This window comes from Plectropomus leopardus, chromosome 15, assembly GCF_026936395.1.
Source record: "Plectropomus leopardus strain MGB_pleo_1.0 chromosome 15, ASM2693639v1, whole genome shotgun sequence".
Classification (NCBI taxonomy): domain Eukaryota; kingdom Metazoa; phylum Chordata; class Actinopteri; order Perciformes; family Serranidae; genus Plectropomus; species Plectropomus leopardus.
The window spans coordinates 34,173,716-34,462,073 of record NC_142190.1 but is presented as its reverse complement, the minus strand read 5'-3'; the positions used below and the strand labels follow the sequence as shown (position 1 = coordinate 34,462,073).

Sequence of the window (288,358 nt, the reverse complement as noted above, 5' to 3'; positions counted from 1 at the left end):
GCCAGGGTTGCAGCCAGGATCCGAGAAAGCTAGGAAACAAGGGAGCAGAAATGCTCTGGTACATGCCTTTTTTATTCCTCCATCATTACAATTATACATTACTATGTTTTGGTGTCATTTTACATATAAGAGAGTAACCTTTACAGAATATCATGAAGTTATTTATCATCAAAAAGCTTAGACTATAATCTGACTACCAGTCTCATTTTCATGACACTGGGACAACAGCATTTGACCTTTGACATTAAATGCCTCAGTAAACACCCTTATAACTAACTCCATATTGATCTGCGTTGTCTATGGATAGTTTCATCATAAAGAGCACAAAAAGAGCTTTAAAATATTATGTTGCATGAATAACAACAAATACTGCATTTCTTATCAGAATAAACTTAACTTTGTGCAGCTTATTTCTGATAGAATGTCCTTTTTTGTTGGATTCTGTTACTGAGGGCAGTAGTAAATAGATTTCTAAGCAGCAGAAACACAAAATAATACAAACAACTCCTAACCTAAGAAATTCATAATAAAAAGAGCAAGAAAGACAAAAAAAAATTGAATCTGTGACTTTTTTGTTTTTATATATTATATTTAAATTTCATTACTTCTTTTACTCTGGTAAAATATTAGTTCATGTCTGTTAGCAGTAGTTTTATCATCATCATCATTGTTATTGTTGTCAAGTTTGACATTCTGCACTATTTTCTCATTCTCTTGAGGCTAGTCTTCACAGTCCTTAAGTCCTCACGTATCAGTTCGGCTAAGGTCATTTGTCAAGCACATGCTTCACATTTCATACTGCATGCACATACAGGCAAATCCAAAACCGCATCCAGTCCATACTTGTCCAACACGGTTGGGTATATCGAGATCTGCTTTTGCGTCTCCATCTTATAACTAAACCATACGGCATTCAGAATTTGCTGTGTTGCAGCATTAGAGGTCAAAGGTCAAATTCTGTTGTCCCTAGTGCCATGAAAATTGGCAGTGCCATGAAAAATGTGACTGATTGAGATTATAGTCTAAACTGTACAATGATATATAACTTCATTATATTCTGTGAGGGTAACCCTCTTTTCTGCTGGTTCTAGGTAGAAAATGGTGAAAACACATGAAAAATTGTATTGATGGAGGGATAAAGAAATGAATGAAAGTACATGGAAAGCTGCCATTGCTGCAATGCTATCATGCATTTTCCAACACTAGGGCTATAGACATTTAAACAACATCACTATGAGAAATGGTCCTTTCAAAGTGGCATATCAAACTCCCTGATTGATGGACCAAGTACCAAGTGCTGTCATTTGCTCAAGCAATATAACAAAGCAAAATAATCTCAGCACAACAATCTGACATTTACTCGCACTAAGAGAGTAAATGGAAAGCGATCAGTGAGTTGGCTGGTCTTTAGTGGTGTTACTGGTATTAGGTGCTAACTGCCAAAAGAATAATGCAGTGCATGCACACAGCTTATATACCCACGGGTGATCTCCTGCCTTTAATACCTCAAACCGAAATGCTTGAAACTGAATGGGGATGTAAACATGTAAAACAATGTGCAAACGTAATAACACATAAGTAACTGAGCAATAACATATATAATCCTCTGTGTCACATTTGCTCAGCATCAACCTTCTGGCAAAATAATAGCACACTGATTTATGGCACAATATTGTATAATTATGATATAGTTATATGACCAATTACTCTGTAAAAGTCCACAGAATTGTGAGGCAGTATTTCATTTAGTTCTGAGTTACTAGAATTTAGGTTATGTCCATCATTGCATGTGGGTCCACTGGGATAGGAAAGTTTAACCAACTGGTGGCAGCCATTTTGAGAAATTTTGTGATGGCCAAATATCTAATTTTGCTCCCAAAATATCTATCAACACATCTGCCAAATTTGGTGCTTTCATCACAAAATGAACTATTATTATGATACACTGATATCTGCCCCACTATTTTACACTTAGCCTTGAGAAAAGAGGAAATGTACTGTATTTGTAAATGGAGCATCATGAAAGAGCTTCATGTGTCATAGTGTGACCTAACTTCACACTGTTGACATTCGACATTACCACACAAACCACTCTACAGAAGTTGAGGAACTATCTGTGCCTTCAGGAAGTATTTTTTGCATCACTGTGAACCAAAGACACCACAGTATGCAGAAAGCTTGTTGCCGTTTAAACTACAAGTTTGTGTTGGACAGAGCTCAAAATGTGTGTCATTCAAGGAGTCACTTACTGTTTGGTTCTGATTTGATTTAGTCACTTAGTCTTCGTTAGTCACATGGGTTTGTCACAAGGATCGGCCTACAGGTTCCACAGGTTATCAAAGTGTATAAATGCCATTTGTGATGCTGTACATGCATTTCCACACGTAGGTACACAGACAGCTCACCATGTTACAAGGACTGAGCATAATGAGAGGACTATAACCCTGAAGGTGGAGAGAAGTTGTCTGAAGTTTCTCAATCCCAAATTGTGGTTTACTTTTTGAAATATCTAGTGATGATATTTGCTGATCAGATATTGATTTGATATTCTTCTCTTTGTTTCCAGCATATTTTATTTGTAAGTAAGGGCCTCAGTGCGGCCTCAGTGTGGTGTGGTTTTAATTTTTAGATTTAGTGCCATATACCTATTTCAGATGATGTTACAATAAAAGAGTCAATTTAAGTTTAGCACATTCTGATTCAGGTATACATGCTTTGACAGCCAGGCACCAGACTGTTTACAGATGTTTGAGCCAACGACAGACCAGCATAAATCAATCTCTGTTTCTTCGCTGTTTCTAAATCTTCCTGACAGGCTCTGACTTATATGACAAAGAAAGCTTTGGACCAGTGAAATTTGTTGTCAATATTTTTTATTTTATCTTACACTACTATTGGCTCTTAAAATGCATCATATCATGATTTTTTTCACCATCACTTTAAAAAACAGAAACTGTTTTGATTAAAAGGCACATAAAGATATTGCAACTTGCAGCCCAATTTGAAAAAATAGAAATAAGAAAAAGGTGTGCCAGCAACAATCACAAAAACAGCCTGTGAAATCCTTGAGGGACATATAAGTCTGATACCATAGTCAGGCAAAGTCAAAATTCAGTCAAAATGAAGAGACGTAACTCCTTTGGATCAAAATCCTTTCAGTATTTTGGGCTAAATCTGCAAAAGTTTACCACATGACATGAGGTACTTGAAAACTGTTTGTTTCAATAAGGTATAAAAAAAACCTTTTAATTAATGATATCACAAGATAGATGAAAATACTTAGTACAAAATAATATTAGTGCTTCTCTACCTACTAAGATTAAATCTGTATTTCATAACTTTCCCCAAAGTTTGTAGCATATGAGGGAAACAGCAGTATGTTGTCATGATATGGGGTGGCCTTTACCATTATTATGTTTACCATTACTGTGTTTTTATCGTGTGTGCACCATAATTCAGTATTTTATTTTGTGTGTTATTTGATATCCTCTGTCCATGTTTGATAGCTGAATGAATCTGTCTTATTATGGGAAATACTTGTATCTGGACAAATGTGTGATGTGTGGGTTGTTTTAGAATACAATGTAATGTGGCGCTCTGATCATTGATATTGATTTGTCAACTGGGGATTGGCAAACTCACTACAAAAAGAACATGTAGAAGAGTCTTAGACACATCCTAATCTGGCTGTTAAAACACTAAAGAATCTCCTAAACAACCTTTTCTTGCACGTGACAGTCTTCATCAAGATTTACACTGTACATGAGTCAGTTAAGTAGTGTATGGACATACAGTATGCACTTAATATTATTTCAAGGGTTTCTTGACATTTTTCAGTGTACTGTGAAAACTTTAGAGAAAGAATAAGTACAACATCCATCTGCTACACCACATTCCACTCTGCATATCATATGTTACCATAGTTATGTAAAGGCAGTCAGTGCTGAATGTTACATAAGTCTGGTTATGTTCTTGCAAGTTCCTGTACGAAAACACATTTGTAATGCTACAGAAAAATAACTGTCATTTATTGATCCAGATAATGACATTTTGCTGTACACACATCAATCAGGCTTTGTATGAAACAGTAGAACACACACACACACACACACACACACACACACACACACACACACACACACACACACACACACTGGGGAACAGAGAAGCAGAGGGAGGTATGTATAACATAACAGAGATCATAAACTGGAATTACTCAAAACACAGATCTCTCTCTTTGTCTTTGTATTTTTGAGAAAAGGAGGAAAACACCTCTTCAATATGGTGACCAGTCTGTGAAAATCCCCTTCCTCCTACAGTTGCCTGGCATTTAAACCACTCTTAAGTTTTTTCAGATTTTAAACCATCAATGTGATGTAAAAATTTGATGCTGTAAACCTTTTAAAATGTTTCATAGTTAGTTTAAAATAATTTGGCATTTCTTATATTACCAAAATGAGGGTTTGACAAATTTTACATCTTTTCATAAGGATTTTTTACTTGACGATCAGTAAGAGCAAAATGCAAGGTAATTTGCACCGTGTGCATGCTGAGAAGACTTTTGGGATAAGATAGGCATGTCCAAAGTCCAGCCTATGGACCAATCATGGCCTGCAGAACAATTTAAATTGTCCCTAGTTTGTCTTTCAAAATATACCTTATGTGGCCCATCACATTTGGTTATTCAAGCAAATTTACTTTGCATATTTCTCTGTTTACCTCACATTAGGAAGATTTTATATAGTTTCTTGACATTTAGCAAAAAGGAGCTATGCAGGTGGAACTAATGTGTTTTCATAAACAGATGATAAATAGGCAACCTGTTAATAAACTAACAACAAATATTTCCTGCAAGGCAGCAAACATGGCCACAACAAAGAAGCATGAAGTCAACAGCAAGGGCCGCAGCTTTCAGGAGCGTTGAAAATCGACTATGTTTTCACTGAAAGATGAAACAGTTGTCTCATTTCTATGGGATTTAAAGAAAAAATATATATAATGTAAAAAGCAGCTGGCAGGTATTTTCACAGTCTAATCTGGCCCCCATTGACAAATATTTTGACATTTAAATCATCCGCCAGGTATTGTGCAACAACAGGGTTTCATGTCAGGTTCAGGCGTAATCAAATCCAGTCTTTGCCTGAAGGGACAGCTGGGAGATTGTATGAGTCAGTGTCAAGCTGCGTGTAATAGAGCCCTAAAGAGTGTCATTAGCAGGGTTTTCCCAGTGTGCCCACTTCCTTTGACTCAGAGTTACTGAAACCTGTGATTAGAATGTGTTCAGGCAGAGGGGTTTGGTCCTGGTTCAGTTGTGGGCCCAAGCTGTCAAACAGATTTAATGTGGGTGGTACCTTGTTAATACTGAGCTGATTCATGTTGAGAATGCCAAAGTTACCAAAGAGGCTGATCAGCTGAATGATAACCTACAGAAGGTATTATAGTTTTTCAGTTGTGTATTTAGCCTCAGTGTCTCCTCTTTGGTTTCTTCTTTCTAACTTTAGGTTCCAGGACACTTTTTACAAAAATCATGGATATGAAGTCAAAGAAGATATGACATTATCTTGTTGAACTTTTTTTATTTATTAATGTTAATTTAGTCCACTCCCTGCCTAAGATTCAAGTTCAATAATTTAAAATTGTTTTTCTGAATACAAGATTTAAGCTGGAGACATTCTAGAAAGTGATTCTCCTCAGTGCCACCATTGCTGTTGCGCTGACCATCACCGTTACCGCTGCTCTGACTACCGCTGCTGCAACCACCACGCTGCTGCTGCTGCTGCAACAACCACCCCCGCTGCTGCTGCAACGACTGCCACCGCTGCTTATGCTGCAACAACTACCCCTGCTGTTACTATGATGACCACCACTGCTGCTGCTGTGGCGGTGGTAGCTGCTGCTGTGGCGGTGGTAACTGCTGCGATGACCACCACCACTTATGCTGCAACAACAGCCCCCGCTGTTGCTGCAATGACCACCACTTCTACCGCTGCTGCTACAATTACCACTACCAGGATGACCACCACTGCTGTTGCCACTGCGACGCTCACTACCACTGCTGCTGCCACTGTAACTGCTGCATCTGTGACAACAACCGGCATTGGAGTACACCATCACCCACTTAGTCTGTCAAAGCCGCTTCTTCAGGGCTCCTCTGACCTGGCTGATGCAGCTGCGACCACCACCAGTGTAGAAGCCTCCTATCAACCCCCTCCCTACATCACTGCTGATCAGGTCAGGAGAGAGCTGAAGAGACAGAAGCCCAGGAAGGCAGCTGGCCCAGACAGAGTGTGTCCAAGGCTGCTGAATGTCTGTGCAGCAGCTGAGCTTGGGGAGCCCCTGCAGCACATCTTCATCCTTAGCTTGAGACATTGGAAGGTACCAACACTACGGAAAACATCCCACCTCATTCCGGTAGCAAAGATCAAGAATGGGAACCCAAGTGGGCTCAGAGACTTAAGGTCAGTCGCTCTGACATCAGATGTGATGAAGACCTTTGTGCGGCTGATCCTCCACATACTCAGATCCCAGGTACAGCATGCACAGGACCCGCTGTAGTTTGCCTACCGGGAGAAGGTGGGCATTGAGGATGCCGTCATTTGCCTACTGCACTGGGCCTACTCCATCTTGACACAGGGGGCTGCACAGTGAGAATCACTTTTTTTATTTCTCCAGTGCATTTAATACCATCAGGCCCTCCATGCTGTGTGAGAAGCTGGACAGGTGTCCTGGACCAAAGACTATCTCACTGACAGACCACAGCACATCAGGTTAGAGAACTGTTTACCTGAGACTGTGGTTAGTAACACAGGTACTCCACAGGGGACGGTGCTCTCTCCTGTGCACATTATACTCTACACCTCTGACTTTCAGTAATACAGCAACATGTGCCATTTACAGAAGTTCTCTGATAACACGGTTTAAGGAACCTCCTTGGTCAGGTGATCGACTTTCGTCAGTCTGCCCCACAGTCCCAACCGATCTCCACTGAAGGGAACAATGTAGAGATAGTTAATTCATACAAATACCTTGGCCTGCAGCTTAACAACAAGCTGGACTGGTCAGAAACTCCTGCAGCTATTTTATCTGTCAGCGGTTGCCAGTGTGCTGTTCTACACTGTTGCATGCTGGATCCCAAGTCTCTTATTTTTAATTTCCTTGCTCCTCGATCCTCGCTTGGACTGGAAGTCGGTGTTGATGTGCCATCTTGAAGGACGTACCAAAGCGCTTATTTGTGCCAAGGATTGAGAATTGGGGAGGGACCTCTGAGGAGTGATGAGAGTAGCGACTCCAAGGCAGTCCTCGTGGAAGTCTTTTATCGGCCGACACGCCCCCATCAGTTATTGATTGACAGTTTCACACCGGAGTGAAGACAGATCAAAGATTACACTCAAATTTATCACTCTGGAGTTTGATATTTCATTTATCTCCTGATTCACTATCCAATAAACAGAACAACAAAAGAGCCAAAAACAGTTGTCAACTGTCTTATTTTTTCATGATCGATTTGCTCCATCTATTTTTATGATGGAGACAGTTAAAGTCCGAGAGAGTCAGTCTGTCAGCATAAAGCACTTTTTATTCTCATTTATATTCAGTCACATGGGAGGCTGACCTGATCATCGGGGTTTAGCCCTATAAATAATTTGCAGTGTTCAAAAGACACCATGACCACATTCTGGGTTATTAAATAAAGAATTTACGATCAGAAAATAAATAAAAAGCCTGCAGATGCAAATAATGAACAGCATTCTGCGACTCTAAGCAGTACACAGTACAGTATGAATACAGAGTGCAGATTATGTGCGGGTGTAGATGTGACATCAACTATATCAAAAGTCTCCGCTACTGGGGCACGCAATTACGCACGCACCATAACGCTCTGTGCATATAGCACCAGTACTGGAGGGCGCACCAAAACAGCTCAATATCATCATCAGTCGTGAACAGTGAACACAGCAGCTGCAGGGCCCGCTCCATTTTTGGTTAATAGTATTATAATTATTTGGGCCTATACAGTCTGTTGCTTCTGCAGAGCATGTTTTTGTTTTTGTTTTTTTAATGACTTCAGGTCATTAAAACATACCTACGTTTATCAATGAGACATAGAAATCAGTGGTCTTGCTGTCATCAGTGCAGAACTCTTTCAGAAGCTGTCATATAATCACATGATGACGTCATTAATGACCTGGCAGCAGTTAATGCAGACATGTGTTTCTCTACAGCCTTTGGTTGTGCTTGTGCTGTGGCTGTACTGATACTGTACCCCCCGCTTGCCCTGATCGTGGTCTGGTCCTGGTTGCGCCGATGCTGTGATCTTGCCTTTGGACACCTCCCTATCAATATACGCATGAGACTCTTATCATCACCCTCACCGTCATCATAGAGTGCAATTAAGAATTTCACACCTATTGGTATTGTCATATGACATGCATCTGTTTCCATTATTGCTGTGCCTCTCTCCTCCCCTCTCTCTTTCTCTTTCCTTTTTGCCATCATTGTATTTCATTTGTAATTTACGACATATTACGACATGTACGACAAAAAATTGGCTGCAAGGGACAATTAAGGGCCCCCTCCACCTCAGGGGCCAAACTGGATTTTCTCAGGCATTTTTCACTTTATCTACACACAATCTCGGAGTCTCTAGCTGAAAGTATGCGGAAGCAGTAGACTTTGAAAGTGGAGTGGGTTAAAGAGAATTTGAAAAAATTCCCCATTCCCCATGGCTACTGAAGCATCCACACTCATAAAAACAATAAAAATAAGTATGACGAATAACAGATAGCAACGGCTGATTACTGCAGCACAAGTGGCCCCTGCGGGGGGGTTCCTTGAACTGCTACACAGTGCAGGCACCCTAACTAGAAAATGCATTTCCTGCGGAACATGCGTGTGGATGCTAATAGCTGCTTCGCAGTCTAGGCACTTCGGGGTATGTGTTGCGACAAATAGTACTAGGTTCCTTTAGTCCTTTATTAGTGTGGATGCATAAGCATCCACACTAATAAAGATTTGAAGAACAATCGTGTGGCTGCTGAAGCATCCACACTAATAAACATTTGGATAACAATAGTGTGGAGGCACAAGCATCCACACTGAAAAAGAAAAGAAGAACAATAGTGTGGATGCTTATACATCCACACTAATAAAGATTTGAAGAACAATCATGTGGCTGCTGAAGCATCCACACTAATAAAGATTTGGATAACAATAGTGTGGAGGCACAAGCATCCACACTTATAAAGATTTGGATAACAATAGTGTGGAGGCACAAGCATTCACACTGAAAAAGAAAAGAGGAACAATAGAGTGGCTGCTGAAGCATCCACACTTATAAAGATTTGGATAACAATAGTGTGGAGGCACAAGCATCCACACTGAAAAAGAAAAGAAGAACAATAGTGTGGCTGCTGAAGCATCCACACTTATAAAGATTTGGATAACAATAGTGTGGATGCATAAGCACTGATAAAAAGAAGTATGATGAATAACATATAGCGGCAGCTGCAGTGGGACAGTCTGGGAGTACTAGTATACGCATTTAGTGTGTAGTAGTACATACTTCGGGGTATGTGATGCAGAATAGTATGCAGTGCAGGCACCCTAATAAAGAAAAGAGGAACAATAGTGTGGCTGCTAAAGCATCCACATTAATAAAGAAGACCAATAGTTTGGCTGCTGAAGCATCCACACTAATAAGTATGACAAATAACAGATAGCGACGGCTGGGGCTACGTAACGCATTCAGTGTGTACTTGTGCATGTATGCACTTCGGGGTATGTGTTGCGCAGAATAGTAATAGGTTCATTGCACCCTAATAAAAAAATAGAAAATTTCAGCAGAAATTTCGAAGGGTGCCTGCCGCTGAGGGGTCACTAATGTATGTGAGGAGGAGGGGGTGGCCACACTTGCACACAAGGTCACAAGGGCCAATTAATGACAATAAATTACTTACTGGCATTTTTAAGTGGCCACAAGGGCCAGTTAAGGACCCTCTCCACCTGAGGGGCCACAAGGGCCAATGATGATAATATAAAGGGTCAGTTAACCATTAATTATTGGTGGACAAGTGGACCAGGCAGGGGAGGCAGGGGACATTAAGTCCGAGTGGGCCATGTTTTGTGCCTCCTGGCCTCTTGGCCTATGGGACTCCCGAGGCAGCAGACAGGTAGCAGCAGGCCGAGCACAGCTACGGCGGTCACTGAAGCGAAATCCCGGGCGTGGGAGGAGTTTGGTGAGGCCATGGAGAACGACTTCCGGATGGCTTTAAAGAGGTTCTGGACCACCATCCAGCATCTCAGGAGGGGAAAGCGGTACTCAGTCAACACTGTGTATGGTGGGGACGGTACACTGCTGACCTCGACTCGGGACGTTGTGGACCGGTGGAAGGAATACCTCGAAGACCTCCTCAATCCACTGACACGCCTTCCCATGAGGAAGCAGGGCCTGGGGACTCGGGGGTGGGCTCTTCTGGCTCTCGGGCTGAGGTTGCCGAGGTGGTCAAAAAGCTCCTCGTTGGCAGGGCCCCGAGGATGGATGAGATCCACCCAGAGGTGGATGTTGTGGGGCTGTCATGGTTGACACAACTCTGCAACATTGTGTGGGCATCGGGGGAGTGCCTCTGGACTGGCAGATCGGGGATGGTGGTCTCTCTTTTTAAGAAGGGGGACCGGAGGGTTTGCTCCAACTACTGGGGGATCACACTCTTCAGTCTCCCTAGTATGGTCTATTCAGATGTACTGGAGAGGAGGGTCCATTGGACAGTAGAACCTCAGATTCAGGAGGAGCAATGCATTTTTCGTCCTGGTCGTGGAACTGTGGACCAGCTCTGGACCCTTGGCAGGATCCTTGAGGGTGCAAGGAGGTTTGCCGCATGTGCTTGGTGGACTTGGAGAAGGAATTTGACCATGTCCCTCGTGGAGTCCTGTGGGGGGTACTCCGGGAATATGGGGTATCAGACCCCCTGATACTGTACGACCAGTGCAGGAGGTTGGTCCGCATTGCCAGCAGTAAGCCAGACTCGTTTCTGGTGAGGGTTGGATTCCACCAGGGCTGCCCTTTGTCACCGATTCTGTTCTGTTCGGTGACAAACACAAAGAAGATGAAGATCAGATGAACTGCTCAGCCATTATGATCCAACACATCCTATCAGACTGGGCTGTGATGCTAGTCCTTCGGGAATTAGCTGTGTCTTGTCTCAAATAATGAAAGATGAATCTGAACGTTCCATTGCATTCGCTTCAAGATCACTGACAAGCGCAGAACGTGATTACGTGCAGATCGACAGAAAGGCCCTCGGTCTGGTTTGGGGTATTCAAAAGTTTCACCATGACTTTTATGGACAAAGGTTCTCTCTCGTGACAGCTCATCAGCCCCTCTTGTTAATTTTTAACCCCCAGAGGGGAATCCCAGTGATGACAGTGATCCGCTTACAATGTTGGGGACTTTTCTTGGGACTCCACACATATTGAATTTAAAGCGACCAAACAACACAGCAACACAGACGGTTTGTCACGTCTGCCTCTGTCAACAACAGTAGGAGAAAAGTCATCCTCTCAAACCCGGCAGAGGCTTTTCATACAGCAGTGGTGGATCAGCTACCTGTGACAAATGCTGAAATACAGAGACAGACTAGAAATGACTCTACATTGTCAAACGTGTATGAAATCACAACACAAGGATGGCCAGCTCACAGTGACCCCAAGTTCCCAGAGTTTTCAGCTAGACGACACCAGCTCTCTGTGTGTCAGGGGACTCTGCTGTGTGGCTCACGTGTTGTGATTCCATCCAAACTCCGAGCCAGGGTGTTAGTAACTCTCCATGAAGGACACCTTGGCACAGTAAAGATGAAAAGTCTAGTTTGGAGCTATGTTTGGTGGCCGGGTATAGACAAGCAAATCGAGGATCTCACCAAAGGCTGCTCAGGATGCCATAAAGTTCAAAATGCACCACTTCAGGCTCCCCTTCACCCTTGGCCTCACCACCATGGCAAAGGGTGCACATTGATTTTGCTGGGCCATTAATGAACTCCATATTCCTGATCTCTGTTGAAACTCATTCCAAGTGGCCAGAAGTGATATGAATGAAGTCAGCCACATCAGAAAAGACTGTAAGTGCTCTTAGGATCATTTTTGCTAGAAATGGCCTGCCTGAACAAATTGTGAGTGACAATGGGCCACAGTTTACATCAGAGGAGTTCAATCAATTCATGAAGAATAATGATATCAAGCATTTAAAGTCAGCGCCTCACCATCAGCAACAAATGGGCTAGCTGAACGGTTTGTCCAAACCTTCAAGAAATCCATTAAAGCTATGGAAAAAGAGGACATTTCTAGTGTAGTATATGTACTTACCCTCTCTGCGGAGTGATATAGTATTTCCCCTCATGCTCTACACCGCATCTGATAGGTGTTTATGTTCGTGCAGTGATACATGTGTGTTCTCTCTGTAATCAGCCATCCTGCAGTAAACAGGCATGTGAACTGAAGCTCTGTGACTGTCTCTAACTTTATGTAGTTACAAACACAACAGAAATAAGCAAATGCCTGCTAAGGTTTGACAGTGCAGCTACAGTTGGCACGCTGTGCACTAAACTGTGCAGCCTTGCATCCCAGTGGGACAGACTAAAGAAGTCCCCTCTTGAGGGTTACACTGTCAGGACAGCCAGCGAGATCCCACAAGGAAGGGAGGAGGAGCCTTCCATGGAACAGCAGGATGTGGAGCTAGAGAGCAAAACTTGTTCCTTCTGTAAAAACTGTGTCATTTGTGTTCATCTCATCCTCTCCCAGTACAGTCTCCGAACTGATGCATACCATGTGATTGGACTTGCCTAAAAGTTACTGTTACTGCTGTACACTACTGCTGAATGAATGAGGCCCCGCCCCCACGGCTGTATCCAGACTTCCTTATAATACATCCATGGATCCACTTGTCCACTAGTAATTAATGGTTAACTGACCCTTTATATTGCCATCATTGGCCCTTGTGGCCAATTGAAGATGCCGGTTGGTAATGAAAAGGTCCACTTTAAATGTAAGTACTGGGTTTTTACTCATTTGAAAATTAAACACCAGATATGTTAAACTTAGAGGGACCTTAAAACCTCATAATTTCTGTTATACTTTGCGACATTAGTAATGCTAACATGTGGCCACCTAGTATACTAGTTATTTAGAGCCAGCTCAGTGCTGTAGCCCCGCTGTGCTGCCAGTAGCAGAGGAGAGCTCAGCCCGCTGAGCGATGCTCTGCTGCCCGTTTCAAATGTCAGATGTCCAGAGGTTGACTTATATGTTCTTGTGACTGTGGAGATGTTATTTATGCTTCATAACACGAGGTATATAAATAGACCAAGATTAAAGTTTTGAGTCCTGCTGTATTTAAACTGTGCAACTGTAGAGTCTAGATAACTGTTTGGATTGAATATTAGATTAATACAATATAATTAAAATTATATTAATAATAATAAGAAAAATAATATTATTTTTGCGACATAAGAACATTTATGTTTGTCATGCTTTACATTTCATCTTGCTTTAGGGAGCAAGAAGCAAACTGAAACTTTTATAAAGCTGCGTAGCGAGAATGGCCATCTGTTCATCAGGGCCAAAAACACCGCCACTGTTGGCTGGAGGTAAGGCAATAATAAATAGCCCTTTTGTATTATATAAATATTGAATGTTAAAGTTACTTAAATTAACCCAAATCCTGTACAAAGCCCAAAGTAAAATGATAATCTAAAGAACAAATGGCATTATGTAAATGTTTAATTGAGAGATTTTGTACCTGTCCTGATGTCCTGTCCTGATGTGATCACGTGTTTGCTTTTTCTCTTTCTTCTCTCTGTGTTTAGAACAATCCTGGAAAAAATGGGCCTGGGGGGAAGGTCGAGCCCCAACAGGCAAAAAAAATGGGACAATCTGAAAAAAAAATGCTAAGTATGTACAGGTTTGGATGATGATTTCAAAACTAAATTATTTGTTTTACACATTCAATTTAATAAATACTCTGTTATGCTGTAAAGCCCTCCGAGGCAAACTGTGGTTTGTGATAATGGCCTTTTTAAATAAAAATGACCTTCTAAAAATGCTGCTGACATGATTGATTTCCTTTGCCATAGGATTGCAAAGATCCAGGGACAGGTGAGGGGGTCAGCTGGAAGCCCACTGCTGCAACTTGGCCCTAGTTTGTGCCCTAGTTTGTGCCTAGTTTGTGCCTTCTGTGTCCCCCCCCCTCTGTCATGAGGACACTGGGGACACACAAGGGGACACACCAGGGCCAAGTGCCGTGGGGACACACCAGGGGACACACTGGGGACACACCAGGGGACACACCAGGGCCAAGTGCCGTGGGGCTGATCAGGAGGATGAGGACGATGAGGAGGAGGAGGAGAGCCAGCCACGGCCATCAAGAAAGAGAAAGAGGGAGAGAGGACAAGCTCCTTAATTTGATTGAGGAGGATATGAGGCTGCAGAGGGAGGCAGAGGAGAGCACAGGAGAGCACAGGAGAGCAGACAGAGAATGGATAGGCTCTTCTCTCTGCTCGAGAGAATGGTGGACAGGCGGTGATTTTTTCTTTTTTTTCTTTTTACTGTTTTTTGTTAATATTATTCGAGTTCTATTTTATATTGTTTATATTTTTGATTGAAATTATTTTGTACAGTTCAGTGTCACATTTAAAATTTTATGTTGTATTTGTTAAAATATTGTTACTTTGTAACACGTTGTCTATTCCATTTAGTATTTACAACTTAACCATTTATGGTTTGCAAATGGCATCAAGTGTGACTTTTCAGGGTAACAAGGGATTGAATTTTTTCTTTTATTTACAAAAATCGAAACATTTGTAACTATTTACAAGGGAGCAGTCTTAAAATTTACAACTACAAAAGTACAACAGAAATTACTATTTACAGATTAAGTCATCAAATTATGTACAATTTTCTGCTTAACAAAAAAAATTATCAAACACTTATCAAAATATAAAACTATTTACAGTTATAGGCTGAGCAGGAGTCCTTGGCAGTGCTGCTGGACTGGATGGGATGCCACAATGAAGACCCTGGTGTCTTCTGTCTGTCCTTGGGACATCATCTGGGGTGGTCTCCAGAGTGTGTTTGGGGATGCTTTTCTCCACTGTCCACCACATCGTCCATCAACTGGATTTGCAGGGCTGACTCAATCGACGGCTGCCATTTCACTAATAATTTTTTAAGATAGAGGTGAGAATTAAACAAAGTGCAAACAAAGTACTACTCCACTCCCTTATTAAGACAAAAGACATCCCACCACAAATTATTTCAACAAACAAAATACTCTACAAAACACTTTAAATGGGAATAACAGCTTTCAAATTATTTTACTTGCCGACTAAAGATAGTCGTGGTCAGGGTGAGCCTCCTCTAGGGCAGACATCTCTGCAGACAGCTGGTCCCGCCACGGAGCACCACTGATGGCCTCCAACCCGTTCTCCCCCTCATCCTCATCCTGCATGTCGTCCTGCAGCTCATCCTGTGGGGCCATGATGTCTCCTGCCCCCAGGAAGATGTTGTGCAGGACGGCACATGCTGTTATGACCTGAAATGGAAAAAAAAAAATCATAAATTTTGATTTACTCTGCTTCACTATTAAAATGAAATCCTGTTGAGTGATGACATACCTGAGGCACAAAGGTGTGGTGCACCTCCAGCGCCAGCAAGAAGATGGAGCGAAACCTGGTCTTCAATGCGCTCAATGATAGCGCGTGCCCTGGAATGATGGCAGTTGGCGCACTGGGCTCCCTCACCTTGTACCGGCCACTTTTAGGGAGTGATGAGGGGAAGTGGGTGTTGGAGGCACGGTTACCCGCCGTCTGCGAGGATGAACTGCCCTGGAGGAGGGTAGATGGCCCGCCTGTATAGTGGGCTGTGCCGGAGTACTCTGGAACCATACACCGACCCCGGCCAGCCCACGTACGTGTCAATGAAGTGGCCCTGATAGTCACAAACTGCCTGCAGGATAATAACAGCTTCCTGTTCTTGTAACAGTGACCATCAGGGCCGCTTGGTGGCTTGATCCTGACATTGCAGCTGTCGACTGCTCCAGCAGCTTTTACAAAAGCTCTGTGTCTTGCCAGCCCTGCAAATCCATGAGTTACTGTCGCCAGGTCTTCTGCAGTCCTCAGGAGGCAGATGACTTTGTGGCGAACTGCCACCACCTCCTCATTAACTCGATGGACGATGCGGTGGACAGTGGAGCGAGGCATCCCAAACACCCTGGAGACCACCCTGTATGACGCCCCACTTGCCAGCCACAAGAGGAACACCAAGGTGTCTATTGTGGCACCCCATCCATGTCTCCGCTCCTGGTGGAGAAGGTCCAGCAGGACTGCCAGAGACTCTCTGCTCAGCCTGAAGTCCTGCCTGCTGTCACCCTGCCCAAAAAACCTGTCCAACACAGGAACGGCCAAGTTGATCCTGCAGTACAGGGGTCTGGTCTGGATTGGGAAAGGAGGAGAACAGGGGATAAAAAAAGTTATTTAAACAAAAGCTATTTAATTTGAGTTAATAAGACCTTTTAGTTAATTTTATAGCTAAGCTAGATCATGCTTATTCTGTCTATCCACTCATCAGTCTATTAAATGAATAACTATATAAATACAGAGAAAGAGAGTTAGTTGATCACTTGATCAAAGTAACCGGTTTTCTTATGATCAGTATCAGGTTATCAGTCACTTTATTAATTTGGAATATATTAATAGAAATAAAGTGAAACAAAAATGCAGCAAAATACATTGTAGAAATTAATGTACTGCACATTAACTAAACAATATTGGACATCAATGTACATTTGAATATTATAGCCTGACATCTCACCACTTTATTTAATAAATAAACATAAAAACCCTAATACGGCATCACAATAGTTTATAAGATTAGCGTTAAAACATAGATTAAAAAAATAAAACGATGAGTTCCCGCTCCATCATTTCTTTCTTTCCTTTGTTTGACAACGTCTTTTGCCTGTTCTCTTCTCTCTCTCTCCTGCGCACGCGAGCCTTGACAGCAGAACTTCTTTGTGACGTAGGGGTAAAGGCGGGAACATCTAGTGACCCAATCAGCAAATCCTCCAAAGAAGTCGCCTCCGTAGACCGTGTAGGCTGTGTCCTCCGAAGGATGCAGACCCTGAATTTGGACACAACTTGTCAAAGATCAAAGCCACTCTGTCGGTAGAGTGTGGAAGAGCTGAAAAATAACCTAAAAATTTTCTGAACAAACTGCCACAGCTAGCAATGTACACAATTTGTTCACACAACGTAGGAAAACTTGTGGTGGTTGGACTGAATTGGGTTTGAAAGCTGACAACACAACACAGCTGGCTCATGGGACCTCAAAAGGAAGGGAGAGCCCAAAAATTCCCCAGTTACTTCAATACAAATTGAGATGAGAAATTTCTGGAAATTGGCTGCCTTTTTTCTTTTGTAATTTTTCTTTACACAGTGATTTGGGATATGTAGCAGATATTTTTCCAGACAAAAATGATATGGCTGCGTTCGTTACGACCTCCTCTCTCCCCGATGTCATATTTTGACTATTTGGTGAAAGGTATGGCTGTAAAATGGACCAGTTTGACAGGGACATTTACATTGAATTCAACTGCCTCCGTGGAGCTGAACTAAGAGGAGAGGGGAGAGGAGGGGTGCCGTTGGGCCATTAATTACCATGGCAACGAACACTTATACACACACACACACACACAGAGCCATCCTGGTGTGTGCGTAACTTTTCCAGTGTAAAGTGATGCCTGGTCCACTTGTCCACTAGTAATTAATGGTTAACTGACCCTTTATATTGCCATCATTGGCCCTTGTGGCCCCTCAGGTGGATAGGGCCCTTTATTGGCCCTTGTGTCCAATTGAAGATGCCGGTTGGTAATGAAAGGGACCACTTGTGGGCTATCCGAAGGGGGGGCCACAAGTGGGCCATTAATTGGCCCCTGTGGCCCGTCAGGTGGAGGGAGCCCTTATTTGGCCCTTGTGGCGACTTAGAGATGCCAATAAGTATTAACTGGCATTAACTGGCCCTTGTGGCCCTGTGTGCAAGTATGGCCACGCCCCTCCACCTACTGACATACACCTCAGCGGCAGGCACCTTCCAAAATTTCTGCAGAAATTTTCTAGTTCATTAATGTATTTATTTATTTATCTAAAAGGGATACGGCATATTAATGAACATCAGTATAAAATACAAATGTAAATATGCTAGAGTTAGCACGACTGCTAATATATTCGCAGTCCCTTTGCAGGTAACAAATAAAAGAAATAGGGAGGGAAAAAAACAAATAGAAGGCAGAAAAAACAACATAATTTAACATAATACAGAGGGCAATTTGCATTAAAAGTGGCAATGTAAACTGTACTGGATAAATTGCATTGTATGACGTGTATGGTGCAAAGTGCTTTATCTATGGGAGGGAACCTACAACAGAGCCCTGAGCTACTCCTCTGTCTATTTGAGAGGTAGGAGGGAGGCTTTTAAGTAGTTTGATTTAGATAGTTTATGATATTTAAAAATGAAATGTCTGTGTCAGTTACAATTTTATAGGATCATTGCTGAAATAGTATTTAATGTGGGTTGTTCTGTCTGGCTGGTACTTCATCTATTTAAAAAGGTCTGTATATCGGCACTGGTATTCTCAGATTAACAGACAACTATTAGCCATGTATTTTGAGTACTGTGCTCAAAATGCACGTTTTATGTGTCACAATAATGAATCTTCAATCCTAATAGGACTTGTGCACTTCTTTGAGGGAAACATCGACTACAAATCTAACTCCAACTCCAAATATGTAGTGTCTACCAGCCCAGTTAATGAGCTGCTGGAATGTGAGGAGGATGACAATGAAATAGTGACAGACAGAAGATCACATAAGGACAGCACTCAGTGTAGGCTGTTGATGATTGTGCTGTTTCAGCTGTGTGTGTATACACTAAGTATTACAAAACTCTTATTTTTAGCAATAACCACAATGTACCTAATAGCAAATGCGGGAAGTGAAGAATAATCCAAGGAAGTGGTTAGAAATGTTACCTCAGTGCGTCTGTAATGTTGTAATAATGGCATACGGTACAGTTTTTTGTGTTGTGTTTGATTTTAAAATTTATGTTTTGTTTTTTGAATGTATGTGTTCTACTCAAATATTATTGCTAGATGTGTTTGTTTTAAAAATGTTCATGAATAATGCATGGCCCTAACATTTCCTGAAAGAAAACTCAAATGTGAATGTGTGTATGTGTATGTGTATGTGTATGTAGTTGTTTGGTTCTATCTCCACATCACTGTGTCACTATTCTATTACATATCTATTTTTTAAAGAAAATGTTGCTTTTTTTTAATTACAACATAGTCATTCTCTGCGAGTGCATCTACTGGTGTAGATCAACTTTATGAAACAATACATTGCAAGACACATTACTGCTTCTGCGAGTCCACAATGATGAAACAGTGACCAAATGTAGCTTTCTACTAACACTAATATACAATGCGGTTGTAGATTATTACAGACACATCTGGTGGAAAATAACCACCATTAGATGACTCACACAGTTCATTTATCAGGCAAAAAAAACTTTAAGTGTTCTATGCAGTACAACACCCGTTAATATGCTATAAAAATAATGTGACTTTAATTAACTTAAACTCACATGAAAGCTTCAGTAGAAAAGATGATTAAACCAAAATGAAACAATGTTTGAATTTTTGATCTGATATCTGAATAAAGATGCAATACATAATAAACAACTCAAGGCATCTTAAAGTATTGCTGTCAGAACTTTAAATTTTATCTGTAAAGTAACTGGACTTTTGTTCATAATGACATGACACAACATGTCTGTGTTTGCACCAGAAGTAACAAGAGCATGAGGGAGGAGAAGAGGGTTTGTGAGTTCAAAGTCAGACAATTGAAGACAGACAGGTTTGGAAAAATCTTAGGATCATCACTCACAAAACCACCCCTCCAAAAATTACTAATCCAGAGGCTCAGAGTGTCTGCATGTCTTTGAGAATGAAATAAAGCACAAATAAAGAAAAAGTTGTTGGCACCCTAAATATCAGTGATTTTACATTGTATCCCTTATCAATATCAATAAAATGTTGTTAATTACATGTTTATTTAAGGTTATATTGCATATAATATTGTTCCTGACATTGTATTTATCCATTTCTTCTATCTCATTTAAAAACTACCTTGCGTGGAAAATTAGGAGATGAAACAAGGAGCGTTTTTTTGTTTGTTTGTTTCTTGCATCTTGATCAATGTGCAGATTCAGACATTTCTTTCAAGGCTGGCAAAACAATGTTATCATCAGATCCAGTTAGCTGCTGTTCTTGAGCTTCAGTCCTCAGCAGATAGAATATGGGCATTTTGAATGGATTGCTTAGCATTGCAATATAAGGCATTTTTCTGACCAAATGTAACATGATCTACTGCAGTTGAGACAGTTGTGGATCCAGATACAAATTTAAAATGTTTATATCTTTTTCTAACTCATTCTTCATCTTCATTCTCATCTGAGACTGATTTTTTTAGATAACTCAACAGTAACAACCACCTCAGGAATTTTTAGCAATTAGCAATACAACTGTTGAAAATTAGAGATAAATGTTGCAAAATAAAACATACTGTATACTAGTAATACTTTCTATGGTACATTTAAAATGTTGTTATGATTCAGGAAAATTTTCCCAAGCATAATCCGTTATGACAAATGTGTCATGTCATCATAATGACAGTGTCTTGTTTTGGGAAACTTTTTTGTTGGCTGAGTAATCAAAGCACAACTTCCTCTCATATCCTTAAAAGGATTATTTAGTCACTGACTCAAGGGCATAGTTGCTCAACATGCCATGTCCTCAGCCTATATAACAGCTGCCTGCAGCACAGAAACACAAGTTGAATTTAACCAAACATGAAGACTTTAAAACTGTTCATTCTACTAAGCCTGGGACTGTCAGCTTACTGTGTGCCAGTACAACAGGTTACTGTGCAAGATGAGGACTTTGCAAAGGTATGTATTCTTCCTTTGTCTTTACTGCATACATTTTCACTATTTTGCATTAAAGTGCATGTGGAAACACTGTTTAAGAAATTCTGGATGTCAGAGAATCAAACTCCTCTTCTCTCTTGCAGAACTACTTGAAGAAATTCTTTAACCTAACAGAGGAGAGAGGTCCAACTATAAGACGAGGGATCAGCCCAGTGAGCAGGAAGCTGAGTGAGATGCAGAAGTTCTTTGGTCTCCAGATCACTGGGATGCTGGATGCTGACACCATGGAGATTATGAAGAAGCCCCGCTGTGGGGTTCCAGATGGCAACATTGCTCACTTCTCCACTTTTGGAAACAATCTGAAGTGGGAGAAAAACAGCCTCACCTACAGGTGAATGATCTAAAGAGCGAGAGTATGTGAAAGAATAACTGTAGAACGTCTATCTAATAATATTCTTAACTATTTTCTGTCCTACAGGATTGAGAACTACACACCTGATATGTCTGTGTCAGAGGTCGATGACTCAATAGAGAAAGCACTGCAGGTTTGGGCCAAAGTCACTCCTCTGAGATTTACAAGAATCTACAGCGGCACTGCTGACATCATGATCTCCTTTGGCCGTCAATGTGAGTACAGAATAGCTTTTCCAGTTATCTACTATCTGTACTTAGTTTATTTGTTTTGATGTCCCATAAAGCATTTTTAACTACATGTGTTTTCCGTGTCTTGAATCACATTGGACAGCTGATCGTAACACTAAGATGCTTTTTGAAAACCAAGTTGGGATTTGCTGTTTTTAAAACTAATTCAGTTAATGGCTTGTTGTTGTATTTGCTGTGCTGGACTTGACATGAGTATGTTCTTGTTAACAGCACATGGTGATTATTACCCCTTTGATGGCCCAGATGGCACTCTTGCCCATGCCTTCGCACCTGCCCCTGGTATTGGAGGAGATGCTCATTTTGATGATGATGAGACCTTCACTTTCCGCTCAAACACAGGTCAGTTTGTTATTCCTCACTGTCTACTGTCAGTGACATGCTCTGATCATGGAGAGGAGCTCTAATGTACCTTTAATTCTATGTTTTCTGCTGTAGGCTACGTCCTCTTCATGGTAGCTGCCCACGAGTTTGGCCACTCCCTGGGCTTGTCTCACTCTGATGATCCTGGTGCTCTCATGTACCCTATTTACACATACAGCAACCCAGACACCTTCGTTCTGCCCCGGGATGATGTCAACGGCATCCAGTCTCTCTATGGTTAGTACTGACTGCCTACAACAATAATGCCTAGTTGCACAAACAGCACTTGACCAAAATCTCTGACAACCAATGGCACAGTTTCTGATAATGGCATAGCTGTAATGACATGACATCTCGGTTTCATTTAACCTCCAGGTCCAAACCCTGACAAGGACCCCTCTATAGAAGATCCTCAGCCTCCTACTACCCCTGATGCCTGTGATTTAACCATGACCTTGGATGCTGTGGCCACGCTGAGAGGAGAGATGCTCTTCTTTAAAGACAGGTAACAAATAGATGAATGCTGATGTGCATTAAAAAACGTTCTATCTTCACACACATGCTTATTTATGGACTAACTTATGATGTGTTTTCAGCTTCTTCTGGCGGAGCTACCCTCAAAGCAGTACACCTCAGCAAAGTCTCATCAAAAACTTCTGGCCAAATGCTCCCACCAACATCAATGCTGCTTATGAAAACCCACATTCAGACAAACTCTTTATCTTTCAAGGTATGCAATCTCTTTATCTACCGGAAGATCAGACACCGTTTTCAAGAATACATTATTTACTTGTACATGTTGTTGTTAATCTAAATTCAGATCGGAAGGTGTGGGCTTTCAGTGGCTATGATCTTGTACGTGGCTATCCTAAACCACTCTCCAGTTTTGGTCTGCCCAAAAAAGTAAAGAAAATTGATGCAGCACTTCATGACATGGAATCTGGCAAGACTCTGTTCTTTGTAGGCAGCAATTACTACAGGTGAGTTCAGAGGACATAATGTGACATTAATCAGGTGAGTGATTTAGGTATAATGATGGGTTACAAGGAGGTGAATCAGTCTAATTACTGTCTGTATTTCCTAAGCTATGATGAGGCCAGAAAGACTATGGACCAGGGATTCCCCAAGCGAGTGGATCAGACCTTCTCCGGCCTGACCGGCAGTGTGACTGCAGCTTTCCAGTACAGAGGTGAGTAGCATTCAAAGTAGCAAAACTAGCAAAACTGAAATGAAAAAACTAACATGAAATCTCTGTTGTACAGGTTTCGCTTACATCTACAGCGGATCCTACATGTTTGAGTACAGCCTGAGGAGCGGCAGGTTGTACCGGATGCTGAGGAACAACTACTTCCTGCGCTGCACTAATTTCTAGAGCAGTTTTTACTAGCCAATCTGTTTATGTAACCAGTCTCAATGGTAATGAAGGCAAAAAGTTCAAATGTCCATGATAATATATCTTAGTCATAATATTGTGTTATTTTTTAGTTAATTTAACTCTGCATGATCTTAGTTTATTTATGTCATATTCCTAATTTTATTATTGCTGTTATATTTCGGGGTAAATGTAATTACCTATGGAGCTTTGGAGCTAATACATAAATTAATTTTAAAAAGTACTGAGATAAAATTCATGAATGTATTAATGAAAATATTTTAAAAAACAAATGTGACAAAGTGAGAAGAAATTAATACTGTGAATTAGCAAATAAACATTTTAAATTTTAAATTAATGTGTACAGTTGTGCAGAATAATTTTTCATCATTATAAATCTCCATAACCACACAAATGTCTCAGCAAAATTTCATGGCAATCCATCTAACAGTTGTTGAGATATTAAACTAAATAGGCGAATATTTGACCTGCTGTGGGCCTCAGTGGATTGTGGATATCTGTCCAAAATTTCATGGCAATCCATCGAGTAATTATAGGTATTTCAGTTTAGAAAGAATCAGCACAAGGCAGCACATGTTGTCCCATTATTGAAGGGTGGAGATTCATCTTATCCTGACTATTATAGGCCCATATCTAAACTCTCAGTTTTAGCTAAGGTCTTGGAATGGCTTATGTAATGTAATCAATTAGAGGATTTTTTAGCCAGCCATGGCGTCTGGTTTAAAAAAATCAGCACAGTCACTGCAACAATGAAGGTTTTAAATGACATCACAAATGCGATAGGCTCAAAAGAATACTGTGCTGCCCCATTTTTAGACCTTACAAAGGCCTTTGACACAGTTGACCATTATGTTTTGTTGCAGAGGTTGATTAACATTGGGGTGTCATCCCAAACGGTTCAGTGGTTTGAAGACTACTTGAGTGGTAGAATGCAAAGTGTCCAAGCTGATTGTGTGTCTCCTAGTTTTCTTAATTTACAAAATGGTATCCCACAATAGTCCATTTTGCGTCCAATTTTATTTATGATCTATATAAATAATTTATGCTGCAATGTTTGAAATGTAAACTTTAATATGTATGTGGATGACACTATTTTGTATAGTTCTGCTTCATCTTTAGCGAGTGCAGTTAAGGAGCTGCAATTTGCTTTTTAAAGTGGTTCAGAGGAATCTTTGTGAATTAGGACTTCTACTAAACCCTGAAAAAACTAAAATTATGTGCTTTTCAAGGTCCAAGCAGACAGCTGACAATGTAAATCAGATTGTTACTTCAAGTAATAAGGTTATTAAACAAGTTTTATAAACACCTCAGTTTTTTTTTAGAAGACAATCTGTCTTTTAAACATCATATTGAGTTTCTTGCAAAAAAGCTCAGGGTAAAATTAGGTTTGTATTACAGAAACAAACCCTTTTTCTCTTTTAGTGCAACAGGTTTCTGTAAACACCACTGCAATTTGTTTGAGAAAGTTTGTTTGTCTTCTCTGTCCAACTGAAGACTGGAACACTGGTATGTTTTCCTTTATAAGGCCATTTTACAGGAACTGCCCTCTTATTCATGCTCTCTACTGACTCCTAAGGCTGTCAGTTGTAGCAGCCTTCAGTCACATGGACAACTTTTGTACATCATTCCTCAAGCCCACACTCTCTTTGGTGAAAGTGCTTTTAGTGTTTTTGCTCCGTCATCTTGGTGTCAGCTACAGAGTAACCTTAACTTGAACTCTTTTATCAATGTGGAAGATTTTAAAAACAGGATCAAGGACCTTTTGAACACTGAATGCTCATGTTTGGTTTCAGAGCTAATTGGCTGTTTGCTTTGAGTTTGTTGACTGCTCCTTGTAATTGAATTTTTATGTTGTTTGTTTGAAATTTTGCTGTTGTGTTTTCACTCTACTTGATCTTTTATGTGAAATTCTGTGTGCTGCTGTCTTGGCCAGGACTCCCTTGGAAAAGAGATTCTGAATTTTAATGAGACTATTCCTGGTTAAATGAAGGTTAAATAAAATAAAATCATGATGATGCATCCTGATGAGACCATGTTGGGGAGAGAGAGTTCATGTTGTTTCATGTTGTTTGAGCCCTCAAGTGAAGGCAATTTTCTGTCAATACGTGATAGACAAAATAGATAAAGTTCTTTGAATCTTGAATCTTTCCCTTTTTTACTGAGAGACTGTTATACCAACATATGTAATATTTTCAGGCAAGTGACTTGTGTCCACTGCCAGCAACAACTTTAATTTTTTGGGATAGAGACAACTGAGGGAAACTAAACCTAAAGTGGACGCTGCCTGATGTCACAAATGAAGCACACGTGGGCCTTAATTGTAACAGCGTGGGCTACAGTTGTAACACCGCTAAAAAGCAGCACTAAATATAATGTTTCCATGAGTAATTAACAATATTTGGAGGTTCAAAGAAACAACGGCCTTATCACTGAGCTCAGTCTGTGCTACTGGCACAGTAAATCTATATCTGCAAGTTTTACCATCAATTAACAAACATACAAGTTCTACATATAAGCTGTATTATAAATAAGTTAAGTTATAAAGCTGTTCTTGCAAATCTAGGCAATTACAAATGCCATACGTGTTCCAAAAGATTTTTTAGTTAGGACTAAAGCAGTGGACCCACCAGCTTACTGACAGAGACACAGCCATGCATAAAGTCATGCTGCTGTGGCTAATAATTTTATCATGGAGGAACTAATATTTTATCAAGAAGAGTCTCCTTTGAAGTGTTCCAACAATTAAGCAATATCACATGAGTGGGAGTGATTGTGTGCTCGTTTATCATCACGGCTGTGATTCCGTCATAGGCACAAGGCCACAGGCTGAGTGTCAAAGATTATCACAGCCGTGATGATATAAAGCACAGTACACGACCTCGAGTGTGATATTACTTTTATACAACACTTCTACAAGCGTCTTTCATTTAATAGTAACAAGTGACAACAGATTATGATTTGTTTGTTCATATTATGATTTTTCTAGGTTCCGCTGACACAAATAGTTCCACAATGTGACAACTGTTGCCTAGCAACACATAAACATTTTCCTAAATGTCATTTGCTAATTTGTGTTAGTTCAGTCTTTCATGTGTCTAGGAATAGCTGATAACAAGCTTGGTGAAAGGAGGTTTATTTTTCAAGTAAACACCGTACATTTTTGTAGGAAAATCAGTTTACTGTTTGTGAAAAGTATGAGTGATAAATGAGACCGGCCTTCAAGGCATAAGGACAAGAAAGAAGTCCAAAATAGCAATATGAACATTATATTGGCTGAGCTCAGACTGCACCGGGAGGAGTTTAAGACACTCAAGTCTCAGAGCACCTCACTCAAATTGATTGATGAGTTGCACGCCTTTTTCCAAAAGTTTTGGATTCCAAAGTGGAACCTCTTGAGTGAGTCATTGCAAAGAACTGAGAAAAGCTGAAAGCCAAGATCGACATTAAAGTAAGGCAAATCCAAGATAACCTTTATTTGGATGTTGGACAGCTTTCTGCAAGAATGGATAGGATGGAGGCGAAACTAGAGGAAATTAAGTGCCCGTTCCCTAAATTTCAGGATGTGTCCATTGTTATTGTGGGGCTTCCCTTTGCTGAAGGAGAAATCCCCTCGGATGGAGGGAAATCTTTGCTGTCAGGTGGATTACAGTGTGATCCCATACCGGAGATTGTAAATGCGGAATAAATGAAGCCAACAGGAGGAGGGCCTGGTGTAATCAAGGTGGACCTCCAGACTCAGCAGGATAAAGTGGCTGTGTTGCGTTTGTAAACAGTCTGAGGAACAATGAAAACTATGGTCGTGTTTTCATCCATTCTGCGAAGTCACACTTAGTGAGACTAATCAACATAAACTTCAAAACTTTAAGTGAGCTGCTGATGTGGAGGAGTATTTCCTGACTGGCAGTGGGAGACTGATGAGGTGCAATCAGCTGAACCCAGGGAACAATGCCAGCTGTGGGTCGAGGGGAGCAAGCATGCACAACTGAATGGTAGCTGCCCACTCTATCGCTGACAATCTTACTGTGCCAAATAATGACAATGTCACAATAGTGACTGGAACATAAATGGCTGGACAGCTTGGAACTGTGAACTTGGGAAAAAGATACTACTCGATCACAATTCCGACGTCATCTCACTAAATGAAACTCACTTAAAGGGCTATGACGTCATTCATCTGCAGGCTTACACCTGGTTAGGTCAAAACCGATCGATGCACATTTAAGCAGTGAAAGGATCTGGGGGAGTCAGTTTCCTTGTGAAGAACAAACTGTTCTTCACAAGGAAAGGATGATTCTGTAGAAGGGATATTAGCACTTCAGTTTAAAAATGGTCCTCAGGGTATTATTTTGTTATTTTTACCTGCTATTCACCTCCAGAAGGATCCATGAGATCTAATAGCTCCAACTTCTTTTCAGAATCACGTTTATTGGCCAAGTTCAACAAATGAGGAACAAGGAATTTTTTCCGGGTTGGCAATGCTCACAGTACAGGGGAGGGAAATAAGTTAGGGATAAGAAAAATAGAAAAAAAGACAGACATAGACATGTAATTGTATTCACAAAAGGAAGAGATAGAGAATATATACAAAATGTACAGTATGTAATTCAAAAATATACAGTTAGTGCAAAAACCACTGTGCATGAGGTAGTATAAATATATATATATATTTGTTGTTTGTTGTTTTTTTTGTTGTTTTTTTTTGTTTGTTTGTTTGCTTGTTTTTGTTTTGTTTTGTTTTGTTTGTTTTTCTCTCCTGACACTCTGACTATTTACAGTTCATCAGAGACAGCCTGGGGGTAGAAACTGTCTTTGTGTCTGGTGGTCTTGGCATACAGTGCTCTGTAACGCCTTCCAGAGAGGAGGAGTTCGAACAGTTTGTGACCGGGGTGTGATGGGTCTGCAGAGATGGTGCCTGCCCGTTTCCTGATCCTGGACCGGTAAAGGTCCTGGATGGAGGACAGGTCGGCCCCAATGATTCTCTCTGCAGTTCTGATTGTTCGTTGCAGTCTAATCCTGTCCTGTCTGGTGGCAGATCCAAACCAGACAGTGATGGCTGTGCACAGGACAGACTGAATGATGGCAGTGTAAAAGATGATCAGCAGTTCCTGTGGCAGGTTAAACTTCCTGAGCTGTCGCAGGAAGTATAACCTTTGCTGGGCCTTTTTCCGGACTGTGTCAATGTGGGAGGACCACTTCAGGTTCCGGGAGATTGTGGTTCCCAGAAACTTAAAAGTGTCCACAGTAGACACTGTGTTATTGAGGATGGTGAGGGGGGAGAATGTGGGTGGGTTTCTCCTGAAGTCCACTGTCATCTCCACAGTCTTGAGCGGGTTCAGCTCCAGGTGGTTCAGACTGCACCAGTGGACCAGCTGCTCCACCTCCTGTCTGTAAGCAGACTCATCACCATCCCGGATTAGACCGATGACGGTGGTATCGTCCGCGAACTTCAGGAGTTTCACAGACGGGTCCCCTGAGGTGCAGTCGTTAGTGTAGAGGGAGAAGAGCAGCGGAGACAGGACACACCCTTGGGGGGCACCGGTGCTGATGGACCGGGTGCTCGATGTGATGCTGCCCAGCCTCACCTGCTGCCACCTGTCAGTCAGGAAGCTGATGATCCACTGGCAGGTGGAGGCAGGCACTGTGAGCTGGGAGAGCTTGTGGTGGAGGATTTCGGGGATGATGGTGTTAAAGGCTGAGCTGAAGTCCACAAACAGGATCCTTGCATACGACCCAGGGGTGTCGAGGTGTTGCAGGATGTAGTGAAGTCCCATGTTGACTGCATCATCCGCCGACCTGTTTGCCCGATAGGCAAACTGCAGGGGATCCAGCAAGGGGCCTGTAATGTCCTTCAGGTGGCTCAACACCAGTCTCTCAAAGGATTTCATGACTACGGATGTCAAAGCGACGGGCCTGAAGTCATTAAATCCTGTGATGGAGGGCTTTTTGGGGACTGGGATGATGATGGAGCGTTTGAAGCAGGAGGGCACTTCACACAGCTCCAGGGATCGGTTAAAGATCCGGGTGAAGATGGGCGCCAGCTGGTCAGCACAGACTCTCAGGCAGGAGGGAGACACAGAGTCAGGTCCTGGAGCCTTCCTGATCTTCTGTTTGTGGAACAGGCGACGCACATCCCTCTCCCAGATTGTTAGTGCAGGCAGGATGTTCGAGGTAGGGGGGATGGGGGGTGCAGGTAGTCCTTTTGTGGCGGTGAGAGGTGTGAAAGGTTGCTGTTCAAACCTGCAGTAGAAGTTGTTGAGGTCGTTGGCCAGTCTGGGGGTTTCTACAGGGTGGGGGGATGGGCTCCTGTAGTTTGTTAGGTGCCGCAAGCTTTTCCACGCTGACGCAGAGTCGCTGGCTGAGAGGCAATTTTTCAGCCTCTCACTGTAGCTCCTCTTAGCTACTTTGATCTCCTTGGTCAGCTGATTCCTGGCTTGCCTGTACAGGGCCCGGTCCCCACTTCTGTAGGCCTCCTCTTTGATCTGACGCAGCTTCCTGAGGTTGGCAGTGAACCATGGTTTATTGTTACTGTATGTGCAGAAGGACTTGGTCTGCACACACATGTCCTCACAAAAACTGATGTATGATGTCACAGTGTCAGTCAGTTCGTTCAGGTCAGTGGTTGCAGCTTCAAACACCCCCCAATCAGTGCAGTCAAAGCAGGCCTGTAACTCCAGCTTTGACTCTGTTGTCCATTTCTTCACTGTCCTCACCACAGGTTTGGAAGTTTTTAATTTCTGCCTGTATGTGGGGATGAGATGAAGCAGACAGTGATCAGAGAGACCTAAAGCTGCACAGGGGACAGCGCGATAAGCGTCCTTTATAACTGTGTAACAGTGGTCCAGAATGTTTGTGTCCCTGGTGGGACACTTGATGTGCTGTCTGTATTCTTTGGACATTTAACAGCTCAGATGTTTAGCCTGTCTGATGCTATCTGTGTGTGCGGGGATATACAGTCCCCACAGTCGGATCGGTAATCTAGAATAGAGATTGTATAGGTGATGTGGATAATATTCGTGATAGAATAAATTTAGATTGCATTATCAACACTTACGGGGAAATGTTAATTGGGTTTTTAAAAAATGTAAAATGTTGTGTTATTAATGGTAGAATACCTTTGGGCAAAGATAACTTTACCTCAGTGTCAGTAAAAGGAAAATCTGTAGTAGATTACATCATTGTCCCTAATGAGGGTTTGAATAATTGTGTCAGGTTCTGTGTTTTTACTCTAAATTAAAAGTTAATTGATTGATTAGGTGAAGAAGGTTTCCTATTATTAGGAAGCAGGTGTAAATTACCTGATTATTCTTTACTTCTGCTAAAGGTTCAAATAAGACCCTCTTTTGCTAAAGAGCATTTACAGCTACCATGCATTAAAAAATCTGTGGTGCCCAGGCAACTCCATGATTCATTTATGTCCTCTAGTCAATGTAATGTCATGTTGTCCAACTTTATTGTTAAACTAGGGCATATAAAAAATAGCCAAAAGGAGTTGGACACATGGTATGATAATTTGTGCAAATGTATATACTCAGCATTGAACATGCATGTTAATTTGGAATTGAAATGTCATAAAGCTGTAAGAAAATCATATAAACCATATTGGAATCAAGATCTGCAGAGCTTATGGGATAGTTTAAGATCAGCAGAAAAACAATTTACGTTCTGTTACGTAAGTTACGTACTGTGAAACACAACTTTAATAGAGGTCTTTCACTACATATTGATTACTTACAAACTCACAGTCCTCAGCAGTTCTGGAATGAAATCAACAGGTTGGGCCCCAGAAGGTCTAAAGATATTCCAATGGCGGTAGAGCCAGAAAATGATGACTTTTCTCTCTGATTTGGGGGTTGTACTGCAAAAATGGGGTGACGACTTTGCAGATTTATTTTCTGGCTGTAGGAGTTCATTTGATGAGGTCTTTCAAAAGGAAACTATTCATTTTAAAAAAAAAAGTACTGGAATCTGAAATGAAAACTGAGGTCAGTAGTGGGAATTTGTTTTTGAATGCAAACTTTACTATAGAAGAGGTTAAAAATGTAATAGAAAAATGTAAAGTCTCCAACTTTGTTTTCCATTTATGTTAATGATTTAGCTCTTCAGGTTAAAGCCTCTTCCATTGGAATTAAAACTGATGATCAAATTGTAAAAATTTTATTGTATGCTGACGATGTGGTTTTACTTGCTGATTGCAAAAAAGATTTTTTATGTTGGACATTGTTACAGATTGGTGCTTGAAATGGAGACTAGTGGTAAATCAAGAGAAAACACAAATTGCTCATTTTAGACAAAAATTCCAGGAGAGAAGCTCTGTTGGTCTCAATTTGGGCTCAACTGTGTTGTCTTATACTGATCAGAACAAATATCTTGGCTTAACATTGGATGAGCACATGACATTTAAAGATGGTGTTAATTTTCTTGCTCAGTCTGCGGGTAGAGCACTGGGATCTGTACTTAACAAGGTTAAGAGTTGTGACAGTTTAGGTTACCATACTTATTCACAACCCTACAACTCGTGTGTGTCCAGTGTATGACTGCATCTGGTGTTTGGGGTTTCCGTGAATATACAAGTTCAAACATTGTGCATTATAGAGCAATCCGTGTCTTTTTGGGAGTTCATAAATTCACTTCAGTTTTAGCCATTAATGGGGATATGGGATGAGAACCTCAAAACATCAGACATCAGTGTCAATTATTTCAGCTTTGGTACAGACTTGTGAAGATGTCTGATCAAAGGTATTCATTTGGGACATTTCACATTGTCACCCCTGGGCAAAAGAGTTGAAATCTTGATTTTTTTTTGAATGATTTGTCTTAGATTTTTTAGAACAGTTTACTCTGTGATATTCAGGAGGTAAGGAACAAGATGTTTTGTATGTACATAGAAAAATGGTCCGTTGATATATGGTATAAGCCAAAATTAAGAAGTTATTGTCTTTTAAAAAATGGTTATAGTATGTGAAGTACTCTATATGTAAAGTAAAATTTAAGTAAAAGACAAAGACCTTAGCTCTGAAGACCGGCAGATTGAATGCCACTCTGAGGAGAACAGACTGTTTGTTGAGCGATGTGGGCTATATTGAGAATGAGGGTCACTCTTTGTTTTGTTGCCCCGTGTCTGATGACTTAAGAAATATACTTTTCACTAAAATGTCGTCATTTTATGCTGACTTCATTTGGTTGGATGATTATGAAAAACTTGAGCTATGCTTCAAGAAAGGAACCTTTTGTTGCAAATTTTCTTTTCAAGCTTGGGAAAGAAGGCAGAATATTTTGTTTAAGACTGAGCTGTGAGACAAAAGGTCTTAAATCCCTGTGATGATGAAATGAAATGTAATGAATTGAAATGTGATAAATTGTTGGGGACTGCTGCAATGGAGTTTTTCTTTTGGTGTCTTACAAACCCATGAGGGTTGGCCACATTGTGTGCATGACACATAAATAAAGAATCAATCATCGTCAATCCTACATGTCATTCACAGACCAGCTGCTTTGTATCATGAACATTTATTTGTGTTTTCAGTGAAATAAGAGTCTTTTAACAGACACTTTGGCGGCCTGAGTGATTCAGATAAGTCTGATCGGACAGTTTGTTGCTCCATGCCGTGATCTCCGTCACCTCAAGTCCCCTATCAGACAGCACATGCGTGTATGTCAGTGTCTCTCAGGCTGTGGTTAGCGTAAGGCGAATGTGTCCCTGTCTCACTGCACATCCTTGTAACATCTGTAACAGCTGGTTTACCCCCAGTGAACGGCAGTTTACCGAAACTCCTCTGTCACAGCTGCCTGCTGCCTGCCAGCTTCCTCATCACTTTTAGTAACTCCAATGCATGTCAAGTCAGCTCAAGACACACTTCAAAATTCCCGTGATTTCTCGCCTCCCACTCCACTCTCTCTCCTCTCTTCTTCTCTCCTCCCTCAACCTGAGCAAGTGACAGCTAAGTGAACAGCGCTGACTAGCTGTTTGAACCTGTGTCTACACCATACTATAAAGATGTCTAACTTTCAAAACATATCCCTCTTTCACTCTTACACTAATTAACAGATTTGTAACAACTGTGAAGCGGAGTGATACATGCAGAGTTAAAAGTTAACAGTCCCAGTGATGTTGTACTCCTGTATCAGCGCTAATGGGATGCTTGTCGACCAATCCAATTGCTTGGTTGGAACTAACTGTTGTATAATAGAGAATAATAAGAGAGAATATATAAAGAGATAATTTTATAAAACATGATCCTGTACAGTCAAATACATTTTTTATTTGGAACAGAATATATATACATATATATATATATATATATATATATGTATATATATGTGTGTGTGTGTGTGTGTGTGTGTGTGTGTGGGTATCGCGTGAAAACACGCTGCTTCACTTCGCTCTGCTGTGCACTCTGTGCTGAGAGTAGTTCAACAATGGAGTAAGTAAATGACAGTATATTTCCCCCATGTCCTCTGATGATCTAGATAAGTCTTATAAACAAAATAAATAAGTCGTGATGCTTTTTAAATACAACGCAGATAAAGGGTCCCAAAAATCGCTAAATAGGCATAATGTCGGCACGTTAATAGTGCACCACCTTCCACTGTTCTGCAACTCTCTCTGTCACAAGGTGCTTGAGTGCTGAGAGTAGTTTAAAAATGGAGTAAGAGCGAACTCTGCTGGACAAACTGTAGACACAATTTCTAAACCACCAGCCATCATTTTCTGCATTATTTGGTTGCTGATGACAAAATCCTCCATTATGTCTGTAAAAGGCTCGTATCGGCTGATAATATCAGCGAATTAAAAAATTAGTCGGGCTCTACTAGAAATGGCAAAAATTTGTTGGGTTTAGGGCATGGCTCCAAGAGATTTTTTTATAGGTCTTTGTAGGTATGTTACACATGTCACCCAAGTTTCGTAGCTCTAGGTTAAACGTTCCGCGGGGGCTGCTTCGTTGAAAAGGTAGACCGCAGAGCGGCCCCTGTTCTGTTACTACGCTTTAATTGTTGTTGATTTTGTTGTTTGTTGCTGTAGATGTAGTGCCTGTTGCGGACAGATTAGGCATTAATAACTTTGGGCAACTAAGCTTACGTCCTGATCAGACTGCGTTGATAGATAGTAAACCATAGTAAATTCAGTCCATTATTAAATTAGTTAACAATTTAAGAAATAAACAAATAAATAAACAATTAAAAAGAGACACCCCATTGAGCTTCTCTCGGGACTCGTAAGTATATGTTTATTTGCAATGTTTTGTAATCTTGTTTATGCATGACAACATTTTAAACTAAATATATTGTGTTAAACCATGGGGTCACAACCCAGTAAGATGTTGCAAGGCTAATTACTATTAAAAATAAATCAGAACATGATTTACCTAGAAAAGAACGTAAAGCTATGAAAAAAATGCTCAAAACGAACCCTCGTGTGAAAAATACCACTGTTAAATCAGTGAGTCAAATGACACCTAGAGAATGGATTCAAAGTAAACTAGGTTTTTATGACGTTGAACCTTTTTTAACAGACATTTCTGAATGGACTGATCAACGATTCCCTAGGGATGGCAGTTCTGATAAATCTAAACTGGATTTTATTCGCGGATATATAATCGATAATACTGCAGTCCCTAACCCAAATTGGGATAAAGATTACATGACTGATGTATTTAAAACCTGGTAATTAATGAGCAAACAGTGGCCTGGAAATATTTTTTAAAAAATGTCAGAAAAAGTACAAAGCGTAACCGCAGTGAAGTTAGTTTTAAGTTGGATATTCGACAGACATTCGCCGCTCCAACACTTCAAGTGCACCCGTATTGCATGCTTGACAGTAAACACACGGAGCAGAGCAGACGGCTGCGGGTGTAGGCTATCTCATGCAACCTAGGTAATACTGATTTTGAGTCCATTGGTCACATGACAGGAGCTATTGAGCTAAAATGCTAATATTTACATATAAAAAAGTAATAAAAATTACAAAAGGTGTAAAATGTAAAAACAAGAGGTGTATCTCATGCAGCCAGTGGAGTACTATCATCCCACACTGATTTTGAGTCCATTGGTCACATGACCTGGGAGCTATTGAGCTAAAATGCTAATATTTACATATAAAAAATTAATAAAAATTATAAAAGGTGTAAAATGTTAAAACAAGAGGTGTATCTCATGAAGACAGTTGAATAACATGATGCAACACTAGTAGGGCTACAATTATTTTATTGTATCATATGCCCCTTGTTTTTATTGGCATAAGGGACATTTCCAAGTTTTGTCCTTGGCATCCTCTATGTCCATGGAGAGACATGAGCCATGGAACCACCGGTCGCAGTTATCACATTGGATCTGTTTAGGTAAAAATAAAATATATATTTTATTAATTTTAATTTTCTATTTACTATTATTTGAAACTTAAACATTATTATGGGTTTTTATGGCTATATAACAATTCAGTGTGTCTAACTGTTTTCAATCACTCACCCACTGTACAATGGCAGTTCCCTGTCCTGGTGGCTTGAAGGTGTCACACATAGCACAGCAATCCTGATCATCAAAGACTAAAAACAAAACAAAACAAAAACATTTATTTAACCATATCCCTATCTATCTCATTTTTGATTATGCTTAATTTGCCTTTACCAGAGGCCTCCAGGATGTCGAGCACCAGATCTCTCCTCTCCTTCGCCATTTCCTTCTTAGATGTGCTGAAGTTCATGTCAGGGATGGCTGGGAAAGCCTTTATGGGGGCTTTTGCCATCTAAACAACATATATTGCAGGTACTTACAACAATAATGGGGGGCATATAATAAATTACATACACTCATGAGCGCTATTGTCGCTAAAATGTTATCTACTCTATTCATGCTTCATTTGCTGATATTGGTTCAAATCAATTCATCTCTCACAAGAAAAATTCCTACCAATGTTTTTGGCTTACCTTTGCAACAATGACACCACAGCTGCATGATGATTTATATAAACACTGGATAATGCCCCCCCACCCCCCAAATACATTAGAAGTTCAGCTCAATAGCTCCCAGGTCATGTGACCAATGGACTCAAAATCAGTGTGGGATGATAGTACTCCACTGGCTGCATGAGATACACCTCTTGTTTTTACATTTTACACCTTTTGTAATTTTTATTACTTTTTTATATGTAAATATTAGCATTTTAGCTCAATAGCTCCCAGGTCATGTGACCAATGGACTCAAAATCAGTATTACCCAGGCTGCATGAGATAGCCTACACCCGCAGCCGTCTGCTCTGCTCCGTGTGTTTACTGTCAAGCATGCAATACGGGTGCACTTGAAGTGTTGGAGCGGCGAATGTCTGTCGAATATCCAACTTAAAACTAACTTCACTGTGGTCAAAGACCGAAAGAGTAAAAGAAAAACCAGCACAATCTATCCATCCATCCATCCATTTTCTTCCGCTTCTTTCGCGGGGGGCAGCAGCCTAAGCAGGAAAGCCCAGACTTCCCTCTCCCCGGCCATTTCGTCCAGCTCTTCCCGGAGGATCCCGAGGCGTTCCCAGGCCAGCTGTGAGACGTAGTCTCTCCAGCGTGTCCTGGGTCTTCCCCGGGGCCTCCTACCCGTGGGACGTGCCCTGAACACCTCACCAGGGAGGCGTCCTGGAGGCATCCTAATCAGATGCCCAAGCCACCTCATCTGGCTCTTCTCAACGCGGAGGAGCAGCAGCTCTACTCCGAGCCCCTCCCGGATCTCACGATAATAACAGATAGATAATAATAGATCTTTATACCCACGGTTTAATACACTTATTGCTCCACCGGCATATGACTCCGATGATGAATTACTATTTGTTTCCGCAAATACAACATCTAAATCAACTACAGACAACTTGAAGGTAACTCCTAACATTATATTTCCAGCTGAAGCTGTATCCTCAAAAGTTAAGACTTGGCGTGAACATTGTATTTTTGCATGGATGAACAGATGCATGAAAGCTTTTGACTTTACCGGTCAAAAATATGGAAATAATAACGATTGTGTTTTTGCGGAACAAATAAGGTATACTATAGAATGAATTAAATAATAAATTCAATAATATATAATGAATTAAATAATAATGAATTAAATAATAAATTCAAGAAAATACTCCGTGTAGTACAACAAGGACAAGATGTTGATAAAAACATAATATCTGATACTGTGATTAAAACTTTTAAAAGAGTGAGTAAACATTATGAGCAGCAAAAAAATGTAACCTTAAATTTTAACAAACATTACGATACAACTCACCAGATCTTATATCTAGTATTTCTGATGCCGATGCACAGGAATTATATGATATGATTCAAAACTTAAGGCGTGATTTTAAGAGGAAGAACGAGTTCCCTGTGACAGAAGAAGACAGTGCTAAACTTGTGACACCATTCATGATATTTGATGATAAAGTCCTTGAAAAATCTTTAACACTTGTAGAGATTTCACGAATAACACAAGACGCTCCCCAGCCACTGATTAATTCGACGGGATTTATTAATTGGTGGACAACAGCTTTAATGCATAGTTCGATGTCTGGTAAGGATGTGCGATATATTTTGGCAACACTTATGCCTAATATAAAACTTGAAACCATGATTGAAGAATGTGATACACTACACTATGATAATGATGGTCCTGTAGATGGGGAAACATATTTAGATGGTAAATTCCCATGGCTATATAGGAAACACAAGGAATCACACACTGAACAGCTTACTGAGTTTTTAAAGAAAAATGCAGCACAAGAGAGAGATGTGACTCAGATCTTGAACTGTAAACGTAAACCAGGAGAACAAATTTCTGAGTATGCTGCTAGATTTCAGAAATGTTGGAAGGGATAAGCTAAATTTCAAACACAGGCAAATGATCAAAAAGTAAATCTATGGCAAACAAAGGGTTGTTATAAGGATGTTGATGATTTATGGAAGTCAACAGATAATCAGGTGGTTTTGCCAAAATTAGCTTTTAATCCTATAATATCGTATGTTCACGGGATGAGTCACGCAAATTATAAAGCAGTAACAAATTATGTTTTTAAGATCTTCTTTACTATAGGTTTGGAAAAAGTTGCTAAAGAATTTATCCAGTGATGGCTAGTTTGTGCTAGATGTAATCCATGTTTAAATCCACCAAAACATGACCGTTTACCAAAACCCACAGGCCCTTTTCAATCGTTACAGATTGACTTTACACATATGCCAAAATGTAAAGGTTTTTCTTGTCTTTTGGTTATTGTTGATAGGTTTTCAAAATGCCCTGAAGCCTTTCCTACCAGAAAAGAAAATGCACAAAATGTAGTTAAATGTTTAATGGAACATTTGATTCCCAGATCTGGTATTCCTATTAGTATTGACTGATAATGGAAATGGAAATGTGAGAGTAAATTATCAATCTACAGAAGATGAAATTTTAACAACTCAAATTATAGTACTAAGCACTGTATCTGAAAGACCGTCTGTCGATTTTTGTAATTCCATGTAGAGGAACCTGACCCCTAAATTTTTTGTTAGGATTTTTTGTTTTTTAGATTCAGATGATTATAAAGATTTTTAGCCAGTTATACTTAAAGCTGCCCAACAGAAGCAACCTGTAGTATGTGTGCATGCTACAGGTTGAAAACAGGAGTTATACAGCATAACGGGTTATACTTGTGGTTGCTCGTATGATTTGTATATACTTTCTAACTGTTACGGGTCCCAAATTGGTACCACAGCACCAAAATACAGATCTGGAAAATACAGATAAATTTCAGCAGCAATGAGGACACGGAGCACTCAGTTCTTCATCCAGATTGCGTCTCTATTCAAAACCACAATAACACATACAAGCATGTCTTCAATGTCAGTCTCTGTTTCAATCCTTATCAACTGTAACAAGCGCAATAAATGTCCTTGAATCCTACAAGTCCATTTCATCTCACAGAATGCACTCTTTAAAGCAACCTTGTAGTGCATGTTATCACCTTTATGTAAGTGAATCAGGGCTACTATGATAACATGCAAATTACAACAGTTCACAACTGTATTAAGAGCAGCAACATCTTGTCTGCGACGACTCTGGACAAATGCACTTAAAACAAAAACCTTCACTGACAGAGAAATACAAAACCCTTTAAAGGTGAAAACATTCAGTTGTATATGAATTTCAACGAAAAACCATTTCATCATTTAACTTACTTCATATTTCACCTTAACATCTCTTAGCAATTAGTTTAACTCCTTAACATTTTATATATATAATACACTCAACCAATTACTTGTTTGCTGTAAGGTATTACATGTGTGATAGCCCAAGTAATAATCTGTGTAAAGTACATAAACATTAGCGACCTGCCTGCGAGACCTGACGGAGGGAAAAATAACCCACACACCCGCGATGCTGCATGTGTTCCTGCCGCCTTAAAAAGTAGCGGTACTTACAAGTTTTTAAAGTTCACACGAATACTTAAATCGACATAAAAACACCTTCATAACATTTGTCCACATGCAGTAAGGCTTTGAGAGGTCACGACTGGTTATTTTTGCCGTCTACTGACCTGGAAAATACAGATAAATTTCAGCAGCAATGAGAACACGGAGCACTCAGTTCTTCATCCAGATTGCGTCTGAGGTGTGGGCGGAAGCTTCCACCTGAAACAACCCGGGGTGCCACTGCTCCCGTGACAAAGGTTCCACCTGGATGCTGCTTACATTTATTGCGTTATAAAATAACAATCAATATAAAATGATATAGCTATCATTAAGCTTTTCAAGGGCAATATTAATCCCTGCATAACAAAGGAAATTATTTACCAGCTGCCTAAATTAAATAAACACAAAAATGGCCGTGCTATTTTTGGGCATATCACATAACTACCCTTTCCCTGCCTTAGAGCATGTTATTTGGCTTTGTGGCAACAAAGTATACACCTTTATCCCACCAAATTGGCAAGGGGTTTGGTCCCCATACTGGATCCCGACGACTGTTGAGTTTAATCCTAAAACTGAAACTGTGGGGAACCAAACAGAACGGGAAGAGCCTCCCCAGACAATCAAATGGCCTTCTCAATTACCAGATGGATATGATCCAAAATTGACAATAAAAGAAAATGATGATGACTTGGTTTACAAAGAATTTGATTTATCTTTAGACGCTAATCATTCTTTTATTTCTAATTTATGGTATAATTCACTTATGACAAAGGTACGAAGACTGACCAAAAAAATCTTGTTATGCCTGCTCATTACTCCCACAATCAACTCAGGAATTATTTCCAAAGGTAGCTATACCTCTTGAAGGTCCAAAAGGATTACTTTCATTCTGTGTAATGGCCTATCACTATGTGATTCAAACTCATCCTGATTCAATAGCACCTGATGAGTATACATCCTTCATTAGACCTGTAATTTGGTCTAACAATATTCATATTGGGAAAACTAAGGCCATGGTATCTAAAATAGGGGGTGTTTTGCATAAAATGATTCAATATGTAATTTATTCTAATATTACTATTAGCAAGGAAAATGGTCATGAAACCCATAGAATTTTTGCTACTCAAGGTTCCAGAACACTACTCATTTTTAATGGATTGCCTAAGTTTTTATAAGAAACATATTTTTCAAGTACCAGCCGATCTAGCTACTGATAATATTTTGTCTTCAGCTACACTTCAGTCCTCAGCTGTTTTTGATGTTTGTTTAAATGGTTTGCCATTAGAGGCAAAAAAGGTCAAAATTTAGGATTCCTGGAGCCAACTCAATGCCGTCACACTGTTGATTCTTTAGAAGACTACGCCCAATTAGAAAAATTAGGTACTGCTATAATACCAGGTTTTTATTGGTGAGAGTTTTTATTGGTGTTGTGGAATGAATGTCTGGAATTACTTACCTCCGCTATTTAAGGGACGATGTGGGTTATGTTTTCTAAATGACATTACCTACATAGTTGAACCTGTTGAATTTTTGCCCAGTCATGAAAACGCATCACGATAAAAGAGAGAGCTGTCTGAAGTCATGGGATACATACATCTTAAAAATACTGACCCAGTGGAGTTGGCAACTCATTATTACGCACTGACAAATTATTATCAGCTTTACACCCATTCTCAATTAGTTTTCAAAACTATATTTTGGAACACAGAATTACAGTATGCTAATCATTATTTTATAGTGTTGACAACAAACGATGTAGCTTTAGTCACTAATGCTACTCTTATGGGTTTCCATGCTGTTGGTAGTGAATTATCTTTACTTTGGAGATATGCTATTGACAACAGGATTGCTTTAGATGCTGTGACTGCCTCTTAAGGTGGAGTTTGTGCAATTGTAGGTGAAGGATGTTGTACGTATATTCCCTCAGAGTCAGAAGGTCTAGGTAATCTGACTGTTGCAATTAGAAATTTACAGGAGATACAGGAAGGAATTATTAGGAGTAATAATGACACACGAGCTACAGCAGGTCATAGCAATTCACAGATATGGGATGCAGTTACTAAATTCTTTAGTGGAAACCCAACAGTCGCATGGCTTTTGAGTATTATGGCTCCCATATTAAGTATTGTTCTAATAGTTGCCGTAGTAGTATGTTGCTGTTTTCCTGTTCTCCATGCACTAATTTTGAAATCTGTTTCTTCTCTCACATACATGACCATAATTCAAAATCCGGTTAGAAACATCAACATATACCCCCACCTGAGCCGGATTGTTCACATCCCTGTCTTCTGACGATTCTGACAATTTTGTTGATGATGTGGACTAAGCAACATTCATCAGTTACATACATATAGTACATGATGATGTCTGATTATCGCTAATCTTATGTTTTGACTATCTTAGGAGGTTGCTGCTCCATATATGAAGAATCTGAAGGAACAATTCCCATTCCCTCATCTTTAGTTTGAGGAAGGTATAGGTGAAAGAGGGAGGTCTGGGTTTTTTAAAATTAAACTGGGTCTCTGTTCCTCAGAACTTAGCAGAGGAAAAGAAATCCAACTGCGCCTTAAGAGAGGATGGGACAAACCTGATGATATTTACCTATTTGGAGTGTTATTATGCATGATGTTTTAATTTGCTAGTTATTATAGTGTGTTTGTGTGAAGTGTTATAAAAGCATAGAGTATCATGATAGGGAAAAAAGATAAAAAGAAAAAGGGGGAACTGTTAGTATGTATTTTAGGATTATGCATCCTCCACAGTTAGTTTAAGACTCAATGTCTACCTTAAGTAAAGAGCTACCCATATATAATGAAGCCTTAGTGCCTGTAAATTGACCATAGATACTTGAGTTGGACCAGTGCCAGCAGATTTATTAACACAAACACATTCCTCACTTCTCAGAAGAACCTTAATTCCTGACATGTTAGAATTTGATCCCAACCATCTACATCATGACAACTGCATAAATACCACTATCACTTTTCTCTGTTCATTGTCGAACGGCCACTTGCATGTTTCCTTCATTCCTGTGTCTACCCGAGTGCTCGTAATAAACGTTTCCTGATTGAAGCTTCAACTGCTGTCTCTGCTCCTCAATTCTACCACAGAATATCATCCTATCACATGTCGAAACATCGAAATTGTCCACCCCACTGCGGGAACGCCTTTCAACGAAAACTCACAATATTCATTTTCAAGCATCATCAACGTCTTAAAGATTTTTTGAGACCATTTTGAGATCAGCTGAGTCAACCTGCTAGGAGCTGGACATCCTACTGTAAAACTTTGCCTTTCTTGTGCCAATAGGTGGCGCTCTCATTATCGCTTAAAGTTGTCATATAGATGTGTTCAGGGTGGGACTCCTATCAAACATGTGAAGTTTGGGTCATATTGGACCATTAACAGCAGAGTTACATACCACTCCTGTAAAGTTCCTGGTTCATGGCAGAACATGCAAATTAGATGCCTCATACAGATCACACGGTGTGATGAAAACAACATTTGAACAACTTTTGCTGGTCTTATGGAAGGTAGCCATAACATTTAAAGTTAATCTGGTAAATTCTCAAGATTACGACCCCTGAAAATGGCCAAAAATACACCAAAATTACAACTTCAATCAAAATGGCTGACTTCCTGTTGGTTTTACGGTATGGCCCATGGAGACTTTTTTATAGGTACTGGAGTGTTGCACAGGCCTCCAAAGTTTCAAAGCTCTAGGTAAAACATGCTGCGGGGGCTGCTTTGTTGAAAATCAGTAGGGGGCGCAACTGATACATTTCCTCCCACCCACGCACAAGACCATTAAAATATAAAATTTTTCACCAGACCTGATAAGTCTGCAAAGTTTCATGACTTCTTGAATATGTTAAAGCCCTCAAAAAGGCAATTCATTTGAGAGAAAATAATAATAATAAGAAGAATTCCTTCAGTTTCAAGAGGGTCCTCGCGCCATTTGGTGCTCGGGCCCTAATAATAATAATAATAATTAAAGCTGCAAGCAGCGATAAACGGGCCCTCGCACCTCCGTGCACGTCGGGGCTACTCGCTGGATGTCGACTGACACAACCACGTCTCTCTGATAAAGGGCAACACTGCAGGCAGCAGTGAATTAGTGTTTTATCACTGTAGAGCCAAGGCTGGAGATGCCTTTTTCCTGTTGTATGTAGGTGGAGCTATAACAAAGTATTGACTTGTAGATGTCTTCAGGCCATGACACTTATGCAGCATGTGAACTTTGAGACGGACTGGACCATGCAAAGAGTCAAATGACAGCAGCTTCCTGTGTTATTTTGACTATTAAAAAATTACTGCCTGCTACAGCTGACTCTCTGATTAACCATCCAATCTGGCTGGTCGAAAAAAAATCTACCAGCCATCCATATAATAATAAATAGCTTTTTTCCCCTCACGAACACATTTATTTCAATAAATGTAATTAAGATAATATGCAAACTTAAAGAGGAGGTCAGAGAAAAATGTGAAGTCAAAGATATCATAAACATTTCATCACCACATGCTTTGCATTCACACCCAATAATAATAATAATAATAATAATAATAAAGATGTAGAAGAACATAGGCTGTGAACGTTTCGCATTCACACCCAATAATAAAGATATAGAAGAACATAGGCTGTCACACTCAATTAAGATTCAGATAACAATAGTGTGGATGCATAAGCATCCACACTAACTAGAAAATGCATTTCCTTCAGAACATGCATGCGGATGCTAATAGCTGAAATCAGTTTGAGAGCATGTTTGAAAATTCAGAAATGTATTGCTGAAAATGCATAAATTTATTGCTGAAAATGCAGAGATGTATTACAAATTGACGTAAATATCTGAAAAACTGGCAGAAATGAAAGGTGAACTGCTTTAAAGTGAAGAAGCTACAAGTTGAACTGCAAGAGTGTCATAGGAAGAAGTTGATGTCAGCTGAAAAGTTATATAATCAGTGTTTAATATTTTAGGAATAAAATGTAGAAAATAAAATGAGAGGCATAAATGTCCTTGAAGAGCATAATAGTTTGACATTAAAATGGTTTCTGTAGCTTAAAGCAGGCAGAGGTAGTAGTTGACCAGAAAGTACAGGAGAACTAATACTAGTAGTATTAGTAGCATGGGTGTTAGCCGTAGAAATAGTAGTTGTAGTTCTGGAAGTAGAGAAGGTAGCAGTACTTGTATCACAACAAGGAGCAGTACTTGAGGCAGACAGAGAAACAAAGACACTTAGGAGGCCAGGTGCACCCCTACTCTCCCCCCTCTCCTCTCAAGTCAGCTCAAAGGAGGCAGTTGAATTTCATGGAAATGTCCCTGTCAAACTCCTCGTTTTAACAGCCATACCTTTTACCAAATAGTCAAAATATTACAACGGAAGGCAAAAGGAGGTCGTAACGAAGACAGAAATACCAAATTTGCCTGAAAAAATATCTGCTACATATCCTAAATCCTTGTTTAAGAAAAAGCTTGCAGCAGAATTTCCAGAAATGTCTCATCTCAGTTTGTATTTGAGCAAATGGGGAATTTTTTTGGGTCTCTCTTCCTTTGGAGATGCACTGAGCCAGCTGTGTTGAGTTGTCAGCTTTCAAACCTACTTTTCTCTGACCACCACAAGTTGGGATATACATATTGTGTATGAAGACCTTAAACTGTGGGCAGCAGACTTTGTTTGAGAAATTTTTGTGAAAGAGCAGAGACAGAGATATCCAGAGTGCGGGAGCTCATTAGTGATGTCACGTGCTGTGACCTCCAACATTTCATCCCCATTTGACTCCGTTATAAACGCAGAAATCGTCTGAAAAGAGCATAAAACTTAAATCTCCAAAACTCAAAAACTGTAAAAGATACAAAAGAGCTGAATCATACAAGAAGAACTGAAGGCCTTGTGGCCAGTTAATAGGTTAAATGGAGTCTCTAGCTGAAAGTACGCGGAAGCAGTAGACTTTGAAAGTGGACTGGGTTAAAGAGAATTTGAAAAAAATCCCCATTAATTTAAATGGGGAAAAAAGTTTAAAAAAGCTCAATATTTTAAAAAGTATAAAGAGTAGAAATGAGAAAAGTCATAGCAATCATGCCCCAAATGAGCTGAATGTTCTGATGGTTGAATGGGTTAGATAGCACAAAGTATGCAGAACTAGTTACCGGATAAAAAAAAACGTACGGAAGGTGAAATAAGAGCTAGAAAATGCATTTCCTGCAGAACATGCCTGTGGATGCTAATAGCTAAACCTCATCAGTTTGAGAGCATGTTTGAAAATGCAGAAATTCATAGCTAAATATGCAGAGATGTATTACAAATTGAGGGAAATATCTGAAAAACTGGCAGAAATGAAAGCTGAACTGCTTTAAAGTGAAGAAGCTACAAGTTGAACTGCAAAAGTATGTCATAGGAAGAAGCTGATGTCAACTGTAAAGTTTAAAATAATCAATGTTTAATATTTTAGACATAAAATGTATGCATGGACTATTACAACAACTTCAGCGCACGAGTCTCTTCAGGCCTAGTAACATCTGCCTTGCATCGCCTTGAGAAGGGAATAACTACCGGCTGCACCATCTCCGTAACCCTCTTCTCATTGGCCATGAACTGGATTGTCAAGTCGGCTGAAGTGGAATTCAGAGGGCCCAAGTCATGATCTGGGTCTCAGCAGCCCCCCATAAGAGCCTTTATGGACGATTTAACAATGACAACAACGTCTGTTCCAGGATGCAGGTGACTCCTTCAGGGGCTTGAATGGCTCATCTCCAGGGCAAGGATGAGCTTCTAGCCTGCTAAGTCCAGGTCTCTGGTCCTGGAAAAGGGTGAAGTGTCCGATCGGTTCCGCTTTGCCCTAGGAGAGACCAAGATTCCATCAGCGACCGAGAAACCGGTCAAGAGCCTGGGCAAGATCTTTGACAGCTCCCTGAAGGACTCAGATGCCATACAGCAAACCAAGAGCGAACTGTCCACCTGGCTCATAGCGATTGACAAATCTGGCCTCCCTGGAAAATTCAAAGCCTGGATCTACCAGCATGGAGTCCTAACAAGAATACTCTGGCCCCTGTTAGTCTACGAAGTACCAATAACAATGGTAGAGGCTCTTGAGAAGTCCATCAGCCAGTTTTTCAGGAGATGGCTGGGGCTCCCCCGGTCCTTGAGCAGCGTTGCCCTATATGGCCATTCCAACAAGCTGCACCTTCCTTTCAGTGGGCTAACAGAGGAGTTTAAAGTCACCCGTTCCAGAGAAGTGACGATGTACTAATGAATGAATTCCAATTGCTCACTTGTGAGACATTAAACAAGGTAGGCCACCTGTCCTTGATGTCACTGATGCTCATCTGTAGGTTGACAACATCATGTCTCCTGTGTGCAAAAGTTCTGCACATCAAGTCCTTGATGACTGTACTGTCTCTCTTCTTTGATTCGGCGATTAGTTGGTTTCGGTTCAGCTCTTGTTGTTCCTTACTGTCACCTGCAGGATAGTGTGGAAGAAATATCACTTCTCCTTTCCGTGCTTTCTTTATGTTCTTTGCAGCAGACCTGTCATTCGGGCGCTTGTTCTTGAGGGAGTTGCAGGTAACCTCAGGAAATCCAAGGTTCCGGAGCTTCGACCTATAATTTCCCATCTTGTACTTAAGAGTATACATCCACCCAAGCCAGCCGTTACGGCTGCCTAGCTCTGTCAGGCATGGATGCTTTCTGACTAAAGCCTCTGCCACCTCACCAATCTGAAGGCCTGTGGGGTAGGGTGTGTAGCTGTACATGTAGTCAGCTAATTTTTCCCTGATTTCACATCTGATCGGAATACTGTTCAGCACAGTACCATCTTTGAGAAAGTCTTCATTGGCATTCCTCAGTATTGCCTCTGTGGCCACAGAGAAAAGTGGAATGCTGATTTGCTTTGGCCATGATGTCGTATGAGAGCTTGCACGGGAGGATAGGATGATAGTGTCTTGTGAAGACACTGATGTGTCATCTGTCTGGTAATCTGCTGTTAGGTCAGTACTAGCAGAAGTTGAACTATCATTCATTACATCTGTCTCGTTTTCAGTCACAGTAGTCAATGTAAGAACTACTGATGGAATGATCACAACTTTGAGTGTTCCCTTGTGCTTAACCTGGTTGGTAGTATGGAGAGTGAAAAAATCACCAAAGTCCTCATCCAGGTAATGCAGGGCAAAATCATCAGTGAGTTCAAATGTCTCTTTTACAATTTCATGTAATTGTTCTACAGTGCTAGGCATTCCTGAGGGCAGTGTAAGCTTTTCACTCCGGTGCTCTGTAATAACGTTCAAGGCAACCAAATCCATCTGGACAAAAACAGGAAAAAAAACCCCATCAAATCAGTCTGAAGGAAGGAAGGTGTTAGACATTTAAGAGTCAGACTTATCACCTAACAGTGGTAAATAATGTGACGTTTCAATGTCACCATGTGTTTTCCTCCCACAAAATACGCTGTCAAGGGACATGTTTCTCCAAGTTCACTATGCTGTACCAGGGTCATTTTCCCAGAGTGGTCCAACATAAATGCCCTAAAATGTTCATCATACCAGCTGTTAAGCATTTTTACAATGAAACTGACACTGTCATCTACAACAACAATCTGTGAAATCATAACAAAATCAGTTAAACCACCGGTTGACCCATGAGGCAAAACCATCCCAGCAGCATATTTAGTTCCATGGAGTATGGCCACATTGGTCAGATTCACAGAGGTGTGTGTTGGATAAACTGCCTTAAAAGACTGCTATATTTCCATATCAAGTATTTCTAATGGAAGAGAGGATGTTTTTGTGACACATACCGCAGGTTTCAAAGCATTTTCTTGTGAACTGTAAGCCATCCTCATTTGGTGCTTTGAAGCAAGTGACATCAATACATTTCTAAAGTTGTTTGTGTGTCTAACAGCTTGCTTAAAGAAAGAATGCTTTGCTTCGAAACGCATAGTCCAGAGGCTAACCAAAGGACCAAACCCTCTTATCAAATCAGGGTAATGCTCCAAAAAGTGGTGCTTTGGAATCAATTTTTGATCTGGGAAAACTTCCAACAGCCTGTGACGATGTTCTGATATCAGTGTGTCCAAGTAGCAAATACTTTCCTCCGTATGAATGGGGGCTACTACAAGCTCAGTTATATCTTTTAAAATCATGAGAATGTGCCATGCAGGATCATTCTGGGGTATAGTTGCACCAATAATGAATGACAATATAACAATGTCCAGTTTTCACTGGGGTTCCCACCAATACTTTTACGAGAAGCAAAATTTGCTGGGATAGGTTGGGGGCAATCCGTTTTATCTGTAAATTTGTATGGAAATTGAGTGATGGACTTGTTAAGTTCTGTCAAGGTGAAATACTTCTTGTGGATGAACACGTTAAGACACAGTGCTAGTTCCAAAGGAATTATGCCTTCAAAAAGGTCATGTAGAAGGTCTGGTGGGTACCCAGTTACAAAATGGAAATAACTTAATTTCTCAGTTATGGGACAACCTTTCTTCACACCACAACAGTGTACCAGAGCAGGATTTCTCTTTACAGACTGAACATGTAACTCATAGTTCTCTTTTGTTCTTGGTGGAAAAGCTCCTGAATGCACTTCCTTTTGCTGATAGTCAGAACGGTCCCAAATACAAAACAAGTCCACTTAAAGAATGCGCTCCAAGGTTGTCTGCTGAAACGCAAAAAACAGTACCTCTGATATTCTTGCCAACCTGAGGCAAAAAAACTCCTTCCCTCTCCAATGTAGTGAGATCCTTCAAAAGCGAACAAAAGAACAGTTTCATAGCCAAATTTTTTTATATCATTTGCTTTACAAAGTAGAGCTAAATAAATTGATGTTAACTGTGATCTCAGTTCAGGTAGTGCATCGGCTAGTACCCAGTACACTGCTGTTACTTTATGTTTTTTGCGCGAAGTTCCGAGAGGATTACAGATTTCAAAATCATCTACATATAGTATAAGTGAAATACTGAACTCCTCATTAGCATGAAATTCATTTTGCTTGAAATACTTACCATCACGGAAGGATGCCAACTGTGAGTAGTCTGTTTAGTCAATAACCTTTTCACAATGTCTTAATTTTTCAACAGTTGCTGTAAGGATAGAAGAACAGGCACATATTGAAAGCTACTTTTCTCCTCTGGATCCAAAATGTACTCTACTGGCTCAATTACACTGAAGTTTTCCTTATAATACTTTACCCTCTTAAATGTAGAAGAAAAGGGGCCGTCAGGGCCCAAGGCTGCAGAAAACGGATTAGAGAGATTGTCTACCAGTTCATTAACAATAGCTTCATCAACAGCACAGTTATTTTTTGCAAAAATATCACTCACTAACTTTGGAAAATGCTGAGTGGATGCCGTGCAGATAAATTGAAGCTGTTACACCAAGTCATCAACACACTTGCCAGAGACATTATAGATGCTTTCCAATTTTAACAAGAGAGAACCAATATTTTTCTCTATTTCACCTGAAGTATCCCTTCCACAATCCAACTCTAAGGTGGTATCAACATGACCATCAGATTCCAACACAAGAAAGTCAATTTCATTCTCAGTAGCAACGGGATGCTTTGCGATCACATCAATCTTTAAGTCTTTCCATGAATGGGACTTGTGTTTTCTACTTTTGTGCGTTGCATAAGTTCCACATATGTTAGTCTTGAAATCACATCCACTATAAGCACATTCTATGGTTTCATGTCTTTTCAAATGGGAATTAATATGGTGAAAATAGTCTTTTGTACAAGGATAAAACGAGTCAAAATTTTACATCTGAAAGATTGCACACCTTCACACTCTTCAGTTTCCTGTGAATTGTGGGATCTAGACAAGTGTGTACGAAGGCTACCCCATGTTTTAAAGGAGCAAGGACAGCTTAAATGAAGACAGGGTACTGAATAGCCACGACCATAGGTACCGTGCTTGACTCGATAATGCTTGAGAAGCTCCCCTTTTGAAGAATCCTCAAATGTGCAGAGCTTACATTGCCAGCCCATGGGCCGCCACCTTAAAAAGGAGGATAAACAGTGTTACAATGTTTAAAAAAAAAAAAAAGACTGATTAAATGCTGTTTCATTTCATGTACATAGTTTTTGGATTAAAATATTTTTATCACACAGTTCTAATAAATGAATTAAAATGCACATTGATGTAAATTATATCTACAACTATAATTAATGGAAAACATGAAATAATTAATAATTTGAATGAATATTTTTATATGAAAACATGAATTAATGATTTTAATGAATAATTTTATATTTGTAATTTAGTTCAGATTTCAAAAATATGGGGAAAAAGATAGGTCTTTTGCATATGAAAAACATAAAATTCTTCTGTACATTATTAATAGATGCCATTTACCTCCTCTGTTATGTCTTTGTTCACCCTCTTTCCTTTAGCAGTTTTGGTGCTGCAGCAGTGTTGGTGCTGTAAAGGAGACATTAACATTTTTAACATGCTTGACAATGCTTGACATGCTTGGCTGCAGTCACACATCAAAGGGAGTACAGTCACGGTGTGGCCACTCTGCTGCTGCTCATCCTCCCACACTGACTGTTGTGTTCACATCAACACAAACAAACTTTTAATTCAAACTAATGCGGCGGCCACAGTTGTTAGATTACATCAATGAGACTAACGTTTATCTCCTAAAAAGAATAATCAGACGGCGGTAAACACTAAAAAAAAACCTGCGTGCGTGTGTTTATTAGCTCTGCCGGCGGCTGCAGCCTCTGTGAGGAACGCCTGTTGCTCCGGAGCTCCGGCAGTACGTGGCTGTTCCCACAAGAGCTTCCCATCGGAGCGCATCGACGTCAACGCGACCTCATGTTAGAAAAACACTAAGTAAAACCGAGTAAAACACGGCGTCCAAAAACACAGAGAGAGAGATAGAGTGCGCAGTGAAACCTTAACTTATACGGTCCGATGGTCCGTTACCTGTGAAACTGTGTGTTAACCGAATGAACCATGTGTTAACTTAACTTAGCTTAGCTTAGCAATTTGGTGGCTAGAAAACTGTCAACAAAGTTAGCTTATGCACAACAGTATGGTGGCGACAGTATTTAAAAGAAAAAAACAACACCCAGCGTTATACGAGGGAAGGCAGGGTCGCTATTGATTTAAAAATTGCAAGTGCTCTACTTACCGACGTATAGTCCTCCATATAAATTCACCGTGGTCGTCTGTGAGACCGTTGCTTGCCTCGTGTTGCTGCAAAATGCAGGATAGATTTCCCATGAATCCACCCTTTGCCCGCGAATGGGGCACGTCATGAAAACTTAAATCTTAAATTGTTGTTAGATATGAAGACTATTGAGTTAGAATGAGCAATAATTAAAGTTCTTGAAACTGATCAGTATAATTACTCCATACTCAAATATTTTCACTCGTATTTACAGAAAATATTATGTATATGTGAGAAATATAATTAGTTACTGAAACACTCATTTCTTTTTGTGAAATCAACTTAAATAACACATGTAAATTTAAGTGAAAACTAGCTGTTGGATTTTTAAGCATTTATTTTTGTATGTTCAACTCAAATAAGCACTTAAGTGATTTTCAGAGATTTTATTAAGGTAGTATACCTTTTTATTATTGTGATATTTACTAAGGCCCTGGATCATTTTTCTGAATGGGGGCTCCTCTCCACAACTCGTGACTGGCAGCTTCAAGTCGACCTCGGAAGACAGCTCAAGTTCCCAGCCAACATCACAACCACTTCTCTCCCCCCAGACGTGGTACAAACATCGGAGTCCACTGAACAAGTGGTTATCCTGGAACTGACAAGTGCCGGAACAACGGCTGGAAAGCCCGCTGTGAGCCAGTCGAGGTCAGGTGGCGAGGCTTTGCTGGCCATTCACTTCTGCGAACCCTCAAACTCCTTGGAGTGAAAAGACTGCATTTGAAGAGAGCCATCAGAAACATCCTAGAGGCTGCACAGAGGGCCTTGCGGTGGCTTTGGATCCGAAGATTAAAGACCCGAAACACCCTATGACCCCGGGTACTTCACTGATGACGTGTCCAAGTAGCACCAGTAGGTGTATTCAAACTACACTTCAATGTTTAATATTTTAGGCATAAAATGTAGAAAATAGAATGAGAGGCATAAATGTCCTTGAAGAGCATAATATTTTGACATTAAAATGGTTTCTGTAGCTGAAAGTACGCAGAGGTAGCAGTTGACCAGAATGAATGATTAATATTTTAGGCATAAAATGTAGAAAATAATATGAAAGGCATAAATGTCATTGAAGAGCATTACATTTTGACATTAAAATTGTTTCTGTTGCTTAAAGCAGTTTCTGTAGATGTGCTGCAGCTGACACACAGCTCAGATGTGCCTGACAAGCGCTGCTCAGGTGAGCAGTGTGCACACTCTAACTTGTTACAGGAGCGCCGAAAAGAAACCCAATATGCTCGGTGCTGCTCACACTCTTATGAGGCGCGCTGTGTGAAACGGTACGACGCGTCGACGCACGTTATGTGAATCGACGTATTCACATAATCGATTACGTCGACGCGTTGCCCCAGCCCTACTGACTAATTAACCAAAATAATCAAATCAATAATCATTTAAGCAAAATCATTTACACAAATAATTGCATGATTGGCTCCTACATGTATATCAAAGTTTTATTCAAATTCATTCACAATAAAGATATTTTCCATTCGAGAGAGAGTATGTGTGAATGTAACCGCTGGTTTATAGACACATGTGTGGCAGGATAGCGCTGCGCTCCCTGCCGTGAGGGGCAGTGTGGCAGACAATTGCGCATCGCCTATAAATGGACCAGGTCGGACCCGTCTCGTTCTTTCCGCTTCCTCTTCCTCCTTCACGGAGCCGACAGCGTGTGTGGTGGCGTCTCGCTGGTTTGCAGGTTAAATCTCCAAACAAAGGTATGCCTGCTCTGTGTCTCCTCGATCTGCTCAAGTTATTCTGTGTTGTGGGCCTGGCGCTTACCTCAGTTTCGCTCCGTCCGGCAGCGCGGTGTTACCTGGAGCCGAGCTGTCTCCCTCGGGGCAGTGTGTGTGTGGTGCACTCTCTGCGGGTAAGATGCTCAGTTCTCTGTTTTTTTATATATTATGCTGTCGATGGTCGGGTGAGGTGTACTGATTTGTTTTCTCCCGGCTGTCGCTGCTAGAGTCTGGGGTGTGCACTTCCTCCTCCTGCCTCGGTGACATCTCTGATCCTGCTCTCCGTACGCGGCCGTCACGCGCCGCTGTGAGCCTTGCTGCTGTCCTGGCTCTTTATGTGTCCTGGCTCTTTCTGTGTCCGGGCTATTTCTGTGTCCGGGCTCTTCCTTTTGGCCTGGGTTTTTTTCTTTTTTTAGTTTCATCTTGGCTTCGGCGTCGTTTTGGCTCATGGCTGACCCCCTCTCGTCCATTCTGCGGGGGTAACTGTCCTCCGTGTGGCTCTTCGTGGGACTCCAGCCGCTTTGACGGCCTGCATTTGACTCTCCGATCCGGCCCTGTTGACTGCAGTCAAAGGCTGTGGCAACACAGCCTAGCCAAAGTTGCCGGCGTGCGCCCAGAGAGGCGTCCTAACTTTTATTGCCACAGAGCCACACCCGCCAAGACTGTTTTAAATTAGAGTGGCAGACATTTATTGATTATTATTGGATTATTATTGCGTCTTAGTGTTATATTGGATTTATTGTTTGAATTTATTTGTTATTTCTTTTCATTGAATTATTATTGCTTGAGTTTCTGTTATATCGGATTAATTGTTTAGAAATATTTCTTTTCTTGATTTTGATAATTTGCGATTTAGTATAGTTTCTTTTGGCTTTGGGGTGTTATTTTTGATTATGTTGTGTGTGAGGACTGCCTTGATTTTATGGTTTTAATATTGTTTTCTTCCTGTTGACAGGTGCTGAGGCCCAGAGCGGCAGCGGTTCCCCTGGTGGTGGTTCCTTTTTCACGTTTTGGTTTGCAGTGTCACGGGTGAAGTGTAGTTTTGGATCCCTCCTTTTTTTGTTACCGCTGTCGTGGTAAGCCCCAGCCCTGTCCCTTATTTCCTTTAAGTGGCTCCTCACATCATTTCTCACCATTATTACCATCTTTTATGTTGATTTATTTAGTCTGTTACTCGGTTAAAAATAATTGTTTAATAAAATATATTTTTATAATTGGAAATCACGCTCTCGTCCTGTGGAGTTATTTTGACCTGCGTGCCTTGTTGCAAATCGAAAACTGGTAACTTATGAAGTCCTGTTATATCCTGGGGTGAAAGCCCCCAGGTGGCGTTGTCAGCAACCTTTTGATTCCGCTCGCCTTGCCACAATCTGGCGTTGTCGGCAGGGTCCACAGTTTTAAAGGACAGAGACGTGATTTCCATTTTTAAAAAAATTTTGTAGTGTTTGTGTGTAAGCTTTCTAGCTAGGGTTTGTTATAGAGCCAAGACAGCAGTAACGCAACAGTCGTTGTTTTAAAATCATCCCCTCTTTCCTATCAGAGGGGTAGGTGGGGTAGATTTTTGTTGCCGGTATGGAGGAGGAAGTGCAGCAGCTCAAAGAGCTTGTGTTGCAGCTAAGGGCAGACAACGAGCGACTCCGTCAGGAGCATGCTGCGCCTCATTTGGCCCCTGATGGGGCAGCGTCGGTGTCCTCGGAGACAACTAGTGGTGCTAGTGCTAGTGAGGCTCCTCCTCCTGTTGTGACGGAGCGGCTGGTGGTGATTCCCAGGGACCGTAGATGTCCTGTGTTTAATGGTAGGTCAGGTATCGGTGTAGCTGAGTGGGTTGAGGAGATACAGACATGCATGCGAGCCCGCCACCTCTCTGCTGCTGATCAGGCCCTCTTCATCCTTGACCATTTGGAGGGAGAGGCGCGTGAGGAGATTAGGTTTCGACCGGGTGTAGAGCGCGAGGATCCAGCTCGCATTTTTTCCATCTTGCGAGAGCTGTATGGCCATTCGCTGTCTTATGTCACCCTGCAGCAGGCTTTCTTTGCGAGGCAGCAACAGGAAGGTGAGACACTGCAGGAGTTCTCACTGGCTTTGTTAGCTCTAATGGAGAGTATCAAGCAGTGCGCCCCTGATAAGATGCCGAACTCTGAGGTTCTGCTGCGCGATCAGTTCGTAGAGAATGTCCTTGACGGCTCTCTACGCCGTGAATTAAAACAAATGGTCCGGCGCGAGCCCACAGCTTCATTGTTAAAGGTGCGCTGGGAGGCCATTAGATGGGAGAGGGAGGGTTTTCCTGGAGGTGCTCGTGGGCGCAGCTGCTCTCTTCCATCTGCTCATGGTTTGCAGTTTAGTGTCCAGAGTCGCTCCACCCCGGCCCCGGTGGTTGTCCCACAGGGGCCCGGTTTAACTGAACTGATGGACCTCTTAAAGCGCCAACAAGAACAGCTTAACCATCTAACCCGCACCGTGGCTGCCTTACAGGCCCCCCAATCTCAAGGTCGGACAGCACGCAACCCAGTTATATGTCGCAGGTGTCAGCAGCCCGGGCACTTTGCCCGTGAGTGTGATGGTGAGCGTGTTCCATCACGTGTTCAAGGCTCACTCTGCTACGGGGCCAAATTCCCACCCCTCTAGGCCTGCTTTGTCCACTCAGCAGCCGTCGGAAAACTGAAGCCCGCTGAGCTTCTGAGCCACAGCTCAGTGGGGGCACCTCCAGGCTCTGAAGGAAGTAAACTGTCTGGTTTAATGTCCTCTTGTCCCACTACAAATGTTTTGATGGGCGATGTCTCTGTGCCATGCTTGGTGGACACTGGGTCCATGGTTTCCACCATCACAGAAAGTTTCTTTCAGGAGCACTTTGCATCCTGGGAACATGATCGCCTGCAGTCCTGTAATTGGTTGCGGCTCCGGGCAGCTAATGGCCTACCTATTCCGTATGTTGGCTATTTAGAGCTTGATGTGACCCTTTGTGCCAAGGTGATGTCCTGCTAGGGATCCTGGTTGTTAAAGACCCCCCTGAAGCTGTGACCTCAGTCCCTGGAGTTTTGGGGATGAACGTGATCAGACGTTGTTATCAAGATCTTTTTGGGGCCTATGGTCGGTCTCTGTTCGATGCACCCCCTGTGTTACAGGCCCCTGGCCCAGTCATTGAGGCCCTTCAGAAATGTCACCAGGTTGCAGCCCAGGGTCTTAAACACCCTACTGGTTCAGTCAGGGTGCAAGGTAAACGGGCCCTTCGCATCCCTGGTGGGGTAATGAAGCTTGTTGCCAGCACTTGCTCCTCGCAGTTTTCAGAGCAGGCTGTGCTGTTTGAGCCCCCTGAGTCTGGTCTGCCAGATGGGTTGCTGGCATCCCCCTGTTTGGTTCGTGTTGTCCGGGGTACGGCTTACATCCCAGTGGTCAATGTGGGGACAACTGACATTCTCTTGTACCCACGGACCTGTCTGGGTGCTCTCAGCAGCGCCCAAGTTGTGAGTTTACCCACAGGGGTAACAGAGGTGCGGCAGGCTACAGCTACCGTCTCTTCCCACGTAGCTTCTAGCTCAATTTCCGGGGTTGCTCCACAGGTAGATCTGTCAATGTTGACAGAGGAAGAGCAGGGGGAGGTGAGGTCCTTGTTGCAGGAGTACAGTTCAGTTTTTGCAACCCATGATGGTGACTTGGGCTGTACCAACCTCATCTCCCATGACATTCCGCTCCTGGATGATGTCCCGGTGAGGCAGAGGTACCGTCGCATCCCCCCCTCTGAGTACGAAGCGGTAAAAGCTCACATCAACCAGCTCCTCGAAGCGCAGGTCATTAAGGAGAGCAGTAGCCCTTATGCCTCGCCCATTGTTTTGGTCCGTAAGAAGGACGGCAGTTTGCGCCAGCGTAGACTACCGTCTTCTGAATAGTAAGACCCGTAAGGATGCTTTCCCTTTGCCTCGCATTGAGGAAAGCCTTGATGCACTTGGTGGTGCCCGCTGGTTCTCAACCATTGATCTTGCCAGTGGGTACAACCAAGTGCCAGTTTCGGAGCCCGATCGGCCCAAGACTGCCTTTTGCACTCCATTTGGGCTGTTTGAGTTCAATAGGATGCCTTTTGGACTGTGTAACGCCCCGAGTACGTTCCAGCGGCTGATGCAGAGGATGTTTGGGGATCAGCAAGGTCAGTCTCTTCTTCTGTACCTTGATGACATTGTCATCTTCTCCTCCTCTGTGTCTCAACATCTGCAGCGGCTGAAGGTTGTGCTCGGTCGCCTTCAGAAGGAAGGCTTGAAGGCCAAACTGGAGAAGTGCACCTTCTTCCAGAAGGAAGTTAAGTACTTGGGCCATGTGATCTCCAGTGAGGGTGTCTCCACAGACCCCGAAAAGATTGAGGCTGTGTCCAAGTGGGAGCGGCCTCGTCATGTCTCTGAGTTGCGTTCCTTTTTGGGTTTTGCTAGCTACTACCGGCGTTTTGTTGAGGGCTTTGCGCAACTCGCTAGTCCTCTGCATAAGTTAGTGGCTGAGCTTACCAACAAGAAGTCCAGAAAAGGTTCTGAGCAGGCTCTTAGTGCTGCTTGGACGACCCAGTGTGAGACCAGTTTTGAGGCCTTGAAGTCGAGGTTAGTGTCAGCACCTGTTCTAACTTATGCCGACTTTTCTCGTCCTTTCATTTTGGAGGTCGACGCTAGTCACAGTGGCCTTGGGGCAGTGCTCTCCCAAGAGACCGACAGAGGTGTGCAGCCTGTGGCTTATGCCAGCCGAGGTCTCAGGCCCACTGAGCGCAACATGGATAACTACAGCTCCATGAAGTTAGAATTCTTGGCATTGAAGTGGGCCATGACCGAAAAGTTCCGTGAGTATTTGTTGGGCCATAAGTGTCTGGTTTTTACTGATAACAATCCGTTGAGTTACCTGCAGTCCGCCAAGCTTGGAGCCACTGAGCATCGTTGGGCTGCTCAGTTGGCTGCATTTGATTTTGACATCAAGTATCGTTCAGGTCGCAGTAATCGCAACGCTGACGCACTTTCTCGGCAGTATATGTCTGGTTCTGGCTTGGCTGAGGGTGTTGTGCCAGGCACTTCAATCCCCAATGCCCTCCAGCTTACAGCGCGTCCAGACCCGGTAGTTGCGGCAACCCAGAGTGTGGTATCGGTTTTTCCATCTCATTCTCCTGCTGATATTTGTGCCTTGCAGGAGGCAGATCCCCTTGTAGGGGAAGTCCTGGTGTTCTGGCGGAGACGGGCTAAGCCAACTCCCGCTGAGAGGCTGCAGGTTTCTAAACCGGCAATGGCTTTGTTGCGTCAGTGGGACCGCTTGGTCGAAAGAGAGGGTGTGCTCCACCGACGGGTCTATCAGCCTGATGGCGGGAGTGAATTTTTCCAGTTGATTTTGCCCGCTGCTCTGCAGCACGAGACCTTAAATCGGTTACACCAGGAGCATGGCCACCAGGGCATTGATCGGACCACCGACCTGGTGAGGCAGCGATGCTATTGGCCGGGGATGTCCGCGGACATTAAACAGTGGGTCCAAGAGTGCGAGCGTTGCCAGGTTGCCAAGGACTCCGGCCCAGTTCCACATAGTTACATGGGTCACTTGCTTGCCTCCGAGCCCAATGAAATTGTGGCTGTTGACTTTACCCTGCTTGAGCCGTCCCCAAGAATGGTGTTGAAAATGTCCTGATCATGACAGATGTTTTTAGCAAGTTCACCGTTGCTGTCCCCACACGAGACCAACGGGCCTCCACTGTGGCTCAGGTCCTCCTTACTGAGTGGTTCTACAAATTTGGTGTTCCAAGCCGCCTGCACTCAGACCAGGGTAGGAGTTTTGAGAGCGCCTTGATTCACCAGCTCTGTGGTTTGTATGAGGTCGCTAAATCTCGCACTACGCCGTACCATCCGGCGGGCAACGGGCAGTGTGAGCGGTTTAATCGAACCCTTCATAACCTGTTGCGCACTCTTCCAGCTTCCAGGAAGCGGGACTGGGTCCCCTGTTTGCCTCAAGTGTTGTTTTCATACAATACCACACCTCATCAGGGTACAGGAGAGTCACCTTTCTACCTGATGTTTGGTAGAGAACCTCGTCTTCCCATTGACTTCCTGTTAGGGCGAGTTCAGGATCCTGTACGTGGGGAAGTACAGGACTGGGTTGTGGAGCATCGAGCCAGGCTTAATGTGGCTTTTGAGGGTGCTCGGGAGCGATTGTTGGCTGCTGCTGGTCGCCGGAAGGAGCGCCATGATCAGTGTGTTCGTGAGGCGCCTCTACCAGTGGGCCAGTTGGTGTATGTAAAAGATCATAGTGCCAGGGGTCGGCATAAAATCCAGGATATCTGGAGTTCTGTTGTTCACCAGGTGTTAAAAGCCCCAGTAGATCAAGGAGCGGTCTACACTGTTGCTCCCGTACGTAATCTGCACCAGGTACGAACGGTCCATCGAGATATGTTGAAGGCTGTTCGTGGCCATGTGAATCTAGTAGCCCCTCCTAGGGCCCAACCGCCTTGTAGATCAGAACAGGTGGAGGCTGACTCCCTTAGTGATGGTGACTTGTGGCTCTTGGTACCTGAAACACCTTTGCCTTCTGGGTGGTCCGAGTCGGCCCTCTGCCAAAACCCGTTCAGAGGTTCAGGCTAGTTCAAGTGCAGTTCCTACATCGAGGGGCACTGTGCCATCCGTTCATTCGTTGTCCCCCTCAGAGCAACCCAGCACCAGTCAGCAGGTTCTGCGTCGGACTGCTCGCGCTACAGCCGGCCAGCATTCCAACCCCCACCATCTTCCCTTGCCTGCAGGCCCGCATGGTAGCCCCCCACAGCCTGTGTCTAATGCCCAAATGGCCATTTTTAGACCTTGGTGTTAGCTTCCGTAATTTTCTGCTTATCGTCGGGCCGACGACGCAAAATCTGGGGGTAGATGTGGCAGGATAGCGCTGCGCTCCCTGCCGTGAGGGGCAGTGTGGCAGACAATTGCGCATCGCCTATAAATGGACCAGGTCGGACCCGTCTCGTTCTTTCCGCTTCCTCTTCCTCCTTCACGGAGCCGACAGCGTGTGTGGTGGCGTCTCGCTGGTTTGCAGGTTAAATCTCCAAACAAAGGTATGCCTGCTCTGTGTCTCCTCGATCTGCTCAAGTTATTCTGTGTTGTGGGCCTGGCGCTTACCTCAGTTTCGCTCCGTCCGGCAGCGCGGTGTTACCTGGAGCCGAGCTGTCTCCCTCGGGGCAGTGTGTGTGTGGTGCACTCTCTGCGGGTAAGATGCTCAGTTCTCTGTTTTTTTATATATTATGCTGTCGATGGTCGGGTGAGGTGTACTGATTTGTTTTCTCCCGGCTGTCGCTGCTAGAGTCTGGGGTGTGCGCTTCCTCCTCCTGCCTCGGTGACATCTCTGATCCTGCTCTCTCAGACGCGGCCGTCACGCGCCGCTGTGAGCCTTGCTGCTGTCCTGGCTCTTTATGTGTCCTGGCTCTTTCTGTGTCCGGGCTATTTCTGTGTCCGGGCTCTTCCTTTTGGCCTGGGTTTTTTTCTTTTTTTAGTTTCATCTTGGCTTCGGCGTCGTTTTGGCTCATGGCTGACCCCCTCTCGTCCATTCTGCGGGGGTAACTGTCCTCCGTGTGGCTCTTCGTGGGACTCCAGCCGCTTTGACGGCCTGCATTTGACTCTCCGATCCGGCCCTGTTGACTGCAGTCAAAGGCTGTGGCAACACAGCCTAGCCAAAAGTTGCCGGGCGTGCCCAGAGAGGCGTCCTAACTTTTATTGCCACAGAGCCACACCCGCCAAGACTGTTTTAAATTAGAGTGGCAGACATTTATTGATTATTATTGGATTATTATTGCGTCTTAGTGTTATATTGGATTTATTGTTTGAATTTATTTGTTATTTCTTTTCATTGAATTATTATTGCTTGAGTTTCTGTTATATCGGATTAATTGTTTAGAAATATTTCTTTTCTTGATTTTGATAATTTGCGATTTAGTATAGTTTCTTTTGGCTTTGGGGTGTTATTTTTGATTATGTTGTGTGTGAGGACTGCCTTGATTTTATGGTTTTAATATTGTTTTCTTCCTGTTGACAGGTGCTGAGGCCCAGAGCGGCAGCGGTTCCCCTGGTGGTGGTTCCTTTTTCACGTTTTGGTTTGCAGTGTCACGGGTGAAGTGTAGTTTTGGATCCCTCCTTTTTTTGTTACCGCTGTCGTGGTAAGCCCCAGCCCTGTCCCTTATTTCCTTTAAGTGGCTCCTCACATCATTTCTCACCATTATTACCATCTTTTATGTTGATTTATTTAGTCTGTTACTCGGTTAAAAATAATTGTTTAATAAAATATATTTTTATAATTGGAAATCACGCTCTCGTCCTGTGGAGTTATTTTGACCTGCGTGCCTTGTTGCAAATCGAAAACTGGTAACTTATGAAGTCCTGTTATATCCTGGGGTGAAAGCCCCCAGGTGGCGTTGTCAGCAACCTTTTGATTCCGCTCGCCTTGCCACACATGCATCATCCAACAAACTAGCCAGAATGTCAGTTATAACCCATACATCATAATATTTAGCTAGCCAATGACTTTCATGAGAGGACTCAAGTCAGGTCAAGTCAATTTTATTTGTAGAGCCCATTATCACAAAACATTGTTTACCTCAGAGTGTACGACATCCCTCTGCCCTTAGACCCTCACATCACCCAAGGAAAAACTCCTGAAAAAGAACCCCTGTAATGGGGAAAAAAAAAGGAAGAAACCTCAGGAAGAGCGGCAGAGGATGATGAGGGATCCCTCTTCCAGGACGGACAGACGTGCAATAAATGTCATAAATAACAAATGAAATACAATTGTGGCAAAAAGGAAAGAGAGAGAGAGGGATGAGGGGGAGAGAGGCACAGCAATAATTTAAACAGATGCATGTCATAATACAATAACAACAGGTGAGAAATTATCAAATCTCATACATACACTGATACTGAGGTGTCCAAAGGACTTAAACACACCCCCGCCGGATCGGGCCTAAAGCTCAGCCACCTCTCCCTCCTCCCCGTCACATGGACAGGGATTTCAACTGAACACAAGAAACTTGTGCTCCAGGAATATGCACAGTAACGAAATTAGGGTCACTAAACTGCTATTATGGCTTAAATATAAAGGTCAGAGAGCAGTGTTAAACCTATGCAAGCCTAACTATAGGCAGGTCCGCGCAACCTTAGCCAGCCCTAATTATTAACTTTATCAAAGAGGAAGGTCTTAAGTCTCCCCTTAAAAGTGGAAACGGTGTCTGCCTCCCTGACCGAAACAGGAAGATGGTTCCATAAGAGAGGAGCATGGTAGCTGAAGGCTCTGGTTCCTATCCTACATTTGGAAACTTTGGGAACCACAAGTAACCCTGCATTTTCAGAGCACAGTGATCTTGAGGGTTGGTAAGGAACTATGAGCTGTGACAGATAGGATGGAGCCTGACCATTTAGAGCTTTGTAAGTAAGGAAGAGATTTTAAATTCAATCCTGGATTTTACAGGGAGCCAGTGCAAAGAAGCTAAAACAGGAGAAATATGATCCCTTTTCTTGGTTCCTGTTAGAACACGTGCAGCAGCGTTCTGCACCAGTTGGAGCAACCTAAGTGATTTGTTGGGGCAACCAAATAATAGGGAATTACAGTAATCCAGCCTAGAGGTGACAAATGCATGTACTAATTTTTCAGCATCTGTCTGGGATAGGATATGTCTAATTTTTGCGATGTTGCACAAGTGAAAGAAAGCAGTCCTTGAAGTTTGTTTTATATGGGAGGCAAAAGATAAATCTTGATCAAATAAAACTCTGAGGTTCCTTACTTATGTGCTAGAGGGCAAGGTAATGCCATCTAGAGAAATTACATCATTAGAAAAGGAGCTTCTGAGGTGTTTGGGGCCAAGAATAACTTCAGTTTTGTCTGAATTCAACATCAAGAAATTACGGCTCATCCAGGCTTTTACGTACTTAAGACATGTTTGAAGTCTAGATAGCTGATCAGTTTCATCTGATGTCATACACAGATACATTTGTGTATCATCAGCATAACAATGAAAATTTACAGAGTGTTTTCTAATAATGTTGCCTAGAGGAAGCACATATAAAGTAAAAAGGATTGGTCCAAACACAGAACCCTGTGGCACTCAGAAGCAGACCTTAGTATGTGCGGAGGATTGATCATTGATGTGAACAAATTGGGAAGGATCTGATAAGTATGATTTAAACCAGGTTAGTGCTGTTCCTTTAAGGCCAATTAAGTGTTCCATTCTGTGCAGCAAGATTTGATTGTCAATAGTGTCAAAAGCGGCACTGAGCTCTAAAAGGATTAAAACAGAGACCAGACCTGAATCAGAAGCAATCAATAAGTCGTTATTAATTTTTACTAGTGCCATCTCTGTACTATGATGAAGTCTAAAGCCTGACTGAAAGTCCTCGAATAAACTATTATCTTGGAGAAAGTCACAGAGATGATGAGCAACCACTTCCTCAAGGATTTTAGAAATAAAGGGTAAATTAGATATTGGTCTATAGTTAGCTAAAATCTCAGGATTGAGAGTGGGCTTCTTTAGAAGAGGTTTAATGACAGCTACTTTAACGGACTGTGGTAGATAGCCCGTTAATAAAGACGCATTGATTATATCTAAAAAAGAATTGTCTAATAAGGATAAAGTGAAACGGGTGTGTATTGGAACCAAATGCAGTACTCTGATGCCCAGGGACGGTTGGTAACAAACTTTATTTAAACCAACACAATAAAAGACAAGTCTGCTCAAAGTCAGTGGTGCGGAAAGTTCGTTCTTCAGGCTGAGAGCCCAAACAAAGTCTCTGGGAATCCCACAAGGAGAAGACACGAACCTTGTAGCGGCTGCAGCTGGTGAGCAGGAAGCCTCGTAGCCCGTCAAGCCAACAACACGTGGAGAGGGAATGTCGTCGGGTGAGCACAGGGATAGTCGAGGGCAGGCAGGAGTTCCATAACCAGGAAAGCAGTCCGCGGTGGCAGCAGTACCGATCAGGAGAGAGCAGAAGGGTTGACGAAGCCAGGCAGAGGAGACGTTACCAGTGGAGCAGTCAGGATTCCGAAACGCCGAAACAGAGCACGTGGTCAGGGACAGAAGGCAGATAGGTACACGAGGAGTCAGGCGAGGAGAGTTGGTCGGGGACAGGCAGAGTCGGCGTCGGAAGGTCTGGCAGAATAATGCTGGAAAGTCTCGCATAGTGCAGTAGAACAATCTGGCAGAGAGTGAGTGTGCTGGAGTGGCTTATATGCAGGGTTGATTGGTGATCAGTTGCAGCTGTGAGGTGAGCAGGCTGTGTAGGTGGGCGTGGTTTGCAGGTGGAGCGAGCAGAGGGAGGGTGAGTGGAAAAGTACTGGCAGCAGGGGAGGAGGAGGAGGCAGGCAGGCAGGTATACACCATGACATAAAGCTTCCTTAAGTAGCCTAGTTGGGATGGGGTCTAGCAGGCATGTTTTTTTTTTCCCAAATGTATTTATTGTTTTCCACATATATAAGATACAGACACCCACTTGCATCAACTTAAATTATGATATAAATTAACGAAATACAGAACAAAACACATATACACATAACAAAAACAAAAACAAAAAACAAAAAAAAAATAAAAATTCCCCTCTACAGTTTACAAGTGTTCTCAAGTGAATCTTAAGTGAATCGTAAGTTCCCCTCTGTCATGGCAGTCGTGTAAGGTTCCCAAAGCTTATTTAAGTCTTTTTGTTTGCCCTTTGCAATGTATGTTAGTCTTTCTAATCCTATACAGCTAAAGAGTTCCTTTATCCATATTCCTAATGAAGGAGCATGCATACTCTTCCAACAGAGTGCAATAGCCCTCCTGGCTTGTAATAGTCCAAAATCCAGTGGTATGGTCTGCTTCGATGTTTGAGGAAAGTTCTTTGGATATATTCCAAGCAAACACAGTTTGGCATTTAAAGGCACATTGGTATTAAACATTTCTGATAAACATTTTATAACATCCCTCCAAAAGTTTTGTATCTTTGAACACTCCCATAAACAATGGAATAGAGTACCTCTCTCATCCAAACATTTAGAACAAATATCCGGAATATTGGCTGACATATGATGAAGTGTGACAGGAGTTATGTACATTCTCATCAACCACTTACATTGAAGTGGTTGGAACCTTGTATTTATTGTTTGTTTTTGCGCCTTTAAGCAAGCATCCTACCAGTCTGTCTCATCAATGTCTTCTTGTATGTCAATTTTCCACGCCTTTAGTTTATCTAGTGTTGATTCATTACTATGTGCAGCTAATATGCTGTAATATTTAGATACACAACCTTTTGTTCCTATGCCGGCTATTGTTATTTCCTCCAGTTGTGATAAAGGTGGTGGATACATTATCCGTTTATTTTTTGATGACATATAACTTTTTAGCTGTAGATACTTGAAAAAGTGCTTTTTAGGAATTTGATATCTTTGACACAATTGACTAAAAGAAAGTAAAACTCTATCTTCATAAAGATCCATTATTTTCTGTACACCTTTTGTGTGCCACACAAGAGGGAGATAATATAGGCATGTCACCTATATGTGACATGCCTATATTATCATCTTAGTCTGGCATGCAGCACGCATGCCAGACTAAGATGGTATTTTTAAGGAAAGGGTTTCTTGTACATCTTTTTAATGTTTTAAGGTCTGAAGCGTACATATATGAACTTAATGGTAGTGGAATGGATTCACGTTCAATGTACACCCAGGCAGGAGGCGCTGTAGTACAGAAATAGTAGGATGCTGAGGTTAGTTGGGCAGCCATATAACACCATCTAAGGTTGGGAAGTTGAAGCCCTCCCCTCTCATAAGGCAAATACAGTAGTTTAAGACGAAGTCTCGCTCTCCTATCATTCCAAATGAACTGGCCAAATAATTTGTTAAGTTTATCGTAAAACATCTTTGGTAATGGCAGTGGGAGTGCTTGAAAATAGTATAAAAATTGTGGTAAGACAGTCATTTTAATTAGATTTATTCGCCCAATCATAGATATTGGCAAAGTGGACCAGCAATGCTTCAGTTATTTTTTCTAACAGGGGATTGTAGTTTACCATGGTTATTTCGTTTAATTCCGGAGTTATTTTAACACCTAGATATCTAAATCCTTCAGTTGTCGTCATAAATGGAGTATTTATTAAGGGATTATGTCGTTCTTCCTTATTAAGGAACATTAGTATAGATTTTGAATTATTAATTTTATAACCAGAAAAACCTCCAAAATATTCGATTAATCCTATCAAATTAGGAATACTATTTCTTAAGTTTGTCAAGAAAAATATTCTATCATCAGCAAACAGTGAAATACGATGTTCCATCTCCCCAACTCTAATACCTGATATTCCCACGTGTTCCCTTACAGCCATAGCTAGAGGCTCTATTGCTAATGTAAATAGTAGTGGTGATAGAGGACAACCCTGTCGGGTAGATCTTTGTAAACTAAAGGGTTTTGATGTTGTATTGTTGGTAAGAATCTCAACAATTGGGTTTGTATACAACAACTGAATCCATTTAAGAAAAACTTCACCTAGTCCATATCTCGGGAGGACGTCAAAAAGATAACCCCATTCTATTCTATCAAATGCTTGGGAAGCATCTATTGAAAGCATTGCAGTGTCCGTTGCATCATGTTTCTCATGAAGTATGTTCAAAACTCTTCTAATATTATGGTAACCTTGCCTTATTTGTACAAAACCTTGTTGGTCATCATTAATCAGCTGGGGAAGATATTTATCTAACCTTTTTGAAAGCGCTTTACAGAGTATTTTTGTGTAACATCCGATTAAACTAATTGGTCTGTAAGATGAGCATTCAGTTGGGGGCTTATTTGGTTTTAATATAAGGGTGTAACGGGTTTGTTGAGGACCCAGATGCAGTACAGCACAACGCTCTGGCAGTTGGTAATAACTTTTATTAAAACCAACACAAATAATGTTCAGATTACAAACTGAGAGTTCGTTCTTCGGGCTGTGAGCCCAAGCAATGTCTCTGGGAGTCACACGAAGCGAAGACACGAAGCTTGTACCCACTGTGGCTGGTGACGAGGAAACCCCGTAGCTCCGCGAGCCGACAACACGTGTGAGAGCGTTGTCGGGGGTCGAGCGGAAGAGTGGTCGAGGGCAGGCAGGGGTTCAGTTACCGGGAAGTCCGTCCGCGGGAACAACAGCACCAACTGGGAACAGGCAGGAGAATCGTCGAAGCCAAGCAGAAAGGTCTTTACCAGTGAATCCGTCAGGTTTCCGGAATGAATTCTTCGGAACCCTCCGAACCAATGTCGTCGTCGTCATCAGAAGACGGGTCAACTCCCATCGGCAAGGCGGGACCCCCCGTGCAGGACCCCAAACCAGACGGCCCAGGAACCGGAGAGGAAGGGGGAGCGGAGGCAGAAGACCCCCCATCAGGAGCGGCGCGGGAGGGCTGATCAGGATGGAGATGGTGGAAGTCCTTAATCAGCTGGTCGTCCAGGATCTGCCGAGCCGGGACCCAGGACCGCTCCTCCGGGCCGTAACCCTCCCAGTCCACCAGGTATTGTAGTCCCCTTCCCCGGCGACGAGAGCGAAGAAGGCGCCGAACGGTGTACGCTGGAGCGCCATCGATGAGGCGAGGAGGAGGAGGAGGCCGGGAGGCGGGCTGCAGAGGGCTCTCCTTGACAGGCTTGAGCTTGGAGATGTGGAAGGTCGGGTGAATGCGCATGGAGCGGGGCAGCTTGAGACGGACCGCGACCTCGTTGACCACCTTGACCGGGAAGGGACCAACAAACTTGGGAGCCAGCTTCCGGGACTCCACCCTTAGGGGAAGATCTTTGGTGGAGAGCCAAACTTTCTGTCCCATCTGGTATGGAGGAGCCTGGGAGCGGCGGCGGTTGGCTGCGGAGGTGTAACGAGCAGCGGTTCGCAGGAGTGCAGACCGGGCTCGAGACCAGGTTCTTCGGCAGCGGCGGATGAAGTTCTCCACTGACGGGTAAGCAGTCTCTATCTCTTGGGCCGGGAACAGGGGAGGCTGGAAGCCGTACGCACACTGGAAAGGTGTGAGTCTGGTGGCAGAACTGACCAAGGAGTTGTGGGCGTATTCCACCCAAAGGAGCTGGGAGGACCAGGAGGCGGGTTGGCTGGATGCCATGCAGCGAAGAGTGGTCTCCATCTGCTGATTCATCTGCTCCATCTGGCCGTTGGACTGGGGATGGTATGCCGAGGACAGGCTGGTGGATGCTCCCAGTAGGCGGCAGAACTCCTTCCAGAATGCAGACGTAAACTGGGACCCTCGATCCGATACCACGTCAGTGGGAAGGCCGTGCAGACGGAAGACGTGGAGCAGCATCAGTTCTGCGGAGGGGAGCTTGGGCAGAGCAATGAAGTGGGCCATCTTGCTGAACCGGTCCACCACTGTCAGGATGGCTGTATTACCGTCTGACAGTGGCAGACCGGTGACAAAGTCCAGGGAGACGTGGGACCAGGGGCGATGAGGGATCGGGAAGGGTTTCAGGAGTCCGGCAGGAGCTTGGCGGGACGTCTTGCTCTGGTTGCAGACCGGGCAGGCATTTACAAAGTCTTTAGTATCTTGGTCCAGAGTTGCCCACCAAAAACGTCGCTGCAGGACCTCCCTTGTACGAGCGACCCCTGGGTGACAGGTCAGCCGGGATGCGTGCGCCCACTGTAGGACCTCAGACCTGAATTCTTGTGGCACGAACAAACGGTCCAGTGGGCAGGAGCTGGGACCCGGCTGTTCCTCCAGCGCTGTCTTAATCCGCTCCTCCAACTCCCAGGTGAGAGCGGCCAGGAGACGGGAAGCAGGGAGAATGCTGTCGGAACGGGAAACCTCCTCATCCTCCTCCACCAAGAACTGCCGGGACAGCGCATCCGGTTTGGTGTTTCGGGAACCAGGTCTGTAAGAGAGCGTGAAGAGGAATCTGGCAAAGAACAGGGCCCACCGGGCCTGGCGGGAATTGAGTCTCTTGGCCGACTTGATGTATTCGAGGTTCTTATGGTCAGTCCAAACCAAGAACGGGACCTGGGTACCCTCCAACCAGTGGCGCCACTCCTCCAACGCCAGCTTCACCGCCAGCAGTTCCCGATTCCCGATGTCATAATTCCTCTCGGCTGGGGATAGTCGCCTTGAAAAGAAGGCACAGGGATGCAACTTCCCATCCTCGGCCGAGCGTTGTGAAAGGACGGCCCCTACACCTACGTCAGAGGCGTTGACTTCCACCACAAACTGTTTATCGGGGTCAGGGATGAGGAGGATGGGTGCCGAGCTGAAGCGTCTTTTTAAATGCTGGAAGGCTTCATCTGCGGCCGGGGACCAGCGAAATGGAACCTTGGATGAGGTGAGAGCAGAGAGAGGAGCTGCCACCGTGCTGTAGCCCCGGATGAATCTTCGATAAAAGTTGGCGAAGCCCAGGAAACGCTGGAGTTGTTTACGTGAGTCGGGTACGGGCCAGGAGGAAACGGCAGAGACCTTGGCGGGGTCCATCTCCATCCGGTTGCGCCCAATGATGTAGCAAAATGGCCGGCTTGACCACAGTACAGACACAGATTGCCCCGATGTCGTCTCTCCCGCTCCTCAGCTGACAGCCGGGTGCGCCCCACCTGCATGGGTTCTGTCCCCCCCTGTACGGGGTTCGAAAGAAGACCGGAGGAAGGTCCAGGCTGAGTGGAGAGAGTCCGACGAGTCTCCCCCTCCCGGAGCCGCTCCTTTCTCCTCGCCTGGATGCGCCTGTCCAATCGAGTAGTGAGTTCGATCAAACCATCCAAAGAATGAGGGAGATCAAACGAAACCAGTTCATCTTTTATGTACGGGGCGAGGCCATTCAGAAAAGCGTCACACTGGGCAGCCGGGTTCCAGTCACTTTGTCGAGCCGTCGTTCTGAACTCGATGGCGAAGTCAGCGACGGATCGATTGCCCTGACGTTGATTCAGGAGCCCCCCGGTGGCGTCGGGACCCACAGGAACCGGCCCAAACACCTTGCGGAGCTCCTCAGCGAAGGCATGAAACGACAAGCAAGCCGGCGTGCCCCTCTCCCATTCTGCCGTTCCCCATAGGCAAGCTCGACCCGTGAGGTGATTTATGGCGAAGGCAACTCTGGCTGCTTCTGAGGCGAAGGTGTGTGGTTGCAATGCAAACAGGATTGAACAGTTTGTCAGGAACGGATTGCAACCCTCAGGATCTCCAGCATAACGTTCAGGAGCCCCTACCCGGGGTTCGGGAGTGGCGACGGATGATGACGTAGGAGCGTGAGCGGGCTGGGCAGGACCTGGAGCTGGAGCGGCGTGTTGAGTCAGTGTGGTCGCCATCTGTTGCACTTGTGTGGCTAACTGTGTTAGCGCCCGTTCCAACGCTGAAGCAGACTGGCAAGCCTCCGCCGCGTTCGAGGTGAGTTGAGCTTCGTGCTGTTGAAGCATCCCCTCAACCCGGGCTAGGCGAGACTGAAGAGCGCCGGAGTCTGCTGGGTCCATTTCTGGCCAGATCGTACTGTAACAGGTTTGTTGAGGACCCAGATGCAGTACAGCACAACGCTCTGGCAGTTGGTAATAACTTTTATTAAAACCAACACAAATAATGTTCAGATTACAAACTGAGAGTTCGTTCTTCGGGCTGTGAGCCCAAGCAATGTCTCTGGGAGTCACACGAAGTGAAGACACGAAGCTTGTACCCACTGTGGCTGGTGACGAGGAAACCCCGTAGCTCCGCGAGCCGACAACACGTGTGAGAGCGTTGTCGGGGGTCGAGCGGAAGAGTGGTCGAGGGCAGGCAGGGGTTCGGTTACCGGGAAGTCCGTCCGCGGGAACAACAGCACCAACTGGGAACAGGCAGGAGAATCGTCGAAGCCGAGCAGAAAGGTCTTTACCAGTGAATCCGTCAGGTTTCCGGAATGCTGAATCAGAGCACGTGGTCGGGAACAGAAGGCAGGTAGGTTCACGGGGAATCAGGTGAGGAGAGCAGGTCGGGAACAGGCAGAGTCGGCAACGGAGGATCTGGTAGGAAAGCGCTGGAAAGACATTCATACTGCAGAGGATGATCTGGCAATGAGTGTGTGAACAGGAGTGTCTTAAATGCCGGGTTGATTGGTGATGAGCTGCAGCTGTGGGGAGAGCAGGCTGCAGCAGTGGGCGTGGCTTGAAGGTAGAGCAGGTCAGAGGAAGGTGAGTGGAAAGTTACTGGCAGAGAGGGAGAGGAGGAGAATGCAGGAACCATGACAAAGGGTTATTAAAGCTAGTTTAATGTGCCTGGGAGAGTTCCTTTGATAAAAGATTCTTTAAACATGTCAATAAGTGGATTAACAAGTTGCTTTTGAAATGATTTATAAAATTCAATCGGTAATCCATCTGGACCTGGTGCTTTTCCACCATTAATGTCCCCTATAGCTTCAAGAAGCTCCCCTGCTGTTAATGGGCTATCCAATCTTTTTTTTTCATCATCCGTTATTGTCTGAAATTTCAATTGGTTGAGGAACGTATTCTGTCCTTTTCCCATTTCTGTACATTCTGATTTGTATAGCATTTCATAAAAGTCTCGGAAATTGTTGTTTATCTCTAATGGATCTGTAATTAGATTGCCAGTTTTAGATTTTATATTACTTATTGTCCTTTCTGCCTGCATTTTTTTAGTTATCCAAGCTAGTAATTTGCCTGCTTTTTCCCTTTGATCATAATATGTTTGTTTAGTCCACATTAGGCTCCTAGCTACTTTATCAGATGATAATTTATCATATTTCGCTCTCAAAACTGTGAGGTTATTTAATTTTACAGGATCATTATCTTTATAATGTTCAGTCTCAACTTTTTTAATTTGATTTTCTAAAGTTCTCAGTTCTTGGTTGCGCTGTTTAGCTTTAGAGCTTGTGTAACTAATGATTTCTCCTCTTATGTAAGCTTTAAATGCCTCCCACCGAATGCTCACTGTGGTTTCATCTGTGTTTAGTTTAAAATATTTGTCAATGCAGCCTTCCACAAATTTAACAAAATTGGGATCTTGTAATAAATATACCTGCAACCTCCATCTTGAGCTACAGCTGATTTTTCCTATGTGGATTTCCATAGATATTGTTGCATGGTCACTAATTACGATGCTGTTGTACCAGCATTTTTTGACATTGGTTAATAGTTACATAGAAACTAAAAAATAATCAATGCGTGAATGGGTTTTATATGAACTTGAATAACAAGAGTATTCTCTTTTATTGGGGTTCTGTGTTCTCCAATTTTCAATTAATCTTAAATCTTGCATATAACTAGTCAGTGTTTTCCTAGTTTGTACATGAGTTGCATCAGTTTGGGTGGATCTGTCCATTGATGGATCAAGGGCACAGTTAAAATCTCCTCGAATAATACTGAGTCCATCTAAAGCAGATATGGTGAGAAATAATCTTTCAAAAAAAGATGGGTTGTCCTCATTAGGGCCATAAACATTTATAAGATTATACTTTTGCGATAAAACATTACCTGAAACAACAATATACCTTCCAGATGGATCTTTAACAATGTTTGTGACTTGAAACGGTTTTGATCTATGTATCAGAATTATCACACCCCTTGCATGGGTATTAAAGGAAGCATGAAACACTTGACCTGGCCATCTTTTGGTCAAATAGTGTATGTCTGAGTCAATTAAATGTGATTCTTGTAAAAAGACTATTTGAGATTTAAGATTTTTTATCCTGTTCATTACCTTTTTAAGTTTAGCCAGTTGTCTTACTCCCCTGACATTCCAACTTGTTACTTTAATATCCGAACCACTATCTTTTTCTTTATCCATAAATTATTATCCCAGCATTGTGAAATGCCAAACAAACAGAGAGGAAGAAAGAAATACGTGAAAAGACGATAACGAGGGGGAGAAAAGAAAAAAAAAAAAAGGAGCATGCAAGTGTACACATAGACCCACATATTAAACAAAACCCACCCCCCCCCCATCCCCAAATAACACACAACACTCAGCCCTAGCATTTCCAACTGGAATGGATTCCCTTCCCCTTTGTTGAAATTAAGGGAACGTTGATCCACGTTTGAGGAGCAACTAGTTAACATAACCTAACCTGAACCCTCAACAGAACAATCTGTGCTCCTCCACTGTGCACTTGAGATTTTTAAGTAATTTTCTTACAGGACATAATATTGTATTGTCTAACGTAATATATATTGATATTCACCTACGCTTGTTTTGTAAACATCGGCTGTTCATACGCAAACCATGGCAGCCTGGTTATATAACACGCGCACACATATAGACCCAAATAAACTGTGACTGTCCCTACTCAAATAAGAATATTGATATACATATGCACATTTGCACATAAACATAAACATAAGTCCAGACACACCTATGAGCCTTATATGTCTTTGTGACTCAGGTGACTTCAGTAAAGGCTTACTTCAAAAATTCTTTGAACTCTTTTATTTTGAACTTTCCAATTATCAGCTGGCGCCCGCAGCATATCAGCTGTTTTTCCTCTCAGTCTACAGTCCGTGGCTGTGTCGGCAATGACTCTCAGTGGCGCTTTATCTGAATCGCTGGTTCACGCATACCTGTAGTGATTACTCCGGTTGCTGGATGCTTTTGTAGAACTTTTCAGCCTCCTGAGGTGTCGAAAAGAGATGGATCTTGCCGTTATGCAGCACTCTGAGCTTGCAGGGATTGTGCTGGAATCCACGGAAGGCATTTATGTCAAGAAACAACTTCGTGACGGAGTTAAATCCCAGACGGATCCGAACAGTCTCTGCGGAGAGATCTTGCACAAATGTTATCTTGGCCCCATCATGTGTGATCTCCGGTAAACGAGCTCCTTCTCCTGAAACTTGAGGAAGCGGATGAGGATCGCTCTGCTTCGGTTGGGATTTCCAGTTGCTAGTGTACGATGCACCCGCTCCAAAGTGAATGATGTGTCGGGAGCAAGCCCCAGCCATCTTGGTAGTCTGTCATTGATGAAATCGATGAGTGACTGTTGTCCCTCTGCTCCCTCCCGTATACCAAGCAGCCGGAGGTTCTTCCTTCTCCCTCGGTTCTCCAAATCATCAGTTTTGGATTCAAGGTAAGCGATTCGCTTGGTGGCCGAGTTAAGTGCGGTTTGTACTTTTTCGAATGATCCCTCAGTCTCCTGTATGCGGCGTTCAGCTTCATCGATCCGTACTTCATTAGAGGAAACATCTCGTTGTATTTCTGTTACTTTGCATTCCAGTGCAGCCATGGAGTTCGCCATACCGGTCAGACAAGTGTCTATGTTGTCCAGCTTTGTTCCAAAGTCTGCCCGGAGTGATTTAAGTTCACCCAAAACTTCGGCTAAATTAGCCATGTGGTTAGCTTCCTTGTCGCTTGCTGGGCTTGAAGAAGTTGCTTTTGTAACTGTCTTGCACGTACGGGTAAAAATAGCACACTGCTTGGTTGGCTGAGGATTAGACATGTCACAGCCGAAGTTGTACTCTAAACGTTAGCTTTAAATATTTGGTTTTTGAATTAAATCCTGCACAGGTGGCAAGAGCTCTCTCGCTAAGCTGCCATCTTGGTCATGGTCACGTCACTTCCCCGTCTAGCAGGCATGTTGATGCAGAAATCAAAGTAGAGAGTCGGCGAAGGACAATGGGGGAAAAATGGTCCAAATAAATTCCAGGCCTTGCCGCCATATCCAAGCTACCTGAGTCCGGGGTCAGGTCAGTTAAGGGCAAGAGGTGATGGATTTTTATCTCTAATAGTTATAATTTTATCATTAAAGAAAGTCATAAAGTCATCACTGTTTAGGGCTGAAGGAATACAAGGCTCTATGGAGCTGTGACTCTGAGTCAGCCTGGCTACAGTGCTGAAAAGAAACCCGGGATTGTTTTTATTTTCCTCAATTAATGATGAGTAATAGTTTGCTCTGGCATGGTGGAGGGCCTTCTTATACATTTTAAGACTATCCAGCCAGACTAAATGGGAATTTTTGAGGTTGGTTGAATGCCAATTTCTGCTTGTTTCAGTTTGCGGATCTGGGGGTTAAACCCCATCCATCCATCCATCCATTTTCTTCCGCTTATCCGGGGTCGGGTCGCGGGGGCAGCAGCCTAAGCAGGGAAACCCAGACTTCCCTCTCGGCCACTTCATCCAGCTTTCCTGGGGGACCCGAGGCGTTCCCAGGCCAGCTGTGAGACGTAGTCTCTCAGCGTGTCCTGGGTCTTCCCAGGGCCTCCTACCGTGGGGACGTGCCCTGAACACCTCACCAGGAGGCATCCTGGGCATCCTAATTAGATGCCCAAGCCACCTCATCTGGTTTCTTCTCAATGCGGAGGAGCAGCGGCTCTACTCCGAGCTCCTCCCGGATGACGAGCTTCTCACCCCTATCTCTAAGGGAGAGCCCAGCCACCCCTCGGGAGGAAACTCATTTCGGCCGCTTGTACCCTTGATCTTGTTCTTTGGGTCACTACCCAAAGCTCATGACCATAGGTGAGGGTAGGAGCGAAGATCGACAGTAAATCGAGAGCTTTGCCTTTCGGCTCAGCTCCCTCTTCACCAAGACAGACCGGTGCAGAGTCCGCATTACTGCAGACGCTGCACCGATCCGCCTGTTGATCTCCCATTCCATCCTTCCCTCACTTGTGAACAAGACCCCGAGGTACTTAAACTCCTCCACTTGGGGCAGGACTTCATCCCCGATCCGGAGGGGGCACGCCACCCTTTTCCGGCCGAGAACCATGGTCTCGGATTTGGAGGTGCTGATTCTCATTCCAGCCGCTTCACACTCGGCTGCGAACCGATCCAGTGAGAGCTGAAGGTCGCGGCCAACAGGACCACATCGTCTGCAAAGAGCAGAGACCTAATCCTGAGGTCACCAAACCGGACCCCCTCAACACCCTGGCTGCGCCTAGAAATTCTGTCCATAAAAGTTATGAACAGAATCGGCGACAAAGGGCAGCCCTGGCGGAGTCCAACGGACCAAGCTCCAGCACCGGTCATACAGGGAACGGACAGCCCGTATCAGGGAGTCCGAAACCCCATATTCCCGGAGAACCCCCCACAGGACAGGGTCGAATGCCTTCTCCAAGTCCACAAAGCACATGTGGACTGGTTGGGCAAACTCCCAAGCACCCTCAAGGATCCTGCCAAGGGTCCAGAGCTGGTCCACAGTTCCACGACCGGGGCGAGAACCGCATTGCTCCTCCTGAATCCGGTGTTCGACTATCCGGCGGACCCTCCTCTCTAGTACCCCCGAATAGACCTTACCAGGGAGGCTGAGGAGTGTGATCCCCCTGTAGTTGGAACACACCCTCCGGTCCCCCTTCTTGAAAAGAGGGACCACCACCCCAGTCTGCCAGTCCAAGGGCACTGCCCCCGATGTCCACGCAATGTTGCAGAGTCGTGTCAGCCACGACAGCTCCACAACATCCAGGGCCTTGAGGAACTCCGGGCGGACCTCGTCCACCCCCGGGGCCCTGCCACCGAGGAGCTTTTTGACCACCTCGGTAACCTCAGCCCCAGAGATAGAGGAGCCCACCCCCGGGTCCCCAGGCCCTGCTTCCCCAACAGAAGGCGTGTCGGTGGGATTGAGGAGGTCTTCGAAGTATTCCTTCCACCGATCCACAACGTCCCGAGTCGAGGTCAGCAGCGCCCCGTCGCCACCATACACAGTGTTGATGGAGTACTGTTTCCCCCTCCTGAGACGCCGGATGGTGGTCCAGAACCTCTTCGAAGCCGTCCGGAAGTCGTTTTCCATGGCCTCGCCAAACTCCTCCCATGCCCGGGTTTTCGCCTCGGCGACCGCCGCCGCCACACTCCGCTTGGCCTGTCGATACCTGTCTGCTGCCTCCGGAGTCCCACAGGCCAAGAAGGCCCGATAGGACTCCTTCTTCAGCTTGACGGCACCCCTTACCGCCGGTGTCCACCAGCGGGTTCGGGTGTTGCCGCCCCGACAGGCACCAACCACCTTATGGCCACAGCACCGGTCGGCCGCCTCAGCAATGGAGGCACGGAACACGGCCCACTCGGACTCAATGTCCCCAGCCTCCCCCGGGACATGGTCGAAGCTCTTCCGGAGGTGGGAGTTGAAGCTCCTTCTGACGGGAGACTCTGCCAGACGTTCCCAGCAGACCCTCACAATGCGTTTGGGGTTGAGGGTTAAACCATGGGGCTAATTTTCTTTGTTTCATTAATTTCTTCTTGAAAGGTGCAACAGTGTCGAGAGCTGATCGCAATGAGCCAGTTGCACTATCAATGAGACAATCAATTTGAGAATGACTAAAGTTAGTAAGAGTATTCTCAGTCGCTGTAAGACATGGTAATGATGTCAATGCAGAAGGAATCAATTTCTTAAACTTAGCCACTGCTGAATCAGATAGACATTTGGAATAGTAACTCTTGCTCAGAGGCTTGTAGTCGAGTAGTAAAAAATTAAAAGTTATTAAATAATGATCAGACAGAGCAGGATTCTCGGGGAAGACCAATAAATCTTCAATATCGATGGCGTGTGCTAGGACAAGATCTAGGGTGTGATTGTGGCGATGAGTGGGTTTATGTACACACTGACTGAAGCCAACTGAATCCAAAAGCATGGCGAAAGCAGAACTAAGGCCATCACTATTAATATCCATGTGAATGTTAAAATCCCCTACGATATTACTTTGTCTGATTTAAGCACTAAACTTGATAAAAGCTCAGAGAATTCAGATAGAAATTCAGAGTATGGGCCGGGGGCGCGGTATACCATAACAAATAGAATTGGCTGTAGAGTTTTCCAGGATGGGTGAGAAAGACTAAGGAAAAGGCTTTAATATGAACTATAGTTTAGCTTAGCTTTAGGGTGAATTGCTAAGCTTGAATCAAAAATAGCAGCGACTCCCCCTCCTCGGCCAGAGTCCCGCGCAATGTGACTATTTATATGACCAGGAGGAGTGGATTCATTCAGGCTAACATACTCATCAGGACAAAGCCAGGTCTCAGTGAGGCAGAATAAATCAATATGATGATCCAATATTTAATCAGTGACTAAAAGAGCTTTGGTTGATAGGGATCTAATGTTTAAGAGTCCACATTAAATTCTCCTGTTATGATGCTGTTTGACAGGAGATGTATTAATTTTTATGACATTTTTTTGTACAACTCCCCTTTTATTTATTTTAGATTTAAATAGATGAAGTGGTCGGGGGACAGACACCGTTTTTATACTGTAACATTTACATTATGGGTGTGTGACTGTGCTAAAGGAAGCTCAGAGAAGCACCCTGGTCCCAACTCTGGGATGTCATGGCTTTGGGCTTCTAATAAACTCGGTCAGAGTCAGCTCCATCCAAAGTGGGATGGATGCCGTGGGATCTTATGCCCCCTCCGGCATAAGACCAGGTTTCCCCCAAAAAGAGTGCCAATTATTAACATAGCCCACATCATTTGCTGGACACCACCTCGACAACCAGTGGTTGAGTGATGACATGCGGCTAAACATGTCATCACTGGTCACATTGGGGAGGGGTCCAGAGAAAATTACGGTGTCCGACATCATCTTTGCGTACTCACACACCGACTCTATGTTCATTTTAGTGACCTCCGACTGGTGTAACTGGGTGTCATTGCTGAATAACAATCTTACTGTATTTACGTTTAGTCTTTGCCAGCAGCTTTAAATTTGACTCAACATCGCCCGCTCTGGCCCCAGGGATACATTTGACTATGGCCGCTGGTGTCACTAACTTCACGTTTCACAAAATAGAGTTACCAATGACCAGGATTGTGTCCTCAGACGGTGTGTCGCTGAGCGGGGAGTACTTATTTGAAACGTGAAGGGGGGGTGGGAGGTGTACCGTGGGCTTCGGCTTACTATGCTTTGCTCGGACAGGCACCCAGCCTCCCGGCTGCACGGGGGTTGCCGGGGAATGGCTAGCAGAGGCTATGCTATGTCCGTCTGCACCGGCTACAGGGGGCTTGCTAACTATCGCAGCTAAGGAGGGATTTTCCATGGTGCAGAGCCGCGCTTCAAGCGCAGCAAATGAACTACACTTGTTACAAGTACCGCTGTCGCTAAAGGAGACAGAGGAGTAACTAAACATCTGACACACTGAGCAGGAGACATGGTCATATCACAAAACATGGTTTGCCTGAGAGGGCTTTACAGCGTACGACATCCCTCTGCCCTTAGACCCTCACATCACCCATGTAAAAAACTTCCAAAAAAGAACTCCTGTAATGGGGAAAAAAAAAGGAAGAAACCTCAGGAAGAGTGGCAGAGGATGATGAGGCATCCCTCTTCCGGGACGGACAGACGTGCAATAGATGTCGTAAATAACAAATGAAATACAATTGTGGCAAAAAGGAAAGAGAAAGAGAGAGGGGAGGAGAGGGGGAGAGAAGTGCGCCTCAGGTTCCCCCAGGAGGAGCTGGTAGATGTTGCTGGGGAGAGGCACATCAATGTATCAGTGTCATGTAATACATGGTCATGTATTGATCTAGTTTTTTAATATCCTTCAAACATTTTAGAACATTTTCAAAACCTTTTTACAGTTCAATTGACTAAAATTTGATTTTTTATTTATCTGAGATGTAGGCAAGGCTACAATGTGGATTGTATTTCTCTCTTTCTTTTAGATTAATAGTACTTAATAGTAGGCTTATTGCATAATTTGTGGCTATGGCCTCTGAACACAAACCTCAAAGAATAAGATAATGTCAGATGATAAAATAAAAAGCTACACAGCTACTAAATAGGAAAAACTTTACAAGTATAATTGCTTTTGTATTATTCTCATTCAAGGAGCTCAGTTTACTCTACATGTAGCATTTTGCTGAGATAATTCTCAGGTTTATATTTGTTTTTATTTGTGGTGTCAATGGTGACACTTGCCATAGACGATATAGGCGGCCATCTAGGGAGGCATCCCGATGGGAGATGCCAAAATTGTGCCCAGAAAAAATGTTGTCATCAGTTTGAACACTCTGCAATGCACGATTCAAGTGGACATGAGAGGATCTTTTTCTGTCTGCTTACAGTACATTGCATTGAGTTTGACTGATTTACATAATGATCCGTTCAAGTAAAATGGTTATAATGTAAAATATATAGTAAAAAGGCATTATGCTTATTATTTATTTATTATTTTTTACAAAAAATATGTTTTTTTCTGTAAAAAATGATTATTTCAAGGGTTGTTTCATGAATGTGTATCACTGAATTTGTGCTTGTTCATTGGTACTGCATTGCAGGGCTTAATGACTTAAACATAGTTTTGTTTTTTTGTAGTGTAGATATCTGTGTTTCCTTGGCACAAAAGAAGAGTTAAAAAAAAACTAACAAAAAAAACCAAAAAAACAACACAAACAACAATATCATAACATCCGTATCAGCTATCACCTAAAATATTATATAAATCCTTGGTATCAGTATTGGCCCAGAATTTCAAAATTGCAAAATTGCATATCCAGTTTAATTAGAAAGTGAATTTGTACTTCGTTTTGTTATGTTTCATATGCACAAATTGTTTTATTGTTAATTCTTCTGATTCAGTTAGTTTGGAATATATTTGCAGTTTTTATTTGGATCATTTAGTGGTTATTTATTGATTTATCTAATCATTGTAACACATGTACAACATGTTACTAGTGCAGACTTCTACTACTAGGCCTCCTACTGCTATGTTGTTATGTTTGCATTTTTTTTCACACTGTGCGGTGTGGTCATAAAGATCAAACAATACCTGTTCACAACACAGCGCAAACCCAGGTAGGATGTGGTAAATAATAAAACAACAAATACCAGGCCAAGGCCAACATTTATTTGTTTATTTCTTATTTATAAAACAATCTGACTATGACGTAAGTGCATTTCAGACAGACGTGAGTAATCAATCCCAGAACTCAGGCAAGGCAGAGCAATGTTTTCATGCCTGCGTTCGTAACTCTGTCATGGCGCCCGGAATGTTGCTCACTAAGGAGGGGACTTCGTACCATCGTGTTTGAATTCGCTTTAATGAGAAGTGTCCTGTGCGTTTTCATACTCCCGGTTTGAACTGAGTCAAATTAATCTGTGAACCCGCCATGACCGTGGAGCAGAATGTCCTCCAGCAGCATTCTCAGAAGGTAACGTAAAGCTTAGAAAAGCTAACTTGGTGGCTAGCTAACTTTAGCCTAACTGTGTAGCTATTAGGTTTTAGGCTTCAAAGTATCCACAGAGTCGGTTAGCCACCCTCCTGCTTTGTTAGGTTAACGTTGTGCTGTTCTTTTATTTGGGGAACGTTCTGATTCTACCGAACACTTTGAAAATTTGAAGTACATTTCATTCAAGCCAAGTTAGGCCTGACGCTATTTAGCGTTATCCAATATTTTGCTGCTAGCGAACGTTAGTTACCGGTACAATAGCTGTCGATAAAGTGAAGTCAAACCATAGCGTTTTGTCTCAGTTGTCAGCTGTGTTTGCAATTTCGTGTAGATAATGTGTATTCATATAACTTCTATGCTATAACGTCTATTGTAACATTAGCGTCCCGGGCTAACTGTGTAGTCAACTGAAATAAACAGGGCCAGGTGACAAAGATCTAATGCTATGTTGCTGGTGTTAAGTTGGTACTATTCAACGGTAGGGAGTAAATCTTTATTTTTCGTGAGGCACTAAGTTGAAAAGATTTCAACCAGTGATGTGTAGTTTGGGGAAGTGTATCCTTCGTGTTTCTGTGTGCAAATACTTCCTAGGTTACTCATCCCATATCTGATAGCTTTGTTTACAACGCGGCGGAGGGAGAAAAACAGCCGCGATCCTGGCGGGGATTGAGTACCCAGATACCAAGCCAAGTGTGTGATAGATCATAACTGAGTAGGCAGATTATTATATTTTCTCGTGCTCTCAGTTTACCAGAATGCATTCACAGGCGATTCGTCGCTCAGGCTTCTAGTTCTGGGATTTACTCTATGACTAGCATTGGTGCACAGTTCTGCATAGTTATGCAACCTCTTGGCTAATGCTGCTGAAACCTAAGTTTGGTTATACGTTTACTGTGCTAGCCCAAACACTAAGAAAAAAAATGTTTGCATGAGTCACTGTAATATTTTTTTTTGTATTACACTGCATTAAATTCAGACCCCTTGTTATGTTGCAGAGATTCACTGTCATTTGTTTACATGATGTTAGAGATGCGCAAGACTTTGCCTGGAAGTCAAACAGCATAAATTCATAAAAGAAAGTCAGGAAAAGCAAAAGAAGAATAATAAGGGAAGGAAAAAAAAACAAGACAAAGGTTAAAAGTAAACTGTAGAGAATTTAGGAAATGTACAGCACCAGAAAAGTATCTATGCTTTCACTATTTGGCATTCAAGTCCTTTAGTGCTTGGTAACTTGTTTCTTATGTGAAGTAATAGGTAAACCAGAAAAAGGTCCAATAGTCACTAGCTGAAAGGGGGCATATCGCCACCTACCGTGGTGGAGTCAGACATACGACCATCAATACATGGATTCTCCCCCAGTGCTTGTATACTGGGACAAAGGCCATAACCATAGCTCCACTTAACTGTGCGTGTAAACATACTAAGTGTTAAAACAAGGCTAACATAAGTCACTTACCTAAAAAACATAAGCTAGTAGTGTGTATTGAATATCTGATGACTTACTGACAGTCAGAAGTTTTAGCATAGGTTAAAATAAATTCTTAACCTTAGGGCTGGGCGATAAAACGATAATGATATCCATCATGAAATAACTTTTCCTCGATTGAAATATGAGACCTAGTCGATAGAACACATTCCAGCCATATTTTGACAGACAACACGATTAGCCAATGATATTAAGAAATGCGTGGCAGCAAACCAAATTCAGTGAACGACTTTGACTTTAGAGTACAGCTGAGTGTTTGACAACTGAGTCATATGTGCTTCCACAGCTTTTCATTATCGCGAATCAAACAGCTGATGTACTGAGAGCAGCATAGTGAGACAGTAGAAAAGGGCGGAGCTTCTTCTCACAGTACCAAAGTGTCTGAAACAGTCAAATTTGCAGAGGTGGAAAGTGCCTTCTTTAGACTTCTACAGATTACTTTGTGTTAGTTTCAGGTTCAATCAGACTTTGGATGAATTATTTATTAACACCAGGACGCATCGCTCCGTGTCTCATCTAGCCACTCATACTGAGCTTTCATTATTATTACCAGGGACAGATGTAATGTTTTGGGGGCCTGGGGCCACACCTTCAACCTTTCTCTAACTGGGAATGTTGGCAAGCCTTTGGCAGCTATAGGAGAAGTAGGCCCACTCTTCTCGAGTAAAATGATTAATAGCACAGACGTTTCACAGAAGTTCAAGTCCTGCAGTCAGGAGAGGTTGGCCTATTATCAGCACAGTGTGCTTAAATTTATCTGAAGTTTGTTTAAGATGGAGCTTTTCATTTTTATATAATGCTGGAAAGTTTAATAAATAATAATAAATCATATGTTTATTACACTCCAACACACTATGGTCAAATGGAACTGTGTCAGTGAACTACGAGGGCAAAAAAACCCCCACAAAAAAAGCAAAAAGCAAAAATAATCGTTCATTAATCGCAATCAAAGTTAATTGATTGACAATTAATTGTGATATTGATTTTAGGTATGAGGTTCAAACCCTGACAGAAAATAAATATTTAAACCAAAATTAACCTTATGATATCGTCATATATCATAGGACTAAAAGGGAACTTTTAAGCTTGACAGAAATAGTGATTTGATGTATATTGTGACATATATTGACATCCACTGATATGAAAAAAAAATTGTGTTAAGACTTTTTTCCACATCGCCCAGCCCTACTTAACTTTATGTTGATCAATAGTCAATCTTAAAAATAGCAGTGTCACAGGAGGCCTATTACAGAGTGTGACCTTTTTTAGTGACCCACCATCAACAATAACGGCAGTAAATAAAATAGTCTTAATACATTTCGAGGAATTTATTTAGTATTATTAGTTTTTATACTGTTATAATAGTTTTTAGTAGTCCACATACAAAGCTGTTCAGGTCTGATGTGTTTAGACAGTGCAAAAGTTTGTGGTGGAATTGAGTTATAGTCATTACAGTTGGGCCCCATCATTAAGAGTGCTTCATGAGGGCAGGGTGTGGTGCAGGTTGTCATGTAGTGCCCTGTAGAGAGGGAGATGAGGTCACACTGAAGGACCTCTAATCCTCTCTGTGCAATATGTTTTTGTTTTCAACTCCTTCACATGCTCACACAAAGCAGCTGTTAGAACCTGATAGTAGATTCAATGGGAATATCCCTGCCTGTAACCTGCTGTAAAGCCCCAACGTTTCTTCCTGTGCCAACCCAGAATTGTGTCTTATTCACAAGCTGCCTCTCAATGGCTGATGGCCAGTGTGACAAACATGCAGACATGTCACATGGGAATGAGAAGTGTGTGTTTGTGTGTGTGTGTGTGCATGTGCTTTATGTGTGTGAGAGATAGAGAGCGAGAGAGAGAGAGAGAGAGAGAGTCACTGTTCTTGTGGTTGACCTGACCCAGATCTGTCACCGGTTTAAGTGCCCTGGTCAGTGGCTCTGCCCTCTTCCACGTACACAAATTGGCATCTATCAATCTGTCACCCTGTTTAGACTTGGCATCAACATGCGTCTCTGGTTTTCTGATCACAACTGAACAGTGCTAAATACAGGTCTAAACGCCACCAAGATGTATTTCTGATCAGATCGCTCAAACCACTTGCCGAGGTGGTCTGGGATGCATTTGCCACATATGTTTTGTAGTATGAATGCAAATGCCATCCTGATGCACCTCTGATATGGACAAAGTCATCGGTGCAGGGCATGGTCGTTGTTTTGTTTACAGTATGATAATGCTATTTAACTTTCACATTGTGTGTTGAGTTAGAAGGTAGAAGGTTGATTTATTAATCAATAATTTAATGAAATAAAAATTTGTCCTTGATCCTGCTATATCTTTGGAGTTGAAGGATGAGTTGATTAAAATCACCAGCTACTATGAAAAATTCCAACCGGTTGCTTTGGCATGTTGCTGCTGCATTTGATAATTTCACACCTATCGTTATTGTAATATGACATGTGTCTGTTTGCATTATTGCTGTGCGTCTCTCCCCCTCTCTCACCCTTTCCTCCCCTCTCTCTTTCTCTTTCCTTTTTGCCATGATTGAGTTTTTTCTTGGGTGATGTGAGGGTCTGAGGGCAGAGGGATGTCATACACTGTAAAGCCCTCTGAGGCAAACCATGTTTTGTGATGATGGGCTCTATAAATAAAATTGACTTGACTTGACTTGACTTAGGCCAGATGAGATATTTAATCTCTCTAGTGTGTTCTGGGTCTATCCCTATCCCTTCAGGAAGCACCCAGGAGGCACACTAATGAGATGCCTAAACCACCCCATCTTTGTTGTCAGGAAGCAGCGGCTCTACTCTACTCTGGATGTCTGAGCTTCTCACCCACTTGATGAGCATCTCATCCACTTAACTCCCCTGCGACGGACATTAGCCAGCAGAAGTTTTGGTAGAGGAACTGCTCTCAGCCTAAGTTGGGTCAGTCTCGCCCTGTTGCAGATTATCCTCCCTCTCTTTGTCCGGTGCTTTCGGTTTCATTTCTACTCTCTGGTCTGACTTGCCGGGATATTACATTGGTGGGGAACTTCTCAAGGTCTGCTGCATTCAGTCCAAACTCTACACAATTTTTCCTGATGTTGATAAGCACTTCTCTATTGTAGAAAAATTGTGCTTCAGCAGAAGGGGCCATGAAGTCAAAAAAATAGAAAAATTGTTGGACAAAGTTGGACAAAGTGTTGCGTGACTGTCCCTGCGTGTTTTGGTCTATGGGAGGAGACTAGAGCCCGACCGATATGGGATTTTTGAGACCGATACCAATACCGATTTTATAGTAGAAAAATTCACAGATTACTGATATGGCGACCGATAAAGTGAATTGTCGTGCTGGAATGAAAATGGATCATTTCTATGTGGATTGTGCACTGATTTTGCACCGATTACTGTGCAAAAGTTTTCAGAAGGCTGCTTTCTTAAACAAACAACTTTTATTCAACAATTGTACTTGTGTAATACATGTGTAATACTTATTGAACATTACATAAAAAAAGAACAAATAAAAAATAAATGTAAACATCTGTACTGTTCAGCGTCAGTCTTCGCTTACCATTCAAATAAAGAATATAAATTAAAAAAATACATCTCAGTACTATATGTTCTTTGCTGACCATTTAAATAAAGAATAAATACAATAAAATAAATAGCTAAATAAACACCAGTACTTTTCAGTATCAGTCAGTTGCTGACTATTTTAATACAGTCAGTCAAGTAGGGCCAGGTTGTAAAACAAGAAGCATATCTTCATAGCCTTTACACCTGCCAGGGAACCCCTCTTGTCCTCATAAATGCTCCCTATTGTGCTAAAAAGCCTCTCACTGGCCACAGAGAAGGGTGGAGGAGCATTCTGTTTGAGTTATAGTGGAACCATAGAGTGGAACATTACCCCAAATGTCAGGAAGCGCCACAGCTACAGAACAGTCCCTAACGGCTTTGTTGTGATCTCTGCATATTTACATATTGTTCTGCATTTTTGGAGCTGGAAGGAATCAAACATCAGATATTGGTTTATTCTTTCAACATAACTGAGCCGGAAACTCACTACACCTCAACTCAAACCACGAGCAGTGTCTCCTCTCGTCCTGTCACTCTGTCACACACACACCTGGCGCAAAGAGAGGGGAGACACTGGGCTGATGCCAGCTTACAGCAGTGTTCCGCGGTTACTGAGAGCAGCAAGCATGGGAATAAATGACAATATATTTCCTCATTGTTCCCTGATGATCTAAATAAGTCGCTAAATATGTCTCGTTGCTTTTTAAATATAATGTCGCCAAGAGGGTCTGAAAAGCCGCTAAATATCAATAAAGTCGGCACATTAGTAGTCCTCTCCTCCTGTCACCCTGGGACCTTGGATCATCAATTTGTTTGCAGAATGAATGGGCTCATATTTAACAGTATGTTTTTCAACGTGGCTTACCGTGAAAACATCCTGTGACATCATCTGCTTTGCTGTGACGCTAGCTCAGCTACATGTGGTTCAGAGTGCTAAGAGTTGTGTAAACAATGGAGTCGGAGCGCACTCTGCTGGACAGACTATATAAATGAAACCTTTTCTAGACAACCCAAGCATCGTTACCTGCATTATTTGGTCTTTAAAAAAAAAGATTTCTCATCCACATATATCGGAAAAAATATACGCCGATGTCGAAATGCTCCGATATGTCCGAGAAAGGCTAATATTGGCAAACTGAGAAATCAGTCGGGAGACATGTTGCTCCTGCTGACAGCGGCATCGTCAGCCATACTGACCCAACTGATAACGTGAGTAGCAAGCAGCTACAGAGCAGCTAGCAAAGGTGTTAATGTAATAACAGTTTGTGGGGGAGTAATGAAATCTGAACACAAGTAGTCCGCTGGAGAGGCATGAAAGGGACATGTATGAACAGTGATTTATCTTGGTTGTCCACTTGTTTTTGGATCACCGAAATGCATGCTATTACCAGGTCTAAACAGGGTCCCAGACAGTGACCAATACACACTATCTTCATGTTTATTTGTCTCAAGTGGTTGAAATATGGTGAAATGCAAAGCCTTTATAAGTGCATGAGTAACAATTTTCTGAATGCCGAGGCCTAAGTAATAAAGCTCTTTAGGATCTCCACACTGCAAACACAGGCAGACATAGTATTAAGTATTCTGACAGATATTGATCAAAAGTGTTTGTTGACCTCGAAGAAACCTGAATGTGAGGCGTTGTGATAGTTTTTTTCATCATTTTATTTAGAATAGGTATTTCTTGTAAATAAGCACTGATTGTAAAGCTTCCATAGTAATATTTGTCCTTGTACATTATGACATATCAAAGAAGTCTGAGTATGAAGTTGATAGAAAATAGTGTCATATTGCAGTTTACTAGTCTAGTACTGTGACCTTACATGCCACAGAAGTATTAAGCTCACTGCTGTGCTGAGTTGGGTGCCCTTGTCTTGTCATTAGCATGGACAGAGAAACTGGGTTTTTGTGCGTTATGCCTTTGCCGGCAGCGTGTGATACCCATGCACATCATAAAATCCCAATATTACTTTATGTTTTCAAAATAACTTAATATTTTCCCCCCAAAATAAGTGTTTCTTTCAACTGGCTAAAGTTTTCTTCTTGGCTTTTGGCTGCAGGTGAACTTTCCACATCCAGGCGATCCTCCTCCATGGTGCGCTGTGCTTCAGGCTGCTGCTTCTGGTGAATTTCGATCAGCTATAATAATAATGATAACAATAATAATGATAAAAAAATAATAAGAAGAACTTTTATACTACAATGTATGTAGCACACTTTTAAATACATCAAAATCAAAATCAAAAGCAAACATAACAGAGAGACAATTACTAGTAACCAAAGAGCTGTTTGGAACTATGTAGGGCTGATAATGCAGTTTCACTTATTCAGAATGGTGGCATTATACTAATTATAAAGAAATACTGATTAAAAAAAGAAATGGTACACATGGCAGATAGGCAAAGTAGTGTAGAAAGAATTAACTTATCTTTGGCAAGATGAAGTCTATGGCCAAAACAGTGGAATCTTTGGCAGTTATAAAGCTGCTCCGCCTTGATGATGTTACTGGCGTTGTAGGGCTGGGGCAATGCGTCAACGTAATCAACGTAATCGATTGTGTGAATACGTCGATTCATGTAACGTGTGTCGAGGCGTTGCACCATTTCAAGCAGTGTGCATAATGAGAGCGTGAGCAGCGCCGGGCGTGTTGTGTGTTGTTTCGGCGCTCGTGTATCAAGTTAGAGCGTGCACACTGTTTGCCCAAGCAGCACTTGTCAGGCGCATCTCAGCTGCATGTCAGCTGCAGCACATCTAGAGAAACAGTGGCTCGCCATTTTTTTTACGTGTGATTCTCGCGTTCGTTTACTCTATACCACTTTACACCATAGTTTGTCTCTCTCTCTCACATGAGGAAATACAGAAATACAAAAATGTTTGTTTTACCTTAACTTCCTTGCTTCCCTTTTAAAACAAAAGCTATCTGACTGTGTCTCTGTGGACAGAATATCATCAGTTGCTGATACAATGCATTATATTGCATTTTCAAACATTTACAAGATGGGGTTGTCAGCTGTGCAGGAGCTTGCACAGCTTCATAAATCAGTGGACGTTGGTTGAGTACACATCGGCAGGTCCGCTGATACTTCTTCTTACAAAATGTTTTGTCCCTGCACTGCATTTTTATTACGACTCCAATTCCAAAAAAGTTAGGTGCTGTGTAAAACATAAATAGAAATAGAATTAAATTATTTGCAAATCTTTTTTTAAAATCAAATCCAGCACAACGACAAGATATTTAACGTTCAACCTTTATTTATTTATTTATTTTAGTGTAAATATACACTCATTCTGAATTTGATGTCTGCAACATGCTGCCAAAAGTTTGGGAAAGGGGCAACTCAAGGCTGGCAAAGTTTATGGAACAATCAAAAAACACCTGTTTGGAACACTCCACAGGTACACAGGTTGGCCTTGGTAAAGCAGCAGGCCTTCTTTTTTCCTTCTCAGCTTTGATCTTTAGGTGGATGCTGTTGAGCCAGATGCAGTCAAATTAGGGCTGGGCGATATGGCCAAAAGTAAAATCTTTTTTTTTTTTTTTTTGACATCAGACCCGATTTACAAACAAAAACAAGTTTTGCTTTTGATTTTAGCAATAAAAATTAAAGGCAAACTGAATTTCCCTTCTGTTAACCCTCTGAGACTGGCGTAGTCGCCAGCGATTAAAATTTGTTCCACTTATGTAAGTTGTCATAATTCTGAGACTGTTTGTAGGATCGCCTTACTGTTTTTGCCAGTGAAAGCTGCCCTCTGTGCCGTGCAGATGGATGACTCTGATGCATTGTAGCTCTTTTAGAAGCCTCTCTATCAAGTCCTGGAATTCGGGTGTTGTTACGGGACCTTGTTCAATAAATCCATAATGATGGATCCGATATTGGGTGCTTCCGTCCATATTTTCATATTTCGATGATAAAAGTACATTAGCATCGATGCTAAACGCCATATTGGTTTCCCATACTTCCTTTGGAGAGGTCAAAGGTTTGTTTTGGTGTTATCCACCAATCGGAGGACGATCCAACGCTCTGTATCTGCTCACGTTGCCACACGTCATCTGAAGCAAACTGCACTGTGACTGGTCTAATCCTACTGTGTCTATTGCTCTGTGTTATTGGTAGCATCTCATGCATTAGGATAAACTCTGGTCACTGCACATCACACATCACTGCAGCCTAAATATTCTTATAGCCCAGGTTGTCCTGAGCTATCAGAAAAAAGATGTAATAGATTGATGTATATAGATTGATTGTGCATTGAGGGACTGAGGTTTTAATTGCATTTTTACACAAAAAGTCCAGGTGAACCAAAAGTAGGTAAAAACAGCCTAGGACTCAGGGGTTTAATATAGCAAACTGAATTTCCCTTTTGGGGTTAAAGTGCAAGCTGCAAACTCGTTTTTAACACTGAAGGCTGCAGTAATTTAACAAAACATATTTACACAAATTCATTTGTATCCTATGTTTGCCTATATGCAGTGCAACTGTAACAGCCTTCAGTGTTTCTACATCACCTGCACTCATCTATATTAGGTACACTGAGGGTTTAGAGAACAGCATAACTTCTTCTACAGCTGCCAACAGTCCACCATCACTCCAAGTTAGAGAATTGGTGAAATGAAAGCAAGGCAGTTGGGTTGGGACATCAGGCCCCCAAATCATTAAATTCCGCCCCTGATAACAAAGAGAGCAGCTGGATGAGAGGTCTGCCACGGCACTGCTTTCAGTCTGCTCTGATGGATCAATCAACTGTGTGATCAGCCAGGTACGATGTTTATTTTTGTTATGCCCACTTTTTGTCAGTCTTTGAAAATAGTAAAATTTATCTCTTGGGCTCAGTTATTTTGGTTTTTTTGGTTCAGACAGGAATGTGTGGCACAAGCTGTGCTCTAGTATCCAAATGACACAGCAACTCATTAAACCCACTTGTTCGCCTTTACAGCTTTACAGTCGCACTAGAACATGTAGATTTCTCTGTTTAGAATATTTTTAGATCGCGTTTTAACATGTTTTTACAGTGTTTGTAGTTGTGATGTTTAAATTGTGCGACCGTTATGTAGTTCGTGTATAGCCTAAGAATAGCTTTTTGCTTCTGGCGATTTCATTTCTGCTTCAAAACACACAAAAGTGGTGTTCATATGTGAAGATTAGAATGCTGAACAAAACATCTAAGTCGCATAAACTTTGTTTTTCAAAAAGTTTATTTTTTGCGATAATGCAAATCCCATTCAAAAATCCCATAAGGTTTTTCATGAGGGAACCATGGGGAGGGAACCAGTGCGATGCCAACTTCCTGGTTGGCCTACAAAAATACGTCATCTGTTCACCACTCTATTCAGGCACGTTTCATAAAAACAAAACAATAACTATTTTTGACATGAAAAGAAATAGAATACATAGAGACATTAGAAAACCAACATGTAAAAATAAGATAAAATCACAGTAGAATACATAGAATACATTTTCACATTTATAAAAACCATTTGATAATACTCGTAAAAGTAAGATAAAAACAAGGATAAAAATAGAATAAACAGAATGTATAACATGAACTGGAAAAGAAAACCCATTGAGATAATGCTGACATAAAGCTACAAATAGTGTAGAAAATGCATAGAATTAAGGAAAATATGTTTTAAAGAGGAGCTGCATTGCACATGTGCAAAGCAAAATGCAAAACATTTAAGTCAGAGCTATTTAAAGGCTAAAGTTAAGAATTACGTTTTTAGTTTTCTTTTAAAAATATTCAGTGAGGTGGCTTCTCTGATATCTAAAGGCAGTGTGTTCCAGAGCTTTGGGGCATAACTGACAAATGCTTCATCCCCAATTTTCTTTTGGGCGTTTTTGGGAACCTTCAATAAACCAGCTGCAGATGATTACAGTGTTGGTGAAGGCAAGTAAGGAGTAAGCAATGTAATTTAGTCCTAGCCCCTTAAGGGCTTTGTATGTAAGGAGAGGGACCTTGAAAAAGAATTAGACTATAGGACACTGCCATGTATCATGTATTTAAGTGTTAAATCAATGTTCAGTTTAAGACTATTAAATTCAAATCAAGCAAGAATGTATCAGCCGACAATGTTGGGGCAATATAATACCTGTGCAGCACAAAAAGCTTCTCCAATGGAGACCGGGAGGTGGTTGCTGAACAAACAAACAAAGAACAGGCTTATTTTCATCACTAAAAAAACAAAATAGTAGCATATTAACAGAGGCAGAGATTTAGATCAGCTAATTTCAGCTATTTTGTGCTTAGATTCTCCTCCTCCTGCACACTCTCCACTCCATCATTCTCATGCCTTTACTCTGACCGCATTGCGACACCACCATCCTTTCCATGATCGTCCACTGTCGACTGCAGAGACAGTATATATTTGTGCATGATTGACATGATATCACTTACTCAGAATCTATCAGCTGTCTTGGTCTGGTCCCAGACACTTGCACTGTCATCCATCTTTAAAGCGTACTTTTTTCACTTCAAGAAAGTTGATGTTCTCGCTCTGTAAAACAAAAATATTCTTTACATATACAGTTCAGTCAGAGAAATAGAATGACTTCATGTACTGTCCATTAATTTCTTCATAGCCAAGTTCAACTCAGTTATTTACCTGGTACCACTTGGATAGGTTTGCCTAAACTTGCTTTTTGAGGTTGGATACAGTACTGTGTCTCCCTCAACAACAGGAAAATACTTCTTAAGCTTTTTGAGAATTGGCAGGATCTGACCACATGTGGGGTTCTTCTCAATAGAAACGTAAAGTGTGGAAGTGTAAAGAACTCTCATCAGGTTGATGAGGTCCTCTGGCTTCCTGAAATCTTCATCAGTCAGCCGGGCAAGTCTATGTTAGAATAAATCAAATTCCACATAAGTCCACATATTGTATTTTCTTCTCCGAAAAACAAAACAAAAAAAAAACAGTGCAAGGAAGGAAGTTAAGCTGTTCAATACAGCAAACCAATGTGTAAACTTTTTTTTTACTGTGCACAGTCGACATTTGTATTTGTTCACATACAGCACTTATCTTCAATTTGCATTTTATATGATACATATTAATCATTATTATTTTTGCTTGCACTGTTTTTACTTTTTATCATCTACAATTAGATTAGAATTAGACCCTTACAAGTTTATCTCCACTGCTGTTGTGTGTTTTATTCTAGTGTATATTATACGTAAGTTGTTTGAGCTGCATACCTAGATTTTCCTCAGGATAAAAAAAAAAAAAAGTCTCTACCTGTCCCTCGCCATATTCTTTCTCAGCTGTTGGTCCAAGCTGGCTACTTGAATTGCAGGGCACTGTAACTCTGGGAATCTCTAGAGCATCATTAAGTAGCGAGAATTCCAGCAAGTTCTCACACCAAGAGTGAGTGAGTGTTGAGGCAGCTCTGACACAAACAGGGAAATCACATATACATAGTGAAATGTATAATAAAAATATATGACATACAGCTTTTATATAATTTAGTTACATTAAGACATCCGATTTATGTAATGTTGCACTATTTTACAAAATTATCAGCAGAACGTACTTTACCAAAAAAGCTCAGCTTACCTAAATGTTGGTGCTTCTTCATTGGAGAAGGGATGCAGCCTCTTCATGACATGTGCAGTAACTTTTTTTTGTGGCAGTCCACTTTCTCTGCTAGCATTTTGCCCTGGTTTGCTACTAAGGTGAATGTAGTGTCACGTAGAGTCACCGGCTTAGCATTAGAAGCGGTAGGCCTGCTATTAGTGTTTGCAATTTACGGACATTCATCTATGAGAAGAAACAAGCAGACATTACAGTAATGTTGTTGCGTTTACCACAATTTTAGCAATGAGGAGAATAATTAGATTTCACTTACCTGATTTTGATGAGGCATTGTTAGCTCAAGGTTGACTGAAAAGGACGAGGCAGGAGAGGGAGACCAGCGTAGCACCATGAACATGGTACACTCTTAATTTGTAGTCCATACAGGCGTAGGTGTTTTCTCATATTTGTAGTGCAACACTACAAATAGTAGTGTTACTACTATTTGTAGTGTCTTTTTCCATGTTAAAGTAACGCCACACTTTTGAGCGCTTCCTACTGTGCTGTGTAGTTGTGAAGTATCCTTTAAAATCAATGTCTCAAAAATATAGAAGGAGGGTAGCCTTTACAGTCAAATCAATTTATGTCTATAATATTTGTTAAAGTATTAGTTATTTAACTATTTCTCATCAGCTGAGAAATTGGGATTTTTAAATTGTTTTTAAGAGCGTTTTTCTGGGGCTTTTATTGCCTTTAATGGACAAGACAGTTTAAGTGTGAAAGGAGGAGAGAAATAGGGGTCGACATGCAGCAAAGGGTCGAGGCTAGAAACGAAACTTCTGTGGTGAGGATGCAACCTCTGTATATGAGGTGCCGCTCTATCCACGGAGCCACCAGGCACCCAGAATCCAATTTTTTAAATGATTTCTTGGGAATCCTTTGTAATTTTTGAAATAGTTCCAAGTTGCAACCAGCTCTCGATGCCCAACCCTAATAATGAGGACACTTAAATTTAACAGACTGTTTTTGAACACTGGACACAGGTTATTGTACTGAGTAATTGTTCTAGTTTTTTAACTTTACAAACTATTAAGTGTCGCAACCACTGTCAAGCTGTTGGAGGCACAATGGGCACTTGCACGGTGTCTCCCTATCACTCAGCTGATGATAAACTGTTGGGGGTTGGGTTTCTGGGCTCTCCTTCACCTGGGGGTGAAGCCATGTTGCTCCCCAACCTGACTCTTTGGGGCGCACCGGTGTCTCTCACTGTCCCCCCGACCCCTGCCCTCGCCAGCTGAAGCTCTGATTATTTGTTGTTAATCAATGCTGAAGTCCCCACTATGAACTTTGATACTTTTATGTGTCTTAAAAATGTTAATTGCTAATAAATTTTGGGACAATCCCAAAATATGTGGAAATGGTTTGCTTCCACTGAACCGCATGGCTAAATGAGACTATAGAGCATCATCACATTGAGCCGCACAGCACACAGCTGTACAGCCTTGCAGCAGTGGTGAAATGACCATAGTATAGTTTGTTTACAGCCTAACAATAGCATTTTACTTTTTGTCAGCCACAAAGAAACTTCATCCCTGGGACACTCTATATCTAGGGAGTGAGTCCTCTTTTTGCGGAAACTGCCATGTTGAACCATCATGTTACTACAGTAGCCCATAGAGAAATAGAGAAAACGAAACACTAGCTCTAGATGGGGCCATTTGCGTTTTTGCATCGGCCATTATAGTAAGCAGCCCATCTACTTTGAGCAGCTTCAGTGTTACACTGATATGTAAGGTGAAACACTTTTATTAAGTGGTTTCTGGTGGTTTAAACCACCGTGTCAATTTGGTTTGGCGAGACCTCTGCGGATGATTTGTCATACAGTAAAAATCCTCCTGAACATCTGGATCTTAAGATAAAAAAACTTTGACCACACATTAGCACGTTTATGATGAGCTGCCTGCAGCAACATGCCAGACAGTGTCAGAAATACATATTTAACGTGAAACTGCTTCATTCTGTGTTTTTACCAGTTTAAATCACTGGGGTCAGTTTGTTTTGGAAAGGAGACCTCTGCAGATAACTCGGCTCACGGTAAAATCTTCCTGAGCATTTGGATCAGAAGAAGGTGAGCACACATCAACTCATCAGAGAAAAAGGAGTTTATTAAGTCAGTTTTATTTATAAAGTCCATCATCACAAATCACAGTTTTCCTCAGAGGGCTTGACAGCATATGACATCCCTCTGTCCTTAGAAGAAACTACCCCCCCAAAATACCCTTTAATGGGGAAAAAAACTGTAGACTTCAAGAAGAGCAACTGAGGAGGGATCCCTCTTCCTTGAGAGACAGTTGTAGCACACAATAGCATTTAGAGTCCCCTGACTGAGATGCTGTGACAGTGACAGAGAAACACTGTATTGTAATGTGAAACCACTTCATTCAGTGTATTTGTTTTTTATCACCTGTACTGGAGGAAGAGACCTCTGTGGATAATTCAGTTCTTGATTAAAAAAAAAAAACCTTGTGAATAGTGAACCTTGAAGGAATTCTGCAGGGGAGGTTTTTTTAGCTGTTTGGTAAGGGCAGTTAACTGCTAGACACCACCAATCCCCCACACACTTCCCCTTTAAGTAGGAATCAGTGATGTTGCTTGGTTAAAATCTGAAAAAACACAGTAAACTCACTATCAGTGTGTCCAACACACTGTTATTTTCCCTGATAATGCTACGTTGTGAACACCAAATTCATGTTAAAATCAAACAGTGTCATCTTGTGACTTTTTGTGAAATGATTTCTCATGTCACAGAAAGAGAGTGGAATTTGTAGTTTTTTAGTTATTTTATTCCCTTGATAATACTACAATGTGGTGATGTGGTTGTGCCACAAATTGATACTATACTGACTACTTTTCACTGGCAGCTGCCTTTTCCTACCGTCTGTGATCGGGATGCAGGATATGAATTTTTCAACTGATACTGATAAGCGATAATTATCTGCCTCCTATGGCCGATAACCAATACGATAATGGATAAATACTTATTTTTGTATTTTAAAAAGTGTACAGCCTGTTGTTAATGGACACTTGAGGGTAAGAAAGGCTAAGATGCAGTGAAAAAATATTTGTAAGCTAATATTCCATAGCCCTGACCTAACCAAGTCTAACTGACACTATTATTGTTAAAACGACAAAAAGATAGAATGGCTTTGACTCTTCCAGACCTGCAAAAATCAGGCTGTGAAAAAGAGGGACATTTTGGGGGGAATTGACAAATGGCCTACCCTTAATGGCCCTGCTACCATATAAGCCTACATTACAGATAAATAGGGCTGGGGCGACGCATTGAAATACGTTCATTCACATAACGTATGTCGACGCGCTGCACCCTTTCACACAGTGGCCTTCATGAGAGTGTGAGCAGCGCCAAGCGTGTTGTTTTTGTTTCAGTGCCCATGTTATCAAGTTAAAGCGTGCACACTGCCCGCCCGAGCAGCACTTGTTAGACGCATCTCAGCTGCGTGTCAGCTGCAACACATCTAGAGAAACGGTGGCTCGCTGTTTTTTTTAACTCGTGACATGTTTGTCAACGGAAAAAGACTGAATATGGTGTTTTGATGATTATATTAACTCCATACCACTTAATACTGCAGTTTAAAAGTCTCTCTCTGTCACAGAGATGAGGAAATACAAAGATGTCTGTTTTACCTCAACTTCCTTGCTTCCCTTTCAAAACAAAAGCTCTGTCACTGTGTCTCTGTGGACAGAATGCCATCAGTTTATTTCGCTGTTGGATTGCTAAATGTAGATGGCACTACTTCCTTTAAGTTTCAGTTTGGTGAGATTTTACTGAGAAAAACAAACAGCTGCATAAATGATTTAAACGATGACGTCAATTTAATAGATCTGACAGTTTCCTGGAACATCTATCTTGGGATAACTCACCTACCGCGATGTTAAACTGTAGATGTGTGCAACATAAGGAGAAATACGTTATACAGCAATCAAAAATGTGCACCGAACAAAAGACAAGATGCTAATTTCAGACAGACAATGAACTCAAACTTACTTAAATTTCACAGCTGAATTGTCCGTTTCAAAAAACGTTTATAAAATGTTAAACAGGAAAAATGTTTTTCATTCCTTTTACTTGAATGGAACAAGCTCTTGCATTAATTTTATTTTTGGAGAAATTTTATATCAGACTGTAAAACACAGATTACCAGTTAAGACTGGGCTATTTTTGTTGGGGAATAAGTTTATACTATACTATCATGATTGAAGAGAATTGAATAAAATATTGAAATATAAATGACAAGTTTTAAAATGTTATTTTCAGTAAATTTGTGAAAAAAAGATAGATTAAGTGATTCATTGAAAAAAATAATCAATAGATTAATTGATATAAAAGTAATCATTAGGCGCAGCCCTATTCAGATATGCTCAGACTGCAGTCCCATGGCTTTGGTATGCTGGCCACTTCTGACTTGGTCATCAAGATAGGTTTCTAAACTTCTTTGACCACTTGACAAGGGATGGTCAATAAAACAATAACAATAATTATCTCAAACTAATTTTCCTCAGTTGTGATATAATTAGTGTTTGAAATGTGCTCTATATGATTAAACCACCCATATAACATTACAGGGGCAGTAATGTAAAATAGTAATTTTTTTAGACATAGTTTAAGAAAAAATGAAATTAAATTTGAGCCCTTTTTGGTGTCAAAGGAGGTTTTTTTCCGTCATTAAACATACATCAACATATTAAGGGGCAAATTAGACAGAGTTACATTACAAGTAAAAAACAGCTAAACAAACAAACAGACAAACAAAAAAGAAGTAAGAGAAAAATCAAAACACACACACACAAAAGGGGGGGTGGGGGGTTGTCAATTTGGGAAATGTTGAGCAAGTATATTTTATTTTGGGTAGGAGAATTAAAATAAAAAATAAATGAAAATTTAAAAAAGGAAAGAAAAACTGTGTTGGGTAGAGCAGAGCGGAATCGGCTCTGAAAGAATCGCAGAAAAGGTGACTAGGTTTTATGGAAAGGGGCAATATTGTCTTTGCTGAGGTTGAGGATTTTAGACAGTTCTCCCATGACCTCCATGTGCTCTGTGTAGTACTTTATATTGAATTAGCTGGATTTTTTAGTTAGATGACATGGTGAAAGTGTTATTTAGGGCTGGGGCGACACATGGACAAATTCGATGTAAACGATTCGTATGCATTGTATTTTGAAACATTTACAGGATGGGGTTGTCAGCTGTGCAGGAACTTGCACAACTTCATAAATGAGAGGAATATGTGCTTATAAATATGACAATACAGCACTCATTTCAGCAGGCAGTGATATGCCTTAAGGCCCAGTTAAGGCTGGACTATTCTGATGCAGAAAGAAGGTACTAGTTATAATTATTTCTGTTAGAGAAAACCTTTAGTATTGTTCAAATTGCACTAATTTTAGTGTACGATGTTTTGTTGGACTGCTAGATTTGAGGTTTGTTACTGTAACAAAAAATAACTGTTTTGTTAAGTGACTTAAATTTTACATTGTTTTATTTATTTTGTTGTTGGATTGCTAAATGTAGATTGCACTCCATTCCTTTTGTAATTATATTTTGGAGAGACTTTATATCAGACTGTAAAACACAGATTACCGGTTAAGACTGGGCTATTTTTTGTTGGGGAATAATGCCCTACAGTGTATGACAAGTTTTAAAATGTTATTTTTGGTAAATTTGTTGTTATAATCAAGTAATTAAAAAAAAAGTTAGATCAATAACAAAAATAATTGATAGATTATTCGAAAAAATAATCAATAGATTAATCGATAAAAAATAATCGTTAGGTACAGCCCTAGTGTTATTGCATATGGTTTGCCAATTGATGTCTGACTGATGCATGTTCAAGTCTGATGTCCATTTTTGTATTGGTATTATTAATTGTGCTAAAAAAAAGGAGTTTGCAATTTTTTTTAGGTTGGAGTGAGTTTAATTTTAATAGTAAGGGAGGTGTGAAGTTGTGGAAGTTAAGGATATCAATTATGGCCTCTTTCAACTGTAGGTACTGGAATTGACAATTGAGTGGTAGTTTGTATATTTGTTTAAGAAGGTCGAAGGTCATGAGAGAGCCCCCACGAAAGAGGTGCCTCAGGCTGGTTACTCCCCTCTTGTTTCCCAGCAGGGAAGTTAGTGGTTTCCTTATTGATTTTAAATATGGGATTATGCCAGAGTGGTTTAAGGTTGGAAGGAGATAGTTTGAGGTTGAGTATATCATTTGCTTTCCCCCATGCAGTGAGGGTAGTGTTTATAGTACTAAATTTGAAGCAGTTGTGGGCGCGAATTGATTTATCGTCATTTGTGATATGTCAAATAGGGAGATCTTTACAAATGGTCTGCTCAATGTCTAGCCAGGCACGACGAGTTGTTTGTCCATTGACGGATACTTTGAAGCTGGTGAGAGAGAAAGTGATGATAAAAGTGTGGTGTGTCAAGTCCGCCTTATTGGCTTTTTTTTAAAAATGTGTTTACTCTGTTTGTGTTGTGGAGCCCAGGCAGGGCCCAAGGGCCACCAACCCCCAGAGCACCCCCACACCGAGGAGGCAGAGCCCCCCCACCCGACACCGGGGTAGTTTAGTAGTTCAACTGCACTTAAAAGAGTGCTAGAGTTTGATGGATTCATTTGTGATGAATACAAGTTTTTGTAAAAATCCCTAAATGTCTTATTTATTTCTTCTGGGACACGGGTTGTTTTCCCAGCAGAGTTCTTTATTGAGGAAATTGTTACGTTTTCTTTATTCTGTTTTAGTTGGTTTGCTAAGAGTCTACTGGATTTGTTGCTGTGTTCAAAGTTCTCCAAGCGTAATGTCTGTAGCTGAAATTGTGTTTTTCTGTCAAGTAATTCATTTAGTTTCAGTTTTAATTTTCTCAATTTACTTAACAAATGTTTATCTTGGGAAGCGGCATGAGCTGTCTCCAAAGCTTTAATTTGCTGTTCTAATTCTATTTCAAGAGCTTTCTCCTTTTTTTTCTTGTATGCGGAATAAGAAATTATTTTACCTCGCATGACTGCTTTTGTCGCCTCCCAGAGAACATAGGAGGAGATGTCAGGCAGGTCATTTGTTTCAGAGAATATTGTCCACTCTTTTTTAAATAATTTAATAAAGTCTGGGTCCTTAAGCAATGATGTATTAAATATCCAATGTCTAGATGGTGGTGTGACTGTTTTCTTAGTGATTGTCAGAGTGACTGGTGCGTGGTCGCTGATGGTGATAGGGTGAATCTGTGTGTCAGAGATGTCCATCATAATTGAGTGACTTGTTAAAAAGTAGTCTAAACGGGAATAAGAGTGGTGGACTGGTGAGAAGAAGGTGTATTCTTTGAGTGTGGGGTGACAACAGCGCCAAGCATCGCAGAGACCACAATCACTCATGTATTGTTTTATTATATCACTTGATTGCCAGTGGCGATAATTACCTGCTCTGCTAAGTCTGTCAAATTCTGGATTGAGTACCAAGTTGAAGTCCCCTCCCACTATAAGTGTTGTGTCTGAGTGTGCCGAAAGTGCAGTGAAAAAGCTGTGAAAGAAGGAGGGGTCATCAACATTTGGACCATATATATTGGCAATGCATAACTCTGTATTATGTGTCGATATATTGATTATTATAAATCTTCCTTCTGGGTCTGTGATAGTGTTATTGCAAGTGAAATTTATTTTTTTACTAATTAAAATAGCTACGCCTCTTTGTTTGGTCTTATAGCTAGCTAAGTATGTGTGAGGAAACTGTGATGAACTAAGTTTATGATGTCCTACTTTGGATGTGTGAGTCTCCTGCAATAGAACAATGTCTGCCTGAAGGTTATTAAGGTGTATTTTGAGTCTTTTTTCATGTGATCCAATTCCACCCACATTCCAAGTGACAAACCGTAACATGTTCATGTCTAAACTAACTTATTGAGTGTAAATTGTAATTTAAATAAGTGGAGGTGTGCGTGTGTATGTGTGTGTGTGTGTGTGTGTGTGTGTGTGTGTGTGTGTGTGCGCGTGTGTGTCTGTGTGTGTGCGTGTGTGCGTGTGTGTGTGTGTGTGTTAGATGTGTGCAGCTGCCTTTCTGAGGAACCTGCATAAACAAGTTGTTGTATATTTGTTTTCTTGTATGTGTGCGTGTGTATGTATGGAAGGAAAACAGTACATTATGAGACGTGCACTGTGATTTTAGTTAATAAAGGCCCAAAAGGAAGTTAGTGGAGGAATTGTTCTGTAACAGTGTTCTGTATTACCTTACTCGGAGACTACCTTTAAGTGCGGGTGAGGACGTGCATTCAGTAGAGCCAAGGAGTGACTTCTGGATCACGGAACAGCTGTCCATTAACGTAGAGTTTGTCCACAGTGATGATAGCCCGGGATCCTCTGTCGATAAATTTCTTTCTGATTGGGAACAGGCATCTGCGGCGCTCCAGGATTTCCTTGGGGAATTGATCGTTCACGCTGAAGTCCGTTCCTCTTAGCTCCCTGCCTCGGCTCTTTACCAGCTCCTTTTGCTTGAAGTGTTCAAACTTTGCAACAATGGGTCTCGGGCGCCGGCCGTCTGGTCTCTCCCCTCCAAGGCGGTGGATCCGATGGAAGGTGATGTTCTTCACAGTGTCCGTTGGGAGTTTCAGTTGTTTCTGGAGAAACTCCTTGATGGACGCTTCGGGATCTTCCTCTGCCCGCTCTGGGATCCCGGAGAAAACCAGGTTTTCTCGCATGCTGCGCACTTGAATGTCGAGGATGGACTCTTTCATCCGTTTGTTATCCTTGGAGAGCTTCGTCATACACTCGGTGAGCGATTTGACTGAGCTCCTCAGGGTCTCGTTTTGAGCCGCTAGCGAGGCCACGTGTTGCTGGCTAAATTCCAGAGACTCACGTAGCGCCTGAAACTCTCTGTGGAGGACTTCCACCAGAGCCAGGCGGGCGTCAAAGCTGCTTAGCTTTCTATCTATCGAGTCTAGGATGTCTCCGTAGTCTCTTTCGGGTGACGAGGTGGCACTTGGAGACTTCTCCGAGTGGCTTCTCTTTGAGGAGGAAGTTGGCGTGACGGTTGCCTTCCTCATGACGAGTCTGTAATAGCACTTGTCGACGTAATCCTGCAGGCTTTCCACGGTCTCTTTGTCCAGGATTTATCAGACAGATTTATTGCAGAACGGGGAGAACGTGTAACAGTAAGTTTAACTGAATTATTGGGCTTGTATAAGCTGGCGTTTGGGGTTGAGCTGAGCTGTTTACATTCAGAAGGGCGCCGCCATGTTGAATCACGCACAAATCTCGCGACGTCTCACGCTAGCATCCCGTTCTCAATAGGGTTGAGGTCAGGGGATGATGGTAGCCACACCACCATTTGCCACACCACCTATTTCTTGCAGCATTGGATGGTGCATTGTCTTGAAATGATTTTACTCCAGAAGGCATGGTTCCTCTTTTCATACCATGGCAGGAAATGGGCAGCTAGGAACCCCACATATTTTGCTGAGGTAATTTTGAAACCTTCCGGCACCTTAAAGGGTTCTGCCAACTCACATCCTATGATTCCAGGCCAAAACATCACTCCATCACCTCCTTGCTGACGGTGCAGCCTTGTTTGGACATGGTGGCCATCCATCCGGACCATCCAGTGTAGCATGGCATTCGTCAGTGAATACAGCTGTTTGAAAATAAGTCTTCATATATTTCTGAGCCCACTTCAATCATTTCTCATTGTGAGCATTGGTTAAGGGAGGCCTAAATACAGCCTTACGCACATCAGCAAGCCTCTGGAGGATCCTGTATTGAGAGGTTCTTTGGACTCCAGAGGCACCAGCAGCTTCAAATACCTGTTTGCTACTCATCAGTGGATTTTTTAAGCTGCTCTCTTAATACAATGCATTTGCCTTACAGATACTTTTCTTACTATGCCTTTATCTGAGCAAACCCAGTGCGATGATCGTGCCTAATTTTACGTGAAATATCCAGTGTTTGTATACCTTTACGCTTTTCATCTGCACAGGTTTCACACAGGTTTCATGCAGTATGGGGAAAAAGAAAGATCTTTCTTTTTCCCCATACTGCATGAAACCTGTGTCTTGCTTAATAATGTGGAACAACCTCCTAGTTTCCCTTTAATTAGGCACACCTGGCAAGCTAATCACCAGATTGATGTCTGTGATGTTAACTGACAAGAGAAGCAGCACAATTGAAACCTGTAATTGAATAACAAAAATCAAATGTTTGTTTAATTGAAATCGTATTTGAATAATTTGGAACACAGTGTAGTTGTGTTATGAGAATATGGTGTGTTTTTGCTAAAGAGAATGGAATGCCGTGTTTTTTGGAGTTATAGGTTGAGTGATAGGTCTGGCCAATCCATCTAGCCTTGAGTTTCCGAGGTTCTGCCTCTGTAAAATGAGTTTCTTGTGTTAGACAGATATCTGATTTTAGCTTGTGTAGATGGTTTAATACTTTGGTCCGTTTTGCAGGTGAGCTGATTCCTCGTATGTTCCAAGAAGTTATGTTCAGTGCCAAAGTAATGATGCTATTGGTGTTGGTAATGAAAAAATCCATCGTATGCATTCTGATATTGTTGCTCTATATAATCTTCAGAGGTTGTAAAAATATGACAACACGGAGGGGGAAGGGGGGCAAACAAGCAAAATAGAAACAAGAGAGAGCAGTGAGAAAACATAAGGGGAGACTAACTCAAACACATAAGGGCATTATGCACAGAAATTAATAACCTGGTGGAGCATCAATCAGAGACAAATGGGAATGAAGGGGAATTCTTTGAGATTTGCGGTATTTGAAAAGACAAGAAAAAAACGAAAAAGTGATCTCTCTCTCAGTTTATCCATATATAGGGCGTATACAAGCATACCTACAAAAAAGAGAAGAAAAAGACAAGAAGAGAGACAGAAAACAAGGGCGATAGTGGAGTAGAGATGTGAAAGCCAAGGTAGGAGGGATTACTAATAATAATGTAAATGATGATGAGAGTGGTGGCTGTGGATGAAAAGGTGAGAAAGCAAAGCCCCTGGTCAGCATGCTTGCAGGCGTCAGGGCCACCAGAGGGCCAGGCCAATACATGGGGAACATAGTACGGGAACACTGTTGCAAAGCCAAGAAGGAGGAGTTGAGGAGTCTCACAGGCTGGGTAAAGAAGCTGCTCCGTAGTCTGGTGGTTCTGCAGCGGATACTTCTGTATCTTTTTCCAGATGGCAGCAGGGTGAAGGGTGTGGCTTTGATGGCTGCTTTTTCAGTATCCTTTGGGCTCTGTGCAGACACCTCACTACATCGAGGTCACTGATGCTCTGTAGATGGGAACCAGTGATGTTCTGGGCAGTTTTAATCACCCGCTGTAGTCTTCCGGTCCTGGGCTGTGCATGAACCATGCCAGTTTGTGATGTTTCCAGTCAGTATGCTTTCAATTGCTCCTCTGTAGAAGTTAACCAGGATCTTGCTGTGGAATATAGCCTTCCTACTTTTCCATAGAAAGAAGAGCCAATTCTGGGCTTTTTTAATCTGGGTGGTGATGTGTGATGACCAAGATAGGTTCTCAGTGATAGTAATTTCAAGGAACCTATAGCTGTTCAGCTGCTCCACCCCAGCTCCACTGATGTAGACAGGGGTGTGTGTCTTTGCCTCCTTCTTTCTAAAAATTAACAATTCAACTCTTTGGTTTTACTGATGTTCAGCAGTAAGTTGTTCCCTGTACACCACTCTGCAAGATTGTTTGATTTCCTCCCGGTATGAACTCTCATCATTGTTTGTAATGTGGCCGATGATGGTGATGTAGAGTTCTTCTGATGTCTGGGAGTGCAGTCATGGGTGTACAGTGTGAACAGGAGGGGGCTGAGCACACAGTCCTGGGGGTCCCCGTTGTTGAGCACTAATGTAGAGGAGGTTTGACTGCCAATCCGAATTCTCTGGGGTTTGCATGTGAGGAAGTCCAGTATCCATTTGCAGAGTGTTGTATTAAAGCCCAGAGTGTTACGTTTTCCAATCAGCTTCATGGGAGAGATTGTGTTGAATGCTGAGCTGAAGTCAACAAACAGCATCCTGATGTAGCTGTTCTTATTCTCCAAGTGAGTGAAGACTGAGTGAAGGACAGTTGATATGGCCTCTGTGGATCTGTTGGTTCTGAAAGCATACTGGTGAGAGTCCAGGCTGGCAGGGAGGTTGTCTTTGATGTGCTGGAGAACCAGTTTCTCAAAGCACTTCATCAGGATGGGGGTAAGAGCCACAGGGCGGTAGTCATTAAGACTAGACACAGCAGACTTTTTAGGTACAGGAATGATGATTGTTGTCTTGAGGCAGGAGGGAACAGTCTCTTGTGAGAGTGAGATGTTTAAAATGTCAGTTATAACATCAACTAGCTGATCAACACAAGTTTTAAGTACATGTCTGTACACTTGTTTATATTAACTCTCGGCAGGAGTTTGCTCACATCTGCTGTGGTCACTGAGAGTGGCTGGTGCTCTGGAGGTGGAGTAGACTTCACAGCTGAGTCCTTATTGATGAGGTCAAAGCGAGCGTAAAATGTGTTCAGCTCGTCGGCAGCCTGGCCTCACATATGATGGGGGCGCTCTTTTGTAGCCTGTGACATTTTGAATTGCCTGCCACATATCTTTAGTGCTGTTGCTGTTGAGGTCTCGCTGAAGTCGTTGTTGGTATCTCCTCTTTGTCTCCTTGACGTCAGCTCTCAGTCGTGCTCTGGCGATGATGTATGCCTCCTTGTCCCCTGACTGAAAGCGCAGACTCTCCTGTTGTGAAAAGCTGCGCATTCTTTTTGCAGACTTTACAGGTGGCTCCTCGTGGATTTGGTCCTTGTGATGACAGGATGGCAAAGGTATACCATGTCCCCACTAAAATTAGCATGGGTTTTTTTAAACATGTATGAACCCACTAAATATAAGTGATTGGCTGTATTATTCACTGCCACTGAACTCATGCTGGAGAGCGAGTCAGCCTATCTCAGCTGACGTGTTGGTGTGTGTGTGTTGTCTTGTTGGTGTGTCTGTGCGATGTCACAGACAGACATGAGAACAGGTAAACAGTAGACAGCAGTATTTATTTATCTCTTTATTTATCTCTTACTCATTAAGTCCCCTTTTCAAACTCTGTGCAGATGGATTTGGATCTGTGTTTAAGCGCTGCTTAGGAGGAGGAAGACGGTAATTAGTGAAGGCGCATCATTGCATCTCACCGGTTAAGGAGCTGAAATTACCTCATTCACGCGGATGTTGTGTTCCCATCAATGCCGATCGCAGCCAGAGGGTTAAAACCCATGTCTACTGCAGAGTCATTTGACTGGCAGTAGTAGGAGGTAGTAGTAGCCTCTGCTGTCGCTGTATTTCTTACACAGTAAACAAAGAATTAACTGAGATCGTAATTTCTACACTGTACCCATTGACTCAATGCTCTGGTTGGCTCAACTTCTTCATCCTCTCATGCGGAAAATTAGAGGCTAAAGTGACTCACTGTTGCCTCTCAGGCCAGGATGTAGAACAGAACGTCCCTGGCTGTTTAGCAGTGGATATCTCTGCAGTACAATACATAGGCATCGTGGACATATTGTCAAAGGTGTCACTGCTTGTGTTATAAACTGAAATTATGTCAAGATCTTACAAAATGCACCTTTAACCCCAACACAGTCTCACAACCCTCCACATTCATAACCACAATTTCTTCATGTAATATTCACATCAATTTGCACATATTTGCTTCTGAGCCAATACAGTTTAAATACTGCACAGCTCGCTTGTTCGCTTCATTTTCAAAACCTAGACACTCTTGATTGTTGGGTTACATGACGCATTGATGGACTCTCCTCGCACATCAGCTAATGTTAAAAACACCTAATTATTAGGGGTGTGATGGTTCTGAAGGCCAGAGCAAAACCTTGACACAAACATCTAGTCTCATGCACCATTCTGTCTTTTGTGTCACAGTCTCCTTGTGTACCGTTACACACCCACTAATTATGCTAATGTAGAAAGGTAGCATGATTTAGTTATAGCTGAGATCCATGACAGTTTTTTCCAGTGTCCGCTGGCGAAACTGGCCACTTGACCCTCTCTGTTTTTTGGGGGGCATTTTATGCCTACATTGAATTAATGTAGCTTTGTTGCTGTAGTTTCGAATCACCTCCGTACAGATCACTCTGCTCTCTGATCCTGGTTACTCCACTTCATGCTTTGATCTACCATCTTTTGTACTACAACTACGAATCCCAGCAGCCCCAAAATTACACACAGGGAGCGTGAGAGCGCCCCCTTGTGCCAGCTGCCGAAAACACACTATGATATATATATATACGTCCATGGCACTCAAGCGTTGGCTTTTGAATGACGTATATATACGTCAATGGCACTCAATGAGTTAATGCAATGTGAGTGAGCAAGTCAATGAGCTTGTCACAGAGGTCGTGAACATGGCTCAGGTGGAGCTCCCCATGACTTCTTTTACTCCTTTTCAGCAATTTGCCACTTGCGAGGTGGATAACTGATCTGTCAATCTGTTCACCGCTGATCCGATAACATGGATGGATGAGAGGAGCAGCTGTTGAGTGAGGGAAAGCAAAGTTTTAGACCCAGCATTATGAACAGTTATGTTTCACTTGCAATGGGACTGACATTCTGCTGCACCCTCTCTGCCCCAAGTGTGCTAAAAATAACCCAACGATGTATATATTCCAATAGCACTCCTAATAAACAGTCCAGCTCCATGTTTTCACATACAGGGGTGTAAGCTGTAAGTGAAACTTGACTGGTGTGCAGAGGAATACAACTGCATGGCATTAATCTTGTTGGTCGTAAAAACATTTATTTGGAAATAGAAGGCTAAAAGACAGGGCCATACACTCCTTTTGAAATCCTTTTACCACTCTTTGTCTGTGTCTTTCGAAATTCATTCACACAGTGATAACGTTGCTAACTCTTAGTAAATCTTAGATACAGGGTGTGAAAAGCACCCACGGACTAGCTAACACTACATACAAGTTAGCACACCACTTAGCGTACATCACACTGCCTGTTAACTTTAACTAAGATGAAGTGACACTTACCTTCCATTGCCGACAATGCAAAGCTGAATCTTCATCATGAATCCAGATTTTGTCCATTTGTACCCTTCCAGGCTAGTGTAGGCTTTCAGAGACTCTCCACAGTTGGATGAAGGGAAATGGATCAGGAAATTGTAGATGTCTGGATACAGCAGGTGTTGAATAGTCTTTTCCAGCTGTTTCAGTGATCGTGAAATACAACCCAGGGACATTATAAGGGTCAATAATGTTTAATCTATCAAGTTTTGCAATATAGTGTTCAATGTCATTGGAATTAAAGAGTGTGAACTCTGAAGGCTTAAAACTGACACTGGCACCAATTATTTTTGTTCACATTTTTCCTGCCAACATACAAAACAAGTCAAGTGACACCCAATGACTTGCACCTTTTCTCCATCGAACTTTGCTCTGAACTGCCTTGTATCCTCTCTTTTTTTGCCTTCAATAGCACCAGCAGACGCTACTAAACCAGCTGAGGGAGGTCACAGGCACCACAGATGTTCAGCTGCTTCAGCAGGCCCTGCAGGTACGTCATCAAACACATGCATTATACCCCTTTCCCACCAAAATTAGCACTTACATGCAGTTTCTTTTAAACTCAAGAAAACACGCTAGATATGTGATGAGCTCCTTTACCATTTAAGAACACTAGAGCTGTGTATGTCTCTGCAGTAGACGAGTTTGCCTTACCGTTGTTCTTTTTTTAATTTTATTTTATTATTATTATTTATTATTAATATTATCATTTATTATTATTATTTATTATTTTATTATTTTATTATTTTATTTCATTTTATATTTTTTTACTGTTGTGTTAAGTTCAGTGTCACAAACACCTGGGGAACCAGGGTTAGTAAAAGGTTAAAAGCAGCTTGCAGGCTACTGAAAATGTTATTGTAGTTGATTTTGATTTGTAGTTGATATGTGTGCAATGCGCCACAAAAGGAGCAAAAATATGTGTCCACCCAGGTGTCACGTTTCTAATAGTGCCCGACTGATATTTGATTTTTGAGACCACTACCATTTTGCAGGGCGAAAATTCACTGGTGACCAGTGTTGTGGCAGATTTACTGAATTTATTAGTTTAAAATAGACTTTCTCCATGAGCACTGATGTGTCCATGCAAAGGTACTCAGGAGGCTGCTCTCTTAATAAAATGACTTCATTGAAGAATATTAATTATATATATATTATTATATAATTATATTATATACTGTCAACCACTTCTTGAAATGAACTAGATCCATGGCTTATCTTTGCTTTGCAACTATTTGCAGACAACTACATCACTATCTTTAAAGAAGTAGTCCCACACCTTACTGCCTGTTCACTGTAGCTTTTCAGTAAACTGAAGGTGGTAGAGGAGAGAACATTTCATTTAAACTATGCATTTTTAAGATGGGCATTTTAAAATGTAGAAATAGCATTTCATTTTAACTGCATATAAAAAAAAGTGATTTGTAACTGTAGCTGTGAAAATGCATGTTGTGGAATAAAAAGTAGTATGATATTTCCCTTTAAGTAAAGTAAAGTAAAGTAGTAGCAGTAGTAATAGTAAAGTATTTGTACAAAAGGACAGCACTTTAGTAAATACACTTAGTTACCTTCAACCACGTTTCTCTACTTAACCATTATGACATTGATGCTACAGCTTTGTTCCTCTGCTGAAACATTATTTTAATGGATTGAACTCAATCAGAAACATGAATGGTCTGAAAACAGGAAGTTGTGGTTTGATGCTGCTGAGTCAAGAGAAGAACAGCTGCAACAGCACTTAAACATGGTTTAGAGTACAGTGACCATGTTCTGCTTTACATGTCAAGGAGGAATTTTCAATGAAAAATAGACTTTAACTTTTTACTCTTGTAAATTCAAAGTCTGAAGTTGTTCAGTTGGACAAATTGGGCAAATCAAACTGCAAGTCCTGAACAAAAGAGTGCAGCGTGAATACATGCTCACACTTTGGCTTTAACTCAGTTAAACGGTAGGTAGAACGTGACTACGTGGCTAGCAAGTTAGCTAATGTAGCAAATCTGTGCTTAAACCATGCGTTAAACGTTTTAATAGAAATACTTGATTCCTCAGTATTTTACCTTAATTTTTTCGCACTCAAATTTAGAACTGCCTCAGACCATGCCTAAGCACAGATTTGAAGGACTGTCTGTTTTAGAAAATGTAAATACATCCTAAACTAAACCAAATGCAGAGCATTTTAAAAACACATCCATTAGAAAAGGCTTTCAAGATGTAAACACAGGTGGTTCCACCTGCTGGGCATTACTGGCTGGCGCACATTAGATGGAGCAATAGTACTGGCTGCAGTGTTATCAGCCAGGAGCCATCCCATATGGGTGTTTTGCTCCTTTAATCCTGTAATATCTTAAGGTGGTGGAGCAGCAGTAGGGTTGTCTCCCTACTGCCCCTTGCAGCCAGCCCTAGGATCCTTGCTTTCCCCACACCTTGTCCTTCCTTACATACATTTTAGCACACAACAGTCAAGAAAGACAAAGAATGGGAAAAAAAGTAATAAAACACAACAAACAGCACAATAAACAAACAGCATGTGACCTGTGGTGTTCATGGCATGTTGTCACCCTTCTGTGGCTCCTTTTAGTAATGAAGCACACATAGACTTAAAGCCTTTAATGGCCTCAGTAAACAGTTGAGATAAATAAACACTTCAAGAGCACTGATAAATTCAAATGAACAGGCCACCAGTATAAGAAATTCAAGAAAAACCAGTATGTGGTTAAGTACAAGAACAGGAACATGATGAATATAACACATTAAGGTTCAAAAGCCTGATGGCAGAAGGAATGAAAGATCTAGAAAAGCAATTTGTTTTCCTGACAGGGGCTTTAAAGCAGTGGCCTGAGGGCATTAACATAAAATCAGACAACAGGATGTGGTCATGCTGAGAAATGATTCATCTGACTTTTTGGACCACCTTTTTTTTGCCATAGAGAACACAAGTCTCTTTGCTGGACTCCGATTATTTTGGAGCAAACCTTAACAATAATTCAAATGCTATTCTTGTCTTTTACAGAAAGACCATCAAACCAGCAAATAAAAGAAAATGATATGATGCTTTCAATCAAGGACAAAATACATAACATTGAGTTACAGAGCTTGAAGGATTTTAATTTCCTCAGTAAATGAATGCTCTGTTGACTGCATTTCACAATACAGTCAGTGTTCACATCAAAATTTAACTGAGAATCAAACACAGTTACCAGATACTTGTATGTGTCGACAATTTCAACATTCTCACCATGAATGAAGCTAGCTTTTTCTTTCGCTAGATTTCCTAAAATCAATGATGAGCACTTTTGTTTTAGACACATTAAGGTCAAGGAATTTTTATCACACCAATTAATAAAACCAGGTAGGGCACTACCATGGTCTGCGTCTGACCCTGGAAGAAGTGACAAAAGTGCTGTGTCTTCAGAGAATTTTACCAGGCAACTACCCTCTGTATGAGACCTGCAGCTGTCTGTGTACAGGATAAAAAGAAGGTGTGAAAGAACACAACCCTGAGGAGAGCCATCACACATAAAACCATTAACTAAACCTGCTGCTTCCTGTCAGTTAAAAAGTTTGAAAGCAACAATAAAAGCTGATCAGGTAAATTAAATAATTAGAAAGCTGGCCAATTAAAATGTGTAGTTGCATCTTATTCAAAGCAGAATAAAAATCAGCAAATAAAAGTCTAATACGTGATTTTGGTTTCTCCAAGTGCTTGTATGCAGTGTTGTGGATGAACAATTTAGCATCCTCTATTCCTTTGCCAGCTTGATAAGCAAACTGTAAAGGGTCCAGTTTATCACACACAAGGGAGACAACCTCGTCTTTTAACATGCGCTCAAAAATTTTCATCACAAGTGAGGTAAGAGCAATAGGTCTGAACTTGTTTAATTCCTTAGGATTCTTTGATTTAGGAAAGGGAATAATTGTTGAGGTCTTCCAAATGGAGGGGAGCTGGCAAAGATCAGCACACATTTGAAACAGTTTGGAGAAAACTCCACTGAGCTGGTCAGCACAGTATTTCAGAGCGCTCACAGACAGCATCAGGGCCGGCCGCCTTCCTCACATTTGTTTTCTCTGGTAAGGCTCTAACCTGTTCCTGAGGAACAACAAGCTCCTCTTTGGGTACAAGAGAATCCCTCAATGTAGTAACATTATTTATAGAATCAGACCTTTCAAAGCGAGAGAAAAAACAGTTAAGTGTGTTTGCCAAGTCAGTATCAACCATGCCATTAATGCTTATGTGCCGCTAAGCCTCACCTGAACACTGGTCAATGCAGGCCATTGATTTTATGCCCTGCCAGGCTGCCCTAATGTTCCTACCAGTGAATTGATTTGCTATTTTATTCTTATATTTAATTTTTTCTTTGGCAATTTAAATCCACACTTCCCTGGAGACAGTCTTTTTCTCGTGGGGATCACTGCTGTAAAAAGTCCTTTTCTTTTTGTTAATAACTGATTTGAGTTCTTTTGTTACCCAGGGTTTATTATTTGGAAAAATAACCACTTTTTTTGTTGGGATAACAGAATTAACACAAATAGAAATATGAGAGGGGACAGGGTCACAAAGTTCATCAATGCCAGCACACACATTATAAAAACAGTCTCAGTTAGTGCACCCAAAGCATGCCTGAAGAGATGATATACTGTCCTCTGACCAGGTTTTAACCTCCTTCTTTACACAGCCAAGAAGTCTGAAGGAGGATTTATACACAGGCATTAAATACACACTGTTTTGGTAGGAGGCACCAAGGGAAGACATGGGCATGGATTTATAAGCACCGCTCACAGACCCATAACACAAATCAAGCGCGGAATTCCTCAGAGTTGTGGCGCAAGTCACATTTTGTTCATAAGCTCCGAGAGTCTTTTTAAAGTGCAGTGGTTAAAATCGCCAAGAATGCACTTGGGAGCATCCGGGCAAATTGAATCAAGTCTGTGTGTGACATTAGCGAATAGCAGCCTGTGCAGCCGTGGATGCGTTAGCTCTTGGGTGAATGTAAACAAGCGTGAAGAAGTTGTTGATACTCACGAGGCAAGTAGAAAGGAGGTGGAGTGACAGGCAACAGTTCAACATCAGGTGTACATGCTTTTTCATGGACAACAACAGTGTTACAGTACCTCTGATTGATGTAAAAACACACTCCTCCTCCCCTGCTCTTTTCTGTGATCTCCGGTGACTGGTCCAGTCGAAATGGGCTACCAAACCCACTTATTTCAAGGTTCCTTGTCCACGTTTCAGTAAACGCAAGCAAACACATTTCCCTCACCTCCTGCTTATATTTGGCCCACACCTCCAGCTTGTCCACCTTGTTCCGTTTGGATTGAACGTTGGATAACAGGACATTGTGCAGAGGGGGAAGCTGCCAGAGGTTGTCCAAGCTGAGGTGCTTCAGTCTCCTCCACACTTCTGCCCTCATGCCTCTTCCCTGGCAGGGAACCCGGGAAGAAGAAGGAGTTTTTTCCGGGCTGTACGACGAGAACAGCTCAGCCGGTATTCCTCATCTCCTTTAGTGGTGAAACGCAGAGAAAGAAGGAGCTTGCGGCTCAGAGTGACATTACTCCTGGTGCCGTCACAATGTCCAGTCACCTCGTGGCACACCACAGCACGTGGAACGCCAGCAGTTGCGTTGCCACGCAAAAACGTGCATAGAAGTGTTCAAATGAGCCCAAAGTCCACATACTGCGTGAATAAAAGTAATATTTAAAAGCAACCTTAAACGCACAACGTTAAAAGCTAATAAAAGAAGTAAAAAAACAGATTAAAAGAAGAGGTTTAGGTAAACTGCTTCGAGTCACACACTGTGAAGCACCCCGGAGTAGGTTGTGGTGATCTCTGGTGGAAATCTCAACTGGTGGTCAAGATCAACTCTCATGTTCTACTCACCTCTGGTTGCCAGAGGACACCATGCTCTTGTGCTGCTAGTCTTACTCATACCCTTGCCTAACAAATTGAATCAGCTGCTGTGCTGTTGCTGGGCTGGCCCTGTTTGCTTCGAGCCTGCGTGCCTCAGGGATCTTGGTGAGCTTGCGTAAGACCCTGTTGGGGTGCCATTTGTACAGGTCCTGTGTCAGGGCTGCCTTGCAGCCAGAAAGTATGTGCTGCAAGCTCAGGTTCTTGGAGTCGCAGAGTTGGCAGGCCTCCTCTGAGCTGTATCGGAGCTGCAGGGAAGGATATTTTGCGTGGCACTGATGAGAAGGCTCAGCCTTGCCTTGGGCATTCTCCACCTGTCTGTCCACTTAACAGCCCTCAATCAATCCCTCAGTCAATCACAGCATGCCTGGTTGTCCATCTCCCTTGCTGCTGTTGGCTTATTGCCTTGATTTTGCAGCTCTCCTTTTCCATCTTCACAACTTTGGAGATCACAAGGTCTTTCCTTTCTTTCTTTGTGGCTCTGGACCACATCTTGGGTGCTCTTCCTCATCCAAGACCAGCCTTGCCTGCCTGCAGCAGTCCAGTGATTCTGTGTTGCTTTGGTCGATTGATGACCTTGTCTACTGTCTGCATTGCATTCCACCTCTGTCCTGTGGAAACTCAGCTCGTACACAAGCTTCACCCTCGCTTGCTCAAAGCTCAAAGTAATGGACTACAGTGGAAGCTTCAGGGTGTTTCAAACAGTGCTGTGTTGGAGAGCCATTGAGGAAGGCTCAGTTATAAATGGATGTAGTTATTAGCTTTTGAATCCATCCTCAGAGCTGTTGTTGAAGTGATGTCACACAACTTTAGTGGCCACATCAGAAGCTTTGGTCAATTTTGCTCAGACCATCTGAGAGCTGGGATGTGACAGAGGCAGCCATGTGCTCGTTGGACAGGTGGGCAGTGTAAAGTTCCAAAGCTTTGCACAGGGTGGTGCACCAAGAGTGGGATTTTCTCACCATCAATTGTAAAGGAATCAGTTATTGTTGTAATTAAAATTTTCCAGTTTTAAAAGCCCACTGGAGTGTCCCAATCCTGGCTCACATTGAAGGATATGAGAATTTCTGTAATGAAATATAACTGTTGCCGTTTCCATTGTTTTTATTTAATCTGCCTGACTGCCTGTCAGTTTAGAATAATTCTGATTCACCAACATACGCATGAAGATTATCATATTTTTTTCAGCTAGCAGTTCTCTTGCTCTCTCCTGTGACGCTCTCCCTCTCTCTCTCTCTCTCTCTCTCTCTCTCTCTCTCTCTCTCTCTCACTCACTCTTTCACTCTCACGCTCACTCAAAAAGATATGTAACACACACATGCCAAACCTATACAGGCCAAATAGTGTTTGAGCAGGCGAAGCATGTTTTATTTGCATCTGCAGGGTTTCAGACTGCCATTTAGTTAAATTTTGCACCACTGTGACTAAGCACCACTGCGACTTGCAGATACTCTTAATATATGAATTGAGGAGCTGTTAGTTGTTTCCAGCAGTGAATAAACATCACACTTTTAATGGTGCCGCAGTAACAGTTCAGTTTAGCTTGTGTTACAAGCTTTTGAGTTTAATGAGTGTGAGCAGGCGAGGCTGTGTATTTTTGTATCTGCGGGGTTTGGGTTAAGGCTAGGGGGTTAGGGGGATTACAAACATTTGTTTTATATCAACTGGAGAGCTGTTAATTCTTTTACAGCTCATAGTGAATAAAACTTGATGCTTGAATTTCAAGTCCACAGCAAAAACATAAACACTTCTGGCCTGAGACAAGCTTGGTGCTTCAAGGTAAAAGCACCAGTGACCTCTTGGATTTGGATTTTGTAATAACAAGACTTAATTTAACTTAATTTTGACAGTACTATGATAAAACAGTTTTTTACTTTATTGTATTGTAAATATTTCAAAATATTGAGATATGTCTTGTGTATCGCGATACAGCCTAAAAATATTTTGAAGCCATATTGCCCAGCCCTATTTTCCAGTATTTATTTAACAAAGTAGAGAGCAACTTAGGCCACAGCACGCCAAGTCCATGTTTTTTGTTGAAATTGACCAACGTCTTAAAATAAATATAACCTCACATTTAGCCTATCACATTTGCACACTGATTTCAAAAAACTTTTACATTCATTCCAAACTTTTTTTTTTCTATCTGTGAAAACAAAAACATCGGTTGTTTGACCCGTTGGCAGTTAAGAAAATGTGGTGTAAACACATTTCATAACTCAGATGGCATCTCTCAGCAGGTCAGCTAGTGATATTCAGGTAGATGATAATGAGGTAGAGGAGGATGTGGGCAGCACACAAAGAGAGAGAGACTCGCTGTGTTCTTTCAACATGCCCTTCTTCACTTCCCCTCAGCACTTGCCCTCAGGGGAATCCCCTTCGCCATCTGATGGGCCGTTCCAATAGTCTGAAAAACTGAAGTGAACCTGGTGAGATTGACCGTCAGAGGGCTGAGGGAGCGAGTGAACATCGATGGTCACTTCAGAAGTCTATATCACCCACAATGCATTACAGCTATGCACGTGATGCAAAAAATACATCCATGATTAGGGGGCATTAATAGGTAAACATCTGACTGCACCACAGAGGAAGGAGAGGATAAATAAACCGGAAAATAAACACAAACCTAAATACCTAAATACATTCACCATCTGATACTTTTCATTTGCACTTCTAATACATCTCATAGGTCTGTGTAGGTCTTCTAATATATCATAAGTCTGTGTAGGTCAACTTACACATATAAAAATCCACTCATCTATTAGCAGATAGTTGCGTATTGAAAGCTGTCATATAATCAGTTGCAGTTAGGCTAATATTTATGTATATTTGTTCTGTTTAGCTTGTTTGATTTCTGTATTCACAATATTATCTGTAAATGCATGGGAAAATGCTGTATCGCAAGATATATAAAATATATAAATATATATAAAAATATATAATATGTATAAATATAAAAATAATTATCATAACCATAATATAGATCACACTCAAAAATTATATAATCAGAAACTGATGCAGCTGATTACCGATTGACTATCTGTGTATTGCAAAAAGTCTGCAGATATTGATATTGCATATATATATATATATATGTATATATGATGACGATTAAGAAAAAAAGCAGTATAGTGCTAATCCTGCAACTGGTGGTCAATCCATGATAGTCACGCTGAGAGTGAACGTGGGCAGGTGTGTTTCATTTCAGTCCCCTGCCAGCTTTCCCTCGGCTTTAAGAGTGGCCTCCGTGTGACGTCAGCTGTTACGTAATACCAAGGGCTAAGGGCAAGTGAGGGAAGTGGAAAAACTTTTGGAACGCAGCCACAGTGTGGAGACAGAGAGGGAGGACAGCTCAGCTCCTTCTTTGTGAAATGCAGACAGGGAGAGAGTGGAGAGTGCAGAGAAGTAAGGGAGCAAAAGCGTCTCTCCATTTTGTCTCATATATCACTTTTGCAATGAATATAACAATAAAATGCATCAGGCTCAGTATGCAAGGTTTCTGTGCGTAATGTTTTTTTTGTTTTTTCTTCAGATGGATTTAAATAAGTGCATACAGAAAAACAGAATTAGTGTGCAAAGGTCTCTTTTGTAAAGAAATGGCTTGACTCTGCAGCACCATCTGCTCAGTCTGCTACTTAGAGCTCTGATTCTCTGCCTGAACCCCATTGGGCTGACCCGATCGCCTGGATTCAGGCTGGTCCAGGTTGTGAAGGGCTGCAGTTTCTCACTATTCGTCAGGCTTGAATGGTGTACGGTTCTCGCTGATTTAACATTTTTTAAATTATTTTTAAATGAAACTGTCGTGAACTGTCTGGTGCTTAAATGGCACTCTGGCAGGAGTTTTAATAGACTAAATCAGGAGGGGAAGACAGAGACAGAGAGAAAGAGAGGGAAAGTGACCAAACAGCAGAGTATGTGGAGAACTGGGGGAGAGACAGAGTGTGCAGTAGGAGAGATGTATTGAGAGGGGTAATCATCATTTGTGCACTGTATTGCCATGAATCGCTGTGCTTACTAGACACACAGGGGACGCAGCCTGCTTTGCTGAACCTGTCATGCATGAGGTGACTAACAGAAGAAGTGTTGGGAGGAAACATGCCAATCCTTAGCTTGTACTACAAATTTTAATATTTAAAAAATATTTGTTTTATAATATATGTATAATATATGTATAATGTAATATAATATGGGCCTATGTTTACAGCACTTAAACATAGGGCTTGGACAGAAACTGTTGGGGGTCATAGCGTCGGGCAAGGTTTTTTGGGCCTGATCAGAGCTCTACTTCTACTTGCTGCTGAGTGTGTTGAGAGCATTGTAAGCAATAGAGTTAGAGCTTGCTCTGCTGGTCAGTTTATGTAACAACACCATTTGTACATCACACCATTTGTACATCACCCTAAGTTGTTTTCTGCATTAGTTGTTTTGTACAAGAAGTTTTCATATCCGGTCATATCAAAACAAGACTAGGTTAAAACGTAGTATTTGGCTGGACCGTGTTCCAAAATTTTTTCCTTTCAAGGTACAAGGTAGATTTGTCATTTCTTCTTAAACGTGGTTTAAAAAGAAATAAAATTGAAGTTGACCCGAAATCCTATTTCATTTTTGTGGCGTCAGAGGAGGAGTTGAGGAGTCTCATAGCCTGGGGAAAGAAGCTGCTCTGTGGTCTGGTGGTTCTGCAGTGGATACTTCTGTATCTTTTTCCAGATGTCAGCAGGGTAAACAGACTGTGGCTGGGGTGGCTGCTGTCTTTCAGTATTGCTCCACTTCTGTCCTGTAGAAGTTAACCAGGGTCTTGCTCTCGAATTTAGCCTTCCTAATTTCCCGTTGGAAGTAGAGCCTTTCCTGTGCTTTTTTAACCTGGGTGGTGATGTTTAATGACCAGGATAGGTCCTCAGTGATGGCAGTTCTAAGGAACCTATAGCTGTTCACCTGCTCCACCTCAGCTTAACAAATGTAGACAGGGGTGTGTTTCTTTGCCTCCTTCTTTATAAAATCCTTTCAGGAAATCCTTTACTATCAGTGCGTAAACTAATGACCACTGACTAAATAACATATTTTAGGGATATTTTATATTAAAATTCATAACAGTAATGGTAAAGATAACTGATAAACCCAAATGCCTAACTTGATAAATGAGCAATTGTGATACAATTTGAGCAGATTATTTCATGTGAATATTTCATCAGGGATGAGTTTCCCTGATATTAGTTGAGACTTTGGATAGAATTCTCTGTATTATATACTTCTGATTAAAGAATTCTTCTTCTTTTCTTAAAATTCATTTTGCTTGGCCATCTCTTCTAATGCAGGATGAGGCTGTTTAGCAGAGGATGGATCAGTTCAAGTCAGTTTTATTTATAAAGCCCATTATCACAAAACACGGTTTGCCTCAGAGGGCTTTACAGCATCCCTCTGCCCATAGACCCTTACATCGCCTAAGGAGAAACTCCTGAAAAAACAAAACAACTTGAAACTAAAACAGGAGAAATATGATCCCTTTTCTTGGTTCCCGTTAGAACATGTGTAGCAGCGTTCTGCACCAGTTGGAGAGATCTAAGAGATTTGTTTGGGCAACCGAATAATAGGGAGTTACAGTAATCTAGCGTAGAAGTAAAATATGCGTGTACTATTTTTTTGGCGTCTGTTTGGGGCAGGATATATGTCTAATTTTTGCAATGTTACATAAGTGAAAGAAAGCAGTCCTAGAAGTTTGTTTAAATGGAAGATAGATCTTGATTGAATAAAACTCAGAGGTTCCTTACAGTTGTGTTAGAGGCCAAGGTAATGCCATCTAGAGAAATTATATCCTTAGAAAAAGAGTTTCTGAGGCCAAGAACAATAACTTCAGTTTTGTCTGAATTTAACATCAAGAAATTACAGCTCATCCAGGCTTTTATGCCCCTAAGACATGTTTGAAGTCTAGGTAACTGATCGGTTTCATCTGGTTTTATTGACGGATACAGTTGCGTATCACCAGCACAGCAATGGAAATTTACAGAGTGATTTCTAATTATGTTGCTTAGGGGAAGCATATATAAAGTAAAAAAGACTGGTCCAAGCACAGAACCTTGTGGCACTCCGAAGTTCTGTGGTCCTGCCAAAAACATGCACAGATATCTATATATTTGCATTGGCCTACTGATAAAGTAGTTGGGCTTTAGTTTCTGTCATCAGTGATTGGAGTTGATGTGAGCTAGAGCAGATAAATACCCGTGACTACTGCAGAGTCATTTTTCCTGGGAATTAATGCCTATCGTAACCTTTTTTATTGGGTACAAAATCCAGATGTACGTGGCCGTCAGTAGGTTTTTTGTCCAGTGGGAAAGAGGCTTTCCAAATATAAAACAAGGAGGGCATTTGGAGAACACATGCAGGTTCTTCTGTTGCCAGTGGTACACTCTTCCACTAAGTTTCATAAAAATTGGGCCGGTAGTTTCTTCACAGTCCCGCAGACAAACAAACAGACAAAAGCACAAATGAAGACAATAATATGACCTCCCAGGTGGAGGGTCCAAGCAGATTTTTTTCAGGCTTTAGGTGCTTGTTTGTTATTTAATCGACAAGAAGTGAATTCCATTAGTTACTCATCTTGTTCATCTCTATGTGTTAATTCTCTGTTGATGTATATAAATCTACTTTTGAAAACATTTGATGCAGCATATGACCCAGCGTGAGAACGTATTCTACATAAATACATTGGTATTGAATAAAAATTCAATTTTTGCATCTGGAATGCATCTTGTGTATATTAATTTATACACAAATAGTGCTACTATGTGAGAGGTTTCGTAACTTATCCTGGAAAATTCAAAGATTCGGACAATGTGCATGATGGCAGAAGCGGATTTGGTCTCATAACCTTTGCATTAAAGACAGCTAGTTTACCATTCAACTACTGAACAAATTGGCAGATCATTGTGTATCTACAAGCATCAAAAGTACCCAAATTTGATCTTATAGTTTCTATTTTATTTTTATTAATTACGATTGTTATTGTTAAGATCATTTATTAGACGACAACTGAAAATAACAAATAGTTTGCTTTATCTCAGTGAGGTTACACGTCATGCAGTGCACCAGGTGTTGGAAATAATCTAACATATTATAAAGGCACTTTTGGCTCAAAAACATGACATTTGTATTATTTCACTGTTTGATAAACTGTTTAAGAAGACAAACTTAATTTAGCATCACTGATAGCACAGGTCAACTTGGATTTATTATACATTAGTGAAGGGTTTAAAAGTGTGGCTGTTCATGTTTTAGTGTTAGTAATTTTATGTAAGGTACCTCAAAATATTTCTCAGTGGAGGGAAAACAAATCCTACATTTTACAGTACTAGGGTCATAAATGACTGCAACAACTGACAGCTGCAGCAGGAAGAGATGGTAGACAACATAGACATTTTTTGGCCATAACTCAAGAGTTCTTATGCTAATTTACCCTTCACTAAGCCCCACCCCTTTGTGATGGTCCATCAAGCTGTGGGTGCTAGCATGAAGCTCACACTGTAGCTAACTGCACTCCCTGAAAATATATATAGTGTCACACTTTTTGGAAAACTGTAAAGCTATTTTGGAGAGCAGCAGACAAAAAGGTCTACAATTTGTGTTTGAAGAATATATCCAGGATGTCAAACTGGCAGCAAAAACAGATTAAAAAGATTAAGATAGTTAGAAGTAGAACTGGGCGATATGACCTCAAATCAATATCACAATTAATTTAACATTTTACCTAGATTACAATCAATGAACAGTTTTTTTTGTTTGTGTTTGTTTTTTTGCCCTGATGGCTCATTGACACAGTTTCATTTAACCATAGTATGCTGTACTGTAATAAACACATGATGTATAATGTATAAAACTATCCAGAATAGTATAAGAATTAAAAGCTCCATCTTCTACAACCCTAACTTCAGGTCAATTTAAGCACATTGTGCTGATAATAGGTAAACCTCTCCTGACTGCAGAACTGACTTGAACATCTGCTGTGTGCTATTAATTGTTTTACTTGGGGAGAAAAAAATTTATTAGCCTACTTTTTCTATAGCTGCCAACATTCCCAATTAAAGACAAGTTGAAAATAAGGCTTGTGCTTGTGGCCCCATGCCCCCAAATCACTACATCTGCCCCTGGTAATAATAATGAGAGCTCAGCTCATGTGGCTAGATGAGACACAGAGCAATGTGTCCTGGGATTTCTAAATAATTCCATCCAAAGTCTGACTGAACCTGAAACTAAAACAAAATCATCTGTAATAATGTAAAGAAGTCACTTTCTGCTGCTGAATATTTGGTTTGTTTATTCAGAGACTTTGGTGCTGGTAGGAGAGTCTCCTCTGCTTGTTTGTCTCTCTCACTAAGCTGCGCTGTTGGACCATCAGCTGTTTAATCCGCAATAATGAAACGCCTTGGAAGCACATATATGAGCTGTTGCAGTGTTTTGCTGTGATATTTTTAGTGTGAGACACATGCCGAATGCGCAACAGTTCGCAATTCCGGTAGAGAATGGATCAAAAGCCTTTTTTTTTTTTTTTTTTTGAAAGTAACCAACATAAAAGGCATGGGCAAGATTACCTTGTTTAGAGGTGCTAAATGTCAGTTTTGAATATTTTCGATTAATTGTCCAGGCTAAAGTTAAAAGCACAGATCACAATGGAAAAGTGAACCACCACATCAGATATTTATATATTTTCCAAAAAAGCCTTTTTTTTTGTTCATAATGGATTTTTGGCTTATGGCTTGTAAAAAATATAGAACAGATTGGAAATATTGCTGCTAAGTGTGAGCTGGCCGCAGAGCTCTTGGCCAGGGCGTCTCCAGTGTGAACACTGGTGCTGTGGAGAAGCGGGCAAAGCTCCACGTAAAATCAGCATGCTTCCGCATCCACTGTGAACCTAGCAAAATTCAGGAACAGAAGGGGAGACATTTGGTAAGATACTCACATTTTTGGTGCCCTCTTATGGCAGAATATACCAAGTGCACCAACTTGGCTTGCAATTGCTTAAGCCAATTTTAATTTTTGAGCATTAATGTCAGATTAAATTATAAGACACAGATTTAAAAATGTATATTTTAAAATGGATTGATGTTTCCAAATTGCCTTCACAGTACTATATCAGAGATATCTGTAGTAGATGCTGCGAAAGTTTTGGGATGAGTGATGTAATATACTGAAGAAATAATGCTTTGTTTCAGTACTTAAGTACGGAAGCCCTAAGCGGACGTGTTTTTTTTTTTTTTTTACAAGCCATTTTCTTGATATAACGAGATATTATCTCGTTATAACAAGATATTATCTCGTTATCTCGAGAAAACAGAGTTTGTTTTCCTGAGATATTATCTCGTTATCTCGAGAAAATGAACTTTATAGAGTTTTTATATTTCTGTCAATTTAGTTAGTTTAGTTAGTTAGTTTAATTACTCCACAACATTTCTTAAAATAAATGCATGCTTTAACTTCTCTACATTTCCAACATAGGGAATTGAGGAAAGAGGGAGGAGGGGATGGACAAATGGATGAAGCAATGGGAGAGAAGAAAAAAAAGGGTTTTGTTCTTCATATCCTTTAAGTAAGAAAAAAAAAAGTTTTTCTTCTAGTTTAATGTAATCTCTATTTTAAAGTGGGGTACACATTACTAAGAAATAAAATTCAAATTTCTAACTGCTTTTTTATATCAGATACTTGAAGACCCTTACTCAAAAGTAATATTCTAATAGGAGACTTTAACTTTTATTAAAGTCCTTTTCTGTTAAGATAACTGTATTTTCACTAAATTATGGCTTTCAGGTACTGAAACATTGCACTTCACAGAAACTTAAATCATCCCACTGTTTGGGATGATTGGACCAGCGGTTTTGGACGAGTTCTTGGTTGTTGTAAAAGTTGGCATTTTTAGAGCAGCAGACCATTAGATGAAATGATGCAGATGAACCTGGACCTAGAAATTACAAAAAACAGTGTGACTTAAAGGCAAGCAGGCCTGAGTAGTGGGTGGAAGTTGCAACTCACCTGCTTTTTTGTTGAATTTTGGTCTTAAAGTATTTGCTGTGCTAACACTTTTAGCAGAGGAAAGCAGAGTAACGTCATGTGCACACTGTATGAAAAAGTGCCCCGATATGTCAGTTGTCACGTGAGCAGTTGCTGTACCAGTCACACACATAAGCACATAACTCTGCACTAGTCAATAAGTGGTTGGCCAGATTTGCTTGCAGCTCACAAAGTAACAGACTAGATGCTGAAACTGCTGCTGCAGATTGTGGGCCAGCTGTGAGCTCACCATCATGGCCTCTCTAATATGATTAACCCAATTGGTTATCATGTGGCGAAAGGAAGCAGGTGCTCCAAGGAAAATCACTGCACTTGTAGTTTTGTATGAAGTAAATTCTGAGTTACTAACATTAAAATGGTACTGTTGTGTTCATAGATTCCGAGGCCCTCTTGGTCTCTCGGACTCTTTCACTCCCTTTTAAGCCAGAATTCACTGACCATCAAAACACAGAATTTCATCACTGATGTGAGACATAGAATCCTATAGTACTGTGCCTTGGCTTTTGACAACATGATATATTTACCCTGTTTGCACCTTAACTGGCCTAACTGGTGATTCTATATATTCGGTTTTAATGTCACAATGACCATTGGAAGTGAAGTTCTGGCTCTCTTCCCACTAATTTAGATGGAGGTCTTAGGGGTCACAACTTAAGTTTTAATGAATCCCAAGTAAATGAAATTATATAAGTTGCATAAATTAAAATTCTGCAATAAATTAAACAGCAATGCAAAATGTTAAAGTTGTTTTGAAAAGCAAAAATAAATAAATAAAAAATAAAACTTAAAAAACATTTGAAAAAAGTGCATTTGTGAAATATATATATATATATATATATATATATATATATATACATATATACACTCAAATAGGTAACTTCACCTACAACCTTTCAACTAAAATCACTGTGAGTTTGACAGCTAAAGAAATTACAGTTAACTAACTGTAAACATTGTCGTAATGCATACAAAAATATGATAGAATATTAGGGCCATGTTAAGGAAACATTTTTTGTTTGATTTCAAGAATAAAGTCATCTTTGTATGAAAATAAAGTCAGAATTTTAGGAATAAACTTAAAAAAAACTCTCAATTTTAATAGAATAAACTTATATTATTACCTGAATAAAGTTCTAATTTTACAAGAAAAAATGTCATAATTTTAGGAGAAAGGGCATATTATATTACAGAAATAAAAATACTGACAGAAAACTCTAAAACATGCGAGAGCACAGGCAGCCTCCTTGAGGCAACCTCCCCAGTGTCTCCGTGCTCCCTCTGCCCCATTGTGAGTCTCCTCAGCAGGATGGAGAGCAGACTGCTGCCAGGGAGATGCTGGTTAGTTAGTGGCAGCAGCAGCTTGTTTACAGCCAGTGCAGACCTTGGCTCCCCAGGTAAGACCCAGCGTTGCCGCTGGCCACCAACAAGCTGTGACAGCTCTTGCTGGGTTAGCAGGTTATAGCTCTGGCTGAATTCACCTGCTACAGCGAGTCCGTCTCCTCTCCAGAGGTGTGACCACTCTCCTCATGGCAAAAGTTTTCTCATAAGCCGGGAGTGAGGCAGAGAGGAACCTCGGGGTGGAAGCCGGCTCGTTATGAGCAACTACGGGTCACGTCAAATCATACAGATTAAACATAAAAATCAAGTTTTCCATGCCCATGTGTAGCACAGAAAATCACGTGGGACTTTGGTTGCTTAGAATGCTGCTTATGCTCCACTTGTTTTTACAGTTTCAATTTTAAAGTTTAGATATTTCATAGTTAATGTTTATTTCTGTAATATAATATCCCGTTTCTCATAAAACTACTAAAACTCTATACTCGTAAAATTCAGACTTTTTTCTTGTAATAGTATGACTTTTTTCCTGTAAAACTACGAGTTTATTCTCGTAATATGACTTTTTTTCTCATAATATTACAACTTTATTCTCAAAGTATCAAAAACATTTTCCTTTGCTTAGAATGGCCCTAAAACGCCATTGTATAAACATAAAATCAACTTGAACAGTAATATTTTTATCAGGTATGATACAAAACCCCTCTTGTAACAGAAACAGGATACAAACGGTAAATCAGCATATCTGCAACAAAGCTGAGACAGCTTTCAAGTAATATAACTTTGTAATGGACTTTATACTTTAAATGATTAGTTGAACTTGCAACGCCACAATGCCAGACACTCTTTTGTCCATTTTGAAGGATAGAATGAACAGGCTGTTGGCTAGAAAAGACAGATCCCGTGCTGCTGACCATTTCCCCAAAAACAGCCATTTCAATACATAAAGAAAATCATCCTACAGACCTGAATCTTGCTTGACACAAGTAATCCATCTTAGTGAATAATTAGTTAAGTTTTGGTAATAGAGCTGAGACCATGGATTGTTTTGAAAACCTGATGCTGAACACTCTAGCAAAAAATGTGTACATCAGCTAGTCAGAACTGCATCCAAACATTTAGTCTAGAAAACAAACATGCATGTTGCTAAAAGGACAGGGTTACTTTTAGTTTCAGATGTTAATGCATGCTTGAACACGCGGAGTTCTCTTGCTTGCAAATATTATAACCACAAATTAATAATTTAGACATAATCAAATACAATGTTCACCGTGATGGAATACATATCAAGTATTCAAATAAGCTGATTTTCTTTCAATTCTATTTTAAATGTAGGAAATGAATTTAACATTCAGCAACTTCAGGAATTGGGTATTGTTTTGCTGAGAGATCAGACTTTAGGAAAAAACAAATCTTCAGCATCAGCATTGTCATTCTCCATACGATTTCTGCTGCATTTTCCTTTTGAAGGCTGTAATGCGGTTATGAACAAAAAATTTCAAGTTCTGCCAGTTTCTGTTCTTGAGAGCTTCTGGTTCAGCTCTTAAACATTTTTCACATTCTCTCTTTGATGGTACAGTACAAGATCAGATAAACTGATTCATTTGCCTCTCTACTGCCTTCACCTCTGCTGGCTGCAAGGGTGTTCTTTTCTGTGGAGCTTTACCTGTAAGTGAGGAGAAAAACAAATGTATAGAACTTAACCGTAACAACAGTATAAGGAAAGAGCTTAAGTTCCTTTAAGTTCTAAGTCCTGTGTCCATACATGTATACTTACATATATAGTGCAGGGGAAATTATGAGGGTGATCTTTTTAATTATTGATTGATTTTATGACAAAGAGAGTGATGCACAGTACTTCCAGTTCTTTGATCATCACATGGACTACTATTTATCAATCTCATATGTTCAATATGTTACTTGAGAAGTGTAAAATTGTCACCTTTGGAGGAATGCACTGACTCCAGAAGATACCCCATCCTCTTCTGATGGCTGTTTGCATTTTTTGTGCGTTGGTAGAGTTTCATCCCCCACAGTAGCTGCAAGAGTTTCCTCTGCTGATGGGTCTGTTAAATACATATCTTTGAGAAGACATCTACTTCAAATGTGCTATAAAAATTCTGTCCATAAAAAAAAGTTTCATTTGATGTTGCAGGAATGATTTAAATTACAGAGAAAAAAATAATTTCTCTTGTATTTGTTTTCTTTATTTGCAATTACATCTGAACATTATAAATCTAATCTAAATCTAATCTAAATGATCAATGTTTGTGGCTCTTTCAACTTCACTGTCACAGAATTGCATCTAACATTACCTGACAGAAGTTTCTGTTTCATCTCTCTGTCTATCCAAACCTCCAGTCTATTGATAGTCAGAGCCAGAGCAATCCTTCTCTCTTTCGCCCTCCCAGAAATTAGCTGCTGCTTGAGTATTATTTTATGACTGAGAGTGTTAAACAGTACTTCCAGTTCTTTGATTATCATATGGACTACTATTCATCAATCTCATATGCAGCACGCAATTTTTTATTTCCACCCTAGATGCTACTCTTCTTTTAATAAATGTAATTTTCAGTGTTGTGAATCCACCGACTTCACATTACTACAGAGTTCATCAGTCCGTTTTTCAATTTATATAAATTTTTACTACTCCATTTTTATCATTTGGTTTTTGTTACTAGCTCCTTATGGTTACAGTGATGTTAATCAAAACTGCAAAGCTAGTAACGCAAAGTACAAGCAAAGAAATTTCTTAAATTCATAATGTTTTGCATTTTCTGTTGAATTTACAAGATGGTGCATCAAGGATTTAGAGTTTGTTGTAGCCTTTTCACAAAGATTGATTGTTAATCCTCACTCAACAGCTCCAAAAACTAGACAATTTGTTAAGGAAGTCTGGTGATAATGTTGTTACTAGTTTAATGGTTGGATCAATTAAAAATAATGTGTACACAGACATCTGCTACTATTATTAGAGGCAGATGACATTGAAACATGTCGCTAGAAAGGCAAAAATATTAGTTTTCAAATTAAGTAGTAGCTACAACAGATAAATGCAGTGGAGTGAAAATTGCAATAATTGTTTCTGAGATGGAGTAGAGTGGAACTGGAAAACTAACATGAAAATAAAAGTACCTCAGATTTCTTCTTAAAAGCAATATTAGGTAAATTTACTCAGGTGCAGTCTACCACTTCTTGGGGGCCACCAGACTAAATGGTGGAAAGATGGTAGGAATCTTTTTCTAAATATTTCCTGTGCCTAAATCTGCCAATGTTACTCATAAAAATTAAAAAAAAAAAGACGTAAAAATGTCATGTTTGGAGGAATGTCTCACAGCACTGATGTCAGAAGATACCCCATCCTCCTCTGATGGCTGTTTGCGTGTTGTTGCATGTTGGTAGAGTTTCATCCCCCACAGTAGCTCCAACAGTTTCCTCTGATGAGGGGTCTATTAAATACATAAATACATAATATCTTTGAGAAGACATCAACTTCAAATGTGCTATGAAAATCCTGGCCATAAAAAAGACAAAACATAAACGTTTCATTTGTTGTTGCAGGAATGCCTTAAATTACAAAGAAAAAAAAATCAGTGCATTAAACAATTAGAAGTTTCAAAATTCTGTATTCTCACATTACCTGACAGAAGTTTCTGGTTCACCTCTCTGTCTATCCAAACCTTCAGTCTATTGATGGTCAGAGCCTGAGCAATCCTTCTCTCTTTTGCTCTCCCAGAAATTAGCTGCTGCTTGAATATTACACTAGTATGAAACTACAGTATCTATGTAGGATTTGTACCTTAAATACTGCTTTTGACATTTAATTACTGAAACATACCATCAACAGGAGATGCACGATTTCCATCCTCTCCGCACCCATCTTCCTCATCACTACCCATTACGTTTTCTGTAGACGACAAACCATATCTCAAAAATCTCTAAAAAATAAAAGAGAAATAAATGAAATAAAGACAATAGACAAAGTAAAATGAAAATGCAAACATACCATTTGGATCTATTGTGATTTCATCCAAGTTCTTGCCATGGAACTCTGACAATCTTCCTTGCTCAAGTGCCATTAGAACTTTACTGATCTTGGCGAGTTGCAGGGTCTTCTCAGGGAGTCGATAGAACTCACGATGGATTCTAATGTCATGACCAAGAAAGTTGGCCAGTTGGTCCATTTCTGTGTCTGTCGTGTTCAGTACTGTTGAAAGGGTCGCAGCATGCTTTCGCAGTTTGGTTGATGTTAACACCTTGGGACACTTTACCCCACATGCCTTTGCAAATCCACGGATGCAGTCTGAACCACGGAGATGTGACATGGCTGCAGGTCTTGCAAACATATAAACATTGTCTTTAAGAACCCCACAAGTCTCTCTCTGCTGAACAAGGAGTTCCAAGCAAGAGAGCATTTTTGGAGTCAGAAGAATTGGAACTGGTCTGCCTCGCTTTCCTCTGGTGACAATCCTTAAGAAATGTCTGCAGAGCTTTTTTTCCACTTCAGACAGTGCCCAGTCTAAATCGTCATGGGGCTCAGATGTGTCTCTTGACAAAAATGCAGACAGAGGCATGCTTGCCACTTCTCCTTCCCTGCGTTGGTTAAATAGAATGGTCTGTGTTAGACACACCTTTGCCAGATCTGTCCAGGCCTTTGTAGAAGGGCTTTCAGATATCGCACTGCTGCAGTCATCTTGCATTTGACTTAGATACTGGTGCATTTTTTGCACGTCCTCGGTAAATGGCATTAGAGTGGGTGCATTCCACTTTGACTCTACGATGTTCCTTAGTGCTGTTGCAGAAACCATTGCATTCCACTTCTTAGTGTGCACTTCTTGGAATTCAGAGGCATGCTTTACAAGCTCTTGGTTGTTGAAAATTAGCCCCTGAGCTTTTAAGAGCTTGCTGACATTTACCAAAGCATTCCCAAGTTTAGTTGCCAGTGATGGGATGGCATATGTGTTGGTGCTGGTCTCATAGCCACATGTAATTTTGACAGCTTTGACAATCTCCAGATAATTCTCAGGATTAATGAAATCCTCCATCTTTTTTAACTTGGTATGTTTCCTGGCATTTTCTCGGGTGTGCTGTTGACTTTTTGCTGTCATACCACCTTTATTTAGCAAGTGCTGCCCAAAATCAATAATGACCTGGTCATTCTTTATTATTTCTGTGACAGGATCGGGATTCATAGCACTTACAACTTCCCATAACTGCTTGCTCATATGAGAAGGCACACGCCCAGTGTATGTACACAGAGCCTGAACACGGTTCTTTCCAGGCTTTGGGTTGACTGATCCAGGCTTAAGTTTACAAATTCGCACATGTCGCTACAGAACCTTTCTTGTAAAAAGTCCTTGGCAGTATGCACAGTGCATGAAATCCCTTCCCTGTGCTTCTTTTGGTGGCCGTTTCAATGGCACGAGTTGCCCCTTCCCTGACTCCATTACAGTGGCATTACAAATGTAGTCGAGCTGTTTTTTTCTTTCTTTTGAACCTTTTGGAAAGCTCAAGGCTCTTGCAGCATCGACCATTATCCATGTGTGCACTTTCAAGATGTCTAGCCATTTTAGCATATGGCTTACTGCAGTACACACAATAGTGTCTCTTATTGTAAACTCTATTGCCATTTTTATTTTGGCAAGCACCAACTATGACACTAACTGGTGTCCTGACTTGGGCAGGGTTCTTCTTCTACAGTGGTGTCAGACGCAATGCAGTTTATGTCTAATTCAGGTGTTGTAGTGTCACATATAGTGGGACTCTTTGAGCCACGGTGATTTAAGATATTATCAAGAAATCTGCGTTTTGTTTGTTTGAGGTCAATACTAGCATCACTGTCCTCGGTGTCTGAGGTGGTATCTGGAATACTGTATACTCATCTTCATTTCCACTGACTGATGTTGTATCATATAGTTCCAAGTCATCCAGAGATGTGTCTTTAATCTGAAAATAAATAACTGATGTCACATATGCAATTTAAATTAAACACATCACAGTAAATAATTTACTGTATGAAAGATCATCCAGCTACTTAACTGAGAACTTACTATGACGCTTTTTGTCCGAGTCGTGCTAAAGTGCTTCCATGTTCATTTTGAAAACCCTTCAGAGTCTGTAAAGAGAAGCAACATATTTAGTCATGTACTGTAAGCAACAAGATAAATTTAAGTACAAAAAAAGTTGCTGAATTTGACCTAAACATTCTATTAGCCAAAGGATAATAATTTTGTTTACAAAGTATAATGTATTACATTATTTTTCTCTGAGACTGTGATATAAAATATGTTTGGAAGTGATATTAACAATTGTTTAAGAAAAAAATCTAAACAAACAACAGAACAATACTGAATTTTGGAAAGACTAGGTATAGGTCTTGTAAACACCTGACATGAAAACATGTTAAGCAAATAAAAGCATCAATAAGCATCAGTTCTCATTGTCTACTCAAAGTTTGAGAGGACTTGACAAAAACACCTTTAAATATTGAAAATGTGATGTAAACGCTGAATAATATTCAAGTAGGCTAATGCAGGATCTTAAGGATGCATCTCTAAACTTAAACACATGCTAACAAACCCGACTTCAAAGGAAAAGAAACACAAAAAATTCTGTTGTGATATTTTCTATTAATATGTCAATCTGTTTCTACAAATCTTGAACAGAAGAGGCTTAGTGGGGACATTTCACACACCATGTTATCATCCTTTACAGGGACAAAGTGTCTCCAACTTATCAGATACTTAACACAAAGTTTCAGTCAAACAGTTAGGCTAACGTGCACTGTGGGGACGTCGTGGACATCCCAGATGACAGCCATGAATTTGCTAAAAATAAATGCCTGTGCAGGTTAGGATCTGTCCAACATGTTCCCTAATCTGTTGCCTCCTAGACGCATTAGATTTTACTGTTTGGTAGACCTGATTCACATTAGATTAACCATTAATCACCATGTTTGTTTTATGTAGCTGCTTAAACACATGAGAATCATCACTAGAAGAGTCTAGTATATATCAAGTGATGAAGGTTTATGTACCTGTTCATTAGTGTCCTGTGGACAGGTAGCTTCATCCATCAGAGTCTTGGACATGCCAGCACACTGGTAGCTTTTTTCAGGACAAACATCCATGGCGCATGTTGTCACCTGCATAGATTTGACAGGATAAACAATGAAAAGTATGAGAAGGATTTGGTCACTTTGATGTAAACACTGCAATATATTCAAGTAGACTAATACATGATCATGGGGACACAGCTCTAAACTTAATTACATACCAACACACCTGACTTCAGAGAAAAAGAAAACATCGTTCAAGATGTGCAGTCGCACGTCTTGAACAGAAGAGGCTTAGTGGGGACATTTCACACACAATGTTATCATCCTATATGGGGACCAAGTGTCTCCAACTTATCAGATACTTAACACAAAGTTTCGGACGTCCTAGATGACAGCCATGAATTTGCAAAAAATAAATGCCTGTGCTGGTTGGGATCTGTCCTAAATGTCTCCTAATCTGTTGCCTCCTAGATGCATTAGATTTTACTGTTTGGTAGACCTGATTCACAATAGATTAACCATTAATCACCATGTTTGCTTTATGTAGCTGCTTAAACACATGAGAATCATCACAAGAAAACTCTAGTATATATCAAGTGATGAAGGTTTATGTACCTGTTCATTAGTGTCCTGTGGACAGGTGGCTTCATCCATCTGAGTCTTGGACATGCCAGCACACTGGGAGCTTTTTTCAGGACAACCATCCATGGCACATGTTGTCACCTGCATAGATTTGACAGGATAAACAATGAAAAGTATGAGAAGGATTTGGTCACTTTGATGTAAACACTGCAATATATTCAAGTAGACTAATACATGATCATGGGGACACATCTCTAAACTTAATTACATGCCAACACACCTGACTTCAGAGAAAAAGAAAACACTGTTCAAGATGTGCAGTCACATGTCTTGAACAGAAGAGGCTTAGTGGGGACATTTCACACACCATGTTATCATCCTTTACGGGGACCAAGTGTCTCTAACGTATCAGACACTTAGTTTCAGTCCAACAGTTAGGCTAATGTGCACTGTAGGGACGTCGTGGACGTCCCAGATGACAGCCATAAATTTGCTAAATGGCTGTGCAGGTTAGGATCTGTCTTAAATTTCCAAAACACTTGAAAGCATGTATTAAAATATGAATAATTTTTTTGTTTCATAAAGATAATACCTTCAACTACAACTACGACTTCTTAAATTCTACACATTTAAACACTGTGCAGTCATGAAACATACTTGCATTCGCCATGGGCAGTCTTCTCCTCCATAGTCATATGTAATTTCTTCTCCTTCCTTTATGTCTTTTAGTGCAATAAGACACAAATGTGGCTTTCCTTCTACCTCAGTTTTTTTCATCCTACAGTTCGGATGTCTGTGTTCATCATTCACTAGGCGGCCAAATGAACCATCTTCTATGGAGGCATCAATACTTTAAAGGGACAAAAACAGGAGAAAAATCAAAATAAAAAAACATTTTTACATAAGAATAATGTATCTCTCTGGTACTTATATAAGATTTTTGTTTATATTTACATTTGTTTAAACATTTTTATTTACTTCATTCACATTGCAGGATCACATTATTTTTTACAAAGTATGTAAAAAGAATATACTGTTGATAAAGTGCAACTTAAAATCTTACCACCATGTTTTCCGTCTCCCCTTGAATGCAAATAAAAATGCTATGCATGAGGGGTGGTAAACTTTTCTTCTCTTCTGGGATTCAGCATCATCTATCAAGTTACCCCTGTATTCAACTACAAAATCCCCTTTGCAGAATGAACCTAGGGTGAACACACCACATCCTGAAAGACATTTTCTATCTGAACTAGAAACCAAATCAGTATATTCACTGCAATGGTTATTTCATATTGTATGTGGCCACATGTACAAAAAACACAGTCCAGATAAAGAGTGACAATTGCATTTAGTTTGACTCAATGGCAGCATGACTGAGATGAGTTGCCAACTAGTAGTAGAGTAATTAAATTTTAGTAGTCTACTTTACCCCGAAGTTTTGCAATGATAACCATGCTTCTTTGGCATAGAATAGTTCTAGTATAGTATAGTATAACTATAGTATAGTTATTGGCACCAATACCGTGTATAAAAAAAGCCCTGGGGCTACATTGTGTAAGACTACAATTAATAAGCTTCTCAGTTAAAGGTTACTTCATCCATATGTTTTACTGTTTTGGCGTATATAATTATCACGCTGCAGCTTCTCCCCTGCTTTCTGCAAAGGGGCTGAGCTCCTCCATATAAACTTCACTTACGTCATCTTCCTTATTGCAAAGGCAAATTCCATTAGAGAAACAAGCCTCGCATTAGCAACTTCACGGCTGTGCTGCTGAAGTGATGCATGCAGGCAGTGCAACGCTTCAGCAGAGGAACAGACAGGATGGACAAGACAAGCCAATTATAGGATGACTGTTACCAATGAATGTCCACGTCTCTTTTTCTTTCTGCATTTCACTCAGAACTGTGATGTCATGAATATGATTTATTTTACTTACATTCTGATTCATTTTTACTTATATATGAGTGTTTATATAGTGATGTTGCTGTAGCAAGCTTTACTGTTGCTGCACTAGAAACAATAAAGTTGCATTTAAAATATAAAAAAATCAAATCTAGCTCTAAATATATTCTTTTAAAGAGAGGAATTATTAGTTAGTTTTAAAAAACGAGAGGGAGTAATCATCTTATCTTTTAATGCATTAATGAACCTAATCTCCAGTTTCCACGTTTTGTCAGTCTTCAAACCAACATGGTGACAGGCATCTTTAAGAGGACTGATCCTTGGTGGCATTTCAAACTGTTGAGAAATGAATAAAAACGGCTTAATTTCTGAGAAGAATACATGTGCTATATTTTATGCTGTGCTATGCCAACTCAATGTCTGTTATATCCAGCCTAAACGTAGACATAAAATGTTAATTTTTATAATTAAGTGACATAAATCGGGACACACTTAAGATGAGGACAATTGCAGAATTAACCCTGTCCACTACAAACAGGAGAAAACGGTAAACACATTTCCACTAGCATGATTTAGTTCAAGGTCCACTAAATAAATATTACAGGCAAAAACACAATACACTATTTATTAACTGCAACCAACCAACATAGGGCTCTTTCAGGATGAACTGCGTCTTGTCTGGAAAGCAGACAAGAGCAGGCAGCAGCAGGGGACAGAGCCAGATAGCAGGGGTCAAGTGAGAAACTTTCCAGCTGGCTTTAGTCTGTACAGGAAGTCACAGAAAAACACACCTTTTAGATTGATAGTACTTATATATCGGTTTGTATGCAGTCTACAACCCTTGTTAATCATGAGCCAATTAAAATGTTATACAGGTGATCTATGATCATGTTGCTGAATACTTTGAACCACTCCAATGCTAATATTAAAAACAAGATTGAAATATTGTATGTATCCAGTTTTTAAAATGAATATGGGCTGTTTTAGTCTCTCAAACTAAATATCACCCTAGGCCACACAGCAGATGTTCTGTTAACAGAGTGGGCCTTCTAAATAAGATAATTAAAATCAAAATGTCCCAAGTTCAGCAAAAAGATAAACGTTCCAAAATGTTTTAATGTTTAGTCATCTCAAAATCAATCGGCTGTTAGACCAGATGAGAGCCAGGTGTTTTTCATCATTACCTTAATAGGCTCCTTAGAGTTTAGCCAGTGGGCTGCGTGTCATAATTGACAATTGAAGACTGCGTGCAAACACATATGAGTCTGATGATATTTTAATAAATCAGAATCAGATATAATGGGATTACTTGTTTCTGTGACTTTTTGTAACCCACAGACTAATGGCCGCTGTACAACTGTCTGACTAGACCGCAGCTTTATGTCTCTGCCTGCTGCCGCATGCGCTCGTCCGCTTACCATGCGCAATTCATCTCCAGCCTCTTTAAACCGTGGGCTAGTGTCATAGGTAGCTCATAAAAGCATGGTGTCGAAGCAACTTCTTAAATATTGTTAAATGACTCCCCTCCCAACAAACGAAACTAAACGAGCAGTGATGGAGTCGGTCAATAAAGACGCTTTTTTGTCGTACGACACGTGTAAAAGTGACATCTCTTAATGACTGACACACAACCTTTATGTTAACTGAGTAAATCCAACCTGCTGCCCGAAAATTCCAACAACCGTTTTAATTGCTTAATTGATAACTTTGGTACAGTTGCTAATTAGTTGATGCTAATGCGTTTGCCTAGCATCCTTTAAACAAGCAAGCTGACAGTTTCAACAAATAAATAAGTGGCTACTTAATGCACGAACTGTCATGGCATTACGATATATTTCAATAAAATATTTAGTACTTACTGAACACGGTGCAGGCAGTGCTGTAGTGTCTCAATGATGTTGACGGTGGCACTGAGCGAAGGTCCACTTCCTCCTCGATTTCACATTAAATGCCTACCAGTGGAAGTTAAGATATCAACGCAATTTAATGAAGGGAGGCAATGCCCTCCAACTCACTGAGTTGGAAGGGTTTCCCGGTCTGCTCTGCAGGGGCTTTGTCGTTTCATTAAAATGCTCTACAAATAAAGTTTGCCTGACTTACCAACTACAGAAATTTAAATATTATATTTATGGTAAATGTTATATTTATGGTAAATGTATTAATATTATTAATATATATAGGATGCTGCTCAAAAAATATTGTGGAAAGTTTTTTTTCTGTAATTTAATTAAAAAAGGTGAAACTTTCATATATTCAAGAGTAATTACAGATAAATAGAAATATTTCTAAACTGTATTGTTTTAATGCTGACTATTACAGCTTACAACTCAAGAAAAATTTATTTATTTTTTTTTAAAAATCTCTATATTTTTTAAGTGTTTTTATTTAGAACCTGTTCCTTCATATTGTTAAATAATTAAGACTTACTCTACAAACATATGCAAATCCAAATAATAATAATAATAATAAATCAAATTATATATCTATATCTATCTATCTATCTATCTATATATACAGTATATATATAAGGGCTAACTTTAGAGAGCAACCTCTTCTTCAGATCCTGCTGCTATCAGACTTTACAACCAGCACTGCTCTCAGTAGAGCATGCACACCAATTGGAATTTTTTTCACTATTGATCTTTTTTAATTATACAAACCTAGTGAAGACCCATAAAGATGAGACCAAAGTGACTGACATCCCTGATCTGCCTCAAGACAAAAGGCAGTAGTAGCAGTAAGGCAGTAGTAGCAGTAAAAGCAGTAGTCATTGTTGATATGTCCACTAATCAACACCGCTCTTTCACAGAGGTGAAAGATTTGGAGCCATCATTGAGCACTGACATGATACACTTCTGTTGTGACAGGTACAGTCAATGCAGCCTTAAGTCAGCTGAGCAGGAACAGAAATATGCCCAATAAAAACCAGCCAAGGTATATGAAGTCAGTCAGCAGTACACAACTCCTAAATTAAAAGGATTTTTTTTTTTTTTACAGTGTCAGCTATTAAAAAAACCCTCTAAACTTCCTTTATGAGAAATGTTTGGAGAATGAGGAACTGGCACTTTTTCTTGGCCCAACTTATCTCTATCTGTGTGGTGGGTTCAAAGAAAAGACGAAGAGCGTGGTGCTCATAGAAGGGTATGTTAGGGATGTTCCTGCTCTGGAATTCACATAGCAGGAAGCTGACAGTAGGATGATACTCCACAACCTCTGCACTGTCCATAATAAAGGGGCTGCCAGAGTTGTCATACATGCCAATGACACCGACATCATTACCATGTGTCTGTACTATGGTGCAACGCACCTCAGTGATCTCCCAGATCTGTGGGTGAGAACAGCCAAGAATGCATACCTGCCTATACATAAAATGACTGTGGCCCTGGGACCTTCACAGTGTTATACAGTGCCCTTCATCCACAGTCTGAGTAATGAAGATGCCACTCTTTATCCATATTTCACTGGAAAGAAGGCATGGTTAAGAGCAGCATGAACATGGACATACCAGCACTTGAGGAGTTGGGTGAAAACCCCACTGATGCCATAACAGATGACTTCCTCAATCAAGCATCATCCCTCGCCATAGCTGTGTTCACAACCGCAGCTGATCACTTTGAGGATTCTGATCTGGGCAAACTGAGAGCATACAGGTTCCTGAACTACAGATCAATCTTCTCAAAGTTCCTACCCCCAACAGATAATGCACTTCTCCTGCACCTGAAAAGGGCTTCTCTGGCAACCATCACTGACAAGAACATATGCATCACCAAGCCAAGAATTCCCTTTTGCACAGAATTTGGGTGGCCTCTGGATAATGGAAATGCAGTTTCAATTCCATTTTAGGTTGTTTTCACACATAATAGTGTAGGGACTCGTTTTGATTTGCAGAGTGAAATTGCAACATTGTTGCATTTCAAGTTGGTTTGGTGACTGTTGATTGGACAGTTTTTGCATTTGTCTGCATCATCAGGACCCACATGGGGAAATCAAATGATGCAGCACTTTAATGCTCACAATGACTTTATATTTATGTTCTTTGATGTCAAAGAGCTCATAAAAATGATGAAATTGATTGTAAGCATTATTAGACAGCTATAGCTATCTATCATGTTATCAGGGCCGCTCTGGTGCAGGATCATAATTACGTTGTTGTTCTGTTCACACATTATAGAAGACAAATCATAAAATTTTCTAAACTCTGGATATACTGTATGTTCCACTACAGAAGAACTACAAAACAGGCATTTTCAGCAGCTCTACAGAGCTTATATAGAGGCACACATCTGCATTACCTGCCGGGATATCGTTAATCTGGTCATTACGTGACAGTGGCTGAGTGAGTCCTGCAGTGATACTGATGAGAGAGAGGCCATTTATACATTCCTGCTTAAGAAGCTTAACTTTTGAAAAACTTTGCTACATGATAATAACATAAAAGCGCACTTGCGCTGCTGTGCTGCTGTGCTGCTGTGCGTGGCCATAGCAGCGGCGCTGGCCATTGCCAGGATCAAATATGAGATCACGGAAATGTTTCATAATCAGCAGATTTAATCAGCGGATTTATTATTGGTTCAGTAGAAATCCTACTAAAATCATATTTCTTCTGTTATAAAGTCCTGTGGTTGGTTTATTTTTATTCACACCACAAACAAACCGCACCAGAGTTCACTTGGAAATGGACCGAGCCCTCCATTTTCAAGTGGACCAGAGTTCACTTGTTTGGTCCGCACCAGAGTTCGAATGACCTTTCACACTACCCCAAATGAACCGGACTATCCAAGAAAATAAACTCTGGTCCATTTAAAGCGGACTGAACAGCTCAGGTTTGAATGCATCCTTAGTTTGGCCTTTGTTGATGAACAAGACAATCTTATGTGGATGTGTCAAAGGCTGCCAGAAGAATTGTTCCTTTGCAAAGAAGGCAGTTCTATGCTACATATGGTGCCGCTGCTGTCTGTACATAATGGCTTGAAAGCAAAATACTAATAAAAAATAGCTGCATTCCATGTCTGTAAAACCCCTTTGCCTCCTGGGTATCACTTTATTGTCTATGTTGCTTCTCTGTGCACATCTCCTTAGTCGACATCCCCTGAATAACACCTCATCAACTGTTACCTTAACACTAAAAATGTTCTTGCTCATAACCTTCTTTATGGGGACCAGGAAGGGGCGGTACTCACCATATATGGAAGATGTGTGTGTGAGGACAAGTGAGTGCCATAGCATCCAATGACCTTTAGGGGGCTATACTGAGCAATCAGTGTGTGTGTGTCCTGACTGAAAAACATGACTTTTGGGCCAAAGCTAAAAACTTCACAGGCACCTTCAGAATGTCTCTAGCATTCATTTAAAAGGCTGTCCCTTATGGGGACCTCGATTTTGGTCCCCATACTGTTTGAGGTCCCCATGGCGTGACTGGGTAAACAGAAATTTGTCCCCAAAATGACAGCAATACAAGCACACACACACACAGCAAAAACAGCCGCTCTGCTCCCACAGAAGCCTCGTCACATATGCTTTCTAGGACCAATTTAAGAGACAGGTGGAGAACTTTCTAATCTGTGGTTGTCACAGAAAGTGTACAAGTAGTTCCACATATGTTGCCATCAACCATAGAACCACACAGTTTTACACTGTTTTTTTGCATGCACTTTTATCACACTTGCTGTCTTCTTTTTTAGATGAGCAGTTGTACTCCTGATATTCTTCAACTATTGTTAGCATAAGTTATCCTAAACAGCAGTCGAAGTCTTCAGAGGGCTGTACCACAAAACGAAATTAGTTAGTGAGGTATGTTGAGTCTAAAGCCAGGGTTTTCTGTCCTACAAAGGTGGCTCTCTTTCAACCTGGCAAGATCGCCTTGGTAATGTATGATAACCTGGTTGAAAGCAGTTTATGATCTGAGTTTCTACTAAAATCTGCTGAAAATAGCATTTCACACCTCCTTTGGGTTGCGTCTCTGTATAATCAGTGTGAGTACATTAGCGATCCAGACTTTCAGCTGAGGGACGAAGTTACATTACTTTATACAATTTGTTGATTTATAACGTTACATATATTAATCTGTGAAATCACACAATAAGTCATTTTTCATTCCCCTCTCGCCTTAATTAAAACAAGTGTTGTTTTTTGCTGTAACATTTGTAAATATTCTTCAAAGGCAGATATAGACAGCATGCAATAAATAATTTTTAAGTTTCAATGACACGCTGAACGCATCACCTATATCATTTTCTGTGAACACACCCAGAGCCTGAAACAGAAGGAGTTAATAGAGAACAGTGATAACCACCATGGTGGTGCCTGTTATCTCTGACCGAGGCTGCAGGGTTTGTTGATCAACTCAAGGAGAGGCAGGCTCTGTTGAACTGGCTACGTGGTGCAGCTCCCAGGTCTCATCAAGAAACTGAAGCTGAAAAATATATGGAAGCTTGAGCTGAAACACACCTTTAGCTTGAGTTGAGAGTTTGACCTAACAGTTTTTCCTTTGTCCACACTGCACTCACATAAGCCTCAACCAACACAAACATTGTTGCTGCAGGTGAGCAATGGAGACCTGGCTGAGGCTGTGGCCTTTCTGACAGAGAAGAACGCCAAGGTTCCTCAGCAAGATGAGACAACCTACTACCAGACATCCCAGGTGGCCAGTGACAGATATATCAGCGTGGGCAGCCAAGCAGACACAAGTGAGCAGCTTATTTTAACTTTTGGCAAAGAAATTCCAGAGGCATCAAGGGGATGCTGAAAGAAAAGGGAAATTTATAAACCCAGTTCACAGTTTTTTTAACAGCAGCTGTCTGTCCCTTTTGAATTGTAAATAATATGAAAACAATTTTAAAGCCATGTTTTGGCTTTTTCATTAAGGACTATTGTATTTGCTGTGGTAGCACAAACATTATACATAAGTAAAGGGAAATTTTGGCAATTTTCAACCAGCTCTGTGTAATCATAAGCCACCTTTCCACCAAAAACTTATATCATTATATCGCTTAGGATCATTAACACCGAAAGTAACCCCTATCGACATGTACCTAAACCGTTGATCTGTTTAGCGTCACCAGGCCAAGTCACTTACCGCTCCATCCAGCTTTCGCCTCATTTTCTCTTTACCAGTGATGGACAGGAATGTCTTCCCCCTCATCTGTGTCCACAGAACAGGTCTGCACACCGACATTTTCATAACAACAAAGAGCAGGCTGAGAGTATCTCTCTAAAAACAGCAGGGTTGTGCATTGACTCCTTGTCAGGCAGGAGCAGGGCTGTAGTACCATGATGCTCTCAGGTTTTCTCTCCAAATGGGGAATATCTGCCAGTTGCAATTCATATACATTGCTTAAGATGAAAAATAATTATTATGATGAAAATGAAATGCTGCAGTGGTTAGCATTGTCGCCTCACAGCAAGAGGACTTTGGGTTCAGACCTGAAGTGGGGAGCTCTTCTGCCTACAGAATCTCAGTGTTCCACAGCTTCCTCTTACACTCTCTCTGCATGGGGGGAAGCCAAACACATCTACAAACACTGTGATTACACAGAGCTGGTTGAAAATCGGCAAAGCTTGCCTTTAATGGCAGTCCGTTTTGAACTATAAACCGTAAAGGTAAAACAGGTGTTTATGCAAACCAAATTATGGTGTACATGTGCATGTTTGCGTGTTTTTACTTTGTTTTGTTTTTTATGCAGATGTGATTGACCTGACTGGGGATGATAAAGATGATCTGCAGAGGGCTATCGCCCTCAGCCTGGAGGAGTCCAACCGAACGTTTAGGGAGACAGGCATCACCGATGAGGAGCAGGCCATCAGCAGGTGCGATCAGCAGTATTTTTGACTCATGAGTGATGACAAATATGCCAAGAAAATCTGCAGTCAACCATTGACCAAACAGTTCAGAATAACCTTTTACACTAATCCTTGGATGAAGAATAACAACAGAAGACACCTCAGGGATCTCCTGAGCTGATACTAGTGATCAGTATTGAGGCATTTTTTGATGGATCAAATCGTGTAAAGTAAAGCTGGTCAAAATGAGATCCTGTCTTTAACTGGACTGTGTGTTGTCCAGCTGAGCCTGCCTCTGCTGCAGCACTGCTCTCCTCATTGATGAATGGGCTGTGGCTCTTTGCACCATATGCTGGTGAAAATTAAAGTGTTTGAATGTGAAAAAATGTTTGGTTGCACGGTTGATCGACTGTTCTGACACCAGTTAAATTGACAAATGTTGCAGGTTTCATAACAAATTGTGAATTAGTGTCAGTTTGGTAAGTAACTTGATGGCAGGGCAACAATTAAGTTGGCTGTCGGCGGGTTCATGTTTCTCTCTGTGGCTCATATCTGTACTCTGCCAGACCTGTACTCAAGATTGTTTTTGAGTTAAAAGAAGCATCACTCTTTGACACCATGTACAGCTGCAAGAGGACAGTGCTCTAAAGTCCTGACAACTGCAACAGAGAATTTCATCTGATACATAACATAATTACATGTAACAGCAAATTATTTCTGTCATCAAATCAAAGCAATAAGCAAACTGTATAAAACAACTAGCCTTGAAAGAAATGAAATTTTTGAAATTGAGTCTTGAATATTTTAGATATTTCCAGACTATGTTTTAGGTTTAGTGTGAAATATATAAATATAAACAAATATATAAATAAATAAATGAACAAGTCCCCACTTCGACCTCTTTAAAAAGTATTTCATCTGCCATCCAATACATTGTTAATAGTAACCTACCTTGTAATACTTGTGATTAGTTTATTATGTCCTGACTAGTGCAGTGCCTGTTCAAAACGGGCATTGAGGATTGCTCAGCCTCCTTCTTGCAGCTTCCTCAAGGACTGCTCATACAAACAACTTAACAACGCAACACACCTGGAAACTAAACAGGTATAGAGTCATTATCATGTTTAAAAATGCAAAATATTAAATTTTGTTGCTATTCCAGCACATTGTGCTCCAAATAACAAACAGAAGGCCCCCAAAGCACTGGAAATTTTTCAATTTGCAATGGGTGGCTGTGGCTCAGAGATAGAGCGGATTGTCCACTAATCAGAAGACCTGTTGTTTGATCCTCGGCTCCTCCAGTCATAATGTTGACGTACCCCTGGGCAAGATACTGAACTAATGAACCTTTATTGCCCCGGATGGAATTTGTCTTGCTTCTGGTGGCTGCACAAACAGTGTGTTAAATGATTGGTTACTGAGTACCAGGTGGCACCTTGTACGGTAGCCTTGGCCACTGGCATGTGAATGTGTGTGTGAATCAACGTCCGTATAATATATCTATGATGTGAATGGGTGAAAGTGACATGCAGTGTGAAAGCGCTTTGAGTAGTCGGCCATAAAAGCGCTATACAAGTGCAGTCCACACAAATTGCTCCCAATGCTGCTGTGAGAATGATTACTGAATAGCAGATGGCACCTTGTACGGCAGCCTCGGCCACCAGTGTGTGAATGTGTGTGTGAATGGGTGAATGTAACATGCAGTGTGAAAGCGCTTTGAGTGGTCAATTAAACTAGAAAAACACTACACAAATACAGTCCATTAGCAGATGTATTCATTTCAAGATAAGTCGCTTGCTTTGACAACTTATAAAGTAATCCATGGATTTACAGCGGAGGTACATTTTTTGCTGCCAGTAACATTGTTGGCGTTATAAGGTTACACAAGTTACACAATGGATGTAAGCATTCACCTAGAATTTTTTTCGCCTGGTGGTACACACTGAAGTAACGCAATGCCTGATTTATTGACATGGTTAACCTCAGTGCGATGGCACAGGGGATCAGCAAGTTCATTTTATTTATTATTTTTGTTCAACTTTTTGTCACTCTGTATAAAAACAACACAACAAGGAGAGGATGTCTGAACAAGCTGTATATGTTCACAAAATAGTACATCATGAGCAAAGTGTGCAGAATTCACTGCTGCACTTTGTCTTGCTCCCTAGCTCAGTTGAGAAAAAAGTAAATAAACTTGGTTACATGTTACACAGTGGGTTTTTTTTTTTCTGGATGGTAGCACTATTGTCATTTAGCTAACTTATGATCTTTGTTGCCTTTTCCCCGCTGCAGTAATTAGTGTGTGTATGTATTCTTTTTTTCTTTATTAGTGTGGATGCTTATGCATTATGGACATTATGGTTATGACTTTATACTTTTTAAAATATTAAGTTTTTTAAAACATTTTTTTCCCATTGAAATGTATGGGGAAATTTTTTAAATTATCTTCAACCCACTCCACTTTCAAAGTCTACTGCTTCAGAATACTTTCAAGGCCTTCAACTCTTCTGGTATGATTCAGCTCTTTTGTATCTTTTATGGTTTTTGAGTTTTTGGCGATTTAAGTTTTATGCTCTTTTCAGACGATTTCTGCGTTTATAATGGAGTCAAATATAAACGGAATGTTGGAGGTCACAGCACGTGACATCACTATCAAGCTCCCGCACTCTGGATATCTCTGTCTCTGCTCTTTCACAAAAATTTCTCAAACAAAGTCTGCTGCTGCCAACAGTGAAGGTCTTCATACACAAGTTGTATATCCAAACATAGGTAACTTGTGGACGTTGGAAAAAGGTAGGTTTGAAAGCTGACAACCCAACACAGCTGGCTCAGTGCATCTCCAAAGGAAGGGAGACCCAAAAAATTCCCCATATACTCCAATACAAACTGAGATGAAAAATTTCTGGAAATTTGCTGCTGCAAGCATTTCCTTACACAAGGATTTGGGATATGTAGCAGATATTTTTTCAAGCAAATTTGGTATTTCTGCATTCATTACGACCTCCTTTCGCTTCCCGTTGGCGACTCCTTCGGAGGCACCTCCGAAGGCCGCATCAATGGTTGTTAAATGGGACAGTCTAGCCTTTCGAGGATTTCCTGGTTGCATCACCAGATGTTCCCGCCTTTACCCCCACGTCAGTTGATTCCTGCTGTCAAGGCGAGAGAGAGAGAGAGAGAGAAAGAGAGATGGAGGGGGGGTACTAAAGCAAAGAAATGATTTTATTTTTATATTTATTTGGTTTTTTTAATTTATATTTTGCTGGAGGAGGAGAAGTGCCTCTGTCTGCGTCGGAAGCTGATTTATCTCCAGGCAGCAGAGCCTTGCTCAGCGGGCAGAGCTCTCCTCTGCTGCGGGCAGCACAGCGCCGAGCTGGCTCTACATTCCCATAGCTAGTATGGTAGGTGGCTACGTGTTATCATTATTAATGTCACATATTATGATGTAAATTATCGGATTTAAATGCCTCTCTACGTTTAACATATCTTGCGTTTGATTTTCAAATGAGTAAAAACCCACATTAAGTTAAATCAATGCTCCGCTCTCCGCTCTGTGCAGCCATTATGACGATTACTTTTGAAGATCGCGGGCGTGCTAGGAATCTTGGGAAATGGAAGGCCGCGAAGGATAGTAGTGATGTGTCCTCCAAAAAGAGCGAAAAGAAGGCCGCATTTGTGGGCTGCATAAGAAGGAGCCTTTGAATTGTGACCAAATGGGACAGCCTTCGCGCAGAGCTGTGACGTAATCGACCTTCAAATGCAGCCTCCAAAGGATGCAGACCCTGAAATGGGGCATCCTGATGTGTGCGTGACTTTTCCAATACAAAGATGCCATTTAGTAATTAATGGTCCACTTGGGGCCGCAAATAGGCCATTGATTGGCCCTTGTGGCCCCTCACATGGATGGGGCCCTTAATTGGCCCTTTCTCTCTCTCTTGATCTCTATGTATGTCTTTCTGTGTCTCTCCGTCTTTCTTACTGTCTGTCTCTCTCTCTCTGTTTCTGCCTTTCTGTGTCTTTCTATCTGTCTGTTTCTCTCTCTCTGTCGTGTTGTCTGTCTCAGTCTGTCTACCTGTCTGTCTTTCTATCTTTCTCTCTCTCTTCATCTGACTTTCTGTGTGTCTGTCTTTCTCTGTCTTTCTTACTCTGTTACTCTCTATCTTTCTGCTTGTTTCTGTCTTTCTCTCTCCTTGTATGTCTTTTTTGTCTTACTCTGTCTGTCTATCTGTCTGTCTTTTTACCTCTCTCTCTCTCCTCATCTCTTTGTCTGTCTTTCTTACTCTCTGTCACTCTGTCATTCTCTCTCTGTTTCTCTCTCTCTCGCTCTGTATGTCTTTTTTCCTGTCTCTGTCTTTCTATCTGTCTGTCTTTCTACCTTTCTCTCTCTCCTCATCTCTTTGTCTTTCTGTGTCTCTCTGTTTTTCTTACTCTGTCTGTCTCTCTGTCTTTCTGTCTGTCTCTGTCTTTCTCACGCTCCATCTCTTTGTCTGTCTTTCTGTGTCTCTCCGTCTTTCTTTCTCTGTGTCTGACTCTGTTTTTCTGCCTGCCTCTGTCTTTCTCTCTGTATCTATCTCTCTCTGTCTGTCTTTTTGTCTGTCTCTGTCTTTCTCTCTCTCGCCATCTCTGTCTGTCTTTCTGTGTCTCTCCGTCTTTCTTTCTCTGTGTCTGCCTCTGTCTTTCTGCCTGTCTCTGTCTTTCTCTCTGTCTCTCTCTCTATATGTATGTCTTTTTGTCTGTTTCTGTCTTTCCATCTGTCTGTCTACCTTTCTCTCTCCATCTCCTTGTCTGTCTTTCTGTGTCTCTCTGTCTGTCCCTCTTACTCTCTGTGTCTGTCTCTCTCTGTCTTTCTGCCTGTGTCTGTGTTTCTGTCTTCCCGTTGTAATATTTTGACTAATTGGTGAAAGGTATGGCTGTAAAATGGAGGTGGAGTGGGCCCTTGTTTGGCCCTTGTGACCAATTAAAGTTGCCAGTTAGTAATTTATCTGTATGAATCTTCCGTTATCTGTATGAATGCAAAAACAAAAAAAAGCCCTTGAGAGTTTGCATTTCTCAGATAGCTTCCCAGTGGGCAGTTCCACTCAGGGAGTCCCCAGAACTGTTTATTCCCAAAACACCATATGTTGCTTTGGAAAAATATTTAAGAAGTTGAACTGATCATCTTCTACCCCCACTGGGCTGGATGTATCAAATGTAGTGGTAGAAACTGCTGAGATCATTGGTAGAGAAAAATCATTGCACTGAACTGAATTGGATTGTGTTTCACTCTCCTTCTTTCTTCCTTTTTTTTTTTTTTTTTTTTAGAGTTTTGGAGGCCAGCATAGCAGAGAACAAAGCAAGTCTGAAGCGGACCCACACAGAAGTATGGAACGATTCACCCAACCCGCATGACAGAAAGAGGATAGACACCTGCCCTGTTGGGCTGAAAAATGTTGGCAATACCTGCTGGTTCAGTGCTGTCATACAGGTGGGCACGCACACACATACTCACTGATCTGTTTCTTTCTTTTACTATATAGCTTTTCTAGACTTTTCTGATGTGCCTTAAATATTCTCCAGTAAACTTCTTTAGGCACGGAAATGAATTGATACAGGAATCTGCATTTTAACCTGCTTCAGTCATCCTAAGTGGTAATGGATAACAGTCACCTTAATGATCTAAGCTGGAAAATATTAGACATGACTTAGTTTCTTGTATGCTGGTGGAGTCTATGGTAGAATGTGATCTGAGCTTAATAGTGCAGTATGAACACTGGATATACCATTACAACAGAATTAAACAACTTTTTGTTATCTTCTCAAGACATCAAAATCTTGACAACCTTTTAGTTAACTTTCAAGTACAAAACAGAAATAAAACATCATTACCAGAAGTTTGAGTTCAAGACATTTATTTGTTCTAATGGGGCAATTGGTTTTGCTGCAGTACCAATAAAAAACAAGGGCTAATCACACAAGGTAAAAAATATGGATGCACGATATATATCAGGATGATAAATTATTGGCAGATAGAGGGACATTTTTATTACTTATGTATTATTAAATTACATATTAAATGACAGCCAATAATAGGGCAGATAATGCATTTATTTCTTTAATCAGGTTGGGCCCATTGAGATTAAGAATCTCTTTTCCAAGGGAGACATGGCCAAGACAGTCAGCAGTGAGGACACAAAGTTGCTGACAGTGACACAAGGGGAGACAAAATACAAATCACAAGCACTAAAATTCACATTAGAAGATAACTATCTTTGAGTCATAAGAGAGCTTTCAGGGAGTCTCTTGTCCAACCAGGCATGCTAAAAACATTGACATCCTACAGAATCTGCTTCTAAGTCTTTCATTTCAGATGTAAAGAATTGCAGGCTGAGGGTGCAGAATACCCAAAAGCCCTTTTCCCAATTTCTGTCAGAGTGTTTCAAGTATATCTAGCTGAAGCATGGCAGAACCCCTGGAACCACGCCAACCCCAGAACCACACCCATTACAGGAAATGAGTAGCTGCAGCCTTTTTTCCCCCTCAAACTTTATTGAAAAAAATCAACACACATGCATTTGATAACTTCATAATTTATCTTGAATAAAAAAAATTACACAGGGCCAACTAGAAAAATATTTACTTTCACTATGAAAAAAAGTGTAGATAAAATAGAAAAGAAGAAACATAACTAAATTAGACCTCCAGAGTCTGCTAACAGATAAAATAAAACTGAGATGTTTGAAAATGTAGTAATTTTTGTCAAGTTTAGATTTTCAGTAGTTGTGAAGTATGCTTTAAAATCAGTGTCTCAAAAATATAAGAGGGTAGCCTTTACAGTCATATCAATTTATGTCTATAATATTTGTTAAAGTATAAGTTATTTACCTATTTCTCGTCAGCCGAGAAATTAGGATTTTTAAAAAAAAATTTAAAGATTATTTTTGGGACAGTTTAAGCGTGAAAGGGGGAGAGAGAGAGGGTGCGACATGCAGCAAAGGGTCGAGGACGGAATCGAACCTGCGGCCGCTGTGGTGAGGATACAATCTCTGTATATGGGGCGCTGCTCTATCCACTGAGCTACCAGGCACCCTGAAATTGGGATTTTTAAAAATGAGCAATATATCCATCTTTGTTAGTGTGACTTCAAAATATTTTGAGAAGTATATTTGTAAATCAAACCAAAAAGTGGCATGAAGACAATCTTAAAACACATCCTATCGTTTCTCCTTCATAATTATTATTAAAAGTGCATCTATTGTTTATATTTGGGGAAAAAATAACAGCTAATAACATCTTAACAACACATCTTAATTTGGGTAATACCTGTATACAATCTTTATAAAAGTACGAGGTTACAGAAAGATAGTTCTGTTGTTTTCTGTTGAAGTATAACCATCTATATTTACATTTAGAAGTAGTAATCTGCTAAATGACTTCTAATATAAGCCTCAGTGCACTTTCTATCAGATAAAGAGATCTCATTAATAGTTAATAATTATACTCTTGAAAATATTTATGACAGACATGCAAAACTGTTGCAAGCCAGAGGAAAGAAATGCAAGTTAACAGTTCTAGCAGCAGCATTACTTTATACATTTTAACACCAAGGATCTGTGGTGGCACAACCAAAACCATAATATCCTGCTTTCCTGGGATACAGGCTAATGGCACAGGAAGGTGTGAATTTTGTCAGCCAATTTTGGATGTTGGAACTTGAGTTAAAAAGCTTTTTTTTTTTAAAAAAAAAAAAAAAAACAGAAAAACAACTCTTCTTACTTTAAGGCTCTTCTGAATTTGTCCTTATTGCTCAAGCTTTGGTGTTCTTCATGGAGATTCTTCATCATGCAGTGCTTCAATAGTTTGGTTCTCAGTCACCTGTGGCATCAATAAACATTATTGTGACAGTATGGGGAAAGATGCAATGGTCTGTAAGACAATAAAATATTATTTACATTTGAAATTTGATATTCAAAATTCATAATCCCTTTTAAAAAAGTGGTAATGGTGAAGGTATCAATGTTTAAATGTACACATCACTTAGATCAATTCCTAAATCACATGACACTGTCAGTAACTCGAAAGAACTTTCAACTATTTCAACTTTAACTTTCTGTATTCCTTCAAATGAATAGTATTTTAGTATTCAGTTTATCATTACCTGTATGTTACTTGTTATATTAACATTAGATAAAGCACATCGTATGGGGGATTGGTAATGTTTACAAGGTTGCTCGAAACAGCATAGGACTACCAGTAAACAAGCCTAATTTTGGGATTAAAACACACAAAAAGAACACTATTCACACTGCGCAAACAGTCCTGAAAACGTCCAAAAAGCAAAATATATCGCTAAATAGTCTTATTTTGCATGGTTTTCAATTATTCATTTTCTGCAGAGTGAAGGGAAATTTGTTTTGTTTCAGTATAAGTATCCAATTTTTTGTTTTAATTTACTTGCAAGTATTTCAGTATGAAATTTAAATGTAAGTTTCTGACCTAACCAGATGCCCAGATATTTGTATTCTGAAACCCTTTCAATACTGTCTTCTGTCATGGTGGTGACATGTAAACTGTCATCGGCAAAATTTCTGGCTCTTGAGAATATCATGTATTTGGTCTTTTCTGATTTAAGATTGAATAGTGAATGTTGTAGTTTGTCAAAGGATTTCAGTGGCTGAATGTTCAGTGTTAGAAGTGCAATACAGAACTGTATCATCAGTGTAAAGATGTGCTTTACAATTTGTTATTGTGGATGTAATGTTGTTAATATAAATAGTAAACAGTACAGGACCCAGTATTGAACCTTGTGGAACCCCCTTAGTTAATGGTGAAAATGCAAACTGATAAACTTTGTTTTTTTGCAAATATTCACTCATTTTGAACAACTGTTTCCACCTAATTGCAGCACTCAAACATCAGACCAAATGAGTCCTCACCAAGATTGAAAGAGAGACTGAATAAAAGACATTGAAAATTTAGTAAAAGGTGGTATAGAGTTAATATAATTATCAAAAGACCATTGTCTTGGTCTTTGGTGTCTAGATGAGTGCTGCTCAGTTCATCAGCGTAGCTGCTCTAAAACCACGTAACAAGGGCACTGAAATAAAGAAAAACAGGTTCTGCACCATGTAAGTTTTAGTTTCAGTAAAAGAGAGAAACATGAATTCAGAAGATATATGGTTGTTTTTCTCTGTTTAAGAAGTGAAATGTGTGCAAGAATATTAATTTTTGTTGACATCTTGTGAGTATGTTGTGTATTGAGTAGCCTGAAAATCCTGCAGAACATATACGTATATCATATACCTCAATGAATTTCCGGGAAGGTATAAAAAAATAGATACCGTCCAAGCCTTTGTCATACATGTATTTACAGGACTGGTTAACTCGTTCTCTAACCTTCTACTAAAATAACTTCCCACTGTAAGATGGGAAGAACGCAGTCAGTTTTCTAAACATTTAAGACTGGTTTCCTTCAACCTTAATGGCCATCTTCTATTTCTGATTTCTGTTACCTGAAATGTGAAAGAGTAAGAAGGTAATAAGTGAAGCAAGTCAGATTCTATGGCTAGTACAGTCCTGCTCACCATTATTGGCACCCATGAAGTTCAAGTACATAATGTGGAATATCTTCTGAAAAAAATTAATCAAGTGAAACATTTTCTTCTATAGAGAACTTGTGTTTGATACGAAAGAGCAAATGATAAACAACAATTTAAAACAATAAACAATGGGAGGAAAAAATAGAAAAACTTAAAGCGTGCTGTGTCACTGGTATTGGCACCCTTTCCTGTAAATCAGTATGGAAACACATTGTGACTCACCTTTGGTAAATCACAAATGAGAATCACCTGTGATAAATTGTCTGTGCCCATGTGACATGAATTAACCAATGAATGATGACGTCCGTGTTTTAAAAAGCCACCTGTTATCCCCTGTTCCTTTGTCACAATGGTGAAGACAAAGGAGCTGTCTGAGGACATCAGAAGTGCGATAATTCGCAAACACAAGACCTCCAAAGGGTATAAGGCCATCTCCAAAGACCTTGGTATCCCTGTTTCAAAGGTCCGTAATGCGATTAACAAGTTTCACAAGCATGGAACTGTCAAGAACCTCCCTGGACGTGGGGGGAAGAGAAAAATTGATGACAGAAGTCTTCGAAGGTTGGTGCGAATGGTGGAAAAAACACCATGTCAAACATCCAAAGACCTGAAGGCCAACTTGGAACAGTCTGGGGTCATGGTTTCAACAAGTACCATACGCCGCACACTAAACCAAACAGGGCTTTATGGGCGAAGGCCAAGGAAGACACCATTCCTGAGGCAAAGACATAAAAAGGAACGACTGATCTTTGCCAGGGAGTACCTGGACAAACCACAATCCTTCTGGGAAAATGTTCTGTGGACAGATGAAACAAAAATAGGGCTTTTTGGCAATGCACACCAACAGTTTACAGACGGTGCAATGAAGCTTACAAGGAAAAGAACACCCTCCCAGCAGTTAAGCATGGTGGAGGATCCATAATGCTGTGGGGCTACTTTGCTGCATCTGGTACTGGAGGCCTTGATCGTATCACAGGAATCATGAAATGAGAGAATTATCAAGACATTCTAGAGCGACATGTCCCACCCAGTGTTAGAAAACTTGGTTTGAGTCGAAGATCATGGGTCCTCTAGCAAGACAAAGACCCAAAGCACACATCCAAAAGCATGCAGGAATGGTTGAAAAGGAGAAAATGGACTGTTTTAAAATGGCCAGCAATGAGTCCTGATCTCAATCCGATTGAAAATCTTTGGTATGAGCTGAAATCTGCCATTGGGGAAAAGAAACCTGCAAACATTCAAGAGCTTGAACAATTTGCAAAGACAGAGTGGGAGAAAATACCAGCTGAAAAGTGCAAGAAGCTTATACATGGCTGCAAGAAACGTTTGGAAGATGTCATCACTGCCAAAGGGTGTGCAACCAAATATTAAAGAGGGGTGCCATTATTGCTGCACATGCTGTGTTTTCTATTTCTCCTTTGAAATTACAATATGTAAGTTGAAAAAACAATTTCCTTTGTGAAATTACTTTGGACCTCCATTTAAAAGATCCTGATGATATAAATTTGGTACATTTCCATTTATTTCTGAAGATATTGTAGAGATTATGCAAAAAATGAAGGGGTGCCATTAATGGTGAGCAGGACTGTATCTGACATGCTCCCCCACTTTCAAAAACACTCAGCAAACTACCAGTAACTTTAAATTTTACATGGCATTAACTTCTGTGGGACTCCAGCTTCACAGACCTCCAACAACAACAAGCACAGATAATGGTGTTTTCAAAAGGACCCATTACCAATAGTGTAATTTGCATCCTTTGGTCACTGGCGTGTCTTTGGTCTGGAAAATAGTCTCCATGGTCTGTCTGTTGCCAATCTGGGTCACAACACCAAATTGTTGAAGAAATAAATTAATTCCAGTCCAGAAGTTTTCTGTGAGGATGTGAGTTTAATGAATATGCTGCCACACAGCAGAGACAGGAGCCACATCCAATCCAATCACAACAGCCACTATATCTCAAATTTTACTTTTACATGTAATTTTTGGTTTCAGTATATTTACCAAAACATGAAAAAAATGTGCCTTTATCGTAGAATTTTACTTACATCTTTTTCCCTCTTCAAACTCTAGTCTCTGTTCAACCTGTTGGAGTTCCAAAGGCTGGTGCTCAACTACTCACCGCCAGCCAGAGTCCACAACCTGCCTCGCAACCGAAAGGTAAGAGCCCTACTTTTCTTCCCCGCAGCTCTGAGTTAAATGAAGCAGCAATAACAAAGGGCGTCATTCACTAGATATGTGCATGGAAACATTCTTACTCTGCGCATGAAATAAGTGTCCCCAAAAAATTATCGTCGGATTCATGACATGTGCATACCAGCTGATTTTGTTCTTACCTCTGTGCATATGTTGGTGAATCAGGATCATTCTAAACTGGCAGGCTCGTACACGCAGTCCGCAATTAGCATACTGCCATGCCCCCTTTTCTCTCCATAAGGAAATCCATTTGCCCAGAGTTTGATCATGGAGGAAGCATTGAGGTTGTGTTATTATTATTGGTATGAGTACTGTATTTCCACATTTATAAGCACAAATTCCACTCATTTATGAAGTCGTACAATCTCCTGCATTGTCAACAACACAGTCCTGGAAATATTTCAAAATAAAATTCCTTTTGTCAACAACTGATGGGAATCTGTCCACAGAGACGTCAGTGGGCTTTTATTTTGAAACGGAAGCAGGGAAGTTTGAGTAAAACAGATAACTTTGTATTTCCTCATCTCTGTGGCAGAGAGAGACTTTTAAACTGCAGTAAAAAGTGGTATAGAGTCAGTATAATTATCAAAACATAATTTTTACTGTGTATTTCTGCTGACAACAACATGCAGCACATGGAAAAATCATTGAGCCACCATTTCTCTAGATGTGCTGTGGCTGACATGCAGCTCAGAAGCGCCTGACAAGTGCTGATCATGCAGGCAGTGTGAATGTTCTTCCGTGTGCAATGTAAATCGGGCCTTATCCTTAGATATCTAAAACCAGAAGTTGACCACTTGAAAAGGAAAATTGTTCATTATATCTGTGTTATTGAGGATTCCAAGAGGCATAGCTTTAGTTTTACTAACTCACCATCAGTTGAAGCTTTAATTTGTCAAGTCTTTTGCACGGCACATTTACTTGTTTACTTTGGAACAGCGTCCTCTGGTGCTTCAGGCGTACGTGTCAAAGTGGAAAGCTTTCCCACCTTAAAGCGTGGCAAGCTGGAAAACCACGAGAAACTGTGTTCTACAGACAGAGACACAGAGAAAATGGGACTCGGTAAAAGAATCGCAGCTGCGTCCACCTCGCTGCTTTTGCATAGCAAGATGCTGAATGTCAAGTCAAGTCACTATTATTTATAGAGCCCATTATCACAAAACATGGTTTGCCTCAGAGGGCTTTACAGTGTATGACATCCCTCTGCCCTTAGACCCTCACATCACCCAAGAAAAAACTCCCGAAAAAGAACCCCTGTAACGGGGGGGAAAAAAAGGAAGAAACGTCAGAAAGAGCGGAGAAGATGATGAGGGATCCCTCTTCCAGGACGGACAGAAATGCAATAGATATCGTAAATAACAAATGAAATACAATTGTGGCAAAAAGGAAAGAGAAAGAGAAAGGGGGGAGGGGAAGGGAGGGGGAGTAAGGCACAGAGAGCCACATCGTGAAAACAGACGCATGTCATATTACAATAACGATAGGTGTAACATTATGAAATGCACTCTATGATGATATTGTGGGTGTTGATAAGAGTCTCATGCATATATTGATAGGGAGGTGTCCAAAGGCATGATCACAGCGGGGGGTACAGTATCAATGCAGCCACAGCACGAGCACAACCAAAGGCAGGGTCACAGCACCAGCACAGATATCACCACGATCAGGCACAGCCAGGGTTGTGGCCAGGATCCAGCAGAAGCTAGGAAACAAGGGAGCAGGAATTCCCCGGAGAGGCAACGGGGTTAGCGTAGTGTAGTTCAGCAGAGCCAAGGTGGTGAGCAGTAGAAAGGATAACCACTCAATGAGGATCCTAGAGTCACTGATCAGCAATTACGACTTAAATATGAATGCCAGAGAGCAGTAATAGAAAAGAAAGAAAGCGAGAGGAAGCAGAGCCAGAGTGGCAGGTCTGAACAGACTCAAAACCACCCCCGACAGATCAGGCCAAAAGCTCTGCCACCTCCCCCTCCTCCCCGTCACACGGACGCAGATTTCAACTGAGCAGAAGAAACTTGTGCTTCAGGAATATACACATTAACGAAACTAGGGTCACTAATCAGCTATTATGGCTTAAACCTTGGTGTCCACTGAAAGAAAAGCAGAAGACTATGTAGGCTGTCTATGGGGTTCAGCCATCTATCTATGGCTGACCCCCATAGACAGTCCCCCGGCAGGTTAAACCTATGCAAGCCTAACTATGGGCTGGTCCGGGCACTGAGATCTAAAAGGATTAAAACAGAGACCAGACCTGAATAAGAAGCAATCAATAAGTCGTTATTAATTTTTACTAGTGCCGTCTCTGTACTACGATGACTGACTGAAAGTCCTCGAATAAACTATTATTTTGGAGAAAGTCACAAAGCTGATGAGCAACCACTTTCTCAAGGATTTTAGAAATAAAGGGTATATTAGATATTGGTCTATAGTTAGCTAAAATCTCAGGATCGAGAGTGGGCTTCTTTAGAAGAGGTTTAATGACAGCTACTTTAAAGGACTGTGGTACATAGCCCGTTAATGAAGACGCATTGATTATATCTCATAAAGAATTGTCTAATAAGGGTAAAGCTTCCTTAAGTAGCTTAGTTGGGATGGGGTCTAGCAGGCATGTTGATGGCTTAGATGCAGAAATCAGAGTAGAGAGTCGGCGAAGGTCAATGGGGTAAAAACAGTCCAATAAATTCCAGGCCTTGCTGCCATATCCAAGCTACCTGTGTCCGGGGTCAGGTCAGTTAGGGGCAAGTGGTGATGGATTCTATCTCGAATATTTATAATTTTATCATTAAAGAAACTCATAAAGTCATCACTGCTTAGGGCCAAAGGAACACAAGGCTCTATGGAGCTGTGACTCTGAGTCAGCCTGGCTACAGTGTTGAAAATAAACCTGGGATTGTTTTTATTTTCCTGAGTTAATGATGAGTAATAGTTTGCTCTGGCATGGCGGAGGGCCTTCTTATACATTTTAAGACTATCAAGCCAGACTAAATGGGACTCTCCGAGGTTGGTTGAACGCCAGTTTCTTTCAAATTTTTGCGATGTTTGTTTCAATTTGCGGATCTGGGGGTTAAATCATAGGGCTAATTTTCTTTGTTTCATTATTTTCTTCTTGAAAGGTGCATCGGAGTCGAGAGCTGATCGCAGTGAGCCAGTAGCACTATCAACGAGACAATCAATTTGACAATGACTTAAGTTGGTGAAAGTATTCTCAGTCACTGTAAGACATAGTAATGATGTCAATGCAGAAGGAATCAGTTTCTTAAATTTAGCCACTGCTGAATCAGATAGACATCTAGAATAGTAACTCTTACTGAGGGGCTTGTAGTTGAGTAATAAAAAATTGAAAGTTGTTAAATAATGGTCTGACAGAGCAGGATTCTCGGGGAAGACTAATAAATCCTAAATATCGATGCCGTATGCTAGGACAAGATCTAGGCTGTGGTTGTAGCGGTGGGTGGGTTTATGTACACACTGACTGATGCCAGTTGAATCCAAAAGCGTGGAGATAGCAGAACTAAGGCTATCACTATTAACATCCATGTGAACGTTAAAATCCCATATGATAATTACTTTGTCTGATTTAAGCACTAAACTGATATAAGCTCAGAAAATTCAGATAGAAATTCAGAGTATGGGCCAGGGGCGTGGTACACTATGACAAATAGAATTGGCTGTAGAGTTTTCCAGGATGGGTGAGAAAGACTAAGAAAAAGGTTTTCAAATGAACTATGGTATAGCTTAGCCTTAGTGTGAATTGCTAAGCTTGAATCAAAAATAGCAGCGACTCCCCCTCCTCAGCCAGTGTCCCACGTAACGTGACTATTTATATGACCAGGAGGAGTGGATTCATTCAGGCTAATGTACTCATCAGGACAAAGCCAGGTCTCAGTGAGGCAGAATAAATCAATATGATTATCCAATATTTAATCAGTGACTAAAAGAGCTTTGGTTAATAGGGATCTAATGAGAAGAGTCCACATTTAAAAGAGGTTACTTCTTCAAACAGAAGACACAAACAAGGACTGCAGGCCTAGTAAATCAGACCTGCAGGTGTGTTGACTCAGCAGAGATCACTTGAAATAAGAACAGTTGATCTATGAGAGAATAAATACTTGAAAGAAAAACAGAATGCCTGAGAGCATTACTGCACTGTATGCCATTACTTTTTTATTTGTCACTTGGGGCCTACATTTTATGTTTTCCTTCACATAAAAAATACATTTTCATCATAAACTGATCCTTAAAAAATCACCAGAATGCAGGAAATGAAGTGTATGACACCCAATATTTGCTTCATGTGTGAAGGGTAGCCTACATAGTATTTTGCTTTTCTTTCAGTGGACACCAGTGCCAAATTACAGTTTTCTAATTTGCTGCTGTTTGTGATACACGACAGGACCAAATTAAAGTTTGGATGTCAAATTACTAAACGTTTGTTTAATGCTCATAAACATAACCTCTGTTCACACTTAAAAACTAATGAAAATAATATTCCAATTCTAAAATCAAATCTGCTAGTTGGCATTCATTGTTATATATCATTTTTGTTATGATATATAACACAAAATAATGAATAACATGAATATTCAGTTAAGACAGCTACTCTTTAACTGATGGGGGCAGTTAGGGACCTGGATAATGGACGGGGCAACACAGTAAAGGTTGAGAACCACTGAGCTAGAGTATTTAAATTTCATGGCTGCATTAAATAACTGCAGCAGTGGTTCTGTGTGAAATGGTGCTGGAATCTCATAATTGTATATATTGCGTTACTTGTTTGGCAGGATTCAAAAGCATGTTTTACAAATTGCAGTTTGGATGTGTGACTAGGCTGCAGCATGAAAAAAATAAGCTAGCTTGATTTCCAGAGAAGATGTGCGGTCTTCACCATCAGAAAGGCAGCTCCATGCATCAGTTATTCTTTTTGTTTTATCAGTGCAGAAGCTCATTCTGTCCAGAGTTGACTGTAGTTCTCTGAATTTCAGCTCCATTAAAATGGATGTCTTGGGCAATAATTCTAGTAACATTCTTCTCTGGCAGTGTGCTTTCTCCATCATCCATACTTTTTTTTTCCTTTTATTGTGAAATGAAAAACATTAAGAAAACAGAATTAAACAAAAACAAAGAAAATTAAAGCTGCAAGCAGTGATGAGCTGGCCGTCACACCCCCACATATGTCGCAGTTCCTTGCAGTGGAGGGGACACAGTTTCCATGTCATCTTGATGTACATCATTTATAGACCAAAACATGTAAATCCAATGATAAACGTCCCTCAAGGCTTGCGAGACATCAAAATTGTACACCACACATAACAGGAAATTCGTTAAGTGTTGGTTAAAGTTTTGCGCGGACCTGTGATAACTGTTCATCACCAAGGGGTTGAGATTGGACACACCAATTCTGAAGTCGATCAGACGAAACCTGTAGGATAAGATGGCAAAAGTACGAGGCCTAAAAATGCCAAAAATGCGCACAAAATTCAAAATGGCCGATTTCTTGTTGGGGATGGTGTGTGTGTGTGTGTTTGTGACACGCATCCATCATCCCTACTAACCTCAGAGCAGGCCTAGTGTGAGTTTTTCTTTTTACAAAGATGATTTTGGGACTTTTTGCCTTTATTAAATAGAACAGTTTAAGACTGACAAGAAAGGGGGCAGAGAGAAGGGGGATGACAGGCAACACAGTGCCACAGGTTGGAATCACACCCATGTGCTGCAAGACTCAGCCTATATGGGGTGCACACTCTGCCAGGTGAACTGGAGATCACCTAGAGATTCCACTGTGTGTATGACTTTTTCACTTCTAAGTGTTGTCTAAATTGTATTTTCTCGCAAATTTCTGTTCCCCTTGGCTCCACGTATACTTAATTGGTCGTGAATTAAAATAATCAGCATGTGAGGTGGGAGGTGGACAAAAACAAACTTCTCACTCCAAGCGTATCATGTGACCCCCTTCTTTTTTTTCCCCTCATAAACTGACGTAAACTGAATTTAGCTAGGATAAGGCTGATAATATTCTATATTTGTGTTTATTTAAAAAATTCAACGAGACCAATGACTATCTCTCCATTCTCTCCAGCTTCCTCAGCTCCAAAAAAGTTGCTCGCACCAACGATATGAGTCTGTAAGAATATATAATGTGATTTTTTTTTTTTTTTAAGGGTAAATAACTGCCTTAAATCGCTGGAGACTGTACCACTGCTGGAAATTTTAGTTAATAAGTAGTTAATAGTGCATTTGCAGGAAAAAAATATTTTCAGTTTCCCTCTGAGACAAGGAATACTGACTTGACCATTTGATTTACATATTTGTTGATTGTTTTACTCTGACTAGGAACACAGGAACCTGCCCTTTATGCAGGAGCTGAGGAACCTCTTCTCCCTCATGGTAGGATCCAAGAGGAAATATGTTGATCCATCAAGAGCTGTGGAAATCCTGAAAGACGCCTTCAAGTCCAGTGAGTCTCAGCAGGTAAGCCTCTTCCTGCCATAACCAGCTAGACATAATAACATCAGCTTAGTACAGGCAACGATAAATGAACACAGCGTCTCTATTAAAAGTGGGTGAGGCATTCTATCTCGTTACTATCCAAGTATCTCCTAAAGATGAAATCAAAGAGACCACAGATAGCATCCATAATATTCAGTAGAAATGTAGGCAACTTGACTTCAGTCTCATGAACAGAAGAAGAGAGGATGAGAGGTGAAATGTCTGAGATTGACTGAGATTCTCCAACACAGCTTTACATAGCAGTGTTTACCTGGTAGATAATGAAGTGTCTGGAAAATTAGTAAAATCATTGAGATCTTCCACCTGCCCTGCTTAACCTCCTTTTAAAAAAATAAATAAATAATTTAGTCCAAGGAGCTACGCTCCCTGTAGCTTTTAAGTATCCTATATCTATCATCATTTGGTAACAGCAGGCAAATCTCAAATCTTCCAATTTTAAGTAAATCTAGTGCAGTGCCCATTCAAAATATGGCTGTCCAAAACAGACAAATTGTTCGTCCTGTGGTATTGCTGCTTGCCTTTTTGTCAAACTGCTCATACAAACAACTGCACACTCAACACTGTGCATCTTCTCCTGAGTCTTGAGTCATTCAGGTCCTGAGAAAAACACCTGAACCCCAAACAGCTATAGATTTATTATGATGTTTAGAAATGAAAAACATTATATTATGTGCCTATTCTAACTCACTGCACCCCAAAATAACTCCCAAAAGGCTCCCAAAGCACTTAAGATACATGTATCAACAGTATACTACTTATTTACAGTGTATTTCTACTTGTATTGTAAAAAAATGTACTATTACATTTACCTGACAGAGACATGGTGCTTGTTACACTGCAGATTCAGATTTTACTCACAAAAAATAACAATTAAAATATGATGCAATATTATTCAGTAAACTATCCAGCATTATATTAGAATTAAAAGCTCCACCATGAACAGATGTTAAATAGATGTAAGAACATTGTGCTGATGCTTGTGTTTTACTGTTCACAAAATGGTATTTATAGTTTTATTACAGAAAGTTAAAAATGTAATTCAGAAAAAAAGGTTTTCAGTATTTCCTCCACCGTTGCAAACAGCCTACCGACACTGGGCCTCATTCACCAGTGTCTTCCTAAGTATTTTCATAAAATTCCTCTTAAATTGTTCTTAAGTAACTTCTTCAGAAAACACTACATCAGATTCATAAAACGTGTTCTTAACTGCAGGTTAAGATCCTTGATCCTTGTTTGCACCTAGGATCACACCGGCTGTGAATGCTGTTTCTGGAGAAGGACGCAGTTCAGATAAGGTTATAAAGTTGTGGTATGATATGAAATATATTATAAATTACAAAATTATTATTTTAATTTAAGTATTTCAATACCATACAACTGTAGAATGGAAGAAGACACAATAACCATGTGCGTAAAGCCTCATTCCTACTGCACGAACAGCCGCTGACATCTGTTTTTTTAATGCAATGGGAATGCGTACGATCGGCATTTACAGTCATATGACTCTGCAGTAGACACAAGTTTTTTTCACCTCTGAATCCGATCGGCATTGATGGGAACGCAACACCTAGGTGAACGCGGTAATTTAAGCTCCTTAACCGGTGAGATACAATGACACACCGTCACTTATTACTATCTGTGTCCTACGACACAGCAGTAAAACACTGATCCAATCACATCTGCACCAAGTTTGAAAGGGGGACTTGACTCACTGAAAGTCAGCCCTATTATATAATGGAAAGTGGCTTGTGCCAGCTTTTCTGGCCATTTTGAGTCATCTTTCAAGACCCACAGAATATTTCGTACAAAGGATCTGAAAACATCAAATGAAAGAAGAAACTTTCTTTTTCATCATGGAAAAAATGTTTGTTTGCACCTTATTCCATTCTTGACTTATCTGAAGTTGAATAGAAGCTAGTTTCATCAAAAAGACCACTTTTTTTCTAGAAAGCTGAGAAAAATGCATTTTTGTGAAAGTGAGTCTGTCAAGCAAAACAATGATTTGAATGTTTTAATTTTGCCTTCAATGACATAAAAGACATCTGAAAATTGTATTACAAATGTTATTTTATTGTAAAATAAACGCGGAGCTTTGCGTGCATTGATCCTGTTGAGGAATCTCCTTATGCTGCCCAGGTACAGTGTCATCACCTGGTCACCTGGAGGGGTTGGTGTCTTCTGTGCAGTGGTGCTGTTGTGTGCCTCACAGCAAACAAAGAAGTTGTGAAGCTCATTCAGTGGAGAGGTGGAGCTGCTGCAAGTCTGCGGCTTGTAGTCCGTAATGGTCTGTATCCCCCGCCATAGACTCCAAGTGTCTATGTTGTCACTGAAGCGATGGTCTATCCTCCTGGAGTACTGCCTCTTGGCCTCTCTGATGCTTTGGGACAGGTTGGCTCTAGCTGTCCTCAGGCTCACCTCGTCCCCAGCTCTGAAGCATAACAGTGATGTGGTCAGAGGCACTGAGGTGGGAGAAAGGTAGGGCCTTGTAGGCTCCTCTCTGGGTGGTGAAAACATGATCCAGTGTGTTGTTACCCTGAGTAGGAAAGTTAATGTGTTGGTGTATCTTGGGAAATACACTCTTTGGGTCTGCGTGGTTGAAATCCCCATCCAAGTTGAGAAAAGCATCTGGGTGGGCTGTGCCTCGCTCCTGTTGTTGTTGTTGTTGTTGTTGTTGTTGCTGCTGCTGCTTGGAGGGATGTACACGGTGATGCCTTTGTCAGTTTTAACATGTCGAGCCACGCCAGAGATAGATCTTTTTTGGAGGAAGGCCAAAATGGGCACCTGTCTGCTTCCAAGCAGGTAGTTGTGACTTCTTGTCGACCGCAGCCAACCCTTGTTAATTCCATTTCTCCCCCAGTAACAATTGTGTGTGGCGAGACTCCTCTCATCCCCTGTCTGTGCAGGAGAGCACAGAGAAAGACGTTTTTACAAGTCTGTGTTCAGCTCTCAGTACTTTTGTAGCTTCTAACAGAATCTTTCTCCTCCTTCCTTGTTTGTACTTTAGATCTCTGCTTTATTTTACTGTTCACATTTTCTTCCAACTGTGCGGGAGTCTGTTAAGTTGGTTTTGATGAAAACCCAACATTTCCTTATTTTGCTGTTTCACAGTAAAAGTGTTTACATAACAAACGAACAGGGGACTTTTATTGTGAAGTATCTATAGGAATTGAAAAGTGTTTATTACCACATTAGTGGAACTTTGTTAGCATGCAGGAGTCCATAAGTGCTGTACCATTCATGGCACAACACAAGAGGACCTCCTCAGGTCAAGAATTTGCTGTTCAGTTACATTTGAAGGAAAAAGGTAATTCCTTCGAGGACAACGATGTACACATCCTTGCCAAAAAAGACAGATAGTCAGAAAGTGGTGTCAAAGAAGTCATCTATGTCAAACTGGAAAGAACATCTTTGAACAGAAGAGGGGACTACGACACTACTTATCACCCACTTACAATAAGGTCCTGAGTTCCCCACAAAGATCAACACCCATTCACACGTGGACCCATCTATTCCCAACAACCTGCATGAATCTGATAACGACGAAAACAACTCTCAAGTGGCCTTAATGATTCTGAAACTGAGAGTCCACATGTGACCTTAACGACTCAGTAGCACACCTGCACAGGGTTTAAAGCCTGCACTCCCTTCCAGTTGGTTAAAACTGAAGAAGCTTCTTGGATGAGAGGCGAAACGTCTTCAAGAAACTGAAACCAGTCCCAGTTGCCAACGAAGCTGGATTACTGAGAACCTTCATCAACACATGCAGGAAGTGTAAAAGTAGAAACAGCCACAGTGAGATGTTAGATGAGAACCAACAGACTCATACTGAACAAACGCAAACAGCTCACCTCCAGTAGGTCAAATCTTTTCCTGCCATATGATGGAAATACACAGACACACATTTAAAAAAAACCAAAAACTAACAAAAAAAAATAATGAGGAACTTTAGCCCTCTGCTTTTACTTCGCTACAGGCAAGCCGTCATCAGCTAAAGACACCTTCTAGCAGGTAGCCTTGTTGTAATGGAGGTGCAAATCTCTGCTGTGCTGGGCTAACAGGTCACACCAAACCAAACCAAGCCAAGCTAGTCCACGATTGTCGAAATGGGGTATATTAGAGATGGTTTCATGTTAAACTTCAGCAATTTACCAACTCCTCTGTTGTGAGAGTCATCTCTATCCAAAGCTCAGTGTACATCAGCTGATGACAGACTTAATATTGATATTACTCAGGGGACTGTCTAGCTTGTTGGTGCAGTTACAGAAATTCTTCACTCCCTAAATAATAATTTGTATTACTTACTCACCATGTTATGTTGAAATTGTGAAGAATGCCTCCATGGGAAACATTTAACAAGGGCTGCACCAAACGATTCTTTTTTTAATTGATTAATCGATCGATCATTGTTTTTGATTAATCTATTGATTTTTTTTAATTGATCTAACTATTATTTTTTTATTACTCGATTCACAAAACAACAAATTTATGGAAAATAATTTATAACAAATAACAAAACTTGTCATTTATATTTCAATATTTTATTCTATCATCTTCAATCATTACAGAGTATACACTGCGGGGCATAAATAGCCCTTAATAGCCCACTCGTAACTAGTCATCAGTGTTTTACAGTCTGATATAAAGTGTCTCCAAAATAAAATGAATTCAAGAGCTTGTTCCATTCAAGTAAAAGGAACGTAGTGCAATCTACATTTAGCAATCCAACATCAAAATTAAAGCTGCAAGCAGTGATGAAAGGGCCCTCACACCCCCACGTATGTCGGGGTTCTTTACAGGACTCCGACTGACACAGTCACTCTGTGAAAGTCAGATAATGCACGAAGAGAGTTTGGACCCTGGAGTGAGATATTTGACATGGTGTAGTACTTTCAGCGGCCACTAGGTGGCAGTGGAGGGGACACTATTTCCATGTCATCTAGGTGTACATCATTTATAGACCAAACCATGTAAATATCATGTAGATCCAATGATAATTGTCCCTCAAGGCTTACTTCCCAATGTCAGTAGGTAGCGCAGTTATGACTAGTGAAAATTATCATACAGATGTGTTCAGGACGGGACCCTTATTGGACCTATGACGTTTCAGGTATATCAGACAATTTACACCAAAGTTACAACAATTTCCTGTTGTATGATGAAACATTGATATTGTACGCCACTTAACTGAGTACTGGAAAACTGTAAAAGTTTTGCACGGACATGTGATACCTTTTCATCACCAAGAGGTTGAGAATAGACACACCGATTCTGAAGTCGATCAGATGAATCCTGCAGGACAAGATGGCAAAAGAACAAGGCCCGAAATTGCCAAAAATGCACACAAAATTCAAAATGGTTGACTTCCTGTTGGGTTTGGGGGATGGATCAAAGAGGCTTTTTTGCACATCTTGGCATGATACATGAGTGTACCAAATTTCATAATTGTAGGTGAAACTTTATATGAACTTCCCCTTGGGGCTACATGTAAATGTCTTTAGCTTGCAAGTTAAAGCAATAAGTTTGTGACTCCAAGAAATGTATATTATACATAATGGTTCGATTTTATGAAATAAATAATGGCTATGCAATGCACGTTATGACTGACATTACCTGTGATGTTTCGAGCTCACAGTGAAGACTTCGTAGTAGTAGAAACGTGAGTTGTATTCATAAGACTTTGCACTCACAGATTTTACACAGCAGAATTTTGTGCAAAACAACTTTTTTGACATAGAAATTGTTAAAATTAGAAATAAGAATGATTAATTATGGAGACATCTTTTTGACAGCTATCTTACACCATACAGTAAAAGGTGGTAAAGAGTCAAAATAATAATGAAAACATAATTTTTGCTGTCTATTCCTGCTGACAGATGCGTGAGTCATGCGTAAAAGAAACGGCAAGCCACCGTTTCTCTAGATATGCAGCTAACATGCTGCTTCCCTTTCAACACAAAAGCCCTCTGACAGTGTCTCTGTGGACAGAATCCCATCAGTTGCTCATACAATGCATTCTACTCTGAAACATTTACAGGACCAGGTTGTTGGCTGTGCAGGAGCTTGCACGACTTTATAAATGAGTGGAATTTGTGCTTTTAAATACAGAAATATAACACTTATAGCAGCAGGCAGCGACATTATATCAGCGCTGCTGTGTGAACACTACATGCATGAAACACGTTGCTGCACGGCGAGGCTGACGTCTCGCGCCCATGACGCAGACTGTGTAAAACGGGCCTTGCATTTTCCTTGCAACGCGTTGACACACGTTATGTAAATCGACGTATTTACGCCTCGCCCCAGCCCTACATTTAACACATTTAATAAAAGCAAAATTATATCAAAACGTGTTTGAAAACATCCATTGGTCATGTCTCAAAGGCAATCCTTTTCTTGTTCACTTTGTATGACCGTACTTTTCTCCACAGCAGGATGTGAGCGAGTTCACCCACAAGCTGTTGGACTGGCTGGAGGATGCCTTCCAGATGAAGGCTGAAGAAGACAGGTAACCACAGCTCTCTCCATTCAGAAAGAATGGACAAGCAGCAGATACATGCTTGTTGGTGTTATTGGGCCGCAGATTATGAGGCAGAAAATCCGATGGATGTATCAAAGTTGCCTTCTATAAGCAAGTTTGGCCTTTTTGTTTTGCTTTCAGGGAGGGTGAGAAGCCAAAGAACCCCATGGTGGAGCTTTTCTATGGTCGTTTCCTCGCTGTGGGCGTCCTGGAAGGTGAGATTAGGTGTTGGATTAAAACCAGTGAAAACAGAAACAAAGGGATACGTACAGTATGGCAGAGAGATAAAGTGTTAGCATGGTGTGACTGCAGCTGACAGAAAGTGAGCAAGTCCTTGCCCCTCGCAATTAAAGGTGACTTTGTCTAAATTACGTGGTCCATGTGAAGGAGGACAACGGCTGCAGTGATGATGGAAAAACCTTGATGGCTTATTGACATAGCACTCATAATGCATGACAGTACTGGCCCAGATCCACCGGAGGCTTTCTCACTTTCTTTTTGGGAGGTGTGCTGCTGTTTGATGATAAGTGAGTTACTGCAGAACAAGCATTGGTGAACCAATCATATTTGAAGATGGATCCATGTGAGAACCTAACACTTAGGTGTCACAACAAGAGGTGCTCTGGGAAGTTGAGTTCTAATGGCTGTTCCTTGTTTGAGGAACAAAGAAGACAAAAGTCGCCATGGAAGACAGAACTCACAGGACATGTGACACATGTCCAGTGTCAAGTGACCAAATGAATGATTCATATGTGGAGTTCCCAGGACCCAACAATGTCCATTTAATTTTGGGAATCCAAAATCATGAAAGAGATTGATATATCACAGGGAAATGTTTGCAGTAATACCCCACATATTTGGGAATTCTAGTACATTGTATGAACTGAAAAATACAAAGTTATTATCTACCAGCGTTCTTCAAGGACCTTTGTGCTGTACTGCTGACACTGCCGCCTTGGAGCACAGAGTTTCAGAGAGATATGGGTGAGAGGAGGCAGCTAGGTGTCAGATCTGTGCAGAGCAGCGGAACAAAACCACAGACACATGACAGAGAATGATAACATTACCTAAAACACACGTTTTAGGAGTAGGAGTAGTTCTGTGATAAGAGAAATAGTTCAGAAACAAGTAAATTCACACGAAGCCACTGTTAAATTTTAACACAGATTTGTTGTTCACACAATAGCATTATCAGGAAAAATAATAGTGCATCCCATGGAAACACTCTTTGCCTTTCTTACTCTTCAGTTACGCCTGGCACACCTTTGACCATTGCATGTGACAAATGTGATGCATGCTGTCTTTCTCTCACACATTTTGATGATACAGTTCTACTTGACTGACAAATAGGCACACATCTATATCTCAGGGTTAACTCTTACCCCCTTTTAGTTAGGTCAGGAGTATGACTGTCACTGCTTATCTGCTTATGTTTATTGTATATGTGTACTTTTACAGGTAAAAAATTTGAAAACACAGAGATGTTTGGGCAGTACCCGCTGCAGGTGAATGGCTTTAAGGATCTCCACGAATGTCTCGAGGCAGCAATGATTGAGGGCGAGATCGAGTCCCTGCACTCGGCAGAGAACTCTGCCAGGTCTGGACAAGAGGTCAGTGTCAAAGCGGTATGACAGTAGTTATTGATGAAAATTCTGAGAAGCTGAACAAAATAAAATGTATACATTTTGTATTCCTCCTCAGATGAAAAGCAAGAGGTGCACTAGCTGTAACTCATGGCCATAAGAGTTAAACATGAGAGTTACAGTATATATAATGGTTCTGGAGGTGTTGTTGGAGATGTTTGAGTCTCTGTTTGCAAACATTATCAACAGTCAGTACATTTCCATGCACAGTTTGGTTGAGGGGCAGTCATAACTTAGTTAGGCCATTTAACTGGACTACTGTCCTTGCCCCTGTATAAAGTGACAGAAGGTGGAGATATGCCTCCTTTCAGCTAGATGCAATAAACCTATATTATTTATACAGTCTATAATATAGTAATAATAATAATTATAATAATAATAATACATTTTATTTAAAAGCGCTTTACAGGGTGAGTAAAACACAAACAAAAAATAACACAGAATAAATAAAAGCACAGTAACTAAAATAACACATCAACCCAGTGCAGGGGGGTGTTAGTGATGCCTATAGAAGAGCGTCTGTTGAGGAGGATGGGGTGAGAAATGGTGTGTGTGTGTGTGTGTGGGGGGGGGTTGAATGATGCTGTTGGGAACAGAAAAGAGAGTCTTGTGGTTGCCTGCATTAGAGCAGATAAGTCCAGAGTAATATTGTGAGCGAGGAGCGAGTGAGTTGAGAATGTTAGTGAGACCATTGTTGTACTGGGCAATAAGATCATCAGGGGCAGAGGAAGAGTCCAGAGTCAGGTTGGTAATGCAGGAGGAGAGGGAGTCCATGTTAATGTCCTTTATATTGCGGTAAGAGATGACACGGGGTGGTTTGGAAATAGTCGGAGGGTGACATTAAATGTGAGGAGGAAGTGGTCAGTAATATGAAGATCATCAGCAGTACAGTTGGAGGGGGTGAGACCAGAACAGCAAATTAAGTCCAGGGTGTGACCTTTAGTGTGTGTGGGGAAGTCTGAGAACTGTTGAAAGCCAAAACTGTGGAGCGATGAAGAGAAGTCTATGGTGAGGGGAAGAGCAGTGTTGTCCATATGTATATTAAAGTCCCCCAGCAGAATTATATTACATGAGGTGTGTGAGGAGGGCAGAAAGTTCATTTAAAAAGTCCTTGCGATGCTTGCGGGGGGGGTGTAGACTGTGACAATGAGTATGGGGCTGGGTCCGGATAGTTGACAGACAAGGCATTCTAGCGAGGAGGACCTTCCACTTCTCGCGGTGGAGTATCGCGAGACCACCTCCGCGACCCGAGCCGTGAGGTTTGCAAATGTAAACAAACTCAGGAGGGGGAGAGTCATTACGTTGGGGAAAGTCACCAGGAAGGATATCCTGGACGAGATGTCCTTTGCTCGTGAGGAGCGGATGTTCAACGGGCCAAAGTTGACACCGGTGTTGCGGCTGCTGAGAGGAGCATTAGCCGACCTAGCCAGGCTGGCTAACACACTGTGATTCACAGTCCGGCCAGTGTTTCTGTGTGGTCGACGAGTGGAGGACCAAAAGGAGGTAATCCCCTTGGAGCCGCCGAAGTGGAACCCCCGTTAAGACACACGGTGGATGTACCTCCGGCGAGGCAGGAGGGAGATGTCCGGATGGAAGTGTAGAGCTGCCGGTGGAGATCCGGACCACTGAGTGCAAAGCCGGAGGAGCTCCGTGGCTGAATACTGGAGGAGTCCATCCACGGGCGGATGGAGGAGCGACAGGACTGTCCAGACAAGCAGAGACCACATATAGACCCTGCTGACCGACATTGTAAGGCGCGGCAGACAGGTGATGACATGGAACCGGCCGGTGAGCCGAGCAGGAAGGCTAAAGAAAGCCAACAATCATGGGACCACGGAGCGATGGCAGCACAAAGAAGGTCATCAGGTGAAATGGGAGGTTTAAAATACCCAGTTTAGAGTAGAGGTACGCTCATAAAGTGGCTGAAGAACTGTAAAAACGCGTTAAAAGTCGCCGGTGAGTAGCGACAGCAAAACGCGCCAGAGTCCCAATAGACCCAATCACAATCACTGTTTATTTTCAATAAAAAACCACTGCATCATGTACATAGAATCAAACGGTGCTGAGCAAACTCTGCCTTCATTGATTAGTTTGAAGCCACAAATACAGTGAACACTTACACTGGCATTTATTTTTGTCTGGTTCTGTGCCTCCCCTAAAACACCTTGCCCCCCCTCCCCTGAAGAGGTGCAACCCACACTTTGAAAACAGCTGCTTTAAAAACTTAATTGTTCTCCTTTTTCCCTTTGTGGACACCAGAACTCTTAATTCTATATTTTAAGTGTAGGCCCCTATATAGAGTTCGGGACAACTGGGAAATTGTAGTAAATCCCCACACCCCAAGTTCCCATTGTGACCTGAATGTGAAGTATTGAGCTCCTAACCTACGTTGTTCTCCAATCAATGTGATGAAAATGCAATGAATGAGAGTTAGAAATGCCCCTCAACTTTACATCAAAAGCCCCAAAAATCTTTTCAAACAGTGATATTGCAAATACAATCTTGTTATGAAGATCTATAAAAAAATACAGGGAAAATGTCTTTACCAAACTCTACGTTGTTACACAATAAGAGATCATCTCTAGATCAACACCCAAATTTCTTTCAGCACTGGTTTACAGAACTGCCTCCCGTGTTGACCTTTGAACTGTCAAGATTTGAGTTTAACCAAGCACTGGGGCGACCTGAGAAGATCCACAACAAGCTTGAGTTCCCCTCTATCCTCTACATGGACAGGTAATGGAAATACTGTACTAATGCTGGTCTTCATCATAGAATCTACAGTATTTGTCTCTGCAGTACATTACAGTTAATCCTAGGTCTGTTTCAGACTGATGCCTCAGCTGTGCTCATCTTGCTGTTAGGTACATGGACAGGAACAGGGAAATTACCAGGATCAAGAGGGAGGAGATCAAGAGACTGAAAGAGCATCTGACACTGCTTCAGCAGCGACTGGAGAGGTACTTCTTGCCTACCAATAACTTTTTATTTAGCCAAGGTTGACAAAGCTCTCTAGGCAGCCATGGAGAATAATTTCTCACTTTGAGTGGGCCCTCTCTCTCTTTGTCTGTCACGCTGTCCTCTATTCTTATTTGTCTCCCCTTTGGCTTCCCTGCATCTCTTTGACACTCACTCTTTCTCCCTCTTCTCTCTCAGGTATCTGAATTATGGCTCAGGCCCCAAGAGGTTTCCTCTGGCAGATGTCCTCCAGTATGCCATGGAGTTTGCCTCCAGTAAGCCAGTGTGCACCTCCCCAGTGGAAGACTTTGACTCATCAGCACCACCAGGTGGCACAACAGGACAACTGCCCCCACTAAGGCAAGTGTAAGAGCTGGGCCGTCGACCCTTTTACCCCTTTTCCGTTACCACTTTTGGTATTTTCTTTCAATTGTACAGGAGTCTTTTAAGTTTCTTTAGGTGAAAACCCAACATTTCCTTATTTTGCTGCTTCGCAATAAAAGCTTATGCATGATAAATAACAGGAGATTTAAATAATCTACAGGAAATTAAATGTGTTTATCACTGAATTAGCAGATATTTGTTAGCAGCTTTTCTTCAAGATAAACAAGGTTAGTGGTATTGCAGGGAAGAAGAGTTGAAGCAGAAACAGCCACAGTGAGATGTTTTAGAGCTGCAGACAACAGGCTCTCACTGCACCTCTGAAAACACCTCCAGCAGGTGAAGTACTCTGCCTGCCTGCTGTGTGATGGAAACACTTTTAAACATCATCACTCCAGACAAGCACATTATCAGTTAGACACACCTTCAAGAGGGTAGCCCTGGTGTGATGGAGACACAAATCTAATGAAATCTTCCATTCAGGTCAAAGAAAAGTCTCAGTCATTTTTATCTGTCTGAATTTTTAAACATGACTCTGTGATAAGCAGTGAAAAAATTTGTTCTTAGATGTATCGTAATGCAGACATGGACAATTCAGCATCAATTCACTAATATTAATGACTGATGTTAGTTAATAAGATGATGTTGAGAGAACTAAAGCGATGGAGCAGTACAGCACCCAGACAGTCTACAGCAAGGACATGCAGAGTTCACTTGTAATTTCATCTTCACAAAGGCCAGCTGTTGCAGGCATGTTTTAATTTAATGTTGTTGGTGAGAAGAGCATGAAGCATATTGTGAATACTTTTTACGCAATCACCCAGAGGCTGACCTAAAGGGAGCAGAGCAGCGATCAGCTGGAACGTAAACAAATGAGAGCCACTGACCAACACCCAACTTAACAACTTAAACCATCGCTATGGTGTAGAAAATAACTAAAAAACCATATCAATCAATCAATCTACAAAAACCTTTTTTACATAGCACTTTTCATACAAAAAATATTATAGCACAAAGTGCTTTACAAACAGACAGATTAACCTCAGATAAAATGGTATATATAAAACAACAGTGCAAATGGTCTTTTAATAATCAAATTGAAATGATACCACTTACTTTATACTTTTATACTTTTCACTCAGCGTATATGTCTATATCATCACAAATACACTAGGTTTGAATAGTAGTAAAGAAAGTAATCAAAACGTTTGATCTATCAGGGTGTACTTTTCAAACAACACTGAGGTGCTGTGAACTGCCTCACTGTTGCCCCACTGTCCAAAGTAAACCTCTCTGGCAGTGTCAGCACTTCTTGAGTTGGTTTCTACTTTGACGCCAAGCCTGAATAGGGTTTAGTTTTTCATGGTTGTAGCATTAACATGAGCTGCAAGAAAGACTGGTATCAGTAGACCATTTTTGTGTATGTTTTTTATTTTTTAATACTGTGTGTCTCACCCTGCAGCATAGCTGAACAGGACTCTCTGCCTCCGCCAGAGAGCTCATGCCCTGCCTTAGGTCCCACCACAGCTCCCACTGCAGCCCAGCAGCAGCAGAGAGTACCCGTTCATAAGCCCTTTACCCAGTCCCGGCTACCTCCTGACCTCCCCATGCACCCTGCCCCGCGCCACATCACTGAAGAGGAGTTGAGGGTGCTGGAGGGCTGCTTGCATCGCTGGAGGAGTGAAGTGGAAAATGACACCCGTGGTAGGTCAACCTGCCTTCTATTTGCACATGATCATATTAGTTGTGGTTCCTTTGGCATTACTTACCTGTCCATTGCCTCCTCTGTAATATTGTGAAGGTAAACATTACATGAGAGCATTAGGTTGTATATGCTGTTCTTTCTAACAGATCTGCAGGGCAGTATAACCAGAATCCACAGAACCATAGAGCTAATGTACTCTGACAAATCTATGATGCAGGTGAGCAGCACTCTGCGTTAATCATTCATTCCAAAACAAGCAACTGCTCCATTTGTGCAGTAGCATTTCACATCCCCTTTGTGTTGTCTCAGGTTCCATATCGGCTTCATGCAGTGCTTGTTCATGAAGGCCAGGCCAATGCAGGTCACTACTGGGCTTACATCTATGACCCACATCAGCGTTGCTGGATGAAGTACAATGACATCTCTGTCACCAAGTCGACCTGGGAAGAACTGGTCAGGGACTCGTTTGGAGGCTACCGCAACGCCAGTGCCTACTGTCTCATGTATATCAACGACAAGAAGCCCTTTCTCATAGAAGGTACACATTCACCAAGGGCTAGCCCATAGAACGATTCGTGTTGTGTGAGAGATTGGTTTTGTTTGTTCATTAGTTCAGCCATTTTTTCACAAAAACACTTGTTGGACTCGGCCAAAAGATAACATCTGCTACTGATTTGTCTGGTAAAGGACTGATTCAGTCACGGGATGTTGTGTTCACTGACATCATAGAAAAAGAACCACCATGGTTTCTACAGCTTTTTCTGTCACTTCTGTTTCACTCCCTCACTGATCATCATGTAATCTTACAACTCCAAATTTGGAGCTAACAAACAATTATTTAATAAATAAAACTAAATTACCCCTGAGCTTCTTGTTAATTTAACACTAGAAAACAAACTGTCACAGTGTGTTTACACCAGACACAGGGCAAGCGCTTTACACAGTGTGTTTACATTCAAAGTCAATACAAAGACGTAAATTCACGCCCAGCGGGGTGATGGACGTGATGAATGCGTTGAGCGAGAATTTCACGTAAGACTCTTTTGCAGTAGTCTGTCAGTGGAGATTCTCCTGACGTTACTGAGACAAGGAGCTTCACTCAGCCTCAGTGCTGTACAGAGACAGAACAAATAAGGACCTGAGGGCCTCGGAGATCAGTGAGCAGGGCTATAAATTTACATGATAAGCTGTGAAAGTACACCTGTGTCTTCAGCCGGGGGCAGCAGCTCTTCTCTGAGCTACTCCCCAATATCCGAGCTCCTCACCCAATCTCTAAGGCTGCGCCCAGACATCCTATGGAGTCAAGTCAATTTTATTCATAAAGCCCATTATCACAAATCACAGCTTGCCTTAGAGGGCTTTGCAGCATACAACATCCTTCTGCCCTTAGACCCTCACATCATCTAAGGAAAAACTCCCCCCCAAAAAACACCTGCAACGGGGGGAAAATGGTAGAAACCTCAGGAAGAGTGACTGAGGAGGGATCCCTCTTCCAGGACAGACAGACGTGCAATAGATGTCATAAATAACAATGAAATTACAGTAATGACATAAAGAGAGGGAGAGGGGAAGAGATGCACAGCAATAATGGGAACAATAACATATCATTTAACAACAGTGATAGACATAAAATGAATAAATGCAATGTATGATAGCATGTGATGTTATGTGCAAATATTGTAGGTTTTGAGTCCCACACATATACTGTATTAATAGTGGAGGCATGACTCACAATAATGGCAGTAGAATGCCGCATTGAGCAGGATCACGGCATTGACGCAGTCAAGTCCCACGACACAGGCACAGCCTCAGACAGGACAACAGCACAACCAGGACCATGATCCAGGCAAGCCGGAGGTACAACATCAGTGCAGCCACAGCACAAGCACAGCCAAAGGTAGCAACACAGCCATCACCATGATCCAGGCGCAGATTGTAGCCAAGATCCTAAAAACTACGAAACAAGGGAGCACAAATGCTCCGGAGAAGAAGCTGAATTAGTGTAATGTAGTAAAAAGACATGAGTGTTTGCATATGGAGGGAGCAAGAGAAGGAAGGAGGAGCTCAGTGTATCATACAAAGTCTCCCGGCAGACTAAACCCGTGTCAGCCTAATTAGGGGCTGGTTTAGGCAACCTGAGCCAGCCCTAATTGTAAGCTTTATCAAAGAGGAAAGTCTTAAGTCTACCCTTAAAAGTGGAGACGGTGTCTGCCTCCCAGACTGAAACTGGAAGATGGTTCCATAAAAGAGGAGCGTGGTAACTGAAGTCTCTGGCTCCCATCTTACTTTTGGAGACTTTAGGAACTTTAAGTAACCCTGTGTTTTCAGAGCGCAGTGCTGTTGAGGGTTGATAGGGAACTATCAGAGCCTGACCGTTCAGAGCTTTGTAGGTAAGGAGGAGGATTTTAAATTCAGTTCTGGATTTTAAAGGGAGCCAGTGTAAGGAAGCTAAAACAGGAGAAATATGATCCCTTTTCTTGGTTCCCATTAGTACATGTAGAGCAGCATTCTGGACCAGTTGGAGAGACTTCAGAGACTTGTTGGGGCAACCGGATAATAGGGAGTTGCAGTAATCCAACCTAGAAGTAACAAATGCGTGCACAAATTTTCGGCATCTGTTTGAGACAGGATATGCCTAATTTTTGCAATGTTACTCAAGTGAAACGAAGTAGTCCTAGAACTTTTCTTTATATGGGAGGCAAAAGATAAAGCTTGATCGATTAAAGCTCAGAGGTTCCTTACAGTTGTCCCAGAGGCCAAGGCAATGCTATTTATGGAAATTATATCTTTAGTGAAAGAGTTTCTGAGGTGTTTGGGGTCAAGTACAATAACTTCAGTTTTGTCTGAATTTAACATCAGGAAACTGCAGCTCATCCAGGCTTTTATGTCCTTAAAACATGCTTGTAATCTAGATAACTGATTGGTTTCATCTGGCTTCATTGATAGATACAGTTCCGTACCATCCACATAACAATGGAAATTTACAGAGTGATTTCTAAAAATGGTGCCTAGGGAAAGCATACACTATATTACCAAAAGTATTTGCTCACCCATTCAAATGATCAGAATCAGGTGTCCTAATCACTTGGCCTGGCCACAGGTGTATAAAATCAAGCACTCAGGCATGCAGACTGTGAAACAAGACATTTGTGAAAGAATGGGCCGCTCTCAGGAGCTCAGTGAATTCCAGCGTGGAACTGTCATAGGATGCCACCTGTGCAACAAATCCAGTCGTGAAATTTCCTCGCTCCTAAATATTCCACAGTCAACTGTCAGCTCTATTATAACAAAATGGAAGCGTTTGGGAACAACAGCAACTCAGCCACGAAGTGGTAGGCCACGTAAAGTGACGGAGAGGGGTCAGCGGATGCTGAAGCGCATAGTGCAAAGAGGTCGCCGACTTTCTGCACAGTCAATTGCTACAGAGCTACAAACTTCATGTGACCTTCAGATTAGCCCAAGTACAGTACGCAGAGAGCTTCATGGAATGGGTTTCCATGGCCGAGCAGCTGCAGCCAAGCCACACATCACCAAGTGCAATGCAAAGCGTCGGATGCAATGGTGTAAAGCACGCCGCCACTGGCCTCTAGAGCAGTGGAGACGCGTTCTCTGGAGTGATGAATCACGCTTTTCCATCTGGCAATCTGATGGACGAGTCTGGGTTTGGAGGTTGCCAGGAGAACGGTACATTTCAGACTGCATTGTGCCGACTGTGAAATTTGGTGGAGGAGGAATTATGGTGTGGGGTTGTTTTTCAAGAGCTGGGCTTGGCCCCTTAGTTCCAGTGAAAGGAACTTTGAATGCTTCAGGATACCAAAACATTTTGGACAATTCCATGCTCCCAACCTTGTGGGAACAGTTTGGAGCGGGCCCCTTCCTCTTTCAACATGACTGTGCACCAGTGCACAAAGCAAGGTCCATAAAGACATGGATGACAGAGTCTGGTGTGGATGAACTTGACTGGCCTGCACAGAGTCCTGACCTGAACCCGATAGAACACCTTTGGGATGAATTAGAGCGGAGACTGAGAGCCAGGCCTTCTCGACCAACATCAGTGTGTGACCTCACCAATGCGCTTTTGGAAGAATGGTCAAAAATTCCTAAAAACACTCTCCTCAACCTTGTGGACAGTCTTCCCAGAAGAGTTGAAGCTGTAATGGCTGCAAAAGGTGGACCGACATCATATTGAACTCTATGGGTTAGGAATGGGATGGCACTTCAGTTCATAGTATGAGTAAAGGCAGGTGAGCGAATACTTTTGGTAATATAGTGTATATAAGGTGAAAAGGACTGGTCCAAGCACAGAACCTTGTCGTACTCCGAAGCAGACCTTAGTATGCACGGAGGATTGATCATTAATATGAACTGAGAGCGATCTGATAAGTATGATTTAAACCAGCTTAGTGCTGTTCCTTAAAGGCCAATTAAATGTTCCAGTCTGTGGATTTAGATTTGATGGTCCATGGTATCAAATGCGGCACTAAGATCTAATAGGATTAATACAAAGACCATTCCTTTATCAGAGGCAATCAATAAGTCATTAGTAAATTTGCGCCATCTCTGTACTATGATGCACTCTAAATCCTGACTGAAAATCCTCAAATAAACTATTATCTTAAAGAAAGTCTCAAAGTTGATTAGGAGCTACTTTTTCAAGGATTTTAGAAATAAAGTGGGGGATTAGATATCAGTCTATAATTTCTTAAAACCTCTGGATCGAGAGTGGGCTTCTTTAGAAGAGGTTTAATGACAGCTACTTTAAAGGACTGTGGTACAAAGCCTGTTAATAAAGACACATCGATTATATCTAACAAAGAGTTGCTAGTTAAGGGTAAAACTTCCTTAAGTAGCCTAGTTGGGATGGGGTCTAACAGGCAGGTTGATGGCTTGGATGTGGAAATCAATGTAGAGACTTGGTGAGGTCAATGGGGGAAAAAATAGTCAAATTTCAAATGAACAAATTTCAGGCCTTACTGCCTTATCCAAAATACCTTTGTCTGGGTCCAGTTGGTTGAGGGCAGGAGGTGATGAATTTTATCTCTAATAGTTATAATTTGTGGAGGAAACTCATTTTGGCCTCCACGACCTCATTCTTTTGGTCTGGAGAACCATCGCCTCAGATTTGGAGGTGCTGACTCTCATCCTGACCGCTTCACACTCGGCTTCAAAGTGCATGCTTGAGGTCACGGTTTGATGAAGCCAAAAGCAACACATCATCTACGAAGAGCAGAGATCCCCAAACCGGAACATGTGTCTTGTGTAAGCTAATTTGAGTTGCTTCTTAGCAAAATGCTCTGAGTAATTGGGACCCGAGCACCGAACAGTGCGAGCAATGCAAGAAATTATTATTATTTTATTATCAAATGAATCGCATTTTTGGACACCCAAACATGCCCAAAAACTCACGAAAATTGGTACGTTGGTCCGGACCGGCGAAAAATTTGGTATTTTGGTGGTTTCTGGAAATGGCCGTGGTAAAATGGCTCCATAGCGTCCCCCTAGCCTCTAAGGGAAGTTCATATAAAGTTTCACCTACAATTACAAAATTAGGTACACTTATGTATCATGCCCAGACACACAAAAAACCCTCTTGGACCCACCACCCAAACCCAACAGGAAGTTGGCCATTTTGAATTTTGTGCTCATTTTTGGCGATTCTGGGCCTGGCGTACAATTTTGATGTCTCGCCATACAACAGGAAATTGTTGTAACTTTGGTGTACATTGTCTGATCTGCCTGAAACTTCATAGGTTTGAAAAGGGTACGACCCTGAACACATCTGTATGACAGTTTTCCCTTGTCATAATAACACCACCTACTGGCAACATGAAGTAAGCCTTGAGGGACAATTATCATGGGATTTACATGATATTTACATGGTTTGGTCTATAAACGATGTACACCAAGATGACATGGAAATTGTGTCCCCTCCACTGCCACCTAGTGGCAGCTGAAAGTACTACACCATGTCAAATATCTGACTTCAGGGTCCAAACTCTCTTCGTGCATTATCTGACTTTCACAGAGATTGTGAGAGAGTGCGAAGGCCCTTTCATCACTGCTTACAGCTATAATTTAAGCTGTTTTTTTCTTGTGGAAAGTAAACAATGAAGGGCATGTAATGTGCTGCTGTGACGGTCTGAAAAATAATAAAGAGCAGAGCATCTTGGTTCACTCTGCCAGGACTACAGGACACAGCTCGTCTCAAGCCCTGCTTTTTAGCCCTCATAATTTTATGTATTGATGTCTGATGTTTTTGTGTTGTGTCACATAAGTGTTGATTGTGTGTGACACAACACAAAAACATTGGACATCAGTAAATGTCATGTTTTTTGCCAATGGGCTGATGGCAATCAACAAGGTGGATATCAGCCGACATCAATGCATCCCTAGTTATAAGTGGTTTTTTTTTTGTTGTTTCTTTTGTTTTTTTTAGCATCCTAATTGTCCTACTGAAAATAAACAGTAATTATTTTCTTTTGAAAGAGGTTACACAAAACACACTTCTAATAAGCCACACAACACTTCTAATAAGCAGTATTTTTGTATGTATTTTTTAGCAGACCAGATCATGATCACTGTGTCTCTCTGTTGTCTTTGTAGAAGAGTTTGATAAAGAAACGGGACAGATACTCAGCGGCATGGACAAACTGCCTCCAGATCTGAAGCAGTATGTAAAGGAGGACAACGAGCTGTTTGACAAGGAGCTTGAGGAATGGGACACCCTGCAGGCCTGCAAGGCCCAGCAGGAGAAGCTGGCCCTGGCCACAGCAGCAACAGCAGCATCCAGTACCTCCACTTCTTCCTCTTCCCCTCAGCCCATGAGTATTGAGTCCAGCCCTCCAGACAACACAGGTCAGGGTCATGGCATTCAGAATACAAAGTTCTTCTGGAGAATCAGAGAAATAAAGAGTTATGAATGGATGAAAAAATGACTGTCGTTTCTCCCTCAGTCATGTTATAGAATATGTTGTTGTCTGTAATATACACAGACTATCACAGGAAAGATCTTGGCTTAAAATTGCTGGCTGTAAGAAAGTCATCTTCAATGTTTATCATTCAGCCTACAGCGCCTGTCCAAAATAAAAGCTTCCTACATGAACTCCTGGATATTGGTAAATGTTATGGATAACTTTGCACTGAGGCTTTTGTGTGGATGACAAACATAGAAAGTCATTTCAGAACGCTTGTATGAAAAGAAAAGTTTTGAAACATAAAGAATCATGCATTTTTGTGGTTCTCTCATGGTGTTGTTGCCCTCCTGCAGGACCCCAGCAGGACCCAGAGTACATGGAGCAGCCGTCACCCACAAATGACTCCAAGCACCTGCAGGAGGACACACAAAGGGCCATCTCGAGGGCTGCTGCTGAACAAGAGGAGAGAACCCCCGAAGCATTGTTAAATGCTGTATGTAAAACATGCACACAGAATGCTACTCTCACCCCAGCCAAGCCATTGTCACCCAACATGTGCTTCTGTCTTACTTTTATGTCTGTTTATGGATCAATCCATGAGTTGAAGTATATAGTATCCACCTGTGTTTTTATTTCATCCAGTCATCTTTTCCCCCTTGAGTATCTAAACTCAGAGAATATCATTTGAAGTAATTGTTTCCTCAGGGTCTAATGCATTTATTGAATGTGGTTTCATTTTTGGCTCTTCAAATGTAATATTTCAAGAAGCAATTCACTACATGGCCAGAGGAAAAATGATTGTGGCATTCAGTCTTGCTCAATAAACACTTCTGCTGGTGAGTGTCATAATGCAAGCTTGTCCACAATGGCGGCCAGCTGATAACAAATAATCTCATCTAACAGTGTTAAGATGTGGCTTAAGACATTTTAGGAGAGAAATACACAACTTGGTAACAGAATCTTGGTTCATGTTTATTGGCATTGCTATGTTTAACTGTTTGATCTGAGTTTGGTTTGTTTGAGAGGGCTGGGGGCCCTCTGAACTTTTATTTTCTGTGGGTCCACGGTGGTGGCATGGGTGGCAGGCACTATGAAAATATAGAGGTAGAGAGGTAGAGGTCTGTAGTTTGAGCAACAGGCCACAAGCCTGCTCAAAACCGCTGGATGACAGAAAAGGCATCATTCTGCAGTTTTGAGCTGATAGAGGAGCAGGGCGGCCTGCACGCTGTTTACTGCAGTTCAAAGTAAAATAAAACAAAGCTGGTTGAAAATTAGCAGCGTATTCCTTTAAATGGCAATACAAGAGTGTTTTAAAGCTGCTATAATCTTTTTTTTTTTTAGTTTAACATAGAGAATGTTCATCACACGACTCTGCAGTTCCCCTCATTCCCATATTGACTGTTCTGCAGCTTCACTGGTTTTGTTCACTCTCACAGAAGAAAACTGTTTTTTTTCCGGCAAAAAACTTCTAAAAGCCCACTGTTCACTACCCAGGGCAGCTGTGTCTCAGGTGGTAGAGTGGGTCATCTACTAAACGGAAGATTGGCGCTTAATTTCCTGGCTCCTCCCATCTGCATGCTGATGACTGTGGGCAAGATGTTGAATCCCAAATTGATCCACATGGCTATTTCATCAGTGTGTGAGTGTGTTTGAATATTACATATAGTTTATGAATGTGTGTGTGAATGTGACAAGTAATGTGAACCCTCTTTGAGTGGTCAAACAATGAGATAAGTGCTTCACAAGTGCCTGTCCAAAGTAAAATTTTTAAAATGTTACCCATTAGGCAGGAAAAAGCAGACAAAGTCAGTGACTAACTGGTGAACATAGCTAAAACTGTTTTTCTCTAGAGTTGGTGGAGACCAAATCACTGCTAAAAAGAGAAGAATATTGGACACAGTATATTCACCAGTTTGTCAGAAACAGAACTCCAAATGAATGATTTTGTTGCTCTATAACTGCTGCCTGTGAAAACAAGTATTCACCTAAATGCGATAATACACTGTTAATTAGGACATGCATGCAAGTTTTTTCAAACACAGGTAACCCTGCTTAAAATAGGCCATAGACCTGCTTTCCCATTGCCAGTAGAGCACAGCTTGTGCACAGCTCTGCAGCAGAGGAGTCTATTTTTTTGGGGTGGTGGAGAGTTTTGTTTTGGTGTGTCCATGTGATGTAACAGACATACTGGAGAACAGGTAAACAGTAGAGAGCAGCATAGACAGAGGTCTGTGAAAACTTTACTGTGGTTACTTCTCTTTATATATGTTTGACTTATTCAGTCTCTCTTTCAAACTCAGAGCAGACTAGTTTGGATTGATGTTTTAGCACTGCTTGTGTGGAGACAAATGGTGACTACTGTGAGCATGTCATTGAGTTTCGCTGCTTAAAGAGCTGAAATTAGCATATTCAATGCCAGACCCGGGTGTGAATACAGATTTTACGCATTCTTGTTGCATTAAAAAGCCAGATGTTAGCAGGTGTTAGCTTTTTTTTGCGCAGTGGGAATGAGGAATGTATGGGTGAATGTGTTCAGCTTGTTTCTACTGCCCCCAGGTGGCCAAAACGTTAAGATAATACAGGTTGAAAGAACAGATAGAATTTTTTTACATAAACATACAGTTTGTCTGCTGAGCTGCTGTGAAGGCATTTGTTGGTAAAAACTTTGGTAGATGCAGTCCCAAATCAGCCTGCTGACGTCTCTTGTTAGTTTCAGTTGAGCCTCAGAATGCATTTTGGCACAGGAGAGCCATGGGTGTGTGTGTTTTTAGCCCATTGTTACATTGGAATTGCATTAAATAGGAACAATTACAGAATCTAAAAACTCTGTCATTCTACATAGGGGCATGCAAGTGTTGTTTATCAACAAGCTTGAAGGAATTTGAACCTATTTAATCTGTCTTGTTCATTTGAGTTTCCAACACCATGTCCACAGTTGTGCCCAGTGAATCTGACCAACCATTGAAAATTATTTGACCTATTAAGTCCAGTTTATTTGATGAGTACTCTTTTTTTTAATATTTCACAGCTTTTTCTGCTCTACATGGAATGTTCCTTGCTTTTCCATCAGTACTTGTTCCTTCCTGTTTCATCTGTCACATTTTCTTTACAGTCTCTTCCCCCTCCCTCCTCCCCTCAGCCTGCTGTCTCCACCCCCCCTCCTGATCTGGTCAAGGAGGATGAATCTGCAGACCAGCGCACGGTAGAGGTGGCCATTCCTAATGTGGGGACCTTTGTCATTGAGTCAGAGGAGGGGGGGTATGATGACGAGGTAGCTCTCTCCCAAAAAATCATCTGCCCCTTTTTTTCTGCTAAGAAGTCTGTGTCTGTTTGATATATGGACTGAGAGCACCACTACCCATTCGCGTGGCTCTACTAGAGGTTTTTCACACCTGAGAAAGCCTGACCCTTACACTAACCCATTTCAGGATTGGCTTGAGGCTGAAAATGCCGTGCAATAAGACTGACCTCCTTGTTGTATGCTTTATTCTTGTGTGAAAAGTCTCTTGATTAGCTAGTTTGCATCTTGGCACAAAGGCAGGCTGACCTTTTGCAAAAGCTAAGGTCTGCTTCTTCACAGGTCACTCTTTAGTGAAAATGAGACGAGAACACAGACTCATGTTGTGATCAGAATAAGTCTTATGTTGTTCAGTTGATACCTACCTTTCACCTGTATATAAAGCCAAATGCACGTACAGGGGATGTTTATTACTATTTGCACAGATTTCATGCAGTGATCATGGAATTGTGATTTGGTATTGTTTTTGGTTGGTTTGATAACAGCAGTAGTTACTTGTCAGTAAGTTCTGAGTGCATTGCTGCTGCTCGGTATTCCACCCTCACAATTCCACTGTTAGCTATGTGTCACACACAGCTGTCATATGGCTGCCTTGGTTTTTCAAAAATTACCCTTGTAAGGATTGTGCATTATTACCAATGCATGGCCTGCTGAGTGATGCCTGGCATGCCCTGACTGTGGTATGCTATATTGTTGTGCCTCAGATCACATAACATAGGACTGAACTTGCTCACTTGGTCACAAGGACCTGTTGTTTTGTTTGACATGGTTCCTGCTTCCTGGGCAGGCAATGATGACCCCCAACATGCAGGGTATAATTATGGCTATTGGCAAATCCAGCAGCGTGTATGAAAAGAATGGGCCTGAGGCAGCCTTTTTTAAGGTACACACTATCTCTCCTACCTCTCTTCATCCCACACTCACTCACTCCACCTCCATCTACCTTTTATTTTGTTTGTCTGTTTTTGGTCTTCTTCTGTGTAGTTTCTTACAGTTCAGTAAGAAAGATTATAAAACATACAGAAACAATTACAGCATTTAGTAGCTGTTACAGTAACAGTGGAACTCAACAGAGTAACTTAAGCCTTACAAATCACACAGGGCTGTGTGCAGGGGGAAGTTATCTGTTGCACAGGTGCTCAGCTCTAAACTGCCTGACTCTCAGGGCAGCACAGCCAGTCAGTACCTCTGATGGTGCCCCATCATTGAGCTTTCTGGGAATGAAGTTGTCAGATGCTTGAATCCTGTCACTTAAAACTGAGCACTTGCTTCTCAAATAAATCTCTTCAAGAAATCAATCAAAAAGTCAAGTGAGGAAAGGTAACAACACTATATGCTACTTCTGTGTAGGGATAATGTCTGGTGAAACAGAAGAGAGGGATCCATTACTAATTAGGAAAAAGTCTAGATGCAAAGAAGTCTCTAACAGTGGCCAAATATTGTATTGAGTAAGATTTTCATAAATGCACTCTATCTCAATAAAAATGTTGCTAAATTATATATGCAACAGCTTTCTTTATTTTTCTTCTTTCTTTCTTTCTTTCTTTCTTTCTTTCCTTCTTTCCTTCTTTCTTTATTTGGAAAGAGAGGGGCATAAAAAAGAGTGAATACTTACAGTTGCTTAGTCCAACATTTACAGAATCCACTAGACTGCAGTCCTACTATAACTGAGAACTATGAATCTATAAATGCAGGGGTGTTGCAGTTTTAAAAATCAGCGTTAAGTCCAAACATTTGTAATTTAGCAAAAACAAACACTTTGTTTTTCCACACATCTGGAAGATTCCTGTCCTGGCTGATTTGGTGACAAGTGTTGTTACTGTTGGTAACAGAAAAAGTGCTTTAACACTGCAGGTCATTGAGTTCTAGGCCAGCAAAATAAACAAGTGCTACTTGGGCTTTTTTTCATCATTCTGTGCGCAACTGTGATCTGATCTGATATTGCACATGGCTTGATTCTGCAGACAGCAGGGCACAGTGAAAGTTGGAGGTGTGAACAGCTCACTGTGGCTGCTGCTGACTGTTGACTGGTAATAACAGTAGTGTTAATCTCAAAAACACATTGCATTTCCTGTGACAACTTCATAATAAAAGTCAACTCACTTACCAGTTAAAAGCTTTTAATGTGAATCTGCAGCAATAGGAAATGTTCACTTCGCACTAGTAGTAACTACATACAGCATTTTTTCCACAAACTTCTCTGACACTCATGATACTGCAAATATAAATAATGCCATACTCTGATCAGTGGGCCACAGGCTCACTCACCTTTGTGTTAACTCATTTGTGGACAGATAGTGACCTAAAAGACATTTATTTATAATGAAAATTATTGAGATTATTATTTTAAGTTTTTAACTTTAGAGGACCTGAATAAGTAATAGTATCCTTTCCCATACTGCTCAACCTTAGAGTTTTTAACCATAACTTGTCACTTCTTTGTCTCTCTGGTCAGGCCATAAAGCTGGAGTATGCTCGACTTCTAAGATTTGCCCAAGAGGACACACCTCCTGAGAATGACTACCGACTACAGCATATCATCGTCTACTTCATCCAAAACCATGCACCCAAGAAGATCCTGGAGAGGACTCTGCTCACACAGTTTGCTGACAGAAACCTGGCTTTTGATGAGAGGTAGCTTACACTGTACACTCTGTCGCAACTTTGTGTTGGTTTTTTGGGGTTTAAAAAAATGGTATTTAATTAGGTACATTGCATTCTGTTCTTGGTCACTTTTAAGAAAGAAAAAGTTAGATCATTCAAATAAATCAACTTCCCAAAATCACCAGCAGAGGGCAGCAGAGACCTTGTCTGTGACATGCAGGTTTACTATCAGCGCACACTGACAGTGGACAACACCTTCCTGCTGCAAATCCTCTCATACCATATTTCCTCCATTTGATGGAACAAACACAAATCTTTATAGAGACACGTTTGACTTTTTTTATTCTGCAGCCAAATATCAAGACTCCCTCCCCATTAACATTGTGAGGGTTATGTCAATAGTGTCAATAATGCCCCTTTCTATCTCTTCAAACTTTTCAGCTGTGCTTATTGGCCTCAATCCGTATTCATGAGTGAAAAATTGATTTCTCCCTTCTCTGCTATTTTGAGCAAGATAATTAGATTCATATGTGCACGTGGCCTCAATAGGAGCCTCCAGAGGAGTGTTTCACTTCTCTTCCCAGCACTAAGAGTGATTCATTGGGCCATATTAAGGCCTACGGGCAGGGTGGACTCTTGTCTCCTCGAGTACCTCACAATGACTCATCATCTCATTGCTAATGCGGCTTCCCTTTCCTGTCTCCCCACCTCCCCACAGATGTAGGAGTATTATGAATGTGGCACGTGCCAAACTGGACCTTATTAAGCCTGAGGAGGTCAACATGGATGAATATGAGGTCAGCAGTGGAGCCTTCTGAGTTTTCTTTATCAAATATAGTAGATTTAAGTCTTTTCATACTGCTTTTGATGCAGTGATATATGTTGTCTTTGTCGTGACAGTGTTGATTATTATGAGTACTCATGTTTGCCAGTAGATAGTACTTTGAAGAGTTTAATTTCAGTGAGCTTGTCTACACAAACCTCTCCTGATCTCTTTCAGATGTGGCATCAGGCCTATAGGAATTTCCGCGAGACAACGATCTTCATGATGTCTGGATTGGAACTCTTTCAGAAGACAAAGTATGTTGATACCTTTCAAGTGCTCCTCTTTATATCCAGTATAGGAAACACTGAAAACTCAGTTTCCAACTGTTTTGTTAAAACTTTATCTTATGACTTAAGTGTTGTACAAAAGAATCATTTTCAGTGAATTTGCCATCTGTAGCAGCCAGTGAATGTTGAAGTGTGGCCTGCAGAGGGCAGGCCACACTTCAACACTGTACAACTTTAAACTTAATAGTTGTGCAGTGAGTTCGCCAACTTTATGTCTTCAGTAGTTTTCTTTGTAAGTTACCAGTGCAGCTTTGACACTATTAATTTGATTGTATAATTTGTTTTTTTTTCCAGTTATATGGAGGCTCTGATGTATCTGATTTACTCATACCAGTACAACAAAGAGCTATTGTCCAAAGGGCTGTACAGAGGGCATGATGAGCAGCTTCTTGGTCATTACCGTCGAGAGTGTTTACTGGTGAGGCAAAGCATGCACAACATTTACAACAAAATTTATTCCAAATAACTTGTCCACTCCACTTGTCTAAACCAAGTGATTCCAAAGAGGGCATTACCTCTGGACAGGCTCTGTTTTGAATGGACACCTTTGTGTTCAGGAGTTACCCATGATCCCTGTCTCTTCTTTGTAACTCCCTTTTAGAAATTGCATGTGACTCTCATGTTGTCAGTCATTTTGACAGACAGGTAAAAATCATTCACAAGCTTTCATTAGCCATCATGGTCCTTTTTTAATGACAGGAAGACATATTTAATTGCATTTGTTTTTCATTTATTCATTTTCATTTTTTAGTTAACAAAGCGAATATACTATTTCCTCACTTGGGGAAAAAAAATAATTGTGATGCACTCTGCAGCACTACACCTCTGATTATAAGTGCTCGGAGAGGTAAGACAAACACAGACACCAACCGTGCAAAGACATCTGGGGCACTCAGCTGCTGTGACATTTTGCAATGGTATGTAGCGATGCAGCCCATAAATGTGATGGCAAAAGCCAGCCAGACTAAAAGGTCATGTATGCAAGATCAAAGACAAGAATGAACAATAGCTAACTAATATGCACAAGCCACCAGCTGGACAGACCTGTGGATGCCTTACAGTAAGGGTCCATCATCCTCACTGTACTTATCTGTCAAAATGATGAATAGCCTTCAGATTTTTTTTTGTCATTGATACCCCCCCCATTAAAAAAAAAACCAAAAAACATGCTCTCCCTTTTCTCTGTCCCAAACTTCTTCTGCTACTCAGCAAAACTAACATGCCCAGACTGCAGACTGAGCTGTGGTACTATAATCAAATAGCTTTGCTGAGATATTGCTTTGGCTTGCTTGCAGCCCACAAAAGATTCTACTCAGGGCTTTTCATGGGATACTGCCAGTTGAAAATCCTTTCAGTGTTATGATGTGAGCACCTTTTCATTTCAACCCCCCCCCCCAAGCTCTGGGCTGAGCTCTGGTATGATTGGGGAGGTCTAAGGGTATTTTGGAGTGATCAGCCTCATCCTGGTCTTCAGCGGCCCTCAGTGCTGCACTCAGTAACTTCACACCAGCATTGTGATCATAATGTAATCATTGGAGGAGGAATAGGAAGCCCAACGTCCAGCAAGTGTAAACACATTACCATGAAATACAAGTGTGTCCTCAGCTAACCTCAAACCTAAGCTTTGCACAGCCTCATGGTTCGTCTTAGATCTCAGGCCAGAACCTCCTGCTCTGTCCACTCAGCTGTTTATCATCAGCTCTTGTTTGAATCGAAAACACTGCTAATATTGACAAATTTAATGTACTTGGATGTTGAATCCAGCCTTGCTGTCCTAGTTTCCAAAATGGCTTGCAAAAAGTGGTTAATTTCCTCAGAGAGGTCAGGAAGTTTGGCTGTGACAAAAAGGTTTTGGTTTTGTTCAAGAACAGGAAGCTTATATCCACAAGAACCTCAGGGCCTTCCTCAGTTTCACTGGCTGGAGGATATTCTGTGATATTAATGATGTCTGTGGGGTTTTTAGTAGAACAAATGGAAAATGTTACTCGTTAGATCAAAGTGTTTGTAGTGAATGAATGATTTAGTAAATCACAAGAATATTATGTGGATTAAAAACAAATACACAAGATAACACAATCTTTGAGATGTTATTCCAGATCTTCATAATCTTTGTAATTTTCATATCCCTGGACAGGACATTCTGCTGTCTAAAAGCCATGAGGAAGATAGGCCTTTCAACATAAAGCTGTAATTGGCAGAAATCTGGAAAAGGCAAAAAAAAAAGCCATCAGATTTTCAAAATACTCCCTCCTCCTGCAGCACTCCCACAACTGTCCTCAGCGCCCCAAACCAGACGACCACAGGCGTCTGGCTTTACATAGTGACCCAGTGTTTCCCATAAATTGATTTATTTCACCTTATTTCATTCTGTCAGCCCTTCCTTGTCCCACTCACTGTGTTTATCGGACCACAGATGAGACAACAATTAGCTGCTAGCCCCACGGACCTTCTGCCTCGCTCGCCGCTGCTGTGGGCTGCTTCACTCGGGCAGCAGCTCTTGACCTTTGGTCAGAGGCTTGAATTTGGCCAGCACAAAACCCTCAGAGCTGGATGTCACAGTGATATGGTGGCCAGCAGCAGCAGAGGGTCTAACCTGTGTAAAGCAGCAATAGAAAGTGTGCTGATCTGGCAAGGAGTCACAGATGTCTGGCCCCCCAGAGCTCAGGTTTGTGCTGGCTGGATCGAGTTGCTTTGGTTGCTGACTGGGGGCCGTAGGAGCCACTGCTCGCTCTCCTTCCAGCAAGGTGGTCTGTAGCGGCGAGGAGTTAGGCGGAGGGCACACTGTGATCTAAGACTCCTGCTAAAATTACCAACATAAACATGAACTTGAAGCTGCAGTTAGCAGGTGGCTAAACTATCAACAACACTATCGCTTCACCAGTACTGACACTTGTTGAATTTAGTTTACTGTCAGACTCTCTTTTAGATGGGTTCATCTTCTCTTTTTGTGTTGTTTTGTAGTGTAGGAAGTTGTTGCCCATGCTGAAAAGCAGCTTTCCCCTCACTGTGCGTTCACACTGGACATGGAAAAAAAAATTGCATTAAGTTACTTGCACAAGTTTGAATGCTAGAATGCTTTGTTTTAACTCGCTTCATACGTGCAAGAAATCACGTGTGCGTGCCGCAAATTAACTGTTGTTTAAATATAAAAGGCTACTGTTGACAGCTGTTGACTGGGGTTGTGTTAACTTGCCAGTGCAACCAATAGCTTTAATCAAGTCACAGTAAAAATGTCAAAAAGTCAACTTACCAAATAATCCAACTTCCTCACTCTATTTCCTCCAAGCAAGCTTCTTTTTATTTCTGTTTTTGTAAAAAAAAAAAAACAGGTTGTATCAAAGAGCTCAGCGTAGCCATACACCGCAGCTAAGTGTCTCCTCCATCTTGCCGCTGAATGTTCGACCACCGGTATATCCTACATTATATGATGTCATACATCACTGGAGGATCTCAATGTTGATTGGCTATTTCAGCACGAATGGGTCATGGAAGTTTAGATTTTTAGCTCTCGCGAATCACGAAATGTGCAATTCGCTACCTTCGCGCCACTTCAGTTGTGTCTTTCGCACAATTAATTACTTAATTCAGTTTATTTATATATAGATTATTAAATACATTTCAGAACAAATGTATGCATTAGCATTAGTTGAACAGCCAATAGGAACACCTTCTCTCTGAAATGACCTGTGATTGGCCAAAGTCTCCCATCATGAGATAGATTTTCTAAAGCCTTAAAACAGAGCCAACAGGAGGTGCAACAGTCTAGTTTTCTCTTAGACTATCTGAATTAGAATATGTTCAACGTTTACAAATGGATTTTTGCCCAATGACAACAAATAAAAACTGCCTTCCCCAAGTTTAATGCTCAAGTCCAAAGCAGAGGTTTTCAAACTGGGAGTTCTTCCCGAGTGGAGAACCGTGTTTTCAAAACTTGGAGCATGGGCTCAAAATCAAAGTAGGATAAAGAATAACAATAGGAGTTACAAAAACCCATTAATATCACCTGGTTGGCTGGGTGGGGGCTCATGGCCTTGGGCAGATTATAAAGCTATATATCAGGTGCAAATGGACTGCCCTTGTATAGTGCTTTTCTCGTCTTCCGACCACTCAAAGCGCTATTCCACTACAGGTCATCCATTCACACACTGGTGGTCGAGGGTACCGTACAAGGTGCTACCTGCTACTCAGTAATAAATCACACACACTTTCACACTGATGGAACAGACATCAGGAGCAATAAGGGTTCAGTATTTTGTCCAAAGGATACATTGACCTCTGAGCCACAGCCGCCCAGGGTACAGGGAATTAATGTTGAATGAAGGAATTAATGTATGAGACAGTTGTTTTAGTTACACATAAAATCTTATGTATGAAAGATTGATCTATGTTTCTCCCCATAGAAATTAAACGAGCAAGCGGCTGCCATGTTTGAGTCAGGAGAAGAACCGGAGGTGACCACGGGTCTCGGCATCATGAATGAGCTGGTGGTACCTTGCATCCCTCTGCTGCTGAGCCATGACACTGAGAGCGACTTGCTGGCAGTAGAGGACATGAGGAACCGCTGGTGCTCCTACTTGGGTCAAGAGATGGACTGTGAGTCCCTGAGAGAGTGAGATAGAGCAGACACATCCTAGAGATTTCTGAAGTCCAAGGTTTCTAGTACATTGCTCATACCTCTGCCAGAGGTCATCATAATCAGGCCAGTGCTCAGGTCACACATTAAAAAGGCTTTGTGGCTGTGTAGTACATCTCTCCCACACACATTCCTGCAGCCAAGACATTTTCTGACAATACACAAAAAGTGGGGTAAACTCATAAAACATACACTCATAGATAACTTTAGAAAATGAATACAAATGGGAAAATTGAGACAATAAAATAATAAGTAAAATGTATCATATACTTTTATCCATGTGTACTTTACTTCATACAGATAAAGAAGATATGAACATGGTCATATCACAGGACACATGGAGGGGGCATGCACTGAGGCACATCTGCTTACAAATTCCAGCAAATGGAGGGAATTTAAATGGAAAGTAATAACTGCATTTTTCAGAACACCAGAAATAATTTCTAAAATGGGCCCAACATATCCAAGCTTTGTGGGAGAAGCTGTGGAACATGCATTGCCTGTCACACCTATATATTTTGGCAATGCCTAAAGCTATATACTGGAGAGAGGCATTTGATGCCCTTAAAGACATCTCTCACAAGATCCTGCAGAAGTGCTACTGGCTGTAATTCCTGAAAGTCTGAATGTGAAGGATAGGAAAGACCTCTTCCATGTATTAGTTACAGCAGTCTTAAACTGTAGACACACACACACACACACACACACACACACACACACACACACACACACACACACACACACACACACTCATCACAAAGACCTGAAAAATATCAAGGAAATACTTACACTGCATGTTGTACATTGGTGTAACTAAATAAAAATTAAGTCCTAAAAAAAAGGAATATCCCAAATAGATTTCAAGCTGTATAAGTAGAGCTGAAATGGTAAGTCCATGAAGTGATCAGTAGATCACGTGAAGGATTGTAAAGTGAAGGTGCTGCAGACCTACATACAACAAAACATTGTCAGATTGCAATAAAACATGTTCAGAGAATGCTGCTGACAGTCACTTCTTGGTAAAAGGAATGGAACTAAAGAGAATTCGGCTTTTGTCATTATATTCCAGTGTGAGTCCAGAGACAGCCGGCTCATCCAGCTAATCATGTCCTGTCCTTCTTTCTGTCCTCCGCCTGCTGGCAGCCAACCTCCAGGAAAAGCTGACCGACTTCCTCCCCAAGTTACTGGACTGCTCGACAGAGATCAAAAGCTTCCATGACCCTCCCAAGCTGCCCACCTACTCCACCCTGGAGCTGAGTGAACGCTTCAGCCGCGTCATGGCCGCCCTCGGCAGGGTGCCCACTGAGGGGAGATGAGCGTGGAGGGACGGCCAGGCACCTGTCCCTTATCACAGGCCCCACCCCGGGCACTAAACCATGGACCTCTCTAACCCATGCCTTCCTTCTAAATCCAGGGGTCTCTTGCATCTAGCTGTTATTCCTCCGTACTCTTTTGCTGCTATAGGTTTTATCATTCTAAATATTATTTCACTTTTATTTTAAGCAAAACACAACAGAGGAAGGAAGACGGACTGTTGGGAGGGAGTGAAGAAATGAGATTGGAGAAGTTGGTGGAGAGACAGTGGCAATCCTGCCGTGGTTGAAATCCAAGTACATTCTCTTTCAGCTTTGCAAAAACAAAATCATGTTTGAGGGTTTTTCATAGTTTATTATTATTGTTGCTTTTTGATTCAAGCTTCCCCAATCGCTCTCATAGCCCTGTCTAAAGCACCTTTCTCTGCTCTGCCTCCAGTTTGCTACAGTATTACCACCTCTTGTTTTATTTTTCTAAGGAAGTAAGGAAGAGAGCCTTCAGATTTATCAGCGGCTCGGAGGATCTCTAAGGGTCTCATGTCTCTGTCGACTGCGCCAGAACGAGATGTTTTAAGTGCTGTGGTAGACAGCCATGGCCTTCCTGTGGCTTGTTAATAAATTGAGAGAATAAAATTTTATTTATGGCTCTTTTAGGCCAAATAAACAAATGTTTTGTTTGATGGTAATTTTTCCTTTGCTTACACAGCATTAATTTGAGATGACATTATCATCCAACATCAACATTTTTAGAAGTGAAACAATCCCTTTCATTTGAGACATGAGGGTGGTGGACAAAGCTTATAATTAGGGCTGGCTCAGGCTTGCCCCAAGTTAGGCGGGCATAGGTTTAGTCTGCCGGGGACTTTCTATGATACACTGTGCTCCTTTTTCCTTCTCTCGCTCCCTCCATCTGCAAACGTTCATGTCTTTTACTATCAGGTTTATACCAGGGGTATTTAGATTGATATTAAGCATTAGCCCACCTAATTCTCCCATATTTCACTGCGTTTCCCTGTAGTTAAAGCTAGTGGTGCCTGTCAGACCTCCCTCTGTTTTACCTCCCTGTTCTGCTCCAGCATGTCCATCAGACTGATGCTACCTGGTACAACATATTTAGTGGGATCGTATTTTCAAACCCCCAAATGAGATCCTGAGGTGTAAACCACAAGTTCATGCACGCGCAAGCGTATGCACCATAGGTGTTTTCATTGGTATGGGATACACTTATTTCATCGCTAAACACGCCTACCAAGTGTACCTTTCCACCCTGTTGACAGCGCCAAAGCATAAGAAAAATTCTGTTCCATTTCCCAAAATCCACTAAAATTTGATTCTTATTTTAATAGTGCTCAGAACAATGAAAATCCTCAGCAGCTCTTTAGTAGTGTTCAGCATAAAAGTTCAACAAATAAGACCAATAAAAATAAAACAAAATATCTAATTGTATGAAAAATGTGAAGATATAACATAAATACATTGACAAACAAAATATATTCAAAGTTAAGTGTTAAGAATGAGACAGTAGTGACTGAGCATTACAATGGTGGTTAGGCCGCAGCATACAGGGTGGTATGTGAAAAAAAAAAAACCATACCCTGCTGCAATGTGCCATATGATAGCAGTGTCATGAATGTGCGTGTGTGTGTTGAATTTAATTTATTCTTAAACCACGTTTAAGAAAATTGACAAATAAATCTACCTTGCACCTTGTGTGTTTGTGTGTGTGTGTATGTATGTATGTATGTGTGCTGCACACAAAGACTGTATGTAAAGATGGACAACATGACAGCCCCCGCAAAGTGTAACATTTCAATCTGGATTGCCCCCCAGTGTCTGATAGGTCTATAGGTCATAAAGCCCACCCCCCATGTTAGTGAATGGGACATAGGCCAAACTAAAAACTCAAAGTGCACACCAAATAAATGTTTCCAAAAGATGGTTTATGTCACTGAAGGTAGTTCTTGTCACCCTGATGTTTGTTCAAGTGTTTACTTTTATGATAAGTGCGATTTTACTGAGTTAATTAATTAAACAAAACATGGATTTTCTGCCATGATTGACGGCTGTGTGCCAACCCATTCGCTTGCATTTAATGGGTCTGCTAGGGTTTGGTCGAATGGGTGTTTTGGCATGAACTCCCCCACTGCAGATAGTGCCACTGCGCAGAACTTCGCTGTCAATGACATCACCATCCCAAGATGGCAATGCCTGTGTCTCAGATATTTTAACCTCACTTAAGCATAGTGAGGGTAAGTGGGGGCGTGTTGTTCATCTTTATATACAGTCTAGGGTCTTACCGTGTGTGTAGAGGGTAGAAGGTAGATGTATTTGTTATTTCTTAAACAAAGTTTAAAAAATGAAATTACATTTGTCCTTTATGTGCACCGCCACTTAAATTTTAATCCCTGTGTGCTCTCTCCTCCGACACTCAGTCCTTGCATTTTGGGCAGACTCTTCGTAAAGAAGATAAAATAGCAAAAGTAACCCAGTAAAAAGTTGATAACTGAACTATACTCAAGTAAAGAGTAGAAGAACTTTAAAAAAGGGAACATGATGAGTACTGGTACCTTGAAAAATGTAGCCTACTTTTTTACCAATGCAAGTTACATGTAATGTGTTACCACCTACTCCTGTAACAGGACTGCATACTGTAACATTAGCAAACATTAGGAACACTTGGTGTGATTTCATGACAGTCATATCCTGTATGGTTTATGATAACAATTCAAGCCTGCAATGACAATATTAAAAAAAAGAATTTGGACACTTACCTACATCAATGTTAAAGCCATCCGTTTACTTGAATGCAGTTGATTCAAACTGTAGATGCCTGCCTGCCACAATTCACATGCGGCTTACAGTATGCTCTGGAAAATCCATCATAATCAGCACCTTCCACAGACCCAACCTGTGCTCCTGTCCTGCATTAAATTCCACTTCAGTTTTGTGTTATATTGTATGTCAGGTCTGCAACGGTGTGATGCCTTTTTGAGGGGTGAATCCTTACAATGTTAAGAGTGGCGGACAAAGCAGAGACTGTGTGAGATTTATGTCTAGCACTTTATAACACAGCCGGCAACTTATAGTGTAATTATGTGTTGCTTTTGAGGTCCTTTTTGATGTTTGAAGTTATCCCCTAAGTGTTTTTTAAGTACTGGGTACTTAATGGGGTACCTTAGAGGAAAACACTGACAAGGTGTGTCAGCCAAGACAGTTTCCTAACAATGTCCAGAACCTTCAGCATCTCAGTGTGACTCACATCCTTACCAGGTACCTCGCTGCTGTGGAGCGTTTTTGACTACCTGAGTGACCTCTGCCAGTTGGAACTCTCTGCCGAAAGGTCGGGGAAATCTTTATTTCAGTGCCAATACAGCTTTTTCAAATACAAATGTTTAAATGCCAATGTTTCCCTTTTCAGTTCAGGTTTTGTTTTCAATGATAAATCATATAGTCAATGCCAATGTTTACTGTCACTGTTCTGGCCCCATAGTGACACACCAAGCCAACATCTAAGAACTAGCAGTGACAAAGGCCCCCTGCTGAGTCACCTCACGTTGCCATGTCTTGGCCAAAAAGTTGCACAGGAACACACCAAACCGACAGCCAACCAGCACATGCGTTCTACACCTGCGTGAGAGGAGATACCCTCTCCATATCATGAAGGTCTTTACAGTATTCTAATTGGATATGAGATCAATTAAGTTAAACTGCTACAGGGGAAATATCAAAGAGTAAAAAAAGTAACTTCCTTCTATCAATAGGTGGCGCAATGAGTAAGATTCAAAATTGCACTGCAGATGTCTTCAGGCCTGGACTCTTATCAAATCTGAAATTTTGTAAAGATCTGACCATCTGGGGCAAAGTTACAAAAGTTTTTGATGTCATGTCAAAACATTGAAATTGTCCACCCGACTTCGGTAACGCCTTTCAACGAAAACTCTCAATATTCATTTCAAGCATCATCAATGTCTTAAAGATTTTTTGAGACCATTTTCAGATCAATCGAGTCAACCTGCTAGGAGCTGGACATCATACTGTAAAACTTTGCCTTTCTTGTGCCAATAGGTGGCGCTCTCATTATCGCTTAAAATTGTCATATAGATGTGTTCAGGGTAGGACTCCTATCAAACATGTGAAGTTTGGGTCATATTGGACCATTTACAGCAGAGTTACATACCACTTCCTGTTTACTTCCTGGTTCATGGCAGAACATGCAAATTAGAGGCCTCATACAGATCACACGGTGTGATGAAAACTCATGATTTGAACAACTTTTACTGTCTTATGAAGGTAGTCATAACATTTGAAGTCAATCTGATAAAAGCTCTAGGACAAGTTCTCAAGATTACGACCCCTGAAATGCCAAAAATACACCAAAATTATAACTTCAAATCAAAATGGCTGACTTCCTGTTGGTTTTATGGTATGTCCCCAAGAGACTTTTTTGTAGGTACTAGGGTGTTGCACAGGCCTCCAAAGTTTCAAAGCTCTAGCTAAAAAATCTGCTGTGGGGGCTGCTTCGTTGAAAATCAGAAGGGAGCGCAACTCATACATTTCCTCCCACCCATGCACGAGACCATTAAAATATCAAAAAGGCAATTCATTTGAGAGAAAAATAATAATAATTACAATAGGGTCCTCGCACCATTCGTTGCTTGGGCCCTAAATATAAGAATTCCTTCAGTTTCAAGAGGGTCCTCGCACTGTTTAGTGCTCAGGCCCTAATAAAAAGCGGAGCAATTACAATTATTATTATCAGGGTCCTCGCACACTTCGGTGCTCCGACCCTAATAATAATAATTGTTACAATTACAGTAGGGTCATGGCACCCTTCGGTGCTCAGGCCCTAATAATAATAATCCTTACAATTACAAAAGGGTCCTCGCACTGGTCAGTGCTCGGGTCCTAATAATTTGACAACATTTGTACACTGTACCTGTCTGCACTGATTTTCACAGTGACCTGCTCAAATGGCTCCAGAACACTGTATGCCTCCTGCAGTACCTCCCATTCCTCTTGCCTCAGAGGATCAACAGGTGCATTGATAACAGCCAGGGTAGAGATGACTGCATCCTTGGACAGAATTCGTGTCAGCATATGAAAGGTGGAGTTCAACCTAGTAACACACTTTTGTGTGAGCTTTAGCTTGGGCATGCCCATCTGTTCTTGGGTAGATTTGAGCTTCTCTGTGTCTGTTGTGCTCCTGTGGAAGAATGCCACTATCACCTTCAATTTGCCCACAGTGGGCTTCATCACCTTCAGAGCACCTCTTAGAAACAGGTTAATTGTGTGTGCAAGATATGGGTGGTGGGTCCATTTCAGGGTTTTAATTGCTTTGGTTATGTTAGCTGCATTGTCACTAACACAGCAAACCACTTTGTTTTCCATGTCCCACTCTTTTGCCACTTTGAGCAGCTCCTCTGCTAAGTTCTCAGAAGTGTGTCTGTAACTGAACTCAAAACAATCCAGCAGACAGGACACCATTTTGTAATTTTCAACAAAGTGGCATGTAACTGACATTAGGATGTGGTGGTTTGTGATGTCCAGCAGTCAGTTGTTAGACAAACAGCTGTGGCTTTTTTGACCCTTTCCTGGAGTGAATCACGTTCTCTGTCATATAGGCCTGGGATGATTTTTTGGAAAAGTGTTTTCCCGCTTGGAATTACATACATTGGATTGAGACCATGAGTATAGCTTTCAGTCATCCATGACTGAAAATGGCTGAAAATCACGTGCAATCATTTTAGCCAGATCCTCATCAATTGTTTTCTGTCTGGCTGGGGTCATAGCCTTTTGCAAAAACTGGCTCATAGAGCTCTGGGTTGTAGGTCTAGGTGGTTGTGGTGGTGTACAAGATGATGCTACAGACATTGCAGCAGCAGCAATAGTTGCAGTAGACACACTGGCACCTTCATAAATAGCAGGGTCCCTTGATTGTCTTTTTTCTATCAGTTGCACTGATATATGAACAGTTCTCATGTGCCTGTGCAGATTGTTTGTGGAGCCTGCTTAATATGAGATTTTCAGCTTGCACAGTCTACACTCTGCCACTGAGTTGTCTATGGGAGTAAAATGCATCCATTTTTTTTTTCAAATTTTATTTTCATTTTCTCACCTTTGCAGCGTGTTTGTAGCGCATGTTCTTTCTCTCGTCTCCCTCTCTCCTGTCCGTGTGCTCACTGTGCTGTGTGTGTCTGTAACCCCTTATGGAGTTATTTTCCTGTCAAAAATCGACGAGTTCGTGTTTGAGACGAAAGCACATTATTTTCAGTTTTTTTTAAATCATGCGCACATTTTTTTACCCGAGAGGAAATTATTTTAATTTGAGAGCACAATATTTTAATCCGAGCACACAGAATCCTTCCTGCGTACTCTCAATACTTTACTCACACTTTCAATTGCACTTATGCCTTCTCTCAATACTGTACTCTGCTCTCTCCATACCGCACGCTCGCGCTCAAAAATGCAAGCCTCATTGTCGTTGGTTAGTGTGTGTGTGTGTGTGTGTGTGTGTGTGTGTGAGAGAGAGAGAGAGAGAGAGAGAGAGAGAGAGAGAGAGAGAGGATGAAACTGAAGCTTGTAGTTGCCTATCATGTGGAGGTGATCGTGGGCAGCATGGACAATGAAGATCTCCGTGCTCAGGTAAGTCATTCCTAATTTATAGTGAAAATTTATTTTAGACAAATGTGAATGAAACGAGAATGCATTTGTACTTGGTCATGCCAGAATATGTTAATCTCAGGAGGTTCTTTTGATATGGAATAGGTAATACACTAGCTAGATAATACTCGGCCACTCACAGGCGCTACATCGGTAAGTCAGTCTCATCTGTTTATTTATTTATTTTAATTATTAACTTGCGTTGTCAGCGAGAATGTTAAATTAGTTTAAACTGGATTTTTCACCGGTACAGTTGCTCTAGCATTAGCAAGATATGCATGCCCAAATGAAGGACGTCATAGAATCAGCTGAAAATGATATCAAATCAAACAGCAATATGACTCTGTCCAAAATTCCCAACTAGAGTCTCAATGTGTGATTAGGGTACACTTATTTACACTGAGACAATTATTTTCACTGACACAAATTAGTGTTAATAATGCCTAAACTGAGCTCTCCAGGATGGCCAAGTTTATCACTGGCCTTAGCTGTGCTGGCATTTTCACACCAGTGTTGCTTCCCTCCTCAACCCCGGTCATATTGTTGACAAAACTAATACTGTACATTTAATTTTTATTTTTTAATTGCTCTTCATACAGGACTTGCTGAGACATCAGCTTTTAGAGAAGTTGCATGAAAAGATGCAATACATCCTCAGCCATCCTGCCATATCCTGGATTATATGCACTTTGTCTGCACACATGAATATATAATTATGAATGCACTGGCAGAACAGATAGAGATACCTGTAGATATTGTAAAAACCCTTAGAGAGCTGTACCATCAGGTGAGAAGTCAGATGGAAGAACAACAACATGTCTCATTCATTGAGCTGGAGTCAGTTCAAGTGGTAAGAGGACACCCTAAATTTGTCATCCAAGAGGACAAGTTAAAGGCCTTAAGAGACACCCAACTGCCCATCCCATGCATTAAAAAATTGCCTGTATGTCTGAATTTGGATTGTCTGTGTCAGAGTCTTATAGTAAAATGTCTGACCAGGAGATAGACACTGTAGTGTCAAACATCAAGGCTGAAATGCCACATCTTTGCTATCGACTTGTCATGGGAAGACTGAGGTCTTTTATGAGGTCATTTCTGGCAACTGTTGGCCATTTACCTTGATGGGTCACACAAATGTTGTTACCTCTGCTGCAATAAATCGTTGGTTATTAATAGATCACACTAGCCATGCATAAAACACACACTGGATTACAGTAACTTGTTTATTTTGAGTTGGCAGTACTCAAATTAACTTAAATAATTGGATTACAGTAACTTGTTTATTTTGAGTTTGCAGTACTCAAATTAACTTAAATAATTGGATTACAGTAACTTGTTTATTTTGAGTTTGCAGTACTCAAATAAACTTAAATAAATTAGATTACAGTAACTTAATTATTGTGAGCTTCCAGTACTCAAGTGATAGCTTAATTCTCTTTAGTTTTGCTTCTTGACCTAAAAGAAATCTACAATAGGACACGCTAATTCATTAAATATACATTATCTAACAGTAATGACCCCCAAAAACACAATGAATGGAGAACACTCAATGCATTAACAGTGGAATTAAAATTTATTTTAAAATGCTCAACAATGCATTTAATGGGAGACACTGGCTCTTGACAGGCTGAAGAGTGTTTTGTTAATGCTCCGTATAAAATGAACTATCAGCATTTTGATTACAAACATTAGCTTAAACTATTGACCTAATAACTGTTACTGACCTGGGAACATGTTCCTGTTTTGGACAAAGAAAAACATTAAAGAAATAACCTCTCTCAACAAAAATGCACAATATAAAAAAACAATTATGTTCCTGAAATAATTACATGAAATAATACTATGAGAGCAAATCTCTTTCAGAGAATCTTTGTGAAATATTTTTTAGTTCTGTAGCTTAGTGTTATGTTTGGTGACTATACTTTCTAAGGAGCAAAGTAACAACCTGAAACATAATGACAAATGCACATTAAAAACAAACATTTCCTGTTCTTTCTCTCTTCAAAATAACAACATGAGCTCGAGCTCTGATAAAGCTAGCAGGTCAGATTTCTCTGATAACAATAGTGATCAAAACTGGAACTACAATCAACATGGTTTAATGGTCTAAACTGCGCAACAGTGATTAAATAACCATAAACAATAAATAACTCTCTTTTTCAAACACTACAAATATATTTGAAACATTTCAGTTAAAATTAAATTTTCACTGTATTTTTTTTTACAAGTGTAATAACATTTTTGTTTAGAAATTAGACATTTTGACTAGAAATAAGAAAAATATTCTCACTAAGACTTTGAGTTTTGGCACTTTATCAACTGTCCTACATCAGTAGTTTGTTTTTCAAAGTCAGCAGTTTTGGAGGGAGGGTTTTGTTTCCCAATCCAAGCATGACTGCTTGAATGAATTTGAATGTGTTTGCCATGCATTTTGGGTAATCTAAGTGAAGGGCATACATAAGGCCAAATATGAGGCAGACTGCCTGGGGAAAGTCTCTAACATTGTCCATGACAGTACTTCCCTCAATTACGATGGCAGTGGAGATGGGCTGGAGGTGCACTGCGTTTAGACCCTGCTGTTGAGCATCTTCGTTGACAACAGTCAACACCCCAACTGTCACTGAGGCGAGTGCCTCTTCTTTCGCTGTATCCTGCAAAAGAAGCACACACAACTACCTTTTGAATCTGGCCTTCTTTTGGGGAAATAAATCCCCTGGTGCAACCCCAAATTCATTCACACTGTATTTTAATTCTGTAGACTGGAGGTTTTTCAAGTTTGAGATAGGAGAATTCACATCCTTAATTTAATTACATTATGTACTATAAACCAGTTTACTAGGGATTGTGATCATTTATGAGTGAGATCAGAATCAGAATCCACCTGATTCTGATCAACTAAAAATAATTATATTTTAAATATAGTAAATATGATTTGTCAATAAATTGAGATCAATATGTTTCTTTCTTCTTTCAATATGTTACTTACAAAGCAAGTCTTGTAGACTTCACTGGAGTCATCACCAAGTACAACAGGAAGGCCTTTGAGGACAACAGAGCGAAGTGCTGTCACATCTGATGACTAAAAATACACAGAAAACAGATATAAATTAACAGGGTTTCTGCAGAAATCAGCCAGTCAAATTTAATGCTTTTTTATGCCATTTAAGGCCTTAATTTTCGCAAAATCAATTTAATGACTATTAATGCTTTTTAATGCCCCGCGGAAACCCTGATTCAGAACTTTGTAGCATTTTGAAGGGTGGTGGGAATATGTGTTGATACACTGTTCTGTATTCACTCTAAGTGCAGGCTTATATTAGAGACAGGGCTTTAAGTTTTATTAGTATAACTGGTAATATCTAAATACCTCATTTTACACATCCCACTTTCCCTGTAAACATTTTCTTTATGTTAGTACAAACTCAACATTTCAATTAAATTTCAAATGAAATGCCCCTGTGCTTGCATTAAGCAGAAAAAGCACTCACTTGAAATGTGCAAACTACCATATTGTTGTACTTACTTGTTACTAAGAATGACAGATTGAGAGTGACATAAAAACCTGTTGGATGAGTAGTCCACAACTGGTATAGGTGGTGCGATAGGATTTTAAAAGGCATGATTAAATTGTTGAAGTGATTAAGTTAGTGCATTTATGGGTACATATCATTGGTACGGTCACCAAAAAAGTACATCTGTCTCGCTTGCTCTCCAAAGCAGCATGCAGCCGCAACAAAGCAGAGAGGTAGGCGGTGTGAATGGTATGTGACACAGGCCTAAGGTGCATTGCCACCACCCATTATGCTGGAGTGTAAATTAGTCAAAACTTGAAAAAACACAACAGAACCCTTACCACCCAGTTGATGTGCTGCATCATGTCTGTCAGTTTTTGTCCTGTAGTTCCTTTTTTGGACTTGAAAAGATCAATGAAGCGTGGGGTGTGTTGGTCTAGGGCTTCATAGAAGTCTCCTTCAAGATTCTTACTGGCGATGCGATTAAACTCAGCAAAAACCTAAAAAAATGGAGAGGGGAAGGAGGGAGAGGGATAGCAACATTAAGCTGACCATCATTCAATTAATACTGCAGCAAATTTAAGAACTTAACTTATGAAACTGTGGTGAATAATACATTACTATTTATATTATTACACAAATAACATTAGTACACATACTGCTATTGAAAACATTTTACTGATTTGTATGAAGTGCAAGAGCTGTTTTTTCTTGAGGATGATGAGCCAGCCAAATGTATTAAGATTTCTGGCCTCACAGCTTGATATGTTCTGACTGAGATTTGATCTGCTGGAAACTTTATGGGGGAAGGCAGGCCATAGCTTACCTGTCTCTCAGTGAAAAGTGCTGGCCATCGTTCAACCATGCTCTGCACATCAGGCTCCTGTGTCACTATCTCCCTTCTGCGCAGTGGGAATGTTTGATCCATCATTTGCGAGACTAGAGTGGCATTGGGTATTTTTTTCTTCAATTCCCCTATGACAATCTTTCTGGCATTTTCAAGGCTTCTTTCATCATGTCCGTCAGGTAAATTAGGCAAATAATTGGCTTCACCTCTTTTTGGCCGCTTGATATTCTTGCGGGATGATTCTCCCTCTGGGTTGCGTTTACTTCGTTTACCCCCATTGATCATTACATCATCACATCCTGCTTTTCGTAGCTTTGTTCGATAGTTGGCCATCTTGAATTTAAGGCTGTTCTTCCAGCCATACCATCCTGGCTGGGGACCAGGTTCAGTGAGGCTGGGGTGCTTGCTAATCAGTGATTTTGCAACACTGCTGAAGTCATCATCGTCAGGGTAAGCCTTGAAACTGTACATAGTTTCGGCAAGCTTCTCCAGTATGTCATGTTTCATATCTCGTGATGGAGTCATTGGGAGACGGTCTTTCATGAATGAAAGGTCTGCCTGTCTCAGTCTGTACTCTACATCCACTGAGAAATTGGGTATGTCGAAGAACTCTGGCCACTGTCTTCTTAGCGAAGGTGGTGATCCAGCAATGGACAAGATCTCAGTGTCTGCTGTGCTGCAGTCTGATTCTTCGGTGGGTGAAGACAGGGAGGTCAACTCGAGATGCACAAGAGGAATTACTTTCAGTGTAGCTCTTTCAGGCAAATCTGTTATTTGAGTCAAATTGCATAGTGCATTATTAAAGTCTGGATCTTCATATTGGAGTTTGAAGTCATACTGCAACAACAGCTTATCCCTCAGCTGTGTTTTTAATTCTTCAATGGAATCCGGTCTCTCATTTAATGTTAGCTTCCTTATATTGTCATCATCTATGACAACTCGCAGCATCAATCTTTGGTCCATTTTTATGTCACCTCCTGTGAAAAAATGAGAATTTATCTAAGACATGCAACATTTCGGTGTTTAATACACTCAGCATAATATATACCGTTTGAGTGTAACAAGCTGTTTGCCATGAACTCTGTAAAGTGACAGAGGAAACACATCATTGAGTTCAGACAACTGGGTGACTGAGAAGGTTGGCAAATGGCTGTGACAGAGCTCATACGCTCTAAGATGCTCATAATACCATGAGGTCATCAGTCTGCAGACAAATGCTACATCAGTGTTGATAACGACAATCTTTGCGATTTGTCTGAAATCTGGGAGCCCTGCACAAGATCCAACAGAAATGACCATATCAGCACTGTACTTAATGCCATCAATGCAGACAGAGGAAGCTACAAGTACTGTGTTCAGCTGGTTGTTCCTTTGATTGAGCCAGTTCTGCACATTTTCCGGAAATGAGGAAACCATCACAGACTTCACTTTGTGAATTTCGACAGATGGCTTAAAAAAAGATGTGGCAGCTAAATGGAAGGCCATCATTTTCTGATGTCTGTTTGCTAAAGTAAGGGGTATGTTTTTAAAGTTGTGAGAGTGATGCACAACTTTCTTGAAGAATTTGTGTTTCCCCTCAAAACGCATTGTCCACACATCAGATAGAGGACCAAAGGTTCGAATTAGCTGAGGGTAGTGCTCAACGTAGTGGTGCTTTGGTCGTAGCTTTTCACCCGGGAAAACCTTCTGAAACAAGTGTCTATGTTCAGAGATTTTGCTATCAAGAAAGCACAAGGACTCCTCTGTAAAGCTTGTGGACATTGACAATTCCACCACATCTTTTAAGGTCATTAAAACCTCCCAGGTTTCATCGCCGTTTGGAATGTGTTGACCAATCAGTAATGGCAGAAGTCGGAGAAGAGTCCAATTTTCGTGGCCATTTCCTCCAATTGTTGACTTTGAGGAGAAGGTCTTTGGAATGAGCTGGGGTTTATTTGTTCTGTCAGAAAATGTGTATGGAAACTGTTTAATAGCATCATTCAGGGCCTCAAGGGAGATAATTCCCTTAGATATCAGTGCCTTAAAGCACAGGGCCAATTCTCTTGGAACAATACCCTCCAGAAGATCATGCAAAATGTCTGGAGGGTAACCATCAACCACATGAAAATGTTGCAAGCTTTCACTAAGTGGACAGCTTCCTTTCACACCATATTGTTGAGCCTTGGTTGAATCCTGTGACACCTCTTGCACCTGTTTGTCATGGTTTTCTTTTGTTCTTTGTTGAAATAAGCCTGTCCGTACTTCCTTGTACTGCATTTCCTCCCGCTTGGCCATACAGAATCGACACACTTGGCTAACTGTGAAGCTTTCAAAAAACCCTCCCAAAGAGTGGGCAGCCAGATTGTCTGATGCCACAAATAACACTGTGCCCTTAACAGTGGCTCCCAACTGTTCAACATAAATGCCTTGTTGCTCAAGAAAAACAACGTCCTGAATGAGAGGGCGGAGAATTTCACCATAACCATGGACTTTGATGTTGTTGACCTTGCAAAGCAGAGCAAGCTGAATGGAATGAAGGGACGAGCGATATTTAGGGTGTAAATTGCCAAGTACCCAGTAGATGGCAGTTTGCTTGTGTTTTTTTCTGGAGGTTCCCAAGGGGTTAGCCACCTCAAAATCATCAATATACAGGCAAAGAGCGACCCTGAACTCTTCCACATTCAAGAAACCACTGTCTTTGAAGCGGGCACCATCTCTGTAAGATTTGTATTCCTCTGACAAAGTTGCCTCATGTGCCATGGTCTTCTCCAGAATTTCTCTATTGCTCATGTGGCAGGATAGCGCTGCGCTCCCTGCCGTGAGGGGCAGTGTGGCAGACAATTGCGCATCGCCTATAAATAGACCAGGTCGGACCCGTCTCGTTCTTTCCGCTTCCTCTTCCTCCTTCACGGAGCCGACAGCGTGTGTGGTGGCGTCTCGCTGGTTTGCAGGTTAGATCTCCAAACAAAGGTATGCATGCTCTGTGTCTCCTCGATCTGCTCAAGTTATTCTGTGTTGTGGGCCTGGCGCTTACCTCAGTTTCGCTCCGTCCGGCAGCGCGGTGTTACCTGGAGCCGAGCTGTCTCCCTCGGGGCAGTGTGTGTGTGGTGCACTCTCTGCGGGTAAGATGCTCAGTTCTCTGTTTTTTTATATATTATGCTGTCGATGGTCGGGTGAGGTGTACTGATTTGTTTTCTCCCGGCTGTCGCTGCTGCTAGAGTCTGGGTGTGCGCTTCCTCCTCCTGCCTCGGTGACATCTCTGATCCTGCTCTCCGTACGCGGCCGTCACGCGCCGCTGTGAGCCTTGCTGCTGTCCTGGCTCTTTATGTGTCCTGGCTCTTTATGTGTCCTGGCTCTTTATGTGTCCTGGCTCTTTATGTGTCCTGGCTATTTCTGTGTCCGGGCTCTTCCTTTTGGCCTGGGTTTTGTTTTCTTTTTTTAGCTCATCTTGGCTTCGGCGTTGTTTTGGCTCGTGGCTGACCCTCTCTCGTCCATTCTGCGGGGGTAACTGTCCTCCGTGTGGCTCTTCGTGGGACTCCAGCCGCTTTGACTCGGCGCTCCGGGTCGGCCTGCATTTGACTCTCCGATCCGGTCCTGTTGACTGCAGTCAAAGGCTGTGGCAACACAGCCTAGCCAAAAGTTGCGGGCGTGCCCAGAGGCGCCCTAACTTTATTGCCACAGAGCCACACCCACCAAGACTGTTTTAAATTAGAGTGGCAGACATTTATTGATTATTATTGGATTATTATTGCGTCTCAGTGTTATATTGGATTTATTGTTTGAATTTATTTGTTATTTCTTTTCATTGGATTATTATTGCTTGAGTTTCTGTTATATCGGATTAATTGTTTAGAAATATTTCTTTTCTTGATTTTGATAATTTGCGATTTAGTATAGTTTCTTTTGGCTTTGGGGTGTTATTTTTGATTATGTTGTGTGTGAGGACTGCCTTGATTTTATGGTTTTAATATTGTTTTCTTCCTGTTGACAGGTGCTGAGGCCCAGAGCGGCAGCGGTTCCCCTGGTGGTGGTTCCTTTTTCACGTTTTGGTTTGCAGTGTCACGGGTGAAGTGTAGTTTTGGATCCCTCCTTTTTTTGTTACCGCTGTCGTGGTAAGCCCCAGCCCTGTCCCTTATTTCCTTTAAGTGGCTCCTCACATCATTTCAACATCTTTTATGTTGATTCATTTAGTCTGTTACTCAGTTAAAAATAATTGTTTAATAAAATATATTTTTATAATTGGAAATCACGCTCTCGTCCTGTGGAGTTATTTTGACCTGCGTGCCTTGTTTCAAATCGAAAACTGGTAACTTATGAAGTCCCGTTATATCCTGGGGTGAAAGCCCCCAGGTGGCGTTGTCAGCAACCTTATGATTCCGCTCGCCTTGCCACACTCAGCAATGCTTGCAGCATTTTTAGTATGGGGACATACACAACAGTCTGCTTATCATTTTCTAGGACAAACTCAACTGGTGTGACCAAAGAGAATTCCCTTGAAGTGTATGATTTTCGCCTGTTAGCAGTTGACAACGATCCCCCATCTGAAGTGAATTTGAGGAATACATTATTCTCAGCGACCACTCGAGCTATCTTACTCACTAAAGCATCATCAACATTTGCACAATGAGTATGCAGAATTCTTCGAATAGAAGAATGTAGCAATGGCTGTGATAACAAATAAATTTGGTTGATCTGATCTATGACCTCTTGCAGGGCAGTTTCAGAGATGTTAAGAATAGACGACATTTTCAGGAAAAGAGCAGCTACATTGTGTTCCAACTGATTCTCTATGTCCTCCACATCTTCATTAAGCACAGCAACTTCACAGTCAATATCATCAACTTCAGGGTCACTCTCCTCCAGCTGAACACTCACATTAGTTGGAAGTTCTTCAACTATATTTTTTGAAACAATTTCAGGTTTGAATGCAATCTTGTGCATCTGATGCTCTTTGCTTTTGTGTGCAGTGAAGGTAGAATAAACACTACTCTGAAAGTTACAGTCTTGATATGGGCAAGTAACCATTTGCCTCAGCTTAAGATGTCTTCGTAAATGGGTAAAGAAGTCTGCTTCTGTGCAAGGCTCCACAAAGTTGCACAACTGACAGTGAAATGCAGTTTCTCCACTTCTGCCTACATCCTTTTGAGTGTGCCATGTTGATAGGTGTACTTTGAGTGCATTAAAAGATTTAAATGTGCAGAGGCATTCCTTATGAAGGCATGGGAGTAGGGATGTCCGTGTGTGGCATCCATGTTTTAAACGGTAATGCTTTAGCAAGTAGCCTCTCTTTTCAGCAAAAAATGTGCAGTACTTACAAGTCCACTGCATTAGATTATACTGCTCTGGTTGACCTGAAAAGACATGCATTGAGCACATGTAAAAAAAAAATAGAAAAAGTTAAAAAAAAATTCTTAAGAGTCACAAATTAAAATGTGCAATTCATTATTTTAACATTCACAACTAAATGTGCAATGAATTATTTTTAAATTAATGTAATTGATTATTTTTGAACAGCCAAATTGAAATGTACAATGAATTTCATAATCCAACTGTAGTGACATTCATATACAGTACAGGCCAAAAGTTTGGACACACCTTCTCATTCAATGCGTTTTCTTTATTTTCATGACTATTTACGTTGTAGATTCTCACTGAAGGCATCAAAACTATGAATTAACACATGTGGAGTTATGTAAAATCATTTCAGGTGACTACCTCTTGAAGCTCATCGAGAGAATGCCAAGAGTATGCAAAGCAGTAATCAGAGCAAAGGGTGGCTATTTTGAAGAAACTAGATTATAAAACATGTTTTCAGCTATTTCACCTTTTTTTGTTAAGTACATAACTCCACATGTGTTCATTCATAGTTTTGATGCCTGATGCAGTGAGAATCTACAATGTAAATAGTCATGAAAATAAAGAAAACGCATTGAATGAGAGAAGGTGCGTCCAAACTTTTGGCCTGTACTGTATGTCTGTTACCCCAACCCATGAAACAAATACAAATATTGAATGATTCATTGTTCAGTGTATGAGGCATTAGGTGAATACCTTTAATTGCTGAGACTGGGGTATGTGTGGACAGTTGACCATCTGCTTCAGCCTGAATGGGGGATAGTGAAAAAGAACAAAAAATTCAGGCAACAATTTCAAAATATAGACACATAAATGACCAACCTTCAACACACCAGGTTGTTATAACATTAAGTGTAATCCCTGCACTTTTGTTAACTGTATTCCTATATTGGGTTTTTACTTCAGTGATTAACTGTATCTAAGGATCCAATGCCAGTATCGGGTCAAAAAATTTATATAAAAAATAGATCTGATATTGAAGTGATGGTATCAAATCACGTATCTGATTCATAGTCTGATGTTTTAGCCAGCAAGATGTTTGTGAACTCTACTCATGTCTACACTGTGACGTAGCAGTGAAGAAGAGATTTGATGTACTGAACCATATGAAGGGTAGACACCAGACTATGGCCTGGTTGTGACCAGGCAGAGTTAACCTTTGTGTATACCTGGGGTCAGGATGACCCCAGGTATACACAAAGGTTAAAAAGCCAGAACAGAGTTAAGACAGGACTGCTCTCTGATAGACAATGCACTTTTTTAACAACAAGACCATATATATTGTCTTGGTGTTAAACTGGATGTTGGGAGATCATAATCAATGTTTGGCATACATCATTCTCCCCAAATTATTAATTCTGGAAATGACATAATAAAAGCCAAACAAAAACACACGTTTAACACCTACTTACACTATACTACTGCAATATAAAATCCTATGAGAGAATTTAAATATTCAAGTCAATGACTCTTTCTAAAGAGTGGAAAGCTTAATCTAAGGTGGTACATGGCCATCCAATACGACAATTTTTCAACACAAAAATATGAAAACTCACAAAAAAGACCTCATTAAGGTGCCACTCATAATCTATTGCAGTAGATGATAGATATGCACATTTTCATCATTTCTATCATTCAGCTGAATTTCACTTAATTCTATTAATAACTGAGGTTACTGATACAGATTTAATGATATCGAATAAAGCAACATGTGCTGTGGGATGCTCATACTGTAATCATGTAATCTAGAAAGAAAGCAGAACAGATGATTGATTTCAGACAGCTCCAACTATACAGCCAGGCCTAGACTCTGGACTGTTTGTTGATCAATGCATTTTCAAATAACTTCAAATTAACAGTGCAGGTTGATCAAACGTGGAGGGGGAGCACTATATATGGAGAAATCACATGCAAGGGGAGATGACACACACATATATAAGCAGAGCAGCCGCGCACATCCAACAAAGTCAAGTACTTGACCAAACAAACCAATACTGAAGAGAAAGAAAAAAATCGGCACATTTCGTGTGCATGTATCTTTCTCCACATGCATGCAGACGTTTTCCTTCTCTCCCACACTCGTCCATCTCGCCGATTGGCGATTGCCTATCGGCGAGAGGGACGCGCGTCCCAGCCTCACTTTGTTCCCTTTTTATTCTGAGCACTCATTGAAAAGCATTTCAAAAGTCTCTGAAGCGTCCGCGTTTCACTTCTGTTTGTAAACCTGTCCGCACCGCCGTGTAAATTTCACATGCAGTTTCAGTATGATTTTGTCACGTAGTGCAAGCTAGCTTGCAAATGTCTGGCTAGGATATGCCACAAGCCTATCCCGCCACCCAAAAAAGTTACGAGACCTGTCTCTCGACATAATGACTTTGAATTCAAAACGTCAAATTTCGTCAAAAACAGAGTAGTCTACATTTGTTTCTAAAAGTGTTGAAGTTACTGTCAAATAGCATGCTTGCTAGCGGCGATATTAGAATTTGATTTAACCGACACTCCTCCCTGGCACAAAGTACTACACAACAACAAGACAACGCGACGTTTTACAAAAATATAAAATGTGTACTTACCAAATCAGTGTACTAAGCACAAGTAATCCCACAACGCCGACGATAACTGAAAAGGTTGTTGAAAGGCGCACTGTTTGACCATCCATGGGTTGACTGTGTACGTGTGCGGGAATGTTCCGGTTTTAGGAAAGCGCCAAGTAGAAGAGGCATATCTGCACATGTCTGAAAGAACACCCAAAGGACACTGGGTACAATAAATGTTTTTTTCTAATTTGACTTAACTAGGATACATCAAGTTAAGCAAGTTCTCCAACCCCAAATTATTACTTACTTATTTAAAAGTAGTGTTCATAACAGGTTGATGAAAACTGAGTTTGGTTCACTTATCATATTTAATTAATTTGTATGTTAGCATTTACAGTGCATGTACTCGATTCAATGAACTCTTACGTTTGTGTTTAGATCATGTACCTGGAACCTGCAACCAATAACAAGGCATCTACTGGCCTCACCTTTTTTTGACATCTGTAGAGAGGAATGGATTGCCATCCAGGTATGCATAACAGAACATGTAGTCTATGATTAACCTTTTGTGACCTAATTCATTTTAATTTTATGCATACATTTTATGAATACACTACGTTTTGTAAGACACAATGCTTTTCTTTTACATTTATGGAAGGTAATCAAGGCGTCAAGAATGTGGACATTGCCCGGTTCATGTTCACTGTCAGGGGCACTGGCCAGGCAAGTTACATCTCTGGAAAAAGCGTCTGCAACCAGAGGTAAATTAAAATAATCCAGGATGCTGACAAGACTCACATCATTTTCTATTAAACAATTCTGTTGGTGTATATAAGACTTGCAAGAGTAATGGTTGAATTTGGTTCAATTTGTTGTAATCATAATTTAAGCATTTAATGCCAATAACATACAATAAAAAGTGTTTAAAGGTGAAAAACAATATTGAGGAACTAAATCAGAAACTCATAACCATTTTCCTATTACAGAATTGAACGGCTATGGCGTGATGTGTGGACTGCAGAAACAAGCACATATTATGATGTTCTGCATAGTCTGGAAGAAAATGGGCTACTGGACATTTCAAACACACTGGTGCACTTTGTGTTTCTACCCCATCTCCGTGAAGACCTTCATATGCGCACAAAAGGAAATATTGTATGAGCCCTCAGCAACTGTGGCTTATGGGACTCTTGCATCACAGCACAGAGGAGCCTGAGAATATGGAGGTACACACTTAATTTGTTACTTTCATGATTTAATCATACTGTATATCATATTCATGCCAGACTGAAAATGGGTGCTTTAAGCTTGCTGTTTAAATCTTAGGATCTGCAAGAGCTGGACATAGACAGGAAGATGGCCATTTCCCAAGAAGAGTCCTTACCTGGCTCTGGAGTTGTTGTCCCAGAGTTACCTTGCCCTGGAGCTAAGAGGAAGAAATGGAGGAGCTTCGAAATGCCGTCGACCCTACAGCACCATTACCATCCTATGGTCGCGATATTTACATTTGTTCACTTGAATTTTTTCAGTGAGCATTTTACAGAAAAGGCCAAGGGCCAACAGGATTAAAACAAAGTAAAACAAAATCAGTGCATGGCATACAGTAATAAAACAAATACATTTTAAAAAAGTGCATGCGATGATCTGATTTATACATCTCAAAGACATCAGTTGCAGTGCCTAACAGAACAAGCTTGTGCTATAGGTTCATTAAACCTGAACCATCATAACAACCCCCTCCCCCAGCTGTAGGGACTTAATAATAGACAAAAGATAGTATACATCTACACATTCAAGAATTCCTGTCCAAGACTGAATGCCTCCACCAGGACTAGTTTTAACTCCTCCTATGATCGCATATGTTTAACTGGAAAGGTTATGGTTCTACTACACACTGCCACAGTGGAATAGCATATCCTGTGCTTGCCATAATCTGTATCACAGCAATGATTGAACCTCACTGTTACTTTGAAACTGCTCTTTTCTTGTTGCATGATAGGAATATGACCCTGTCCCGATACCCACTGGAGAAAGGATCTTGGCGTCAGTGAGGGTGGTGCATTTTTCTCTTTCTTTGTGGATTTTCATCTGCAACCACTGAATGAAAGTGAACAAAATAATCAAACATTTTAACTGCAATTATGATGCATTTAAGTCATTGAGCTTCTACAATCTACCAAAGGATGTTGGCTGAGATTTAAATTGAATGTCCTGCCCTGTACTCTGTCTTATGTTGCCTTCATCAGTGTATTCTTACCCTTGTCGAATACCTAGTATGCATATACCATACACATGGTCAAAACTGATCTTGAAAAATGATCTGGAATCTTGAAATAATTGTACCTTCTTCCATTTCCTGTAGGAAATCCTGGAGATGATTCATGATGGTGACCTCCACCTGTTCCCTGTTGGTGCGCTTCTCGCTGAACTCTGCCTGCCACACGACATCACAAAGTCATTAACCTTTCAGTGTTTGCACTGAAACATTGACATGAAAGTCAGAAGCATTCAAATCTGTATTAAATCATAAATAAAAAATCTTGATTTCAATTGTACATGTGAAAATGGTATTTGTACTACTGACTGCATTGCTGCCTTTTTAAAGCAAGAGCACACCCAATCATGCCAATATGCTGTTCAAACTTCTTGAATTTAAAAGCCTTTATTAAATGGCAAGTTCATGCTGAACAAAAGCACCAACATGTTTCTGCCGTGCAAGGCCTTAATGGGGGTGTGCTGAAAGCACCAGGTTCATACCATCTTATTGAACAACAAAAATTACTATGTATTTTAAAATCAAATGTTTTGTTGATTTTTGATAGTATATGTGAATTTGAACACTTGTAATGTATATTCTTCTATTTAGACATATTGTCCATTGTTGTAATCCGATGTAGGTTTCTTATGATTTACTGACCCTGAGGGGAAAAATTACAAATTTGCCTTACTTGTATTGTATCTATTAAGTTGTTCTCTTACACCAGCTGATGCTCATTAATATTAATAATTATTATAATTATTGTTATTAAATGAGACAGTGCAAACCTGGTGCTTTCAGCACACCCCGAATAAGGTCCTACATGGCTGAAGTGTTTTGGTGGTTTTGTTCAATATGAACTTTCCATTATAATAATAAAGGCTTTTTAATTCAAGAAGAGTCGCCTTGGACATTCTTTTTATTATCTTTGAAACAGTTTTTTCCCCCACCTATTCAAAAGAGCACCTTCTATGTAATATGTTGTTTTACAGATTTTGACACTTGCAGTCATTTCTTCTCCTGGGACAAACAGAGGCTGACAAAAATCTGGGTGTTTGGCCATAAGATTGCACAGGCCATACAGCTGCAAGCCACTTCTTATCTGCTCGAGTATGGGGAGCAGCCTCAGGTTTGCATGGAGGACAATCGCACTGTTTTCAGACAAATCAATCAAAATAAATGGGGACAAAATTACACCACATGTAAAACTTCAACTTTGACACAATCCATTATTCATTAACAATTCAAACGCACCAGACAATGTCCTCCTTCTTCTTCAGGTAGATCTGTCCTGTGTACCCACAGTTTAAGATGTCTTCTGCAAGGTCTTAAGTGTGCTCTCGGTGGCTGACTCCACCTGAAAATAGAATGGATGAGATGAGACGTAAACACATTAGTGTGACCATTTCCAGGTATTACAAAAGAGCTTCCAGAAACTTCTGAACTTCTCAACTCTGCTAACCCTGTGCACGTACATCAAACCTATGAAATCACTTATGTAATTTCCTAAAAAATCCTAAATTCCTAAAAAAATGTTTTTCATTTTCCACATCATTTTTGTCCAGATTTTTATAATCCAGGGATCCACTGCACAGGAACTTGTAGCACCAAAGCATCAGGAAATCTGGAGCTGATCCACCTTGGGCCAAGCTGGCAGCCATTATTTCTCCTACAGTTCTAAAAATAATAGCCAACACCCACCTGGTGTTATATAATTGAACATAAACATTTTATCCAAATTCCAATATATTGTCAACAGGCTCAATTATTAATGTGGATGGACTGACTTGAGAACTATGCTCCACAAGAACCCTTGCCAGAAAAAGGGATTCCCCTTCTCTCACAAGGTACAGTATATAAAAACACATACTTTAAATGGCCCTTGTCCAAATCAGACAATGAGTACTTGGGCCTCTTGCCATGTGTGCCTCTCTCAATGAACCGCTCCTTCCACAATTCCTTAAGCAAAAATCATTATTATTCATGATCAAAATAATGTGTTTTTCTTAATAACAATGTGGACGATTTGACAGATCACATATCTGTTATATGCATACCTGTCAGAAATTCTTTGCAAAGAAGCCACTGTGTCTACCCCAGCCTCTTCTATAAAGGTGACTTTCAGCTGGTTTGCTGGTGACAACTTTTTGGGCCAGCATATTGTACAGTGAGACTTGGATGTCAAATGTTTATCCATCTGTGATTACTGCAGCAGTTATGGCCTGGAGAACATCATCAAGACTATGGTGGAGGGAAGGGGGGTTCCAGTCAAATGTGTCATTTCTAGATTGAATAATATTGTGCCCCAAACCTGTGCACATGCATCTTTTATGCTGTGTGTCAAGTGATCAGTAATCACGTGGTTTCCAGGAAGAAAATTAAAGCACCTTTCAATTGCAGCTTTTGCTTTGGCTTCAGAGTGATCAAGCATACAGGGAACTGTTGTATTTTGAGATTCTTTACTGTAAAGTGAAGTTAAAAAAGACATGGATTTACAGGATTAGTATGTGTATTTAAGATATTATTATGTTCTTAACAGAGGACACAACAACACTAGTGACAGCATTTAAAAGTAGAAACATCAGCACTACTGAGAACATCTGAAACTGAAATGAATGACTTGCTCTCATTCAATTAAGATTATTTTCTCTCAGTGAGGCAACATGATGGCATAAACATTCCCCAGAGGTGTGTTGCACCTGCCCCCCCCCCCCCTTTTTTTTTTACACCAATCTAAGCTTTGAGACAACTTTTTTTTCTCAGAGTTAATTGTTTATCATCACCTTTCTCCGCATGTGCTTGTGTGGGTTTGTATGTAATCTGCTCGATATTTGATCTGATACACCAGAGAGACCTCCTGAATAAAAGATTAAGATCAACAACAAAATACAGGAAATGTACGACTAACATTCAAGAATTCTGTGGTTGCTACAGGTAGCAAAATGACTAATGACAATAGGATAGCTGATCAGTTACGTGCAGTCAGGTGTCCTTCAAATCTGAATATAATATAATAATAATACCCCCAAAATGTACTTTAATTTTTAGATAGGGGGCAAACTGCCATACATCAGTGCTTGACATGCTGGCATTACTGGGCACTGCGGTGTATTCTGAGGTGAACTCAGCAACAACCGTCAGCTCAGGGGAAGACTAAAATAAAAGCAAAGGGTTACGAGGTGATGAGACAGGCGCAACAAACTCAACCGGATCCGGGTGGTGGACCACCTAATTGTTTGTTCGTGCCTGCTACAGCCCGCTCCCAAGTCCTCCAGTGGAGAAACTCCTCCAAGCTGACCTGCCACCCAGGAGCTCACCGGACCCTTCTCATGGACAGGGACACTAGGGAGTTTGTGGCTGCCTGCTCTGTCACTGAACTCCTGCTGGCTTGCTGCGCCCAGTCGTCCCTGGTCGCACATCGCTGTGGACTTCGTCACTGGTTTGCCCCCTTCAGATGGTAACACTGATATTTTGACCGTAGTCAATCGTGTCTCTAAGTCTGTTCATTATGTAACATTGAAGAAATTACCATCTGCCCTTGATACAGCGGAACTGTTAGTTAACCATGTTTTCAGGATTCATGGGTTGCCTGTGGACATAGTTTCTGATCGGGGCCCCCAGTTTTCCTCTCAGGTCTGGAAGGCCTTTTGCAGATATGTGGGCGCAGGAGCCAGTTTCTCCTCGGGTTACCACCACGCTCACCATCCTGTGTCCTGGAGTTCCTTCCTCCCATGTGTAGTGAGGTATAGCACCTGACACAGTTGAGTAGCACTTGTGAACGCACTTCCAGACTCCACTCCTCAGTAACCACTCCCTTAATCACAGCCAGCCTATATAAGGGACGAGTGAGCACATGCTCCTTCTTTTTGGCTGCTGGTTCCTGTGTATGGTGGCTGCTGTTTGCTGTACTGGTAGGTACGGGAACCCTTGTCAGTTTAGTTGTCACGTGTTATTTCTTCCCTGCACTTTTATTTAAAACCCCCCTTTTTTTCTCTCTGTAAGGCTGAAGGTAGCAGTGGTGTCTGAGCCTTCCCCCTGCTGCGGTGGTCTGGTAATCCAGGTGGTTCACGTGATTTACTGCTGTTTTGCCCTCGTTTTGCTTCTGTTTTGTTGTTTGGGTTCCTGTTTTGCTCTTTGTATTTTGCTCTTAGTTTTGCTTTCTTACTCTTATTTGCTTTTGCATCCTATTGAGTTATTTCTTCTAATTTATTAAAACAATTGGGTTGCTGTATTTGTTAATTTTGTTATTAGTATTTTTCTTTTAGTGAAGTGGAGCACCATTTTGTTGGGGAGGCTAGGCACCCCGGGTGAGGTTCCTACACATTGCATGTAAGTAAAGGCACTGGGACACGATTGTTGTTCTTGAGATTGCTGTGAGGATTGCTGTGAGGTTTGCTGTGTTTCACTGAGGTGAGTAGTGGTGGCACCTTTAGGCACCCCTCCATAGTAGTCTGCCTCCCCACTGATGGCCTCTGCTCACTCTTTTATTTAGGTTATGTTGGGCTGAGTTTTTTTTTCGATATTTTACCACATCTCTGGTTTTTAGATTGTATTTGTTAAGGCCTTTTTTTTAGATGACTTTATAATAAAAATATTTTTAATCCCTTTAATGTTTGTTTATTGATTCAGTTTATTTTGACTAGTTAATTTTTCCCTCTTCCTTTGCAGTTCCAGCCCTGCCTGTTTATTTTGATTATCAATAAATATTTGATTTATTTGGAAAATACGTCTCTGTCCTGTTTCAGAAACAAATCTGTGTGCCTTACTGATCTTCCAATTATTAATATTTTGAGGTATTTCCTGGGGCGCACTTCCTCAGGTGGCATTGTCGGTTCTCCCCCTCACATTACCTAGTGAACACATGCCTCACCACGCCACATTTTGGTGTTGTCGGCAGGATTCCGTACAGGCAGAGACGTATACTTATATACTTATATATATATATATATATGTATATATATATATATATATATATATATATATATATATATATATATATATGTATATATATATATGTATTTTTTTTTTTTTGTAATTTCTTTTCCTTTTGCAACCCAGTTGGTTTGTTCAGTTATTTGTGTTGTATAGGCTTGTGTTTGTGGGCAAAACAGCAGTAAGGTCCGCGATGGATCCCTGAGCTGCAAGCCAGTACCGTTAACCCCTTCTTCTGTTTCCTAATGGAGGAGGAACTCTCCCAGTTAAGAGACTTGGTTGCACAGCTGCAAGCTGAGAATTGACGGATGCGTCAGGAACAAGAGGCCAACCAGCCCGGGACCAGTGTCACATCAGCAGGCCCCTCTGCCCCTGCAAACCCCTCAGTCAACATCCCAGTAACCGAGAGACTGATTTATCTTCCCAGAGACAGGAAATGCCCAATATTTAGAGGTAAAACTGGTCTAAGCATTGTTGAGTGGGTGGAAGAGATCCAGGCTTGTATACGGGCTAGGCATCTGTCATCAGCTGAAAGAACACTGTTCATTTTCGATCATTTAGAGGGAGAGGCAAGAGAAGAGATTAAGTACCGGTCCCAGGAAGAAAGGGAAGACCCAGATAAGATTTTGGCTATCTTACAAGAACTGTATGGGTGTACCAGATCTTATGTGTCTCTGCAGGAAGATTTCTTTTCAAGGAAGCAACAAGAGGGTGAAACACTGCAAGAATTTTCTCATGCATTAATGTGTCTAATGAACAAAGTTGTTAAAAAGGTCCCTAATGGTCTAGTGAATAGGGATATGTTACTCAGAGATCAATTTGTTGAACATGTGTCTGATTGTAACTTAAGAAGAGAACTTAAGCAATTTGTCCGAAGCCACCCTACTGCCACCCTGATAACTGTCCGCGGGGAGGCCATTAGGTGGGCACAAGAAGGAATGCCAGGGGGTGGGAGGGGTAGAAGTCACTCTGTCCCCTCTGTGTTCGGTTTCCAGCATATAGTTCAGGGAGGTCCACACAGCTACAGTAAGGAAGCCAGTTCCTCCTTTAGCTCCGAGCTAGGTGAACTGAAGGAGATTCTCAGGAACCAGCAAGAACAGTTAAATCAGCTCACCAGAAGTCTGGCAGCCCTTAACCATGCCCCTAGAGCTCAGTCAAACCAGCGCCCAAAAACTGTCATTTGTAGAAGGTGCCAACAACCTGGCCACTTTGCTAGGGAATGTAAGGGCAAGTATGTAGCTGCAAGGCCCCAGCCAGCTTCTGTAGCAGCACCCTCCAGTTCTAATGACAGGCACAGTTTTTCAAACCAGGGAAACTTTCACTCCCTGAACCGTTGAGCCAAAGTTCAGGTGGGGGCTCCTCAGGCTCAGATTCTGCCGTAGATGCTCCTGAGAATTTGGTGGCAGCTTGTCCAAACATGGCCATATTGATGGGGGGAGTGTGGGTTCCATGTCTGGTTGATACAGGGTCAATGGTGTCAACCATAACTGAGAGTTTCTTCAAACAGCATTTTGAACCTTGGGGCCAAGAAAAACTCCACTCTTGTAACTGGTTGAAGCTAAGTGCTGCTAATGGGCTAGCCATACCATATGTGGGCTACTTTGAGTTGGATGTGCAGCTTTGTGGGAAAGTAATTGCAAAGCGGGGAGTATTGGTGGTCAGGGATCCCCCAGACAGCATGTCCTCAGTACCTGGTGTGCTAGGAATGAACATTATCAAGGAATGTTACTGGGAGTTGTTTGTACAGCATGGTCCAGCCCTCTTTAACTTACCCTCTGTGTTGCAGGCTCCTGCCCCGATTCAGCAGGCTCTCCAGAAATGTCACCAGGTCCAGGCTAATGCCCCTCCTGATCGTTCAGGTCGAGTGAAGGTGAAGGGAGGGAGGGTCTGCAGAGTTCCAGGGGGTACCATGAAAACTGTAGCAGCCACATGCTCCCAGCATCACCTGGCAGATGCATTGTTTGAGCCTCTTAGCAGTGGGCTGCCTGCAGGCCAACTAGCATCCCCAGCACTGGTTTGTGTGAACAGAGGTACTGTTTACATTTAATGTAGGGACCCAGGATGTTGTACTGTACCCCCGAACTGTTCTTGGTACCTTGAGTCACGCTCACCTTGTGAGCTCGCCTGCAGGTCTTGAAGAAGGTGAGGTAGCAACCACAGTCTCCTCCCAGACTGCTAGCAGTTCAGTGCGGGACAAGATTGCTGCAGTTGATTTGACAGCACTCTCAGAGCAGGAGCAGTGTCAGGTCAGGTCCCTACTGCACAAGTACAGTGGTGTCTTCTCAGCTCATGAGGGAGATATAGGTTGCACTAATCTCATTTCCCATGACATCCCTTTATTGGATGACGTACCTGTACGGCAGAGATATAGGCGTATCCCTCCTTCAGAGTATGAGGCAGCAAAGGCCCACATCCATCAGCTCCTAGAGGCACAGGTGATCAGGGAAAGTAGTAGCCCCTTTGCCTCTCCCATTGTGCTGGTAAAGAAAAAGGACGGCAGCCTTCTGTTGTGTGTTGACTACAGACTCTTGAACAGCAAAACCCGAAAAGATGCATTTCCTTTGCCTCGTATTGAAGAGTCTCTTGACGCCCTTTCCGGGGCCCACTGGTTCTCAACCCTGGACCTGGCTGCTGGGTACAATCAAGTACCAGTCACAGAAAAGGACAAGATGAAAACAGCATTCTGCACACCCTTTGGCCTGTTCGAGTGGAACCGGATGCCATTTGGGCTGTGCAATGCCCCAAGTACTTTTCAGAGACTCATGGAAAGAATATTTGGGGATCAGCACTGCCAATCATTGTTGCTGTACTTGGATGATGTTGTTGTTTTCTCTTCCACTGTAGCAGAACACGTGGGGCGTTTGGATGCTGTGCTGGGCCGCTTGCAGCAAGAGGGTCTCAAAGCAAAGTTGGAGAAGTGCTCCTTCTTCAGACCAGAGGTGAGCTACCTGGGCCACATCATATCCAGAAATGCCGTGTCCACGGACCCTGGTAAAATTGAAGTGGTTTCACAATGGCAGCGACCTAACCATGTCTCTGAGTTGCGCTCCTTCCTAGGATTTGCAAGCTACTACCGTCGGTTTATTGAGGGGTTTGCCAAGCTGGCTGCCCCTGTACATTGCCTGGTTACAGAACTGACTGGCACAAAATCCCGCAAACCTTCTGGACCGGGTCTACCTGCCGCATGGACGGAGCAGTGTGAACACAGCTTTGAAGAACTCAAAAGTAGGTTGGTGTGTGCTCCAGTTTTGGCATACGCCAATTTTTCCTTGCCTTTCATCCTAGAGGTCGACGCAAGCTACAGTGGATTGGGTGCCATGCTCTCGCAAGAACAGGATGGTAAGGTCAGACCTGTAGCTTATGCTAGTCGTGGCCTTAGGCCTACAGAGCGTAACATAAGCATCTACAGCTCAATGAAATTGGAGTTTCTGGCCCTCAAATGGGCTATGACCGAGAAATTCAGAGACTATCTGCTGGGACAGAAGTGTGGTGGTGTACACGGATAATAACCCTCTCAGCCATCTATCCACATCCAAGCTCGGTGCTACAGAGCAACGTTGGGCTGCACAACTGGCTGCATTTGACTTTACCATCAAGTATAGGCCTGGTCGAAATAATCAGAATGCAGATTCCCTCTCCCCGCAGTATTTAGCTTGTACAAATGCATCAGCCTACACAGCTTCTGGCATTCTACTTCCAGAACCACTGCAGCAGGCCATTGGAGCTAATCAAGCAGTCCAGGCTACCATCTCAGCTTTCCCTTGCCACACCCAAACTGACCTACGTGTTTTGCAGGAAACTGATCCCATCATCCAGGATTTCCTGAGGTTTTGGACCAGGAGAAAGGGCCCTGATGCAGCTGAACAACGCCAGATCTCCAAGGAAGCTTTGATGCTGGTCAAACAGTGGGACCGGATAGTGGAAAAGGATGGGGTGCTGCATCGCAGAGTCTGTCGTCCAAAAGGAGAAGAGGTTCTTCAGTTGGTGCTGCCAGTGTCACTCAAGAACCAGGTCCTACAGCAGCTGCATAATGAACATGGACATCAAGGTGTCGAACGAACAACTGACTTGATCCATCAGCAGTGCTACTGGCCGGGGATGCACCATGACATCAAGCAGTGGTGTCAGGAGTGTGAACGTTGTCAGGTAGCTAAAGACACCCAACCTGTTGCCCGTGCCTATATGGGTCACCTGCTTGCCTCCCATCCAAATCAAATACTTGCCGTTGACTTCACTTAGCTGTAGCCATCAAAAAATGGCATGGAGCATGTTTTGGTCATGACAGATGTCTTCTCAAAGTACACACAGGCAGTCCCCACCCATGACCAACGAGCTTCAACAGTGGCCAAGGTGTTGGTTAATGAGTGGTTCTGTAAGTTTGGTGTACCAGGTCGTATCCACTCTGACCAAGGCCGGAACTTTGAGAGCAACCTCATACAACAACTTTGCAGCATGTATGGCATTGAGAACAGTCATACCACTCCCTACCACCCAGCTGGTAATGGCCAATGTGAGAGGTTCAACTGTACCCTACACAACCTCTTACGCACCCTGCCTGCGACTAAGAAAAGGGATTGGTCATGCTACCTACCACAAGTGATTTTCTCCTACAACACCATCACACATCAGTCCACTGGTGAGTCTCCATTTTTCCTAATGTTTGGGCAAGATCCTCAGTTACCTGTTGACTTTCTGTTGGGCAGAGTCTCAGAACCTGTCGCCGGCAGCACCCATGACTGGATTGTGGAACACCAGACCAGGCTACGCCATGCTTTTGACGGTGCTACGAGGCATTTGGAGGCAGCAGCAGCACGGCGTAAGCAACATCATGACCAACATGTGCGAGATGTTCCCCTGAGGGAAGGTCAGTTGGTCTATCTCAAAGACGTCGGACTTAGAGGCCGCCACAAGATCCAGGACATCTGGGCCTCAGTAGTGTAGTGAGGTATAGCACCTGACACAGTTGAGTAGTGCTTGTGAACGCACTTCCAGACTCCACTCCTCAGTAACCACTCCCTTAATCACAGCCAGCCTATATAAGGGACGAGTGAGCACATGCTCCTTCTTTTTGGCTGCTGGTTCCTGTGTGTGGTGGCTGCTGTTTGCTGTACTGGTAGGTACGGGAGCCCTTGTCAGTTTAGTTGTCACGTTTTATGTCTTCCCTGCACTTTTATTTAAAGCCCCCCTTTTTTTCTCTCTGTAAGGCTGAAGGTAGCAGTGGTGTCTGAGCCTTCCCCCTGCTGCGGTGGTCTGGTAATCCAGGTGGTTCACGTGATTTACTGCTGTTTTGCCCTCGTTTTGCTTCTGTTTTGTTGTTTGGGTTCCTGTTTTGCTCTTTGTATTTTGCTCTTAGTTTTGCTTTCTTACTCTTATTTGCTTTTGCATTCTATTGAGTTATTTCTTTTAATTTATTAAAACAATTGGGTTGCTGTATTTGTTAATTTTGTTATTAGTATTTTTCTTTTAGTGAAGTGGAGCACCATTTTGTTGGGGAGGCTAGGCACCCCGGGTGAGGTTCCTACACATTGCATGTAAGTAAAGGCACCGGGACACGATTGTTGTTCTTGAGATTGCTGTGAGGATTGCTGTGAGGTTTGCTGTGTTTCACTGAGGTGAGTAGTGGTGGCATCTTTAGGCACCCCTCCATAGTAGTCTGCCTCCTCACTGATGGCCTCTGCTCACTCTTTTATTTAGGTTATGTTGGGCTGAGTTTTTTTTTCGATATTTTACCACATCTCTGGTTTTTAGATTGTATTTGTTGAGGCCTTTTTTTTTTTTTTAGATGACTTTGTAATAAAAATATTTTTAATCCCTTTAATGTTTGTTTATTGATTCAGTTTATTTTGACTAGTTAATTTTTCCCTCTTCCTTTGCAGTTCCAGCCCTGCCTGTTTATTTTGATTATCAATAAATATTTGATTTATTTGGAAAATACGTCTCTGTCCTGTTTCAGAAATGAATCTGTGTGCCTTACTGATCTTCCAAACATTAATATTTTGAGGTATTTCCTGGGGCGCAATTCCTCAGGTGGCGTTGTCGGTTCTCCCCCTCACATTACCTAGTGAACACACGCCTCACCACGCCACACATGAATAGAATACACCCTCTCCTGCTCGGCCATGGGTATGTTGCCATTCATGGTTTATTTGGGTTACCAACCTCCATTGTTTCCTGAGCAGGAGGAGGCAGCAGCAGTTCCAGCAGTGGCAGACCATCTTCGCTGGGATAAGGGAGTGTGGCAGATGGTCCGTGCGGCTCTCGGTCGCTCCACCGAGAGAAACAAGCGGTTGGCTGACCTCCACCACACTCTGGCCTCTGACTATCGTGTGGGACAGCAGGTGTGGCTCTCGTCGGGGATCTATCTCTCCAGATGGAGTCCCATAAGGTTTCACCTCGTTTTGTTGGGCTTTTTGAGATAGTGAAAATCGTGAACCCTGCGGCTGTAAAGCTTAAGTTACCTGCTGCTATGAATATTCACCCTGTGTTCCACGTCTCGTTGCTTAAGCTGGTGTCTTCCAGTGACCTCAGCCTTCCGGCAGTCCCCCCTGCTGTACACACACAGTACTTACACAGGTGCTGACTTGATTATGGAGTATCCACTGTTTCCCTTTTTTACCCTGTAGTTTCACAATACTTACCCAGTACTTCCACATTTTTGCATCTGTATAGAGTATCCACATCTGGATAGAGTATCCATCTGGACAGAGTATCCACTGTTCCCTTTTCTTTCCCTGTACTTTCATAGTTCTTACAGGGTTGCGGGCTGGATTATGGAGTATCCACTGTACCCTTTTTTTTACCCTATTATTACATAGTATTAACTTTGTACATACAAAGTACTTATCCTGGAGAATCTTGAATCTCAAGAATCGTGGTGTGTTGTGTAACCCGCCTAGGGGTCATCAGAGTAATTGAATATATTAGGACCAGTCTCTAGATTTGTAGGAGGAGTTGAACGAGAATGAAAGACACAATAAGCAATTGGAGTCACAGGGTGCGTTTCACTTTAAAGTATGTTAAAATGTAGGCATCAAACAAAAATCAAAGGGTCCATATTTAACCAAGAATAAACAAAAAAATAAAGGTTCTCTCTCAAACCAGTATTCTAGTATCAATAAAGCAGTGGATACCATATAAGTGCATTAAGTACATCAATACCTGTTTTAACAGGGCTTCACAATCTGAACACATAACATAAATCCCATTTAACTGGTTGTTTGACCAAACTAAATTGCAAGGAAAGAAATTTGTCTCTGAGTGCCAGAGTTCATCATTCCTGTTTCCATTCCCAGCAGAACAGCATTTCATCCCTTTTTATATCAATCATAAATTATTTACAGCTTTACCATCATGAAATGTGATTATTTGATATTTTAACCATGAATCATGATTATTTAAGATTTTAACATCATTTCAATCATGAATTAAGATTATTTACCATTTTAATGATGAAGCTGATGTGTGTTTCCTTTAAAATCAAAGTCTGAATAACAGCACCAACACCATGTATCTTGTGCACATCACATCACATTCTTATAATCATGGTGGTTTAAAGTGCACAGATCTCTCTTTTCTTAAACACTATGTCATTAGCATACAACTTGTGTCACGAAGTGCTCTTTAACTTCACAGATTATTTTATTCAGGAGGCAGACAAATGAACAGGCAACACGTATAACACTCTTGCTACTGTGTATGAGTTCGGTGACTAACTTCATGTGGTACTAATACCCAGAAGCCTTTTCTTCACTGTGAGTCTAAGGAGCCTACAGTGACATCTAGTGGTGTAACATATATATCACTAACAGGGTCACATCACATCTCCCCCTTTTCAGTAGCTCTCAGAAAAAAGGCACATTAACATTTATTGAATAATTAACTTAGCTTCCAACTTGAAATAAATTGTATAATGTCAACAGCGGTCCAATGCAAATTTCGACCTCAAACACATTTTCACTGTTCCACAAACAAAAAGACCTTTCACATGTTCTCACTTTTCTCCCTTTGTCCTGTTTTGTTTTTCCTTTTTTTTAAGTAAACATCTTGAACTTGTCATGCATACATGACATGGGAGATTAACACCTCTTTTTTCTTTTATTTTGCAACATAGTCTCCTAACCTGATCGGTGGTTCAACTGCTCTCCCTGCGATTTGATTGAATTTAGGGGGAGCCCAGGTAAATTCCACAGAGTCCATCAACGTTCTAGTCAATGCTTGTTATTCCACCAAGTGCTACGCAACATCTCAGCAGTGACCTGCCGCTCCGCGTGAAATACACGGCGAGTCTATTTTTGCCGGACACAGACAGCAACTGCGTCAAGCCGCACAGAGCAGATCATACCAGGCAGGAAGTCAAGCAGACTCAGGATCATGTTTAACTTGACTAAAACGTTACATCGGCCGCATCTGCTGTTTCTTCGCCCAGCAGCCCTCTGACATCTGTCCAGCAGGAGAATTAATGCTACTGATAACAGTCACTGTACATGACATAGACAGTAGTTCAAGTAGTTCATAACTAACAAAGGCACTGTATTTTTTAGGTTACTTTTGGCATTTTTGCATTTAATTATATAGGACAGAAGATTGATAGCGTGAAAGGGGTAGAGAGAGGGGATGACATGCAGCAAAGGGACATGAGCTGGAATGGAACCCACGTCTGCTGCGGCAAAGACACTGCCTTCATACATGGGGTACCTGCTGTATCCACTGAGCCACAGGACACCAAAGCACTACATTGTGAACAAAAACATGGTTAAAATTGTGTCTACCTCATATCTATTTCATTTATTAAATTATTAAATATCCATCTGTATAATTAATAAAATCGATTTTTTCACAAACTTCAGTCTTTTTCATGTCTAATTGGATTTATTTTTACTGATCTGGAGAGCTATCAAGATTAGGTTGTTTTTTTGGTTTTTTTTGACTGAAAAATTGCCAAAATTCTTTGATCTACTTTGCCTTGGCTGGAATGCAGGTTGCAGCCCAACAAAATCCTATGTTAGAATCACTGAAATCAAGGAAAAATGACCACAAAATCCAGGCAAAATGACAAAATAAGCACAATCTCATAGGGTCTACAGTATCAGCTGGCAGGACGCTCTGCTTCTGAAATGCTTAACAGACATGCTCCATAGGATATAGAGCCGCGTGGAGGAAGGAGCAAAACAGCACCTCAGCCGTAACGCTCTGGACATGCTGCTGGTGGAATCTCAGGGTTAGCAATGACCTTTGCAAGAGTTTTACAGCCTTTTTCTCGTTCAAGCTTGATGTTGACACACACTGAGCTGGCTGTAGTCCAGGTAATGGTTGTGTAGGATAGCGTCAGTCATAGAAGAAGCTATAGGCAGCTTTGGTCTGCTGGTCCTTAAGTCTGACAATTTTGTAGTCTAATGGACTTCGATTCAGCTGCTTGGGTAGAATGGAACTGGTAGTCCTTATCTGTCGACCAATTATAAATTGAGCAGGGCTCAACCCAGTCGTAGTGATTGGTGTGGCTTGATAACTCATCAAAGCCAAGTGAGGATCTGGCTGCCGCAGAATCCATTTTGCTGTGGCAACACTCCTTTCAGCAGCCCCACTGGCTTGTGGGTAGTGTGGGCTGGATGTTGTATGTCCGAAGTTGTATGCCTTACTGAATTCTCTGAATTCTGCAGAGGTGAATTGAGTACCATTGTCAGTTACCAGCTCCAACAGGATCCCCCACCCTTCAAACATGCTTTTAAAGCGAGTAATAACTTGCTGACTGCTGATGGTTGGCAGGTGTGCAATCTCAGTGTCACGTGAATAATAATCCACAACAACCAGATACTGTGTACCATCTTGTTCACAAATGTCAGCTGCAATTTTCTGCCACAGACCTTGTGGCACTGGCATGGTCATTAACGGCTCTGTTTTCTGTGGAGGTCAATTTCTCAGGCAAAACTCACATGTTTTGACCATCTCATTAATGTCTCTGCCAATCCCTGGCTGCCACACTAACATGGTAGCCAGGGATTGGTCAGGCCTTGATGACCTTCATGAATCTGGGAGAGCACATTCTTCTGCAGTGAGAGGGGAATGACAATCCTGTCATGATACAGAAGTCCCTGAACTTCTGATAGACGAACTCTGGAGACATGAATCGTGTGCAGTGTGTATGGTGTTTGTGACACCTGTGTAGGCCAGCCCATGTTGGTGTAGTGAGCAACAGCCTGAAGGTCCACGTCTTGGCTTGTAGGCTTTCTGATAGCATCCAATCGATCAGCTGTGATCGGTCTTGTAGATCACTGCCTGTACATAGGCTGGTAGCAGAAGGCAACCAGTCGGAGCCCATCTGCTCCTGGTATAGGGCTGCCCCCATACCATAACTGTTGGCATCTGCACTCACCGATGTTGGTTTGCTTGCATCATAATATGCCAGGACTGGCACTGTGGACAACATGGTTTTCACCTGTTTTAATGCCTCTTCTTGCGCATCAACCGAAATCCACACAGCATCTCTCCTGAGCAGGCTGTTAACTGGGTGCATGACAGATGAAAGGTCAAGGAGAAACTTCCTAGTAGCTCTGTGACGTTAGTGGGGTGAGGCAGCTCTGTGATAGCTCTGACTTTTTCAGGGTTAGGCTTAATGCTATCCTATGATGTTTCCTGTGTTCAGGTTGCAAAGCACTGTTAAAACAGCTTTTGATGTACTTAATGCACTCATACGGTATCCGCTGCTTTATTGATACTAGAATGCTGGTTTGAGGGAGAACCTTTATTTTTTTGTTTATTCTTGGTTAAATAGGAACCCTTTGATTTTTTCTTAACCTTGATGAATCTAGACACTGGTACTAATATATTTAAGTATTGTGATGACCCCAGGTTACACGACACACCACGATTCATGAGATTCAAGATTCTCCAGGATAAGTACTTTGTATGTACAAAGTTAATACTGTGTAATAATAGGGTAAGAAAAGGGTACAGTGGATACTCCATAATCCAGCCCGCACCCCTGTAGGTACTGTGTACCTACAGAGTAGGTATTATGTAATTACGGGGTGATAAAGAAGAACAGTGTGATACTCTTATACAGCCCACACCCCTGTAAGAACTATGAAAGTACAGGGAAAGAAAAGGGAATTGTGGATACCCTATCCAGACGGTTCCCCTGTAAAAATGTGGAAGTATTGTGAAACTACAGGGCAAGAAAGGGGAACAGTGGATACTCCATAATCCAGCCTGCACCATTGTAAGTACTGTGTAAATACATCGTAACTACAGGGTAACAAAAGGGAACAGTGGCTACATAGATTTATTTATGAATAACAACAGTATTTATCCAGAAATAGCCAATCTGATGGTCTTGTTTGCTTAAGAATTAAATTGAGACTTTTACATAATGAGTCGTGACATTGCATTTAATTTTTTTTTGGTAAAAAAAAAATTCTTACTAGCATTTCATATGGCATAGTTATGTTTGAATCATCTTCATATTACTAGATTACTGTATTATGTTACTTTTTCATCCTCGGATGACAACACAAGCCTTTTGTGGAGGTGAAGAAAGGTAAGTTTGTTTTTTACTCCAGTGCACCTTATGCATTGCTGCAGTGGTAGATGAATGGTCAATTTCATGTCCACCAGCTGAATGCCTGTATGATTATTATGTTCAATGAAGAGAAAAAAATTAGCTTGGTTTTTTGTTATTTCAAATTATATACCCTAAAATGTCAAAGACAAGTGAGATTAAAGGATAACATTAAAAGTATAATTAGTCTCTTCTAGTACCCTAAGAAGTACCCTTCTAAAGTAGCTGATCATAATTCACTCCACACTCCAGGGATGTTTGTATTGATCTCATTGCAGTTACAGCTCCCTATACTGATCCAACACCTAAATAAAACCTTCTCAGTGGCCCTGCCGAATTCACATTCTCTCTCTGTTCTTCAAAAACAATATAGTCTCTACATTTTATTTGTTAACATATATTGGTCCTTATTAGCACGCTGTCAGAGACTGAGCATGCTGTCACGCTTCCACTCCGAGTTGCCGGTTATATGTGTGGCAAGGCGAGCGGAATAAGAAGGTTGCTGACAACGCCACCTGGGGGGCTTTCACCCCAGGATATAACAGGACTTCATAAGTTACCAGTTTTCGATTTGAAACAAGGCACGCAGTTCGAAAAACTCCACAGGACGAGAGCGTGATTTCCAATTATAAAAATATATTTTATTAAACAATTATTTTTAACTGAGTAACAGACTAAATAAATCAAAATAAAGACAATAATAATGGTGAGAAATGATGTGAGGAGCCACTTAAAGGAAATAAGGGACAGGGCTGGGGCTTACCACGACAGCAGTAACAAAAAAAGGGAGGGATCCAAAACTACACTTCACCGGTGACACTGCAAACCAAAACGTGAAAAAGGAACCACCACCAGGGGAACCGCTGCCGCTCTGGGCCTCAGCACCTGTCAACAGAAAGAAAACAATATTAAAACCATAAAATCAAGGCAGTCCTCACACACAACATAATCAAAAATAACACCCCAAAGCCAAAAGGAACTATACTAAATCACAAATTATCAAAATCAGGAAAAAGAAATATTTCTAAACAATTAATCCGATATAACAAACTCAAGCAATAATAATTCAATGAAAAGAAATAACATAAATAAATCCAAACAATAAATCCAATATAACACTGAGACGCAATAATAATCCAACGGAAAGAAATAGAAAAGAAATAAACCCAAACAATCAATAAATGTCTGCCACTCTAATTTAAAACAGTCTTGGCGGGTATGGCTCTGTGGCAATGAAAGTTAGGACGCCTCTCTGGGCGCACGCCGGCAACTTTTGTCTAGGCTGTGTTGCCACAGCCTTTGGCTGCAGTCAACAGGGCCGGATCAGAGAGTCAAGTGCAGGCCGACCCGGAGCGCCGAGTTAAAGCGGCTGGAGTCCCACGAAGAGCCACACGGAGAACAGTTACACCGGCAGAATGGACGACAGAGGGTCAGCCACGAGCCAAGACAACGCCGAAGCCAAGACGAAACTAAAAGAGAAAGAACCAAGGCCAAAAGGAAGAGCCCGGACACAGAAAGAGCCCGGACACAGAAAGAGCCAGGACACAGAAAGAGCCCGGACACAGAAAGAGCCCGGACAGCAGCAAGGCTCACAGCGGCGCGTGACGGCCGCGTACGGAGAGCAGGATCGGAGGTGTCACCGCGGCAGGAGGAGGAAGCGCACAGCCCAGAGTCTAGCAGCGACAGCTGGGAAAAAACAAATCAGTACACCTCACCCGACCATCGGCAGCATAATATAAAAATAGCAGAGAACTGAGCGTCTTACCCGCAGAGAGTGCACCACACACACACTGACCCGAGGGAGACAGCCCGGCTCCAGGTAACACCGCACTGCCGGACGGAGCGAAACTGAGGTAAGCGCCAGGCCCACAACACAGAATAACTTGAGCGGAATGAGGAGACACAGAGCATGCATACCTTTATTTTGAGATCTAACCTGCAAACCAGCGAGACGCCACCACACACGCTGTCGGCTCCGTGAAGGAGGAAGAGGAAGCGGAAAGGACGAGACGGGTCCGACCTGGTGTATTTATAGGTGATGCGCAATTGTCTGCCACACTGCCCCTCACGGCAGGGAGTGCAGCGCTATCCTGCCACATATGGCACCAAAGAAGATACCGCAGGCCGAAGAAGTCCAGGACATTAAAAAATCACCCGACTTCTTAACAGAAGAGATTTCTGCTGTCAGATTGCAGCAGAAGGGTATCCTGGAATTGGTGGAGGAAGTGAAAGCGCTCTGCATCCAGAATGCAGAAAAGGATAAGCGGCTGACCGATCTGGAAAGACGGGTCGCGTACCTGGAGCAATAAACATGGTTGAATGATGTTATCATCATGGGAGTCCACGTCAAGCCCCAGTCGTATGCTTGGGCGGTAGCTGCTGTCAATGGGGGAGAGCCTGGGGGACCTGGACGTCAGCTCCACGGAGCAACAGGTGGCTGCTTTGCTCAAGTCAAAAGGGATTGAAATCGACTGCAACACCATCGAGGCATGCCACCCTCTACCCAGGAGGAACACCAGCGACAAACCAGCTGTCATTTTACGGTTCGTTAACATAAAGCATAAGGCCACACTGCTAAAGCAAAGAAATAAGCTAAAGGAATCAAACATCTTCATAAACAAGCACTTAACGAAACGTAACGCCGACATTGCCAGAAAAGCACGCCTCTTGAAAAAACAAAGAAAAATTCAACATATTTGGACAGCAAACTGCAAAATCGTCATAAAACTCAATGGAACACCTGAGGAGGCCAAGATACTGGTAATCAAAAACATGGAAAAGCTGGATGTATATCAGTGACATCATTACTGGACTGAAAGGTAACAAGCAATGATACACACAACCATAACTCACACAGAAAGTAATCATCCATCCACATTTGGGAGCAATAGCCACATAATACCACAGAGATAACAACCAACTGGAACTTAAACCTTTTGAATACACCGACCACAAGACACAGGCTTTGGAATATGACATAGACCCGGACAATCATTTCTTTTTCTCCATCAACAATAACTGTGAATGCTACACTGATGAACAGCTCAACAGGACCATTGATACAGAAGGCAAACTCTCCAACATCCAATTCAACAGCAGAAGCCTGTACGCAAATTTTAATTGCATAAAGGATTAAACTGTAGATTTAATATTTGAAATATACCACTAATTCCCCCTGGCCTATGCCCCATTACTCCTTGTCATATTTGTATTTTTCTCTTTAAAACATTCTTCTTAATATATATACATTCATTCCTGTTTGACAATATTTACATCAGTTTTCACACCGAATCAATATAATTGCTATAACTGAAACTTGGATTACGAAAGGAAAAATCAATAACTTTGAACTGGATGGCTATGAAATGAGATATATAAGCAGAAAAAAATAAAGGTTGAGGAGGAGTGGATTTGTATGTGGATAAAAATTTGATATTTAAGGAGCTGGATAATGTGTCTATGGTGATTGATAATATACTGGAATGTGTAACTATTGAAATATGGAATGGAAATAACAAAAATGTAGTTATAAGTTGTATGTACAGAACACCAGGCTCTAGTATGGAGGTTTTCAATGAATGGATAGGGAAAACATTCTCTAAAATGAGCAGTAACTCACTTTTCAGTTGCGGGGACTTCAGCATTGACTTGCTTAACACAAACAGTCACAGAAAGACTGATGAATTCATCAATACATTATACAGCATAAGCTTATATCCAAAAATCACCAGACCAAGCCGGATAACATCACATAGTGCAACTCTTATTGATAACATATTTACCAACAACCTGGATAAAAACACAATAAGCGGGCTTTTAATAAATGACATCAGTGACCACCTACCAGTTTTCACAGCAGACAACAAAAACTATAAAAACAATAAAAAGACTACATTTAAACAACAATATAGAAACTGTCCATTAAAACATTATAATACAAAAGTTAAATATTCAGAATGCCCATGGCTAACAAAAGGTCTGAAAAATGCCTGTAAAAAGAAAAACGTACTTTATAAGTATTTTATTAGAATAAGATCCCAGGAAGCAGAAAATAAATATAAAACATATAAAAATAAGTTCACTAATATCATAAGGGCCAGTAAAAAAGAATACTGTCAGACATTATTAGAGAATAACATAACTAATATTAAGAAATATGGAACATAATAAATAGAATTATAAAAAATGGGTCCCAAAAAATAAACTATCCAATGAACATTATAGATAATGATCATGAAGAATACAATATGTCTGTTGTGGCCAATAGTTTGAACCAATTCTTTGTAAATATTGGACCAGACATTGCAAAGAAAATCCCAGATCATGGACCTTCTGATGTAAAAGTTGAAAATTTAATCAAGAGAAATCGTTCAGCAATGTTCCTTAGTGCTGTGGATGAGAGTGAAATTGTAAACATTGTAAAAGAATCTAAGAGTAAAAGATCAACTGATTATAATAATATTGACATGTTTGTGATTAAAAAGATAATTGAGGGGATTTCTAAACCATTCACACACATCTGTAACTTCATTTCAAACCGGAACATTTCCAAACAAAATGAAAACAGCAAAGGTTATTCCCCTGTACAAATCTGGCAACAGTCACCATTTCACAAATTAAATACCTGTCTCATTGCTACCTCAATTTTCCCAAATCCTTGAAAAACTTTTCAATAGCCCCCCAGGGGTCAGTATTAGGACCCAAACAGTTTTTCGTGTATATCAATGATTTATGTAATGTATCAACAATACTAAAGCTTGTTTTATTTGCAGATGATACAAACATTTTTTATTCAAGGAATACTGTGGATAAACTTTTTGCAGATATCAATTCAGAAATGGGTAACATAAAACTATGGTTTGACATAAATAAATTATCCCTGAACTCGAATAAAACAAAATATATGTTATTTGGTAGTCATAAAACACATTACACATATTATAGTAGATGGGGTTACGATAGAGCGAGTACCTGAAAATAAATTTCTTGGTGTTACTGTAGACGACAAACTCAACTGGAAATCACACATCAGATACATCCATTCCAAAATTTCAAGAAGCATTGCAGTATTAAACAAAACAAAACAGTATTTTGATCATAAATCACTCCGCATTCTGTACTGTTCATTGATCTCACCTTATTTAAACTACTGTGCAGAAGTTTGTGGAAATACTAACAAAACTACATTACAGCCACTATTCATTCTCCAAAAAAAGAGAATCTGTATCATTCATAAGGCTGGATACCAGGACCACACAAACTTTTATTACTATTCTTACAGTCAAAAATATTAAAATTTAGTGATCTGGTTAATTATCAAATAGCACAAATAATGTACAAAGCAAAACATCATCAACTGAAGGAAATATTCAACAAATATTCAGAAGAAAAGAAGGGACCTATAATTTAAGGGATTTTTTTAAATTTCAGAACTCAAAAATTTCGTACAACAAGGAAGAGTTTCTGTATTTCTGTCTGTGGGCTGAGACTGTGGAACGGTTTGGATATGGAGCTCAAACAATGTCCAAACATAAAAGAATTCAAAAAAAGGTAGAAATAACTTTTACTAATTTCTTCATTAATGTATATTTCAGAAGAAGGGGAAAAAAACCACCATTGTCTTTTGTATTCTTGGAATTTGTTGTAATTTCGCATTACATGTTCGAAATAAAATGATAAAATGAAATGAAATGAAAGTACCCCGTAGGTACCTAGTACATACAGAGCACTTAGGGGATAACTTTCAATATCTTTCCTTGAAAGTACCTTGTAAGTGTCATGTAAGTGCCAAGTAATTACTCAGTAAGTCGCGGGCTGTATTATTAAATGCTACCCAAAGTATTTTTACTTTTTCACACTACGAAACTGGTCTTACCCTTTACTTACATCCAGCAACGACTCAGAAGTCCATATATAATATTTTATCATATTATTTTTTGTTTATAACATAAAAAAAATTGAATCTTTAAATGTTAGAGCAGTTCACTGTGTGTCTTTATAATTGGCTAAAGTGATGCTAGTTATAATGTGTGTAACTCAGGACTCAGATTCTTCCTTTAAACACACATGTTGATATAGCGGTATGAAATATTAAGAATGCTGAACTTATCACACACATTGTCAGCCAGTTACACCACTTTTTTAACCTTGTCAGAAGTTTTCATGCATGATAATAAACATCTATTAAGAGTTTTATAAATCTTTAAAAATGCATTATAATGTCTTATGTACATGCTTATAATGCATTTTAGACATAACCTCTGCAGAAAGTGTCCACAAACACTCTGTTAGCTTCATCTGACAGACAATTTCACATCTGCTGAGGGAGATTTCACATGGAGTGCAGTTACATGGACATTAATAACCTGTTAATAATTAGGCTTATCCTGGTTATGATCATATTCGGGATGTTGTTTCACATTCCATGTAAACATCCTAGTTTCTCAGTTCTGTAATTAGCATATTCAGGTTTCTCATAAATGGAATTTCAGGTTTACATGCTCAAACAAATAAACTGGATACACGGAAACCTGATCATAAACAGGTTATTCATGACTATGTAGACGCACTATATGATAACAAGTAGACTCTAAGAGAACACTAAATACACTAATATAATCAGTGCAAATATCTGAAGACTACAAAACGGAGGTTTTAACCAATCATAGCACAGAAACCTTACTACTAGCCAATCACAACACTGTACAAAAGAACGTACTCCGGGGTTTTCTTAATACATCCATGAAAAGAACGGACACTGATTTTCTCTGCGACTGTTGGTTCTCTTTGACTGCACAAAAGGAGGAGTACATGGAGATGACAAGTGGACCTCCTTGTTATGGCCTCCCATTTGTGCCAGGATAGACTGGAGAAGGAAAAAATACAGGAAGTGCTATCGCCCTTGAAAACTCAACATGTCAAACTTGGTTCAGCTTTGTGCAAAATGTGTTTTAGTACATCAAATAAATGCTTGATTTGGTTTAAATACAAATGGGTCAATAAGTTTCCTCTGAGCTTCAGATTTAAAGTGCAAAGTGTGTGATAAAGTACTGCTGACTGATTAAAGAGGTATATCTTCAGGCTCACTGTGTCACTCATTCTGTGGAGATAAAAAAAAACCCAATTAATTAAATGTAGGAACTTGTAGACTAGAACCATTATCTTCAAACCATCACAGGTCACTTAGGCTTAACCTGCTAGTCTCAGATTAGGGTCACCTGCTCCAATTTACTCTCCTAAGGTTACACCCTGTTATTAATATAAAAGGTTTGCTAGTACAACTGATCTCACTAAGAATCAATGCTGCAGTCTGTAGCTCTGTACACTTCATCTATTGTTTTGGTTTGCGTGTCCACATGATGGAGGTTTAACTTTAACCTTTGGTCAGTGGACTGAATCGAGGCTAAAATGTTGGACTTGCATGCAACAGTGTACAAGAGGATCATAAAAAAAATGTATAGATTGATATGTTATTATATGTGATTGAGAGTTCTTGTTGTCAACATTTATCAGCTAATATATTCATGCAGCTTAAATTGTTCAGTATCTGTTATTATTATTACTGTTATTATAAGAGAAGATATATTGAGGGAAATTAAAACAGATAAAATAAATATTATTTGCAAAAAAGAACAAATATGCATTTGGGAAATTCCAATCATGTCTGCACTGAATACAAAGAATTTCATCTCTATGGCATTAACTGTACCTGCATTTGTTCATATACCCAGTTGATAAAGTAGGTTACATTCCCGTAGACTCCTGGCTTGTTTCTCCAAGCACATCCAATCCCCCAGCTGGTGTCCCCTGCCAGCCACCATACATCTCCCTCCTTAACCACCAGAGGCCCTCCACTGTCACCCTGCAGCACACAGGAGGGACAGTTAGTGTGTGTGATACATATACAGTCTATGTGTGACAGAGTGAACAAACTCAGACTAACCTGACATGAGTCAACTCCTCCCTGTAGCTCCCCAGCACAGATCATGGTCTCAGTGACTTCTCCATTTAACACTTGAGGTCTGTTACAGGTCTCTCTCCTGTAAATGGTCACTTGGGCCTGATTCAGTCTGTCAGGGGACGGTCCTGAGAAAATTCAGTGATTGCACACAAACAGCTTACTTTACCCCTTGAAAAGTAGGTGACTCCTGAAATATTTCAACAAATAATCTACAGGGAGGACTGAAAAGTTTATTCTCAGTCAACATGTTGCATTTTCTGTATATATATACATATACACATACACTCAGCATATTGCTCACCAGATGAGTGCAAGGCTCCCCATCCTGTGATCCAGGCTTGATGTCCAGCAAGAAGGTCCACGCCAATGTTGGGGAGACACACCGGCCTCACTGTTCCTGAGACGAGAACATGTATGGATTTACAGAGTTGCCATTGTCAATGCAGAATGCATCATAATTCAGTTCATGACAACTTTTATCAGCAAGCACTTACTTGTAAATGTCAGAGGTGCATCAAGCTTTAAGAGAGCAATGTCGTTGTCATTAGTTTGTGAGTCAAATTTTCGATGGCTGATAATTTTGTTAACTGTTTGGCCAGTGCCAAAGCTCATCTGAAACAAGCTCACGTCACCCGAGCGTACCACCCACAAACCAGGACTGGAGTATCTGCATAAAGTAAAACACTCAAACACTGGAAAAACAAATTTCAGATTCTTTCCTGAATATATATCAAAAGACAGTAAAAAGAAGAAGAAAAAAAAAGAACACTTACGTCTGGAAGCAGTGTGCAGCAGACAGGATCCAGTAAGAGCTGATAATGGAGCCTCCACATATGTGTTGACCATGGATCTGGAGAGTAACTTGCCATGGCCAGGCCCCATTTACTGCCTCTGTACCACCCACAATACGAACACTGGAGGCTGCTGAGCTCACCCCACATTCTGAGGGTTGAAGAAAACAGTTTAATATATCTCTTTTCTTTTAGTCATCACAGATAAAAAAAAAATTCAGCTATACTTTAAATTCTTTTCTCTGATATTTCTCTGAAGTGCCACTGTCAGACTGGTGAGACCATCCTGATGATGTGAGGTCAGCATTCTGGTTCACTCTCTGTATGTGGTTGACTCTCTGCTGCCCCAAACACTTTCCAGAAATTACAGTCTTTTTGGGCCAATCAGGGATCTGCACCGTAGTTTACGAGGTAAGCAGCCAGTCAGGGACTGCAGTGTAGTTAAAGATGTGACATGCAGACCGCTGCTTGCAGAAAAGTAATGGCTGCTCCTAAAGCAACAAGCGGGGACTCTAACATTAGCGTAAGTAAACACAGTGATAAGTGAAGTTAAGTCGGTAATACTGTCAATAACAACAATTAAACAACATCGGGATGCACTCACACAGGTTCTCAGAGGAAAGTACTTTTTCACTGTTTTTCTGACTGGATTTGGCCAAAGCTTGATTTATCAACTGGCTCTGTTGGTGATGAAGAAGATGTTCCCTGGTACAAATATAATGTTTATTGATGTTTCATAAGTGATTGGTTAATGGAGGAGCTTATAGGACAGGCTGCTCAGCTGGGAATCATGGCCATGCAGATCAGTGTTCACAGTGCTTCAGACAGACAACAAGGACACTGCCAGCTGGGATTCAGCAATCCAGAGGCAGCTGCTGGATGAGACATGCAGAAATATGCTCCAGTATATTGAGAAAACCTCATGGGGATTGTTGTTGATGAGGAAGACGTCACATACAGATGGTAATTATAAATAAATTGTATTTTGTAGATCTGCTGTTACTGTCTAACTAACAACATATTCGTGTAGTAGATGCTAGTGCTAATGTCAGGATTTGCTGAAAACATTTGTCTGTCAAGGCGAGTATTCCTCTAACCGAACGTGTTTGGGTTTGCAGAATCCAGACTGATACGCAGTGAAACATGTCAAGCTCACGTCATCAGGATGGTTTTACCAAAATACTTCTGTCTTGCTTGCTGAGTCCCATTTTTAGAACAGCTTCACATTTCACTTGAATTCAGATATATTTCAGTAGTGCTGCTCTGTCCCAGTTAAAGTAGCTTACCAATACAACGAAGTTGGACTGCTCTGCCTGAGCAACTTTGGCTGCCAAGAAAAGAATGACAGAAACTGTTAATTAACACAGCAAATCGAAAAAAAAAAAATCAACACTTTAAATGTTCTACATTACACAGTGTAAAATACTATTGATTCAGCTCCCAGTGGGAATGTAGTGACTGCTGCACTGTGTATGAATTTATTGTCCAGTGATAGTCGCAGTGCTATACTTGTAAGCGAGCTGTGACTGTATATGTGATCCATGGTCACTTCCAGGATTCAGCTTCATGTATCCCCTGGAGGCCAAAGAGCCTGCACTGATTTGGGTGAAGGAAAGATAATCCTGCCTGTGGGATGGACACAAAACAAGTGTGATCAGTGAGGTAAGATCAATATACTCAGCTGGACCTTTAAATGAGTCAGTCAGTCATCCAGTGTTAACATGATAGTGGTTTCTCTCACTCTACAACTGTAAAACATTTGATTGTAAATGTACCTCCTGTGCCCCATCTGCTCACACACAGCTCTTCCATAGTTGTTGTCCCAGTTGTCAGCACACACCGGCATCCACGCCTGCCTGTCAGATGAATAGCTTTCCAGCATGAAGTTGGTTCCATGGAGACGAACTGTGAAGCAGAGAGAACTCTACTACTCAGCCACCATGATGTTCACTGACAGAGTGTGTGTGTGTGTGTGTGTGTGTGTGTGTGTGTGTGTGTGTGTGTGTGTGTGTCAGTTAATTCAGGCTAAGTTAATTCAAGTCAAGTTAATTTTATTTATAAAGCCCATTATCACAAATCACAGTTTGCCTCAGAGAGCTTTACAGCATACGACATCCCTCTGACCTTAGACCCTTACATCGACTAAGGAAAACTCCCCCCAAAAAACCCTATAACGGGGGGAAATAATGGTAGAAATCTCAGGAAGAGAGGCTGAGGGTGGATCCCTCTTCCAGGACAGACAGACATGCAATAGATGTGTGTGTGTGTGTGTGTGTGTGTGTGTGTGTATTGTCTTACAGCACTGGGATTCATCCTCTCCGTGAGAACAGTCTCTTACACCATCACACCACTGAGAGGGCTGCAAACATCTCCCACCACTTGTACACGACTTCCCCAGTAAGCACTGGGAGTATACTGAAAACACACAAACATACACATATATGGGGGGCCGTTTGTAAAAATTGAATGACAGATTTTTAACTGAAATATTTTCAATGTTTAGTTCATTTTATTCAAATTTAGCAAATTTTTCACACAAAAGAGACATTTGATTGAAAATATGTTCATTTGTGAAAGAAGTTTGGGTTTTAAAACATGGACATTAAATGTTATATCTAATTCTAAATGTTAAATCAAAACCTAAATGTTAAATGTTAAATCTAAATCTAAATGTGTTACCGTTTATAAAGCTAAATATTTAGAACATATTCAAATTATGTCAATTCAATATTTAACATTTAGATTTAGATATAATATTTTGATATAACATTTAATGTCCAACCAAATTTTCTTTCACATATGAACAAATTGTTAATCAAATATGTGTCTTTTGTGAGAAAAATTTGCTAAATGTGAATAAAATGAACTAAATATTGAAAATATATCAGTAAAAAACTGTTATTCAGTTTTTAAAAATGACACCCCATACATATATACATGACAAATGCAAGAGTACACAGGAATCTGCTGTGATTATTAACACTGTAAATTCATGTGATGCCAAAATCATTTTAAGCAGCAACAAAGATCTGAAATTGAACTTACAGAAGTACCACAACAACAGGCCAGCCACTGCCAAGATGAGAAGCACACACAGAGATGCACACAGTATATATTTCCAGCGGTATGTCTTTGTTCCTGGAGGGATAAAATGAAGTGAATAAGTGAATGAGTGATTATATATATTAATTGCATCTTCAAGATTTTTTTAGCATCAGACATGCAAATACCAGGCAGAGCAGCTGCTGTACTGCAGATATGACAGAAAACACACTGTAGATCTAAAATACATAGTATAATAGTATAAAATACATAGTATAAAAGTCTTATAAAAAATAAGCAACATATTAAAACCATCAGCCTCTAGCTTCCTTATGTTTATGAAGAATTTAAATCCAATAACTACAACTTAGAGGACATTTGATTAAGTGTATCTTTTCAACAGTGAAACTCCTATGACACGATTACAATGCTAATTTTGATTAGCTTTAAATTTTCCCCATATTGTTCTCTAGCTTTTCATAAAAGTTTTTTTTGCTTCAAAATTATAACCCCCTCATAAACAACATATAAAGAGTAGTAATCATAGCAGGCTCATAGTGAACAAGTGTTTCTTTTTGCTGGATAGAGAGTACATTGTTGTAAGAGATAGTCGTTGAACTTTTTCACATTCCAGTTTCACATTTGTTAAGTCTTATTACCAATCTGTTTGTCATCATTTTGAATGTAAAATTTAATGGATATTGTACAAATTATTGTTTCATTTAAATATTGATTATAGTTCACCACCTTAAATGGCTGCAGTTGTTTTTAGCGCAGCTAGGAAGGACCTTGCCTTTTTAAAAAGTAATCCATAAGGTTAAGCTGCTGTCACCACCATGGTCATTTTCATATAGCCTCACATAGGGCACTATTAGGTCCCCAGTGTGCTGATAAAGCGCCAGCAACTTGGCCACAATGGGAAATGGAGCAGATAATTAAAGTAATTCTCTCTCCATTTATTTACTAGTTTACCCTCATTTTATTCTGTCATTTGTTAAAGTAAATTTGTAGTATTTTGAGTAGAGGTGGTTCTTACAGGTGGTTCTATGTTTTAAAGCACAACAGCAAATATGGCAGAAAGTGACTGTTTTACAATAATAGTATTGTGCAGTAAATGATTAAACAGCAGCACAGTAGTAGAGTACCTACAACAGCAGCACACATAGAGAGGAGTCATAAAGTTAGCAAACGGACTCTAATGTTTGTACACAGCAATAACTAGCTAATGTTTTCTAACATGAATTATTTGAGCTGCCATACCAGAGCAGGCCAAGTAAGACTGCAGCAGCAAAATGGCAAAAAGAAATATTAAACTGTGGAGGAGTGTGATATTGCTCATGACTTTAACTATTCAGTCTTACAAGAATGATTACTATTCCACATTCAAAAAGTTACATTAGGTAAGATCAACTTTATGTTTTACAGCGAGAACAAAAATAAGTTAAGGAAGGAGCAAATGTTTTCATACATGTGAGTGGATATTTGCGTTATTACTGACTGGAATTGTTTACCCACCTTTACATTTCAGTGCTGTAGCGCTCCACAAAAAGCTTGTAACAAAATATAAATGATAAATTACTGTACCTTTCTTTTGTCCGGTGCAATGTAGTGTCCCAGGTGTTACAGTGTGGTGGGTGTTGATTGTTTTGGGAGCCACAGCAACATAGCTGGGGGTCCCTTGTGGTAGGGAAGGGTATATACCCTGTTGGGGGGCTTTTGTTGGAGGTCTTCCTTCCTCATACTGACACCCTATATTGTCATAGGTGGGACAATGAGCCTGGAGGTACAATAAAGAAATAGGATTAAAAACATTTTCTATAGATGACATGGGGTACACAGGTGATCTGCCTTTACTCAGAAAAGTTATCATATATGGTGAGCAGGGCTGTAAAAGCAGAGTGAACTGGTAGAAATGACAGAAAAATATGAAAACACTGAAAATTCAGACACTCAAAAATGTCGCCTTTACAATTAAGCTCAACTTACCTGACTGCCATTCATACTGAAACTGGTTACACTGCCTAGTTAGAGAGACTGATGAACCTTGAAAAGGTAATAGAAATTAATGAAGCACTAGTACAATACTTGATGCATTGCACAGCATTCATTTAAGTAATAGTAATAAAACAAAAGATTCATAAACTGAGAAACTTATACAACACAACAACAATAACAACACAATAATAACACATAAGAGAAATGTTTATTTCCCCCACCAAACACTGAGACTGGTCAGGTTTTTAACAACAAGCTACAAGCTGATTCCAGAACTCTTCCACATTTCAAAAATAGAATGCCAACAATGCTCAAATACTGTGTCTTAAATATCTTTATCCAAAATTTTTACTAGATTCCCACCTACCTTCAAATTCCCTCAAATTCCTTGAGCACTCTGATTCAGTCTATCCCCTCACCCCCTGTTTCTCTCTCTGCCTCATGTTCATCCACCGCGTGATCCACAGCAGTGACCACACCTTCTGTGTGCACAAGCCAACCTAACACTTCACAAATGACCCGGGCAAACAGCAGGTACTGATGGAGGCCAACACTGATACTCATTAAATTCTGTCACCAGCCTTTGAGATAAGGTGAAGTGAAAGTAATGAGTAAAAGACCATATTCATCCAACAGTGGCTGTCCATTGATTTATAATGGGCAGTGATGCCCACAGAATTTTTTTATAGGGCTGGCCAGATTAGTGCCACTGAAAATCCTTCTGATCCGATACTGATATACTTTGGTTTCTCATCAAGGGTTCAAGTCCAAAGGGCTTCAACTGACTCTCCATAAAATAAAACGTTGTTTAAACTTAAGTATACATTATCTAATGTGCCCCAAATTTGACATCTTAAGAGTCCAGGCCTGAAGACATTAACATGCCAATTAGATGTCATAGTCATTGTATAACTTTCTGGCAACATGTAGTGACAATATACTTTAATTTACATGAAACTTCCACAGCGACCCCTTCTGGAAGGGAGAGAGAGGAAGAGAGGGGAAAAAAAGGGGAAAAAAAAAATTATGAAAAGTACATTTTGTGTGTAGAGTGATGTGAGTGTGTGTAATATTGAAGCAGGCCCTCAGGGGTTAATGGAGCTGTGTAGCCACAGTATTAACACGGTCATGCAAATATTTCACAATAAAATCCTTGTGCCAACAACTAGAGGGATATCATGCACAAAAAAAAAAAAAAACTTCCACAGTGTGGTCTACAGTTCATATACAGCAACATGACTGGCAGCACTCTATATTCTCCACTACCTCTACCAAGTTGTAAAAAATGCACTGCATTTACTATCATCTCATTACTTCTTGAAGAGTCTGACTTTCACAAAAAAAACAGAAGCTGAATCATCCAGCATTCTACCAGAAGCCCCATTATGGGCAAGGGTATGATGACCAGTTTGTTGCTGCTTGCAGTTTTAATGATTGCTATTGTTATTGGGACCTGGGCACTGAATAGTGGAAAGACCCTAAATTTCTCAATTGTCAGAGTATACATTAACCCACTCACATTTTTAAGCACACCCTCAATCTTGTTCTGGTGTATGTTTTTCCCTAGAATCTTTCTTCATCAGCCCATTATTTAATCTGTTATTTTAGTCTGTCAGATAGTGCTGTAGCTAAATTAAAGGAATTGATTCCATCTGCACTAAATTCGATACGTCTCAATGTTACAGAGGTCTCCAATACCAACTCCAATCCCTCCTAAATTGATTATCTTGTTGATAGTACTGCTGGCTCACGCAAACAACACTTGACTCAGTTGCATCTCTTAAAAAGAAGATATTGAATCAAAAAAAAAAAAAAGCTCCATGGTTTAACTCCCAAACCCGCAAATTAAAACAAATATTGCGAAAATGTTAAACACACTGGAATTCAACCAACCTGGAAGAGTTCCATCTAGTCTGGCAGGACAGTCTTAAAATGTATAGGAAGGCCCTTTGCCATGCCAGCGCAAACTATGATTAATCATTAATAGAAGAAAATAAGAACAATCCCAGGTTTCTGTTCAGCACTGTAGCCAGGCTAACAGAGTCACAGCTCCATAGAGCCTTGTATTCCTTTAGCCCTCAGTAGCAACGACTTAATGAGTTTCTTCAGTGACAAAATTCTACCTATCAGAGACAAAATCTATCAACCCGCAACCGATCCAACCTGAAACACAGGAACCTTAGATACAGCCGTAAGACCTTGACATAGTTAGACTGTTTTTCTCCCATAAACCTCATGGAGGTTAGTACCTCCGTGATTTCCTCATCTGAAGCATCAAGCTGTCTGTTAGATCCCATCCTGACTAGGCTACTTCAGGAAGTTTTACCCGTAGATAACAGTTCTTTATTGGATGTGATCAATGCATCTTTATAAACAGGCTATGTACCACAGGGGCGGCACGATGGTGTGGTGATTAACACTGTTGCCTCATAGCAAGAGGGTCCCAGGTTTGAATCCTGGGTGGGGCAGGGTTTGGACCTTGGGTGGGGCGACCCTCCTGTGTAGAGTTTGCATGTTTGCATGTGTGGGTTGTCTCTGGGTTCTTCAGCTTCCTCCCACAGTCCAAAGACATGCAGGTTAATTGGTGACTTTATTGGCTGTAGGTGTGAGTGTGAATGGTTGTTTCTATGTGTCAGCCCTGCGATAGTCTGGTGACCTGTCCAGGGTGTACCCTGCCTCTCACCAAATGACAGTTGAGATAGGCTTCAGTGCCACCATGACCCTTGAGAGGATAAGAGTTTACAGCTAATAAAAAATGATTGTACCACAGTCCTTTCAAGTAGCTGTGATTAAACCCCCTCTTGAAAAGCCCACTCTCAAACCACAGGTTTTAGCAAACCATAAATCGATATCTAATCTCCCCTTTATGTCTAAAATCTTTGAGTTGCTAATAAACTGTGAGACTTTCCACAATAATAGATAATTTACTGATCGCTTCTGATAAAGGACTGGTCTCGGTAAGACTACAATAAGGTACACAAAAAATGAATAGTTACCGAAGAACTAATGAGGAACGAACGAGGAACTAATCATTAGTTAATGGTCAGTTTTTGAGTAACTCCAAATCAAATGTCATACAGAAGATAATCATTCCATACTACGGTATACAAAAAATTCATAGTTAATGAGGAACTAATCATTAGTTAATGGTCAGTTAGTAACTCCCAATCAAATGTCATAAAGTAACTAATCATTTGTTAATAATATGTGAACTGATAATAACTGAGGGAACTGATGAGGAACGAATAAGGAACTAATCATTAGTTAATGGTCAGTTCTTAAGTAACTTCCATTCAGATACCAGACAGTGGCTAATCATTAGTTAATGATGAGTTAATTTAGAAATGAGTGATGTAACTAATAAGGGATGAATGAGGAGCTAACTATTAGTTAATGATCAGTTCTCTGGTAACTCCTAAAATTAGTTGATTAGTAAAATGATTGATGGAACGAATGAGGAACAACCTAATAACCAATCAATCAATCTTTATTGACCAGATAAAATCACAGTGAAATGTAATCCTGCATGTTGTGCAACAAAGAAGCCCAGTAAGTAACACTTATAAATAAAGAACAAATTAATAGCAATATATGGATGGTTGGAGGGGTCAGTGATCCTATTCGGGATAGTGGCCCGAGAGTAGAAGCTACTCCTGAGCTCCTCAGCACCAGCCCAGTGTACGGAGCAGCATGGCAGAGAAGGAATTTGGAATCCCAAGAAGATCAATGTGGCCAGAATCACAGCCAGTGTTTAGTCCTTCCTATGTGCACATCAGCATTTCCCCAGATGCAGAGATGGTCTTGTCCATTCATGTAGTCTGGATCGAAGATGGTGTTCATCCTCTTTACCTAGCTGTTTGCACTGATGTTAAAGTTTGACAAACCTCAAACATTCCACAAAAAACTAAAAAGTAAAAAACAAAAACTACACAACAACTAACAACACATAACAACTCAATAATAACTACTTGAACATTCCTCTTTTTGCTCTATGTCTCAGTGGTTACTGAATTCTGAAACATTACTTAATTATTACCTGACCATTAGTTGTTGTTTTTTGTGTAGGACTGCATTACACGAGTAGTTAATGAGTACTGAATCATTACTTAATTATAACCTGACCATTAGTTGTTGTTTTTTGTGTAGGACTGCATTACATGAGTTGTTAATGAGTACTGAATCATTACTAAATTATTACTTGAACATTATTTACCTTTTTTGTGTCCGCTGAAGTAAAGTGAAGCATCATACTGAGTAATTAATGAGTAATGAATCATTACTTAACTAATACCTTCATTATGCTTTTTGTCAGTCTTAAGAGTGGCTACACTTTTATTCACTGGTTAATATCCCTCTGCCTTAACAGATAAGGTTATGGACTAGAGTGGCACATAAGACAGTAGATTCTGTTCAGATTCAGAGCCCAATATATATATATATATATATATATATATATATATATATATATATATATATATATATATATATATGTCTTTCAGTTCAATGTGTGTCCAGAGTTAAAGGACCTCTCTTAAAGTTTAGTTCCTTCAAACTTCTGGTCAATCAGTTTATCCAAAGTTCAGTTCATCCTACTACAAACTGTGGAAGGAGGTGACTTCAGATGTCGTGGGTAGCTCACCATCAAAGCAATATCAAAAAGCACCCTTACATATGAAGAGGTCAAGAGGAATTCATTAAATTACATTTTAGTTCTGCAGTGCAACATTCTCAAAATAAAATATTGTACTGATCTCATCTGAAACAGCAAGCTGAACTAATTTCCCCAAGATCTGCCTGTCTTTTGTACATGGCACGAAGACAAGGTAAAACTGAAATAAACACAAATAGTAACACAGGTAAGTAGACAAATATAGATTTTAGAAACAAAGCACAAAATGACAAATATAACTATACATTTACTCCTCAGCTTCTAAAATAAAACATACTTACTGGCAATACCACAAAAAGTGAGCAGTGGAAAGGACTGAGGATTGCAAACCTCGTCTGCCCTCAGCAACAAACAAAATGGCTACCCCTGCTTTATACAGGAAGTTATCTATCCGGAACCTATCAAAATAAAAGCCCAAAATTTAAAATAAATCTCTTTGCACATCTTATATGTTACTCATTTGTTAAATCTGTCACATCATGAATATTACAATCATGTTCACATCAAAGGCACCTCAAGTCACGGCTAAATCTAATAATAATCAGTTATTATTCTCATAGCAAAAGTATTAAATTGAAATACATACAGGAAAAGCTAGTTCTTTATTTGTTCCTCATCAACAACCTTAGTCATTATTAATTTAATGAATTAACTAATGATTAGTTACTGTATGACATTTGTTTGGGAGTTACTCAAGAACTGACCTTTAACTAATGATTAGTTCCTCATTCATTTCCTATTAGTTCCTCAGTAACTACTAATTTTCTGTGTACCTTATTATGGTTAGTTCCTCATTCGTTTCTCATTAGTACCCTATTAAGTAATGATTAGCTACTGTATGACATTTGATTGGGAGTTATTAAAAAACTGATCATTAACTAATGATTCGTTCCTCATTCGTTCCTCAGTAATGACTCATTTTTTGTGTAACTTATTGTAAAGTTTTACCCTGGTCTCTGCATGTATTTCATTAGATCTCAATGCCACATTTCACACAATTGACCATCAAATCATACTACACAGATTACAGACTACATTTGATTGGCCTTGAAGAACTTGGTTTCAATTGTGTTTATCAGATGGATCTCAGTTTGTACATGTTAAAGATGAGTCCTCTGTTATGAAGTTCCGCAAGGTTCTGTGTTTGGACCAATTCTGTTCACTTCATATATGCTTCCCTTAGGCAACATTATTAGAAATCACTCCCTAAATTTTCATGTTATGCAGATGTTACACAATTATATTTATCAATCAAGAGAGAAGAACCAATCACTTATCTAAACCATAAGCACGTCTAAAGAAAATAAAAACCTGGGTGAGCTGCAATTTCTTGATTTTAAATTTAGATAGCTACATGTAGCCTGGTTTAAATTAGACCAGCCCCCTTCTCTGTGATTTCACAGTTTGTACAGTTGAAAATACTTGTTGGCCACATGTCTAAGCAGCAAAATCAAAATTTTGCTATGAAATCACACAGACTTCCAATTCTTATAACAGACATTCAATACAAAGACTTTAATTAAAAAAAAACAATAACTAAAAACTGAAAACACAAAACTATCATAAAATTGGCTATTTCTAAGTAAAACTTCACATACATACTATGTGAAACAAAGACATTCAAATGTTCTGTAAGTCCCACAATAAAGTGACATTCTCCTGAAATGGTGATACAAGTGATAAACACGTCAAGCAACACTTTTCAGCATTCAGAACTGCCACTGTTAAAATCACAGTTTGACTGAGAGGAGGAACGAGAGAAGTGTCACGAGATGAGAAGTGGTTAATGGTTGTTTGACATACCAACAGCCGTCATTCAGATAGAGCCACATAGGACAAAAAAGGCAAAAAAGACTCTTTCTTACATTGCTTGTGCTATTGTTCGCCTTCCTAATGAGAAACACCTGCTGTGTTTAATCAGTAACTGGGTAAGTAGTTTTCAAAATACTGCTAGCCAAAAGACTTTTAGACTCTGTTAATATTTAACTCAGAATTTGACTGTATAACTACCAGGAACAGGAGGGAATGCAAAACAAAAGTCACCAAGTAAGAGACTCTGAAGAAGAAAATGTACTGAGTGACATCACATTATCCTTACATACATTTTTAACATTTTACACCTCTATATGAAGAATTTATAACATTGTTGCTTAAAAAAAAAAAAAGCTGTAAGGAGGAATGGATAATGATGCATTGTCTGAATAAATAGAGAGTTTCTCAAATGGGGGTATGTGTACTTTTAGGGGTACTTTGAAATTGTTGAAGGGGGTACAACTTTCAACTTCTTTTAAGCTCTCCTTACTATCTGAACTAATCCCTAAAGTTACTTACTCAATTTGGAGTTAAGCTTGTTCAATAAAGTCTGTATTTTACTTTGATTAACTTCTCATGTTGTTCTTGTGTACTCAAGCTTTAAAGGAACCCAAGTTAGGTTGAGTCTTACTTTGTTTGCCAATTGCCATATATTCCTGGTAATATTTGATGATTTTTCTTTTGTGAATTCATACAGATTCATATATTCAATCATTAACCTACTCGTGTATTAATGTCTGGTTATACTCAGTTGCTCCTAGATAATTCTTTTCACATTGGACTGATTTTGATATACTTGTACTCCTATATGATCAGTCTTTTTTATAATCATTCTCTTCATAATCATCCTTGTATGTTGTATTCATTATTTTCTATTATAGGCAAAGTGAGCCTTCTGCACCCTGAGTCTGTGTCTGTCTAAAAGCTGGGTCATTTTCACAGGAAATGCAAGGATAAGGTAAAAACAGGATCTTTGCAACAACTGTCGCAAACACAGGCAGACATAAAAAAGTTAATAAAAAGCCAAGCAAAATCAGAGCTTGGAGCAATTTTGGGGACTTTCCACTTTGGTTGCTTCTTTCTGTTATGCAGCATGGGCTGTATTGATGAATGAGCTCACTGTGGATAATCTGATACGCCCAGATTAATTTGTGATACTATCACTGATCGTGTTTTATATTAATGGCTACAGACTTGAATGTCTTTTATCCCGATATTCTACATCATTCATTAATACTTTTTCATCCACATCAGACATGACTGTCAACTTTAATTATGCACAATAAGGATAATAGTACACAAGAGTGTAGTAAAGTGAAATGATTGGCGCCATAGATAACTTTATCAGGGTTTTTATATAGTATTAGGCTATATGCATGACCACAATTTACTTCAATACGCTCACATTTGCACTTGGGTTGTATCATATAGAGCGTTTACCCATAAGAATGTCACAAAACTAATGCTGAGAATTGTAAGCACCTGGCTGGCCCTGTGCTTAATCGACACCTGTGGCTGAACGTTAACTCCGCTAATAATAGTGGAAACTGGGATGCAGACACATTTTAATGGTCACTTGTTTGAATCCAGAGAGGGAACTTTTGTTCATGTTATGTCACTACACAAGAACTGATATTTCCGTAATAAAGGCAGCTGATATGTTCATGTATTGCTGTTGAGAGCAAAAATGATGGCCAGCAAACGGTTCCTGTCATAATATTTCAACAAACACTGTCAAATGAATGAGATAGTGAGGTGAAATATTTAAAATGTGTATTTCCTGCTTTGTCGGCCATTTTCAGAGGCCGTGCCAACAACACATCTGTTTCTATCATCAGTTAATTCAACCACCAGTTAATCCTTAACACCTGTCGGCCCTAGCTGAAATATTTTATATTTTATTACTCAGCGTATCTGGTCCCTCCATCTCATTTGTGTTGTTCAAAATATCCAGAGACCGTCCACATGAAATGCTAAACTGTGTTTCCTGTCTTACGCGGGTTCCCCAATACAGACAAAACATTATTCAATCACCATAAACTCCTTAAAGCACACAGTTTTTCCACTTTTTCCAAGGCAACTGACCCAGAGTGTAAGCTAGCTCTCTTTCTGGAATGAAAAACCAAGAGTTCCCCTCATCTGCAGGTAAACTAACTCATTCTGAAACAAGATCATCATCATCATTAAATTAAAGGTTCAGTTCATTCAAATCAAAAAAGTAGTGATTTGTATTGTAGTTGTTGTCTGCAACTTTTCTTATGCTGCTGTGTCGGCCTGGGGCTTGTACTACAAAGCAGGATTTGGAGTTAGCGAGGTTGGTGGCTGTGGCTCAGAGGTAGAGCATTAAAAAAGGGAACTTTGCAGGGACTAAAGTCCAGAGTGACAGGTGACAGGAAAAAGAGTAGCCTGTATTGTTTTTTTAAGTCAGTAGAATCATTTTATTGTTTTATGCTTTCTATTTCTGGTTTTAAAACAGAATTACAACACTGAACACATGACTTCAGCTGCATTTGCAGTTTTTTTTTTTTTTTTTAAATCAGTGCACTAACATCTGACAGTGTGGCTGATTTTATACTTTTATTTCCAGCTCTCATCACACAGGTGTCTCCTGTTATTCTGAGCTGCAGTGATGAGTGCAAAATCAGCCACACTGTCAGATATCACTAAAATAAGCTTTGAAGAATTAAAATGCAGCTAAATCATCACCATGTTTGTGTTGTTGTAAATCTTTCTGTTTCTCCGTTTTAAAACCAGTGGATATAGAAAGGATGGAACAATAACAATATTCTACTAACGCCATAGAAACAGTATAAACGACTTTTGTTGATGTTATGAGACTTTTTGTGATGTAACTGGTCAGAGGTTGTGGTGTTGACAGGTTGTTATCAGATACCCTCAAGTTATCCTGCTGTGGAACAGGTTAGCTGCTCAGCACAAGTTACCACACTGATTTATTGCAGTAAAAAGTGAACCAGCTTCATACTTCTGAAAACTCAGAATTAATCCTGATGTTTTCTTGCTAACTCCAAATCCTGCTTCCTAGTACTGACCTCTGCAGACACCTACTGCTGCCAAACAACCACAGAAACAGCTCTGAATACTTCTCCAGGTGTGTATTTGTCTGTCTGAGGGCAGAATGTGATACCGTGAGTATCAAAACAGTGCAACATGTATAACTAAACTTTACATGAGTGAAGCTGAGACCACATGAAGGCAAAGTCTGAGGAGAGTTTGGTGTGATCTAAGGAATGTCACTGGAAATAAGGAAGCAGGGAAGAGGTTATTTTATTTTGTGCTTTGAACGCATCAAACTAATCATTCATCTATACTGTATAAAGTTTCTACCTGCTGAGGCTTTGAGATGTCTTTTAAAATACATTTCTGTTATTACCTTAATTAAAACTTGAACTCACCAATTATGAACACCAAAACAAGATAACAGCAACAAATGTGAAACTTTTTAAAAAAAAGAGTATATGAACACCACAAACATCTACTCTGACCTGTTATTGATTGTAACATGGAAAGGAGCACTCAACAGAGAAATTGCATCATCAAGTGGCCAATTTAAAAATGACAGTGCCAGGTCACTATTACTGTAGTATAGCTTTGTAGATAAGCTTACAAATATTAAAACCAAAGCAATGTACCTGTTGTGAAACTTGAATTATCGTAGGTCAAACTTTTAGTCACTGAAGATCAGTAACACAACAGTGGTTTCATAGAAACTATTTATTTTACTGTTTCATTTGAGAGTTAAATATTAATCTTTTTTGCACAATATGTGTCATCAAACCAAGGAGTGTTTCAAACACTTGAGCCATGATGTTGTGTGAGTCAAGTTCTACTTTGTTGTTTGAATAAGGCAACTGGCATTGAAATTGTAACAGAACAATTGTTCACAGTAAATGGAGGTTAACAGATGCTTCAACCATTTGGAGTCAAAAGGGAGTGAACACAGTTTAACAGAGAATGTGCTGGGGAGAGAAGGTTCTCATCAGGTTTCCTACAATTTCTGGATCAGAATAGAAGAAGCTCCACCTCCTCCATTGCAGATTCCTGCCAGCCCGTACTGGCCTGACTTCAGGTTGTGTACCATGTGACCCACAATTCTTGCTCCAGACATCCTGATGAAGAGCAAGAGAAAAACAGTGTAAGTGTAAGGCAAAGAGAGGAGTTGGTAATATAAAGGTCTCCTGTTGGAAATAAAAAAATGTAACATAAATGTAAATACTGATAAACATAAAAACCTAAAAGACAAAACAAACACATACAGCCAGTATGGTTTACTCATCATCTGTTTAAAATACAAAACAAACACTGTTCCTGCAAGGAAATACAGATAACAAATGCTACTTCAGTAATGTTTGGTAAAACCAAGAAGCTGCTCACAGTGTCATTTATAGTTAGTGATGTGATGTCAGTGGCGTCAAATATGAGCCTGAAATGTAACTAGAAAATGCATTTAGCTGGTGCAGTTCACAACATGCCTGTTGGGAGCGGGCCCACTGCTTGGCCTGAGGTTTTCCTGCTGCTTGTAGATTTCTTGAAACCCCTCATACAACATCACACTTGACACTGTGCTGTTTTGGGTCCTGAGCAATAACAGCTTTATTTTTATTATGATGTTTGTTCACATTAAAAAAAACTGGTAAACATGCAACTTAAAGGTGTACGACTTACTGTGTACTTGTAGGAAAAACATTGTAGGTCTCGTTACAAATACCTGACAGTGACATGCTACTGAATATATTGTAGATTCCAATTTTACAAAAAAACCCCAAAACACTTAAAACATGAGGTATTATTATTCATTAAACTATTCAGATTCATATGAAATCTGAAAGCTCCACCTCAACCACGTTAGGTAAATATGAGTCTTTTGGGTCGGCAATGTCTGTTTTTCACTCGTCAGTTTAAGGTAATATTTGAATGCAAGATTGTTACTCTGTGGTATTATACCTTACATAGTTTAACTTCAGAATGAAAGTTTTGAGAAGGCCTTTTTCCTTTTACACCGCCAACACCAACATTCCCAGTTAGAGAGAGGGTGTGAAATAAAGCAATACAGAGTTTGTATGGGCCCCCAAATCACTAAATCTGCCCCTGAAAAACACACCAAAGTCCTGGCTCAAGGATACAAACACCCTTTGAATACATTCAGCGAATGTACTGGTGCATAATGCACTAATGGTGCATAAGTCACTTGCTATGACATAACCAAGGAGGTTATAAATTAGCGCATGGATTCATTTGCAGAGATATTTTGCTCATAGTTACATCACTAGTGTTATTAGTTAGTATGATAAGGACTGCAGTTATACAGTAGAGCATGGATTAGAGTAGGTTTACTGAAGCGTTTTCAGCCTGAGCAAAGGGGGTGCCACAAAAGTGTAACTCAAAACACATGATTTGGAGACAGAGTTTCACACAAAAATTCGGTAAACATGTACTGGGAGCCAATACTGATCAATATGTGAAGTGTCATACTGATTGGTGCCTGTGAGCATGGCCTACTAAAAATCGTACCCTAAATTATACCTTTATTCAATTACAGCGTCCTGGAAAAAGCTACAGATATGAAACTTGGCACCATGCCCATCACATCAACAAATCTGAAACACAAGTACAACTCAATGTCCTCTACAAAAACAAAACAATTAAACTTAAGAGACCACTGTTAAATTATAAGTTTCTCTGGTTTAAGTGTGTTTGAGTAAAATTAACATTTTTGTTTCATTCTATAAACTACTGAAAACATTTCTCCCAAATTCTAAATAAAAATATTGTAATTTAGAGCATTTCTTAAAGGAAAATAACTGGTCAAAATAACAAGAAAAGAGGCAGTGTTTTCAGACCTTAGGTAATGCAAAGAAAACACACTGATATTAATTTTTAGACAAGACAATGTTAATGTTTGAACTTTAAGAGAAATTAGTATTTGGAGGAAAAACCCTGATTTCTAATTACAGCTTTCATGCATCTTGGCATGCTCCTCACTAGTCAAAAAAAATTCAAGCAGCTCCGCTTTGTTTGAAGACAAATAAATGAGATGTGCTTGTGTTGGAATGGAATGGAACTATTGCAATACAGTTAACAAAAGCAAAACAAACATGACCACCATTGATGAAGCAGCGGACACATCTGGAACTAGTGGTATGGCTCCTTTAAGAGAGAGGGCAGTGTCTGTGTGTGTGTGAGTATATGGTGTGAGTGGTCGAGCAGGTGATTCGAATGTCAGATACTGTTTCAGGGCAGAGCAGAAAAACAGGTCTTCACCCAGCAGTAAAAGTGGTCAGTTTGGCAGTAAATGTGAAGTGTAAGTTACAGTTTTTGGTGAATAAATGCTGCTGCTTCTCAAGACCAAGTGGTGCTCCCTGTGTTGATTCCCAGCTGCTGATTCAAGTGAAGGAAGTTTACCCCAAAGTTACTTTGAACCTGGAGGTAAACAAATCTCCCCTGTGCTCTCTGACTGCCGTCGTGGAGCTGAAGCAGGAAAGGTTAACAGTACAGATTAAGTCTTGTTTGATTCTTATTAAGGAGGGGGAAATGGCGAGACTTCGAGTGTGCTGTTAATGTATTGCTTGGTACATTGTAGTGGTGGGACAAACGTCATTGGTCTTACAGAATTAAAACAAGTTGGAGCCATTTTACTCTGGCTAATGAAGCCCACGACCCCTAACTGCTGCTTGTGCTTTGATTTTGGGCAACTGAGCTGCTTCCTTCTGTTGGCCGAGAAAGAGCTTGAACCCGGTAGTGCATCTTAGAGCTGTATTTGTTCTTTCCTCTTCATTCCAGGTCACATCTCAAATCTATTTGAAAACACTGACCAGGGAGTCTGTGCTGGTTCCTCTCAGCTGCTTACCCGATGGGGTGTCCAAGTGACACGGCTCCCCCGTTGACATTGACTTTTGCAGGGTCGATGTCCAGCATCTTGATGTTAGCCAGCACGACCACACTGAAGGCCTCATTGATCTCCCACATAGTGACATCATCCTTCTTCAGCCCTGCTGCATCCAGCACCTGACACACACACACACACACAGACACACACACATAAGGTGAAGTAATAAGAACTGCATCCATAAATGTGAAGTGTGGTCCAGGATAGAGCACATCTTTGATCAGAATTGTAAAAGAATTCTTGCTCTTTTGAAATTAAACATTATGAAAATAACAAAAAATGTACCACTGCTTTGAATTCCCTAAGCTTCACCCTGCCCTGTTAACGGTATCATGTTTCCTATGATGACCAATTTCAGGATCAGTATTAAAGCTGATCTGCCATATTTTAATGGATCCTATTGGGCAAAGTAAAGCTGATTAGAATGCGATCCTGTCTCTAACTGGACTGTGTGTTGTCCAGCTGAGCCTGCCTCTGCTGCAGCACTGCTCTCCTCATTGATGAATGGGCTGTGACTCTTTGCTCCATATGCCGGTGAAAATTAAAGTGTTTGAATGTGAAAAAATGTTTGGTTGCACGGTTGATCGAGTGTTCTGACACCAATTAAAATGACAAATGTTGCGGGTTTCATAACAGCTGTGAATTAGTGTCAGTTTGGTAAGTAACTTGATAGCAGGCCAACAATTAAGTTGGCTGTCGGCGGGTTCATGTGCTTTTTACGTCTCATATTTGTACTCTGCCAGACCTGTACTCAAGATTGTTTTTGAGTTAAAAGAAGCATCACTCTTTGACACCATGTACAGCTGCAAGAGGACAGTGCTCTACAGTCCTGACAACTGCAACAAAGTGATACACCTTCTCTCTCCAACACTGTTTAACGTCAGTTTAAGGAGTTGCATTCTTCCGGTTAAAATGTAAGTTAAATCATTATCAACACTTTAAACTAATCAATTTTATAAAACAGGGTGGCACAGTAGCACAATGTCCCCACAAAGCAAGAGGAATCTGGGTTCATACCAGGGGTGAGGGGCCCCTTCTATATGGAGTATGAATGTCCTCCCTGTGGCAGCATGGATTTTCTCAGGGTTCTCTGTGTCCTCACACAATCCAAAAACATGCAGGTTAGGTTAATTAATGATTCTGAATTGCCTGTAGTTGTGGATGTGAGTATGAATGTGAAGACGCGGCTGCTTTAACTTCTGTTCATATCCTGAAAAGTTTTTCAGACATTAGTAAATGAGAATGATAAAATGAAATGATTTTTTGCAGCCTCTAGCAGCTGCTGCAGACTGAGAGAAAATAATTAATTCACTGGGCCAACTGCCAGCAACTTTTTAGGTGGAACTAGATTTTAAATTATTAAATTTAATTGTATAAATTGTATATTAATTGTATAAAGAAAGCATATTTTGTGTCACATTAGACATAATTTGGAATTTTTATGAATAATGTTAACGATAGCCAAAAAAATGTAGTTCAAGACTTTTACATAACATTCTGTTTATTCCAAACCATTTCCAGGCCTAGATAAGAAGAGATTGCTCTAATTTCATAACTTTTCCAGAAACTTCCCGACCATGGGAACCCTGCCATAGGTACGGGGAAAACGCCTTGTTTTTTTCTGTTGTTTACCGTGCTGGTAGATCTGAGTGAATTATACTTTGGTGCTCAGATTTTGAATGACTGAACTTTGGAAAATCTAACCATGCTAACTATGGACAGCAAGTCATTATTGCCAAAAGTTTTTAAACATTATATTTGTATGTGTGATCTCAACAGCTCACTTGTGTTAGCTTAGGCAGGTAGCCAACGATTCAGTGTGCTTTAAGAGGTTTTATATCTCAAGAACATCGCATCATCAATGGCAACAAGACTCAGTGTCTAATTGAGACCTGCTTTTTTAGGTTAAACGCGTTGCTAGACCTGGTTACTATCGAACACGCTGTGTTTCATTGGGGCTCAGCTTGTATTCAAAGTTTTTAAGTAGCCATAATTTCAGAAGTTTTGATGACATCTCAGCACGCTGAACTGCTAATTCCTTCCTAATATTTAAGGACTCACATCATGGTCAAAAACTCTACTCACCTTTGGTACAGCAAATGCAGGAGCTATGGGGAAATCAATGGGTGCAACAGCAGCATCAGCAAAAGCTGCGGAAAAAAAATATCAATACTGCAATTCAGCAAAATCTATGACAAATAAGAAATATCCCATTAAATGAAGTTTGTATTTGTCAAATACAACACCATTAGCACTGGGGCTACCAGCTTTCTCAGTTGGTCATAGGGATGGGCGATATATTGAATATACTTGAGGTATCTCGGCTTGTTCCATGAACAATATACAAAATGACTATATCATGAACATCGAATATAAACTGTCACATTGTTTTTATAAGCCACTGGTATTTTGGTTCTCTGGCTCGCTCCTCTGGCTCTCTGGCTCTCTTGATACATGATATACAGGGTACAAGGCGGATTTATTTTGTCATTTTTCTTACATGTGGTTTAAGAAGAAATTAATTAAAAGTGGACCCTAAATCCTGCTACATTTTTTGTGCAAGAATCTCACAGCGGAAAAAAGCTGCTTCGTAGTCTGGTGGTTCGGCAGCGGATACTGTATCTTTTTCCAGATGGCAGCAGGGTGAACAGACTGTGGCTTTGATGGCTGCTTTTTCAGTATCCTTTGGGCTCTGTGCAGACACCTCACTTCACCGAGGTCACTCATACTCTATAGATGGGAACCAGTGATGTTCTGGGCAGTTTTAATCACCCGCTGTAGTCTTCCGGTCCTGGGCCATGCATGAACCATGCCAGCTTGCGATGTTTCCAATCAGTATGTTTTCTATTGCTCCTCTGGAGAATTTAACCAGGATCTTGCTCTGGAATTTAGCCTTCCTAAGTTTCTGTACAAAGTAAAGCCTTTTCTGTGCTATTTTAACCTGGGTGGTGATGTGTGGTGACCAAGATAGGTTCTCAGTGATAGTAATTCCAAGGAACCTACAGCTGTTCACCTGCTCCAACTCAGCTCCCCTGATGTAGACAAGTGTGTGTTTCTTTGCCTCCATCTTTCTAAAATCAACAATCAGCTCCTTGGTTTTAGTAGCAGTAGAATGTTCTCTGTGCACCACTCTGCAAGATTGTTGACACCATCACTGAAAACATGCTGGATTCACATACATCTCAGCGGGCCCAGTCTTTGGGCCCTAGCTGGCAAGTTTCCTCTCCGTGGTGGACCTAAACCTGCTCTGATCCTGATCCTCGCATGTTTTTACTTTGTGCCTGCGCCAATCACCAGCCAAACCAGGAGTAGCAGGGATTCAATACACACCACATCTTTGCTGCCGCACCTGTTTTTCTGTCTCCCCAGCTACTGTCAAACTCAGCATGCCACCACTCACCTCGCCTTCCTGCTGAGAACAGTTCCTTGATTCCCTGGTTGAAGTTGAAGCTGCTCCTACCGCTACGACTGAGGCTGAGCTGGACTCTACTATCCTGGCTGACCAGGCTGACCAGTCTCGCGCTGAAGACCTCTGGCAACAGCAGGGAGCAAAACTGAAGAAAATGGCTAAGGCTGCCTTCACACAAAATCTGAAAATCCACAGCTCCACTCTCAACCAGGAGCCCTTGTCCATCGTACTTAGGAACGGCAGGGGGAAGAAGTCTCCCACGCGTCCCTCTCCACCCTGTGAAATTCTGACCACCAACCGGTTCAGCGTCCCGGATGAGCAGGACTTCCCCCCGCTGACAGTAAACCGTCGACACTCGTCTCTGCTGCCGCTATGTGAGCCAGTCCCCACGGCTCCGTGTGCTCTGTCAGGCCGCTTGGTCAAATCCTCCGGCCACCGATCAAAGCCAGCTTTCACTCTTCCTAAACCGGCTGGCAGAAATGCATCTCCCTGGCCCGTTAACTCATCTTTAGCAGCAAGCCTCCGCTGCTCACTCCTCCTACATGTCTGATTGTTGGTGACTCCATCCTAAGATATGTTAAAAACAAAAGTGCCGTAACTCATTGCTTACAGGTTGCTGAGCTAAAGTTGCTGACGTCATCCGACAGATATTGTTCAGCAAAATCTGTTCAGTCAGCCATTAGTTGCCTACAACTGTCTTTTGACTCCCTCCAACGCCAACTATATAACCATAAGTTAGTTTTAAAAACAGAAAAAACAAATGGACGCTGTTCACCAAAGCTAATAACTGAGAATCTTTTAACATTCATTCCGCAAATGGCACATCCATAGAAAGAGTGGCACAGTACAAATACCTTGGTGTCTGGATTGACAATAAAATTAACTTCAAACACCATACTGTCATCCTTACTAATAAACTGAGAACCATAATTGGCCTTTTATATAGGAAAACAATTGTTTCTCTTTTTTATACAGAAAAAATAATAGTTGAATCTGTTTTATATTATGGGGATGTCATTTGTAGAAAAGCTGCTGCCTCTACATTAAAGTCACTGAATACTGTCTGTCACTCTGCTCTAAGGTTCATAACTAGAAATCCTTACAACACCCACCACTGCCATCTTTATCAAAAGGTGGCTGGCCTCATTTGGCTGTAAGGCATGACCAGCATTGGTTCTTATTCATTTATAAAGCTTTGAAACAGATCCTTCCTCCCTATACTTCATCTCTCTTAATTCTGAAGTCACATAATCTGGGTACTCGGCCACAGAATACCTTGTTATTTCCCGTTCCCCATATCAGAACTGAACAAGGAAAAATGTCATTCTCTTACAGTACACCTTTTACATGGAATAATCTGCAAAGGAACTTAAACTTGGAGACTCTTCCATCGTTACGGCTATTCAAATGCCTTATTCCAGATATTGTTTTAATCAAGTGTAAATGTCTTTAATTATAATTTCTATACCTTACCATTTGGTTTTCCTGTATTTCTATTTTTAGCTATTTACATTGCTATTATAGTTTGTTGTTTTTTGTTTGATTCTGTCTCTACCGTTTTTGATTGCTTATGTTTTAAATGCCTTGTTCACGGTCAGTATAATTGAAAATGAGGGTCTGCTTCAATGATTTCCCGAGTCTCAAATAAAGGTTTGAATGAATGAATTTCCTCCCAGTATGAACTCTCATCGTTGTTTGTAATGGGGCCCATGATGGTGATGTCATCTGCATACTTCACAATAGAGTTCTCCTGATGTCTGGGAGTGCAGTCATAGGTGTACAGTGTGTGCTCAGCCCTGGGGGGCTCCGGTGTTGAGCACTAATATAGAAGTGGTGTGACTGCCAATCTGAACTCTCTGGGGTTTGCATGTGAGGAAGTCCAGTATCCAGTTGCAGAGTGTTGTACTGAAGCCCAGAGTGTTAAGTTTTCCAGTCAGCTTCATGGGAGAGATTGTGTTGAATGCTGAGCTGAAGTCAACAAACAGCATCCTGATGTAGCTGTTCTTATTTTCCAAGTGAGTGAAGACTGAGTGAAGAGCAGTAGATATGACATCCTCTGTGGATCTGTTGGTTCTGAAAGCATACTGGTGAGGGTCCAGGCTGGCAGGGATGTTGTCTTGTGCTGGAGAACCAGTTTCTCAAAGCAAGGCAACTCTGCAAGTAACTTGTCAAACATACAAACACTTCTGATGTTCAGCGCTGCTCACACATTGCTGGATCGGCACCATGGGTCTGCCCAATTATCCGATACCCGATCCAGTAATTTTGTCAAAATCGGAACCAATGTCCGATCCTAATATCGGTTCGGTGGATCCCTAATAGCAACCTCTCATACTATTTACATGTAGATTAAACGCAACCTGAAATGTTACTTTTAATATGTATGCCAGACGTGTGTTTTAGTGTTTTAGCTGAGCTTTGCAAACACAGCTTAGTGTGTGTGTGTGTGTGTGTGTGTGTGTGTGTGTGTGTGTGGAAAACTTACAAACAATCCTGGCCAGTGGAGTGACATTAAGTCTCTTTGCAGCCTCTGCTGTCATTATGACGAGAGCAGCTGCTCCATCGTTTAGTGTGCTGGCATTGGCTGCTGTCACCGTTCCTACAAAGCAAGTAAAAATTGAAACAAATACAAATTAAAAAAAAGGTTCTTTTACCAAGCATTAGAATTACTTTTATTATTTTATCAAGTTACTTTCCCTCCAACAAATGCTCTTTCCACTGAAATCGACAAGGATGTTTGAAAATGGAAAGGCAATTACATTTCAGAAAGTTAATAAACTGGGAAGATAATGATAGGTTTTCAATATATATTAAGTCCCTAATAAAATTTGTCTTTTTTTGACATATTGTAGTATTAATCTCATGTTTGAGGGTAAATGGTTCATTTTATGGTTATATTCATGTATGAGAAAATGTAACTGATATCTGTGTGTATAGACTGTATCTATTTGCACAGTATAATAGGATTATTATAAGGTAACTGCACAAAAAACAACAACAATTACAGCCGCTAACATCTGGCTAAACATCGCTCACAAATAGCCTGCACTGAGAGAGACAATAAATAAAGCGAAGTAACCACTGAAAAGTTTTTACAGATCTCTGTTCATGCTGCTCTGCACTGTTTACATGTTCTCCAGTCTGTCCGTGGGACTGTATATAAAGATGGATGACATGACAGCTCCCTCAATGTGGCTATTCAATCTGGATTGCCCCCTGGTGTCTGTTTGCAGCATAGGTCATAAGCCCACCCTCCATGTTGGTAAATGGAACAAAGGCCAAAATAAAAACTCAAAGTACATGCCAAATAAATGTTTCCCAAAGATGGTTTCTGTCACTGAAGGTAGTTTTCATCACCCTGATGTTTGTTCAAGTGTTTGATATTTATAAGTTGGTTTTGTTGAATTATTAAATTATACAAGGCTTTTCCGCTATGATTGACAGCTGTGACAACCAATCTATGCACTCGCATTCAATGGCCAGGTGTCCAACCCATCCCCCACATCGGATACCAGTACTGTGCAGATGCAGGCTCTCAATGACATCATCCTCTCAAGATGGCAACGTCCATATCCTGGATATTTTAACCTCACTTCAGCATAGCAGGGGTTAGTGGAGGCATGGCGCCCATCTTTATATATAGTCGGTGTATCGAATGGACACATCAACACCCTCCTCTCACTCATTCATATACACACACACACACACTCCCACACTCACACACTTACACACTCAAGACATTTGTCTACTGCAGAGTCGTGTACAGAGCTGGCAGTGGGAAAGCAAAATGGCAATTCTGTTAAGTGAAAGAATAGTGGTCTGATGTTATTCCCTAATTCAAGTGATGAATGACTCAGTGAATGAAAAAAATGATACAGCAACATTACCATTCTCTCTCTGGAACACTGGCCTCAGTTTGGGAACTTTGCTGAAGTCGACCCGCCTCCACTCCTCGTCCTCAGACACGACCACATCAGGTTTGCCTACAAAATCATTTCAAAATCAGGTTTTTGCTGCTGCATTAAGTAAAAGCCCTACGTCACTGGCCCGGGACCAACTTGCTGTACCTTTCTGGGGAATGCTAACAGGCACAATCTCCTTGGCCAGGAGACCAGACTCATATGCTGCTTTGCTGTGGCTGTATGAACTGATGGCATAGGCGTCCTGCTCCTCTCTGGTGATGTTGCTGTTCTTGGCTGTGTTCTCTGCACAGTTGCCCTTTTAAAGACAGTAAGGCAAAAGCAACAGAAAAGAGGTCAAATACAAAACTGATAAAATAACAAATTTACTTTAAGTGATGAAAAATGACACAAGAAAAATTTTATAGGGCTTCCTCCAACTAATGCTCTGTAAACATGCAATGCATGAAATTACAGATAACTCAAAAGCACACATTGTGTTTCACACACATTTCTGTAGCAGCTCACTGCTGATGTTTTGTTGTTAGGACAAACACATTTCTAAATATTTAACTCACAATTAAATGAAAAATGACTTCACTGTGTACATCATATACAACTGAATGCAAAAACTGATTGTTGGAAAATCCCATTATCTTTAATTTAAAAAAAAGAGCTTCGGTGCTTCCCAATCAAATAATTCAAATAACAAACAAATGAAACTGGCTTTGTAAACTTCTACTTCTAGACTACTTTCAATGTGGAGCCACATGGAACTTAATTTTCACTTTCAAGGCAATCAAGGCACCACTAAAAAGAGAAAGGAAAACCAATTAAGGTGACGAGCCGGATTATAAGTTAAGTCATGTTAAGTTCTGCCATGCCAGGCCGACTGGTTTGGCCAGGGTTTCAGAATGGAGCGGAATAAAATTATAGTTTGGTCAAAAGAAAAGACAGTGTTACGTGTTATTACATTTGATTTCAAGGACTTTAGGCTCTTTGTTAAAGAAGGGTCTATTTTCAATGTATTCCTATACTCAAGTGTTTCCCTTAAAATTCAAGCACTTCAAGCAATCGGCCTGATGGTTGAGCAATAACTGACAGCCAAAAGAGTGAAAATTTTGATAGGCCGCAGTCCTCATGGCAGTCTGATTAACTTGAAATGTGAAACACACATGTACATCTCAATGTGCTCTACAAAAAGAAAGAAAAGCCTCTTGAACAATTATGGCCACAATAATGGGTTCTTTGCTAATTTGCATAGTTTGACAAACACTAATATGAATAGACTTTTTGGATTTTGGTTTTATCAACAACAAATCTGGTTTATAGCCTTGTAGGCCTGGGATACACAATCCTACTATAACTGAGCAAGATGGATCAAAAAACATGGCTGCCATCTATCAAGAACTCTTGTTAGCGAGGCTTGTAGCTTTTTAAATGTACATTTTTAAATGCATTCAAACTTTATCTCCATGACTTGAAAAATATATACAACAAGGTCATATTTAACAGGAGTTGATTGTTACCATGTGGAATTTGTTGTAGACATCAGTGAGTCCATCCTTGACAATGAGATCTTCCATCCTCACTCCTCCGTAGGCTGGGGTCTCTCTGGACATCACATAAGGCACGTTGGACATGCTCTCCATTCCGCCAGCCACCATCACATCCTTGAAGAACACACAGATGGCCATACATGCATCTGTAGTGACAACTAAACTCTATTTTAGATTGTTTTGTCTCACACTGACCTCTATTCCTGTTATCTATGTACCCTAAGTTGGATGTGTATAAACTCAAAAGGTTACTTCTGTATGTTAATGTGTTTCACAGGATTTGGTTTTTACAGTCATTCTGTCAAAGAACTGAAAGGTGTGTAGTCTAACATGTTGAAGCTGCTAGCTTGCAGGTTTTCAAACATCTTGTAGTAAACAAAGCTTGTTTTGGGGCACAACAAAGTATTCCATTTACTTGTGAGGTCTCAGATTTGTGTGTTTAGATGTACTTTAAAAGTATAAAAATAATATTTCAAGCGATATTTCCAAGTCTTATTCATCCAGTCGTCTGCTCAGTACTGTCCAAACACACCACCCTTTCCAACAGGGAACTGAAGAGACAGTGAAACTTATTTATGCTCTCTTGAAAGCCAGACTCCTTTGATAAAAACTGTAAAACATTAAACAACACAAACAAACTGACTGATGCAACTGTAGACCAGCAGCTTCAGTGTTCAACATGGTAAAACTGTTTTTGTCAATGGAGTCTGGCTTTCAAGAGAGCATTGACGTGTTTCACTTTCTGTTCAGGAAGAGCTTTTGGGGAAGTACTGAGCAGACAAAGGATACTTGGAAATTACAAAATTGGATCAATTGTTTGGAAGACAATATAATATTACACAATAAAATACACAATAGGATTTGGATTGAACTGAATTCTGGGCCTGCGACTGATAGGAGATAATGTTATATGTGTATTTAACACAACCAAGGCCTTCTGCCAGAATGCCCTTTTCGGAATGAAATCTTATTTCATTTGAACCCAAACCATGAGCCTTTCTCCCTAAAACTTCAGGGCTATCTGGCTTAAAGCCCTGAAGGCAAAGTTCTCCCAACAGCCATCAAACATGAATTAACAGTAAGTTCTTTTTAATTGTAAAATTTGGCTCAATAATAACTATTGAGCTTCACAGACAAAACACTTTTTTGCTAGTTAGCATTATTAGCTTAAGTACTTTCACACTGCTTAAACTAGCCTAGCAGCAAACAGACTAAACCCCTACTCACAGATTAAAGGTATAGTCAGTAACTTTTTCCTTAAAAAAAATAATAGAGACCTATACAAAAGTAATCTACTCAATCATCACGTATGGGCTCCTGTTCATGTGTGGTGGTGACTGTGTCTACAGAGACTCAGCCCTCTGCTTGTATTTTAAAGTTATGGCCTTCTCTGAACGAGAATGGGCGGTCTTTACCTCATCTGTAACAGGGAGAGACGTTTAAACTGCAGTAAAAAGCAGTATGGAGTCAATATAATCATCAAAACACCATTTTTAGTCTTTTTCTGTTGACAAACGTGCGCGTCACGCATAAAAAATTGGTGACCCATCATCTCTCTAGATGTGCTGCAGCTGACACCGAATTGTAAGCTGATCATCAGAGACTCGGTGTCAGCTATAATTGTGTAAATTTGTGCATTTATGTTTGCAGCTGTTAATCCAGTGCTGCATCTCGTATGCATACTTTCAAACTGTTTGATATCTGCCAGCAAACAGCTAGCTCTCACACACAAATGTGATGCTGCAGGTGGTGCTGGGCTAGGTGGGTGTGTTCTCGCAACTCTTGTCAGAGGCAGAGGGTGTGCGCTTCTGGTGGTTACGCGTCCAGAAGGAGAGGTCAAATTTGAACGTTGTGTTTACAAACTCCCAAGAAACAATGTTACTGACTATATATTCAACACCTCCTATGTAATATTTAGTCATTTGGCATATTTTCAGCTGAACACTGTAAACACAGAGCAGCTAATGCTGCCGTATCGCAAAGTTAGCAGGCCAGGCATGTACGTCCTGTTCCCAAGTGTTGTCAGTACAGCATTGTTTCCATATGTCTATGCTCTGTCTGCTGACCTCCATTTCCTCCAAAACCAAAACTATTTCAAAACTGCTGATTTATTCCAAAGTAAATACTGTAATCCACACTGTATTTTTCCATGGCTGCTAGTCATTATCTGCCTGCTGATGCTTGACATTGAAATAGACTTTCAAAATAAATGCTTATGGTGATGGTTTGGATCAATGTTTTCACTTTGCAATGATGACATTAGGTCATTGATCGTAGAATCGACACATGGATCAAAGTCCACTGATCAAGATCAATGTATTGTTACATCCCTATTAAAGTGAAGTGTTGCTGTTAAACGTGGTTAAAAAAATGACTTCAATTCATTGAGAATTTTCTCAGTCTTTGGACTCTTCGTTCCCGAGAGGCTTGCGAGAGACAGAAAGTTTCCTTCACAAATTCAAGTGAAAGCTGGCTGAGTAAGGGAGAGAGTACTCTTATAATGCTAATGCTACCTGGTGTCCACACATAAGACTCTGTGCTGCCATCATGATGGACTTCATCCCAGAGGCACACACTTTGTTGATGGTTGTTGCTGGAGTGCCGAGGGTCAGGCCTGAAAATACAATCAGACATAATTGCATTGATAAACAAAAATCTCTAGATCTGCCTTCAGTGATGTTTTCATGTGTCTGTCTGCCACAGGAGAGTTGTATATTTGGTAATGGTTGCAGATATGTGTGATAATAAAGGAACTATCATTCACAGAAATTATAAGGGCTGTACCCGACTCAGAATTATGAATTATTCAGCTGTTAAATACAAATATTCAGTTATTCAAGTTTCTTTTCATAAAAAGTTTTAAAGTTTGAATGACGCTCAGAGGGACGTTCAGTGTGACAGTGGCTTTCGTATAATATAGTAAACAAGCTAACTGCGCTAACATGAATCGCAAATGTCCAACTTTTTTTTTGCACACTAGATATCAAACAAAAGCCAGAGACTGTGTCGTTTGAAGTTGCTGTGAGCTGTAAAATCAGCACTTCTAAGAAGAACAGAGAAGATAATGTTGTAGCAGAGCTGGTTTCCATCTACAGAGCATCAGTGACCTCGGTGAAGTGAGGTGTTAAGTCAGTTAACTGTTAACTGGTTAACCCCGGGAACTTTTTGAACGGTTAAACATGGGGCTCTATAGGCTAATTTTGCTGCTCTTTAATTTACTGCACAGTGCACCACTCTGGTCTGGTAGGAGCTAGTGGCGAGCTGAGCTGCTCATTTGCTGATGACTGATAATGACGCTGTTCTGACCCAACAGCGTTGCTGTGGAAACATTGTGCCCACGATCATCCCCCAGCTTGCCCGAGTGAGTAAGGGGCTCAGTATTGAGCTGTAAATCCCCTTCAGCATCATTGACTAAGTTGCTACAGTTAGTTCTGTTGCCACCATTAGCAGTGTCAGCCAAACTGCTGTAGCTAACATCACTAACAATACTAAAAGGGATTTGCGGTCGAAATGTAGCTGCTTAATCACCAGGGCTACCTGCAGGGGAGAGCAGAGGGTGAGCATAATGTTCCCGCAGCAAAGTGTTACCAAGCTGAATGCCGAATTAGCTGTGCCACTAGCTAGCTAATGTTAGCTACCACCTGACCTGGCCATTGCTCTGTGCAGAGAAGCCGGGGAAGCACAGGACCCCCGAGGGTGGGCAGTGGGCATGTTTCCAAATGGTAACACAACTGTCTGTTGGCTAGCTAAGCTAACAAAAAATAAAAGGCAAAAAATGTATATCACAAAAAATCACATTTCACCGCCTCAACAGACAGCACTTTGAAATGCAGCGCTAAGGTAAGGCAAGGGAGCACCAGCCTAAAAGGAAAAGTCCCTTGTAGTTCATGTCTTTTTTCTCTTAAAAATGAACCTGTTTGTTACTAGTTAGTGCAGCTTCATTTTGACTGAACAACCATTTCAGCATTCTTAGTTATGTTAGCAGCACTTGTGCTGACACTTCTAGTTACAGGTTACAGCTGTTAAGTTAAACAAAATGGACATCTGTATTTCAGATTATGATGTGTACAGAAATAGGAGCAACTAAAGGGCAAAGAGATGACAAACATGCTTTATGTACTTGAGTTAATTATTTCTGTTTGTCATGGCAGCATGTGTATAGCTGGTTTCTGGACATCAATATTTTGGTAAAATGCCAATATTTGGAATGAAGGTGAAAATATAGCAGTGTGGTCATACCTGCTCCAAGCAAGGCTTGTCTTGTGGGGGCCTGTCCCTCTCCTGCCTGAAGCACATTGCCCATGTACACTTCCTTTACCTCTTCAGGAGCGATTCCTAAACACAACAACATGAATTCAACTCTCTGAAGATACACCAACCATCTTTTTTTTATGCAGCAATGCACCTACTCATGGAAAATTCAGATAGTGAGTTACATCTGGTGTATTAGCTAAGGCATGCTTGCACACACTTCTGGTGATAATGATGATCAGCTGATGTTACATCTAGGCCTACATGAAGGACAACAGATTTCTTTGAAGAAGTAAACCATGTGAGGGCTGTACCACAAAGCCAGAGTAGTGTGTTAGTGAGCTATGTTTAGTCTAAAGGCGGAGTTTTCTGTCCTAAGAAAGGGGCTCTCTTTTTAGCTGGATAGACCTGATAACTTTTGCAAAAACTTATATATATATACATATATAGTTACGATAGTGCTTACTTTATGCATGCATCATGTGTGTTTTTACAGAGGAACTTTGTATGTCAGTGAATGCAGAATGTGAACAAGAATATTGTTTTATTTTATTCACCAGTTGTTCCATTCCAGATTTGTGCAAAACTTCAGCAACATTTTTGAAATGTCGATAAAACGCTTTTGTGAGATTACAGCATTTCCACCAAGTTATGTTATGGGACTTCTCTTGCAATGTTCTGCGACTTTTCCTCTGGCAATAACATTCCAAGAAGCATTGTGATGGATGTTCAAAACATTAGCAGCTTAATTTCTTTTGCAGCCACAGCACTAGCCGTCATTATTTCCAATCCAAGGCCACGTAGGCGTGTTATGGAGCCATAATGGAGAGGCAAGCCCCTTATACGTGGGAGCCGCCACGTATGAGGGATTTCTGGGAGGTGACAGTCCACGATTTTTACATAGAAATTGTGAATTCAAAACTCTCAGATGATCTGCTCAACTTTTGACAAGTTATGTGATGCAAGAACACCTCTTGTAGTAACTGCTGCATCATGAGGGAGCCAGTTCCTACTAACAAGCACATAGCCATAGCATCATGTGACCTGAAAAGCCAAAAAAGTGTTTACATTGCGGTTTTATGAAATATGGCTTTTTTTGAATCACCTGAAATGCCACCTCATGCATGCCTAAAAACTTTATTTATAATATTTTTTTCAAAATTTACATGTCCCCATTGATGTATTTTATATTTGCAATTTCAGTTTGTGCAATTTAAGGGTTAATGGAAACCCACCTACAGAGTCTGGCTCTACTGAACTTACTTTGTGGTACAGCCCACAGAACATACCTGCTTTGTCTATGGCTCCTTTAATAGCAATGGAGCCCAGTTTGGTGGCTGGTACTGCAGCCAAACTGCCTCTGAAGGAGCCCATTGGAGTGCGGACTGCGCTGACAATGACGACCTCCTGAAACCATACATTCAAAGTCTGCATTATAGTGTGCAGTCCAAACATTTCAGTGTTTAGCTCGAAATTTCAGTGACTGAAAGATAACTTACATTTAGTGAAGGACGAGACGCGTAGCTTCTTGAGAGGTAGTGGTGAGCCTACAGTAACAGTGACATAATGATTAATGTTACAATGATTCACCTTCAATACATGAAAGAGCTCCTGATTTTAATTATATCTTTCCAGTGAAGTTTGCTTTTAAACCTGAAGGCCCCTCAAACATTTTTTTGGTCAAATTAACATGAAAAGTGTAGAGACTTCACTTTTCTTGTGCTGCTTTCAGACACCATTCACAAGTAAAAACTTTTAACTTCTAACCTCAGAAAATGGGTGTGATTTCCATCAATACCACAGGGGTAAAGGCAATAAGCAACTGGGTGAAAAATGTTCCACAAAATGTAAGAAATTAGTAGATTTAAAAAATATTTTGAAAAACGTACAGAAAGGAGTAAAACTAAATTATAATAATCATCATTACATATTTTAAATTATATTTCAGAACTATTATATTTTTAAGCACTTCTTAAACTGTCTCTTTCTTTTTTGATTTGTTTTGTCGTCTTTAAAAAAATTAACCTTTTTTTCTGTAATTTTCTCGTACTTGCAAATATCTTACTAATTTGGGGGTAATTTCTTCGTTCGTTGCTCACTGCCTTCCATCCATATTTTCTGAAAGAAGTCAAGCCCGTTTGCTAGGGTTTTTAAGAGTTTAAGTTTTAACTCATGCACAGAGGCAGAAGAAATACGTGACTGACAGTAAGGGCACACACAAGCAGGTAACGTTAGCAATACCTACATGATTACACAACAGACTAAAATTAGAGTCATTCTAATAAGTTACGTTTAACGTTACCAGTCGGTCTATTTTTCTTACATATATTGTCATTAAGCCACTGATGTCACTGTAATTAACAGCTTTATGTTGTAGAGTAGCAAACTTCGCTGTAACGCAGTTGAGAAACGGTGATCACGAAAGCATTGGAGCAACCTGCAGCTGGTAACGCTGCCCCGTGTTGCCGTCACTTTGGTCAAGGACGCAGGGCAGACAGACAGACATGTTAGCCGCGGTACTGCGGTTAACCCGGGGCCTGGTGTTTACAGCCGCTAAGACTGTTACTTCAGCTGTTCAATGCAATAAAAAAAATACAGGAGACAAACCCAGAGCGCTTCTTGCACACGCACTCTCTTACCAGGCGTTGACACATGTGGGCGCGCATGGTTAAAAGTCCACCGGGTGACTCTTTAGACACTGCACACACTTCACCTTCTTCTTACGTCTGCTTCTTCTTCTTCTTTTGCGAGTTTGTTGGCGGATTGCAAACCAACTTTAAAGGTGTATACTGCCACCTACTGTGTCGGAGTAACCCATGTGAAGTCATAGCATTGACTTTTCTGAACAGATCAAAATAAAATGAAGAAAGAATTTTTAAAAATCCTATTTCATAATCCTGCGTGTTTTATATAACCGACCAGCCCCCTTCTCGCTTTCCTGAAGCCCTGCCCTTTTGCTCAGTAAACTAATTTTAGCTCCATTCATGTCCCTTTTCATGTGCTTACTATATTTCCCAGTCTCCTCTCTGAAACACATTTACTGCTTTGCATAATGCGCTCTACACAGACTGCATGAAGCTTACTGACAGATATTTGATTATATGTATATCTAATAAAGACCTGCCTGCCCTAGCCTTTACATCCTCTCTGCAGTTATGATATTATCCAGTTGTTCTGCTAGGTGTTAATAATGGCTGCTCTAATAATGGTCTCACCCTTTCCCAACAACTAATATCACTTTTTTTGTCATTTAGCCACTAAGAGTCTTCTTTGCCAATTTGTACATCATGTTTCACACCTATATGAACAGGGACCCAACACCACTGCACCTCTATACACACCCTTTGTAATCCTGAAAGCATACTGTGCATTTTTATCATGAGATATTCTCTGACCACTCACCTTGATGAAAATCCTCTGAGAGCTGCTGCTTAGTTTGAGCAAATGACTGTTTCAAATGGCTGTACTTGCTCTAACCACTGAAGGCCAAAAATAACTGCAATGATTTCTGCTGTAAAAAAGCTGATCGCCAACAATCAGCTTCTGTTCTCAAGCATCACAAAGGGACCGTCTCTAAGCTTCTGTGCTCCTGCTCTCCTTCTGCTCTCCTCCTGCTCTCCCTGCCCAGCAAGACTTACCATGACAGCAGCGTCAAATAACAATTCGAGCCATAAGCAGCAATGTGATTCATGCCAGCACTGCTGCCTCTGGAGTCCCATAGGCCAAGAAGGCCCAATAGGACTCCTTCTCCTACTCAGCTTGATGGCACCCCTCACTGCCAGAGTCCACCAACAGGTTCGGGTGTTGCTGCCCCGACAGGCACCGACCACCTTATGGCCACAGCACCGATTGGCTGCCTCAACAATGGAGGCACGGAACCAGGGTCGGCTCTACCCAATTTGGTGCCCTATGCACCCTAACCCTAACCTGCACCTCTGCACCCAATAACGACACATCACGTGCTCACACATAATTTAGGAACATGTCACTGTTTTTTTATTTGTAATGTTAATATATATATTTTTTTCTAGAAAGAAAACACTAAGTGAGGGCGCCAGTGGGCATAGAAAATTATTATTTTATTATTATTTTCCCTCGAGGCCAAGGGGGACTGGCGGCGTGGCAGTTCCCCTCCAGCAGATGGCGCCCTAGGCGACCGCCTATATCACCTGTGCCAAGAGCTGGCCCTGCACGGAACATGGCCCACTCAGACTCAATGTCCCCCGCCTCCCCCGGGACATGGTCGAAGTTCTCCCCAAGGTGGGAGTTCAAGCTCTTTCTGATGGGATTCATGCCGGCACTGACCTTTATAACTAGAAAGATGGGTAAAAACAAGACCTTTGACAGCTTATGATGCCTGCATTAAAGATGACCAACAGGTTTTATGATGATTGGGCAGATGCTGATTCATTTACATCCAAATATCTACTTGGCCAGCTCATTTTGGCAACACTGTTGCTTTCCTGTTTGCTGATATTTGGACAAACTGTCATTGATTTATGGCCAAAAGTTTGCAAAAGGCCAGTGCATCTTTTTTTAAACTGGTGGTAGCTCCTATTTGACCTGTTTCAAAATTTTACAACAATGATTCAACATTATTATTTGACATATCCTGCAAGTTTTGAGATGATTTGACAGGCAATTTTTAGATTTATAGTCTCTGCTTTATGCCACGCCCATTTTTTTGCATTTGTGATGCCCTCTGGTAGTCACTTTGAATGAAACTTTTAGAGTTGTTGCCAGTTGCCAGTTATGTATGTAGACATTCCCTGCAAGTTTTGTGATGATTGGCTTAATGGTTATTCTATTTATGTGCTGAACCACATACCCTCTAAGAGTTGTTGGTTAATATCTTAAAGACGCAATAAGATATCAACAAGCTTTTGATGATCCACAAAAAATTTAGTACATGGACCTTCAATTTAGGGTTAAATGTCAAAAATGTGTTTTGAAAAAAATTACAAATGTAAGAAAGTCTAGTCAGGAGGACTTGATGGTTCTTGAAGCTTTTCTTTTAGAGTATATTGAGCAGGAGTTGTGTGTTGAATTTCAAGTCTGTGGTATGGGCGGAGCAGAATTTTTGGGCCAAAATGATTGTGCCCTTATCTAGCTGATTGTCATTTTGACTGAACAGCATTTGCACCCTTTTGCCAGTCACAAGAAAAAATTTCATGTGTCTACATAGGCCAATTAAATTAAATTCAAATTAAAATCAAATTAAATTAATTCATTAAAAATAATAATAATGATAATAAAAAAAAACTGGAAAATGCCCTTCCTGCAGAAAATGTGTGTGAATGCTGACAGCTAAAGTAAATTGCAAAGCATTGCTGAAAATACATACATTTTAAAGTGCAAATGCATTGCACTGCACCTGGAAGTTAAAATGTAAAGCTTTGAGATTTGGACGCTGAATTATATTACCAGGAGCCGCTAAAAGCTGAAATACATTGACAAACAATTTGTAAGCTAAACTGAAATATTGTCAAATGTGGAGGTTGAAATTTCTTAAAATGCTTTGTGCATTAAAGGCCATAAAATATTGACAAAAGTTGAATACAGGTATGAATATGAATAACCTTAAAGAGCATGACATTTTTGGTTAAATAATTTTGAAGTTTAGAGGTTTGAATATTTTCTCAGTTCACTGCAAATGTTGAAAATAATTGTTAAATATCCATGCATCCATCCATTTTCTTCCACTCACCCGGGATCGGGTCGCAGGGGCAGCAGCCTAAGCAGAGAAACCCAGACTTCCCTCTCCCAGGCCACTTCGTCCAGCTCTTCCTGGGGGATCCCGAGATGTTCCCAGGCCAGCTGAGAGACATAGTCTCTCCAGCGTGTCCTGGGTCTTCCGTGGGGTCTCCTACCGGTGGGATGTGCCCTGAAACCTCACCAGGGAGGCGTCCTGGAGGCATCCTAATTAGATGCCCGAGCCACCTCATCTGGCTCTTCTCAACGCAGAGGAGCAGCGGCTCTACTCCGTGCTCCTCCCGGTTGACCAAACTTCTCACCCTATCTCTGCGGGAGAGCCCAGCCACCCTAGGGAGGTGGCTGGGCTCGTGACCAAAGGTGAGGATTGGAACAATACCCCATATTCCCGAAGTACCCCCCACAGGACTCCCCAAGGGACATGGTCGGTGTGGACTGGTTGGGCAAACTCCCATGCACCCTCAAGGATCCTGCCAAGGGTCCAGAGCTGGTCCACAGTTCCACGACTAGGATGAAAACCGCATTGCTCCTCCTGAATCCGAGGTTCGACTGTCCGCCGGACCCTCCACTCTAGTACCCATGAATAGAACTTACCAGGGAGGCTAAAGAGTGTGATCCCCCTATAGTTGGAACACACCCTCCGGTCCCCCTTCTTAAAAAGAGAGACCACATCCCGGTCTGCCAGTCCAGAGGCACTGCCCCCAATGTCCAATGTTGCAGAGTCGTGTCAACCATGACAGCACCACAACATCCAAGGCCCTAAGGAACTCCGGGCGGATCTTATCCAACCCCGGGGCCCTGCCACCAAGGAGCTTTTTGACCACCTCGGCAATCTCAGCCCCAGAGATGGAGGAGCCCACCCACGAGTCCCCAGGCCCTGCTTCCTCACCGGAAGGCGCGTTGGCAGAATTGAGGAGGTCTTCGAAGTATTCCTTCCACCGATCCACGACGTGCTGAGTTGAAGTCAGCAGCGCACCGTCTCCACCATACACAGTGTTGACAGAGCACCGCTTCCCCCTCCTGAGACGCTGGATTGTGGTCCAGAACTTCTTCGAAGCAGTCTGTCTCTGCCAAACATTGCCAGCAGACCCTCACAATGAGTTTGGGTCTGCCGGGTATTACCGGTGTCCTCCCCCACCATGAGACAGCTCCACCCCTCTCTTCATCCGAGTGTCCAAGACATGTGGCCGCAAGTCCGACGACACGACTACAAAGTTGATCATCGAACTGCGGCCTAGGGTGTCCTGATGCCAAGTGCACATATGGACACCCTTATGCTCGAACATAGTGTTTGTTATGGACACAGAAGTCCAATAACAAAACACCACTTGGATTCAGACGGGGGGGGGGCATTCCTCCCGATCACGCCCCTCCAGGTCTCACTGTCGTTTCCAACATGAGTGTTAACACTCGGTCTACCAGAATTCTGCAACTACTAGAATGACCATAGCAGTCATTTTGACTGCTCGGACATTATTTGATTATAATTTGGATTATCATTAAAAACATCTAAGAATAAATTGGTGGAATAGGTAAAAAACACATCAAGACACTAAATGAAAACTATAATGAATCAGTGTTTTATTTATTTAATTGACACAACATAACTTCTCTGCAATTACACAGGCAAACTCGAACTGCAACCATTTTCTCTGTGAAATAAAAACAAATGTATCCTGCTTTCAAAATAGGTTGGTGTTATCATTAGACCTTAACAATGAAAAATGTTAACTATTATGAAGATTCTAAAATGCTGTGATGGCTGCCAGCCAGCTGAAGACACTCTGCTGTTATGATGCCAAGTTTTGCTTATGGCTCACAATCACTCACAGTCAGCACAGGTAACCTGTACCTTCCATGTGCAGCTCCCGCACACTACCTTGTGACATTTGACACAAGTATCCTTTGCTTTGTTTTTCTTACACTTTCTTTGCACTTGGCACTGCCTTCTCCTCTCCATCTTCTGCTGCTCCAACCGGGGCTCTCGCACCATCATTTGTCTGGCTTTCGCTGTCATGTGTCCGGAGCGAAGTTCATTTGCGAGTCGCAGTATGAAGTTCCTCCGTGACATCATCTCATCGGTGCATTTCTTGAACAGGATCGAAGCATTTATGGCAGCCAGGTCAAGAATATTATAAAAGACCGCCAATGGCCATCTTCGTGTAGGTGCTTTCACTGAGTATTTCCTCGCCATTTGATCAAGCACATCTACTCCAACCTTGGTTCTGTTGTAGTATGTAACAGTCTCTGGTTTAGCCTTGTGGCCACCTGTGATGTTGACAGCTGTGTGGACAGTGCTTAGAATGGAGACATTTTTCCTTGGTTTGCACTGATAGACTGTTAGGGTTGCACTGTCACATTTCAGTACCTCTGTAGTGTGCAGGGCCCTTTGCTCCTTTACAGATGGAGGAAGCTCTCGTCTGCTCTTATTTACCGTACCAACCAGGCTGGTTTTCTGGGCCTTTAGTGCCTTGGCAAGTTCAAGGGAAGTAAAGAAGTTATCAGTGGTGATGTTTCTCCCCTTCCCCAGGAAAGGCTCAGCCAATTTCAACACCACACTGTCTCCCAGTCGCTGTCCTGGCCTCCGTGTCTCATCTTTGCCCAGATATGGCGCAGCATTCAGCATATATTTGGTATCAACATCAGCAGCAAGCCAGAACTTGATACCAAATTTGTCAGGTTTGCTAGCTATATACTGGATGAAGCTGCACCTTGCTTTTGTTGGGAAGAGCTGCTCATCAACAGTTATATCAGCACCTGGTTTGTAGCAAGTGATGCAGTTCTGGACAAATCTCTCCCAAACTTCAGATACCAGGGCAAACTTGTTCTCCTGCAGACGTGTGCGTCTGGTCTCCTTTTTGTCAAAATGCAGGAATCGTAAGATTTCCTGAAATCTGTTTCGGGACATGGTCTCCTTGAAAAATGCACAGCCCCAGTCAGCTGACCAAAAGCTCCCCAAGTCCAGGCCTTTTCCACCTTGTGCACCACGAACGTAGATTAGAGCAACGAAGGCCTTTAGCTCATCAACAGTCATATCCCATGAACTTTCCCCTCTGACTCTATGTGCCTCAGCAACGGTGCAGGCCCTGATGTGTTTCAGCATGGAATCATCAACCAAACACAGAAAAGAGGTGAGGGCATCTTCAATGTTGCGTTTGGCATGTGCTGTGGGGCCTGCAGCTTCTGAAAGGACATTGTGACTCTGACGCCTTCCGCTGTTTTCACCTGACTGTATTACAGTCCACACTGTGCCATCTTTCGCTGTTTCATGCCTCTGTGCTGAGGGTTGTGGGACAGCTTCTTCATCCAATGGCGGGCTGAGTGCTCTTGTGGTTAACACAGTAGGTGCCGCTGAAGTTTCAGGATGTTCCACTGTCACCAAAACATTATAGCCGAATTAGTTTTATTTCATGGAATATTCATCTTATCAGGCCTTTTCCAATTTATGGCACACTTGATAGACCAAAAAGCTGTCTATCAGAAAATCATGCTGTTTTGTAAATTATTTGGAGGCCCCCTGCAATACCTAAATAAAGGCTAAGGCTAAGGCTAAAGGCTCACAAGATCACATAAAACTAGCACAGGCTTACATTACAGAAATATGCATTATAGCAAACAATAACCTAATAATAATGATGATAATAAGGAGTCCTCCTGTAGGCCTCATACCTTGAAAATTAGCAGATGGGACGTCAGCAAGTGTGGAATTCGATGTTTCCAGTCGTCTTTTTTTGCTAGTGGGCATCTCTGAAATGATTTCTGAATCACTCTCAGAGCTAGATGAAGCTTCTTCCAAACACCAAGAGACATCACTCTCTGAACCTGCTCCTCCATCGGATTCTTCCTCATCAAGACTCTGAAACAAGGCTAAAGCCTCCATAACAGACATTTTCTTTCTACTTGTCATTTTTGTCTCTCTTGGGTTTAGAGTGAAGCTATAACTAGGTTTTAGCTTCACAGAGCATAAAAAACAAACAGACAATAGAGCAGGAGAAAGAGCGGGAAAATGTAGCAAATAGTGAAATATGACACCCCCTGTAAAAAACATGCAGTCAATTTGACTGCTATGGTCATTCGAGGTAGTAATACTCAGATCTCTTTTGTGTTTTGAAATTTTAATGATAAAACAATGTTAGAATAAAATATACACACATTTAGGAAAAGTCAGGGTCCTATTGGTACATAGGTTTTTTTTAAACCAAGTTATGACGTCGCAAATTTTGAAAGCAGTCAAAATGACTGCCTTGGTAGTTCTAGTGTTAAAGTCACCCAGCAGAACGAGGGAGTCCCCAGAAGGAGCACTCTCCAGCACCACCTCTAAGGACTCCAAAAAAGGTGGATACTCTGCACTGCCATTTCGACCATAGGCACAACAGTCAGGATCCATTCCCCCACCTGAAGGCAGAGGGAGGCTACCCTCTCGTTCACTGGGGTAAACTCCAACATACAGGCACTGAGCCGGGGGGTTATAAGTATTGCTACCCCTGCTCGGCGCCTCTCACCAGTGGCAACTCCAGAGTGGAAGAGAGTCCAACCCCTCTCGAGAAGACTGGTTCCGGAGCACATGCTATGTGTCGAGGTGAGGCTGACTATATCTAGTCGGAACATCTCAACCTCGCACACCAGCTCAGGCTCCTTCCCCACCAGAGAGGTGACATTCCATGTCCCTAGAGCTAGCTTCTGCAGCCGAGGATTGGACCAACAAGGTCCTCGCCTTCGGCTGCTGCCCAACTCACACAGAACCGGACCCCTTTGGCCCCTCCTACGGGTGGTGAGCCCAAGGGAAGGAGGTCCCACGTCGCCTCTTCGGGCTGTGCCCGGCCCCATGGGGCCAGGCCACCAGGAGCTCCCCATCGAGCCCCACACCCAACTTCTCACCATTTGTCGCATTCATCAAAAGGGGTTCCGGTGAGCTACACTTTGTCTGGTCCCTCCCCTAGGATCTGTTTGCCATGGGTGACCCTACCAGGGGCATAAAGCCCCCGACAACTGAGCTCCTAGGATCACTGGGACACGCAAACTCCTCCACCATGATAAGGTGGTAGCTCAGGGAGGGGTAGTGGTGGTGGTGGTGGCAGTGGTGGCAGGAGCTATGGTCGCTACGGAGGTGGATCCAACAGCGGTGGAGGATATGATGGCAGTATGGGACGAAGAGCGCAAGCGAAGTGACAGGGCAGCTGCAGATTTACCTCCTAAATCTGCTCAGCCAAACAGTTGTGGCAGTACAGCTGCTGCAAGAAGAGATTTACAGTAGAATAGTTAAATAGGCAGTCGGCGCATGCTCTGCTGTGACGTCTGTCTGTCTTTCATACCGGCGTCTAGTTTGTTTCATAATTTTGTCTAGTTTGGCTTAGTTTTTCACGTATTGTCTAATGTTGGTTATTGTCCAGTTTGTTTGTTAATACCCAGTCACAGAGCCAGTATGCTGGTTCCGGTCAAAATTTGCAGGATCATTTGCACGATCCTATTAAACCTCAACAGTGGCATGGCGACGGAGTTACAACCGGGGACCAGTGGGTACAAACAGCATACCTACAGCCGGGAGGAGCTTCTCCAACTAGGCTTCTCTGCCCTCTGCAAAGAGAGACTGGCAGCCGATCTTCCGCCAAAACTCCGTCCAAGGAAAAGAGGTAGGCGAGGAGGTGTACACACCAGGCTGAGGAAGCGTCCCTTCACACCCCCTCTTCCCTCCATCTTACTGGCAAACGTATGCTCTCTCCAGAATAAAATGGACTTATTGCACGGCAAATGCAGAGTAGAGCGGACATATAGAGATGCATGCATCATTGCCCTGACCGAAACCTGGCTCAGTGAGGATATTCCGGACTCGGAGGTCAGTCTTGACAACTTTTCCATCCTGCGGGATGACAGGACCGCCCGGTCTGGCAAGAACAGAGCTGGGGTTGTCTGCATCTTTGTTAATAAACGGTGGTGCACAAACATCAAGGTCCACCGTATCGTCTGCACACCCAACTTGGAGATGCTGATGCTGTCACTGCATCCCTTCTACCTCCCGAGGGAATTCCCCACTGTCGTAATCAGTTGCGTTTACATCCCACCACTGACACCGGGACGGCAGCAGAGCTGATGGCCGAGGATGCTAGTAACATGATGGCTAAATATCCCTATGCCCTGGTGTTCACTGTGGGTGATTTAAATAGCTGCAGACTTGATGGCGCCATCTCTCCACCAGTACATGGACATTCCCACGAGGAAGCATAACACCCTGGATCAATGTTATGGTAACATCTTTGATGCATTCATCGCTCACTCGCACCCTCCACTCGGTTACTCCAATCACAATGTTGTTTTCCTGTTATCATACTACAAACCGGAACTGAAACACAACAAGCCACACATCCACCAGGCCACCCTCTGGTCGGAGGATACCATCGCACAACTGCAGGGTTCACTGGCCTGCACAGACTGGGACATTATCCAGGATGATTTGGATCATAGGGTTTCATTGATCATGGACTACATTCACTTCTGCGTCTCATGCTCCATCCCCATAAGAACTGTTAGTGTTATGCACACTCCAAATCCTAGATCACCTCCCATATCAAAAACAGCCTGAGGGAAAAGCACAAAGTTTTTCAGCGTAAGGACTGGACCACTCTCAACCTACTGAACAGACAAATAAAAAATGACATAATTAAGGCCAAACTCAAGTATAAAGGCAGACTGGAGCAGGAGTTCAGCAGCATGAATACAAAACAAGCCTTCAATAAAATCAAGCTCCTTACCAGTCAGTTACCCAGTCAGGCTCACTCCACAATCAGTCTTTGATCCCACCACCTTTGCTGACACCCTAAACTCCTGCTACACATGCTTTGACACTCAGGACCACTCTGCTACATGTGAGGAGCTGCTCAACGCCCTCCCCCCGGACGTACCTGCATTCCCTTCATTCACGGTGAGGGATGTGCAGCAGCAACGTAACAGGTGCAAAGGTGGAAAGGCACCTGGGCCTGATGACATCTCTGCCAAGCTGCTGAAGCTTTGCGCCATGAAAATGGCCCCCACTCTCTACTCCATCTTCTGGGACTCCTACAGGTCAGCATCCATTCCCACCATCTGGAAAACATTAACCATCATCCCTGTACCCAAGAAATCATGCCCATCTGAGCCAAATCATTACCGTCCGGTTGCACTTACCTCCATCATAATGAAATGCTTTGAAAAACTCATCCTTCACTCCATCCTGCCAACTGTCAAACAGCTGGACCCATATCAGTTTGCATACAGGGCCAGGCGGGGACCAGAGGATGCTGTGGCATGTCTCCTCCACCCACTCGTTCAACACCTGGAATCACCTGGCACCTTTGCATCCATCCTCTTAATCGACTTCAGCTCAGTTTTCAATAAGATCCAACGCCACCAGATGATCAAGAAGCTTCTCCACCTTAACATATCGTCACTCATCCACTGGGTTCACAACTTTCTCACCAACAGACCACAGGCGGTAAGGATGGGCACGGTCACAGCATCTACCGTCATCACCAACACTGGAGCCCCTGCAGGGTTGTGTCCTCAGCCCCTTTCTCTACACCCTCTATACAAATGACTGCATCAGCCCCTCACCAGTGACTACATACTACAAGTACTCAGATGACTCTCTTCTCACTTCACTCAATGGTGCACCGACAACTACCTTGAACTGAATGTAGATAAAACATGTATTCATGTAGTGTTGGTAGGTTCGCTGATGCTTGTATGTATGAACAGACTGTAAAAAAGAATTTCCCATGGGACAATAAAGGCTCTCTATCTACCTATCTGTCTATCTATCTATCTATCTATCTATCTATCTAATAAATAAAAAAATGAGTATTTTACAACCTTGGGACTTACTGAAAATTCTGCTTTGTCCATGGTCACAAGTTAACTCGTGTTGCCACTGAGAGGCACTTATTTGAAAATGCAGCCAAATTTTGACCCCCACTGAGGGCTCCTGTTATGTGGATGGTGCATTACCTAAGGAAGAAAAGGGCTTATAGGCTTAAAGGCATTGCTACCAAAGCTAGTAAAGATAAAAGCTATATTGCAATATTGTCAAAGCTGAAAATTGTGTTGATGTCTACAAAGCATAAAATGTTAACTTCAGCCAATCACAGGGCAGAGAAGATTGATTACAGCCAATAAAAGAGCAGAGAGCGTTAACTACAGCCAATCACAGAGCAGAGTTAACCTCAGCCAGTCAGAGTATAGAGAGATGACTATAGCCAGTCAAAAGGCAGGGAAGGTTAACTATAGCCAATCACAGAGCTGAGAGGGTTAACGACAGCCTGTCAAAGGGCAGAGAGGACAGTGTTAACTACAGCCAATCAAAGAGCACAGTGTTAATGTCACCCAGTCACAGAACAGAGAGTTAACTACAAAGTACAAGGCAGATTTATCAGTTGTGAACAGTGAACAGACTGTGGCTGGGGTGGCTGCTGTGTTTCAGTATCCTTTGGGCTTTGTGAAGACACCTTACCTCACCGAGGTCACTGATGCTTTGTAAATGGGAACCTGTGATGCTCTTGGCAGTTTTAATCACCAGCTATAGAGCTTTCCTGTCATGGGCCGTGTGCGAACCATGCCAGTTTGTGATGTTTCCAGTTAGTATGCTTTCAATTGCTCCACTGTAGAATTTAACTAGGATTTTGCTCTGGAATTTAGCCTTTCTAAGTTTCCACAGAAAGACTACCATTTTTCTTAAGGGCAGGTTATCCTCACATTTATACTCATTTGTATAGTGCATCTGTCCTATGTTCAGAAACACCTTCATTGTCATTGTATACTGCATACAAATATGCTGTTAAATTAAAAATTCAATAAAAACTCTTAAACTAAGAAAGCAGTTGTAGTAGAAGTTGAGTGCAGTCATGGGGGTACAGTGTGAACAGGAGGGGGCTGAGCACACAGCCCTGGGGGGGCTCCGGTGTTGAGCACTAATGTAGAGGTGTCACCGCCAATCAAAACTCTCAGGGGTCTGCATGTGAGGAAGTCCAACATCCAGTTGCAGAGTGCTGTAGTACTATTACTGACAGTCGCAGAGCAAAGAGAGTTAACTACAGCCAATCACAGAGAAGAGACTTAACTACAGTCAATTACAGAGCAGAAAGAGTTAACTAGAACCAATCACAGAACAGAGAGGGTGAACTGAAGTCAATCACAGAACAGAGATGGTTAGCCACAGCCCATCGAAGAGCAGAGATGGTTAACTACAGCCACTCACAGGGCACAGAGGAATACTGTCAGCAATTCACAGGGCAGAGAAGGTTAACTACAACCCATCACAGAACAGAGAGTGTTAACCTCACCTAATCACATAATAGAGAGAGCTGACCACAGCCAATAACAGAGCAGAGAGGGTTAACTACA

The 288,358-nt window shown here is 41.2% G+C and overlaps 8 protein-coding genes, 4 long non-coding RNA genes and 2 pseudogenes across 19 annotated transcripts; 7 read left to right on the top strand and 7 right to left on the bottom strand.

Annotated features, from left to right (window-relative positions):
- The first annotated feature begins 20,886 nt into the window (after window positions 1-20,886).
- LOC121952849 (collagenase 3-like) lies at window positions 20,887-23,777 on the top strand. Its single transcript, XM_042499699.2, has 10 exons — window positions 20,887-21,045; window positions 21,168-21,415; window positions 21,503-21,651; window positions 21,898-22,026; window positions 22,123-22,284; window positions 22,423-22,552; window positions 22,644-22,777; window positions 22,868-23,027; window positions 23,133-23,236; window positions 23,310-23,777. The coding sequence occupies exons 1-10, from the start codon at window positions 20,947-20,949 to the stop codon at window positions 23,417-23,419; spliced, it is 1,425 nt and encodes a 474-aa protein (XP_042355633.1). The 5' UTR covers window positions 20,887-20,946; the 3' UTR covers window positions 23,420-23,777.
- An 11,847-nt stretch (window positions 23,778-35,624) lies between these two features.
- Window positions 35,625-40,100, bottom strand: LOC121953103 (uncharacterized). Its single transcript, XR_015779000.1, has 4 exons — window positions 39,969-40,100; window positions 36,062-36,179; window positions 35,903-35,979; window positions 35,625-35,767 (listed from the first exon to the last, which is right to left on the bottom strand). It is a non-coding gene; the product is annotated as an uncharacterized LOC121953103 (long non-coding RNA).
- Window positions 40,101-46,309: 6,209 nt separating this feature from the next.
- LOC121952177 (uncharacterized) lies at window positions 46,310-47,092 on the top strand (annotated as a pseudogene).
- A 6,460-nt stretch (window positions 47,093-53,552) lies between these two features.
- Window positions 53,553-56,374, top strand: LOC148187365 (uncharacterized). The gene is made up of 2 exons (XM_088088895.1): window positions 53,553-53,883; window positions 54,705-56,374. Exon 2 carries the CDS (start codon window positions 55,322-55,324, stop codon window positions 56,372-56,374), a length of 1,053 nt encoding a protein of 350 aa, XP_087945021.1. The 5' UTR covers window positions 53,553-53,883; window positions 54,705-55,321.
- Window positions 56,375-60,318: 3,944 nt separating this feature from the next.
- Window positions 60,319-62,031, top strand: LOC148187364 (uncharacterized). The gene is made up of 2 exons (XR_015778979.1): window positions 60,319-60,791; window positions 60,879-62,031. It is a non-coding gene; the product is annotated as an uncharacterized LOC148187364 (long non-coding RNA).
- A 19,463-nt stretch (window positions 62,032-81,494) lies between these two features.
- usp25 (ubiquitin specific peptidase 25) lies at window positions 81,495-196,021 on the top strand. 4 transcript variants are annotated; one of them, XM_088088806.1, is made up of 26 exons: window positions 81,495-81,727; window positions 109,801-109,878; window positions 142,762-142,906; window positions 143,903-144,026; window positions 149,298-149,460; window positions 155,645-155,731; window positions 162,098-162,235; window positions 168,706-168,779; window positions 168,933-169,006; window positions 170,250-170,401; window positions 173,043-173,170; window positions 173,299-173,394; window positions 173,591-173,752; window positions 175,236-175,477; window positions 175,625-175,695; window positions 175,788-176,016; window positions 182,082-182,333; window positions 182,746-182,885; window positions 185,532-185,663; window positions 186,478-186,573; window positions 188,146-188,324; window positions 189,013-189,091; window positions 189,295-189,374; window positions 189,702-189,825; window positions 193,808-194,000; window positions 195,184-196,021. In XM_088088806.1, the coding sequence occupies exons 1-26, from the start codon at window positions 81,686-81,688 to the stop codon at window positions 195,354-195,356; spliced, it is 3,453 nt and encodes a 1,150-aa protein (XP_087944932.1). In that variant the 5' UTR covers window positions 81,495-81,685; the 3' UTR covers window positions 195,357-196,021. The 4 variants fall into 4 exon arrangements, with proteins under 4 accessions (XP_087944932.1, XP_087944931.1, XP_087944933.1 ...); XM_088088805.1 differs by having other exon boundaries at window positions 168,703-168,779; XM_088088807.1 differs by lacking the exon at window positions 186,478-186,573 and having other exon boundaries at window positions 168,703-168,779.
- Window positions 134,710-136,019, bottom strand: LOC148187363 (N-lysine methyltransferase KMT5A-A-like). The gene is made up of 3 exons (XM_088088858.1): window positions 136,015-136,019; window positions 135,381-135,566; window positions 134,710-135,167 (listed from the first exon to the last, which is right to left on the bottom strand). The coding sequence occupies exons 1-3, from the start codon at window positions 136,017-136,019 to the stop codon at window positions 134,939-134,941; spliced, it is 420 nt and encodes a 139-aa protein (XP_087944984.1). The 3' UTR covers window positions 134,710-134,938.
- Window positions 196,022-203,635: 7,614 nt separating the features above from the next.
- On the bottom strand, window positions 203,636-207,337 carry LOC148187362 (uncharacterized). Its single transcript, XM_088088812.1, has 4 exons — window positions 206,352-207,337; window positions 205,867-206,025; window positions 205,000-205,092; window positions 203,636-204,664 (listed from the first exon to the last, which is right to left on the bottom strand). The coding sequence occupies exons 1-4, from the start codon at window positions 207,333-207,335 to the stop codon at window positions 204,338-204,340; spliced, it is 1,563 nt and encodes a 520-aa protein (XP_087944938.1). The 5' UTR covers window positions 207,336-207,337; the 3' UTR covers window positions 203,636-204,337.
- A 1,802-nt stretch (window positions 207,338-209,139) lies between these two features.
- LOC148187361 (uncharacterized) lies at window positions 209,140-210,600 on the top strand. Its single transcript, XR_015778982.1, has 2 exons — window positions 209,140-209,473; window positions 210,343-210,600. It is a non-coding gene; the product is annotated as an uncharacterized LOC148187361 (long non-coding RNA).
- A 4,084-nt stretch (window positions 210,601-214,684) lies between these two features.
- LOC148187360 (uncharacterized) lies at window positions 214,685-216,760 on the top strand (annotated as a pseudogene). Its single transcript, XR_015778978.1, has 4 exons — window positions 214,685-214,773; window positions 214,895-215,004; window positions 215,230-215,469; window positions 215,570-216,760. The product of XR_015778978.1 is annotated as an uncharacterized LOC148187360 (transcript).
- Window positions 216,091-219,919, bottom strand: LOC148187359 (uncharacterized). Its single transcript, XM_088088894.1, has 9 exons — window positions 219,818-219,919; window positions 219,570-219,653; window positions 218,371-218,459; window positions 218,051-218,177; window positions 217,755-217,825; window positions 217,507-217,651; window positions 216,587-216,677; window positions 216,501-216,513; window positions 216,091-216,280 (listed from the first exon to the last, which is right to left on the bottom strand). The coding sequence occupies exons 1-9, from the start codon at window positions 219,917-219,919 to the stop codon at window positions 216,091-216,093; spliced, it is 912 nt and encodes a 303-aa protein (XP_087945020.1).
- Window positions 219,920-233,605: 13,686 nt separating this feature from the next.
- On the bottom strand, window positions 233,606-234,978 carry LOC148187358 (uncharacterized). Its single transcript, XR_015778980.1, has 2 exons — window positions 234,904-234,978; window positions 233,606-234,816 (listed from the first exon to the last, which is right to left on the bottom strand). It is a non-coding gene; the product is annotated as an uncharacterized LOC148187358 (long non-coding RNA).
- A 2,338-nt stretch (window positions 234,979-237,316) lies between these two features.
- Window positions 237,317-256,364, bottom strand: tmprss2 (transmembrane serine protease 2). 4 transcript variants are annotated; one of them, XM_088088810.1, is made up of 14 exons: window positions 253,247-256,364; window positions 246,766-246,822; window positions 246,364-246,556; window positions 244,783-244,875; window positions 244,036-244,152; window positions 243,513-243,642; window positions 243,247-243,363; window positions 243,024-243,064; window positions 241,720-241,888; window positions 241,441-241,613; window positions 241,248-241,343; window positions 240,929-241,071; window positions 240,695-240,847; window positions 237,317-239,851 (listed from the first exon to the last, which is right to left on the bottom strand). In XM_088088810.1, the coding sequence occupies exons 2-14, from the start codon at window positions 246,778-246,780 to the stop codon at window positions 239,717-239,719; spliced, it is 1,575 nt and encodes a 524-aa protein (XP_087944936.1). In that variant the 5' UTR covers window positions 246,781-246,822; window positions 253,247-256,364; the 3' UTR covers window positions 237,317-239,716. The 4 variants fall into 4 exon arrangements, with proteins under 4 accessions (XP_087944936.1, XP_087944937.1, XP_087944935.1 ...); XM_088088811.1 differs by having other exon boundaries at window positions 253,309-256,364; XM_088088809.1 differs by lacking the exon at window positions 253,247-256,364 and adding an exon at window positions 247,142-249,802.
- Window positions 256,365-256,516: 152 nt separating this feature from the next.
- Window positions 256,517-276,049, bottom strand: acat1 (acetyl-CoA acetyltransferase 1). The gene is made up of 12 exons (XM_042499684.2): window positions 275,917-276,049; window positions 274,777-274,824; window positions 274,567-274,684; window positions 273,266-273,361; window positions 271,540-271,640; window positions 268,997-269,140; window positions 267,636-267,786; window positions 267,456-267,551; window positions 266,054-266,167; window positions 262,245-262,309; window positions 260,121-260,278; window positions 256,517-257,382 (listed from the first exon to the last, which is right to left on the bottom strand). The coding sequence occupies exons 1-12, from the start codon at window positions 275,941-275,943 to the stop codon at window positions 257,262-257,264; spliced, it is 1,239 nt and encodes a 412-aa protein (XP_042355618.1). The 5' UTR covers window positions 275,944-276,049; the 3' UTR covers window positions 256,517-257,261.
- Between the last annotated feature and the right edge of the window lie 12,309 nt (window positions 276,050-288,358).

Coding starts and splice junctions, on each gene's coding strand:
- usp25 (XM_088088805.1), top strand. CDS start 81,686: ATGACCGTGGAGCAGAATGTCCTCCAGCAGCATTCTCAGAAG. Junction 81,728..109,800: donor TCCAGCAGCATTCTCAGAAG/GTAACGTAAAGC, acceptor TGCCTTCAATAG/CACCAGCAGACGCTACTAAA. Junction 189,826..193,807: donor ACCGTCGAGAGTGTTTACTG/GTGAGGCAAAGC, acceptor TTCTCCCCATAG/AAATTAAACGAGCAAGCGGC.
- LOC148187359 (XM_088088894.1), bottom strand. CDS start 219,919: ATGTGCGACCAGGGACGACTGGGCGCAGCAAGCCAGCAGGAGTTCAGT. Junction 218,178..218,370: donor TTGGACAAGGGCCATTTAAA/GTATGTGTTTTT, acceptor TATTATTTTTAG/AACTGTAGGAGAAATAATGG. Junction 217,826..218,050: donor AAAATCTGGACAAAAATGAT/GTGGAAAATGAA, acceptor CACACTTAAGAC/CTTGCAGAAGACATCTTAAA.
- acat1 (XM_042499684.2), bottom strand. CDS start 275,943: ATGCGCGCCCACATGTGTCAACGCCTG. Junction 273,362..274,566: donor AGGAGCCATAGACAAAGCAG/GTATGTTCTGTG, acceptor TGTTGTGTTTAG/GAATCGCTCCTGAAGAGGTA. Junction 267,787..268,996: donor TCTACAACAAATTCCACATG/GTAACAATCAAC, acceptor TGTCTTTAAAAG/GGCAACTGTGCAGAGAACAC.
- LOC148187362 (XM_088088812.1), bottom strand. CDS start 207,335: ATGGACCAAAGATTGATGCTGCGAGTTGTCATAGATGATGACAATATA. Junction 206,026..206,351: donor CACTTTTCACTGAGAGACAG/GTAAGCTATGGC, acceptor CCATTTTTTTAG/GTTTTTGCTGAGTTTAATCG. Junction 205,093..205,866: donor TGCAGCACATCAACTGGGTG/GTAAGGGTTCTG, acceptor GTGTATTTTTAG/TCATCAGATGTGACAGCACT.
- LOC148187363 (XM_088088858.1), bottom strand. Junction 135,168..135,380: donor GGGAGACGGAAAACATGGTG/GTAAGATTTTAA, acceptor GTCCCTTTAAAG/TATTGATGCCTCCATAGAAG.
- tmprss2 (XM_088088810.1), bottom strand. Junction 244,876..246,363: donor TTGCACCGGACAAAAGAAAG/GTACAGTAATTT, acceptor TTATCCCTCCAG/GAACAAAGACATACCGCTGG. Junction 241,614..241,719: donor GCTGCACACTGCTTCCAGAC/GTAAGTGTTCTT, acceptor TACTTTATGCAG/ATACTCCAGTCCTGGTTTGT.
- LOC148187365 (XM_088088895.1), top strand. CDS start 55,322: ATGGAGGAGGAAGTGCAGCAGCTCAAAGAGCTTGTGTTGCAGCTAAGG.
- LOC121952849 (XM_042499699.2), top strand. CDS start 20,947: ATGAAGACTTTAAAACTGTTCATTCTACTAAGCCTGGGACTGTCAGCT. Junction 21,046..21,167: donor AAGATGAGGACTTTGCAAAG/GTATGTATTCTT, acceptor TCTCTCTTGCAG/AACTACTTGAAGAAATTCTT. Junction 22,778..22,867: donor CAAACTCTTTATCTTTCAAG/GTATGCAATCTC, acceptor ATCTAAATTCAG/ATCGGAAGGTGTGGGCTTTC.